Source organism: Columba livia, chromosome 1, assembly GCF_036013475.1.
Source record: "Columba livia isolate bColLiv1 breed racing homer chromosome 1, bColLiv1.pat.W.v2, whole genome shotgun sequence".
In the NCBI taxonomy this organism is placed as follows: Eukaryota; Metazoa; Chordata; class Aves; order Columbiformes; family Columbidae; genus Columba; species Columba livia.
This window is the reverse complement of record NC_088602.1, coordinates 92687647-92976004: the sequence shown is the minus strand read 5'-3', so window position 1 is coordinate 92976004 and position 288358 is coordinate 92687647. Positions and strand designations below refer to the sequence as shown.

At 43.5% G+C, this 288358-nt stretch overlaps 1 protein-coding gene and 1 long non-coding RNA gene across 6 annotated transcripts; one reads left to right on the top strand and one right to left on the bottom strand.

Annotated features, from left to right (window-relative positions):
- Nucleotides 1–100998: 100998 nt before the first annotated feature.
- On the top strand, nucleotides 100999–279780 carry RUNX1 (RUNX family transcription factor 1). Of its 5 annotated transcripts, none has more exons than XM_065067311.1 (8): nucleotides 101003–101165; nucleotides 101356–101469; nucleotides 202027–202280; nucleotides 207440–207596; nucleotides 225358–225462; nucleotides 243313–243504; nucleotides 270475–270654; nucleotides 274183–279780. In XM_065067311.1, the coding sequence occupies exons 2-8, from the start codon at nucleotides 101415–101417 to the stop codon at nucleotides 274674–274676; spliced, it is 1437 nt and encodes a 478-aa protein (XP_064923383.1). In that variant the 5' UTR covers nucleotides 101003–101165; nucleotides 101356–101414; the 3' UTR covers nucleotides 274677–279780. The 5 variants fall into 5 exon arrangements, with proteins under 5 accessions (XP_064923408.1, XP_021155434.2, XP_064923383.1 ...); XM_021299756.2 differs by having other exon boundaries at nucleotides 101010–101165; nucleotides 270493–270654; XM_065067336.1 differs by lacking the exon at nucleotides 270475–270654 and having other exon boundaries at nucleotides 100999–101165.
- LOC110365501 (uncharacterized) lies at nucleotides 175742–200027 on the bottom strand. Its single transcript, XR_010473498.1, has 3 exons — nucleotides 189955–200027; nucleotides 187625–187785; nucleotides 175742–182553 (listed from the first exon to the last, which is right to left on the bottom strand). It is a non-coding gene; the product is annotated as an uncharacterized LOC110365501 (long non-coding RNA).
- Nucleotides 279781–288358: the final 8578 nt, after the last annotated feature.

Here is a 288358-nt window from a genome sequence, read left to right as displayed (position 1 = left end):
AGTCAGAGAAGTGACACTCAGCTCTTTGAGTTGAGCAAGGTAAATAAATGTGAGGCATCTCTGGCTTTATGATGAGACCTGGTGATAAGAGCTTCAGCAAGAAATGGGGGGCTGAGAAACAACTTGGTGTAGCTGACTAGAACTTTTCCAGGTTTGTTAACTGACAATTTGGTTGGTAATTCCATGCTGAAATCCTATTACAGCAATGGGGTGCTGCTGTATTTACTTTCCCATTCAGGAACTATCTACACTCACTATGCTGTCTTAACACCAGGTTCTTCAGCTGGATTCCCCATTGACCTATGAAAAAATGTAGTTAAAAAACCTGAGACAGTATGACTCTCTGATATTCATTTTATTAAGAGGATGAACAGGTCTTTTCTAATGGTCTTTATCTTCCCTTCAGGCAACTCTATCTCTTCAATTAGGTGATTTAAGCTTTACTTACCTCAACATAGTTCCTTTATCTTATGAAAAGTCAGACATTATGCATTCAAAATCACCACTTGCTTTCTGTGCCATTCAGTGCCATTCTACACGTGCTTCTGTCTGTGCTCTTCAGCTTCTGTTGAAGTCATTCCACTGTGCTTGTTAATGGATTGGCAATGGAGTATTCTTGGGCTGATGCAGATGGAGATTGTGAAGGTAACACTTATTTCCCAAATGTCTTATCATTAGTTAGGAAGAAACCATCACCATACTTGTACCATCAGTCTGTCTGGTCTTAGGATGTCCTTCACTGAGAAGGAAAAGTTGATGAATTCTGTTGGTGGAATCATCCACTTACCTTTTGTGGTACACAGCCACAGGCTTGGTGCCAGAGCACAGGAAAAAAAAGATCACCTTCTCCATAGGCAAGTGCCCAACAGGAGAGGAATTTCAGCCTACTTTCTCCTGTTCAGTGCCTTTCAGAGCCAGGCTCCCATTTGACTCTCCTCCAAACACTCTTCCAAAGTGTTCCGAGCCACTAAAGTGGTCCGAAATGCACAACCAAATCCTCAGAGAAAGGCTTGGCTTCATTCCTGTGTATTAAAAAAGCAAGGTTTTGTTTCTGTATGTCAATGTTGAGGCCTGACCATGATGGAAGTCCGTACCCTCACTGTTTTCCTTATTATTCTCTCATTTTTTCTTTTCACTCCATCACAGGTCTGTTTGGATGTTGTGTCACTAGTAACATAGGCAATGATTGCAAAATAATGAAGAGGCAAGAGCAATGCTGCTGTGTTTAGCACTCAGTGCTAAGTTGTAGTATTTTAGTAAAAAGAGCGAAAACAGCAGGCTCAGGTTGACATATTTAGCTTCTCCTTCTTGAATTTGCATCTGTTCCCCCCAGCCCTCCTTTGTTAGCTTAAAAAACCTAACGTTTTTCCAATAACGTGTGGGCAACTTCAGTGCATCTGAGTTTCTGAGAGGCAGTGTGGGAAAAGGAGAAAGTGAATGACTAAGAATTGCAGCCAGGGTGGGTTTTCAGTGTGGTGTTTGCCACTCATTTTAGTAAGGCTCTGTACGGAACCTGTGGCTGGCCCCGGCGCTTTATTTTTTGTTTCTCTGCTCACTGACAGTGACAATGCAGCAGCAACATTGCCTCATCCCTGAAATTCAGTCTGCTCTGCAGTGACTCGCAGCTCCAACAGCTAATCTTCATGGAGCTGTCTCCCGTCCTGCCTTCCTCTCCCACTCCACCCAAGCCAAGGCAAGTTTAACCACCCCTCGCACAGGGGCTCTTAGCATGCTGGGGTGGCAATGGGCTACCTGGCAGCCATGCAGAGAAAACAGGGGCAGAGAGGCAAGGAAAACCCGTCTGCAGCCCGAACGTACACAGACATCAGCAGCAATGACAGTGGTGCTCCCTGTGCTGCAGCAGCTGGGAGGAAGGCTGGGGTGGTGTGGGTGCCAGCTGGGTTAGCAGGTGTCTGTGTAGAAAGGTGTATTGGGTTTACATGGCAAGGTTTTGGTAGCAGGTGGACTACAGGGGTGGCTTCTGTGGGAAGCTGCTGTTAAGCTCCCCCTATGTCAAAGAGACCAAATGCCAATCAGCTCCATGACAGACCTCCTGTTGGCCAATACCAAGTCCATCAGTGATGGTGGTAGCCCCCCTGTGATAACATATTTAAGAAGGGGGAAAAAAACCCCTGTGTGGCAGCAGCCAAAAAGAGGAGTGAGAATAAGTGAAACAACTCTGCAGATACTATGGTCAGTGAAGGAGGGGGAGGAGGTGCTCCAGGTGCTGGCGCAGAGGTTCCCTGCAGCCCATGTTGCAGACCATGGTGAGGCCAACAGTCCCCTGCAGCTCATGGAGGTTACTGGTGGAGCAGAGACCCACCTGCAGCCCAGGGAGGACCCCACACCAGTGCAGGTGGATGTACCTGAAGGAGGCTGTAACTCCATAGGAAGCCCATGTTGGAGCAGGCTCCTGGCAGTACCTGTGGTTCCATGGAGAGAGGAGCCCATGCTGGATTAGGTTTGCTAGCAGGACTTGTGGTCCTGGGGGGGCCCATGCTGGAGTAGTCTGTTCCTGGAGGACTGCACCCCAGGGAACAGAACCATGGTGGAGCAGTTCATGAAAAACTGCAGCCCATGGGAAGGATTCATTCTGGAGAAATTCATGGGAGACTGTCTCTCATGGGAGGGATCCCATGCGGGGACAGGGGAAGAGTGTGAAGAGTCCCCCATCCCAAGGAGGAAGAAGAGGCAGAGGCAACGTGTGATTAACTGATCAAAACCCCCATTCCCCATCCCCCTGCACCATTGCGGGGGAGGAGGTAGAGAAATCAGGAGTGAAGTTAAGCTGGGAAAGAAGGTAGGAGTTGGGGGGGAAGTGCTTTTAAGGTTTAGTTTTATTTCTTATTGTCCTACTCTGCTGATTTGATTGATAATAAATTAAACTAATTTTTCCTGAGTCTGTTTTGAGCACAATGGTAGTGATCTCTCCCTGTCCTTATCTTGACCCCTGAGCCTTTTGTTGTATTTTCTCTCCCATGTCCAGCTGAGGAGGTAAGTGACAGAGAAGCTTTGCCAGGGTCAGTCTACCACAAAAGGCGTGCTCGCTGGCACCCACGGCTGCATGGTCTCAGTTTGCAGTAGGATTTGTAAGAGGGGGGATTTTTATCTTTTTTTTTTTTTTTTCTATTGATGAGATGTGCAAGTGGGAACAGCTGCTGACTGCCTGAAATAATAGTGGAAGCACTGGGATCTTGAGATGTTCAAGTCAACACAAGTTGGCCTTGAAAGTTTTGCGCTCTGGCTTAAAGTGTAAAATTACCCTTCAGCCACAGGAAGCTGATCACTCATGCCAGTAAGTGAAGTTCAGTGGAGGTGAGGTGATTCATGTGATCTGTTCAGAGTCTACCGGGTTCCTGAAAATGTGGTTTCTTTTCCTTCTCCCCACCCAGGCTGGCCAGGGCAGCCACAGTTCTACACCTGCCACTTCCTCACAGCTGCTGCTCTGTGCTGCCCAAGGTGACATGGCAGCCCTGGCCCAAGGGGACAAAGAAAGTCTCTCCCCCGTGGAAGAGAAACACAAAACACATGAACCACCCTGCTCCCCGTGGCAGATTTTGGGACACCAGCTGCCTTTTCCTAACACCCGGAAGGTTTACAGAACCCAAGCATGAGTCTTCCCTGCTACAACCCTGCACGGCTCCACTGCCACGACATCAGCACCCTGTGAATGCCAGCGGGTGCTGTGCAGATGCTCCCACCACTTGGGCACATTTGGGCTCCAGCTGTATCAGGATGGCTCCACTGATTGACACTGGCTGGGGACCAGGTGCCAGACAAGAAAGATCTCTCCTTATGCGTCCCTTGTTATCTGGGATTTTTGAATTGGTTATTAGTGGTGATTCCCATTCATTAAAGAAAGGGCATGAGTAATTTTTATACATTGCTGGTTTTTCTAGTAGTGACATAAGATGATGAGATGAAAGAGATAGAGGAAAAATGTTATGGTTTCTGTAATCACTTTCACTGTTTCCCAGGAATAATTAGTCCTTCATACGCCAGAAAATAAAGAGTGAAATAGTTCCAAAATTAAGAAAATATGATGATATAATCCTAGACTGGCAAGAAAAGATGAAGATGACTTTAATGCCTGATAGAGCACTTAGGTGGAGATGTAAGAGGTGTCTAAAGCACATACTGTAACTGAGATAATCCTTTTTCCGTCTTAGATACCGGTGTCTGATGGAAGAAAAGACATGTGTGGATCTTAGGCAGTCTTCTCTAGTACTAATTGTGCTGAGCTGGAGAACACTTCATATGTCACGCGTCAGCTTATGTCTTTGAAGGAACCTGTTATTTCTACAAGTACAGTTTGATTTGAGTGTAACATACAAAAGATTCTGTGCTGGCAGTAAGTAAACAGACATTTACACTATAGATATAAAAACTTTACAAGTGTTGTGGTGAGGGGTCATCTGAAATGCCTCCCTCAGGTGCTGGGGCATGTCAGCCAGAAGTGAGGTGGGGACCTCTGATGTACAAATGAGTGCCTTGGGACTAGATTTTCCCTCATATGCTCCAGTTCTCTTCTCCAGCACACAGCAATATGACTTTTTTTCTCCACTGACAGCAATAAAAAGGACCCCAGCAAGAAGGTTACTAGTTGGGGAACAAATGGAGATAATCTGCTGGCTGGAAGTTCTTGGACTTTGAGGGATGGGGGTGCCTGTTTCTAGGATCATCACCTTGCGGCAGGAATGTGCTGGCTTTGATCAAGCTTTACCTCGGAGAAGACCTTCCAGAGCCAGAGGAGACACTCAGATGCAAGATGTTGCACAGGGCTGACTTACCGGGCAGGTGGTGGACCCACTCCTTTGGGTTGTAGAGGTGCAGGGCAACAGCCTAATTCATCCCGATCAGACCAGGAGCTAGAACATGGGTCCTCCATGACCAAGGGAGTATTGTTGGTCCCTGGTTTTTATTTACTATTTCTCTTATCTTTCTCCCTGACATTCTCCCACTGGTCTCTCCCTCCCACTTCCACCCCAAAATACACCCAAAGCACTTAATCTCTCATACAGAGGCTTTCTCTTCAAGCCTGGACAGCAGAAAGAAGGTTGTGTGATAACTGTCTCCAGTTTGCAGGGAAGAAGCCAGGAAGTTATTCAACAAACCTGTCATCCCTTTGTTGAGATAATCCACCCCTTGGGCTCAGCTGCCCAGGTCTAGCAATGCTGGCACGCAGGCAGCCATGGTGAAGAACTTTACCCACCACTGCCTGAGCGGCAAATAGCCAGCGCTGGTTTACCCCCTGCAAACAAGAAACTTGAAAACAAGGGCAGTGAAATGCCAGTGGTCATCCCTTTCCCAGGCTCCAGGATTGTGCAAGGAGGTTCTTCCCTGTTGCAGAGCAATTGCCTGGATCAGCCTCTCAGCTGTATGTCCCTGCCCGAAGCAAAGCCCCTTTGAGTCTACGGGAAATCTTCCTTACGCACTCAACATCGGAGTGTGCAGGCAGCCGACCTCACTCCCCACAGCTCCTGCATTTATATTAAACTCTTCCTTGGGATTGTAAGATTACCAAACACACTGTTTCAACACAGCAAGGATTTTCAACATATCCTGCCCAGAAGACTCAAGTTTACCTTCCCGTGGGGACTTCTTTCTTCATACTGGAAGAAGAAGAAATCTATCATGTTCAAGTTGGGAAACATCACTTAGCCGTCAATATAGCCCCTCAAATATTTAACGATGTGCAGTCACTCCAAGAGACATTCTTGCTTTTTTTCTTTAAAACTGATGTTCAAAGAATGAACATCAGTTTGCCCTTTGCCTAATTTGTCTGGCTTCAGCATTCTGTTTCTTCTCTTGTTTTCAAGATTTTCAGATCTCTGTTTATATTTGTGGAAAATAGGAAGTTAACATTAAACTAAGAGTGAAAATTAGAACAATCTGTGCTGTGAATGTTTTGATCATATTAAAATTTGTGCAGAGGCTTTCCAATTGGTTTCCTATAGACACAAACATTACCACAGTGAAAGCTGTTTGTTTTCTTAAATATGCACAACTTCCCATCAATTTATATAAAAATTTCTTTGTTCCTTCTAGACTGCGTTCCATGGAAACTATGCAAGATTTTAATGAAATGCCTTTAAATCCTGTACTTAACTGAACCTTATGGGTCTTTCCCCTCATTTCTCTTTTGTTATAAATTACTTAGTGTTAGTGCTGCTATGAAGGTTTTCCCAGCTTTCCAGCCACAGAAATCTTGTTACATCTTCAAACTGGACAGCTTTGCCTGCTTTGTCAAATGTCTGATTTGTTTAGGACTGCTTTAAACTCAGAAAGCCAACTATTCCACTAGTTTTTACCACTTTGAAGGAAAATGTTATTAATCCTTATATCAGTCTGTTTATGTGAAATCCTTGCTTTTTGGAAAATATTTGCCAACTTTTTTCTGACTTCTAGCCTATGTATCAAGAGATTAGAATAATTTTTTTGTGTTGATATACAGAATATTTGTTACAAGTAAGTGTAATTGTTTGACTTTTTAAAAAAATTAATAGTCGTCATAAGTATGATTTTTCTATGTAATGTCATGAAGACATAGCTACACCACAACTTGTGCGGTGGGAGGGATTATCAACCGATTGGTCTATTAATGATGCTAAATGAACACTCTCTTTTAAACATATATTTATCTTCTAATGGATATATTGATTTTAAGAAGCCAAACACCTTTCTTCTTCATTTTCCCCTTCCTTCATGTTCCCAAATAATCATTAAAACACATTGTGGTTTAACATGCCTATAAATCATGCCACTATATGCACAGTAACTAACTGATGTGCTTTTTGTTTGACTACATGTTGCTGGTCTCATGCTTTCAGAGAGGGCTGTTGCTACTCCTGCCTGGACTCTGGGCAAGATCTCTTCCATCACAGTGCTCAGCATGTGATTCTATGCCAGTGGGGCTTGGAAGACCTTGTATCCTCACCAGCCCTAATTTGAAAATACATTCGTATCTTACTCACCTCTTACAAACCTCCCTGAGGTAGGATATAATGCTCTTACCTTTTCCCTCATGCCAAATCTCAAACCACAAAAAGTACTGATTCAAGCTTTAGTGGCTCAGAGAGGGTGGCAGAGTGCTGCACATCAGGAATGGAGCAATGGTTTGTACTGGCTGCCTAGGGAATGGGATGCTGCTCCAGACTGAAACTTTATGCTGTATTAAATGAGATACGATATGCAGGCAGAAGCGGAACATCTCTGTTTTGGCAAAGGTAATGACCTTGGAAAGGGAAAGAAGGTAGACAAAATAAGAACATTTGGTTCCAAATATCTGCTGTGCTCTCCTATTTTTTTCTGTCCATGCATATGTTTTCGAAACTTTTCATCTGTTAATCGTAGGGTGAGGCTGTTCTTAATCTTTGTCCTTGAGTGTGCTTGCACTGTTTTTTTTTCCCTCTTTCTGAGTGTCCTAGGCACATTTTGCCTGTAAACACAGGGGTGTGTGTATGCTCGGCTGCCTGAATGAAGTGTGTGTGTCTAAGTGGCAAGGGATGGGAGAGTGGGTAGGATTGTACCTCTAAGGAGAGGATCCCTTGTGCCAGTCAGATCCCTAAGAGAGACAGACTCTGACTGCCAAGATACGGCAACTTTCTTCCGAATCAACTCGTGACATGCAACAGCAGCAGCAGCAGTTGCAGCAGCAGCAACAACCCTGCCATCAGTGTGGGGATCCTACACCATTAATGCTCTCATCTGGCTGAACCAACCCCTGTGATCATGTCCTGGGTGCATCCAGCACAGCATTGCCACCCATGCCAGGGAGGTGATTGTCCCGCTCTGCTCTGCACTGGTGCAGCCTCACCTGGAGCACTGTGTGCAGTTCCGGGATAAAAAGGATATAAAGCTACTGGAGAGTGTCCAGAAGAGGGCTACCAAGTTGGTGACGGGTTTGGAAAAAAAGTCATATGAGGAGCAGCTGAAGTCACTTGGTTTGTTCAGCCTGGAGAAGAGGAGACTGAGGGGAGACCTCATAGCAGCTACAGCTTCCTCACAAGGGGAGGATAAAGGGCAGGTGCTGAGCTCTTCTCTCTGGTGACCAGTGACAGAACCCAAGGCAATGTCAGGAAGATGTGCTGTGGAGGTTTAGGTTGGACATGAGGAAAAGGTTCTTCCTCCAGAGGGTGGTGGAGCACTGGAACAGGCTCCCCAGGGAGGTGTCACGGCCCCAAGCCTGACAGTGTTCAAGAAGAGACTGGACAACACCCTCAGACACATGGTGTGAACTGTGGAGTTGTCCTGTGCAGGGACAGGAGTTGGATTTGATGATCCTTGTGGGTTCCTTCCAACTCACGACATTCTGCGATTCTATGAACTGTGCATGGTCTGCTGCTGCACTGTGAGGTGGTGGAGCTGTCAGGACACTGTCTCCATCACTCCTTCAATTTGGCCTAGCAATTTCATGCTGCCACAAGCTGCTGAATGGTGAAGAAGACAGCTGTAACTCTCACCCCCCACCTAATCCCCCACATGAGCCACCATGCGCAGGAGCCACAAATTAGCATGTGGCAGAGGAGCCATGGCAGCTCGACTTTTTATGCAGAAGGCAAAATAATCCCCACTGGCAGCTGAACAGGCAGCCCCTCGGGGGACCAATTACTCCGACGTGTGCTGCACACACTTCGGCAGGCGGCCGCCGTCCCCCTGGGGAGATGCTCCGCCGGGCTTGGTGAGCAGGAGCCAGCCTGATCCTCCAGACACAAGTTGTTCCTCATGTCAAAACTGCTGCTAATGACACAATTAACTAACCAGGGACTACTGAGGAGCTCTTAATTAGGTAAACACTGCTCAGTGAAAAAAAAAATGAGTGCCCGATTCTGAGCGTACTGGTTCACATCAGGCTGCTGGGAGGTTAAGCCTCCGCCTGTGGATGAGGAATCTGCTTGAAGGTCTAATTTAGGTGGTAAAACTGTAACTCAGCTGGGAATTCCCTTTCATGCCAAATTTAAAATAAGTGCTAGAAACAGCTCATCGGCTTGCAGAGACATTCTAGAAGTATTTAAAATATTTCATTGCATATACAGAAAATGATTGCTTTCTTAACCAGAGTAGCGGCACAGAAACTGCTGTCTAATTTTAAGTGGATCAACTGGTAAAATCTCAGAGACAAAGCCCAGGAGGAAACTACTGAAACATTTTGTATTCTTCATATGATAATGAGCCTGATGCACTGTGTGGCACTCAAAGAACAAACCGAGGATCCTGCAGCCCAAACAACGGAAAATTTCCTGGATACCTCATCATAGGGTCTGGAAAAGTGAAGAAGTCCATGGCCATGTATTTTTTTTATCCCTACAGTCTGTTAGTACCTAGTCCTACATGTTGAAAGAAACCCCATGATGTTAGCTAGTATTGACTGACTGAAATTTAGAGTGAAATTGCAAAGGGATCCTCAAGGAGTTGAAGTTCAGCTCAGTGGAATCTGGGCCTCTGACTCCCAAAGGCTTCTCTTGGATGAAATTTTGAGTCCTGTCTTTATCTAGGTATTTTCAGGGCCCATTGCCACAGTTACTGCACGGGAATCACTCATTGTGAATTCTCTCGCTGGATGACTGCGTTCTCGGTGATGCAAAACAGTAAGCAAGGAGTGGGACGATATAGCACAACCACCGCAGAAGGTAAAGTAATGTCTGTGGCAGAGAGGAGAGCTTACTGACATACTACAAAGAGCTCTGCCATGTAGTGCTAATTAAACAAGAACGTCAGGAGAACTCTCATCACATGTTAGGGGTCAGCAAACAGCATGTCTGCAATGGGTAAATGTGCCTGCGGAGGAATTCAAAATCTTTCTTAGCACTTTTTACCTGCAAGTTTTACTATGTCTTGCCTAGTCAAGTTTTATTTTCACTAAAGCACACAAAGACATTATTGGAGAATTCAGCTAATCTATCCGTAGCATACAACAGAGCAATTTGCACCAGGCAGCTCTAAAACCTTGTCTGTGACCTCCAGCAGGAACAGATATAGTTTTTCAGAAAACACTGTAGATGTGACTTGGTCAGATGCCAGGATACTTTATTTGTTCGGCATACCTGTGCACAATTAGTGCTTGGTGGGGAGACAGAAGCAGCACTATTAGTATTTAAGCAAAGACCTCAATGCAGATGTCAAGTTTTCTCTCAGGAGAGCGGGACCACAGGCATTTTACAAATCTCCATCACCACAATACTGTTTCCTCGGAATGGTCCTGTATCTAACAACACTAAGAAATATGTAGGGAGTTCATCAAATCCTGTAGTGGTTATTTATAGCATTATCTACATCTATGGGAACTTCCTTTCCACCCATGACAATTAGTCACAGATGCATGCTCTGATGGATATAATGTTAATAATTTCCCCCCCCCTGCAATGTACATATTCTCTTTTAGATTATTTATCTTTGTATCAGTGTAAGACCTCAATGCTTTTCAAGATGAGACCTGTTAAGTTTCATGACACCTCATGACCATGATAACTTCAGTGGTACCTCTGACTAATGGAGGAATGGAAATGTTATACATCGGTTTTGATTTTCAGTGTTTGCTGATTAGCTCTTAGAGATGGGTATTAATTTCATATTGGGGGATAGAGAAGAACCTTGCCTACTTTGTCATTCAGTCTGAAATATATCTGTTCTCTTGGTTCCATTATTTTGTTTGTGGGCAAGCTCTGACAGACCATCATCTTTGGTATCTGGAAAGAGTAACCCTATGGCAGATATCTCACCACTGAATTCACTGATGAATACAGAGTCAAGAAAACATGGTACAAAAATCTTCCCTTTAGTGTCTTTATTAACCTGAGTTGCTAAGCTGACTTCCCAGGAAGCAGTCAGACCATTGTTTTTTTCTTGGGCTTCAGCTTTTTAACACATGGAAAGGCATTTTTGTGTTGTATGTATTTTTTAAGACTGTTTGCTTTCTATCTTCACCTTCTCATCTCACTCCTCTCATTTCTGTCTTTAGAACTTACCTGTGTTTGTTTATGATGTTTCTTTCAGCTGCACTAGATTCTGATTTCCATTTTCTGGTGCATACCAGCACGGTTTTAATAACCTTTTGAACTCTGCCATTTAATCCCGTGTGAGTTGTTTTATTTTTTGCCCATTATTTCCTTTCCAATTTAGCTACATACCTTCTATAGCTCTTATGGGTTGTGCAGGGCATGCACTCAGTCTCCCTGCTGAGTCTAAGGATTTTAATTTCCCTGTTTTTGACATTAGGATCTTTCTCAACTGCTTCCTCCGCTTTTAGAAATCCCCCTGTCTGAAGTTCGCTGCTACCAATATAGTTTTGGTGTATGACTCTTCCGTTGGTGAGGCAGAATTGAACTATATTGTGGTTCCTGTTGTTTTTGATTTAACTGGAACTAGTTGTGCCATGGAAACAGCTTTTCTATGCAGCAGTTCTTTCAGATGCAGAGTATTTCCCCTAATATTAACTCAGCATGTATAGGAACAGCTAAGGTCACCACATACCACTGTTTGGGTTGACTCAGCTGCCTAGTCTTCCTTAATACTGCAAGTTCCCTACTCCACACCATTACTGGGGTAAACACACGGATTTTTCAAGGCTACCTTGCTGTTTAATAACACATTTGATAAAAAACTAACCTTCAAAGTTGTTACTCCATCTAGACCTGGCCTGGTTGGAAATTTCCAGCTTTTCCACTTTCTTGGCAAAAAACAGAAAATAAATGAGTGTAATGACCACATTGAAAAGAATGAAATTACATTTCACAATTTAAGATATTAGGTTCAGAGGGAACAATAGGTTTATGTTCTTTCTTGCTGTTTTTTCACACTATCTTCTCTAGATGTAGAAGAGGAAGCAGGGTAAAAGTGTCCCCCTCATTTGAAAATGTGGAAATTCTCCAGTGAAACAGAACAGTTCAACTTAATTAAGAGTTGGTAGTTGTTAATTAGGCCTGTCTTCCTCCTCCCTCTCCTGTAACAGAGCAAAGATGAGATGAACACAAAACAGCATGCGTGGAATGCACCCTGCCACAGGCCGAGCTTCTATCTCGTACTCCAAAGACCTTGCAGTGTTGCGGATTCCAACATGGGGTCTGGACTCCAGTATCCACATCATTTCCCAGGATACCTCAGCAGAGAATGATATCAGTTCATTGTGCAGAAAATAAATAAATTATTAGCCTGTCATTGACACATGCAGACTGATCAACAACAGCTCAGTATAATGTGTGTAATCAGAAAGGTGAAGTATCCGTTTCTGCAGGCTGCACCAGAGTTTATTCCCGGTGGCTCCTCTGCTCTGGTCTTGCATGGGAGGAACCTCAGAGCCTCATTAGCGATGGGATGGCAAGTCCATGTCACACAGAATGAGTGTTGGCAAGCTGGTCACTCAGACCCTGACTGAGCAAAATCCTTCAGAGCGTGCCTCGTAGTGATTCCAGTTCAGTGCCCAGCTCAGAAGGGACCAGTAAAGGACTTTGATCCTCACAGCTTTTCTGGAGCAATTTTTCTCTGGTCTTCAACTGCAAGCTGCTCCTGGCAGCTAGGCCTTCAGTAACTTTTGACAAGTGCTTTAATGGCAACAGGTAGTTTTTCATACTGTGGCTTTATCTATCTAGGCTAGAATAGCTTAAACCATGACAGTTTGAGGTGTCTTTCTTATTTTTTTGGAAGAAGAGTTTTTTTTTTTTCTCCTTTACATGCACCAAAGCCATTGACTATGCTATGGCTCTGAAACCAAAACCGCAATTACAATGTTTATTTTTAGGACTCTGGCTTGTGTCACCAATTTAGAGACGATGTGGTTAAGCTAACTGTCACACTTCTACTGCTTACAATTTTGTGTTTCACATTTGTATAAAGCTTATTACCAGAACAACAGAATGTTCCCTTTCCAGGACTGTAGGTGATTGATAATTTGAGAGGACGTCAATGCAACTTCAACATTTCAGTTTGTCAGGTCTTTCCCAGTTTATGAACTGAACATTAGAAGGCTCTTCCTTAAAAAAGTCAAAGCAGGTAAAAGGGGCTTTTTAAGATACCACCACAAGCACTAGCTTCCTGTCTTGGGAGAAACAAACAAACAAAAAAAGGCCACAGAAAGGGTGACCATGGGAAATAAGGAGGATTGCCACTCCTTAGCCTGACAGTTAAGCTTGGCTCAGCTGCTCTACATGTTTCTGTGGCTCTGAGCAGAGAAGATTTTTACTACAAACCAGCAGCAGTACTAGGTCTTATGCATATTTTTTTAGAGAGTGCTGCTTCCTCACAAGTTGGGCTGTGGACTTTTACTTCTCTCTATAGCTTGGCCATTTTGAAAATTTTGCCTGTCGTGGCTCTGCTCAGTGCTCTGTCATTTACTCTTGTGAACAGTAAACACAACACTGAGCCACTCTGATCTGGCAGCACTCTACATTAATTTTGCTGAGGAGTAAAAGACTAACATGTCAGACTGAAAAATCCAGTCTGCTGTGAAAGGATGCAGTTAAAAAAACATTACCACTTGTAATTCAAAACATTGTGGTGCATGCACAGATTTTAATGTGGTGCTTCTGGACCATTGGAAAAGCCTTTATCACAACAGCTTTGCCATTAGCTTGACAAGTAAATGGAACCTGATGTCACTTACCAGTGACTGTAATTCATTCATTGTATCTCGCTGCCTCAGATTGTCCATCAGCAAAAAGAACTGGAAAAGCTGAACCTCCCAAGTTGAAGAGGGAAAGGGGTGAAGAGTGTCCAGATAGCTCTGGACTTTACTCTGGACTCTACTGCCTACAGAAAGAGGCTCTCGAGACCCAGCCTTAAACCACAGGACAAAGTCACTGGGAAGCTGAAGAAAAGATCGGACCCTTCAAATAAAAGATGGGACTAAGCCACGAGGTGTCTTGTGTGTGGCAGTGTGCACCATGTGTAAACGAACAGACAGGAGGATCTAGTGCCAGAGGACCTGCACCTTCTCTTGCACCCCTGGAGCTTGGGGAGCAGAGCACTTAATGGAATTTACTTTGCAGGATGCTCCTCACCTTCCCTTGGCCCATGCTACGCCAGCACAGGAGGTAGAGTGATGGCACAACCTACCCTGTGGTCCTGACACCTCTATTTCCCATCCCCATGTGGTCCTTTCTCTTCTGCCTTGTACAGCGACGTCACCAAGCTCGGGCATGGCAAAGGCATGTGCTTGACTTTGTGTTCATCCCTGTGGATGCTGTGAAGCCAGACGTAGCTCACCTGCGGACACCTAATGGCGAAGCTCTGATTCATGATCCAACATTTCATGAATGGCAGCAGCCACTGACAGAAGTTCAATAAAAGTAAATATGTCCCAATGGAAAATCGTTTACACACTGAGTGGGAAACTATAAAAGGGTGGGTTCGTGGCATTTGAAAAGGAGGAAAAAAGCTACAAGGTATAGATGGGTGTGCAAGTGCATAGTGACAAGTGGCTGACAGCATACTGCTCAATGGCATAGAGAGTTTCTGCTGAAACCCTGAGGACTGAGAATGCAAATTAAGAGGGTTGAGGTGAACCAGCAAGGAGTATGTAGTGTCTGGGACCCAGAAAATCATTTTAGCAAACAGAAGACCACAATTAACAAGGACTTCACTGAAAATAAATAAGTCAGGAAGGAAACAGTTCTCATTAGGATTAGATAACAGGCAAGAAAAATGTAATAGAAACCAAGTGAGGGATAAAAAGCTGGAAAAGAATTAAGTTTCTGGAACAAATACTGAAAACAATCCAGAAAAATTCATCAGCTCTGTTTGGAAAAAGAGATCAAGGATTAGGTAATTTATGAAGCTGGTGAATCATTTCCAGTGAATAATTTATTTTGTGAATGTGACTTCATTTTCTGCCCAGAGAAAGTCTGCAAGCAGGTTAGGAATTAATTGACATGCATTTGCCAGCTGTTTATGAATAATGTTTGGTACACTTTGTTCACATGTTTTCTTTGGAAGCAGTAATCTTTAATCTGCTCTGGCTTTGGTTAGCAAAGCAGGTGACTTATTTTGAGTTTTCTCCTTTCTTTCCTGATGAGCATCACTCTTAATTTAGTGTGAGCATTTGAGTTAATGACCGAGTCCAGCCACTAGTATGGCCCCTTTGGACACTCAGGGTTCTCCATGCTAGAGACACTATCCAGGCCACACTTGGGGCTGCTCCTGGCAGGCCTGCTCCCTGTACAGATGGTAAATCTCATCATCAGAAGGCATTTCATGACATTGCTTCATCAGAGGTTCAGAAACACACTCTGGTGTTAAATCCATTTCCTAGTGAGATGCTCTGAGATCTGCTCAGGGCTCCCCACTGAGATGAACCGGCTTGCACCAGGGCTGCACCTTCATTTGCCTGAGCAGTGTCTGGCACATCACACCATCTTCTGGGACTTGTAGGTGCCAACATATGCAGGCAAAGGGAAAAATAACACAGGTATAGATTTCCGATTGCACAGCTGTGTTCTTACACAGCTTGACGAGAAACTTAGTGGGATCTACCAAAGGCTTTGAGATCCAGTTTGTCACAGAGCCTAATTTTTTTTTTTTTTTTATAGGATTGCTTTATGAGAGGGCAGCACTACCTAAAGAAAGACCAGGGTGGAAATTCACAAGTTTATCTTGTTTATTACCCAGGAAAATGTTTCTCAGCTCTGTGTGTTGTATGGACCTTTTTGGTGGGAGGCATTTGTATCATGGGAGGTCTGCATGGAAAGAATGGCCCATCTGCGAGGGTCCAGCCTTGTGATGAGGATCCGTTCAGCTTTTCCGGGGCAGCAGTAACAGTGATCAGATACATTAGGGCACATTTTGACTGGGAAAAAATCTACTGTTCTCTTTTATTTAGAGCAATTGCAGAGGCTACTGTTAACCAAAGGAGGTCCAAAGAGCTAAGTAGGCTTATTTTTTAAGTTTGCTGTGCCTCTTTCGGATGTCTCCGAATTTAAATCTAAAATCTTGCCCTGTACTATTTCTGCTTCACTGCAGTACCCATCCAATTAAATCTAACTCGAAAGAAAGAAAGAAAAAAAGAAAGAAAGAGAAAGAAAAGCTCCACATACATTACATTAAATGACTTTTTTTATATATTTGGGAATTAAGAAAAAGCAAGAAGCTTATTTAATAACTTGCAACGTATATAATTTTAACAGCCAAGCTTACAATAGCTGTTCTTTCATCTATAAATTAAATGTGTAACAAAGCCATAATTAAAGACCTCACTAGCAAAACTTTTCAATGGTATGTTCTTCACAATGGACTTTGACGCACCTTCAATTGGAGCAATGGGAATTCTTCTGGACAATGCTACACGCTGCAGATACAGTTTAGCTAATTACAAGCAGAGCTTTCAGCATTTATTCTTCCTGCCAAAATCCTTAGCCACTACAACAGAGGACTGCTTTTCCCTTGTGCTTGCTTACTAATGCTACTAGAATGTGAATATAAAACAATACCTGTCTGTTTCTCTCTGATCCTAGACATGATTATTAGGCTTTCATGCTAATTTCCTTAGCTATTGAGTTAAGACTGGATTATGGAGGCAGAATTTCTATATGCAGTTAGGGTACCCTAACTATTTCAAGGTAATACTGTGTGATTGAAGGTACAAGGCAGCTATTGTTTAAATACCATGGGATTCTCCTCCACCACCTCTGCTCAGCTCCTCAGAGACAGTGCATAACTTACGGCAACAGTGGCAGGAATTGCTCTCAGTCTACCTGAGCACAGAACAGAGCTCAGAATTACTATCTCTCTGCTACGTAACACTAGAGAGTGTTCTGGGCACATCACTTGCCTGGATCCCTGGTCTAGTTATTCAAACCAGTGAGAAGCTGGTGCAGTACATCAATATTTGGGAATCTCACAGATTCCTTCCCCTAATATTCAAATAATCCTTTGCTCAGCTTTCTCCTGTTGTTTGGAAGCCTGCAGCTAAATCCAGAGGACTATTCAAAGATTAAAGTGCCACTCTGGAAAATAAGAGAGACATGGTGCTGGAGCAGTGCTCTTGAAGTGCAGAGTCCCCTTTCCAGTCCCTTCACATAAGATCTTTCAACACCTGATCACCCTTGGCGGGAAGCCTGCTCCTCCTGGAAGGCTGTGCCACAACCTCAGGCCTCGGAGGGCTGGAAATCTGTGGTTTCCAAGCTAAATCTACCTGTGGCAAATATATTTCCATTTCTCCTTATATTAATATTATTCTTAGCCAAATTTACATTCTTTTCATCTGTGGTGTTTACTTTTTCAGGTAGTCTTAGAGAGCAGTCACATGCCTTTTCTCTCGTTTATTTTGCTCACTTCTGACACATTTCTCCCTGAGGGACCCCATGGCCATTCCCCTTTCTGTCCTCCACAGCACACGTAGATGTGCATTCACAGCCACAGCAGAGCCACAGCTTGCAGTCGTCGGTATTTGGAAGAAATCGAACAAGGCCCCCTCTGAGTAATTGCTGAGCAGACAAACCTTTTCAGGGAACAGCTGCACTGCAGGTCCTCATGAGCTTGGGCTCACATTTTTGTCTGCGCTCAGCCCAGGGGTAGGTACCATAACCCCATGTGCTGCTACGCCCCGCTCCGCTCCACCTGGCTGCTCTCAGCAAGGCTGCAGCACAGCAATAACACACAGCCTTCATGTATGAGATTTCCTTCAGCAGCATTTCCACAAGTGTTTGCTCCAGTACCTTTCACCCTACCTCCCTCTCAGCTTCCCCTGAAGCCAGATTATTATTGTATCTCTATTATTTACTTGTTTGTTTGATCCGTTTTATAAATTAGCAGCTTCAACCAGCCTCAGCTGAGCGAAAACATGCTTCCAGTATGCAGTTATCCAGCTAGGGAATCATATGAGATTTCTGGGTGGCCATCAGGAGGAATAAGCTGAGCATCAGCATTTTGGCTATGGTGACAAACAAATTCAGTGTCACAGCTTAGCTTTGGGCTTGATCAGCTGCACACATGCAGAAGGAGTTTGCAGAACCAGGATGCAGTGCAGCATGTTGAACAGTTACACTGAAAAGCAAAGGATGCAAACAGATAATTTACTAGCGTCAAACCAGTTAACAATGAACATGTAGAGGTTTGGATTCTAAAATTTCTAGGTATAAAACCCTGTGTGCATTGGTACAGTCCCTCTCAGCTAACTATGATGGTACTTGCTGTACACTTCCCCTCAAAGTCTTGCTTCCTCTTAGAGAACAGCTGAACCGCCTTTTCCCCTACACAGATTTAATACATGTGAGACTCCATCAATTTGCCCTTGTTCTTCTGCTTCAGAAATGCTGGGCAGAAGAAGATAAAGTCACCAGCTTCACACCATTGCTGCTTCCAGTCATCCTTCAGCATCCAGCACTCTTGTCCCCATGGCTCCCACTGCAACTCCCTCCTGTGGGGTACCAGCCCCTACCTGACACGTGCCCAAATCATAGCACCACTGCTTGCCATGCCAGTGCCAAGATGTGGTCAGGCAGGGTGGGCTGTGACATATTTCAGTCAGTGTGTATGGCAAAAACTTGCATGGACTGCCTTGGTCCTCAGTCAGATCAGGCCGCCAAGATCCTGAAGGAGTTCACATAAACATCCCATCTTTAACCCAGTACTTAACAGCCTGGCTGCAGTCTGTCCATTTGTGTCCTATTCCTACATGACAGTTTTACACTCTTCTCCATTTCATCTATTTTAACTAAATAACCCTTAAAACACACTGCTGAGTGACTTCCTTAAGTCCAGATACGTGAGTCCTTTTAGTTTAGAAAATCAGTCATTGTCACGGGAGAAAGATATGAGCCTGAACTGATGGAACTTTGGTAAATTCTTATTGACTTTTTAATTTTGTTTTCCATTTAGTCCTACCTTTAACTCACCAATAACATATAAAGCTTTAGTTCAGATGCCGAGATCGGATTAACAGACCTGTGGTCACCTGGATTTCATTTTTGCCTTTCTCAAATCCAGAAACTACATTTGCTGTTCTGCAATCACATGGCCTCAGCCAAGTTCAAGAGAGTCATTAAAGGTCTGTGCTGCCAGCCTGCAATTTCACATGCAAATCCAACCAGAGGTGAAGGTGGAGAGTGTCCATTTTACCCAGTTTGAAGGCAGTGAGTTCTGTAAGCTCCACTTCCATCTTAAGTGTGGTAGTTTCCAGTTCACCTTCCTTCCACTCCCATTAGTCATCCTGCTTTTGCCACCACATTTTGTATCCTTACTGAAATATGAAGGAAAACATTCACTGAGTTTTGAGGCAGTCTGCTTACGGTAGTTATGATCTTTAAGTTGCCCTCACTGAATACTGCCCTCACTTCTTCTTTCTTTGTTCTCTTTTTATTTATATACTGAAGAACGTTAAGTTACTGTTTTTATTTTCTTTGCAAGATCTAAACCAGCTTGGTATTTGGTACTTTTTGTTCTATGCATATAGATCTGACCTCCAAGTTGTACCTTTCTTCTCTGAAGGGGCTCATTTTTCATTTATAATTGGGTCTTTAATTATTACTAATTTTCGTTATTTGAGCTGGTTATTTGCACTAGAAGGATTATTGCCCTTTCCTGCACCAACCCCCTGTCCCTTTCATTTGCATCTATGACTTAAACTAATTTCAGACTTTGCATGTTGGGCTACAAACTGTTCAATCCAGATGGCTTCAGTCACTAGTTGCCTAACTTTGTCAAACTTTTCTTTTTTAAATCAATGACCTTATTAAGAGAACTGAATTAATTCCTAATCATTTGACTGAAGGTAATTTTCTACAATCAAATCTTCCAAAATGTCATCAGTATTGACAAAATCAAGTCAACAATCACTTACAAAGAAATCTGTCAACAATCATACCCAAGAATATATGCATCCTGCTGTGATTAGTCTACTTCTAAGAAGTTGAACTTTCCCACCAGAACAATTTATGTCATTACTTGTTTCTGAGAGCTCTGCAGAGATCTCAGTCCATATGGAAAGTGAGGCTTACAACCCTCCTTGCTTTCCTTTTTTCCTTGGCTAGTCAATCAGGGCTGTAACTCCCTTCCTGCCTAGCCTTCATCCATCTTTTCTGTTTACATTTGGAACTCTCTGGGAGTGACTCTGCTGGCTTGTACAGAGGGCAGTCTTGATTTTGTTTGGTCCCCGGACACCGCCATAGTTATTAGTCATGTTTATATAGTGATCTTGTATCATCAGGTTGTTATGACACGTTTTATTAATGTGTTGGAATCTCTTTGATGCTCAGAAGGACTGTGAAGCAGAATTATACATCCCCAGCAATGTTTGCAGCAGTGGGGTAAGACACGTAGGGCTTGTATCCCAACGCCGCCTATGTTCTTTGTGGAATATGAGACAGTTGTTATTCTAACCATCGCATACCTCATCCTTTTCATTTAAACCAGTATCAGCACGATGGCTACTGCTAGTCCAAAGTGTTAACAGCTGTGTTAAATGGCAGCCAACCAATTTCCTGTAACTTGTGGTGAGGTAGCCAGATGCAGAGAATATCTATATAAAGGCTTTTTTTTTTCTCCTTTTTTTTTTTTTTTTTTTTTTTTTTGGTGTGTGCAGAGGAAATACAAAAAAGCCCCTTTTACATTTAAGTTCAGTTTCTATATCTAGACCAAAAACAGTGTGAAGGCTAAGAGCAAATGGCACTATCCTGACATGCCAGAATGGGGTCAAGAGATGCTACAAGTGTGGAAATGGGATGAGGTTTAACTTAGGTCAGCCTCTGTTATAATTTTGTGCCCCTCTTGACTGATCCCAGAAGACCTTCTCCAGCTTCTCTTCTCTTACCAAACGTAACAAGACGCTATTCTTTACTACCATATGTGTGTGCCTCCTGGATTAAGCAATGTAGGATCTTTCCATAGTGTACAGCTGAATCCTTCCCTCCCTTGTTGTGGGAAACCACACCAAGGGTGGGAGCTGAAGACATCCTTCAGAAAGCCATGTCTCTAAGGCAGGGGAAACTTGCACAGTGTGGCAGAGGAAACAAGTCTTGCTGCTGTACGGAAGGCAGATGGTGTTGTCACTGCCTCAGTATTTACCTGAACAGCACAGCAGAGCAGGGTGATGAGTTTGGTCTGTAGCTGGTTCCACTGCAACCCCATGGAGCTGTAACCTGAGGGTCCTGAGCCCACATCCATAGGTGGAAACTCATCTGCATGAACTCTGTCATTAAACAGCCTGGGCTGGAGCGGTTGTTTTGGGTCTGGCTAGTGGGGATGGCTGCAGGAAAGCCCAGCTCAGAAAAGCCAGGAGTCTCCTCTGTGAGGCCTGATGTACTTGGTGGTGGCAGCCAGGCCCTGGCATGTGTGGAGGTGATGGCTGGGTGTGCTCTCTTCCTTGGCACAGTCCAGTTCCCTCTGGAGAGACACAACTAGAAATGGACCCTGACACCTGGCAGCTTTCTGGGTCAGGCTGTTGGATCAAAGCTCAGCAAGACATTCAGTATGTTCTTGGCTGAACAGGCAGGGAACTGTCTGGCATGCTGGAGTCACAGAAAATTATGCCCAGTACTAAAGAGATTGCTTAGAGCTCAGACTTCCTGCACTTGACTTCTCTCCCCAGTGCCCATACAATTTAAGAGAGGACTTGCTTTATCTCTGTGTATGTTGAGTATGTGTATACATAGACACATGTGTGAAGGACTGTCTGAAACCTACCATGTCTGGAATAGGAAGGTAGTGAATGATGGACAATACCCTTAAAAGGTTTTATCCATTACAAGCAAATATGTCCCAAATCATTTGAGACAGCACACTATTGCATCAATGTCAGAGAGTGGAGAAGTGTAGAAATATAGGCAGAAGGCAATGGGAAGTTACTGTGGACTCACGCTCTTACCTCTGCAAAGAGCACTGTGGGATCTTTAATGACTAGATGTGGTCAGGACCTCTATTTTAGGTCTTGTCTGAGCAATCTGCAACAGAGCCCCTATTAAAACCATTCTGGGGGTATTAGTTTTCTCTTGACTCAGAGGGAAGACTGCTGCTTGAATCACTAACAAGAATTCAGCAGCACCTGGGTTTTCATTGGCAATGAACCACCCGTGTACTGACCATGTGGGAGGCTGTTGAAGAACAATTTCCCACCGTCTGGGGGAGGAAAAAAAGCACTCACTGTGCCACACAAATGTCCAAATTCTGTGACATAGGAATGATTTCTTAAAGAAAAATTCCCTTCTTCAGTAAAGGGAGGGGAAAGTAGGGCACACTCAGGCACCCTTCCCCAAGGGAAAGAGTGCCATTTTACAGAGTGAGCTGCTTGGACCTTTTTTGTGTGCACTTGTGTGTCTAAATTCAGTCAGACAACCTCCCTGAAAATTTCCCTCGAGCAGCTGAAAGCATGAGGCAGTCAGCATCATGCTGCAAACATATCATGCAGACATCTGAACTTTGCTGTATTGGGAAACAGCAGCAGATAATAACTGTATGAACAGGCTGGTACTAGGATACTGCCTTGGGGCTTCTGTGCTACCACAGTTCCTTCAAGGAACTCAGAGCCTTGTAATTACATGGCTTTATACACTGCTTGTTGCCTTCATCTTAAGGGCCTGTCATAGTACCTCTAAAATACTCATCTTAGAAGTGAAGGGTTGGAAGTGCAGCTAATGGTAGCAAAGTCACACTCCTCAAACCACAGACAGGGAGATTTCTGATGACTCTGATTGCTCTGTCCTAATTCCCAGTTCTTATTTTGTCCCTTTCTGGGCAAGATCCAAAAGCCTGAAATGCCTGGGGTGAACATAACCAGGTCCTCCCAAAGCTGGATATGGTTAAGCGCAGACTTATTTATGCAGACCTTAGCATGTGTCTATGCATGCATCTTTAATCCTGTTATGGCACAGTAATGGCAATTTCTCATTTGGTCAGGAAAGAAATACCCAACAATTGGTCTGTATCTGTTGCCACAGTAGCTGAATAACAAGAACACAGCTATAATGTCAGATGCAGATCTCTATATTGAAAGGTTTCAGTTCCCAGTCCTAAGTGATTATGGAAAAAGGACTCACTTGCCCAGTTCCAATAAATGAGAAACATGTTTCTTAGAGGCATTATGCTTCCTATGCTTGTAGTGCAGTGAAGCTGTTGGCTAGTCTACTATTTTTGACGTGCAGCTGTTACACAGAAACATCTGATAGTTTCTTTTCTGCAGGCTCAGTTGCTGCAGTGTCAGGAAACAGTCTTTGGTTTCAGTTCTTGTAAGACATGAGCAGGTATAGGAGGCCACTATGATACCTCAGTAACACAAAAAAACATCCTGCAGCCTACAGAAGAAACTAGAGTTACAGAGGAGGGTAGGCTGATCAGTTCCAAATTCTCATTACAGATATGTGCTTTGATCTAAAAAAAAAAAAAAGTGCTAAATGGCTAGTTAAAAAAGATCATAAATCAGAGTGACATGTGTGTTTCTTTTCCACAGTGAGACTGGGGAGTGAGTTCACTGACTTACGAGACAACATGTTGATGCTTTGAGTAAGAGCACCTTCTTACCAATAAATGGAAAACTAAAAGCTCATCCAATGACTTGTAACACAGAAGACTAAATTGCACATTGGCACAGGATAAAGCTGCTCCAAACATGCAATGATCTGAAAAATAAATGCAGAAGCGGAAAAGTTAAATGAACCTCTTCAAGTACCTAGGGTGGCTTAGGCCATTGACCCAAGACTGTGTATCAGTTTAATACAAAATACAGGAGAACAATATACAACATTTTGCAGGATCTACTACCATGCTTACTTGGGACCCCAGAAGAGGAGGCTTAGCTCTCTCTGTGATAAGCTCTACCTGGGCAGGTCATATGCTAAGAAATCCAGGTGCCAGCCGTAGAAATGATAGAGACAGCAACAGGTCTTCAAGCCTGCCCAGTATATCTTTCTTCTTTAAATCCTGTCAGTAACTGCAAAAGCTGCAGCGGTATAAGCAGTTCCTTCTCCTCCCCATTGTGAGAACAGTGCTGTTCAACCCTTCCTCTGCAGATTATGTAGGGGGTTTTTTGGAAGTTTTGGGTTTTGTGCATTTGTTTGTTGTTTTTTTTTTCTAAGCCTCAGCTGACAAGAAGATTGAAGTCTTTGGTTTCTACAAGCTGCGGCTTATGCTGTGGAGAAAGAAAAGGTGAACATCCTTTCATGTGAGATTTAAAGTCTGAAGCAAAGAAAGCTTTAGAGTGAAAAGGTGGTAAAGCTGCTTGCCTGACACAGTGAGAAGCCTAAGTCATTAGGCTTCTTGCAATACCTGGGCTTGGGAACACCCCAAGTCTTCGTGGACTGAACCAATTCAATACAGTCATTACATGTTTCTTGTGGCAACAAGACATTACAGGTATCATATCTGCCATAATGCCCTTGCTTAACATGGGGAAGTGGGCTGAGCATCTTGGGCAGAATAGCATTGGCAAAACTGATTTTCACTTTTAGAAGCCGTTTGTCACCTTTGCTCACGGCTGAAACTTGTAACTCTGGGGCAGCCAGCACAGCAGAGCTGGGAGATGAGTGAAACCTGCACAACGACAGCACGGGGATGAGTCAAGCTGACATGTCCCCTGGGCATACAGGTGGCAGCTGCAGCTCACTGTGAGTGAGATACGGGTTGAGCCTTGTGTACCTGGATCTTCAGGTCAGCTCCAAACAGCTTTAGTAAGAAGCTATTGCTGTTGTGTCTGCAGGTGCTTCAGATGATGGTTTGTCAGCTCTGGCACAGAACCAGCAATAACAAACCAGGTTTGCAACCGTTCCCACTTCTGATTCTGTCTAACAGCTTCAGGCGACAGCCACTGCATTTGGGAAGGTGCTTGGAAAGGCCCTGGCTTGTGTTCTACCATATTTTCCCAAACACCATTTGCTGGCCATGCTCTAGGGTGAACTTCCTTTGCATTCACCCAATGTAGTTTTTTCCGTGCTCTCTGACAGTAAAAAGTGCCTGCTGCTTCTGGGGAAGCCCGTGACACCTTGTTTTATGCTTCAAGAGTGAGGCTGGCCAGGAAATGTCACTTATGTATCCTCATGTCTGTGGATACAGATTTAAGGACCTTGCTTCCAATCTTCCATTCATTGGGGGGGCAGCTGTGTGAGGATGTTGCCATTCCTACCTAGAGCCTCAAACACTCTGATCTGGCTAATGAGTAGCTAAAGCAGAGCTGTAATTTATGGCTGCCCATGATGCGAAAGGGTAGCAGCTCAGTCCCTGGGCAGAGTAGACTTGTGCGTGCTGATCCACTTGTTAAGCTCCTAAAACAACTTTTGTTTTGTCTAGCTCTGCCCCTCACTCTGTCTTTAAGGAAAGGAAATCCAAACCTGGGATATAAACCAGAAAATTTGTCTGATTTAAAATTGCTTTTGTAATGTAATATAATAACTGAGGTAATGGTGACATCCATTTGAAAGACAGCTGTTTTCTTTTTCCTTTTTTTCTTCTCCTTTTTTTTTCTTTTCTTTTTTTTTTTTTTTTTCCAGCATGACAAGAAACTGGTGACAGAAGGAATAAAACGGATATAGTTTAGTCTCTTAGGGCAATCCTGCTTCTGACAGAGGCAAACACTCTTTTCCTGCAAACACAGCTAATCCTCTCTGTCTGGATACTTTATTAGCTGAAGTTTAAATCCTTGAACCCCCACTTTATCATGTGTTTCCCTTTACTGATGATGTCACCTGCCCACTTCCATCTAATGAGTCACATATAGCAGCCAAATGTAAGTGCTGGTAAGATATAGGGCTCTGCCAAGAACTTCAGCCTCCTAACACTTACCTTATTACTCGATGAAATAGGAATGTAACTTATATACTTGATGATATCCCCTGAAACATAAAAGAGGTCATTGAGAGTCTATAATTACCTCCTAATTACAGGAATTGAATGCAACGGGACTTGTAGTAAAGAAGGAAGGAAGATAGATGCTGTTTTTGTCTTGTAACTTACGACAAGTGGGCTGTTTGAAAATTTTCTTCCTAAATATTTCCATATGTCATTGGGCATACAAATATAACTGTAAAGCATCAGCCTCCCCAATTGCCCCTTTCAAAAATGAGAAGAAATGCAGCAGGCACAGTGTAACTGGTGATGTCATAATGGAAAGCCAACAATTTTATGTTTGAAACCCTGAAAAATAAGGTAGGGAAGGAAATGGAAAAAATGAAGGAGCAAATCAAACAGATGGGGAGACCAAAGGAGCTGGGCAAACCTCTGTAGGACAGATGATGAAGCTTTCCATTCCAAGTCAAACAGTTCCATTTTGGGACATTTAACTTCCCTGAATTTCTTGAACATGCTCTGGGCTCCCTACAAGAATGTGGCTACTGTCTGTGTTTGAGACTAGGCAGGCAGCCTGCTTTTTCCACTTGGCTACCTTTGCACTGTATGTCAAAAACGTTACGTGGCTTTGGTAAAAGAACTTGCTCTTGGTCCCACTGGATATGTGGAATAGGAACTTTAGTGTGAGCATAAGCATGCAGGGAGGTCTGAAACCTCCTAATTAAATTGCTGTGTTTGGGACCCACCCAACAAAACTGGACAAAATCTGCTTTTAGATTTGAAGAATGGAATTTTCCAAAGAGCTTCAGCCCTGATCCCAAAGAAACCAGTGAGACCAGCATTAGGCTGTGCTTCAAAGGCTGTGTTCAAGCTCCAGTGTCCACAGGGAAGTGTTTCAGGGAAGGCTCTCCCATGTAGGATGTGCTTGTTGGGGCTCTTTGGCTGGGCAGGGGCAAAGGGGTTTTCAGTTCCTCATGGCTGTAAATCTTCACTGCACCAGCAGTTGTGGAAAGTGACAATAAAAGAGAGGGAAAGGTGAGGGCAGTGAAATTCTCAGTACAGAAATGTTGAATAAAATATTGAAATTTAAAATTAAAGAGAACCTACAAGTTAATATTACAACTCCTCCCTCTTGAAATGAGTTTGTCAATGTGGCCTAATAATAGTAACAACAATGCATTAACAACAAGACTAGTAACACCAACCCAGTAGAAATGGAATTTTCCATGTCAGTGATACCAGTTAATCTGACTGGGAGAACCTTACAGAAAAAAACAATATTAGAGAGGAAAATGGCTTTCTAGGACAATGGCTTTCCAGTCTAAGACAGTGGCTTTTGCTCAGCTCTTGTAATTCCTGCTACATTGCTGTCCTGTGCTGAGCTGAGCTAAGTTATGCTGCACGGAGGAGAAAATCAGGTATTTAAGATGCCTGTGACCCTTCCTGAACCCTTTGAACTCCCATCTCCTTCCCCATAGGCTTTTCCTACACTTTCCTCCTTGACAGCCATCGTGTTCCTGTCCCAGGAGCGACTGAAGTGTGGCCTTATATTTGGTTCCAAATTTGAAAATTAAGGGGCTGGCTGAAATCCTCGTGATATCAGCAACCCAAATATATGAGTGTGACTGCATTCAAGAGCTCGATGAGATGATAGGGAAGAGTAGGGTGGAGTAAGGAGAAAGGCCGATGTAGACCATCAGTAGTCTCTGGGAAAGGTCCCACTGGAAGTAGGAGTTGGCCACTGAGTCAAAGGGAAGGATTTTCCCAGCTGTTTTAAACTGAATTTCTTTTGCCTTGTCACATTTTTTAAAATATAATGCTGGATTTCTTTCATTTCTTTGTGGTTTTGTTTGCTTGTTTGGGGTTTTTGTTGTTGTTTGTTTGTTTTTTACTTTGAGTCAGTGACTGGCTGCTCAGGGCTGCTGATTTTACTGTTGAGAAACAGAAGTCCAGAAGCCAGTTGGAGGGGTCACTGTAGAGGAGAGAAACTTGCAAGTGGTGCAAACTTCCAGTGACGGCATCACAGAGCCTTTGTGGTTAGCTTTATGGCTCTTGTCATCGGCTGAGCTGCGCTCTGCTGTAAACCATATGATCTGAAAGAAGTAACCCCGAAGCTGCTTTGTAAATCAGAACCACCAAGTGAAAACTGGGCAGGGAGCTGGGAGGGAGAGGGGGGTGGAACGCGGTAGAGGTGCAGCTGCGTGACAGCCCTGAGCAGCTGAAGCGATGCTCTTCTATTATAGTCTTTAGCCACACTTTCAAAGCAGAGAGGAAGGACAAGGGAAGGAATAAACAAAAAATTACCTTTTTACCTACCAAGTAAGTGAACCAGGAAATTCATTGCCACAGTTAATTCAGAACTGATTTCAAATAAGGCTTTCACAGACTCATAGGAGATAAATATGATTGGATTCATGGTAGCTAAAGTGATGGTCTACGATGGCTCAGAATTTCCCACATACAGGAACTAGGAGGAGGTATCACATCTGACATGTGTCTAAGTATTTGCTTCTGGTCATGCTGGAGATAGGTTACCAGGGAGACAGTCCTTAGGTCTGACCCAATACAGCCAGTCTTACATTACCAAGTGCATTCTGTATCAGGAATGGAAGAGGTTAATGCATCCAAGATGATGCTATTAAAGTCAACCTGTCTAACAGCAAGGAGGAACGAGCGACAGAGGATGAAGCAGGGAAAAATGACAAAAATTCATTCTATTTCTCAGCAAAGACGGGCTTCTGTACTCCGTAAGGGCTGATGTTTGCCAACCCTGACTTGGAGGTCACTACAATTTTTTCCATTGTCCCTGAGAGTTTGAGATGAAGCCCATAGCAGATGGGAGAAAATGACTGTGAGGTAACCTCAGCAGATGAGCAGTGGAAGGCATGGGTGTGTGCCATGCATCATGAGGACATCTGGCAGATGTTTCTGCAGGCCCCTCTGCAGTCATTCTTTCCCTCAGTGACTTGACTCCCACACCTCAGTTTCTTGTAGATGTGTTCTCTTTATGACACCAGTGACTGCATAAGATTTGCCTGCAAACTCTGTGAACCCAGAAGCCCTCTTCTATGGCCCCATCTCACAGTCTTCCTGCTTATAGTAGTCAATCTCCCTTGTGAGAAAAGAGAACACTCCTGTCCTGTAGGAGACATTCTACTCCTTGTCCTAAGGACCACACAGCAACTTCCATGCCAAAGTAGAGAACGAGACCCTCTACACCAGTTAGGGCTGAGAGTTGCCCTTGTCTCCATCCATCAGTGGTCAGGGAGGTTGTCAGTGCAGAGCAAAAGCAGTTTACCACTCAAAGCAAGCACAAACAAATAATAGTAGTGGGTAATGCTAATGCCGTCACCCAAGACCCTCTGCTGTCGCTCTCTTAGAGCATGGAGGGACATCATACATAAAAAGATTTACAACTAAATGGTGGTTGAGCAGCTCGGTTTCACTGAAGGGGATGCGGCAGGAATGCTCCCTTCCTTCTGTCAATTGGGAGACCTACTAGTGTTGGTCAAAGGATGATATCTCACAGAAGGGGAGAACAATGGTTAGATGGGCTCATGTGGAGTGCACAGCCCAAATGCCCTCTTCTCCAGCATCACAGAATCACAGGATGGTTAGGGTTAGAAGGGATCTCTGCAGATCAGCTAGTCCAACCCACCTGCTAAAGCAGGCTCACCTAGAGTAGATTGCACATGAATGCATCCAGGTGGGTCTTGAATGTCTCCAGAGAAGGAAACTCCACAACCTCTCTGGGCAGCCTGTTCCAGTGCTCTGGCAACCTCAAAGTAAAGAAGTTTCTCCTCATTCAGATAGAACCTCCTGTGCTTCAGTCTGTGCCTGTTGCCCCACATCCTATCATTGGGCACCACTGAAAGAAGTCTGATCCCATCCTCTTGACACCCATCCTTGAGATAATTATAAATATTGATAAGATCCCCTCTCAGCCTTCTCTTCTCCAGGCTGAAAAGACTCAGCTCTCTCAGTCTTTCCTCTTAGGAAAGGTGCTCTAGACCTCTAATCATCTTTGTAGCCCCTGCTGGACTCCCTCCAGTAATTCCTTATCCTTCTTAAACTGGGGAGCTCGCAACTGGACACAGTTCTCCAGATGTGGCCTCACCAGGGCAGACTAGAGGAGAACGAGAACATCCCTTGACCTTCTGGTCACACTCTTCTTAATGCATCCCAGGATACCACTGGCCTTCTTGGCCCTCCCAGCCACTGCCTCCTACACCCCATGGCGGGACAGGATCTGGCTGCAGGGATCCCCCATCTTCCCCACTGTGTCAGAGAAGACCCTCATCATCTCACCACTGCCAAGGCAGATGTGGTCCACACTGTGGGCAGCAGCAGCATCTCCCACCACTCTACCAATGGAGCAGCCAGCCTTGGGTAGTGGCACGACATTCGTGTCAGGCAGCGAAGTGGAGGAGCCAGCTGAATGCTGCAATAACACGGATGGCTCGCTCTCACCTCATTGGGAAAACGGCAAGAGCTCAAGAGCTGCCTTTGGGTGCCAGGAACAGGGGAGCTTGCATTGGGTGCTGCATCTCCTAGCACTGAAAGTGTCTCACAGTGGAGGGCTGTCCCATAGCGCCAGGTGAATGCTGGGAAACCTGCCCAGAGGGAGCCCAACTATTTCCTCTTGAAAAAGAATTCACGTCATTTTGAGCAGAAATAAATGGTCTGAAAAGGTGCTGTGGGGGGAAACTAAACAATAGGCCTTCTGGCTTCTACAGTTAGAATGATGTCCTAAAACAAACAAACAAACCAACCCAAAAAGACATTAAAGGGTTGCAGGCTCCCAAATGAGGGTGTATGAACATTGCCCAGACATCTGAATTCTATCTGCTGCCAGTGCACCCAGCACCCAGTGTTGCTGCTGTGGGGAAGAGCTGCACCCAGGCAACACCCAAGGGTCTAGGAACTGCCCATGTAAAGACATTATTGTTTACCCTTTGACATATAGGTCCATTACCTACCTAAGAAGCCTTGGCTTCGTACTGGGCATTATGTTTAATCCTATTTTTCTAAGAGAAATAGGATTATTCTCTGAGAGTTCATCATTAGTAACTTCATTGAACGAATCACCGAGACAGACGATACACAGTGATTTCTGGCTCTCCAGTGTTAGATGGGTGCAGCTGACTGGAATTTGCTGGGATTATTCATGAGTTTATTTGATGGTGTCAGTCCTTCTCTCGGCAAGTGAACATGTGTCACAAGGCTGTAGATCAGGACTTTTCTTCTCTTTTGGGACTATAAATTCCTATGGCTGTGTTTGCAGCTATTTATTCTTTCTTTTGGGATTCACCACTGCTGATAGAAAATGTCTGATGGAAGTTATGTGTAAAGGCACGATATAATTTTATGAAAAGCTCTTTATATGTATATTTCTCCCCACTTGGCCCCAACCACCCATGCTTGAAGGAACTTTGCTTCAAGCTTTTCCATTTTGATTTTCCTTCTTTGGGCTTGGCTTGATCTTCCAAGGATTTCATCATTATAACAATTAGATTCACCTTGCAGGAGAACTATTAAAGACTCAGATTTATTGAGGCTCCTAATAAAGTGACATGCTAATTCGGTGGAGGGAATGGGAGCCAATGAGAGTTCTCATAGAGCTTCTCCTGAAACACTGGCCACCACGTTCCTGAAATGCAGGTATCACAAAATGCAGGTGTCAAAGGTTCACACCTGATCCTTCGTATATGCCCCTGAGTGGGTGGTGGCATCCAATTCTGCTATGCATGCCACATAGGTGGGCTTAGACATCTGGCCATTTAAAAAAGTTTTTGTTTGTCTAGGAGTGCAGCAGAACACAGGTATCAGCTAAGAGCTTGCAAGGTGGAGGTGCCTTCCCCATGCAGTTCCTCCATCACCCATTAAGGTGAGTCATAAACTTGGATTTCAAGATCTCCAGGTCAAGGAACACCTCTTTGATCTGGGCTTGTACAACCTCCTGGACAGAGGTGATATTGTCCATTAACTGGAATTGCAAGCTGCTACAGCAACACAAATAACACATCAATACATCAACAGTGATAATTACAATGGGCAGATTGGTAAGTTTGGATTCCTTGGGTGGATCTCTCATCTCATGGAAGCTGGTGGCTGTGGTACATTTCCCATCAGCTTCAGCAGGGCTGGGATGCGACCTTTCCTTTCTGTCTGTGCCCTGCTTTGCAAATGGAAAAATATTTGAAGTTCTGTTTTGGTGCCTCAGACTGTGCTTCCTTTCTGCTTTAAGAATACTTCACTCCAGCCAAAAGTTTCCTTTGTCTCATAGCCTCAGAAAAAAAAAAAAAAAAAAAAAAGAAAAAAGGAAAAAAAGAAAAGCTTTCTCCAAATAAGAACATGAGCAACAGAAGTGTTAGGAGAAAGGATACACTTATGATCCAAAAGAAAAGAAAAAAAAACATTTTCCCACTGTCTAGATGTCCCAGACAAGGCCAAGAGAAAGCAGTTGGCTTTGCTAGCAAAATCCTAAGCAAAAGAAATAAATGGCATCCCTCTGGTGCTCCTGGACGTATGAAGTATCCGGCTTTGCTGCTGTTCTGCTCCCCTTCTGCTTCCAATGCAACAGCTGCCAAATTTGTCCTGCCTTGTAGGCATAACACATCAAGCTCAGGGAAAATCCAGGTGCTGGGATGAATTCTGGAAGTCCCACAAAGGGAGGAGAGCAGCATGAATGAAAACACAGCTATGTTAAGAAGCTTCCTGCTAGGATAAAAATAGATGGACACACACACAGGAACTGAAAATTCCTCACTTCTGTTTGCTTTTTCTGTTTGATTTCTTTTTATTCTCTCTCACCTGGCTGTTCCCCTCTCCTATACTAAACGAATATTTGTGTTTCCCATCATAGCTCAGCTCTCTTTCAAGGCAAGATATTTTGGACTTAAAAAGAAAAAAAAAAATAGGAGTTATTTCCCAGTGCATGAAACAGCAAACTCCCTTAAGGAAACACTGAATGTTTAATTTTGCAGTGGAAGCCTTGCAAAATCAGGTTTTCATTTCCGCTGACTGCTTTGAGTGGAAAACTGCTTAAACATGAATACATATGGTGCACGCGCACACACACGAATATATGTATACACGGGTTCCTCAGCTGCTGAATATATGCAGCTTCAAACTGCAGCTAAAGAAGTGAAGTTTTGCCAGCATAGATTCTAAATCATGAGATAACACAGGAAGATTCTCCCTTTGTGCTGTTTCTTTCAGTCCAACCAGTTACACGTTCTCTGCTTTTTAGCTAGTAGCCCTGAATACTATTTTGCTTTTCAAAGTATAGGTCTGAATGTCAGGAGGATGAACTGCTGGCTCCTATGTTAAGAGACAGTAAAGAGAAGAAGGTGCCATGCATTGCACTGGAGATACAGGGGTGGAGGGACAAGGTGGATGGGCCAGGCTGCCCTCCTGTATGCACAACAAACTTTCACATCTACATTTCCTAGAAGTCAAACAGCACCTATTTTTTAAAAATTAATAAATTAATAAATTAATTAGTTAATTAATTTAATTAATTAAATAGAAAGAAGAAAGCTCAAACTCAAAGGAGCTGGGAAGCTGTTTTTAGCTGCAGCAGGAGGCTGGGGAGCAGCCTGCCCCCAGCACCCACCCAGCCCAGCTCCCAGCTGCAGCCCATCTCACACAGACATCGCAGCCGTGGCCCTTTGCCCAGAAACAGCATCAGCCACTGGAGCCCTCCCACGGAAGGAAGCCAAAGTGAGCCCAGGCCCCCCACCACAGCCCCCCAGAAGTAAGCTCAGGGGGGTGGGAGGAGTGATTGACAGCTCCCAATGGGGAGACGAGCAGCGCCCATAAACGTCGCTGTTATTTTCTTAGGTGAAGAGGCTTTCCTCCACTTCTTGAGATCAAAAAGGGTCGTTAACAGTTCCTGTTAAAAGCCAGCGTGTGCAGTGTGTAGTGTGTAACTTTACACATGGGCTGCATTAGAAACAGGAAGGATGATTTTTTTCCTTAGCATTAAGAAATGCAGAAAGATTTACATTAACTTTCAGTGTTGGGATTTTAAGTTTTTCTCAGTAGGTTTCACGGGGCAGGCAGGTTTGGTGGGGAACTGAAAGGACAAGTGAATATTAAAGGGACTAAAAGTTATGGCTCCCACCCCTATACTGGAGAAATAAGCTTGATGGAGCTGTGGCCACCCCTACAGATTTTTTTTCTTATTTGCTATTTTTTGACACCCAATATTTTCGTCATAACCCACTTATAAAAGGTCTATATGAGGTCTCCCGGGTATGGAAATACCTGCAAGAAGTCATGCCAGCTGTTAGGTAGCACTGAGAAAACACAGTCATAAGGTGTTTATTGAGTCTTCAAAATGCTGAGATAATCAAAACTCAGGGATAAGACTTCAAACAAGAATTGAGCAACATATTTCAGAAAACACTACAGATGCTCAAATGCGTAGTGTCAGGCCTCCCACTTCTCTTTAACTAACAGGTCTGCACTAGATAAATCTTTTTACCTAGTCTTTGTTAACACTGGCCATGTCCCAAGATGTGTCTTTGTGTGACAAGATCATGCAGAGAGTGAGGGACAAATTATTTTTTAATGAAAATGAGTCTCAAACCTGCCAGATTTAAGGTGGCTTTGCCCAGGATATTCAAATGTAAGCTGGGACAGTGAAAACATGAAGTTTTCCTTTGATTTCCACAGCAGATACTGTTGGTGTCCGACCGTAGGGTGCCTCAGCAGCAGACATTGAGAGGGTACGGACCTCTGGAAGTGGGGCCAACGTCTTTTGAAAGGTTAAAAGGTCTCAGTGGAAATCCTTTCTGGTTTACAGATGCTTTGAGTCAAGGTGACATTCATTCACTGCCCAAGCCAGCTGAGACAGCAGTTCGTAGAGGACTTTTGCAGTTTTCTTGGTCAGGCTTGTGTGGTGCAAACAACCACAGAGAACCTCAATCCTCTATTTGTAACCAGGGATAGAGGGGTTTTAAAGACGCTTTTGTTCCTCTGCAAGCAGTTGTCAGGCATGGACGTGCTTTTTTTCTTCCCAGGGTTCATCTGGAGATGCATTCCCAGGAGATGTATCTGACCCCTCAGAGATGTGGCCTGCTGCCAGGGGCCAGGCACTTGGCTTCTGCCATCTGGGCAGCAGCAGCCACCCAGCGCCACACTGGTAACAGCTCTCTGGTGGAGACAGTGAGTCTGGGAGGATTTTTTCTTTACAATGGCATAGTTTGGCCATGATTCCTCATATAGACACAGCTCCTCACTGAGGCCCCATTCTCACAAATATTTATGCCCATGAGTAATTTCAAGAGCATTAGTAATGAGTTGAGTGGGATGACTCCTGGGTTCACAGCAGACGCTGAGGAAAGCAAAGAGGGTTATACATACATGCTCAAATGTCTTTTGCAGTAAAGATGGACTTAAGTAGGTGCTTAAGTGCTTTTTTGGAAGTGAAGGATGAGAATTTCCCTACTGTCTGGGTTCTTTTTTATTTGCTCCCTATTGATAGATATTTTGCAAGGGTTGCCCAGACTCTTTGTGTAAAATTAATGGTTAAATTATTTGATTTCTGATTATATTCGCAGTTCTTCCTCCCTCTAAACATACTAAAGGCCATCGCAACTATTATTCGCTTTTACATTTGTTGCATATAAAAATACATTCCAGCGCCAAACCTGAAAGATCAGCTTTTTCCTAAGGCACATTTGTCTGACTTATAAAAGTTTTATGAGTTATAAAATCCCTGAAACAATACTTTTCTGATGGAAATGATGACTAGAGCAAAACTAACAGGTGTTGATATAATACTCTTAAAAGCAGGGAACATGGAAATCTAGCTCAGCTAAAAATATGCATATTTTTATTTCTTCATATTACATGTTTAATACCTTGGTTCTTCAGGATGAACAGCAGCAAGAGATCATACAAATTCCAGGTGACTTTTTGCCTCAGCTTGTGAACTCTTAGCAGGCAATGTGTTTACACTTAAGAGCGAGCAGCTTTCTAGAGAGCTAGCACCACATACTTGGCTGGTGTAAACTGGCATAGCCCTAAAGAAGTTGAGGGAGCTGATTTAATAATAGTTAAACACAATAAGACACATCTCTGTTTTGAATTGTGTAATTCAGTGCAACCTAATGTGAGTTTATTGATGTGGCGGTCTTTACGAGTATTGTCAGACTACAAAAAAGGGGCAAATCCCCTTGATTAACCTTTTTAAGATGGGTTTGCCCATCCAGTTTTTGATCGCTGGGATCCATATGTTAGTGAAGCCTGCATTTAAGGTGTAGACACATGGTCAGCTAACAAGGGTAGCCCCAGGCCTAGGCAATACCTCTACCTGCTTATAGCCACCACTCTAAACCTCATCTCCATGAGCCCTGCACACATGACAGCTTTGAAGCCCATCCTGAGTGATCCCCACAAACTGAGGCACGTGAGGAACCTGAAGTTGGCCGGCACATGTACCCTGGCTGTGGTCCTCACTTAGGCTGTGTCTGCCATGGTGGGGGACACCATATGTCATAATCTCTTCTTTCACATGTTTTTCTCCTTGTCATAGAATCATAGAATCGTTTTGGTTTGGAGATATCCTCAGGATCACCAAGTCCAACTATTAACCTAACACCAGCACAAAACCTTGTCCCTAAGAGCCTCATTAAGTGTCTTTTAAACACCTCCAGGGATGGTGACTCAACCATTTCCCTGGGCAGCCTGTTCCCAAGCTTGACAACCCTTTCTGTGAAGAATTTTTTCCTAATATCCAATCTAAACCTTCCCTGACACAACCTGAGGTCATTTCGTCTTGTCCTCTCACTTGCTACTTGGGAGAAGAGACCAACACCCTCCATATTACAACCTCATTTCAAGTATTTGTAGTTGTCTTCACCCTCCTTGCTGGGAAACTGCAGGAAACTGTCTCAGGTAAGACACGTGTTTGTGATATATACATGTATATATATATATGTATATATATATGTGTGTATAAAAACATCCTTTATTTGGCCTGAGCAGAAACAGGAGTTCAGATTTTGCTGCTATCACACTACAGCTGCCTGGGGAAGCAATACTATATTAGCCATGCAGCTTCCCTTCTGTGGGGGCTTCTCACTGGCCCTCATTTCCCAGCCCACTAATGATGGCCCTGTATGTTTGTGTTCCATTAGAGACGCTGATAAACACTTACCCAAAAGGCCAGCTTGCTAATTGTTGTACACTCTTCACAAGAAAGAATATAAATACAGTAATGAACTACAAATAAATATAATGAGCTGGGAAACGATCATGTCTTTGATTTACTTCCAGGCTGAACATGTCTTCTGTGACATCCACTTTTTCCCTCCAAATCCAGAACGTGACTCAGCAATGGCCCTCGAGATTACTGCTGAACCCAAATCCTCCCTTTGTTGCTTCAACTATTTGTTCCCAACTGTTTGCTGTGGAAATTATCTTACAGAATTGGTGATTGATGATTCAGTGCTATGTAGGGAATCCCCTTGAACCCCCAATGGACTGACTCATCGCGCTGCTCATCAGGTCCATCTGCTCAGGGCATAACTGTGGTATAAATCCACACTCCCTTACATGGCTGGGGATCCCAGCTGGGGTGGCACATGCTGCCTGTTGTTCTTTGTAATTTTGTTGTAATGGATAAGTATAAAGCTCCATACTGGAAAGAGGGCACAGTTTCTCCTTGAGTTTCAGCATTTCTGAGTGCTTGACACGTCAGTATCGTTGCGTCCTTTAGCATCATGTGCATCTGTGACTAGTAAGCTTATGCGTATACACATGTGGATGCATGTAAGCAGAAAAGTACCTATTTGGGGATGTTGCATATTTTCAGGCTTTTCATGCAGTATGGAAGTGGGTTGTTTGTTGACCTTGGTTTTCTGTCTCATGGCATCGCCTGGTTCTGAGTAGTTCTAAATTAGTGTTAATCTAAGAAGTACCTGAAGAGCTCCAGCTTTCCATAAGGTGACACAGACAGATGATGACCCTGTTCAGTGGGTTTTACATGTGTGCAGGTAACTGAAGTATCCTCACCAGTGAAACAAAACACAATAACTGTTGTGATTCAGTTCTAAAATATATTTCTATTCCTACTGAGGAAGCAAGAGAAAATCAGTTGGTGAAGCTGAAGTCAGACTAGAAAGGATGTGGTAGAAGGCTGAGAAACTAGAAAGTCAGATATCACTGCTGCCAGCAGGCACATTTATAGACTCTAGTCCTCTCGAAGGCTGTGCTGTGAGAAACATTTTTTCCCCTTTAGCCTTCACAATGATACTGTTTTATTTGTATTCGTGTGGTCCTATGGTGACAATCCCTGGAGTTCCTGTACCAGTCAAGGATGTTCACAATGTAGCTAGAGGATAATTGAGCTTGTAACTTGAAATGAACACAATCACATTTCTGCAAGAAAATGAAGTGATTCAAAGCACATTACTAGACTCTTTACAGGGAAATCTCCTCTCTCTGCTCCCAGAGACTCAGGAAAGGGCCATGAGAGTATGGCTACCAAGCCAGAGTAATGCATGTGAATGGCAAAGTGACATGGCAAGCAAAGACCACAAAGAAGCAGACAGTGGAGTGGAAAGACAGTTATCGAGATAGGGAAATAAAAGAACTTTCTACGGGACTTTCTTGATAACCTGTTTACAGAGTTTGCCTTAAATTTCAAGCAGAGATCACCTCTCAGTTACAGCATTGGTAGGTGGTGTTTGGGGACAATTCAGTCAAGTTGGAAGGTGGTGATCCCAAAACAGCAAGGTTAGGAGTGCTGGAAGAATGAGGAAAAGGAGAAAGCAGCAAATCCAAATCTCTTGGGTGGAAGACAGTTTACAGATGAATCAGTATGATTCTGACAGGCATAATAAGATGTACATGATGGCACAACGATCCATCCAGCTTTGAAATGATCCTAGTCCTAGCGCAGCATGTAGATAATCACTATTACAGCAGATGTGGAGCCTGCCAGATGTTTCATCTGTAGTTTTCCTCAGAAGTACCCCTCAGAGACCTGGGAACATGAGGTGGAATCTGCTGTGTGGAAGTGAGTGTGAGTCTTCCCAGGGACCTGCCCGGGGTCAGATATACAGGAGACATCTAAGTGTCAGGGAAGCTTGGAGGCTTATAGGTACATGCTGAAGGTTTCTCCTTTCCTGCTTGTAGGGTTGTCACACCACTGGCAGAAGTGAAGGTGAAGATATGTACCTGGGGCTCATCAGCAGGAGGCCAGGTTCCTTATGTGGACCAATGAGGGGTGGCACATCAACATCTCACATCTTGGGTTTAACACCTCCAAACAGCCCGAGAAATACTGACTGCTGGTCCTCAGCTGTGCCTGATGTAGCCATAGTTTCTGTGTCTTTTTGGAACATTTATTTTATCAGTTGGTCCAACTCATGCCTGTGACTTCTCAGAAAAGGCATCTTACCTGGAGCTTTTTGAAGCTCTGAGGAAAATGAGAGGAAAATGGAAGATCCATTGAAATCGGTAAACTATTAATGCTAGGGCAAGATACCAGCAGTTGAAATCAAATTTTTCCTCACCACTATCATAAGTTGATTGAATAATTGAAAAGGTTAGTTTAGAATGTGAGTGAAATTTTTGGACATTTCGGCCTTGATCTAATACCAAAAGCAAATTAGGGAAAAAAACCCAATCAGCTTCAATTAGGCCAATGCTGGGGAGTTCTGAAAGTCTCACATGAAGGTCCCTGGGGCAAGGATTCTGTTATGCTCTGACTTGGTACCTTCCCAGCATTGCTGTGACATTGCTTGAATGCATTCAGTGTTGTGCAATGTATTTTTACATATCTTTGGCAGACTCTCTCTTTTCAGGCAGCCTGGATGTTACACGATAGCAGAGGGAGGCACTCAGATGTTCAAACCAGGGGTTATATCTTCTTTTGTCTTGGTCTTTAACCTCAGTTAAAGCCAGTTAAGTGCTGCTGTAACTCAGCTAATAAATATCTAAGAATGTAGCTTTTTTTTCATAGCACATTTAAATTAATAAATAAACTAAACCTCATAACCCAAGGCAATCTCCACATGAGATAGGATGAGCAACAGAGTGGTAAGTACCCCTTCAACTTAGACATCCCCTCCAGCCCATACAGCTCTAGTGAGCTCTGGGCTAATCACAAGGGCTGTGTAAGTTTTTAAAAATTATTTCAGGACGTTAAAGTAAAGTAAAGATTTCCCACTCCTACTAAGCTGCAGAAGCTAAATATATCCTTCCTGTTTACTCTCTGTGTGATTTTAGACTAAGCTCCAGTTTATGAAACAAAATGCATCTCTGGCGTCTCAGCTCAAGAAGGAGCAGCACAGCATGGTCCGTCTGCCTCTGCCTCTGCCAAAGCTGGCAAAGAAACACACTTCAGGCAAGTTCAGGGGACAGCTGGTGATATCTGGATCAAATCAGTTCTGTGGTTTAGTTCAAACTTAACGGATAAGGCATATGCCAACGTTCTTTCTCTCTCCTTTTTAGGTAAGCATTTCCATTTGTAATGAGCCATCGATTTTGGAGGCTGCAGACTGGATTTAAAGAAAGAACCTGTGGAGTGTCTAGGACACATTTGGCTTTGACGAAGACTCACTTTCCAGCTTCTCAATTCATGACAGACTGATACCTGGCTTCAGATACCTCATATTTAACTTTCTGTTTTTCTTGATCTATGGGTTTTTTCCTGGATCTTTTTGTTCATAGCAAAAATCTGTCCTAGTAAAGTGAGACCCTCTGCATCCCACTCACAATGCAGAATTGCACTCAGTAATCATGGATGCTTTGGTTTATTTCTCTACCCAAAACAGGCATCTTCTGGGAGGAAAGGGTCACAGGATGATGATTTCTTTTTGCAAGCAGATGTGAGGAACAGGAAAAAAGCCTCTTAACAGCCAGTCCAAAAATGACCAGAGGCACTGTTTTGCAATACAGAGTGTACAACCTAGTAAATCCAAACCTCTCTAAAGTAACATAGCTATTCTTTCCCTACCTTTCTTTTTGTCTCAAAGAAAAAGGTCAATTTTGTATTTAAAAAACACTATCAAAGATTTAATGATTGTGCTATTGGCCATAGTTCAAACAATACAGGCAGGAAAGAATGTACAGCTGTCAAGTGTAAACAGAAATGGGTACAGCTCAGAAGTGCTTCAGACAAATCATTGTATGTCATCGGCTGGTTTTAATTAAGAACAGACCAAATATTCTCTCCCTTCCCTCTTTATTCTCCCCCTTTTTCTTCCGCCCCTTCTGTAACTTATAACAAAATGATTTGTAGTGTATTGTCTTATTGGTGTCTGTCCTTGTGGAAGTAAGCAAATGAATATGGAAATAGCTTGACTCAAAGTTCAAAGCATATTATGACATCCCAAGGAGACCACAAGATTGTAATCTTAAAACTGAAACAGCAATAGGTTGACTTGCACCTTCCCACTTTCTGCATGGAAAGTCTTGTCTCAGGAACGGATCTCGATCATGCTGTTTTATGTTCTCTTTTGAAAAATTGCTTTAGAATCAGATTTCAGGTTGATCACTTCCATCAAGTGAGCTTTCTTTATGTGTCTTGCATTAGCAGCAGGTCTGACAGGACGGAAACCTATTTGCCATAGATCCTATATTCAGAAATGAGATATTAACCAATACTTAGACTTTTCTGGATGAACCTGAGCCAGAAGCATTGCAAAGGAACTGAGGAAAGATGTGGTATACACTTTATTTGTTTTTATTTATTTATTTATTTTATGTTAGCATCTCTAGATTGCCCTGCTTCTGTGTTTTGCTGTTGCTGCTGGTATGGATCTTGTCTGACTCTGAGACTTCAAAAAATAACGTTCACCAGTAAACATATTGTAGCTGAGGACCTTAGAATTACTTTTCTTCTAGTACTGCGGCACAGACCTGCTGCTCTCGAAGTACCAAACTGCAGTTTGTCATATTGTGTTGTATTTTGGGCAAGCTTCATCCAGTTTGTCTTCAGACAACGAGGTGGTTGTATTTCCAAAGCATCAACAATATAGTCTGCACACATACTGCAACCATTTTGAAGGGTAATCAGGAGAAGAAATCACACTGTTGCAGTCCAAAGTGGAGCAGCAGTGTGGACTTTCACTCAAGGGTGGAGAAGTGAAGTCTCTGCAAGGCAAGAAACCACAATAGATATTCAGGTGTACTTGCCAGCTCATTCTTTTTCTCCTTGCTGTGAAGAATATCAATAATTACAACAGTAATAATGTTACTGATAGAACATCGTGAAAGTATTGTAAGGGTGGGGATGAAAAAAAATCACATTAATCTACTGCAATATCAACAGTGTGGGCATCTTGCAAAAAGGCACTCCTGTATTTGCAAGATAAATTGGTGGTGAGTGTTTCTTTAGCTTCTCACTATTGCTGTAGTTGAAAGTCCGCTTCTTCTGGGCACCAGACATTTTCTTTGCTGCCACGCTCAACCAAGACAGAAAGGGTGCTTTTTCCTTGGAGAGCGGCTTATAGCTTCCCACATAAAAAGAATTCTTGGTAGGCATCATCCCGTGTGCTAATGACCACAGAAAAGAGTAGACGCCATTGGCAAACGGTGTATCAGTTATTTCCATATTTGCTCATAATAAAGAGGCAAAAGCAATGAAAAAAACTTTGTGCCCAATAGCTCCATACCACTGCCGATTAATGAAAACTGCAGATAAGCTTACCTTGTATAAGGTTTCTGAAACCTCTTTTGAATTGCTAGTTAAAGAAAGCTTTTTAATTTAAAATATAACGGAATTTTCTTAGTCTCTGAATAACCTGGAAGGCAAAATGCCTCTCACAGAATAGTTGCCATATTTTGCTTTTTTAAATGATGACTTTTAACTAAAACCCTGTGACCTAAAGCATAAAGAATTGAGCTTGGTCTCTTAAAGCACTGGGGTACAGACTCACCTCATGACCAAAGTTGAAGTAACATGTTTTCCAGATATGAGATGAAAGACAGGGTATAGGTACTTTCACTACACAGGACATGTGCTACAGCTCTGTAGTTACCATAATACCATATGCCTTCTGATCTAGGCCCTTCAGCAACTATGCAAGAGGACAGTTTGTTTGGGTTGTTTGTTTTTTTTTGCACTGGCCCCTTACTTAAATGCTGTCTATTAATGTTAAATATAGTGCCTAAATCTCTGCACACACCACTTTCATATTTCATTTTCTTTTTTGGTATGTCTTCCTCTCCAAGAGGGGATAGTAATCACAAACCAATAGCTGGGAAGCAAAAAACCTTGAAAAATTTATAAAGGCTATGTGGAGAGACAACGGATCAGTCTTGACTCTGGCTCTACAAAGAGCCGAACTTGTACCAGTTCTGAGACAAAAAAAGAAGAGAGAATAAATGCAAATGATCATAGAAACATGAGATGAATTAAGAAGACATGTGGAGATCTCCATGAAATACGACCTCTAAATTTAGTAGGAAACATGTTTCCTATTTGCTTCACATGTTAAATGTCTGTTTTGTATGCAGTAGAAACAGATTTTCTTTATATCCTGTGTGGAGTTAGTGTAATATATATATTAATTTATGAAACATAACTCTGAAGTGCATGCATGTATGTATTTTGTACATTAATTATTATGGCTATATTTAATATGGATGTATTATCACAGTATCACAGTATCACAGTATATTGTGTTTCTGCATAATGCTTGTATCAGGTTTGGTAAGCAAGTCAATATTTCTACCAAGTAACATAGACAGAGACCCCCCAGATGGATCAGAAGGATTGTTTGAAAAAAAGCTGTACTTTTTTACAAGGCTCTGAAGCCCAGTAAAACATCCTCGTGCAACCTCCCAACAGAAAATAAAAATCCTTTATTAAATAATGTGGCCCTTAAGGGGGACATATATGACATCATCTGAACAAATGTATTTGATGAATAACGCATCATGATGCATCACTCTGTGAGTGTGATTATGGAGCTCGGTGTGTGTGAGGCCTCCAAAATAAACATGTTTTCTATCTTAATCTTACTCTTCAACATAAAGAGAATCTCAGTCTTTCTGAAATCCATAAGACCCTCTATGTGAGATTTATTCTTAAAAAACTGCAGAGGTATTATGTTACTTTCAAAGCTCCTTTTCACTTATTTTTTTAAGAATCTATTCCAGCCGAAACCTATTGAGACAAAACAATGCCTATATCAGGGAAAATCGAGTAAAAGGACAAGTTAGTTTCATGATTCATCAAATTCCTTATTTTTTTTAATCTCTGCTGCTTGTTCTGTTAAAGTAGAACGCAGTATTTTAAATGTTCTCTAATTATACCAACTTCAGCACAGTTTAAGCAAAAATATACCTTGCATTACTGCACATGAATAGCAGTGGGCAAAAGTCTGTAGCTACATGAAGTCTCTTCTGGATACACAGGGAGGTCTCGGATGATCCAGACCTCGAGATTTCACAGAGTAGAAAATTTTTGAGAGGTGGCTCACAATGACATTAGTTGAACAACTTTTCTCTTCATGTTGTTGCTAGGACATCTTTGTGAAAATCATGGGATGACAAGTTGCAAAGAATAAAATCGGATTTTAACACAGGCTTAAAAAAAAGAGAAGTCCAACAAACTGAAAACCGCAGAAAATCTCTTCCTTTTTGTTTATCTAAAGAAGTGAAAGATTAGGGAAATTCCCGAAGGCATTTCACGTTTTGTTTGCTTTAGATCAGGTTTGTATTTGAAGCTCTATATTTAACAAGCCATCCTGAGAGGGCTAGATAGCCATGGCTAATGGCAATGGAAACATGGAAATAATTTCTCTTTAGAGTGTCTGCTGTCATGGTAAGCCTAGAGCCTTGATGTCTGCCTGACACTGTTCAGAAGCACTACATTAATTAGGAATATAAAGCTGAGAACTATTGCCATCTTAATTCAAAGTTCCTACTGATGCCTGCTGGAGGCTTCCCCCAGCTCTGCCAGGCATCACAGCCTGTTTCAGCAAGATGGGCTACAACATTTGCAGGATCTTCAGTTTTATTGCCATAGGATCACTGCATGGAACCAGATGTAAAGAGGAGGATCTTTGCTGCAAGCTATCCCTGTATCTTCCTAGCCCGCAGGTGCTGATTTCAGCCCTGTGGGTCTATCACTAGTGCTTCAATCAGGTTAACTCCCTCATTCGTCATTGATTCCTGTGCCCCCAAATCCATGTTGACCCATAGTCTTGTCCCAAGGATGATCATGCCCCAGCATCTGCCTGGGGGCAACATGCCCACTTGTGTTGGCTCTGCCTTGCGTGGCTGCCCTGGGGCTACAAGAGCAAGCAGAGGTTTCCCAGAAGTGTACAGAAGTGAGTTCTATCCACCCCCTGGGCCTCTCTAAGAGAGTTTTACAAGATTTTTGGAATCCCCCTCAGCTTTGCACCAAATGAAAAGGAAGAACTTCTCCAGGGAAGTTCCCAGTTCAGCTAAAGTTGCAAGCAACAGAGAAAGGCTGAATGTTTCAGAGGTTTAATTGCAATGCACTGAGTTAGTGTATCATACGGTTGTGTACTACTTGAAATCTGGCTATGATTGGCAGAAACCAGCTGACAGCTTTTTTGCAGCCTGTGCAAAATGAGTTGTAATCACCAATCTGATTTTAATAGGCAAACTGTCAGTGTTGAAAGGAAATAAAAAGGAAAAAGACACCCACTGTTTCTTCGGGTAAGATGTCAACAAATAAAATATGCAGAAACACTTCTTACTGAGGGGCTTTTTAATATCTTGTAGGCTCTACAAGTGTCCTTTAGGAGATCATAGCCTTTAGAAAAAGTACTACATAAGCTGATTAATGACTTCTAGAAATAGAGAAAGTGAGGGCAATGTGTGGAACATGTATTGTTACCCCTGTGGCTACTCCAGGTAAGACGTGTGATATTTTCCAAGTTCTTAGTTTTGGTGGCACACTTTGGTTTTCAAGGATGGGGAAAACATATGAAGTTAAAACTAAAGAAATAGATAATGCTAAAAAAATCCCAAAACAAAACAAACAAAAAACCCCCACTTTCTAGCCAGAAAAAAAATCTGCTTCAGATTAAATCTGGTTTGGTTGCCCTATGTCTTACTTCTCGGTGTGTGTGAGAGTTTCTTGAGGAGGCTATGTGAACTATGATGCATCACAGGGAAATTCCCACTGTACAACCTGCCCCCTCACCTTCTTTCCATTAATGGTGTGAGCTGGGAGATGCGGTTTGGAAACAGCATCTGGAAATTAAGGTACTTATGCTACAGCTCCTTATGAAACATTGCACCCGCATATCCACCCTAAAATATTTTGTGTTTTTTGCCAAAAAATATTGATATTTGAACCATTACTAAAAATTTTCATTTCTACTCTCTCTAAGTTAGAAGGATATGGCTGTTGTGAAAGCCTGTTAAGTTTCTGTGAGACTCAAGCATCATAATTACAGATATGATAAAAAATTCATAGGCACTCAAAAATAACAAACCTCTCTTAACAGTCATGAGTAAACAGCAGTCATCTGCATTCTCTGAAAGATGGAATAAGCTAATGAAAAGTGGTCAGAATTAGTTGTGTTGATATACTTTTGAGATCCTGGGTTTATTGGAAAGAATTTGGTTAGAAGCTATGGAGTCATATTCATGAAGAGCTTTGTCTTTTTCCAGTGGAATTTCTGACCAATTTGCTATTTCCATACCATTTGTCCAGTATATTGCCTCCTCTTGTAAGCAGTTATTTTTACTGGATGCATTTTTCCTGTTCTTGGTTTCTGTGACTTCAATTACATTTCTAAATACAGTCAACATCATTTGCCTTCTTACTCAGAAGCCAAGGAAGATCCATGAAAATGGTTGTTTCTTCTTGCAGGAAATAGAATGGGTCAGAGGTGAAACCTACTGCAATGTTAGTGAAACCAAAGCAGATACACACGGTCCAAGCCTTGCCCTCAAAAATGCCACTGTGTTGTGAGACTCGTGGCAATATTATGAAAGCAATTTACTTTCTTAGTTATCTGAAATCTGTATTTTCAGCAGGGAAGAACAGATTCAGCAAGCTGAAGAGGAAAGTGCATAAAAGCCAGCTGTGGATGATGGAGGATGTATGACGAGAATTCAAGTTGTGCTGCTGTTATCAGCAATGAAAAGATTTCAAGTTGGAGTTTGGAAGACATGTCAAATGCCAGCTCCACTGAAAAATCAGTCTCCACTGAAGAAAGGTACTATATGGCCAGAATGAGTATGTGGGGCTGAATCCAGGGAAGGGACGTGGCACAGCAATGGTGGTACATGCCAAGACCTGTCCTTAAGGCAGGATCCTCAAAGACCAGACCTGGTGAGCGTGACCTAAGATGGCCTGCATTATATGCTACAGTGCTGGCCACAGCAAAGGCCATGCTTCCTTCCCCTCAGGACATGAGTTTAGGCTGAAGATCCAGCTGAAAACTGGATAAGTCCTTTCTCTGAAAGATAAACAAGACGGAAATAGTGAGGTTTCTCTTACTTACTAGTATTCATGTCAGATGAGTAAATTACACATTCATATCCCATCTCTTTGTGACCTGGAGTAGAAATATAAGTGTAATTCTCCACTTTTCTGTGAAAGGATTCTAATTAGCAAATTACAGAGCATTCGGGGACAGGACAGTTGCTCCTTCATTCCTGTGGGAGATGTTGAACTCTGTGTACACCCTGTCTTCCTCAATGTTAAATGTTCTTCAGCCTGAAACATCCAGCGTAGCCTTAAATGTTGAGTCTTATACCTTGCTTCTCCTTAATGTCCTGACATATAAAATGCCGTACTGGAATTGGGAATTGATCCTGCCTGGATTTCAGCCCACATGATTCAGCTGTCAAGTTAACATTATTAAATGGTTCTTCTAGTCCATCAGGAAGTATTAGAGGATTGTAGGTTAAGGAGCTTTTACAGTTATCTAGTATTTAATTGAACAAACTAATACGTGTATCACTTACTTAGGCAGCTGTTGTCAGAAAAAGTATTAGTGTATGCTTTTACATCGAGGGTATGTAGAGCGCCATGTACATGTTATATTTAATGTGGTATTAAATGTATAACAGTATATTGAATTCTCATCTTCGTAAAGGCAGTTAGACGGAAGGTGTGTACTTTGTTTAATACCCTTTACCAAGTGCTTCTTAAACAATCAATATTTAATATGCTGTAATTGCATTGCATATGCAGATTGAACGGTCCTTTGGAGCAAATTGTAGTGGCAGTAAAACTCTGACTCTGGACTGAAGAGATCATTCGTCACGGTAAAGCTGAGGAAGACCTCAGATGAGAAAGGCTATAGGACTCACAGAACAGCCAGAAGATCCTCACAGCTCTCACCTGGGGCGTTCTCCAAAGCAGCAGACAGTCACCACCCAGAGGTGCTGGGTTAACCCCAACCCTGCTGAAGCCAGGGGTGTTATTTCTCCTTTGGATGGATCTGAGCACTAGGCTCAGCTCCAGGCAAATGTGAGTGACTTTAACTGTTATTTTTTCTTTCAATTTCACATTACTGACAGCCTAGTTCAGTCCCAGAAGAAATCCATGAGACCCTTCCCACTGACTTGCATTGCTTTAGGATGAGACCAGATTATTTGCAGCAGAGTGCCTATTCACTGTTCAAAACCATATTCAGATTTCTCAACAACCAACACTGATGGTCATTCAAAACAAGGAATTGCAGAGGAATATACAGGCCATAGCATCACATGTGAGATATTACTTAAACTACTCACACGACCACAGGAATAGCTTGAACCTCTTTGACAGCAACACTTGCTGTTTTGATTTGTTATGCAGTTAATCCAGCCAGGAAACAGAAATAACGACACATGATGTGAGTAACTAACTGACCCCTCCACAGCTGAAGAGATCAGCCCTGCAGCTGAATGCATTAACTGAAATTTCAAAGTGTTACCAAAAAAGTGGGGGGGGAAGGCAGAAACTCAGTCAAGCTGAAATTAGCTGTTGAATTTAGAAGAAAATCTGTGATTTTTTTTTCAGTTATTCATTCATTACTAGTCACAAGTTTTGTCACAGCTTCAGTGATAAAAGTAGCACCCTAATCATGATATTTAAACTAGTCACAGGACATGGATGACTCAGCTGCACTTCACAGAGCCTCTCATTTCTGTCAGACTGAGGCCAAGAGCATTCACGCAGTTTTTCTCGTGTGAGAAACGTTAAGATACACCAAATTGAGTCATTGTGGGCAGTTCTCTGAATGTCAACTCACTGCTCAGCAGCAATTGAACAAAAAATACTGCTGCTAAGACAGTACTTGGGAATAAAATATAAAATATTATTAGGACACATTTCAACCTGAATGCTCTCCTTGGCCCTGTCTCAGAGCTAAGTCAAAGCACGAGTGCAAGAAGGACGTGTGGTTAGCACTGTGGACAAGCATCCGTAGAGACTAAATAAACTGTAATTTGGGGAGGTGGCAGTAGGAAAGGTATAAGCAAAAGGGAGTGTGCAGTTACAGTTACAGCAGGAAGAAGCAGCTGGAGGAGGAACTTGCCATCACATGAGAGTAGGAGAGCAGCCTCCAAGTCAGTCAGGTGCAGATATGGGATATGCCAGGAGAAGGATTTTTTCCACACAGCAGTTTCCCCACAGTTGTTTGTTTGTTATTTTTTTTAACTATGAAAGTTTCTGCCATTGGATATTGTGAAAGCCAAAGTCTAAATGGAAAACAGGGCCATTAGGGACTATGAAACACAACAGACCACATACAGCCTCCAGCTGAGGACTGCCCTGGAGCACTGATGGCCCAAGCTGGGGAGAAGGAAGGAGGTACAAGAAGATGTATCCTTCCATGCCCACTATGTTTCTTTCTCATTTTCCGTGGATGTCCACTACATACCATTGCTAAAAGCAAAATAGTGAGCTAAAATTACCTCTGCTCTTACCCACTATTGGCTGTCCTTTAGTTTTCAGGTAAGGGTCAAGGAGAAAAAGCTTTTGCTCAGAGATGTCCTACTACACCTCAGGACAGAGCAGCTTAGTGCTAGGCCTTGGTCATCCAGACATTTGCATGCAAGTGACTTCACATGTATAAGTAGGCCCATTAAATTCCCTGGGACTAACCAAGTGCATAAAATTAGACATGTGCAAAAATGTTTCCAGCTGCAGGGACTTAAAACACACTCACTGTGGCCTCAGCTCAGCAAAGCACTTAAGCAAGTGCTTAAACCCCTGAACTCTGGTGTGTTGGGTTGAGCAGGCAGGGACTCGTGGCAGAGCTAAACCAGTGACTTACAAATATGTAGAGCAAAAGCAATAAAATCACAGGATACTTGTTTAAGCTCTGATTAAACAAATCAGCTACCCAGCTTACAATGCACAGCTTATATACTGCAGTTGCAGGTTTATGAACTCTGCAGACATGATGAGAGAAGAATCAAAATTCTTCTAGCACAGACATCTATTTCTAATCTTTCCTTTCACCAGTTTCAGTAATTGGACAGAAATTACGTTATTTGTGGGCATCAATTTATCATAGTCAAAATTGTATGCAGCTATGGTTTTACTTCTTAAAACCTCTTCCAGAGCAATAGGATTAGGTGAGACTGTCATTAAAGTATTCTGATAAATTACAAGAAAAACCTTAACAGCTCGCTGACTGCGGAATGGAGACACTTAAAACAGAATGTAGTGTTTAGCCCCAGGTCTTGGCAACAATTGAAACAAAATGTTTTGAAACAAAGCAAATTGGCATTTTGCTGACTTTTAATGTACTGTCTTTCCAAGCAAGACACCTGGTTCAACTACACAAAACATCTATTCAGAATTATAGTCTGAGCTTTTGTTATGCAAAAGGTAAATGAGGGCAACATGAACTCTGTGAGAGAGTCAGGTTTGGGGTTTTTTTCTTTTTCCCTAGGGTAATCTGTCAAGAAGATACTGGTTTACTGACAGGAAACCAGGAGTCTTTTGAGGATGTGTTGGTTTCTTTTTTGGGGGGAAGGAGGAGATAGTCCAGTGAAAAAAAGGTAACAAGTGCAGTAAAATACTAGCTGCATTAACCAAAAGAAATGCATTTTATAAGATGCCTGCCGAATGGTGAGCAAGTTCTTTGTGAGTTTCCTTGCATGTCTGCTGGCTTGGGATTTTAATGAATTCAAACTGTTTGAATCTAATGGATTACCAAGTTTATTAAACATGAAGATGGACCTAAGTCCAGACTAACAGAAACTGCAAACCCAATTTCGGTATTTAAACTTATGGGAGGATGTAGAGTCAATAAAATCCTTGCCTCCTTGTTCAGAACAATTCTTTCATCTTGAATTTCATTTGAAGGGCAAAGTGTGTCATGTTTCAGTATTAGATCTCAGTCTTGCTGATTGGAAACCTGAATACCTTGACCAGTTTGACCATTCACTCCTCAAGCTTCTCAAGCTTTCAGGCAACAGCAAAGTAGCTTGAAGCCCTCCATCAGATAAATCAGGACAATCTGTCAAACAAAGTACCAACATTACAACAAAAAAATCCCCTGTGTTTCCTCATCAAGCCTCACACCCCTGAACAAAGTGCACAAAAAACCCTCCATAGCTGGTGCAGCCCTTGTTCAGGCTTTTGGGAAGTCAAAGGACAGGCAACAGCTGGATGTATTCGCTGTGTTTAACTGCAGTGGGTTCATCACTGCTGCACATGGAGTTCCCTTTGCTGCTCACAGACAGAGCTTCTCATTGACCAACAGTTAGAAAAGAATTGCTTGGGAATGTTTCGACAAAAAGGGGTTTTTTTTTCAGATATGCTGAATAAAAACTTCTAGGAAAACCTTGCTTGTGACTATTTTTTCTCCTTGAAAAAGCTATTGAAAAAGACAGAAGTCATCTAAATGTCTCCTTTTGTATTTTCAAAGGAAAATTGAGGGGGAGGGAGGTTCTCTTTAAAAGCACTTTTTCTTTTGTAATACAAATAAGCACTATTTTAAAAAGCTGAAATTAAAATGAAAAAAATGTTTGAAAGTCACGATATGAAACCTGTTTTGGTTTGTTTTGTTGTTTTGGTTTGTGTTTGTGTGTGTCTTTTTGGTTTTGTTTAGTTTGTTTTGTTGATGTTGTTGTTTGTTTTGGTTAATTTTTTTGGTTGGTTTTTATGTTGTTAAATTAATTTCAAAAATATAATTGATATTTTAACTATTTGTCCTGATATCAATGGATTTTTTTTAACTGATTCAAGATAGCAAAATATTACAAATCTTTAAAATTTCCCATGGGGTATAAAAAAACATATTCTATCCAGCTCTACTAGAAAACACAACCTGAAAAGGCATGCCTGAACACACTTTTTTGGAGGATGGTGAGCATGAAGGAGGTAACCACTGCTGTTGGTGGATGCTCCAGGAAAATCAGGTCTGTGCTGGAGCATATGGGTGGCAGATAAATTGGGCTGCAGGAGGATGGGTCATGTGGGACAGTTCCCTGGGATAAAAAGGTCTTACTATAATATCATAGAGTGTACAATTTGCTGCACCCTTCATACACTTACTTCTTAAGGCAGAACGGCCAGCCCTCTTTGCTGATGGCTGCCTATTTAATTACAATTGTGACAATATTACAAAGTGTTCCCGTGGCAAGATGGGATTGCTGGATTTCCAATGAAGTGGGAGAGAAAAGGATGGGAGCAGGATGGGTAGCCCAGACTGGCAGTCCCCACCTGCCCTGGGCAATGATTCCCCCAGCCTTCTCTTCCCAAAGTTTCTCCAGCCCCATGCCTGCCTCAGGGGTCCTGAAGCTTCCCAAGCATCCTTCTACATCTATCATCGTTACCTCAAATCTCACACATGGGAAGACCCTGTCCCACCCAAGCAGAACCTTCAGCCCTTTGTAGTTTCAGGGCTCCCCAAGACTCACTTCCTGACAAGACTGCCATCCCAACTCAAATTTCTGCCCCATGGCCCCAACACCTTTTTCTGACTCCCTCCTCTCAAACTCTCATCTTCCAGATCCTCATGTCCACTTTCTGTACAGGAACCCCCTTCCCTCACTCACAACACTCTCCATGCCTGAAATCTCTCCCATCTGGCCTCAAATGCTGCAGATGATTAAAATCAACATAATTAATCCCATTCTCTCTGTGCTAACAGAGACAAGTGCAGGCACTAATTCATGCTCCTGCCCCTTGATGTAACACTCACTCTTGGCCCCTAGCCCAAACCCCCTTCCACAGGAGAGTTTTTTTCCTTTTGGCCTCTTTCTCTGTCCCAGGATTCTACCAGATACTGCTGGTGTGCGTAGGGTTCAGCCCCATTCCAGAGCCATGGGCTGCTGGCTGACCCAGGGCTGCCTCCGCTGGCCAAACCTGCCTCCACACTTCCTTGCAGAGCTGCCTGGGCTCCTGGCAGTGGTTTCCAAAACCCAGACAGGAGCTGCAGCTCAAACTCCACCTGGATCAAGCCTGGGGGGAAGAAAAAGCGGACATGTCTGGGAAAAAGGAGTTTTATGGTAATTCTGCAGCAGGTAGCCAGACTTTTAGGATGGGAGCCGATTTTCTAGAGGCTTGAAAGAGGATGGGGAGCCCAGTCTCCATGGGCAACTGCAAGTGTGAACACAGCAAGAGAAGCGTGAGACTAGTCCTAATCTGCCTGGTCAGATCCACATCTCACACCAGATGGATGCTGCCCAGGACAACAAACTCCAATATATTCTGCACTCTGACTCATGGCCTGGGGCTGGCAGTGGCCAGAACTGCAGGGGTGAGGGGTTCCTTTGGGTGTGTGAGGAAAAGTAATGCTTCTCCTAAGCACCCTGGTGAGAAGCAGGGGTGGCTGGCTGGGGTAAGTGGCCTGAGGAACCAAGGATGGCCTCCCCAGCCTTCCCAACAGAATGCTTCCCTCTTGGTTTTGGTAACGTACCAGCTCCAACACTGCATGGGCGTCAGATCCACAAGCTCAGACTTGGGCATCTTAGAGACCTGCCAAGAACACTATGAGGGCATGCATACAGAAGACAGGAGAAAACTAAACAAAATATAGACTGGGGAGATTCGAACGCTCCAAATGCTAACAAAGAGAAGCCAGAAACATTGCTGCCCTCACCTAAAGCAGAATAAATGGGTGCAGAGCAGTGAAATTGGGCTGTCACTGAGTGAGCAAGGATGGGGATGTCAGGCACAATAGTCATACAGGGGATCACCAGAAAGCCATGACCACAGTGTCCCTTTCTCAGGTGTCTGACAGGGCCATGTTGGGAGGGATGAGGACGGACTGCTTGTGTGCCTTGGGCAAACCATCTCAGACCTCTGGGCTCAGTTTATTGTTTGGTAAAACGAAGGTGATAATATCTGCCTCACAGGGGAGTTGTGAGGCTTATTAAGGTTTTTTTCTAGTGCTTTGAGATCCACTGAGTGAAAGTCCTTTATGACTATTTTATTGTTATTGTACAGAGATCAAAGGAAGAGCTCTAATCTAATGCCATCCCTTTTATGTTCATACCACCCACTTGTATCCAGAAGTCAGCCCGACTGCAGCGTCTCTCTTCAGCCGCTTGGTCTTTCAAGGCTTTGAGTGTTTGTTTGTTGGTGAGGTTTTCCAGGGTAACTGGCTGCTAGTCAGTTGTAGTCTGAACCTTGTAAAAGAATGAGGGCAGATGCAAAATTGCATCATTATTTAGCAGGCCTGGAAGTAGACTACTGAGCTCAATATTTTCTCTAGTTATGTGCTAGGTTAAATAGATCGGTGTGGCAGGCCAAAAATGTACAGTACCAAGGCAGTGCTCTATTTGAAATAATTTTTAATTTATTGGTGTTCAACCTTTGGTCCTTTTATTACATATAGGAAGTGTTCTTCTTGGTAAAGATATATATACAGAGATAAACGTGTGTTTTTAAGCCACAGAATCTGTAAGTCACACAACAGAAGACAACAAACATGTAAATCATGGATTTTCCTTACCCTGTTTGAAGGAGCTAGTGTCAGAGTGTGATCTAATCCTACAGAGATTTTTTTATTCCTGTAAGGGAAAACTGCTGCTGGGAACCTCAATTTATTAAACGTATGTACTTGTTTCCTCTTGGACATCAATTTTACAAAGTGCCTTAATGAGTGAACTGTATACAAAGGGTCCAAGATGTTGAAGGGTGACAGTAAGTGCTCTGTTGACAGGACAGTGTGTGGTCCAATTATTACTAGGGAAAAAATAGAGAAAAAAGAAAAAAAGAGTATGCAATTTCATGTCCAAACCTGAATGAAAAGGAGGAAAAACATGAGCTCTACAGAACAACTCATACTCCCATTCTTGGAAGAAGACCAAACCCCATGGCAGATATGTTTATTTTAATATTTTTATTGTGTTATATATTACTCTAAAACCTGTTCATTTCAAGTTCAGTACCACAGGGTATAGCTCTCACAAGCAACCTAATTCTCCACTTGTGCAGCAATTTACACCTGCCTGGGTAAGAAACATAGTTCTGTCTGGGTAATGGAGTCTTTAGTGACTGAACTGAAAAGTGGGAACAAGAGGGATTTAAGAAAATAAGTTGTCCCACAGTAGAAACCTCCCCATTCTCAGCAAATCAAAGAACAGCATGTTTTATTTTGGATCACTCTCAAAAGATTCTCTGGAGCCAAATCTAAATGTTTGGGGTGGAGGGAATGTTTTGTTTCAGGTTACTTACACTTTGTAGTAAGAAACAAAGAAAAACCAAATGGTTAAAACACAACAACAAAAAAATCTCTTTAAATGAACAAGTAATTGAGATGAAAACTTAGGAGTTTCACTTCAGAAGTGCTGAAGCTATGTGTTTTGGTGCTCTGAAAATGTCTTTTCTTGCTGTTTTTTACCTCACCTAAAACTGACCCCTGGATTCAGCTCAACCTTGCAAAGTTTGAGATTGCCCAAGCCTGTATTTTTGACTTGTTTTTATTTGACAGAGCAAGTAAGAGCATGTGTCTAAGTACTTTTTATAAACAGAGAACTCAAATCATTCACAACTGTGGGATTTATCATGGAGCAATTTCATGGCCTCATCTATCAGCATCCCAAGGACCTACTTCATGAAACAGCGAAAGTGTGCATATAGCCTGATGAAAATAAATGGGAGACTGGATCCACATATTCCATTAGAAGAGTAAGTGGAAGGATTTTTTTGAGAACTATTTGTGCAGTTCAAATGAAAAGGTGTGCAGTAGATGATCTGCGGCCACAGCAGCACTTCAAAGAGATGCCAATGCTAAAGCAAGTGTGAAATGGCTGTAATAGCAGAGAGAGATTGTATGATATGGGTTATTTCCAAACTATTACCTATCAACTCTCAATGCCTGTTAGCTGCTGCATATGTGTATATTTATCTATTTATATAGGTAAGTGTATTTACATGTGTAATCTATTCAATACCTGGTTTAAACCATTAAAAATGTCCTTCTACTGCAAGAAAATCTAAACTTACATGACTGTCAGCTCTAAGCCCTTGACCTTGCAGGATTCCTACAGGTACATTTTTGAACTATCAGTCAGCATCACTAAATCTTGCACTAATACCATTAGCGACTCATACCCTTTATCTGTCTTTTTAGAGTCAGATTTTCCAAAGTCCTCAGTGTTTGCCTATCTCTCCCCTCCCAACAAGGGCTTCCCCTAACTTCAAAGGCACAAGAGACACACCAACACATTGAACTCTCAAAAAACCCACCCTCATCTATTTGGCTGCTCTCCCCACCCCATCTGAGCATCTCCTGTTACCCTGGGCAGCAGCACACACCAGCTGCAGGTAGCACAGTCCTGACTTGTACAGTACATGAGGAAAACTACACACTGTTGTCCCGACGTGTGCACAGCATTTCAGTAAGTCTTGGTAAGAATGACAGTCATTTTTGAAGATGTTTGTTGGCTTGCATCACAGAAACTACTCCCTTCCAGGGTGGGTGGCAGTGCTACATGATAAGTGAGAAATTGGTTTTAGTTCTTTCTGAAGTAAGGAGTCAAATGGATTTGTCAGCAGGCAGTGTCCCGGGATTGCATTATCCATAATAGGAAAGCAAGCTCATTTTTACTGCAATTCAGCAATGGGGTTTGATTCTTCTTTTTCTTATTTTTTTTTTTCTTTTTTTTTTTCCCCCAGGGTAGACTTTTTGTGTGCTAAAAATGCCTCATCATGGTAAAACACAAAACAGGACCTTCCTTAAAATCCCACCCCCTCTCCTGGGGTGTTTGCCTCATCCAACCCTTTGGAGATCAGTGTGACTCATATAAACTGTATCAACATACTTACGGATTTTTTTGTTGTTGTTCTCTTTTTCCTTTCATTTTCAGTACTTGAAAAGAAAGGAAGGTGTTTGTGAAACAGGGCAGGGTGACAGCATGGTGAAAGAGAGCTCGTGGAAAGCTAACACTGCCCTGGTGTTCCTGATCCCAGGGACAGGGATGCACACACACCCAGTGTTAATGTACCCTGCAACACAGCACCAAAGTATTGCCCAAGCCCGCAGCCAATATGCACCAAAACCTTCCTGTGCAAGGGGCAGGTGCCAGCCTGCATGCACATTTGGCCTGAACTTTGCCCATGTCCCTGCTCTCTGACGTCCTTATTGTGGTGGGCTCCTGCAGCTTGTGCTCCCAGGCTGACACAGGAACAGGCTGCCCAGGGAGGCTGTGGAGTCTCCTTCTCTGGAGACATTCAAAACCCGCCTGGACACCTTCCTGTGTAATCTCAACTACGTGTTCCTGCTTCGACAGGGGGATTGGACTAGATGATCTTTCGAGGTCCCTTCCAATCCCTAACATTCTGTGATTCTGTGAGAGTCAGCCTTGCTACAGCAGACAGGAGAAGCCAACACCATCTTCCTTGCTGAGGTGTTTTGGTTTGTGTCTGCTTTGTGCCACATGCCCTGAGTAGTTTTTGTGAGAAGCAGCTTAGCTTTGACCATGCTGGAAAGCAGGACACTTCCACCACAGATGATGCCTCAGCAGTGCCTTGGAAGCTTAACGGGTGCTCTTGATGGCCAGCGGTCAGCTCGCTGCAGCACAGGTGGCAGCTGAACCACAGTTACTGGCTGTGTGCAGTTCTTGGCCCACTGCAAAGGCCCAGAGGGCACCAGGAAGGATGTGAAGGAAGTTCTGTCCTATCCAAACAAAGACTATGGGGACACTTCCTCCCTCACCTTCTTTGCAGACCTTCTCTTCCTAAGAAAATTTACCCCTGGTGCAAGACATTTCTGGTGGGTCAGCTTTGCTTGGCACAGACAATCCCACCTGCTCTCCTGCCCAGCAGCAATCCATCCCTGTCCACATGTGGCCCTGCAGGCACAGAGCAGCACCCACTAGCTGCACCCCAGTCCTCAGCCTTGTGTATACATGAGCAGGGTCTCAGGGGGCTTTGACCCAGGTTTAAGATTTACAGAATTTTTGCAGGTCTTCAATGTAATTTTACAGTAAAACTTAATTTATGTTCCAAGACCATAACCTCTTGATGGTATAATTTGCTATACCCAGAGCCCTTGAGAAAGGCTGGTTTTCATATTTGGTAGAAACCTGTCACATTAGTGACTACATTGCAGAGTGAGTGTTTGGGGTCCCTTCCATTTGCTTACCAGTTACTGATAGAAGTCCCCAGTGTACTTTGTGTTGTTTTATTATTCCCTCGTTGTGGCTTAACCTGTGCTAGTGATATAACCATGACAACTGCTTGCTCACTCCATCCTCACCCCACCCAAACAGGGGAGGGAAATGAAAGGCGAAGGGCAAACTTGTGGATTGAGATAAACACAGTTTAATAAAATGACAAAATAACATTAATATACTTCTACTAATAATAATATATGTAAAATAGAAATAGAATAGAGTAGGACAGAATACAAAATAAAAGATACTAAATGCAGCTCCTCACAAACTCTGTCTTCACTGAGCAGCCACCGCCAGGCAGCAGCACCTGGTCCCAAACAGCTGATACCAGCGAGAAAAGAGAGAAACAGGCAAAAAGGCCCAGAGGCCTCTGCAAAATGGCAGGATGGGAAAAGAAACTAAGAAACTCCTGAACATGAAACGGAGCAGAAGCACAACAGGTCTCTGTGCCTGTCTGTCCTGACTGCACCCCGACTCTGTCTCAGACCGAGCCCAGCCGGAAGATTCAGACTCTCCTTAAGTAAGAAGCATGACACTAATGGCAGGGAATATTCTTATTGATCAGTCTGGATGTCAGTCAAAGTCTGCCCCACCCATGGCTCCTTTACTAGCTGCCTTACACCTGTGGGCAGAGTGCTCAGAACATCCTTGGCTCCCAGAAAACAACTATTAAAAACTTTAAGTCTGTCTCAGAATGTTATTTTCTCATTCTAAAACTAAATCCAAACAATAACTGTGTTAGCTACAAAACAAAAACAAAAACAAAAACAAAAACAAAACAAAACAAAAAAAAAAACAAAAAAACAAAACCAAAACACACACACAAAACAACAACAACAACAACAACAAAAGTTTTCTAACTGCATGAAGAAAATCAACTCACTTTCAGCCAAACCAGCACATCCTCCCACTCTAAGCTGATAAATTCTGCTCACTTGGAGACCAAGTTGTCCAAGGGAAGCTCTGTGTGTTTGTACATGACTGTGTCTTTGTACCTCCCAAAACCTCTTCTATACAGCATTTTTTTTCTTCATGATGCACAAGTTCCTTTGCAAAAACAACAACAACAGGGTTTTTTTTAAAGGTTTTGTTTGTGTGTTTGTTTGTTTGTTTGTTTTTGTTTTTTTATCCCCAGTTAAACTAGTGTTATGAATTGATTGAAGTTTATACCATTTATTTCTTGAGATTGTCAGCTGCCCCCATCAAGAGCCAGTGAAGTCTCCTGCCTAGCACCTTCCACAGAGATGCTATGGATTTGGGTTATTGGTGGGATGCAAGGACCTCAAATCTGTCCTGACTGAACAAAAATGAACATTTGCAAAGTACATATGGGAAAAAGTGAGTGGGTTTTTGGCCTTGTACAGTTAGACACATTATCACTACATTTTCCATTTTACTCTAAAAATAGAATTGAGAATGAAAATTTCCTGACATTTATTAGCTTCACTAGTATAAGCTAGATTTACCTTAGTTGAAAACATGTAAGAACAAAGTGGAATTACAATTCTACATCAAGTTAAGCAAAAATGCTAATGGGTAGATTGTAACAATAAATATATAACAATAATAGAGAAAGAAATAGAATTGAAACTTGAGCTTTTGTCCCAGACCCACACTCCCACGACTTTTCTCACCTTAGTTTTATTCCACTCAGCTTTATGATAATGGAAGAGCTGAAATGCAAAGTGCAGAGTTAAATCCTGACTTTGCAGTAACTCACAGCATCTGGTCTCCTAATTCCTTCCTGGATTGCTCTCTCCGTCATTCTCCAAGCATCATGCTGATGACTTGCAGTGCCACTGCTATTTGACTACATGGCCCATTTATCTTCTCCACAATTCAGCATACTCATTTTTCTTAATTTAGCCAATGAATGAAGTAGCCCTAAATCACAGAAGTGAGGTAAAGTGCTTAAATGGATCTAAGAAAAATGCTGGCTAGACTCCTCCCTGGGAAAACAAAATAAATGTCTTTATTTTCAGTCTCAGGTTCATCACATACTTTCTCAGACTGAGAAAATCTCCCTTGCTAGGTTTACAGTTTCCACATTGTGCAACAGAATTTGCTCTGACTCATCTGTGCAAATCAGTCATTTTTGGATCAGGGTCCCATTTTTGCAGATTAAGTTGCAGGGAAGAAACATCTAAGTGCTGGAAACAGTCATCCCAGACTTCTAGTCAATTAACCCCTGCAGATGATCAGATAGAGTTGGTGCTCCTGCCCGCAGTAGATGCATTAGGCACATCCACACTTCTGTGAGTTTCTCCACATCAACTCTTCTCTCTGTTTCCACCAAGCACTGCAGTGGGGCCTTCCCCAGCATTGTGTAAGGACCCACCACTGCCTGCCTTGCACCCACCTCCTGTCAAACACACCTAGTGGCTCCTGTGTGGGAAACTAATCCCCATCCATCTGCCCTGCCATGCTCAGCATCATTGGTCTCTGCCACGCTAAAGGGTCCTAAACTCACCACTCATTCTTGGCACAAAAGCTGTTTGCACATGTTTGATGAGCCTTGTTACCCTCCTGTCTGTCCTTTCTTGTCCCAGTGTGCACTTTTTTGAGAGGGGTGGATGGACTGCACCCAGTGTTCAAGACAAGGACACACCAGAGTTTTATACTGAGTGGTAGTGACAGTGGTTTTGTTTGGTTCTTCCTTTCCCTGGGCACGTAGAACTATTGCCCTGGGACTCCATTCCTGAATGCTCGCAAGTGACTCAGATGTCAGTGTTGCACATTTAAAGTTAAGGTTATTTTTTCCCATGGTGACATCATGTTGAAATTAATGCGCTGTTCTTATCTTCAGCTTAATTTCCTTCTGCAAACTATGAATGAGTTCCTATGTATTAGGATTCAGCAGTGTTCACCATCATAATGCTCGTAAACATGTTTAGAAATGGGCTGGTAGTAATGCATTCATAGTATTCTAATTAATCCCTTCTATTCCCTAACATCAAATGCAAAGAAGTATACTACTTTCAAAGCCAGAATTTAAAAGAAACCTCACCAATGGCCATTTGAGAACTATGGAAGAAGAGCAAATAATTAAAAGCAATTGATGCCATCCCAGCTCTTTGCCTGTGAACAAAGCAAATTATCCACAGCACGCCATTTTCTTCTGCTTTGAAAATGTATGCACAGGGAAAAAAATCACTCTAGACTTCTCAGGCTCATTAGATCATGTTGAGAAAAGGATATAATTGTGTTAATATTTTTGAAATATTTTTCACACCTTTATCTTTCATATGAATGTTTAAAATTTGTATTTTAAATGCGATCATATTTAAAATTTTGGAATCTTTCTGTTTTTCTGTATCTAGCAAGAGGGAAAAAATAATATATTTTAACTAATATATTTTAAATAAAGTGACAGCTTTTTCCTACACAGAAAATCACTAGTAGATATGTCAAAACTACACATTCACAAAATTCTCAGCCTACTCAAAAGAGGCATAATGGAATGAAGGCATAGAAGACTTGAAAGCAATTTCGAGCACTCATAAGCAAAAATAAGCCAAAGCCATTGCTTACAAAATGTGTGTGTGGTGATGGATGAGGTAAAGATCAAGGCTAGGAGTTTTTCAAAGCAAAATGTCAGAGATTCCTCGGCAGAAGGACAAAGTTCAGTGTGTGAGGAAATTGGAGCTCCCTTTTGCTAAGCCAAATGGAGATGATGCATCAAAATAATCAACTGCAAAAGTATTTCATAGTCTATCATTGACTTTGGAGATAAATGTGGGATATTATCCTTTTCTCCCAACATCCCAATTATGTGTAACCAAAAAACTGATTCCAGTGCTATTATGACCAAATGAAAGGAAAAACAAAACCCCAAATAAAACAAACAAACAAACAAAAAACCCCCCAACAATTAACAGAGATTAACATGCTGTTTACAAATCAGGACTTTCAAAGTAGCACAAGTATTTTCATCGAAAAAGAAGAAAAATTGAGCCAAAAATTTCACTTCAAACCAGATATGTCAACCTGCTTTTGAAACCTTCCTGGGCTCAGACCTGCTCCTAAAGCACAGTAAGCAGGACAGGGAGCCACACCAGAACACTCTATGCTCAGGTTTTGCCCAGTTTGCCCCAAAATGCCCGGACAGTCATCCCATGGCAGTGTGGCTGCTGGCTGGAAGAGGGGACACACCATGCCCTGAGATGGGAATGTGTCTGGAAAATGCTGGAGCCAAAACTGCCCAAACCAGGGTTTGCAGCAGGAAACATCACAGAGGGAAAAGCAGAGCAGCACCGTGGATGTGACATGAGAGCTGGAGTAGGGAGGCAAAGCAACACAGCAAGGGAGGTGCTGTGTGGTGGGAAAGCCTGTCGTGATAAGGGAGGCACATCAAGAAAGCCCAAAACACAACTGTGAGATGAGTCAGGCTGTGGAGAGAAGGGCTTGAGACAGAAAGGGAAGAAACGTGTCTACAACTGCTCTTGCCTGGATCTACATGCACGGTGCAAATTTATTACAGCCTGGGCACCATTTCTGGATGAAAATATCACTTCTGCCCCTCTTTTCTCATCTCTAAAATCAGTTTTCTTAACCAGGTTTGGTTGATTGTTTTAATTCCCTTTAGAGCACTGAAGATCCAAAGCGTGTTAACTTACAGTCACAATGGAAAATCTTGAAGGAAGAACAAAAGCATCCCAACTTTTCCCAGGGCAGATGGGCAGAGGCCAGAGAAGCATCACTTGGTCACGAGGAGGGAGGGAAAGCCGATGGGCCGGCTGTGGGCAACCGCAGGAGAATGGAAGCAGCAGTTCGAGAGAGCAAGTAATGGCATGTGCAATGCACGATGATGAAAGGTGGCTGAACTAAATAGTTAGGGCCAGATTCTTGCCCTTCTTTCCTCAAGTCAGCAAAGTTTAGCTGGCTTTACAGCACAGCCAGGCGGGGCTGAGACATCAAGCTCAGTGTCATCTGGTTTTAACCACCCTGAGTGCCTGAAAAGTGTACACAAAGTTAAACTAAAATTTACTGTAACTCATATTTTAAGTATCTCTGGACTTGGCCGCCCACACAGGAAACAGCTTGGAGCAGGTGGTCAGTGAAGCTGCGGATCATGGCTGGCTCCGCTCGGGGTACTTGTGGGTTACTGACTCACTGCTGAATTATGAGCCCAAACAAAGGGCTTTAAGATAAACTCGAAGTCAAGAAACTGAAGAAGACAAGGTGAAGTAAAGGATGATCCCAGCCTGTGCCCTAAATGCAGGCGATGGACGAGGAGCTGGTAAAAATGCAAAATAAACCAAGGGGCTGTTGTGCTGGGGTTTGCTCCTCCTACTTGCCAGAGCACCTGAGAGAGACATCATGGGAGTGTGACAAGAGATGGCAGGTGAGGGAAAAGCTGTTCTCAATGTGTCATGCTTCTAGCCTGCTAGTAAAAAAAACCCTCTGTGTTTCAGAGGATATGCCAACCATTGGGCTGAAACTGCTTGCTTGAACATATTAAAAATGTTGAAATTCTTACCAAATAATTGCACCTAGATAAAGTCTTGTGAATGCTACCAGAAATTATCCCTAATGCCAATACTTAATTTTTATTTTTTTTCCCTGCCACTTTTCAGAGCTAAAAAGCTCACAGCTGTGGGAGAAAATCCTACCAAACTGGAGAAACTTTACTGCTCATTTATCAGTCATGTCACATGCTGAAGTTTTATGTGAGTATTACTTTTAAGGTACTCAATATTATTTAAATAGCTGCTTTTATTTCAGATACTGCTGAAAATTACAGATGTGAGGGTAAAGGAGAAGTCAGCTTTAGATGAGAATATGTCTATAACCCCTCCTGTGTTCTTGTTTTGCTGTGAATGTTGCAAGTTCTCTGTGCAGTGACAAGATCAGTTTCGCACGGTGACTCCTAGCCCTGAACTTCACACATTTTCCTCCATGTCTAGAAAACATACAGTATGACAGCAGAATTTAGTGGCTTATCTGGCAGCCAAAGCAATCCCACTCAGCCATGTCCACTTAGGCTGAGTCCCAACCCTCTCTGGAAGGGAGAAAGGGCAAGCAGGAGGTTTGGGGACAGCAGAGGCAGATGTGGAGTTGAACACAGCAACACTATGCATTTATTTATTTTACCATTTCTCCCAGACAGCCCTGCACGGTCAGGGCTGTTGTTTCATTTGGGGCCCTTCCATTTTCCTACCTGACTGCAAGGTCTGCCATCACTCTAGAAGTCCCCATCTGAAGGGGCCAAGGAGGCACAGTCAGCTCCAGCCTCCAACCAGCAGCAACATTTATCTAGTTTCTGTTTGCTCTATTGGAAGGTCCCCTTCCCCTCACCATCCCTCCTGCTGCTTTCTCATTTTATTACCTCCCACTTATTTGGTGCACAAACCCCTACACCAATAGTACTTTTAATTTCTATTGAAAAAAAAGAGGAGAAAACAGTTACATTTCCTAAAAGGGGAGTTTTCATCCAAAGAGCACAGATCGCATCATGAATCTGCATGCTGTAAACTAGGTCTGTCTAGGTGACTCACAGTGGTTGCCAGCAGACATACCTGTACAAACACACACCCTGAAGTATTATAAATTATTCTAGTTGGCTAAAGCACTCACTGAGTGCCTAATACTGCTGCTAAAATATGTGCTGGCTTTGCTACCACAGGAGGATGTTGTAAGGTCTCATCTGAAGACAGCTTAACTCAATGAGTTTTAGATCTGCGTTTAGATGGTGAGAAATGCTCAAAAATAGCTCTCAGTCAGCAAAGGACATCAAAACACTGTGGTATCTCTTTTCATGCTTCAACTGAGGTTTTAAATGCCCAACAATATCAGGGTCCATATGGTTAGCTAAGAATGCTAAGAGCCAGCACTCTCCTTCCCAGATTCCATGATTTTGTTCTACAGTTTACGGCCAGGGTATGTACCATAAATGTCTGCCAGTGTAGCAACACAGTTTAGAGGTGTGAGCTTTCATATGAGCTTTTATATCAGGATGATGTGTGGCTGGGCGATACCATAAAAACAGTTGCACCTGTAGTAGGAGTTTTTGTTGGTATTAAGGTATTATGAAGAACTACTCCCCTCTACAATAAAGGATGTGTAGCAGATTAGGACCACAGAGTCATTTATTAAAACTAAAAATGTTGATGCTATTCTGTACAGGGGAACCCTTTCTGCCCTATGTTATGTGGGTCTTTCCCTTCATAAAGAGCGGTATGTCTCCAAATATTCATATTCTGTGGTTCAGCTTCCTTTGGCTGAGCAATGTGGTTTAAGTCACAAAGATATAACAATGCAGCTCTGCAGAAATCTCTTATTTGATTTGTTTGTGCATGCTACAATACAATAAGAAATTTTCAAATGCTCCTTCTAAACTCCTCAATCACAAATTGTAAAATAATACCCATCCATGCAATGCTTTTCATGAACATTTCACATGGCATGGTTTCAGGAAAAAGACTACCTGCTTGGAAGCCTGTGTGCGTCAGGAATTCAGTGGTCTTTTACGTCCTATTGAAAATTAACTTGTCTGGTTTTTATTTTCACTACCTTAAAAACTGTTGCTGTGGCTGCGTTCTTTGTTGAAGTAGTTGGCAGTGCAAGGAAATGGGGAACTGAAAGAGTTTGGGAATACAGATTTCTGCCCACAGTTATGCCATTTTTCAAGGCATGTATCATGATTCTGTTTACCTGCCCGTGTTCCTTTAAGTCAATGGAAACAGCTCTGTCTCTCAGAGGGGCCTGGTTGTGGTTACATGCTGGTTGCAAGCAGCCAGAGTAGCTTACAGAGGTTTGGATGAGCTGTAAAGCAGTGAGGTTGCACGGCCGACCAATTTTGCCACAAGAGCGTGGGGCTCAAGAATGAGCTACTTGACACTTTCAAAGTGCATTTCTGAGACTCAGGGACTTGTGTGCTGCCTACTAGAGCCAGCCCCACACTGGTACCCAGCTGAACACTTTAATTGTACAGCAGCTTCTCCTCATCCCGCTGCAGCAGCTGTGATAAGGCTCCTTGTGCCTAATTTGGCCCCCTGACAGGGAGGTTATCTCTCTCAGCTTTGGCAGCTCTTGCACATCTTCCTTCCAGAGGTACATGCCTTCCTACCTTCACCATCCAGGGAGCCATGGTAATTAGCTGGACTAAGGGTCTTGCTTCATATGGCTGAAGTTGGGTGAAATTAAACCTTCCCTTAGTGAATTCTGAGACTGCAGTGCCCTAAGTGGTTCCAGCATTGGGACCCTTCAGCTTTTACTATATCTTTAGCACACCACAATAACCAGATTGGAAACACATTGCGGGGATTGTTTGGGGAATATGTTAGTGTCAGATCTGTTCTGTGAGTTTCTGAAATTTGGTATTCCCATGTTTGTAAGACAAGACAGCACTTTCTGCATTAAGTTTTGGCTTTTATAGTTTGATGCTGTCTCTGAAGCAGATGGGTATTCAGTTCCATATGCCATCCTTAGATTTGTTTTGGAAACACCAGGAAAAGATTAAAAAAAAATAAAGTAACTTTAGTCAGAATTTTGCCTGGATCATTGACTATCACTAAAAAGTGGAGAGACATTTAACGATTTTGTGGGTGGGTTTAAACACAGAAATAACAGCAGTGCAGCTTCCAGGTATATCTGCAACATAAATGAGTGAACAAATTAATCTGAATTTTTTTACTGAAAAAATTAATGTTTTACAACAATTAAGTTTTCTGGGGCATTTATGTCAGTTTTGTCACATTGCTTATATCAAAGAGGTATGTAAAAGCTGGATAACTTTTATGTGTTCTATTGAAGATTACCTCCTCATCACTTTCTTCCATTATAGATTATTAAAAAAAAAAAAAATTAAAAAAAAATGAGGTCCTTAACTATAAAAGAGTTTTCTGTTTCTAGTTCAGGTGAGAGAGTTCATTATCCAAAATACAGAGTTTTACTTGTTTACACCAAAATCTATTAAGCAAACCTCCTTGTCATAATATTGAAACTCTACCTATATATATAGGAGAACATATTTGTTCCATCTTTAGCCAAAAAGACACCTATGGAATTGTATATTGGGTCCCCACAACTCCTGCCATCTTTTTTTGGCACACTTTTCTCCCCAGCACATGGCTGCCACACGCAGCTATACCTCCTGCCCCCACCATGGGGACAGCTGCACAACAGAAACCCCACAAGTTGGTCATAGAATCATTTTGGTTGGAAGAGACCATCAAGATCATCAAGTTCAACCATAACCTAACTCTAGCACTAAGCCATGTCCCTAAGAACCTCATCTATGCATCTTTTAAACACCTCCAGGGGTGGTGACTCAACCACTTCCCTGGGCAGCCTGTTCCAGTGCCTTGCAACCCTTTCTGTGAAGAAATTTCTCCTAATATCTGAGGTTGGATTAGTCGAGATGGGTTCAGACAAATCCACATCGAATAATTGCTTTCATGATAGTGGGAGCTGGCTCCTGAACCTCCCCAGCATCTGTGCAGTGGGAGCAAGGGAGCTGGGCATGGCAGTGCCAGCAGCTGTCTCAGACTCAGCCCTCCCTCTTGCCCACCAGTCACCAGCATCAGTTCAAGGAGCTGGTCGTGGTAATGGTCTTGCTTCGAGGCTGTGTGAGGCCCAGCAGCAGCATCGGGATCTTAACAGGAGCTCAGCAACCTCGCTTGCAGAGCACCTGGGTATTAAAGGGAGAATGGCAGGCGGAGCACGCTTTTCCCATAGATGTCATCACAAGGGAGAGCTAGAGGCCTTTAAAAGTTAGATTTTAACCCCACAACTAAGAAAAAGTACATCCATATCTATTTTAAGCCAACCCCTTTGCTGAGAATGTTGGTGGTTTCATGGCCTTTCATTTTTAAAGACTAGTGAATAATTTTTCACACACGCACAGACACACACATGCGCACACAAGCATGCACATTTGTTTTAATCGTTAATGCAGACAAACTAAAGATTATGTTGTCACATTAAAGGCTAATGTGATGAAAAGATCAAGGCATTTAATGAAGTGCAAAATTCATCCTACTTATGAAAAGAAATGTTGCGCTCTCCAGGGAAAACTCCATACAGAAAATGTGGCTTTTTAATGAAAGTTATTTGTGTCTGTTTAATATTCTGGACCATGAGAAAAGATTTTTGTTGTTGTTGTTTTGGCATGTTAATAGTGCGGAGTGCAGCATCACTTCATTTTTACTAACAACTTGAACTTTTTGGCAGACAGCCCCACGCAAGAGTGGATTACCTCTCTGCTTTAAAGCGATAGTTCATTAGCAGATTCAGTCATGTAATTGGGGAGGATAGCTGAAAAATTTTAAGAACTTCCTAGCTGCTGTATGCTCAGTTCACCTCCTATCGAGTGATGGGAACTCAGACCCACCGCAGCCTCTGAGACACACAGTTAATTACTCTCTGTCTCAGAGCGATTATTTCTGCCCAGCTTCCTCCTCACAGAGGTTAAGCACTGTCTAATGAATGTGGAGGGAGAATTAAAAAATCACAACCCTGCGAAGATCAACTATGTGAGACTTTTCAAGCTGCGTTGTAAAGATGGAGTTCGCAAAGTGCTTGTAAAGGAGAAATCCCTCCAGGTGGCTGCTCATGACCATCACTGAGCAAGTAACATCATAAAAACCTCAGAGGGAGCTCTCAGAGTAGGCTGTTTTGCAGAGATGGCTCTGCCTTACACTCAGACACAGCTTGAAATACTTAAAGGCAGCAATTGAGTAAGCAGCTTCATACTACATGGTATTTCACTTGCAGTCAGTACACCTATATTCCTACCCTCCAATAAACTGCGGAGAGCTAAATTTGGAATTCCTTGTGAGGGGGATTTGGAGAAAAGAAATGCATTACAGATGAATGCTTTCAGTAGTTTCCACAGATTTAGTCTAAAGCTAAAAATCACCTGTTTGCTCTTCCTATGGTGGTTTTCTCTTGCATCTGAGATTTGCATCTGATTATACCCTTATAGTGAGTGACAGTATGAAACTACTTATTTTCAGGAGTAAGGAAATTGTATATTATATTACTCAAAAGAGGTATGGTATATTTTGCTCTTGGAAGTTCATATTCCTCTGTAAGTTTTACAGGAACAAGGTTGTCAGAAGCACTGAACACTCCTGGCCCACTAGTGAAGTCAGTGCAAACTGGGGATTTACTTGTAGTTATTGGAGTGTGATGACAGCTTTCTCTCAGGAAAACCTGAATTACAGGAGCCATGCAACAGATGTGGAAAGCTTGGACAACCTCATCACAATTTTCTATAGAGGAAGGAATGCTGCAATAGGCTGACAATTATTTTTAAGTTCTAAAACATTCCTAAACCTGGTATTTGTGTCAGTGAAGGAAGAATCTTCCTTGAGTCATCCTCACACCATGATGTCTCAGAATAACTGGGATTTCAGAAAACTGTTCTATAAAATTGCAGCGTTAGTTTTGCAAACACTGGCTCAGGATAGACACCCTTTGGGACTCCTCTGGCTCAGAAGTATTTTTACCAGGATATATGGCAGACGTTAAAGGAAAGGCGGAGACCCCTCTAAAATTTTGCATGTAGGGAGCTATAGTGAAGCATGGACCAGCTTTGGTGAGGAGGGCTCTGGCAGAGCTGAGAATTGGATCAGGTACCTGGGGGTCAACCAAGTCACTCAGTGCTGTGAATCCTACTGCCCTTCTGCAATTCAAGACCTTTTGGTTCAGTCTTGCTATCCCCAACACCAGCGAGGATAATCAGGGGAATGCTGTTGATTTGGATCCACTGAAAAACATGTCATGTGTGACACAAATCCTCTAAGGCTCTAGCAGGCAGCAAGGCATCAAAACCAACTTACTAAGAAGTTAGAGGTGGCTGTGGTGGCTCCAGGAGTACCCTTCACTAAGACATTGTGAAAAACACATGGCTTTCAGCAAGTATTGCCGGTTTCCTACCTAGTAGCAGTGAAAATCCACTGTTTTATTTCAGATTAGAAGATGCAGTTGTAGTAGCACTTGCTATGTACTTCCAAAAAGTCATAGTCTGTATGAGACGCAAGCAATATATCAATGGTAATACGTGTTTGGAGTTCAAGAGAGAGAGAGAGGATATCAATAGGATGTTTATGAACACCTCAACCTTGATTCATTATGGCTGAAATGACAGAAGAACAGGTCTTCGGTATTTATATGCTAACAGATAGTATAACAGTCACTCTTTAGGGCTAGTCTGCATGGGAAATTTTGCCCTAGCAGCTATGCCAGGGAAGCTTCCTTTGTGGACTTTATTCTGGAATGAAAAATCATTTTACTTCTTAACAACACTTGTACTCACAAAACTAAAATACAATTCAGGAATAAGACAATTTTTTTTTTCTGCAGTATCACCCATATGGGGAGGCACACAGAATAGTAACAGAATATCAGTTCTGTCCAGAGTATTTATTCCAGTTGATTATTTTTTTTTTTCCAAGCAGTGAGCCTTGTGACAAATACATAAGGGTTGAGCATGCCGGATGCAGAAGTCATGTCTAGGGTAGAAACAGATTTAGAGCACCTCAGAAAGAGCCATTTTAAAAAATTTTGGAAAAATGTTCTCTTCAACATGTTGAAATCTTAGAATTCTGGGAAAGTTCCAGTCTTCACAGCAAACACAAGACCCTGAAAATGAGTGGGAAACACACTCTACAAAGCAAAACTGTCTGTTTAGAGAGTTACTACTACCACTAGTGCATTGACTACTCATGTTGAGTGCTGGAGTAGATTGTTTTAACTCTCTTTGTACAAAATGAATATAAGAGATTACCGTATTTCTGGTGTTTTACAAAAGATGGACGCTACCCCATAGCTCAGCTGAGAGGATCCAAGGCATAAACATCAGCCCAACAAAACACTAGGTTTTCAGAGATGATCTACCAAAGGAGGGCAAGAACCCATGACCTGTTCTTGGTATGCAAAAATAGATCTTCAATCAAAATCAAGCTTACAGTTTGATGGACAACCCAGATATTAGGCTTGCCTATGAAACAAAACAAAACAAAATAAAACAAACCAAAATGCACAGATCCAGCAGCTGAAAAGGTTAAGATGGAGACTTCTCTTTATAGCTGCACTTTCTGTTTTAATGCATTCTGTACAAAACCTTTTCATATGTCTGAAAAAGAAAATGCCTACTTTAAACGATGAGGATGCTGTCCTTAGGGAAAGTTAAAGATGTCCATGCTAACAAAATAAATAATAGAGTAAAAAATGGGTCATGCTTTATTACAGCATTTCATGATAACACGGATCTTTTTTTGAAGTGTTAAACTGTGTCTTTTATTTAGTAAGGTATGCCAGCCAACACTGGCATTCAGCAACCTGCAATTTATTAGCCATGACCCTCTTTCATGAGAAGTCATTATAAATAAAATTGTGTCTGTTTTTTATTTACTGTAACTCATTGCGTTCACTAAGAATGATGATCTGGCAGGTGAAAGTGAACAGTAGAGGAAACTCTTGGAGGTTTTTCAGGTGCTCAGTTGCGCTAGTGGGAATGCCATGGGGCAATGGCAAACACATGAAGTGGCAGCAAAGATCCCATGTGTGCTGAGGGTCACACATGTTTCTGACATGGGCAGAAGTGACAGAGACCTCTTTCTGGCAGTGAGCCTTTTTCCACAGTGCAAAGCCTCCTCGAGGACCTGGGGAACCTCCCAGAGGACCACAAGCCTAGCATTGAGTCTCATAAGAGCAGTTCATGAGGCAGGTATGAGACAAGATTCAAGTTTAAGGCAAAAAAACAACGCCTTTAGGATTTTGCTGAACAGCTGAAGTTCTCCTCTTGAGATGGAAAAGTTGCTGCTGGGAGTGGGGTAGAGGCTTCGCTTTCCTGAATCTATTTTTAATTAGGACCTCACTTTCTCAGAAATGGACTCTCTGAAATATACCTTATGGAAAGATAGAGCACCCGCTGCACCATGCCTTGACAACCACTTGAGGGAATTACCTCAGTTTAAAATCTTCCCTTTGTTTTTCCAACTGGCAGGTTATCAGTTTTTCTGAGGCACATGGAGAAGAAAATCATCACCAGTTTTGAGCAGATTGCTTCCCAGAATGACCCCAGCCTGTGAGGGAGCCTCCTGACACTCAGTAGAGTCTGTTACACCTTGTTCCAAATTTTTTAATTCCCTGCTGAAAAGCTGAGCTTCACAAAGATACAGGTTCATCCTTCCTCCTGTATCTTTTCATCTATGATATCCCTCAGAGAACTTGTATCCAACTTTCCCAGTTTTCAAAATCTACCCAGTCAGGCATCTTCCTCCATTTTCCATGCTTTATGATGAGAATAAGGGATATTATCTTTTTTCTTCAAGTATGAGTGGGTGAGGGTGAGCAACATATAAGAGGTGCGTTAACATCCCTATCTAGCTGCCATGCAAATGGAGTACCTGCAGAGGTATGGACACAGCATGTGTTTCTTGTAACACCTGTGGTGGAGGTGCAGGAAGGGTTTTTATGAGTTCCTTGTCGTGGTCTTCCCTGGATGAGTATCATATCTGAACACCAACCCAACATACCATCATTCTGCCAGTCTCCAGCTTCCAGTCTTCCTCATTTATTATGTGAAGAAACATGCATTCAACATCACCTAAAAGTGGGAGATGTAGCCCCTGTTTCAGCAAGATTTCCATCTAAATGATACCCCAGTAGTATAATCTGAACATCCAGTAAAGGAGTAAGATGTGCAATGTAGATAAATGAAGTCTTTGACACAGTCTTGGCAGAGCTTTTTATGTATTTTTACTCTCTTCTTGGGAAACATCTTTTGCAGACAGACATAATTTGGTTTGTCCATGCCCTGAGCTATGTATGCACTAGCCAGCTGTGCACCAGAAACCACATGGCCATGAGTACCGTAGTGCTGTGCCCAAGCTAATGAACTGGGCTCAGAGGCAGGATATATTAAATTGTGCTCACTGCCTCCTTAAGATATCTACCTGGCCTCCAGCTGGTACAATGTGTAGGCAAAGCATAGCTTTTTCCTTCAAAAGATCACGTAGTTACACCCTCAGTTATCTCCCCAGTGCTTGGAGATTAGCGCTGGAGGAAGTACCATGTTGGAGGAAGGAAATGAAATGGAGATGTCACTCACCTGCCAGGCAAGGGTGAGAAGGAAACTCTATGGACTGCGGTCAGCTTGAAAGAAATTAGGGGGAACTGGGAGGAAGACACAGTAGGAGCAGTCAGGACATGCAAAGGTAGAGAGAAATAAAGACTTAATTAATTTACATGTGGTAGAGTTTAAGGTGGTACAGGCCCAAAGTCCTGCTGCTGAGTGAACCTGTCGGGACCACAAGAATTCATCACTCACTGCCTCAACCAGGTGTGTCCCGAGCAAAAGATATCTCTCACATTACCATCCACATTGCTTAGCTTAGCCAAACACCAAAAACCATTTGCAGGATTCTTTTTATCCTCTCCCTTCTTGGATCCCACATGGAATGGTACTCCTCAGTCATGTCCCAGTACTCTCTGCACTGGTTCCTGGGAGGCTCTGTGGTCAGAGGTGCCCCTGAAATCTTAGCATCAGAACCAGCTAAGTCCAGCTGAAGAAGAGGAATGGAAGATAGTATGAGGAATTCTCTCATGCATTTCCCCCAGTCATGGAGGTTTGTAAGATCTGGTGTAAATAAAATAGTCAAATGAAAAGTCAGATCTGTTGTGTTGGATAACTCTGGAGGTGTAGGAAGATAAAATTTGTCCAGAACACAAGCCTTATGGAAGCAGAAGCCATGAAGATTTTGCTCTTCCCTTTCATGCCCTCTGTCATCCTCACAGTTTCGGTCCATCTTTTACATCTGCTTCCCATTTCTTTCCCACCTGTTTCTCTTGAGAACCTGCCTCATGCCTACAGCGTGTTTGATGGAGAAGCTCTGGCTGCTTTCCAGACTGAGTCACCTGGAAGAGCAACTGCTGAAGCACCTCCAATCTCAGATGCCGAGCATCCAGTCTGTACGTCTCTGGTGAGCAGAGGAATAAGGCAGAGGTTGAATGTAATCCCCATGGGTTGCTGTAAACAGCTATTTTATTTTTCTGCTACCATTAGACCACCCTAGAGCCTCCTGTGGTTCTTTGAGGCAAGAAGTCCTCATTTTAGAAATAGATTCAGGAAATCACATTAAGTCTTGGATCAAGCTGAGGGTGGGGGGAGGTTTTCTGGCCTGTTGTAGACAGAAGGCTCACCCGAAAGTTTTGAGCTGGAACTGGACTCTGCCACGAGAGGGGAGGGGGCAAAGAGAGGAGGGGGCAGAGGTCCCTGCAGGTCCTCCTCTGGGGAGCTGTAATAGATTCCCACACTTTAAATTAGTGGGGTGGAGAGCTGATTAAAAACAGATTATTGTCACTGCAGTTCATGCTAAGCAGAATCTTTGCTCTGCTCAAGATGTTGCTCAGATGTGAGCCAGGGTGGCCCTTTACCTTCCCAGAAGTGGTTCAGGGGAGCATTACCTCTCCTGTCAGAATTTTTGTCCTACAAAAGGTCACAGCATTTTTGTAAAGATGGTTCTCTAGGTACATGTGAGACTGTAGTTAGTTAAAAACAATTGCATTTATCCTTTTTTTTTTTTCTCCCTGACTGCTGTGTTGCTTTTAATCCATACTAGAAATATGCAATTTCTTTAAGCAAAATGTTCGAGGTCATTTGCATCATGACCATGCAAATACATGCATAAACATCCTGCTTTCTAACAATACTTTCCTCTTTGGTGGAGTTTGGTGGTGAAATTCTGACCTTTATTGTATTTGTGTTTGCATCTTAACTCATTCAGCCTGGACATGGAAAGAAACAGACTGTACAAACCCTATTCATACACAAAGCACAGCAGCAGCAACAACAACAACAAAAGACAGCTAAGATAAGAAGAACAAATCTGATGGGAAGCTTTTCAGTCCAAACGTGGGGGTTGGATGAAGTGAGGTATGATGTGGTAACCTGGGAAGTCTGTCAAAGATTTAGGTAGAAACAGGAAGCCAAGCAAGATGGGTAGCAGGCTGCTTCACTTCTAGCTTGCAAATAGTCCTGTCAGACTGCTTCCCATTCAGCCTTGGAAAAGTAATTTCCTCTCTTTTTTGCCTTCATTCCCTCTGTAAAACGGGAGTGAGTGCTTCCTTCTTTCTAACCCTTTAATTTGTCTCATGTGGCAACAGTACAGGTTTGACTTCATTTCTCTTCCTGTAGACACCAGGCTACAGATTGCTCCTGAGAACGCTGGCTTCTGCTGTTGTACAAGCAATGGAGATGGAAGAAAAGCTGGAGGCAAAGAAGAGTGATGTGCACCCTGAAAAAGAACCTGGAAACAGAGAGGACACAAGTCAATTGGTGTTATAATTTGCCCCCTTTCTTTTGACTGAATTCATGTTGGATATACTCCTCTCAGCCTAAATGAAGAGAAATGTCAACAATAAAGTCAAAGTTTTGAGAAACAGGACCCTGTGAAGGGCAGCTAGCCATGAGCAGGACCCTAGCAATGCCAAATGAAGGATATGGCCCAGGCAACAGACAGAAAGATTTGCCAAACAGAATAAACAGACTTAGGTAATGCCATGGAAGTGAGGAAGGGTACAGACTGGAAAATGCAGATATTTGAAGAGAAAGAACATCAGATCACAAAGCTGGTACTGAGAACCAAGAAGTGACTCAGAGGACAGAGCACACTTCTCTGTACGAAAGATCTGATTTAGAGGTTTGTATCAATTAACGTGGATCAACTGGCACAAGGTGAAAATGCTTCCTCCTCATGCACCCTTAGTCATTTTTGGAAGAGGTGGGCAGGGAGCAGAAGATTACATATACATGCATATATATATATATATGAATGTATATTTATGCATACACATATATATTAATGGTAGGACCTTTATTTTGCACAGAACAGACCGTTTCTGGGCACTTCTCCATATTTAAAAATACGTTCTGGCAATTCAAGTGAAGAACACCCAGCCGCTTCCACTTTGGCCCGACAACTGCCTTTCTTTTCTTGATTTTGTATGTCTCCCCTTGACAATGTGCTAAGCAGAGCCCAGAGGCTTGCCAAAGCAAGCCTCCTCACCACAGTGCCCTCCAGACCCCCGAAGGCTCACTCTGGCGAACTCTTGGAGGAAGCAAATTCCAGAAGCAAGAGTTCACCCTTGGAGCAGGCACACAGGGGGGAATACTCCTCTACTGAAGAGATTTCAGATACGTGGTTTCTGGCCCATGTCTAGCACACACAGAGTGTGTGTTGGTATATGTGATAAAGTTGTGCTTTATGTAAGATAACCTTCCTTTTTTATGTAAATAGCTTTCTGGTTGCAGAGCAGATCCTTCAAAGACAAAGTTCAGTATAATGAGGTTGTCTGGAGTTCATGGATGACGTGAACCGAAGCCTCAGGAAAGCACAAAGTTGCCCATCCTGTAATCTCTCTCAAGTGCTCACTAAAATGGATATATTTGTGGGGATCACATGGGGAAGTAAACTAAAAGACAAAAAAACAGGGTGAAAGAAGAAATACAAAGAAAGTCAAATAAGCAAAGGACATAAAGATTATTTTACCAGAAGATAATACTGAATGCAAAAATGTGACATCAAATAAACAGTAGCGATGCTAACCAAATGCTGATATTTTTGACTTTTACACAGCCAGAGGAAGTCTTCCACGCTGGGAGACAGGCAGGAGAATCTGCAGTCCCGAAGACTGGCTAAAGGGTGTCCTGTTCTATTCCCATCACTTGAGAGACCCGAGGACATGTTCCGCCGCAGGGCCTGATCCTGCTGTCATTGATACTGCAGAACCCATGGGGGTTTCTCTGGAGAAGGGGCTGGAAGCCAGGCAGGTGTGTTAGAGAACCACAAATGACACAGTATGGCCACGTTAGACGTGAATGTATCACACTCTTCTTGAGTGGGTCATTTTTTGCTGCAAAGCAGAAAAATACATTTTTCTTCTTTGTCAAAGTATGTTGTGTGTTTTCATCCTTGCTGATAAACACTACAGAGAAAAACAAAATAAACAAACAACCAAGAAGAACACTCTGCTTTTCTAGGTTACTCTCCAAGGAAATAATACCTGTCCAGCCACATGATCTCTTGTTGCTTCCCTGTAATAACTTTTGGAGAGGTAGCCATTTTCAAGAAAAATTTTGATGGCAAGCAGAAGCACCAGCGATTACGAGGAAGGGCAGGTAGAGTTCAGCCATATCTGTCCCAGGAGACAGAAGCCAGCTGAGCAGCCTATCTACACAAAGAGCCCAAGAACATGGGTTTTGGTGTAGCCACAGCCACCAGCTGTCCCACACACAGCCCCTGGCTGGGGACAGGAGAGGAGGAGTAAGGCACATGGGAGGGAGTTGAGGGCATTGAGTCTGGGGACAGGAGATAAAGCAGTACAAAGGTGAGCATGCTTAGAGGATGTAGAGAAAAATGTTGATGACAGAGGAGGAGGGGAAGATGAAGAGCTGGGGAAGATCTGGGAGCTATACTGGAGAAATGATTGCAAACCAGACATGACAGCTGGAGGAAAGATGCCTTCAGCAAGACGCCTCACAGAATGGAAAACCATGGTAAATAGTTATGGAATAACTCCTTATTTTCAGGCCCCTCAGTTCAAGGAGGACAGGGAACTGCTGGAGAGAGTCCAGCACAGGGCAACAAAGATGATTAAGGGAGTGGAGCATCTCCCGTATGAGGAAAGGCTGAGGGAGCTGGGTCTCTTTAGCTTGGAGGAGACTGAAGGGTGACCTCATTAATGTTTACAAATATATAAAGGGTGAGTGTCAGGAGGATGGAGCCAGGCTCTTCTCAGTGACAACCAATGGTAAGACAAGGGGTAATGGATTCAAACTGGAACACAAGAGGTTCCACTTAAATTTGAGAACAAACTTCTTCTCAGTGAGGGTAACAGAACACTGGAACAGGCTGACCAGGGAGGCTGTGGAGTCTCCTGCTCTGGAGACATTCAAAACCTGCCTGGACACCTTCCTGTGTAACCTCATCTAGGTGTTCCTGCTCCAGCAGAGGGATTGGACTAGATGATCTTTTGAGGTCCCTTCCAATCCCTAACATTCTGTGACTCTGTGATTCTGTAAGGGAAAGGAAGCACACAGGTGGGCTTAATGGAAAGCACACTCCTGAACTTAATGGAAAGACTTTTCCTTGCTGGAGTCAAACAAGCAGTTTCTTCAGACCAAGGCTGAGGGTCTGGGCCCACACCTGCTCTCAGCAGTAGCTCTGTTGTAAGGGAGTAAGAAGCAACAGCTCCAAACTCTAGGTTTGCTGGAGAGGTGCTGGTTACTGGAGTGTAGCCGTATCCTCCTCCTGGGGATGCCTCAGTCCCTAAAACCTGTGACAGCTACAAGAGATCTTTGAGGTGATTTCCTTAGGTCAGCCATTTCCTTCTCTCCTTTGTTTTTTTACAAAACTCAGCAAAAGTATTTTAATTTTTCAAGCCCTGCAAGTTCTGGTGAGAAAACTGGGGCATTTGGCACTGCTCAGATTTTTAAGCCCAGTTGGAGGCTTAAAGGGAAAGACATGGGCTGAGAGCAGTGGAATGACTGGGCCTATCAATGGAAAAGTCTAGCAATAACTAAAGTCACAGTCGTTTAAAAACAAAGAACCCCAAGGGCTACAACAGCCAAGCACTTGCTTTAAGTTGTGGATTCAGTGCACAGCTCTTGTTAATAATAAGGAGGTTCCACAGATGCCTTCAGCAATGAGACAGACTGAGGTAGCCCAGGACAGGTGGGAAAGACCATTAACCAAGAGGGAAAGCCATGTGCTGCAGTCAGATAATGTGCTGCTTTTAATCAATTCTGTCCTGAAAGCCTAAAACCTACTGGCTTTCCACTGCTCTGCCAGTATGAAAAAGTAACCAACCAGGTATGTCTGTGTAAGGTCAGTCATGAAAGAGCACACTATGAGTACTTTGTCCTCTGCCCTGATGTTGAAATACCAACAGCTCTGCCAAAAAAATTCATAAGGCTGCATCGGTGATTCAGCTTGGACTTTTCTAGATTACAGAAGTGTAAAGGAGAGACGGTTTGTAGCTTAAAATTTCAGGGAAACAGGAGTGGTTTGCAGCAGCAGTACTTCCTGTCTGCAGCTTAAACCTAACTGATGACTGCTTTAGAAAAAAAAAGCAAAACAAGAACTGTTCAAAATAATTGTCTTTAACACCATTTCAGCAATGACTACTCCACACTAGTGACAGCTTTATGAAGTTTCACTATGAGAGAAGTGCATGCTTTTCCAGGAGCTCCAGGCATCTAAGAGGAAATTTTGGCACTTAGGAGTCCGTCTTAATTCCAGTAATTGCTGAGAAAGTTCAAATACAAGCCTCTGTCTGGCCTTTAGCTAATCACTTATTTTTCTCCAGGTGAGATAGTTTTTACATGCCTCAAAGAGGCTTACTTAGTCATTTTGTAACACATTCAGTCATGTGCAACCATTAGGATTGTTGTCTACTGTCTTGGGCCACCTTTGGACACTATATTTTCTGCATGCTGAGAGCTGGCAGTGTTGCGGGAGAAGCTCCCTCTGTAACACTCTCTTCCTAAGAGTCACCATGAGAAAGAAGTCTAGTCGCAGCAGCCATGTGCAAATAGAGTTAAATATCTGACTAGGCCCACAAGACAAAGCAGTTTAAAAGTTCTGACTCAGATTTGATCCTTATCCTACTACTCAGTGTCCTGGAAGTTAAGCTGGCCATATTTGCATTCCAACAGACATATACGCAGACCATCAGGTTGGGAACCATATGTCTTCTGATACACAAAGAATTATCAGTAGATGTTAAAATGTTCCAGCTCTTTCAACTGTAAACGTTCTTGGGTCTCCAATGGATATCTACATACCCCTACATGAGAGGCAGCATAATGAAGAGTAGGTTGCTTTTGGAGAAGCAACTAGAATCATAGTATCATGGAATCATTTTGGTTGGAAGAGACCTTCAAGATCATAGAGTCCAAGTGTTAACTGGTGCTGAACCATGTCCCTAAGAACCTCATCTATGTGTCTCTTAAACATCTCCATAATACTGATGAAGTATATTGAAGATGCAGTTTTAGTTAGGTGTAGGTTTCAATTGAATACTTATATTATCAAGGATAATCTGTGTGCTTTCAACTCGACTTTACAGATCTCCAGTGCACCGCAGAAGAAACATACCTGTGCAGCTCTGTAGCTGAAATAATTTGTTATACTGCCACTAGAGCTGTGATAAGTCATTTGCAGTTAACTACGCCCCCACAATATTTTCCTCTGCTGTAAACATTACATATATAACATTCAAAATTAATTACTCGACATGTAATACTTGACACATGTAGCACTTTCTAGGTGAATATGAATGTGTTTTCTGTACAAGCCAGGAGCATTTTGCTGTCCTTATCCAACTTGTGAAGGAACCAAGGCAGAGCAGTTAAAAGATTTGCAAGTCAGCATGGTGAGTGCTGTTTTCCATCTGTCTGGTATAAAAACACAGGTGAGATACAAACCACCACATTTTAACCATTGTCTTGTGCACAGGCATCCTTTTGAGTCTACCCCAAAGTTTGGTAAGAGCTCCAGGGGATGGCAGCTGGTGGAAAGCTGGCCTGTTGAGAGGACATGTAAGGAAATGCAGAGCAGACCAAAAAGCAAAAATAGAGAGCGCGGGTTTTTAGTGATATGCAAAACAAGTCGCATGCAGCATGTTTTGTGGCATGTTTTCTGCCTGCAGTCTAGCCCTTGAGCCTTTTGGAACTCTGCAGTAAAGTTGCATAGGCTTTTTTCAGCTTCCTCTTCCCTTAGTGCCTAGGAATAAGTGCCGCATACCTTGGTAGGTCTCAAACTCCTAGTGGATGAGCAGGCCTGGGCAGATTTCAAGGGACCAGAGAGGGCTTCCATGCAGGCATTAAGAGAGCAGAGCTCTGCCCTCAGCCATGCAGGGGACTTCTCCCAAGCTATTGCTCCAGCTACAACACTGGGAGAAGGAAACAGATGTTTCTGTGCATTAACATGTACTGATGAAGACTGGAATCTTGCTGTTTTGAATACCATACTCTCCAGAGGAGTCCTCTTTCACGTGTCTGAATTTTCACTATTGTAGTCTTTTTTATTCCATCTATGTTTAGTTGGAGAAGGGATTTAGAGGAATGTAAATAGTTTGAATGTATGTCTGTAAACATATGAACGCACTTGGCAGTCCAATGTCAAGTTGTCTGTTAAATATGTTGACATGATCTTAGTGTATTTTGACAGATTTAGGAGCCTGCCTGGTTTTCCACTCTTACTTTCTCTGTCACACACACACACACATATAAAAGACTCATTCACATTTTAAAATTGCTTTAATCAGGCAGGCACTATCTTTGGCTGTACAATAGACAAACTGAAACTTCTAGACCTTGAGCGTCTTAAGTTAACCAGTTACTGTTACACAGATAGACAGATAGATGGACAGATAATTTACTTGTAGATTACCAGATGGGTAACATTCATTTTATCTTGATGTCTGAAAATGGCTCAACCTTGCAGGCTGACAAGACAGTCACAAGTGGAGCCAATAAGGACACTGCTTGTGTGCCCTACAGCTTTGTCACCCTGTTTTTAAAAGCTGTTTTTGTCACCCGTGTTTTTAAAAGCTATGAGGACAGTGGCTGGAGTCCCCAGGAGTCAGTGTTCCAGCTTGTCTGCCAAAAGGAAGTCTATCAAAGAGAAAAACATCTTGGGCTGGAGCCTCTGGAGTGCATATGCTGTCTGATATATCCTTGAAGAGGAAGTATAGTCAATTCTCTGCAAATGGTCATCTGTCCTACTAGCCAACAATAATATTAGGTGTTGAAATAGTCCCTCCATATAAATTATCCCATATTATTTAGCCATGTCTTGGATTGGTCAGTAAAACAGCAGGATGTTTGTCAGCTGTTTTAACAAGTTTCTCTGAGCAGCAGCAGTATCCATGTAATTGGACTTAAACAGTGCAGCGGCCACAGTGAGATGACATGATATGTTGCATAGATGAGGTTTAGTGCCAGTGTTAGGTTAACAGTTGGACTCAATGATCTTGAGGGTCTCTTCCAACCAAAATGATTCTATGATTCTGTGTTCTGGGGAACCAAGTTTTACCCTCAAATTAAGGTTGTTTATTAAATTCTGGCCTCAAAAGATGTTTTTCCTCCTCTTCCCCCTCTCTCTTTTTAAAACCATGATTTCTTGGAGTGTTTTGCTAGCAGGCATGCTCACATACACCAGACTCCACAGCAGGTCGGCTTCCAATTTGCACAGCCACCCTGAGGCGAGCCCAGTCCCCAAACAGTTTGCTGAGCCGCCCTCCTGCAGCCGGTCCATCTCTCGGCCCTGGTGATGAGCTCAGAGAGCTTCCCACTGTGAAGGCAGCCAGTCTTATCCCAGGAGTGGCCTCAGGACAGACAGTTTGTCCAGAAGGAACCTTTCCATAGCATGGATGGTGATGGCCATGAACACCAAGCTCTTGCTGCTTTTCAGGGATGCAGGTTTGCTCCATCAAGAAAGAAATACAGAAATGCTCAATGATGTCTGCTAATGCAGAGTGAGGTGTGAGCACAGTAGAAAAGAGTTCAGGGAGTTTGTGGCCTTGATTTTCATATATATATGAGCAGAGGCAAGAGGAATGACTGTTTGGAGATGGTGAAGCTGGAGTTGTTTTCAAGCTGCTCCTCAGGACCTAGTTAAAAAAAAAAAATAAAAAAAAGCTGACTGGGAGTGAGATAATAGGTATTTTCCTCAAACTTTTCTGACCTCAGTGGTTGAATTGCTGGGCTATTTTTGTTTTATTTTCAGTGTAGGAAAACAACAAATTTCCAGCTCTTCTGTCCTGATTCCATGTGGAATCATGATGTTGTATATGAAGTCACTGTTTAGCTTTCACTTTTGACTGCTGAAGACCAGGCACGTTCCAGAGGTGATAAACTGCTCAGTCTCTGATGGGAGAAAAGGCAAGTGCTACCTGCAGCCCCCTTTAACCACCCATCTCATTGCAACCAAACACCGTGCAGCTTCACACACCTCGGACACCAGCCAGAGCATACAGAGCCTCTTCAGCATTAAATCAAACCTGTGGTTTGCAGGCATGCTATTTGCAAATGTGGCCAGTAATCAGCTCCTGCATAATGTCAGAGGTGGAGCACTTGGATGGCACCTTTTTCTGAAGGAAGTGGGGAACGTGAATGCCCCGGGAAGCTCCTGTGGAAGCAGCAGAATGGGCCACCTCTGGAGCCATCTGCAGACAGCCAGCCCCCGTCCTTGCTGACTGTCAAAATGTGGGGAAGGAAAAGGGGAGAAATGCAAACAGAAACATCATCGCTGAAATCTTTACCATCTGGCTTTGAGAAAAGGCATATACAATGTTGTTGGTTTTTTAACTGGCAAGCAGAGAAACTTGGGGTTTTTTTGGTTTCTGAGGTTTTTTTTCTTTTTACATCGGCATCTTTGACACAGTCTCCTAAACTCCCTCGTCCTACTTCATCCCCCTTGCTTGCCTATGCTGAGCCATTACAGGCTTATAATGGAAATATTTTTGTCTCTATGTAGTGGAAAACACCCGTTTAAACCGGATGTTTGAGATCAGAAGGACTGACCCAGAATCTGCACTGGGGCAGACATGAAAGAATGAAAATTTCATTCACAAACGTTTTCTGGGACCAGTTCTCTCCTGCCTAAGCGGAGTCACGCACATGCTGGCTCAGACACTCCCACAGCGTTTCCAGAGTGGAGTCAATTGCTTTTAAAGTTACGCAGGGCTACATCCTTAATGGACAGGGGCCATGAGCATGACTGGGAACAATTACCAGCTGAATAAGACGTTCATCTGCAAGGCGTGCACTTCTGCCAGCTACTACCCTCGGCTGGCCCAGGGAGCAAGAGTCAATCCCACGCCTACTTGTTTTCCTTCCCTTCATCGCCACAGTTTCAACTGATTTTGATTACTCTGGCGCCAAATAAATGAAAACATTTCATAGACGTATAATCATCCGTCACTGTGAAGAAAGGAAAAAATGTTTGTGTACTGTATGTTTATAAATACGCTTAATGAAAAAAGGGATAGCTCTACCCTTCCCAGCCTTGTGTGGCTGTAGCCAGCGTAGCTGCGTGTCATGTCAGAAAAGCTGTTTTCTGCCTATGTCGTGACACAGTCTGTGGCTCAGCTGCGGAGCTGGCGGTACCACGGAGGGATGCATAGCCTTGTCCTTTCCCTCCCACCAGATTACGGAGGTTAGTTACCCCAGAGAGGTAAGTGACAGGATGTGTCAGGAGGAGGGAGAGCAGCCTGTGCCCTTGGACCACAGTGGAAACACAGTGCCTGGGAGGGAGCAAAGGGAAGGGGGAAGGTGGAAAGGGAGTAAGCAGGAAAATAACTTGCAGGCGCAGTCTGCTGCAGCTTGCTGGGTCCCTGGAAAGAACCTGACTTGGCCCCCACCCGTCAGGGGACTTCGGCATTGGCAGGTGAAAGGGAAGAGCAGTCATTGCTAGCAGCGGCATGACAGCCTGCGTGCTGCTCTCGTCTCACGGGGGCATCCAGCTTGTCATACAAACTCTGCATGCAGATGCTTATCAGGAAGTTTTTCTGATAATTTGGCAATGGGCTTTCCTTACATACTTATTCATTTTTTACTACCAGGAGGGTTTGGTTTGCCTCTCTTTTGAGGAGTGCACTGCTTGTCGCATCAAGTTAAATACAGCTCAATACAGGAATACCATGCCCTAAACGCAACCTTTAAAAAGGCCAGATCGTCTTCTCTTCTGTAAGAAGAAAATAAATGTGCAAAAATGTCATGAAAAATTGCTGCTAGGATCTATCCATTAAGCTCTTTTGACCCTTATTCTTTACATGTCAAATCTGCTGATAGGTTACTGTTTACATCTGCCTTGGATCCATGAACGCAGGCATACAGTTGACCTTTTACCAAACCATTACCTGAGCTGCAGTTTATAGAAATCATTCACATCAAGCTTTTTTCCCTTTGAAGGTCTTGTAAGCATTGAGTGGAGATAAAAAAATTAAATGGATAAAGTGGACAAATTAAACAGATAAAATATTGTGACAAGATGTCATGCTTGGTGCTTGTGGAGGTGGATGCTGCTGCAGGAGCAGTTAAATTGCACCACACAGTGTGTACTTGCAAGACTGTGGTGTGCAAGGAAGGACAGAGATCAGATTATCAAAGTCTCCTTCTAAATTGCTGCACCTTGGCAGGAATACCATACAATAGCTGCAAAAAGCAAGCACAATCACTACTCTCAGCACAGTAAGTTGCTCTTTATAAGGCAGGGGCAGCTCGTAACTCAAATTTTTATTTCTTTATTGTTTTTCTCAATGCTATGTAGCTGACACAGCATCTAAGATTTTGTGATGCTGTTGTTAAAGTAACGGTGTTTCATGTTCCACTGGAAGCACCACATTATGAAGATGAGAAGATTATTATTTTTTCAAAGAGTGGTCAATGATTTTTTTTTTTTTTGTACCATGATGGAGGAAGGCTTTACAAGATTTTTGTCTCCAGGCGTGCTTTCTAGCCCGTTTTGTGGCTTTTGGTGGCTGTCTTGTGATATCTGAAGATTTCAGATGTGGTACTAACACCACAGCAAGAACTGCAGTCTGATGTGGGCTGTAGAGCAGCATCGTGCTTTCCAAAGTGGAGAATTAGTCTTTTTTTCTTGACACCTACTCATGGTAACTGTCCCCTGGGTGTAGGCTGGCCAACAACACAGACTAGCTATGTGAAAGGAAGGACTGGCTTGATTTTGTCTCCTGATAGAAACACAGAGCTAGAGAGTTGGAAGAGACACAGGAGGTCATCTCTTCCATCCCTAATATATAAGCAGGACCAGCTATATGAATGGACCAGACCAATATTTCAAACATTTCTGCTCTTCAAAACTTATAGTAATGGTGAGTTTGCAGCCTCCCTAGGCAGTGTATTCTAGTGCCTGACTATCCTAAACTTTAGAAGTTTTTCCCTCATGTTTAGCCTAAGTCTTCCAACCTGCAGTTGAAGACCATCACTCCTGTCTACCTGCAGTGAATATGGAGCACAGCTTACTCCCTTCCTACTTGTTAATCTGTGGTAGGTTTGAAGATAAGTATCCACTCTCCCTTGGGAGACTGGAAAGCAACCCCAGCTGAATCTGTCTTACAGACCACATTTTTCAAGGACTTCTCCACTGGTCTCTCCCGTTTGCTGACATTCTTGAGCTATGGTGAACTGTGGAGCGCACAGCACTATTGCTAGGGTTTTGTCAGGGCCCATGACACTAAACCTTTGTTTTCTCTACAGCCTCATGTTTGCACCATGTGGACTACAAGCCCTGTATCATCCTCTGCAGAACTTCTGCCAAGCAAGTGTTCCTCCAGACAGTATTTGTCTATCTGGTTATTGCTAAGTACACGACCTTGAACTTGCATTGATTGAATTTGACCTTCCTTATTCACACTGTTGTTCATTGGGTCAAGATGCTTGGTTTTTTTTGTCCTTGTTAGTTGGTCCTCCACACCATGTTACCTTAGAACCCTAGAATCAGAGAATTGTTTTGGTTGGAAAAGACTTTTAAGATCCTCAAGTTCAACTGTTATCCTAACACTGACATGTCCACCTTTAAACTATGTCCCTACAAACCTCATCTACACATCTTTTAAATAGCTCCAGGGATGGTGACTCCACCACTTTCCTGGGCAGCCTGTTCCAATGCCTGACAATGCTTTTAGTGAAAAAGTTTTTCCTAATATCCAATCTAAACCTCCCCTGATGCAATTTGACGTCTTCTACCTGCTCATAGGCAAATGGACCAGGAGAGCTTCAGAGACCGTGGAGCTTGTTTCCCTCTTTTCCAGGCCTCTGGGAACTTATCTAGTACTTTGGGTTCCCAAGGGTAGTTGCTCACAGCCCTGCAATAGCTTCAGGCAGTTGCCAAACTATGCCAGGGTTTGATTGCATCCAGTGCATCTGATGCCAAAATGCCAGAGGGCCCCTCCCCCCTGGTATTTTAGAGTGAATCAGGAGTGTACTTTTGAAGTAAACCTCCTGCCCATTCCCCTGGCAGAGCTTTGGTTCATGCTCTGAAGCACTCACAGGAAACATGAACGGTGTGACTTTCAGATGAAATTAAACTGCAAGGTGCGCTCTGGTCCCACTCAGTGTATGGGCCAGTCTAGCGCTAATTCGAGGTAAACCTCCCTGATATACGTATGATGTAGAAGTAAGTCCCCAGCACCAGCTGTTTCTTGGCATTATTCATGCAATTCTTTTCTGTCAGCTTGAACACTTGCTTCCCTGTCAACAACAGGGCTTTGTGAGCCAGGTGCTCGTAGCAGACCGTTTCCATACACACTTACATGAAAGGTGTAACACACCCTGGAGTTTCCTTGGGATCTGTGATCAGATTTCCCTCTTCAGTGAACAGCAGTCTGGCTCCTTCCTTGGTGGGTGAGCGTTGGATTATTGCTTGATTGATACACATGTGCACATGTGTACAATCTCCCCTCAACTGTGGAAATGCTCCTGGGGTACTGCTCTCCCAAAACACCCATGGCAGCCAGGCATCTGGCTGTGATTAAGGTACAGTTTAACCCTATGAAACATCCCTTCTTCCCTCTTTCCATCACCTAAATATATGGAGTCCGAATGTATCTGAAAGAGTCATCATTTGCACATGTTGCTTAGAATTTTCAGAAAGGACAAAAATATCTTTCCTGCACTGACGTAGAAGTGAGTACAGACTTACTAAAACCACACCTCCATTCCCAGGAAAGTTGTCCTCATCTGGTGACTAATGTTAAACAGCACCGATGTAAGTAGGCTGGGTAGGTAACTCAAAGCAGACCATAACTGATTGAAAATATATAAACGAATATTGACTTTTATTTAGGATACAGAGCAAAGTAGGTTTTCTCACATATTCCTCGGCTTAGACAATTTCAGGGCTGCTGTCCAGGCTCCGATATCAAGATATAACTGGCTAACTGCTACCCCCTGGAAATGCTATTTGTGGTTTTCCTTATGATATTATGTCATTGTCCATGGCATAATCTTTCAATACCACATAAAGTACGTGCATTATGCATTATTACCAAATGATATAGAAATGCATGAAGTTCCTAAGTAATACAGAAGGAAATCTGTTGTTGATCACTTCTACTTAGTTTTGATACAGATTGTTTTAATATTTTATTTAATTAGCTTTTACTGTGCCTCTCATAAAACAGCTGTCTTTCCACTGAATACCACAGAAATGTCTGAACAAAAGAAAAATGAAGCTAAAGTAATGGAATTTCTTCTATTTTGCGTGTGCGTATAAGGTACGGTTGTGTTTTGTTAGGTACGAGGGCTTTTTTCAAAGGCTTGTATGTTCGGCTTTGCAGTAAATTTATTCTCTAGCTTGAAAGGGAATAAAGAAACAATCTACCTCGTACAGCAAACAAAAGTAAATTAATAGATACAATTCCAGTCTTTGTAGCTTCCTACTTTGTAGCAACAAAGACCGATTTGCATTTGGGGGGAACTTCTGTTTGTAGTCATTCTTCACTCTGCTGGTTGCCTGGGAACTGAGGCAGGACTTTCATTGCCCTTCACATTTGACCTTCATCACAAGGATGTGCATCAGCTCATCCTGTACCACCTTTTGGAAGAAGACAGAACTGAAGTGCCCTTTAGCCTAAAAATCGTAAAGGTCTCAAAAAAATTAAATAGAAAAGAAAACAAACTCATACATTTATTAAGAGCAGGCAGAGAAACCTAACTTAGAGGAAAGGAGCTGTCATATATTTGGCCCATTCAGCCATAAAAAGCCAAGCTCTAGAAAGCTGGCCTATTCTCAGAGCAGCTGGAATAGAGTTTAGCTGCTTTGATGTTGAGTGCTCTGCCCTCTCGCAGACTTCCTCAGCAAACTATGGCCACTTTCTGTGTCATTGTCCAAGCCTGAAGAAAGGATCAGTAATGTCTTATATACCATTTAAATTATAAACCATTCAAATCAGTAGTGAAAACTTGCTAAACAGTCATAGGGTACATAACCCCCAGAGCCTGCCAATGCAGTTTCTAGGAACAACCAGCTACAGAAATGCATCACTGCCACTTCACTGATATTCCCCCTTCTTTATTCCTTTACGTAGTCTGGTTCTGAGGTGCTTTTCCTTGACCTCTGTGTCCTGTTGTCCCTCTCCTGTCACCTCTTGCAGGTGTGTGTGTATTTCTTGACACTTTTTCTGCACTCTATCACATGCAGATCAGAAGGCAACACTAACTACTCTGTCATGCTCTTCTCCTAAAAGCAGCACGGTTTTCGGATTGAATATATGTAGTCTTCATCTCATAAAGTCATACTTTCACATGCATGTGGAGCTCCTAAACTGTTTCAGGAGCTTGGGAGTGGTTGGGAACGTGAGACATTCCCCATTGGGAGAAGGCACTGCCTCTGAGCATCTTCTGTTGTCAGACTCCTGAACAGTGATGTGTTTGCACAGTAAGTTATTTACTTGCTGGACAAGGATATTTATATATATATATATATACACATATATAAAACTTATATGCCTCTGTAACTTTACAACTATGTAACTTTGGTGGCATGTATCAGATAGTAAAAGCTGACCTCTGCACCACAGGTAAGCCAGTTAGGATGGAATCTGTAGGCAAAGCTTTGTGATGGGTACAGGAAAGGGCTTTCAGAGAGCTCAGAAGGGCAGCTTAGCTACAATTCTACCAAGCCTGCCACATCCAGAGACTTCCCCCTCCTCCACCTATTAGCCCCAGTGAGAGAGAGGTTATTCAGACATAACTTCTCAGTGGTTTTTCATTAACTGCCCTAAAGAGGCATGAGAGGAAATCAATGTAAGAACTGGTGTGGTCCTGATTAGCTGGCATGTTACCCCTTCTCAGACTCCACAGAGGAAGAAATTAAACCAAACCAGGTGACAGCCGCTCTTCAGATTTTAAAGGGATCAAAATAAGCTGCAACCACTTTTGGTGGAAGTCCAAGGATTCACTGTGAGGCACAAAAGCTCCCTTCCCCGAATGTGCATGCTAACACTTTTTTTTTGTTCTCAGCAGTGTTCACAGTCATAAGACCTTGAAGTCAGATAAATGCAAAGATAAGGAGATAGTTCTGTTTTTTAAAGGGACAGAGCAAAATCAAGGATGTGAACGTACTCTCCTAGCAGGATAGCTCTGTGAGGGGATTAAGTTGCAGCCCCAGCTTGCCTAGAAACTGAGAACAATCTCACAAGCTCTACATAGCTAGCTTTAAGCAAATAAGCTGTTGCCAACTCTCAAAGGCAAAATAAATAAACCTAAACAAAATGTGCTTATTTTAAGACTACGGTTCAAAAACCCAGAGGCTCGCTTCCAGTGACATTCTTTCCATTGAGTTCAGTAGGCATTAGAGCAGGCCTTCAGATGTTTGAAATGGTGATTTCTGTCGATATCTCAGTAAGCAGTCTCCTTTCATGGATTTCCTTCTGCTGGCATTTTATCTATCTGTGTGGTCTGTTCTGAATGTTGATGTGCTGTGCTGCCGCAATCTCAGAGGAGATTCAAGGATTCCCCAAACGCTTTCCCTTGAGGGCACTTGGCAGGAGACTTTGCCAGGAAAGAAGCATCTTTGAACACTCTTCAGTTGTATGTTTTCAGAGGTGAACAGGCAGCAAGTAGCCTTCAGAAGTTCAGTCTGGCCAAGATATGCCTGCCCCATTCACTGCAGTTTCTCAAACAGACCCCCTCCCACCTCCAGCTGAGGGCTGTTTAGTTACAATGGGGGGCCAGAAACTCACATAATATGAGTTGACAGTAAAATGTATTTTACCATTGATACACTGGCAAATTGGCCCAGAAAGATGATTATGTCAGTTGTTTCAAGGGATTTGCTCCTGGAAAGATCAAGATCACTCTACTGTTGATGGTGACTGATGTGGAGCAAAGATAAACAGAGCTCCAGGGCTTCCAAAAGTTTCCACCAGTCAACCTGCTGATTGTAGCTGGATTTGGAAAGATTTCTTCCCCAGAGATCACACCTTTCATTCCAGGTCTTTGTTCCACTTCACATTTTTCAGTTAAGTCCTGGAAGACTGGGAGACATAATAATCCCTCTAGCAAAATGGAAACCTGCACCAACTTTCCCTGATCACTTTGCATGTTCACTGAATCTAAACAAGGAGGAACTACTTATTAAATAGAAATATCTGCAGTAGTTATTGGGAAAGCATAGACATTTGCCATGATTTATATTTCAAAGTTATTGAGCATTGAAACTTTGGGAAGAGGGACTTAAAAAAATGTTGGTAGGCGAGTATACACTATGACCAAGACATTCAGAAGCAGTTAATGGTATAGAGTGCCTCTGTTTTCTGATAGCTTCTATGAAACAAATTAAAGGGACTTAATTTTCAGAAAGGGCTAGACTTTCCATTGTCAAATCTTTCCACAGGCTCATCATTAGGTCCTACCAAGAATTTTCACCATTAAGTCTACAGGAGACTTTCTAGCTGAAGGATTATTTCAATAAGATCACCTTCCCTCCAGAGCTAAAGAAAGTAACTAATTTTTCCTACAGGTGTACTAAGTGTTAAGCCTCTGTCAACACAAGAAGGAGTTTTGCATATTGTTGCTTTCTGTGTTGTGTTATGATCTCTTTTATGTATTTGCTTGCAGCCTGGAGTAAGAGGGCTCTAGTATGGTATTTCACGGATGGTTTTCCTCATAATTTCTAGGACTACTGCATAAAAAGTCACAGACACAAAGGCAAAATTCTGTTCTCAGTGACTCTAAGCAATAGAATTCCTCTGAAAACTGTGGCATATTTCTGTATTTACATACTGAACAAAGAGTAAAATTTAACATAGAGGGTTGAACGTTATTCAGTGCTTGTAAAAACAACATGAAAACTTTTCATTTGCATGTTTCCTTCCCATTCTGGTGTCTGCCTCTTTATTGCTATGCACTACCTTGAGGCTACAGAGAATCTTGTGCAGCTGTCATTGCAGTTTTGTAGGCTGGCCAACACGTGACAAGCTTATAAAGCTATGTGATCAGTGCTCTTTTGCTAATGACTGGACCTCTCATCAAATCACACTCCCATTGTACGATTCACCAGCACTTCTTTCCTTTCAGAGCAAACCTTAAATGAAAGTCACGTTACAGTTAACTTTTATTAACTTTCTACAGGGTACCTCATCCCACTGTCAAACATGCATATGCTTCACACATTTTATTTAAAGACTAGGAAAAATAGTATGTTGATTATGGCACCACCAGCACATCTGTGTTATCAGCTGTACTGATATTGGGTGAAACAGTGGCCCAGTACAGGATGATGTACACAAAAAGCAAGACTGAAGCTGTTCTTTATGAAGCAACCTGACTACACCCCATTTTGCTTTCATCCCTTTTATCTGTTGTATGAGTAAAGGTGTGGATGCTTCGTGGGTGGGAAGACTGTAGTCTCTGGAAAAATAAATGCATTCTTTGCCTGCTCAAGAGATTTTTCTCATCACAAAAATGTGCCACACACAGTAGTCGCTGGCTTTTTAGGAAAGCCTTCAGTTGCTTTCAGTGGGGGCTGGATCAGACCCAGTTGTGCCTGTCACTGAACAGCCACATATGTGTAGGGACCAGGCTGTTTGCTGGCCTGTAGGCAAAGGTCATAAGATACAGATGTTCTCACAGCCACAACAAATTTTATTGTAATCAAAAGAGGGTATAGGTATGGGATTTTTTTTTCCCCAGCCATTGCCCTGATAGGGCCCACCAGCATGTTTGTAATGGAGGTAATGATGGAGATGTGCTGTGGCTGACAACAAGAGAAACTCAAGCACTGTTTTGTGAGATGTGCCCAGCTCGCAGCTGCCCTCAGCTTAGCACATCTCTAAAACAGCAATTAAGACATCCAAGCATTTCATGTTGAAGAAAGTGGAAAAAAAACAAAGAGTGCCATGAGGAGCACATATGGAAGAAAAGGCAAGTAAATCCAGCATTGAAAAATGAGGTAAACTACCCATTTGATCACTCTTTCTTTTTTAAGTTGTTTCTCAGGATGCAGTCATAGCATCCAACTTTTCCTTCAAAAGTCTATGATGATAACTTTTTTGAACTAGTTCAGGGCAAATTTTCACTTCCCTTCTCTTTCATTTAAGGCTGGATGAACAACAGCATTTTTCTGCTTTATTAGTGGTAGATGTTCATTCATATGTTTTTCATGAATGTCTGGCTCTATTTTCTCTAACAGAGTTCACCTGTCCTCATTGCAATTCCTGCAAGACTGGTCAGATTCTTACCTCTTTGAATTAATCTCTGACTTTCTATTTTCTTCTAGATTCTCCCTCTCTCTCTTTCCTTCTCCTCAACATGTTTCACATTGTGGAATTTCTATTGCAAACAGATGCTCCTCAATCTCTTGTTCATCTTTTTACATCACAGCTGTCTTTCCTCTTTGCTACTTCTTACATCCCAAAAAGTCCTCCCAGATCCTGCTTGTTAGGCATCTTCCCTACTCCTAGCCACAACTGCAGAAGATTAGTCAACTAATAATCATGATTAGATGGAGAGGGGAGGAACAATTAGGAGCGATTTTTATTAATGGGATCTAAAGAAACTGGGTGGGCATTTAGCAGCTGGGTACCCAAGTCCTTTGCATAGCTTTTAGAAAATCTTCCCCAGGAACCTGTTTACAGGGGTAGTGCTGAATGGGCATCTGTCGATCTTTCATACTGGATCAGACCAGAGCTTGGTGCAGAGGCAGTCACAGACTATTTTGGCAGAGGGTAGTAACCAGGTGCACATTCCAGGCCACTAGATAGTTCACCCAGAGCCAACCCATGTCATGGCACCATACTGGGAAGAGGTTGGCACAGTCATAAAACCAGCAAGTTTCCCCAAGAACCTGTTAGCAACTTCAGATTTAATGTATTGATCAGTTACAACATGCTGATATTCTTACAGTGAGAGCCCTGTCATAAATGACTTTATGACTTTTCTGAGCAATTATACAAAACAAGGTAGTTTTGCTACAATCCCCTGTGAAATACAGATGCCAGGCACTATTGTCTAAGCCCAGAAAGAAGTAGCACATAAGTAATGTGAAGTTTTATCTCTACCTGGATAACTTCTCTTTCTAAAGTAGCTACTTCTTATTAAGTAGATATTTAATTTTACATTTTCTACATTTATAGGAAAACAATTAGTTTCTTAGAAAAATATCGCCAAGTACATCCTAAAAAGTAAACAGTGGAACAATAGCGCATTACAATATCTAGACAGTCTTACTGGTGTGTCTAAAAATACAAAACAAAAGAGATGGCAAACACTGCAAAGTTTTCCCCAACTCATGAGTAATGCCATTAATTCTGGTGAAACAACTCACACGAAGTAATGTAAGCATGTATTACCTGTTTCACTGTGTTTCCTTTGTGGCTTTACCAGAAAAAATTCAAATTCAGTCCTTACAGGTTTAATCCAAGTTCAAATCTTGCCACTGGTTAGCATCAGGATATTATTTAGCTACCTTCAGCTGTTTCTGTATTTTATTTTCATCCAAATGAGATTTTGCTAATGCAGATATTGAGATAGCTTAAAGTGGTGGTACTTGTCTATGTAAAGAGTGGGCTTGAACTCTGGCTAGAAATTGCTCCCTAGTAGGTAAGAAAAAAGTAAATATGGTTTTTATGAATGTTAATCACCTCTCATTAGGCAGAGCTGTGTCTGTCCCCAGGGAGTAACACATCTCTGGCACTCACTGATTTTCCTAGAGTTTAAGGTTGTGCAGGACAGATCTGAATTGGGCCTGGCCTGCAATCTTGGAAAAATCTGTTGGAAAATTCAAAATGCTCAGAAGTTTTATGTGAGCTACTATGAGCAAACATCTTTAGGTGCCTATCTAGGGTTTTGAGATCCATTCTTTTCCCCTTTTTTTCTGCAAGTTCCTTATAATTCCTTTATTTCCTACTTTTCTGTCTTTTCCCTCACTGGCCACAAGCATCTGACTCGTTTCAACCCACCAGAAAAGGATCGATAAAAACCCCTTCAAACTGTTACTGAAAATAAGTTATCGGGAATAAATGTATCCAGGGAGAAAAAGGACCAAAAATGGTGGAGTGATACAGGTGAAGTTTCTGTACCAGAGTACTCTGCAGCAGCACTCGTGTAGCATTTTTGGTATGGCTGCAAAACAGGAAGGCTAGAAGGAAACAGTTCATTGAGGCTAGTCCTTTTTTTTAGCTTAGTTATTTAATCTGGGTCAATCTTGAAACGAAAACTTATTTTTAAACTGCCAGAGAGAAACCTTCAGGTGTTGCTTTAAAATGTTTCCATGCTCTCCTCTGCTGTGCTGACTGACAGCCTTAATTCACAAGCAGATCCAGTCCCTCTGAAATGGCATCTTTTGGTGAATTTTCTCCTCTGCATTTTTTTAAATTATAATTTTCAGAACTTTTACACCGCATTCACAAATTTATGAGAGGTCACCATAAGGCAGAGCTCCCTGCTGGTGGCAAATGTGAGCCAGCAGCTCCTGCTTACTACAGTACCAATTTGCTCTTCTGTAATTCATGCTCTGCTGTTCCACAAAGATTTTGCAGGACTGCGTGGCCCATGATGTTCCCAGCCTCTCAGCACTAAGTAAGTGGTTTAGTCACAAAATTTCTAATGCTGCCATTCAATAGGAGTCACTATGACACACAGCAAGGATTTAGATTGGCAGCTGGCAGATTTTTCATTTAGGAATGCTGAAAACTTGAGGCCTCTTTCTGATACTGCTGGATAGAGGGACACTTGTGCAGCTATTGGAAGCCTGATGCCTTCACTTTTGCTTCCAGAAAAGGAGGAAGCAAGTGAGAGTGTTGAGGAAAAATGTGAATTATGTATTGAGCAAAATACATAGTCAGCTTCTAACCTCTTTCGGTTTCCCCTCTGCAAGACTTCTGTCAAAAGTAGTGACAGGAAAACCCGAGTAATTTGTTTTGGGTATGTTGGGGGTTGGAGAGAGAGTGTTGTGAAGAGCAGCACAGTGTGCCTTGGCTGACTAGGTCCTTTACTCAAATTAAAGTGTGCAAGATTTGGAGTTTGCCCTTACTGACTAACCTCAAGGAGATTTTTGGTCCTCTCACTGTGAGCATTTGCTTTGCTTTAATTTTGCTTTGTCCCATGGATGGGATGAATGGATGTAAAGGAATGGCATTCTCCTGGTGTTCTCCTGCTCTGACTCACCTTGGTCTGTTTAGCACTTGTCCACCACTGCTCATGTTTGAACACAACCAGTTTTGTCCGAGGCTGGACAAGCACACCACACATTTCACTTGGTGAAGTCCAGGCTTTGCTTGTGATGGAGCAGAGCAGTCGAGTGCACCTTACATGCAGATTATGCCCCAGGGTCAAACACATCCTGCTGCACTGAGACGTATGGTGTCTGTCTGGAAGATCTCAAGGGATTAAAGCCCATCTAAATTGAACAGAGGATGAAAACTGAGAGGCTACTATCAGTGGAGGGAAGGAAACCATTGTTTACTTACAGCCGGTCACTTGTAGGGCAGATGGGGAGACTATGCACCTCCTTACATTGTTGTGTCAAACCTCAAACTGTAAACCTGACCTCCCAGCACCTCTTGAGAGCAGGCAAAATAATCCCTAAATCATTCTGGTTTGGGCCCCTCTGTAGCTTGTGGGATTTTGCAGCCTGCAAGGTGGCTGGCCTCTGGGGCATACCTTGGTGGGGTCAAACAATTACTGTGCAAGGGGAAAAAGTCAGATGTAGAGACTGATAAAGCTTAGCACTCAGAGCTTTCCTTGTTTTAATTTATCATTCCAGCCAGTGAGACCTGAAGTATTGCTTAAAAAAATGGACTTCTTTGAGAGATAGAGGGAGGGAGTGGTGGTGGTTTTTTTCCAAATTTTGGCAACCTTATGAGATTCCAAGATTTTGGAATACAGACATGCCTGGTGTCAGGGCTTATTTACTGGATGTCACATTTCAGCCAACAACCCCAGCCAACAGGGCCATGCTCTGCAGTGCTAATGCTGGAAATACATTTCTCAGTACACCTAAATCTTTTAGTCCTACCCCATACACCAAATTAAACAAATGACTACTAGCATGATAATTTGATCTTGCTGTTGTCATGTGGTCGCTTGTTAATTCGTTTCATGATGTGTCAGCCTCTAGATCTAAGACTGATATTACACCCTGAAGGTTAACCATTATCTTACATCTTATTCATTAGAAAGCAAAGGATGTCTAAGTACCAGTGACATGAGTTTTCTAAGGGCCACTACAGGACGGCTTAAAAAAAAAAAATAGACTGGTATTAATGGTGGTGCAACTCACATAGTAGCATTTAGATGCCCTCCTTGGGGTATGAGTTGTGAAATGATCCAGTTTATTCTGCTCCTCTGAGCAATACCAGCTATGCTAACAGTACATTTTTACAGAGATTTATTGTAGGGCTGTAGGAACAGCTGATGTGCACCCAGCATAAAATGGTATTGTGGGCACTGAGTGTTGCCAGCAACCCTTTCCCACTTTTTTAGGATTCATGGCTTCTCTGGTGGGTGTAGCAGTGGCCTGGGAGAAGAGTGACCTGTCCTTCCACTTGAGTGTAGCACAGACTCACATAGCACAGTCCATTCCTTGAAGATTCAGGATGTTTAGACCTTAATAAAGCATATTCCCATGTACTGTTTGCAGCCGACCATTGGCAGAGCAGGGACTAGTGTGGCAGGCTACATGTCGAAACACTCAGGCTTTTCCCTTGCATCATCTGCCCTAGCTACGAGATGACAAAACCAGCCCAACTGTTGCTTGTCACATCGCATAGCTATGCCACGCCTTCATGGCAGATGACTGAGGTGAAGGTATTAACATAGCTGGCGTTCGCTGCACGCTGGCATGCTGTGCTGCTGGGTGCTGCCCAGGGCGCTGCAGATGCTCATGGCACATGCTCTGGCTGTCTGGGTGTCTGTCCCAGCCCTGGCAGTTCTCCTGCCCCAGCCCGTTGAGTACTAGATAAAAACAAAAATGAAATGCAGCACAAATAGTGATTTAAGGCTGCGATCACTGCAGCCTTCTGATGCTGCCTTCTGATGCTGCCAGGAACTACAGCTCCTACAGAAGGGTCTTTTTCCCGGATGCCAATACAAAGGGTCAGAAACAGGGGGGACTGATTTTTCCCTGCCACAGCAGTGAGCTTGCCCAAGCACACCCCTGCAGCAGCCTGGTTCTTTGGGCTTGTTGAAATATATTCCTGTTGGCCTAATCTCAAACCTTTGATATCATTTAAAATCTTCATAATACATCCTGAGTTTTGGAACAGAGCAGATATATAGTCACAGGTAACACAGTATATTATATATATATGTGTGTGTGTGTGTGTGTGTACAGATATATATATATATATATGTATACTCTGTATCCCTGATTGCAAAACCTTTTTTTATATATGGTGACAGATGTGTCTGAAATTTGGGGGCTTGGCTTACCCTCGGGTGAATGTGCTATAAGGTCCTGGTTCTGCTCTCTGACTAGCAGAGTTAAACTTGTATAATTAGGTTTCAGGGGCAGTCACCCTGAGAAAGTGAAGCTGAAATTAGTTTATGTGCTGACCGAACGTATGGCCGGTTTTGCTTGACTTCCTGCCGCCTCATCCCACATGGCACAACCCAACCGCAGATGCGGTCGAGGGAAAAGTGGAGCCAACATCAGCTCCCGGCGGTGCCGTGTCACTGAGCCTCCAAACCCGGCCTGGCCTCGGGCTTTTTTCTCCTCTTCCTCCCGCGGGAGCGCTGCTCCCCGGGCTGCGGGCTCCTCCCGCCGGCCCGAGCTCCCTCTGCCGGCCCCGGCCCCGGCCCCGGCCCCGCAGCGCCCGCCCGCGGGCACCCATTTCGCCCGGGCAGGACCGGGCAGGGCGGCGGTGTGTGCTCCCCACAACCCGGGAGCATCCCGCCCCCCAGGCAAGCTCCCTAAGGGAGTCGTCGTGGCTGTCAGATTTCATCTTTGGGGGATGTTTCTTGAGTTATTTACACGGGGGTGGAAGGAGTCCAGCTTTGAGAGCAAGGTGAGGTTGATGCTGGACCAGCCAAAAAGTTGGACGGGTTGCGGTAAGCTCTGGAAGAGCTAGTAAGCAAAAGAAACGGAGCTTTGAGTTACTGGCCTGATTGAAGTGCAGCAGGGGTTTGAGCTGGGCTCAGTACATGGTAGCAAAGTGTCCTAAACTTCCTATTCTTGCTGCTCAGTATTGGTCTGGGTTTTTTTGGAAATTCATTTGGGAAAATTTCCCAGTATCCTAAGTAATATGTGTCACTAGAACTACCATATCCTTTTGCACCATAAGAAGCTTCTGTTTCAGCACATAGAATTTTTCTGAGGAAAGCCTACTTGCACACATCCAGGAAGCTCCTTGATAACCCTGAAAGGAAGCCAGGATGCCTGGGCAGATTGTATTTGCGCTAGAAATTCAGGCAGTGTCAGGAAAAGGCATTCTACTTCCATAGTCACAATAAGCAGAAAAAAATCCAAACACATTAAACATCTAATCTAGTCTTGGGGTTCCTGCTCCTCAGTGCAGGAGGTACTTCTGCAGAGCCCCACAGAAGTCTGGCATCAACGTGCCAGGGGGTTTGACTGTGAGCTGCTCATGGGACGAACCGTGCATTGTTACGTACTTGTGCTCCACCCACCAGTATTTTTTTATAATATTGCAAAGGCTTCTTGCTTTCCTTCCAAGGGAGCTCCTTCACTGTGGTAGTCATGGAGAGGGTGCGGGGAAAGTCTCGTTCTGCCTCAATGCTGCTGTCAGTGCAGTCCATTTATTGCCAGAGGTTTCTTGGCAAAGGTTTTGAGGGTTTCAGAGTGCTGAACCCCAGGCTGTACAGGTGTGAGGCACTCTGTGGTTTGCAGCGAGGTGGGAAGGGGCTGCTGACCACTGTGCAGAAGAGAGGAAAAGGAGACAAGAAGTGGCACAACAGCCACTTCTTTGTGCTGTAGTAAGTGACTTTTCTCCCCTCTTTTTGCATTGTCACAGCCAGAGCCAGAACTGTCAATTGATTATTAGGTTTAGGACCTATTTTTTCTTCTTTTTTTTTTTTTTTTAAGGATGGAAAAGTAAAGGGAAGAATTTAGACAAGGCAGACTTGTTAGCACCACAAGAGATGCTGAGCTAAATCTTGAGGATCTTACTCAGGTTTTCTCTTGGGTAGGGATCCTTCTGTTGGGAACAAGATTTGTGCTAAGGTAGAACTACTGTATTTGACCCTGTGGAAGTAACTTAAAAACTTTTCCTGTGGGCTCAGAGACTAGCAACCTTCAAGGACCCCTTAGAGGGTACCATCATACATGCTCAAAGTAATTTTGTGGCTTTTTGGTCTCCCCTGGTAGTTTTTTTGTTGTTTGTTTGTTTGTTTGTTTGTTTTAGGAAAAACCCTCTTTACAGTCCTTTCCCCAGCCGGTGGTCTTTCCTACAGCTGATTCCTAATGTTTTGCAGGATGACTTGGACATCCTGCCTTAGCAGCAGACTAATACCCGGGTTTGAATTACCATTGAATAAGCAGCAATGAAATCTCTATCAAAATAATCAGTAGTTCCAAAAACCACAAACAACAAAACAAGCAGAGTTGAACTAACTCAGCAAGACCATTTGTAGCATCAGGGACGGTGAGTCATTTCTCTTTTCCCTCCCTCAGCAGACTCCATCGCTGCCTCGCACAGCCCCGGGGAGGGCAGGTGGAGTGGGTAGGGCATGACTTCAGAAAGTTAAAAAAAAAAAAAGGCAAAAAAAAAAGAGTCGACATCACCCAGGTCACATGACACAAAGGGACCAATGGTGGCCGGTTCTAGAAAGGGGAACAGTTAAATTTGTAATTTTGGTTGTGTGAAACACTTCTTTGGGCCTCATAAACAACCACAGAACCACAAGTTGGGTACAGAGGCAGTCACACAAGAGCGGGTCCGGGATATTGGTCAGCAGGCAGGGCAAATCGTTTTGACTGCAAACCACAGAGTTTCGTAGAGTGGTAAGCATCATCAACCACAACCAATCCGCTATTTTTTTTTTTTCTTTTTAAGAAACAATTTCAGAGTTCTTTTAACAAAAGAACCTTACAATCCGCTTTGTGCTGCTCCTGAGGCACCAGGATAAAATAGAACGTGATGGCTGGGAGGAGGGTGGTAGCAATGACCGTTCTTCATTTTTCACTCCCCAAGGTAGAAGAAATCATATATTCCTTCACTGTAAAGAGAGAGTGAGTTTTAAGGAGGAAACAATGGCTTCAGACAGCATATTTGAGTCACTTCCTTCTTACCAGCACTTCTTGAGAGGTAAGTGCCATTTAGACTTTCTAAATATACTTTTTACTTTCCCATACTTAAGAAAATGCATGTTTGGAGAATATCTGGGGACATTCTTGTAGTACACTCCTTTTCCCACTTCAGGTTTTTCTGAGGTGCTCTCATCGAAGCTAATATCTGAGCTTCCAGGAACACCATCTCATTACTTATCAGTCCGTTAAAGAGATTATAACAAGGTCTCATTTAAGCTGTTCAAACAGCCATTGCATGCTTGTGAATTTTCTCTTTTTTGTGAATTTTTCTCTTCATAATTCGAATAACTCACATGAATTACTGCAGATACAATAGCAGTAGCACAAGCCCCTTTTGATTCTTTTTGGCAGAACTATCCCTTTTTGAGCCGCTGCCATGAAAAATGACAGCCAACAGCAAATGACACATATTACAGGCTGGAACATGGGGAGCAAGCAGCAAGCTGGTGTGTACAGCCAGCAGAGCGTGATGCTGTCTCACTTATGCTAGACCATCAGCCTAGGTAAAGACATGTTCGCTAGGGACAAGTCAGAGAAAGCTTAGAAACCTGCTTAAAGTTAGCTGCAACTCACGTGGATCAGGAAAAGAAGCAGTGTCGGTAAACTCAGAGTTTCTGTTGATGCCATGCGGGTCTCGGATGACTGTGAACTATCGGCTGCAGCCACCCTTAGATAAATGAAGCAGTCCTGTAAGGGCAGAGGGGGGGATTGAAAGGCTTCACTGAGCAATCTGCTTTTTTTCACCAGTGACCAAGCACACTCAGAGTCTCCTTCTAATGTTCTCACAATCCCCCGTAGAGCTGATGGCTTAGTCATGGGTTATTCATACAAGTAAGCCAGGGACGGGCAGGAGAAACTTGTCCGCTTGCTTGTAACTACCTTCCTAAATAGCTCATGCTACAGCTGAACTTTTCCCCTTTCCACGCAAGCCCTCTGACCGCTCAAGCCCTTTTTGCAGCAGGGCTGCGCCTGTTCAGATGACAAGGCGCACAAAGCCGGTCGCAGACGGCTCGTCCAGCTTGGCTGGGGTACTGCCAAGGAGCAGCAGTTCATAACTCTTTATAGTTACAGACTACAGTTTCCCGGCCTTGCTGGCGGTGTCGGCATGAGTCATGAGTTATTCGTATTAATAAGAGGGCTGGGGAATGCGGAAGGCTTGTCCTAGCTGCTGTGTCACAAGCAGCAGCGGCTCTGCCGGCACTCAGCCGCTCCTGCAGATCAACTCTCCCCCTCAAGCGAGACGCGGGTGGAGGGCAGCTTGCTGAAACACCAGCCCGCTCTCACGTCTTGCTTCAGTGCTTTTTTTTCCTCTGCCCCCTCCACCTCCCAGGCCCCATGTCAAAAGTTTTTCTACATCTGTCTTTCCTGGCGCCAGAGTCGCAGCGAAATGCGTGAGTCGCTGGGGCTGGCAGCAGCTTCCAGCCTGGGCAGGGGAGATGCTGAAGGGTGAGCGAGAAGCAGCTAACTGCTCTGCAGCACTCGCAGTGCTGACATTTCCTCAGCACCCCTACCAAGCAAAGGAAGCAATACTGCTAGAATAACAAGAAGGATCTTCCTGCATTTCGTCAGCTTTTTTTTTTTTTTTTTTAGCTCACTCAACTGTTTACTGTTTAATCTGTAGCACAGGAAGACTTATTGAGGAAATTTTGTGCTTCTGATAAAATAACAAACAGAGTGAACCTCATGGGGCAGTGCTTGCAGCTAGAGCCAGAGCACAGCCAGCCCATAGGACGGGCTGGGGACGGTAGAGGCTGTGTTGCAGGCAGGAGCCCAGAGAGCCTGAGAGCAGCTGGTTGGAGACCAAGAACCAATTTGTCCAGAAAAGGAGGAGTTTCATTAAAGCTGTTTAATCCAGCAAGTGATTTAGCTCAACACTCCAGAAGAGGTTTTATCCTCCTCCTTATAACAGTTGTCATAATTGTTGTTAACTTTATTATAGTACCAGCATTTTCTGTTTCTTCATGAATTATGCTAGAATCTTCCTAGGTTAGAAGACTTACGCTAGATACCTTAAGATATTCATCCAGTTTTGGCAATCCAGGTACAGATCCTGGTACGTATCCAGCACAAAACAGACCAAACTGCCCCTGTAGAGTGCTAGAAAACCTTGGGTAATGACACTTCAGTTGAGCTTTAAAGCAAACATTTCATCCTTGCGAAAGAATATTGCGTTTGAACGTGGAAGGCTGTGACAGTTTTCCAGCAGTTCCCTTTTTGTTCCTTTCTTCACTCAAATGAGCTTTGCACAATTTCAAAATCCTGGGTGCAGCAAAAGTAACGTTTGGGCCCTGGAGCAAGAAAAATAATTGTCCCTAGGGTCAGTTGTTCTCACCCCTATTTCTCAATAGTGTTTACATAAGAAGGTCATTTGAAATGTCCAAAACCATCTCTTTTCTTCTTTCCCGCCAAAATTTATTGCATTTTCTCTCTTAACTGAAATCATGAGGTAAAGGGAAAAATAACAAGTTGTTTTCTGTCATGGATTTCACTTTATCAGTCCATGCAGTTCTCTGAGAAGGAAATCCATAACTCTTTCTTAGCCTGTTACTATGTGAAAATTGGGAAAAAAGAGGGGAGTGGGAAAGCAGAACCATTGTTCCAGCCCCTGCGATCAGTGACAGACACAGAAAGCCTGACATATTAATTGAATGTGGTATACCACAAAGGATATGGCCCTTTTTCTATCACACCACACCAGGTCCTTGCTTCTGCCACTAGGTAAAGAGATGAGGGTTATAGTGAAACCTCCAGTGGCATGCTCTGCATGCTGAACACATTCAAATGTTTACCAGCCCTACTTTTAATGATGGGGTCCTTTTCCAAATGGCCTCTCTCAGTTTACAGTCAGGATTTGGTGTTCAGAGTAGAGGCCAGAGCATTTTTAAGTGTCTTGTTGCAGAGCAACCCGCAAAAAAAATCGCTCTTTCTCAAATCTAGGACTACATCAGCAAGGCTGTAGTTTAAACTTTTCTTCTAGCAAGATGCGTAGTGTGAAGATGGATTTACCAGTTATACTGAGGGTTCGACACAGGTTCATGTGTATTGGTTGGGTCAACACAATGATAGTTTTTGGGCAGGGGGACCAAAATAAGACCTGTTAGAGAGTCTTGTATTAAAGAGTTCACGTATGCTTTATAAAGGGTGCCTAGATAATTGTACAATATCACCCCACCTCATAACTTCTTTTAACTTCTTAAGGGCGTTAGACTGTCCTGTAAGGTTCTCTAATAATTTTGCCTACACAGGAAGACAGAATAACTAATCCTTTTGTAGGGTTTTTAGGGAGCTCTAAATAGCACAAAGCATAACATTTTCCAGGAAGGCACTTTTTCTTCTTTTTTCCTTTTGCTGTCTAATTATTTCAGTACGCAAAGAAAGTTACTCCTGGTTTTGCCTTTGTTGTTATTAATTGACCAAGGCAATGAAGACTCATGATGCAACGCTTTGTTGGTTTCTTATCAAATGGAAATAAACTTCAGCATTTTCACAACATGGAAAAATACATTGTGCGTATTTTCTTCTTAGTTCTCTTGTGCCCAGCCATTATGAGTTACTTCCTATGCAAATGCTAAATAAAACTATAACAAGAAGCTTTTCCTGCACTGAAGGCTTTCCTGCCTGGGCCCGTGGACACCTATAACTAAGCATATTGCGGCTCACTGAAAGTTAGTGTCTCTGACTTGCCTTGTGATGGGATTTATGTTGGTAGATTCCTAAAGTCCCTGGTGCTGCATGTGAGCAGGGGGTTGAGGTGACCAGACACCCTGTTATCCAAGTCGACAACTGCCATCTCATGCTCTCAGAGTATGAGACTTTCCTTGGAGTAAATGTTTGCAGACGGTGCTGTATGAGGGTAGCAAGTCAATTATGATTTTGGCCCTCTAGAATTGGTGACATTAGCAGAAGTGATCATATATTGGAAGAAACTCTGCCAAAGACACGTCTCTCTGGGAGATGCACAGTACCCAACACTGCCACATATTTCTATTCACTCTCCCAGTAGAATAAACCTATATTTTCACAACAGCATAAACTACGTTATCACTGCGTAGGGGAGAGAGAAGTTTTCCGGCACTTTTGCAGGCTGCCTGAACTGTAACAAAGAGTTAATTTGTGTCAGCATTATAAAATACTAATGGCATCTTGTGAATAGGAAATTGGACTAAAGCTCATAAAAACCTTGGCTCACTAGAAGAAAAAACTTGCACAATGTCTGATTTACACAACCTCCTCTCTGTTTGAGCCTTTTTTTCATTTAAAAGCCTTAAGAAACATTGCAAGACCTGAACACAGGAGTTCCTGTGAAGGAATGTGTAGAATATCTGACAGAGATGAATACACTGCTTTGGTGACATCAAGAGATTTTATCCTAGGCCAAAATATTAGACCGTGTTTAACTGGTCACACTGAGCAAAGTGATGTGTTGTGAAGAGAGTTTTAGCAAGGATTTAGGGTTATGGCTGGCTTGCAGGTCCCCCAGATTGGCTTGCCCTTTATTATGTGACTGTTAATAAGAGCTTGTTTGATGGTAGCTCTGCCTTGGATAGTATTTTACCACGAGAGCCAAACTCCAGCTCTGATGCAGCTTTCTGGTGGGAAATAAAACCACCTTCCTCACACTGCCAGTGTATGTAATACAAATAGAAAACCTGCATTTTTTCATGCCTAGAAGATAATCATGGTTTAGTTTGACTGCTAAGGTATGACCCCCAAAGAACAGCCTGCTTATCTTTACATGGATGTGAAGGCCGGTGATATTGGCAAGTTTATGAAAATAATTTATGAAGTACTGAAAAATTTTACTTCAGAACACAGCATGAGTTTCTATGTCATCCTGTTACTTGAGAGGGGAGAGTCTATACCTAAACCAAAAGTGTCAAAGAAATTACATTCTTAGATTTAGAAATAGACATACTTGATTTTAAAAGCTAAGAAGCAGCAATACTAAGGAAATGGCAAAGGCGTTATTTGTAAAGCTATGAGGTTGTTCCACCAACAGGAGAAGCTCATCTGACTTTGAGACCATGCCACATGCACAGGGGACACATTGGTTCCCAGCGGTCTCTGCTGCACCTCCAAAGTGGTGTCCAGAGGGCTGGGCAGGGGTGTTAGCCTCAGGTCCTCTTGTGCTGTTGTGGAGAGCAAGCACAAAGTGCAGGAAGCTAAGGAGAAATGCCACCTGTAAGAAAAAGTCAGGGTGAGCTGGTGCCCTGCAGAAACTGCTGACTGTGGTGCCTCAGTAAATGATAATGTGAGGCAGCTCGCCCCTGTGACAAGACAGGGAAACCTATTTCCTCCTGCACATGCAGGGCAAGGGGTTGCAGGTTGAAGGCTGCCGCGGAGTACCTGGCTGGCCCCAGTAGCTCTGTGGAGGAGGAGGACTGCACCACGCCTCCATCAGAGGTTTGGGCTGCTTGTGCCATAATGCTTGGGTGCCTGGTAGGCTGCTAGGCGACCACGGCAGTATGGGTCCAGCAGCCCTGGCAGGAGGGCAAGGAAGAGGTAGGTCTGGCTCTGGGTAAAAGGACATATTGAGGCTGATGGAGAGGGACCACCTCTTTGAATCCACATCCCACCTGGCATCTGTCTCCTCCGTGCCAGTGCAGGCTTCTCAGACACAGGATGTGAGTTTAAATTGAGGTGTGCAGTGTTTTGAGCGGGGTGACTGCCATGAGCATGAGGGTGTGCACAGAGACGAAGCATTCCAGCATGTAGTGGGGATGCTCAGCACAGGCCACCCAACCCCTCTACTGCAGGGGATCGAGCCTGATGGATTTTCAGTGTTTCTGCAGATTGCAGTGTGCAAGGATCTGTTTGCTCAGATCTTTTCAATTTTTTTTTCTTTTTTTTACTTCTGTCTTCTGTTTTTTGTTGGTGTTAATTGATTTTTTTTTTTTGTAAAACAGTTCATATTGTCAGGTCACCAACCCACTCCTATTCCACTCCTATTCCTTTTTCTGTGCTTAGTCGATGGATCAAGGTGTGGTGAAAAATTTTCAACCAGTTTGTGATTATAGCCTAGAACTTGTTGCTATAAATTACCATTGAAACCAAGAGTTTAACAGGATCTGTAAAACAGCTGGGTGTCTATATAGATAACAGTTTCTTAATATGTGCCAGACAGGTAAAAGAAAAAGAAGCTTTGGAAGGGTTAAGTTCTCCATCTCTCACTGCTATATTTCAGAGCACAAACCAATCTCTGTTAAAGCTTGGAAAGAAAGTTTCCCATGTAAGCAGGTCTGTCATCTGCAAAATGAATTGTGGCTTCCTCCAAGACATCCGGCCACGGAGAGAGACAGGCCACTGGTTAGGTGAATCACCAGTCTGAGAGAAGGACAAGAAAACATTACACTAACTTCATCTTCTCTTCTGTCATTTTAAGAGAATAGATAATATTTGTACAGGCTTGACTCAGCTTCCCAAATAGTAAATGAGTTGTAGGGAGATCTCATCTCTGAAGCATATTAATGAACTGTAATGGGTGACAACAGTGGTAGTGTTTGGAGCAGCAATGCAGAGGTCTACAGTAAGTTGGTGAAGTCCGTGCATGCATCGGCATATCTACAGTGATACTGAATGCAAGACGTCGTTATTGCTGCCAGTAGAAAGGATGCTAAAAATTAAATATGCAGACTCCCAATGTAATCAATTTTCAAAAGAAATACCTTTTCTTCCAATTACGTTCCAGAAAAGTAAGGCCTGGGCTTACAAACAAGATACTTTTAGTCCAAAACATCAAATTCTCTGTAAAGACATATTCAGAAAATTGAATAGGGGAAAAAAAAAAAACAAACACAGACCAAAACCACCACCACCACCAACAACAACCAAAAAGGCATAGAAGTACTGACTATGAAAGCAAGGAAGTAGAGAGTGATGGTAGCTGCTGCCTGGTAGAGTTTCCAATTCATCCTTAATACTATCCGCAGGGCTCACCACTTCTGCTTGCAAGTGAAACTACGTGAAATTGGGTGGTTTCACTTCATGAAGATTTGTGAGAACATTTTTTCCAGCTTTGATCTGTCTGGGGTTTTTTTCAGCCTATGCTTTTTGTTTTGAGTTTCTGATTCCAGTGAACCCAAAAGGAGTCCAAGTCAGGGGCTTGCAGCTTTTTCTTTTGCCTTCTGAGTATTTTGTCTTGCAGTGTGTTTTCTGTTGTCTGGTTTCACACTGAAGCTGTGATTTTGAGATGTGCTCGGAAGCTGCCCTTAGGTAAGGTTTTGACTGTAAGTTGAAAGGCTTACCTCTCTTACAAATTTTTCCTTGACTGTGCTGCAAGGAAACTTGAAACCTGTAAAGATTTATGTGATTTGCTATAAAAATTTCACTCGGATATACTTAGGGCAAGCCCTGAAATCCTTGTCAAATCAATGACAGCAGAAGGCATTGACCCAGCCCTTCAAGTGCCTCTGTGTTGTCTTTAAAATAGAAAAATAGAATCATAGAATCATTTTGGTTGGAAAAGACCTTTAAGATCACTGAGTCCAACCATTAACATTGTCAAGTCCACCACTAAACGGTGTCCCTAAGAACCTCATCTACATGTCTTTTAAACACCTCCAGTGATGATTGCAACCACTTCCCTGGGCAGCCTGTTCCAATGCCTGACAACCCTTTCCATGAAGAAATTTTTCCTAATATCCAATCTAAATCTCCACTGGCATAACTTAAGGCCATTTCCTCTTGTCCTATCACTTGTTACTTGGGAGAAGAGACCAACACCCTCCATGCTACAACCTCCTTTCAGGTAGTTGTAGAGAGTGATAAGGTCTCCCCTCAGCCTCCTTTTCTCCAGACTAAACAGCCCCAGTTCCCTCAGCTGCTCCCCATCAGACTTGTGCTCCAGGCCCCTCAGAGCTCTGCTTCCCTTCTCTGAACTCTCTCCAGCACCTCAATGTCTTTCCTGTAGCGAGGGGCCCAAAACAGGACACAGAATTCAAGGTGTGGCCTCACCAGTGCTGAGCACAGGGTGACGATCACTCCTCTAGTCCTGCTGTCCACACTAGTTCTGATACAAGCCAGGATGCTGTTGGCCTTCTTGGCCACCTGGGCACACTGCTGGCTCATGTTCAGACGCCTGTCAACCAATAACCCCAGATGACCATTTGTGAAATACCTTGCATGTTTGGGGCAAAGCAACACAGCATGGAGCTGAGCATCTGTTTCCTTTGTGACAAATGTCTTGCACCTTCTCAGTCCCAGGCCCACCTGTGTCTCTCATAAGCCCCTTTTCTAGCCAGTTTTGTGGCATACACCTGTGCCGTGTGAGCCAGACATGTCTTGGCAGTATTGGGGCACTCACAGAAGGCTTGAACAAGCACCAAAGGATGCTAAGCTCCGTCAGTGTTGCTAAAGAGCCTTGCAGTTGCCTGCTTTGGCAAAGGGAAAATGCTGTGAGATGCTGAGCAGCGGCTGAGAATGGGCTGTCACAGCCTCTGTGGTGGGCAGACCAGCCTCCTTGCCTAGCAGTGCTCAGATTTCTATTTATACTTGCTGCACTATCAAAGGGTAGTGGAACGCAAGCTAGCAGAGTGAAATAAAAGCTTTCATCTATGTAGGAAGGATAGCACAGACAGATGCAATCGTATGGGTGTAAGTCACCATCAGCCAAACCCTAGGAGACGTCAGTACACATCATGGTGGTGAGTGCGGGCGGGAGACATAACTCTGGGTTCTCACTACTGTCATTACCCAGGCTGGGTAGGTTTAAGCCAGCACTGCTTTACCCACACATGCTGGCAGGCACACTTCCCCGTTCCTCTGCAGACACGACCAGGAGCAGAAAACATGCCCCAGAGACAATTCTTAGGATAATATCCTGGCTCAGCCCAGACAGGGAAAAAATGGCCATCAACAATGGTGGGGCTGGGTCTGCCCTTTAGGAACAAAGAAACCTGTGAGAAAAACAAGAAGTTGTGAAAAAGACAGGAGATGAGCTCTGAACACAAATATTGACAGGGGGCTGAAAGAAATGTAGCATTAAGGTGGAAGCCTAATTCATGTGACTCTAAGAAGCAGAACTATCACTTGAGAATGAAAGTTTTTGTCTATTTTACCTAAAAATATTGATGCAGAACAATTATTTATGGCATATTATGCACAGTTGTAGAGGGAGTTTTGAGTTGGCTGGGATTTTTTTCTCTGGTTGGTGCTGTTGGTTTGTCCTTAGCTTGCACACCAAGGGTGTATACCTCACTCTGTAGACCAGTGAGGTGTATTTTCTCACTGAGCAGTGAAGAGACTCCAAAAGGAGCACTCTTTACCATCTACCATCTCCTGGTCTTACACAGGACAGAGAAGGACAGGACTTCCATGAGTGCAACCACAGCTTTGGAAAGCAACCTGGAAAGTGTTTTCCAAGTAAGAGGCAATGAGGAAGAGGCCTCACCTGTGCCATCAGTCTCCACATGGCAAGGCTGCCATGGCTGCTGACCTTCCTATGCTGCACATCATCCTGAGCAGGATACTGAGATGAGACTACATGCTACACTCAGCACATAGGAGGTGCAATTTATTTTACAGTACCATTGCTAGATAATATCAGACTTCTGTAAAATTCTTCTGTTTTTCAGGAATTATGTGTAAATGAGCTTTGGGGTTTGCATAGGTCAAATGTAACAGAGTTGATATCTGGAAGATACACTCAGGTTAAGACCTCGTTAACCCCATTTGCACAGGGGTCAGCAAATCAGTCACTGCAATATAGAGTGGTTAATTGATCCTGTATACACTGTCCAAAAGCTTTACAAAGAAATTCAGTACCACTTTGTCCATTGCAACCCTGTGGACAGCCGGGGCAAGAAGCTGCAAAGGTTACTTCATGGGGGGTCCTGGCAGATGTACATCCACCAGATCACTGAGCACACTTCTACACCAACCTGATTCCTGTTTTTTTGCCACAATTTTGTCGGAACCCAAGCTTGGAGGAACAGATCACATGTAGAAAGCGTTCTGCTTCTGACTCCAACTAGGGAAACGGGGTGATTCAACCTCTTGCTAGACAAAGGACAGCACAGGGACTTGCCATGTGGTTTGCCCCCATGTGCCTTCAAAGGACTTCCACTAACGCATCCTGGAGAGATGGCCACGTCTGAAAAGAAAAAAAACAACTTAGTCTCTGCACCCATTCTCCCTTTAGCTTCTGCACCAAGCCTGTAAAAAGTGATGATGTGTGGTGCTAAACACCCATGCTTTTTTTTACACTTAACATAAAATAACTTGCATATTGAGACCAAGATTCAGAAGTCATATAGGAACAAGAACTTATTCTAGCTGTACATGATTGCATTGGAGAAAATTATTTGCTTTTCTATATGAAACAGTGTTTCAAATACCTCATGTTGGATTATCGTGGAAATTAAAGAATGTGAATGCCTTACCTAGGTAATAAGAAAAAGTGATGGAATGAACTTCTTGAGTTCAAAAGGTGATGAACTACTTAAACTTTAGTGTAACATCAGAAGTTTTATTGTTGTGTATGGGTTTTTTTTCTCCTAATAGGGATTGCAATGCAAATAGTCATTTTTCTTACAGTTTCATACACAGTCCAAACAATTTTGAGTACTACTTTTGAGGAGTGATATTATTTTGCACTGATATTTTTAAGTAATCTATTTTACACTATGCAGCAGAAAGCTGGAGTAGCCCCAAACAGCTTCTTTCCTTTACTACATAGGAATAACCTTTACCCGTATGAACACTTTTATACCTATATAAATTCATTCCCATTTGGGAGAGTGCTCTGCTGTAACTAGACAAGTATCAACATGAAGAGGGATTTACGGCTTGTCTGTAGAGTGAAGTTATGTCATTAGACAGATGTCTACACGAGGAAGGGTGATTTAGGTTCACATTTTACTGGGGCAATTAAAGCAGCCCAGTATTTTGTGTACAGAGCATCTGATCCAAGAGCCAACAAAACCAGTAAAAAGGTTTGGCTGACACCCTCAGGCATTGGATGAGACCTGTGGTGACTGTTCTCCTGCAGATAAAGATGTTCTTTAAAAACCTGAAGTCACATCACTGATGGCACACGTCACTGGTCCCTTTTCTCAAAGCTGTCCCTACACCCTCATACACCTGAAATTCGAAGGGGTGAGGCTGGCTCCCCTTCTGTGACACAACCTGCCTTTTCTTTAGAGTGGAATCCTGGTGCTTTCTGCCCTTGTTGCCATGTTTGCAAGAGCCACTGCTTAAAAAATGGTGCTGTGCACGTTAGATATGGAATTTCCAGATGCCAGCTTCTTTTTATAGGCTCATTAAGGTAACCCCCCCCTGCTCCTTCCCTCCTGCTAACAGATCCATGCTTCAGGCATGTCCCCAGCCCACGTGGAGATAGGCAAAGCTATTCCTGAGGCCCACATCCTTCTGGTTTCAGTGTGTTGCTGCTTCGACTAAACCACACCAGTTAGAGAAGATCAAAAGCGCTATTTAAGCAGAAGTGCTTGGAGGTTTTTCAGGCTGTCTCATCTACCCTTTCGGACTTCAGAAACAGCCACACTAGCCAGAGGGATTAGGAAACACAACAGAACCCTGCTTTGTCCAAGGGAATGAGACAGTGTTGTACGAGCTGAGGGCAGTGGCTAGACAAAGAGATCACCCATGGCCTGCTTGCTGCTTTTGTGAAGTCCTGCAAAGGGCATCAGGGAGCCAGGGTTGTCCCTGCTCCCTGCCTGGGGTCTGGGTGTCCTGCTGAACAGCTGGGAGTCAGTTCTCTCATCCAGTATATCAGCCCGTCCTCTGCTCTGGTCAGAGGAGCAAACCCTCACATTTTGCTCCACAGAACCTACAGGTACATAGGAGCTCCTTCACAGCAGCAGGGTTTGGCTTTACAACCCTGGGCCAGCTAAAGTAAGTAGAGGGAGGAGAAAGGAGCTTTCTTAGTAAATAGTTTTTCAACAAGGTTTTTGTCTTCAACGTATTAATTTTTCTCTCCCTGTCAGACATGCTCGCATTCATTCTTTGCTAAGTTCAGCAAATACTCCTCAGTCTCCAGCTTGTTTGTGAATAAATCCTGCTATATCCCACAGTCCTCACAGGAGAGACTTCCCTGCTTGAGCAGCACACACAGCTAACCAAGGCAACGTGAGGTGCTGACTCTATAGGTTTTCTCCCACGCACATGACTTAAGCCGGTAATTGAACATTCCTGCCTAAAACGATAGCCTCCTCCAAAGGGTCAGGCTAATACAATTTATTCACACAGACATCTTGGTAAAAAAAAAATCCACAACGTGATTCAACAGAAGTTTCTTGTCAGATTCCAATTTGTTTTCAGGAAAAATCTTTTCACTGTTCCCCAAATTCCTTTCTGTCTGAAGTCCCTCACTTGTTAATATCTCAGCACCTTTCCTTGCAAGGTCTTGTTTTGTTGTTTTTTTTTTCCCTGCAGGAAATATAAGCAACTTCAAGGTATCCTTTATTTTAAACCGCAGTTCAAAGAGAGGTTGAAATCAGAATTAGAAAAATAACCTACATAAAAGCGCTAGGTGTCCAATTTTAGGAGATAATTAGCTGTATCAAAGTTTCTCTCACTTATTTTTCCTCGGTGAGAAAACAAACTACCTTGTCATTGAGGTTTTTAGAAAATGCTGCTGTTTGCAACATTTGCCATGAACAAATTAATCCAAACATTTTTAGTGTATGGCTTACATTGCTAATTTTGCTTCTAGTTTTCATTTCTGCATCTGGAGACCAAAATGTCTCCAGTTATCACACAGTGAAGTTTTAAAAAAAAAAAAAAATAGTGGATCATATATTTGATTGCTAAGGTATATGCATTTAAAAAAATTCCATACCAAGGATTTCTTTCCAGAGCCCAGCACAGAAGGGAGGGTGAGAAAATCAGGAAGATAGCAAGAAGTATTTTATTGTGTGGCAAAAGCATGTCTGATTTAGCCCTTGTATTAGCAAAGGTACTTTTCCTCAGCAAACCTTTGGGACATCGTGCTATTTCCACTGGGCAATGCATTTTCCAGCTTGAATAGGGCATACTCCCAACCAATTGTAGCTGATGTGATTTTGGAGGATTGGTGGATGACGGGAGACACCAGCCCCAGCTGCTGACATTTGAGACACAGGTGCCTGGAGCTGCCTTTGCCAGCCAGAGCCAGAGTAACACAATACAGGCAACTCCCACAGGTTGTGCTCCAAGAATAATCCACTGGCATTTGTTCGGGTTTTTTTCAAAGTTTGGTGTTTGAACTAAGTCCCACATTCTACATTATGTCATCCTACCAGTTTATTAAATTATCAACCTTTTCTTCACTGGTACCTTCCCACTTTGGTTAGTGTCATATGGATACAGGTGGCTAAAAGAAACCATGCTTCTGTGCCTAACACCTGCTACCAGCCCCTTTGATCATGTCTGCAGCCTCATCCCTTTCCAGCTGACACAAAAAATCAGAAAGGGATGGGAGGGACTGGCTTCTTGTGGTGCTGCTATGCAGTCCTACTCTTTAATTTCTGAGCTTTCAGATAGTCCTAAGACAACACATTGATATTTAGTCCTTACTGTGTAAGTGGTGAATATACCTATAAGGTTTCTGATTTATTTTTTTTCCAAAATCTGAAGTTTAATACACTGTGCATACGCTGCCATGGGATCAACAAGTGTGTGCTTCTGTGGGTTCTTGGTTTCCTTTTTCCAGCCTCTCTTAGAAGGCCTTTGCATGAGACTTGACCTGTTAGTTTAATTTTGGTAAAGCAATGAAATCAATGCAAAGCTCAAAGGCAGTGTGTGCTGTGTGGGGGAGGCAGAACAGAGGTAGGAAAAAGAGAAGTATTTCTAGACCAGTTTCTTAGCCTCTTACGTTTTCATGTTTAGCATACACTAATAGGTGTGAAACTTGGTAGGCAGTTTGTGTTAAAGTTCTGATGCAAGTTATGATGTGGTAGATAAAAAGTAACGAGCATATTAAGCTTAAGGGTTCATTCAAGTACTAAAGATTATACCTGCAGCATTTTTTTTTCTTTCTTAATCCTTCTGCATCATTACCTTTCAGTGTGCCTTACCATAAATATATAATACCAATCATGCTGGTTCATGTTCTGCAGGGAATATCAGCACAGCATAGGATATGTCCTTCACCGAACCAGAAGCCATTTACAGCATTAGTAGTTACTTTCCTTGTAAGATTTAGTGTTGTACCTCTGTGTTATAATGCCTGAGACCTATGTGACTTTAGGATGCTAACATGAGGTTTCTTTAGTGTTATTATTTGTGAAACAGTTGGAACTGGAGCATACCAAGACCTGTCTTGAGCCACGGCGGATGCTAATGGTGTCACCAGTGACATAATTGTTCTTGTCATGCTGTTAAGGAATTGTTGGGTGAGCACTTAGGATAGGGATGTATTGAGATCTGCCTCAAGCATTATGGATAATTATGCTATTGTATATTAACTCTATTAAATCCAAACACCCTCATAATGTTGTTAATATGGACCTTCCCCACAACCAGTGTAATGTGGTAAAAAACTCTCATGCTACTGGGGCTGTGGGAAACTTCTCATGAGAATTTGTCATGCTCTTTTCTGGGTAAGCCTTGCTTCACTGGGAAATTTCAAAAAGTGAATTTGGGTTGTTTGATTGAAAGCGTGCAAAACCACTAAAAATCTTCTCCATGGAAATGTTTGGCTTATGGCAAAATTTCAGATGGAAGCAGCTTGCTTCTGAATTCAAGGCAAGTCTAGTTTGGTGCGTTTAAAACACCAAGACATGCTGTCCTAGGCAGAGCTAGTGAAGGCTAAATTCCTACAGACATGGGTCTTGTGGCTGCACTCTCTAACATCCAGTAAGGCTTTAATCTGATTGAAGGTTTTTCTCTTTTTAAGGAATCTCTAAAATCTCTCTTGGGTGCTCTTCAGCTGGGAGCACTGACAGAGACTCTCTGATACTGCCACATTCCGTGATATCTGTAGGAACTTAAGACCACTTCTTCTCTATCAAATTTAGCTTAAGTTGGCCCACAAACCAGAAAAGCTAGGGGAAGTACAGAGAGACTGGGAGTGATCACATAAGCACTGCCTCCACAGAAAAGCAGACTGATAGAGGAGCTTTGCAGTTCAGTTTGGCATACACTGCGACAAAGTGATACACAAAGATAGTCAAATACAGTCAGAAGCTGCCTAAACTGCACTGGGAATAGCATGTTCCTCATCTCCATGGATGAAGAACCAGGGAAAGGTGGTCATATCAGAAGTCTGTGGGAGAGAAAAGTGTAAACAAAAGCTCAGGGTTTTTTGACTTACAGTTCTGAGCCTGTCTATCTATGAAACGATCTTGTTTACTTTGAATTTCAAATCTGATCAAGTAGATGTTTTCATCAGAAAGATACCTTAAAATTACACTCATTATTTCAGGGCCTGAACAGTGTACATCTCCAGCTGTACCTGACTAATCCAGTTCAAACAGCAAACCATAAAGAAAATCCAGGAAAAAAAATGCTTTCTGCTTACTTTTGAGCAAGAGATGAACTTGAAAATATTATGAGTTGTTGGTGGACAATAAGGGAATGAGAAAAGAAATAAGACTGGATGACAAACAATTTGTGATACCAGACTCATTCAGCTCGTTAGAATTTCAGATCCAGGGGACTGGTGTACTAGGGTTTCCTCCAGCCTGGCTTAGCACCATCTTGGCAGTAAGGTGAACCTTTGCACCATCTTGCGCCGGCAAAGCAGAGGGAATGGCCACAGGCAGGGAAAGCAGGAGAATGATACAGTTCAGCCCTACCAGCCCAGCTGGAGATGTCAGTGCTTGGAGAGTCACTAGAAATCTCCCCACCTCCAGCAAAGGTGGAGGTTGGTGTTGTGGGACAGGGAGATGTGAGAAGAAACCGTGCATCTCTTTAGAAGTTTTCTTCTTCTTCTTTTTTTTTCCAGAAAATATTTTAAAGGGAAAGCTTCATTTTTCTGAAAGTTACATTCTAGGGCTGCATTTTTTTCTACATTTTCTAGCATTGATCTGTCGTAGAACTGGGCAGTGTTAGAAAAGCTTGCAGGTCAGAGAGCCCTTTGGCAGCTCTGCTGCAAAGCCTGTGCTGCTGCCTGGCATGAGCTCCACCTCTGCTGACACAGGCTAACCTTTGGCAAGGTGATTGTCAGACCAGAGGCAGAGCATTTTTTGCTTTTCTCATATCTGTCTTTGGAGTAGAAACCCAAGCTGGTACCTCACCTGTTTGCAGAGACAGCAGGCTTCTCCATAGGATAGCCCAAGGAACCTTGAAAAACAGAACGTTCCTCTTGAGGACCCTGATTAGCAAAGATTCATGCAGGGGGGTTGCTAACATTGGGGTAAAAACAAGCCGTAGGAGCTGCCAAGCCACAGTGCCAGGAGCCCTGGCTCTGCCACAGGGTCTGGTGCTGCTGGCTGTGAGGGCATTCACTCCTTTGCCTCCTCTGGTAACATCGACATTCAGCCAGTCCTGCCCTAAGCCTTCGCTCCAGCCTGTGTAGGAGGACTGCATAGCAAAAAAAATCATGCTATCTACACCACTGCGGCCATCATGCCATGGTGATGTATGTCAGTGGCTGCTGCACAGGCTGGAGGGGAGGTGAGAAGTTTGGATGTGCTCTTCATGCCTCAACGTAGCACAACCACTTTCTTAATAACTGCTTTTAGGTGGAATAACAAAAAGTGAGCAAGATGGAAGCTCAGCCTTTTCTCTCTGACATGGCCAAGGCTGTACCACACACTTTTTGTTTTGCTCATCAAGAGGGCTGCAGGAAGGAGATAGGTCTGACCCCTCTGAGACACCCTGCCCAGGGTGCACCTGAAGCCGCCCTCCCCAGGGGAGAGACCCAGCAGCCCTGGGGTGGCGAGAGGGACCCATGCCGTGAAGTTACAGGGAAGCTGTCAGCCTAAGCGGAGGCATCCTGTTTGTTGAAAAACAAGTGGCAGTTGAAGAAGGGTTGCAAGAGCAAGCAAACCGCAGCCCCTGCGCAGGGCTGATAACAGCCCTGCGCCGCTTTTGCAGCAGTTCCGTCCCTGCTGAGCACCGGAGTGGGGGACGGCGCGAGCCTCGCCGGCGCTTTCCTGTTTTGCGCTTTTTCCCGCCGCCGTTTCTTGCTGTTGAGTTCTGACACATTTTTTCAGTTACTCTCTGGTTTCCCAAAAGGGTTCCCCCTGCTATAAACGGAGTGTGAGGGGCAGCCGAGTGCCTGCTCTCTCCAAGGGGGGAACGCAGGTGTCCAAGGGACTGAGCAAAGGAGTAGTGCCTCGTGTTCAAGAAGGTGGCTGCAAAAAAGTGCTCTTAAAAGTAGTATGTACCTGTTGTGGCTTGGGGTTTTGTAAGCTTACACCCATGCCTGCCTCCCTGCCACCACTCCTCAGCCTGAAATCTCAGAGCACTTATGAGGCTTTATTTAACCCCATATTCAGAGCACTTCTGGAGGAAAACAGAACTGGTAATGCAAAGGGAAAAGCATTTTCGGGCCCGATTCCTGCAGTTAGGCAAACAGATCTGTATTTAAACCTCAGTGCAATGCAGAGCTAGACCCCTGTTCTGCAGCTGTCTGTGACTTTATTGCCATGGCTATTGCTGTCTCCTTTGGGTCTGATGGGAACCCTTTTGCCATGGTGAAGTGTGTGCATGTGTGCTTTGTGTTTGCAGCATGAGGAGCCTCAACTTGGTGTACAGTAGCATGTAAATGACACTATTCACCTCTTCAAAGCTAAGCACATCTGTGAGGCTTAGAAAACTCAAGCTCGCAGATGCATGGGCTGCAAAAGTGTTGGCCACGTGCATCTCCATCTGCAGGAAGCCAGGATGTTCACTGGGCTTCCCATGACTTAGGCTTACTCAGTTTTGAATGTCTCACCTGAAGGTTCAGCCATGTGTTAACATAAATGGCTTTACATCCTTTTTTTTCTAATCAGAATGCTGGGGTTAGCAGAAAAGGGGTTTTCTTTTTTCAACTTATTTTTCTTGAGCTTTGTTATTTTTCTTGAGCTTTGCAAAAAATTCATCAATATTATCGGAGTACTCTTTCTCCAGAAAGGTATCTCAGGACGTGCTTGTTTAAAACAGCTTGACCAGCATTCTTATCAGTATCAGTTATATAATCCTGATAATTTTTTTTTCATTTGCTGAAAGATAGGCTTCTAGTAAGGAATTCAATTTTCAGGAAAAAAATATGTTTGAAAAATGTTTCAATAACAAGTCAATTCACATTCTTCTTCTAAAATAATAATAATAATTATAAAAATGTGGGCAGCATTTTAATTTCAAATGCTGCCAAAACCACTAGCTTTTGAGTTTCACAGTTTCCCCTGTGACTTTGCTCTCTTTCTTTTTACTAACACTCTCCACTGCTGTGCTAGGAGCCGTACAAATGTGCGAGAAAACACCCTGAAGAATTTACAACCAAGAAACCAAACCAAAAATAGGCGAAGGGTATGGGCTTACTGGACCTGTACTGTGGAAACTTGGTTCGTGAGAAGCATGAAATGAAACAAAAAGATAAAAATGGTTTTGGCAAGAGCTAACGTCAGTCGCAAAATGTGTGGAGGAAGTTAGAGAGCCCTCTGAAAGGCAAGTCTGCTTGAAGTCACCTCAGTCTTCACAAATTACTCTCTGCCCATGTTTTCACTTCTAGCTGCAAAAAAAAAAAAAAAGTGCTCAAATGGGCTTTTTGTCTGTTTCTGTACATGATGCAACCTGTCTGACTTCAGCCCATATACTGGGATCCGTCAGGCCTTCCCGGGACTCTGTCCTATGTGGGGTCCCTTCCCAGGCATGTCCATGCCCCTCTCCCCTCTGCTCTTTCCCAAACTTTTCCTGGCCCTGGCTCCTTGCAAGGGCTCTGCTCTCAGTGAGGGCATCACACCATGCCCCCCTATGTGGCCACATCCTGCCCCATCACCCTGTTACCTTGCCATAGAGGCCCCGCAGACAATGCTGCCCTTTGGTTGCTTCCCCTTTCCCTCCTATCTGGTAACACATTTTCTGGGACTGCGTAGTCCCCATCTTCCTCCTTGGCCGGACCTTGGGAATGTTTGCAATTTTTCTTTGCCTTGTAAGTGGGGAAACCCTCAAGAAATCTTTTTCCAGAGCTCAGACATTGAGAGCTCAGACAAGGGCATTGAGATTCACATCCTAGCAAGCATTTATACCGGGATCTTCAAAAAAATCTAGGCAAGCCACCACACATAAGCTTCAGAGTAACTTGCACATCCTAGTCCCTCAGTCGCTCTAAGTCTCAAGGTTTGCTGTGGCATTTCTCAGCATAGCAAGATGTGATGAGAAGTGGAATTAGGATTCATGAGACACTGCTGCTGGATCAAACTTGCCAATTTCAGCTTATCTGTTTAGAGCTTCAGGCTGGTTTTTGAGTAACAGAAAATGAAGAAAGTATACTTTCCTTTGTGATTTATTGGTAAGGGAAACATACATGAACTTTTGTATTTAGTAACCCATCTGCATCCGTTTCTCTTTTAAGAAGACTGGTTTAAGGTACAAAATCTCCTTTCCTTTTGAAGACTTTCTTTGCCACACTCCATACCTGGAGAGCAGAGCAAATAGTGAGCTGCCTCTTTAGCTGCTGGAGGCAATTAAAAAAAGTTGCTACAAACAGCCATTCTTCCCAGTGTGGTGTTTGTCCAGGGCTTGTCTTCCTTGTCTCTGGATATGGAGCCAGAAGGTGAAAAACAAGCTACTGCTCTCATTCCCCTTCCCACTCCATCCCCCGCCGAGGTGACAGCCAAGCTGGGAGCCTCAACACTGATATTTTACATCACTGCTTGGACCTTGAAAACTGGCCCAAATCAGCCTATAATAAAGCCTTTCAGTGCTCCTCCATATAAAGCCTTGAACTGGACCTGCTCTGGGGAGATTTCTCACTCCCTAGGGCTGGCTCAGAGCATCCTCTAAGGTGTTGTGACCCATATGTTGTGGGCACTTACACCTGTGTGTGGATCTACTAGGTGGACAGGGATGGAGTGAGATGTCTGGAACTGCTGCTTCAGTGCTGGAAGGGAGCGCGCTTGAGGGCACGAAGGAGAGATGGAAGGGGAGGTGGGAAGGAAAAGTCTGAGATGAGCTGAGATGGGGCACTGAGCACTCTCAAGGGGCTTCCCTGTGGGAAGCAAACAATGATAGGACAAGGGGTAATGGGATCAAGCTGGAACACAAGAGGTTCCGCTTAAATTTGAGAAAAAACTTCTTCTCAGTAAGGGTGACAGAGCACTGGAACAGGCTGTCCAGGGAGGTTGTGGAGTCTCCTTCTCTGGAGACATTCAAAACCCGCCTGGACATGTTCCTGTGCGACCTCACTTAGGTGTTTCTGCTCCAGCAGGGGGATTGGACTAGATGATCTTTTGAGGTCCCTTCCAATCCCAAACATACTGTGATACTGTGATACTGTGTAGAACCATTGTCACTCAGCTCAAACAAAGCGCAAAATACTCTGTTTTACATTCCTCTGTCCTTCACCCCCTTCTCTCAATTCACAGCTACTTTCCAAAATTGGAGTAGGTAATAATCACGCTATTTGGAACTGGGACTAGTTCTCCTTGCTGAACTGGGTGCTGCATAAAAGCACATGAAAGAAAGCATGCTTGCCTCAGACAGTTTCATGTCTTAGGAAAAAAAAAAAAGAAGCCAGAGACAACAAGTGGACATGTAGGCAGCCAAGACAGGCTGGCAGGTTAGCCAGTGAAGAAAGTATACTCTGACACAGCAGCAGCTCATGCCAAGATTTCTTAGGTACCACAGCAAAGGAGGACTTGGGAGGGGGATAGTGGGACAGTATCACAGGTGTGCCACAAAGTGAGGGCAACACAGGGGAAGGGTAGAGGCATTTGTTTGAAAAAAATCTCCTGAGTGGCTGGGTAACAGCAAGAGGCACCACAGGTTGAAAAGTGATGCCTTCAGCAGCCCTTTGATCCCCAAAGGCAGGTGATGAGCGGGGTAGGGCAGGCTGCCAGACTGCCTCCCTTCTGTCAAGAGAGCCTCATGGGCATGCATCTGCATGGCTTGCTGCCACATCTGTATGGGGACCAGAGGAAGAATGTGGCGCACCAGGCACTGCAGAGCTAACAGGAGATGCCAGGGTTTCTCTCCCTGTTCCCCCACCAGCGCTGGGGTAATCCCAGGCTGTATCTCTGGTGATGAAGGTGCCAGGCATACATGTGAATCATGGTTCTTTCAAGCGTTTACAAGTCGTCACTGGCTTTTCCCCAGAGGATGCCGCACAGTGCAGAGGTCATTCCTGGGTGCTATGGTTCAACACTTGCTACTTCTCAGCGCTGGTCTCCAAAGGAGCCTGCTGGTATATTTATCTGTTGCCAACATCTGTTTGGTTTGCTTTTATTTACCCTTTCTACCAATTGGGTAGTGAGGTGGACTGCGAGCTGGCTGAAGGAAAGAAGCTAGGGAGTCGTGGTCAATGGGCCAGAGTCCAGTTGGAGGCCTGTATCTAGTGGAGTGCCTCAAGAGTCGGTACTGGGGCCAGTACTGTTCAATATATTCATCAATGCCTTGGATGAGGGACTAGAGTGTACTATCAGCAAGTTGGCTGACACTAAGCTGGGAGGAGTGGCTGACACGCCAGAAGGCTGTGCTGCCATCCAGCGAGGCCTGGACGGGCTGGAGAGTTGGACAGGGAAAAATTTAATGAAATATAACAAGGGCAAGTGTAGAGTCCTGCATCTGGGCAGGAACAACCCCAGGTTCCAGTATAAGTTGGGGAATGACCTATTAGAGAGCAACGTAAGGGAAAGGGACCTGGAGGTCCTGGTGGACAGCAGGATGACCGTGAGCCAGCACTGTGCCCTTGTGGCCAGGAAGGCCAAAGGCATCCTGGGGTGGATTAGAATGGGGGTGGTTAGTAGGTCGAGAGAGGTTCTCCTTCCCCTCTACTCTGCCCTGGTGAGACCATATCTGGAATATTGTGTCCAGTTCTGGGCCCCTCAGTTCCAGAAGGACAGGGAGCTGCTGGAGAGAGTCCAGCGCAGGGCAACAAAGATGATTAAGGGAGTGGAGCATCTCCCGTATGAGGAAAGGCTGAGGGAGCTGGGTCCCTTTAGCTTGGAGAAGAGGAGACTGAGGGGTGACCTCATTAATGTTTACAAATATATAAAGAGTGAGTGTCACGAGGATGGAGCCAGGCTCTTCTCGGTTGCAGCCAACAGTAGGACAAGAGGTAATGGGTTCAAACTGGAACACAAGAGGTTCCACTTAAATTTGAGAAGAAACTTCTTCTCAGTAAGGGTATCAGAACACTGGAACAAACTGCCCAGGGGGCTTGTGTAGTTTCCTACTCTGGAGACATTCAAAATCTGCCTGGACACCTTCCTGTGTAGCCTCATCTAAGTGTTCCTGCTCCGGCAGGAGGATTGGACTAGATGATCTTTTGAGGTCCCTTCTAATCCCTAATATTCTGTGATTCTGTGATTCTGTGATTCTCTTCTACCGGTGGAAGAAACTGCTCCTTAGAAGACAACCGTCATCAGCGGCTTTGACTTTAGGGTGCCGTGATTAACTTTGGTTTCATCTTGTAGTTACCAGAAGTGTGAGTACGATGCCACTTGCCCAATGAGTTTCATAGAAAGTGAAGCTGCAAAAAGTATTAGGTTTTGTCTTGTGGGAAGGCAAAAGCCACGTACACCACTAATTCTACCACAACCATTCCTTGGTTGCTGACGATAGGCAGGCTGGAGGTAAATGGGGTACTCTGCTGGGCCACAGATAGGGCTAACTGACCTCATTCTTTTCCAGCAGCATTTCACATTTATTTGAACTTACTCCCAACACGTCTCTTTTGCATTTGAAAGAACAGCAGAAAAGTGAAGTGGGGCTGCCACTCATCTCCCAAAATTAGCAGCTGTACTGGGGGAGAGGAACATGGTGCAGGGTGCTTGACTAAAGAGCTGATGGTGCGTGGGAAAAAGCTTGTGTCTCCACTTCTGAATGGGCCTCCCCTGGATGGATTACTTTTGGGTTTTTGGTTTCGTTTTTTTTTATTCTTCTGCCTATAAAGCATTTTATTTTTTTTTACTAAAATGCAGCAACAGAGCTATGCTGAAGTTCAACCAAAGCCTGCTGTAGGCATGAGATGGCCATCCTTTGTTTTGGCTGAGGTGTGTAGTTCAGACTACAAATTTTTTCCATCTAAAAATATCACCCCCAAAAGATTAGCAGATTTAACCACATATATGCAGTCTCCTGCCAGGGCTCTGCCTCCAGCATCCTTGCTCAGAGGTCTCTGCAAAGCTCTGTCTCTTCTGATTCAGCACAAACTTTCATACTCTGAGGGGTGGGTTAAGCTTCAGGATTTCAAATTGGCAAGCTCGGATCAGAGCTCACAGTTTAAGCTGTAGGGAAAAACTTACAGCTTATGTTTTACGTTTCTGATCCTCAATAGCAGAGTTGCTCAAGCACGAACCACAAACTTCCATGATGTTAGTAGGTTTTAAAGCAGGCTGTATGTTGGTTCATTGTCTATTTCCTACCATCTACTTTGCAACACAAACAGCTGTCTCCTCATAAGGGTTTTCCACTCAGATGAACACAAAAGCTGCTTTTTGTTAACTCGAGCTACTGTCAAAAATAGGTCCATTTCCCTTACAGGACTAGCTAGAGGATAAGTGTCACTATTAAACACCTCTGTAATGTGTTGTTGTCTCAGAATATTTTGTTTTCTTAATGGAAAGCCATACAAAAGATGGCTTGTATTAATGACTGTCCTGCCAGAGCCGTTCCAGAGGGATTTCATTAAAACACAGGAGGCATCATCTTTTCCGGAGAATTTGTCACAAAGCCTTCATGGCGGTTTTGGAGCAACCCTTTAAATGAAGATATCACTGGTTATCTAGATGCAAATCCACCCCTAAAAAGAAGTGCTTTAGGATGAAGGATATTCGGCAGCTGCTACAGTCAGCTCTTCTAAATCAGCCCTTTTGCTAAAGGCTGGGGCTCAAACGAATGGAACCCCCTATTTCCTTAAGGTGATTGAAGTTCATTGCATTGTTTGGGAAGCCACAAAAGCTGTGCCAGTGTTGGCAAACCTATAAGTCCAAACCTTCTGTGCATCAACCAGGTGAAGCAGAAGCAGCAAGTGTACATCCCTACTTAGAGAGCCCAGCTAATCATAGAATCACAGAATGGCTTGGGTCAGAAGGAACCTTAAAGATCATCTAGTTCCAACCCCTCTGCCATGGGCAGGGACACCTTCCACTAGACGAGGTTGCTCAAAGCTCCATCCAGCCTGGCCTTGAACACTTCCAGGATAGGGCATTCACAGCTGCTCTGGGCAAGCTGGTGCCAGTGCCTCACCACCTTCATGGTGAAGAATTTCTTCCTTATATCTAAGGAACAATACCTAACATGTCCTTAAAGGAGAGAGGGCAATTCACATACTCATTCCTTGTCAGTTTAGGAGCAGGCTGTGAGTGAGAGAGGAGCCAGGAAGGATCTTGCTTGAGAGGAGGCAGTGGCTAAATGAGCCTTGAGTTGAGCTTCCTGGTAGGCACAGCAAACCCATGGTAGACTAAGGTGTCAACTAAGGGATCAAACCTGGCTCACATCCTCATAAATTCTCAGTACGATGGGAGGGGACAGAGAGAGCTGCTCACACAGCCCTGTTTTGCAAAGCCAGGTTGTTTATTTTAGATGCATCATGTGGTTGGTGCTGGTGATCTGGATGCATGGCTTCCTAGACACTGCAGGGAAAAGGCTGCTATGAAAGTTTCTCCTTTTTTTGTGAGAGAAAGCTGCCAGGGAGCAGCCCCCTTTGCCTTGAGGACAAGTGCATTCATTTTGTGCAAGAGAGGCTGTTGTGGGTTCCCCTTTTCATCTGCCTTCACTCCAAAGCAAAATGGTGCAGCTGATACAGAGGAGGGTTAAATGTTTGTAGACAGAAAAAGGGCATAAAAGAGGTGAAGATAGATAGCTGTAAAACTAAATGCTGTTATTCCTAGTGTAAAACAAACAAACAAACAAACAAACAAAATGTCCCTGGCCTCTGTGAAACAGTTTTCTCACAATGCTGAATTAGCTATCTTTTCTTATGGGGATGAAGTAATTCCTTCTCTAATGCAAACAATATGCTTGCCATAAGAACAACAAATAGCTGTGAAGCTCACACTGTAGAAATTTCTGGAACATCAGCAATACTGACATGACTCCTCTCCTTATGAATTTACCCCTGCCTCTTCAGGTCAAATCTTTGAATTCAGCCCTTCAGATTCTGCATTTAGACCAGGGGAAAAAAAAAAAAAAAAAAGCAAGCTATGAAAACAGAGCTATAAAAAAAAACCCATAAGTGGTAGTGTCTGGACAAGGAAGCTTGGGTAAAGCTTCTCTTCTGGATGAGTTCCCGCTTGGAGCAGATGTGACAGAGGTGATCATGGGGAAGGAAAAGTGCAAAGAGAATCAGAGGGGTTTGTAGGGGCAAGGAGGAATCATGGGTAGATGGTAGGAGGGAAAAGGAACCCAGTTTTAGGAGAAAAGGGATATCAGCAAAAAAGGAGAAATGGAAATGGAAAAGGTGGGGAGGAAAAGAGGGACGAAACTACTGAAGAAGGACCCCCCCGGGACAGGCAGAGGGTCAGATGCACCTTTCCCTGTGGCACCTCCAACAAAAAAATCCCCCTGCAGGTTTTTTTCTTCTTTGAAGTGTAAAGCAGGTTCATGTGCTCCCCGGAAGTGAGGAAAAGGGTCTCCCACAAGTTTTCTCCTCCTGCAGCTCGGAAAATTTGGTCTTTTCTGTGAATACATGACTCTCGGTGAGCTTTAAAGCCTGAGACCCCAGCTATGGCATTTGCATGTTTATATTGCCAGGAGACTAGTTCCTATTAGTTTACTGCTGTGAGTCTATGGCTTCCTAGTCAGTACAAAAAACTGTCATCCTATATTAGACAAGGAGATTAGCTACAGCTCTGTGTCCATTTCCCAAGGTACAGGGCAGCAGAAATAAGGCAGGGTGTCCTTGCCCTTGCTTAAGCACCCCTTTGAACATTGGGTTGGGATGACTCCTGTCAAAAGCAACAGTTGTGCTTGCTCAAAGTTGAGGATGTTTTTGCTCAGTCTTCAGGGGAAAATTTACAATATAGTGTCACAGAAGGTATTCCAAATGAGAGTATGCTATTTCTCAATCGCATCCAAGAAATTTTTTAATACAATATGTACACAAAAAAAACCCTCTTTGCTACAAAACCCCAAATCCCTGGTAGGAGATAAGGAGGATTACGTAGTTGATTATGTTTACTTAAGTAGTGTAAAAAAGCCCCAGTTCAAAATTTGTGCATGGCCCCCTTAATCCAGTAGCACCTGCCAAAGGACATCCAATAACCCACTCTTTATCTGGGAGGGCACACAAAAGAGAGTGTGGGGCACAGGTCTCGTGTTACAGGGCAGCTGCTCAGTGGGATCGTTAGGCTTCTGGAGGGAAAAGGGTCCGGATCATTTTTCTGTCTTTAAAGTGAGTTTATTTAAAAGCTGAGGCAGGGGGATGGGGGTGGTGGAAACTGTGTGTGCAAGTGCTGAAGAAGAAGAGATAGTTTATAAGCAAGCTGAGAAGAATGTCTAGACTTGGATTTTATACATCTTGATCATTGGTATCAGCATGAAGTTTTAAATATTAGGTAGTATTTATTCACTACGTACAATTTGTCCTTCCATAGGAAACAGGCTACAGTTGACTGTGATAGGAGGTCATGGTGCAATTCTGAAGTGATACACAATATTTAAGCTACTTAGGGGCACAACTTCACATTTCCAGAGATTCTCAAGGGAACCAGGAGTCCCTCTTCCACTTATTTTTAATGGGGCTTAGGTACCAAGTTTGTTCCACGTCATTTCTGAATCCCAGATGGGGAGGGGGTCTTGGCTCCAGAAGGATCCTGTACTTCCACCTGTCCATGAAGAAGCCAACCCACCTGATGTCAGTGGAAGTACTGTGGAAGGAAAGCAGAAAATTATTTTATAAGAAAAATCTCTTCCAGTCAAATTCCAGCTTTAAACAAGTGTGGCTTTGAATGCTTCAGATTTTAGCCACAGTTGTAGATATGATACAATGGGGCTGGAAGTTATTTTGTGAAGTCTCTGATGAAAAAAGCAGGAGCCTCCTAACGTGGAAGCATCAACAAATCCAACAAAAAATCTGACTGGTCCCATATCTTCTCCCAGAGAAAGGCAACCCACAAGTACTTAAGGAAAACATGTAAGAAACATAGCAACCATGATATTATTTCCCTGAGTTTGATAGGTGCTTTTTCTGCTATAAATTTGCCTAGTTTCTTTCAAAACTTTTTATATTCCCAGCTGACTGTAGCTTAAATTATACATCATTGTGTGAAAAATATAGACCCCCATGATAGGTGATGTGCAGGATTTACATGGGTAGATTAAATAATTGGTAGGATTCTTCAGCTCTGTATGTCTTCCACCGTTTTTCTTAAGGTACTTATGGTTTTATTTCTCAAATAAATTGAAGAGGGCTTGGATGGATGTGTCCGCTTTGGAACTATTAATATATAATGGATTTTTATGTAGGGCAGTGAAAAGAAGTAATATCTTTGTTTAGTAGAAAAGCCTCCTTTTTGGAGAGCAGCTGGTTAGAAATGATAGCTACATAAGAAACAGAGGTTTTAAGGATGGTAAAGACTTTCTAGTTTCAAATAAACATGCAAATCATTATTTTCTGTGAAAGCTTAATGCTAAAATACACTGATATATCTATATCAGTTCTATATCTATTCATTTTTTTACTTATATGTCTTTAATGAAGTGTTTTTATAAAAGAGTAATGATAGATCATAAGCTGAGTGGATGGGTGTTCTTTTAATTTTCCATGGAAATCTAAATAACTGTCTTCCTTACACTTAGTTCCTTCTTCATGCACACACTGAATTCAATTATTGCAGTTTGCTAGTTTTTCTTTTTCTTTTTGCTTCAGACTTTATACTGAAGATATTTAGAAAGTTGTAGTCCCAGAGACACTAATGTATGTTTGCTTTAATCAATCTGTAACTCTTCAAAATCAAGGAAGTTTAGCAAACTGATAGAATAGTAAAAGAAGGGGGGGAAAAGCAAATGGCAGAAAAGAATGAAAATTATTAAGAACTCATTCAATGTATTGCACTTAACAGAGAGAGAAAAAATTGAAGGGTAAAGTAAAAGTTTAAGATAGATTTTTTTAAGCTAGTGCTGAGAGTGCCCAGATGTTCTGTTTCAACATATTTCACATGTTTTGTGAAACTTTTCTCTATTTTTGACCACTTGTAATCCCCTCAAAATTAGTAAATTCTTCAGTTAAAGGATACACCCAATTTAAACCACTTGAAGTATGTTTAAAAGCAACAAATCTAATCTACTGGTTGCACTAAAGAGAAGGGGGAAAAGTTTCAAAAAACTATTACTAAAACATCCCTATGAAAATGGTTTGCCTGAGGGTAAAATGAATCCCAGTACATCTTCTTCTTTGAGTTTTTAGTAGAAGCACCATTTCAGACTCTCATTCCCATTGCTGAGCACCTGGTAACTTTAAGGAGAATGACAATTCTGGACAGCGGCAGGGTAAGCAGCAGAGATAGGGCACCATATCCTGTAGAAAAATGTAGAAAAATGCGGACTGATTTCTATTTGTGCTCATAGCTTGAAGATAATCTGAACTTCAAAAGTTAGTACAGTAAATACCAAAGGGAGCAACAAAATCACTTGGCTGAGGACTATGTTTCTTTAAATATTTTATTTGTTGTAACACTTCATGGTAAACACACTTTACATTTATTTCACAGGCCAGTGCTTAAACATGAATAATCGTGGCTTTCATACCTTGGTCTTCCTCTAGGGTAGAGAACGCAGCTGCCAGATACGGCAAATAACTTCACATCTCATGGCTTGAGGCCAAAGGATTTTTTTTTTGCACAGGCTGTCAGGTAACAAAACTGTGTTGGTGTGGGACCCATCAGAAGAGGTGAAAAGATCTGCCTGGAAAATGCTGCCGTGCTTTCTCCTGGCCAGATCAGGGTATGTTGCTCCCCAGCACAGGGGCAAGTCCTGCTGGGGACAGCAGTTCTGCAAGTAGAGATGTGCAGAAGCTTCCTCACTGGTATGTCAGCCCTGGTATTTCTCTCTTGAATTTCTGACTGATCAGAATGGGTCTGCACTAGGTAATTTGCAACTGCACAGAGGTGGACAAGCAAAACTTTCTTTGACTTAAGCTTTCTTTGATGTTTCCCAAGTTAACTGTAGAAACAAATTTGATGGTGGCCCAACCAAACTGGCAGAGGGTTAAAGGTGCCATACTGTTTTTCCTCCCATAGATCAAGTTTCCATTTGAAGCTCTTTTACATTCTTTAGGGCAAACAGTAGAACCAGCGATAATTGCCTGTTATTCAATGCACACATGACCAACTTTCCCTCCGAGAGCCATATGCATCTGCCTCTCCATTACCAACATGAGATGTATATTTTTTTTGACTAGTGGTTCTTTTTATACAAGTGTCTGTTTGATGTCCTAAGACAGTGAAATTTCATCTTTCCATCTAAGCTCATCCTGTTCAAAACTACTAATTATCACGCTATAATCACTAGAGCCTGTTCATTTGGTTTAACAGCATGTGTTCACTTGCTATTTATAATACAGTATATGCTAATTATATCATTATTTTGTCAAGAAGAGGTACTGGGATAGATGGAGTGAGTCTCTGCTGGGTCCCCAAGGGAGTGCTTGGGAAAAGGTTGAGTTTGGGAGGAGCAGGGATTGCAAAGTCTGTGGCAAGGCTTGTGGCTTGTGGCAGCTGGGTCTGTGGGCAAGGAGCTCTACCAAAGACATGGTGGAGTTGGATGCTTGAGTAGGGTGAGAAACAACCAACACTCTGCTCATTTCCATGCAAGGGGATTCACTATTTTTCCCCTGGCTGCTTTGGAGATGGGGACTGGCGAGCTTAAGAGACTGTCCCCTATGCAACCTGAAAGTGTTTAAAAAGGCTACAGGGTAGGCCTTATCTCACAGTGCTGGTAACCCCATGCAAGACGGACAGATGAAGAGTGGCAAGTGGGGACACACCACCTCCTATTTGGCTGAAGGGGAAGTAAGACAGAGGGAATAACAATCTTGTGCAGAGTCATATGCGAAGCTCACATGAAGCAGAAAGTTAAAGCCAAGGAGGAGGAGGAAGAGGAGACTCTGAAAAGAAAAACAGCGTAAGTGGTCAAGTCCAACTGTTCTTTTTAATTCCATTTCAGATTAATCCATACTGTAACAAAAATCTGTGTATTTTATATACAGTTCAATATCATATTTCGTTCTTTCCACTTAAGTAGAAAAAAAAAAAAAAAAAGGTTTGGCCTTGAATAAAACTTTTAACTGGATTTTAAACCTTCTCTCATCTTTTCAGTGACACAAAGCATTCCCAGGACCCAGGTGCTGTTGATGGAACAGCAGAACAGGGGGTGACACGGGTTCTGTCCTTCAGAGGCCAGGGCTACAGACCCATGCACAGTACCCCAAAAATACTTTTTGCAAACCCTGACTCAATGGCTGGATGATTCCTGCCCTGTCAGGAATTAAGTGTACAGCTCAATATTTCACTCTTGTGTTTTTGTTTGGTTTTCCATTGAGCAGCTGAGGTGTAGGCAGCAGTCTGCATATGCAAGGTTAGCCAGAAAAAAATTAATCACTGGGAATTACCAAGAGGCTTCAGTTGCTCTGTTTTTAATAGCCCAGCATGGATGTTTTCCTCTTGGCCTCGTCATGTTTTCATAGCCACTTGGAAAGTCAGCACTAGCATCATCTGCAGTGATCCAAGCTCTGCTGCTGCCAGTGCAGGATAGTTTCCTACTCTGCCTTCTTGATCATTTTGTCCTGTGTAGTTTTAAATGACTCAAGCTATGGTGATTCCTACCACTTCCCTTGGGAGACAAGTTTGCAGTCAAAATAGACTATATGGTAGCAAATTTTCCTCTTATTCAGCTTAATTTCTTTCCCCTTGGTTTCATCCCATAATGCCTATTCCAGACAGAGGCAATGTTGTTGGAGCAGGGAAAAGCAGCCAGAAGAGCTGGCAGGACTTACATCGGCACCCCTCGGTGATGGAAAGAGTGACTGCTTTTCGTAACACAGGTGCATTACTTGGGTGCGATGATAGGTCCTGGACTGCTCCTGGCTACTGAGGGCTGTGACCGAGTGTCAGAGAGCCAGCAAAAGCCAAACCCCTCTGTTACCTTCTCCAGCATCATGGTAAGAAAGTAATATGAAGCAAAGCCAGGGCTTTCCCTACCACAGTCATATTTCCTCTCCTTCCAACAGTTTCTTTGCCTTCAGTCAGGCAAAGGGAAGCAACTTCAGATCTGTGGTGTTCATTGACCTCCTGCTTTTAATTGCCTTCCTACCATGAAGAGAATCCTCATTCCTCACAGTTTCAATCACAGCAACCCCCTGTCCTCTGTCCTCCCAAGCACATCACCTAATCCCTACCCTAAACTGCACACTGTGCTTTAGTAACATAAAAAAGTTAGTCTAGGTCACTTGTACAGGTTTTCAAAATATTTTAGCCTGGGAGAGGGGAAAGGAAAGGGTTTCTCTTTTTTCATTTCTGTACTTGGCAGATTTCTGTTTTTTAAAAAAAAAAAAAAAAAGAGAGAGAGAAGCAGTCTGAATTGAAAGAGAGACAGGGAAATCTTACTTAGAGTGGTTCTAAAAATGGTAGTTTTAAAGGAGGTTTCCTGCAAATTGTGTGTTATGTGTGGAAAGCGTGATAGTGTGGCATAAAGGTGTTATTGGTATTGGATGGAGATTACCCGAGTCAATGGCTTTGCCACCCTTGAGCAGTGCAAGCTTTTCAACAATTGGTAGTTAGTTTAACTTCATATATAATATATTAGAGTTTGTGTGCATTTATTATCTTTACACATTTCTACTACCTAGCAAGGAAAACAGCTACACCCCCTACCCCTATTTTAAATTAGACTCTCAGGCCTGGTTTTCCAGTGCTAGTGACAGACAAAGCCCACTGGCCATGGGGTAGGAAGGGAGGGGACTCCATAGAAATACAGATGCAGCCAGATCATCCAGCCCAGAGCTTGCACGTCTCTGAGAGGCAGGTGCTGCCAGGGGAGTTACAGCTCTCTGGGTCACCTCTGAGGAACCGAGGGGATCAAGGGAAAGACTTCACATGGGCCTTTGCAAATCGCCATGAGTGCCAAGCGGAGCAAACTTTGCCTCGCCAGCTCTTCGCCAAGCTCCCCTGCTGTGATGGAAGAGCGAGGTCTGCTTTTCTCGGAGTGCATGCTCACATGCCTGTGGTTTGGGTAAATGTACTGATGACTGGCTACCGCTCCATGCTCCGGTGTGACTGCCCCCAGCTGCCTGTCCCATCTTTGTCACAGAAACCAGCCTGCTGCAGCTCCTGGTGCCTGCACATCTCCCCAGCCCTGGCACAGGGGCAGCAGCCCCTTGCAGAGGGATATTGGGGAGACCTGAGGACTTTAAATCCTAGAACTGATAGGGGTTTTCTGGAAGCCTCCTAAATCCTAGGTGAACAAATGGGCTTCTGTTTTTCTGCTTTTTATTTTTTTTTCACAAGAGCATGAAAGTGGGCCGAGGAGGGCACAGAGCATGAGAAACTGTTCTGCCCTTGTGCCCACAAGAGAAGAGGTCATCCTGGTAGCTGGTTAGATTCTCCGTGCAAAGCCCAAGATAGAACAGGCAGTAAAATCAGGATTTTAACTTCGGACATCTTCAGCTTGAGAGGAATATCTTGTTTCAAGAGCTTAAGGTTGTGCAAATTGTCTTAGGTAGAAATGGAAAGAGGAAAGCTATAAAGTTGTGTTCAACCGGTTCAGCTAGTTGAGCTGTGCTGAAGGGAGAATGTGAGTAGAGTGGAGGAAGAGTAACCTGCTAGAACAAAATCATGTGTTTCAAGCTGCTTTACGAACTAGAGACTGTGCAATTACAAGTTTCTTGTACTGAAGCAAGTTCACTGTGTTGTGTAGCCTGGTCTACAGAAGGATTTACACAGCTAGAAGTGCTGAGGTTGTGCAGTAGTTTCATTCCAGGAGGTGTTGCCAGTGTCAAGGCAGGACTTCTGAACATGATGTCAAAACACAGCTGCACAACATGTTTGTGGACACATACACCTCTAAAATTCACAGAAGTACCAGACAAGCAGTGTAAAGAGGAACTGCTTTTTAGAAGTGAGACATAGGATAAATAACCACGTTATCTCAAGGTCCAGTAAGTAACTCAGTGGGTATTTATTGTTAAATATTAGGATTTATTTTATTTCTCTCTTTTTTTTTTTTTTTTGTTTTTCAGATGAACAGACTAATTAAATTACTGAAAAAAAGGGAAACAATCATTTTGATCTGACTTCAGTTTGACTGAAGTCTGGAACTAAAAATGTGGTGCTTTGAAAGACAGAATAAGCAGTTTCCTGAGTCATAAATTGAGTCACACAGACCCCTAATGGTGTTTCCAGGACTGCAGACAAGCTGTTGCTCTTAAGACAAAAAGTAAAACCTTTTAAAATAAACTTGAGTTTGTGGCAGATTTCCAGGGAGATTTGTAATGTCCTGTGAGAGTCACATCAAAGGTACAGATCCTGCCCCTGCGAGCATGAAGCAGGCAAAGGGAAAGCTCTGGCGATGTGCAGAAATGGGAGATAAATTATAGTAGTAGCAGGTTTGCATCTAGGGAAGCCCAACAGCAGAATACTGTACCCTAAGCTTGCAGTGCACTTAAAAATAAAGATGTTATTCCCTGAGAGGCTGATGGAATTAGCTGCTGCTGAAAACGCTCAAACCCTTGCACATTTGTTTGTGCAGGTAGTGATATAAACAAACAAAACATCCCTGTACATTAACCTGTCTCACTTTCGTGGAGGTTTTTCAGCAACAGACAGAAGGTGACTGCTACCTGTCTGTCCCACAGCCATTCCCAAATAAATAGGGAGCCCACACTGGACAAGGAGGTGAAGCCATCACAGCTCCAGTGTGAAGGGTGATGTTTTAGGAGCGACCAAGTGCCATGAACTGTCTGCTAGATCAGGGAGCTCCTTTGTAGAATGAGTGGGCTGCTTCATATCCTAATAGTGAATTTTTTTGTGATTTATTTTACTGGCAGTCCCAGAGGAGACTGGCTTGCCTGCATGTTCTACAGTGTCTCCTCCTAACTCTGAAGCTGGTCCTTGCGAAAGGAGATGCATTGTGGGGAACAGCAAGTGGGAGAATTGTTTGCTTTCTCTCTTTTATGGATTAACTGAGGATCTTAGTCTCCACAGCTATCAGTGAATCACCCTTCACAAGCAATATATCCACACAGCCACAAAAATGCTGCTTTATATTAATGCTTTGGTGCCACTGTTGATGATTTCTTACTTCAGCCTGTGCCAACACCGCAAACATTCATACTGGCTTCCAAGCCAGCCAATGGAAAATATTTCAGATAAGAAGAAGAAAATTGCCAGAATGAACCCAGAGGCTCCATCTTTAATTAAAAAAAAACAACAACAACAACAAAACAAAAACAACCAAACACAAAAATATCCAACCCTAGAGCAACTACCTTGCACCTCTGGCTTATCTATATTTTCTGAAGCAGATTTGATCTTTGGTCTTGGCTGTAATTCTTTGCTGGTCATCATAGTTAACCTCCAAGTAAGGTGTGGGGGAGAGTGTGTCTCTATGATATAGAAGTAACCCACCACCTCTTTCTGATTTCAAGTGTGTCCAATACATTCTCCTTGAGTTTATGGTAAGAATTTAGTCTATAGAGGATGCTCAAAAATGACACCTGAAATATTGTCCTTTGTCCTGCCCCATGCTCTGAAGTGTGTCCCATGGCACAAGGGAATCTTTAAGTCTTGCAGTTTGCTCCCAAGCAAGGATGACTCTAGACCTCCCCAGCCATGGTGTACCTTGCTGGGTGACTGGCCCATGGTGCTTTCTGACCTCCCTCTTAACGTTCCACCATTACCCCATACCCTCCTCCCTTTTAGTCCACAGTGATTATCCCGCAGCTCTGATCTGATTATACACACATCTCTTACAGTACCTACAGTGTCAGAGTATCAAGTGTCAAGTGCGGCTTGCCTTGGTTTTGTGCCTGGAAATAGAAATCCCAACCATACTGTAAGGGGTTTCATCTTACTTTCTTGAATACAGTACACCACTCTTTGGCAAGGGAAAATACATTTAGAGAAGAATAGACTACACATACGGATGTGGACCTGTCATAAAATTCATTTTAGTTTCCAGTTGAAATTACCCCTGCTAAAAAGATCTCCTTACCATGCGGTCTAACAGCACAAAGCCCTGAGAAGAAAAGGCCACCACCATGAGGCTGGGGGATGGAAAACAAATGTAAATAAACCAGAACCTGTGTTTGCTCTGTTTTCACCAAACTCCTCCTAACTGATGCTGAAAATCCCATCTACCATATGAGCTAGTGTACAGAAAACAATCACAAGGTCACACTGCTGGGTATGGGCTTAGGGCATCTGGTATAAACATATGCCTGGCCTTGTGCAGTGAACTGTACCTAGTTCAGTGCAGGGACATGGGAGTAGCTCTCTGGCAGCTTTCACTCAAGATTAGAGTGTTTGGGGAAAAAAAAACAAAAACAAAACCAAAACCAAACCAAACCAAAACAAAACAAAACAAAACAAAACAAAACAAAACAAACAAACAAAAACCAACCAAACAAACAAACAAAATTAATTAGTTCCCAGGCCCTATGGCTATGGTCACCGCTGTAGAGGGGGATGAAGCTGGTGACCTGGGTCACCCTTGCAGCTTCAGTCAGCTATGATTCTGGATTTTACGAGCTGGATCAAAGAGGCAGGAGGTAAAACTGCAGGGAGATACACTCTGTCTCTCTTTCAAATCCGTGCCAAATAAACCCAGGTGGGGCCAGGGGCTGTGCGTGGTCACCTCCTGCCCTCTTGTGCACAGCACCAAGAAAGGTCATGGGCTGGGGAAGAGGTGGCTGCCATGCCAGGGATGGGATGCCCCAGGGGATGCTCCATCCTGGCAGTGGGCCACCAACTCCTGCCGAAAAAGCGGGCATTTCCCCAGCTTCCTGGTATGTAACCTGCCATAGCATGCGTGCCCACCTCCAGCCATAGGACGTGACAGAAAGCCCCAGCTTAGAAAGCACCAAAGCCAGGAGTGGCAGCCACATGCAATGGCCCAGCTGAACTACCTGGCACCTAAAGGCTGAGTGTGCAAAAGTGTTTACGAAACTGCCCTTTTTTTTTTATTTTAATTTTGGTTATATTTACAATTCTGTTCCCAAATGCTTGTTTAAGTAGGTGCAGTCACAGTATTTCAAGATGAACTTGTCAGTTCCCCTGCTTCAGTGCAGGATATCTCTTCTGGCTTTGCATTTACCCTCTGAAACACTGCTTTGCAATCACTTGTTCAAGGTTCTCAGACTATTAGGACAGAAATATCGCCCAAACCAAAGCAGGGAGGATTTCTAGAACACTTTAGGACATTCTTTCCACATATGTCAAAAAAGAAAGGTTTGATTTCTTCTCAGGTATGTTTACATATCAAATGAGGGCCTCTGCAATTCCCTTGCCCATCTATGTCCCATAAAAAGGATGTGCCTGGAGTTCAGCATCCACCAGTTCCCACCCCACAGTGGCCATGCTGCTTTGGGTGCAGCTGATGGCAGAGCCGTGATCCTGAAAGTTACAAGAAATGTTTTCACGTATATTCCTACCATCGGTGATGTCATGCAGCAGCACTCTTTCACAGGGGTGGATTATTTTCTTTCAATTTCTTTCTTTTTTTTTTCAAGAAAAAGAAATGAATGAGTCATGTCTTACAGGCAGCTCTTTCCCTTCTTGTTCACTCATCATCAAAGTGCAAATCATGACTTAACTATGTGTAATTGTAAATTGGTTTGGCATAGTTATGTCTAGATCCACTGAGCTTCCCACTTATGGGAGACTCCCATTACCCGTTCTCCTCTCTGACTCACTTGCATGTGTACCAGTGATTTCACTACCAGCTGTCTCACTGCTGAAGAAGGTCTAAAATGGGATATATGTATATTTTCCCTGAATTAGATATCTATTTCACTGCCATTTTGGCATTGTGTGCATAACCTAAGATGCACCTCAGCCCATTGACATTTCACTCTTTTTAATATTAAACTTGAGTGCAGTAACTGCTTTTGCAGACTGGAAAAATAGTTAGGACATACATTTCCAAAGAAGTGTGTGGAGTATTAGGCACTCAGTTCCTTTTGACTCTAGTGGAGAGTTCATATCTAAGACCTTGTACAATTGCTTTGGAAGTTTTAGGGGGATTTATTACATTGTCTACTGGTTGAGAGGTTATATTGTTTTACTGATATATGGTATAATCACCATAATGAAGTTAAGCCTTAGAAAAAGAAGGTCAGAAAATACGTCTTCTAGTCACTGCACTAAAGCCGTTAGAACGGTTTGTACAGCTGTTGAAAAAACCTTGCATGTACAACAGGATAACTATTTCAGATTTATGTCAGTCCTGCATGTCTGGAAGTTGTGCTCTGGATCTGCATGCCAGAAGACTGCAAGTTCCAAAAAATGCACAGCAAAAGGTGACTGCTGCTCGGAGAGAATCGTAAAGTAACAAGAAGTATGGGATGAGGCTCATCTCAACTAACTATTTAGCTCATGTTAGTCTGTTCTCTCTTCTTTAGTTCATGGGGGGAGAGAGGCACCTCCGTATAGGGTTTTTTCCCATCACAAGATAGGTCTGTCTCTAAGATAAGTAGGTTGAATCACTCTCTGGCAGTGCCTTTCTAACCTCCAGTGACTATAAAGGGAGCATAGTTTAGACTGGCTTAGACAAGACAAAGCTAAAATTAGATGAGACGTATCCCTGGTAAGCTTTGCACCCAGACAAATTGCTCTACAACAGCATGATTGGGGAATCTGAGACCAGTAGATTAGGGTTGCTGACCGTTTAGTTTCCATGTTCTGTCACCCCTGGGCTACCATCTTGCTCTCTTGCAGAGAGTTCTACCCCATGGGGGTCACAGGAGCCTTTACTAAATTTGAATTGAGCCTATGGTGCTCCTTGATATGTTACACGTGTAATTGTTCTTTCAAATGGGAAAACTATGAAATGTGGGAAAACAGGATCTGAATAGGATAATCACAAGGTTTTTTACCAGTGCTTTCCTCTGGCTTTTAAAAAAAGGAAACTTTGGCAAGGATGCAAAACCCTTGAAGATCAGTCCACCTTCTTTCTCTCTAATCTTATCTACCTTGTCTGCCCTGCAGGCAAAATGCACGGGATTCCACAGGCTGACAGTTCCTCCTTAGTTCTAGGAAAGTACTTCATTATCTCAATCACTTCATAATTGACTCAATTCCACTACCACAGAGATAAGCCATACCAAAGAGGCAGAGTTGGAGAGCTAAACCCCAAGGAGCATAGCTGGGCAGTGAAAACTTGACCATTCTGTAAGTGTGCTTCCAGGAAATCTATCTCTGTCCACTGCTTGGCTTTCTGACTTTTGTCCCCTCATTACTGGTTGCTATCTTTTGGATTAGTGCCCTTCTGAATTGCAGAACTACCATCAGAGTCCAGTTTTGGTAACATTTCAGAGAGTTTGTTTTACAAACAAAAAAAGTGACATTGGAATTGTGTTCCATTCAGTGCCAACCATCCTAGGGAGCATCTTTTTTTCACAGAATCATAGAGTAGCTGCCATCAACAGGAGCATCACTGGTAGGTGACGAATGAGCTGTCAGCATGCTGTCAGCCATGTTTTCCAAAATGCTTATCTGAAATGAACATAATTCTTGGGCTTCCAGAACTGTGCTGGAGTTGTCATGAGACTGGGATTGCTCTTGAGCTCACCAGCGCTTCCCACATTTTCAGGGCTGGACCTGCTGTGAGAATGGCCTGTGTCAAAGGATTTGTTATCTCCACCTTAAACCTTGGCCAGAGCTCCCCATCCAGAGTTGTGGAAACAGTAAAATCAACTTGTAAATCAGCTTGGAGACATGGGCTCATGCACACGGTTAGAAAACCACTTCTCTGCACTTTCTGGTTTTTAAATGTTACAGAGCAAAACAAAACTGTCATTGCATAGTGGGAATCACAGCATTTTTTAGATCAACAGAGGTTCAGAACTATTTCTAAGATACCAGCTGTTCTAGCAATAAAATATATGTACAACCAAACAAAAAGTGGTATTATCTGAATTCTCACAACAGGCATTCCAATTTTTAGGATGACAGCTTTAGGAAAACCTACACACACACACACAAAAGAATGAATTTACCATCAATTAATCAACACACTATAAAAAGGTCTAGTCAATTAGCCACTCTGGAAACTACGTAGTTTAACCCTACATTTTTAAAAACTATTTCCGTATTGGCTGGGGGCTGTTCTTTTACCTTTGTCATTGTACTAAGAAGACATATAACATAAATTTATATTAGTGTGTATGTTCAGATGATTGCGATAGCTATTTGAGGAGTCAGCCATTTGCTACAGAGTGCAGTCTGAAATGACCATATTTTCTCCTGTAATATAGGTGTGAGATAGCGGTGCTGGCCTGGCAACTGCCTAGATGTTTTATTTGTTCTCTTATTCTGTAATAGCTTTAAGTCCCTCAAGCCAAATCCTGTTGCAGAGGAAATGTCAAGAGGGGTAAATAAGGAATTCATTTACACTAGATTTGGAAAGTTAAGCAAACTACCTCGCCCTGGTGTCCACTGAGAGTATCCATGAGAAGTAATTAGGCTGAAATAACTTGTGCACTGTGAGTTCACATTCTTGATTGCATTCAAGTTCTTATGAGAAGTCTGAGACACGTTTAAAGCAAGCCAGTATCAGAGGTTTATAAAGATAATCACGTAGTTGCTACAATTTTTTGGTGCTTTCCAGTCTACCCTTGAATTTTGCGATATGATCTCATAAACAAGATGCAAATTGCTTTTCCATTAGTGCAAGATCATTAGCAGAGTGACTGCAGTGTATATATTAATAGCCTGCTGGCAGCCACAGAGACTGACCAAGCAATTGTGCCTGTCCATAGAAAACAGAAGATTTTCTGTGGCCAGATGTTTCTTTTGAAGGAAAGGAAGAAGTCGTCTGACTCATCTGGATTTCCTTGATCAGTCCATCTCAGTGAGTAGTACAGGGTGAATTTTGTAAAGCTTATGGATTTTATACCAAAAATAACCTGTGTTAAGGAATTTTTTTAGACTCACAGGTGTTTTGAATTTTCTTTATATTTTCAAAAAATAAAAAAAAATCCTTTAATGCTTAATGAGAGTAGATAAAGCTTTCTTAACACTTTTGAAAATTATTAAAAGGCTTTTGGATGCACCCTCCTTTGTTATAGGAAATTAATGGAATTTACTCAGCTTTTACTCAGATACATCAGAACAAGCTTTTGGCTCAAGTCCCACTTGCTTTCCAGGTCAAGATGAAGGGTTTTGCTGTGCCTTTACAAGCTAAATCCCTCTTCCTTAGCTGCTACCTCTGTCCTTACATGATACCCTAGCAGCTAGAGCGAGGTGAAATGCTCAGACTGGCTGCTTCCTGAATTAAATGCTGGCAGGAGAAGGCTTCTAGTGAAGAATTCCTGTTCTGACAGCTGCTGGACATCCTGATTTATTAGCAAGCCTGCCTACTTGGCCAGTCTTACCAGAAGCAGAGAAGTGTCTGAGGACAGTGGTGTGTGTGGGGTGGAGCTGCCGAGTTTCTTGCTCAGCAAACAGGCTCCCTTCGGGACATCCTGCTCAATGTTTAATGCAGCTTTACCAATTGAGGGAAGGCTCTGTGGGAGGTTTTGGTGTTCAGTAAGCAGGGTGATGCAAAGGCAGATCTGTGGCTTCTCTTTTGAGAAAAGCCTTGATCTTCGTGGTGCTTCACCTACTGAGGATTGCTCTTGCTGAGCACAAGTGTGTGGCACCTTTCCTTCTTTCTGGAAATGATGGCAGTCAGGGGCCTCGAGGGTGTTTCTGTGAGGAGTAGTTGCTGGTATTGGAGCCAGATATTTGTTTGCTATAATCCTGTTTGTTTATAAACACTGTGCAAAGCCTTGTTTCCCTGAATTCAGCAAGAATCAAACAGATGGTGGTTTCTTTGATGGTGGCTTCACGCCTCTCTCAGCCCAGCCAGTGTTTAAAACTCTCATGTTTGGTTTCGTTTTTTTTTCTGTGGTACCATGCTATCTCTTTCTCTCCCACAGTCCCTCCTCCGTTGGCATTGGGCTCCTCTTATTTCAACCCTAAAGGACTTAACTGCCTTATTCACATTTGTCCTGAACGAAAGGTTATTCTCAAGCTCTTTTGGGAACAAAGCTCTTGGCTGTTGGGTTGTGGTGCCTTGCTCAGATGTGCCACTGCACAGCCCCACATTGGCTTCTCCCTGTTCTCAGCTGGCTGACACTAGCTCTGGCCAGGGGAGCCATAGGTCCATGTTAACTGGGCTGGAACTATATGTCCCACCCAGAGGGCTGAGGATGCATCTCAAATCCTTCCAGGCTGGAGCAGGTTCATGCCCAGGCTGCCTCAAGCAAGGGCAGAGGAATGGGATCTGTCTGCTTATGGGTCATGTAGATGTTCTTCTCAGTTATGCAAAAAACCAAGTGATTTTGCAAAGAACTTGTTAAGGGAATTTCTTGAGCAGCAGCATCTTTTTTGTTTTCGCTAAATGGAGTTATTTGCTGGCAATTATTTCAGACCGGAATAGCTGGAGACTGTAGAGTTGTATTTGCATTTTTGTTCGAGTGCCTGCACATGTACTGCACACTGTGTTCCTTGTGAGGCAGTCATTTATTGTCCAAAAAGCTTTGCTTTCCTCATCCAAGCACTAGGGCAGGAACCTCACAGGCTGACCTAGGTTTGGAGAAGAAAAACTGAATGGCCGTGCTGATATAGAGCCACACTTTATTATTGTTAAATTATTATATTTCGCAAACAAGCCCTAAACCTTCTGTAAAGTGGTTGCTTTCCATAAGATTGAATAACAGTTGAACTGAAATCTGGCCTTAGTTCAGCACCAGAAAGCTACACCGGTGGTCCCTAAAGGATATTCCCCCCTCACATGTGTGAAGGTGGGTCTCCACCCAGCATATTGTGCTGCTCTCAGGAGCTGCTGGGCTGCAGCTCATGGAGTCTGCTCAGGTATCAAATATAATTCACATTTCGTTTATGCCCTGACATTGTCTTTAATAATTGGTCCTTTGCAAGCCTGACACTGAGCTCATGGTTTGAACAAGTACTGGACATGGATCTCACTGAAACCTCACAGAAAATACTGGTTTCTGAAACGAAATGCCTAACTAGAGTGCTACCTACTCATTCTCCTGGAAACCCGGAGTAGAAAAGTCTCCTAAAGACTGCAGTTATGTTTTTGTCTCTTCACTAGCATGGAAAATGCAGTATAATCTGTGTCAATTAACATTTACTGGTGGCAGACAGTGCCAGGTTTGGAGGCAGCAAGAAATGACACAGAAAAAATATCTTCAGTTGGGGCTCATGCAAGAGACACTTCCCCAGGCTCTGATTGAGATTTGAGACCAGCAAGACCCTAACAATCTGGAAAGCAAAAATCCAAAGCGTGGTGGGAAGATTAACTCAAGAACAAAGTTCTAGCAAAAAGTCAGTTTCATAAGCAAATGGGAGCAGTGGTTGCAGCATATGTTAGAGTGCAAGCACTCCTTGCTTTGGTTTGGTTTAGATTTGCTTCAAGGGGAGGGTTCAGCAGAAATTTTCAGCTTGCTGTTAAAGCAGTACATTCTTAGCTGAACTTGGTGCCCAAATCTTTATCAGATTCACCTGTTTCGAAGAAAGCGAGTGGGGATTCCTTCCTCTGGTGTGGGAGTTTCCAAAGGCAATCCCCCATCCCTTGGTCATTAGCCGGCCATGCACCCATAAGGCTGGAAGTCAGAACACTGTATTTTTTTGGAAGAAGTCAGCTCCTAACCTGAACTCTCACATCCAGAAATAAACATTTATATTGATCTGTATCCAAAGCACATTCCTGTGACATCAAGCTTAGTGCCTTCCAGCTCATTGGCCTGACAAAGCGTAACATTTACAACTCCCCAGTGAAACATAGAGATGGATCGTGGCACAGGGGGGTGCCACCTGAGCAGCATCACATTGCTCAGCCTGGCAGGGTGGCAATGGGACTGCTGAGAGCATAGGTGCTCAGTGTTGGCTGCTAGCACTGTTTTCTGGGAGGATAACCTCAAAACCCATCAACTAAATCACAGCAACCTCAACATCCAGCTTTTTTCCCCCATGCCCTCTCTCTGCAGCTCCCATATTCCTGAGGTTTAAAAGAAGTTTCAGATGAGAGCTGTTTTCAGCATTGATGTTTTGGGGTGGGTTCTTGTACTGTCCTTTGCTCTTTCCTTCGGGAGCCCACAGCAGGACAATCTTGGAAGGAGCTAAGCCAGCCAGTGGGTCACAGTAGCTGCTGTCCGGCACGCCAGCCCTCCCTGCCTTGTGCCAAGGCTGCTGTCTGAAATGGTAGGGACACAGGCTGCAGCGCTGGAGCAGACTAAATGGGATTTAATTCAATCTTTAAGCAGCAATTCACTGAACAAAGACCTGACTGTGCCTGGCCTGGCCCTCCCTCAGCAGAGATCCCGTGGGACAGCCAGCCCTGACTAAACAAACTTTGCCAGTCTGGCACTGACTGAAGTTCAGATCCCTACAAAGGAAAGGAGCAGTGGGCAGGGTCGCTTTGCTGTGGTGGGGCAGTAGGGCAAATGCTGAGGGACCTCTGCCATTGAGCCAGGTTTACCTGCTGTAGGCCCTGTTCATCAAAAAAACATCAATTCTGTAGGAATAATTGCATCCCTCCTGTACACACTTGACCACTCAAAAATGTGTCAAGTAGCTTACTGTTTACCACAGGTTATTTTCAGCATGAAGAAATCACCTATTGTCTGTCATCACCTCAACCCACTTGTTTTCACTGCCTTCAGTCTGCCTTACCTGTGACTATCCTAAAAGTAATCCAGGGATTTACAGGTTTCTAGTTTTATTTTATTTTTTGAAATGCCTGTGATTTCTGACAGGTTGCGGGGTTGGCTGAGCAGCTGCAGCCCCTTCTGGTGGAACAACTGGTGGCAGTTTATCTGCCTACACCCAGTGTGTCTCCCAGCACTGTCCCTGATGGGGGACAGAGCAGCACCAGCTACATCTGGAGGACACTTCAACACTTCTCTCACTTCTCCCACCAGGAAAATGGAATTTTTCCTACCCGGGAATGGGCACAAACAGCAAAAGGCAACGGGGAGCAAGATAGATGCCCTGAGGACTTCACACACATCATTTGCGTGCTGGGGACAGTGATGGGGGGCAGGAGAAGAAAGCAATCCATGCACCTGTGATATGGCCACTGAAGTGTTCGGGCCACTCCTGGTTTTTCAAATACCCTGTTGTCGGCTGTGATAAGCCTACGTGGCTTTCCAATCTCTCTCTCTGGATGTGGTGCCCTGAAGGAGTCTTTCCACAGGCTGAAGCAGATCTCTGCACAGAGCTTGCTTGTACTACAAGGTAGCAGAGCAAATAAACTCTGTTGGTACAAAGCTACGCCTGTAAATTTTTCCTCTCTTTAGGCTTTTTCTTCCCTTCCTGCATTTTTTTCCTCCTCATTTCTATGAATGCATTGTGGCTGCCTTGCAGCAAGGTAGCCAATAGGGTCCTCCACAGCCAGGCTTTTTCCACCCAAAATCTGAGGCTCAACACTCACTGACAGCTGGTAGCCAATATTGTTTCAACACGCACATGCTTGGTAGAAAAGATTCATCAGTGGTGTGGAAGCATATATTTCCTTCCCTGCTAACCAGGGTAGTTTTATTTTGTGCGTGTGTCTTAACCTCACACTATGGAATATATGAAATTTAAGGCACTAGCTACCCCCAGTTCAAATGTCGTGCCATTCCACAACATCAGGATGAGTAACCAGACTAAATCCTGAATCCTCCCCACCCAGGCTGCATCACATGTGAGCCTCGTTAAGAGCATTTAAGCAGTCAGTCACGAGAGAAAATAAAATTAAATGAATAGCAACAACCATGCTGGGGAGAATTACGCACGTTAATAATGGTGTCAGCACTTGCTGCTGGAGCGCTATTAATGTGCAGAAGCATTGTCTGTGCTTGATTAGAGCATAATCCCGGCCCAGCCAGGGGTCCTGGCTGGTGCTGTTGGCAGTGCCTTTGCCAGGACCCAGATGTGCTGGCCTGGGTTAGCGCTGCAGGACCGGCTCCCCCCACAGCCCTCCTCCAGGTTGGGGGAAGGAGGGACAGCAACCGGTGGAAGGGGGATATTTTATTTTGGGTGTTTGGCTCTATGGTTAGCATATCCTGTACAATTCTAGTTTGGTGTCCTCCGTGACTTGTGCTGTGCTTGGGAGTGGATTGTGTCAAGCTGGCCGGGGCTTTGCACAGAACATGGTCATAGTGATGAAGGGGACCTCAGCTCCTCCAAAAGTGTCACCTCCTCAGACTGGTGCCACACTGGTGGTCACCAACAGGGTCCTCCCTGCCACAGCTGAGCAGCATGGCCGACTGCAAGGGCTTGCTCCTGGAGGATCTGGGCTGTGCAGCCACATGTCAGTGGGTATCAATTCTGCTGGCGTTGCTTTTTGTCCTCACCTAGCTCTCCAAATCATGTCCAGAGGGTGGATGATGTCTGGTCTAAATAAATACACTGGAAAGGCTGAGTTTCCTGCTTCTTTCTCCCCCTCCTAGCACATCTGTGCCGGAAGAAACCTAATTTAAGCCCTGTGTCTCTGGCACAAACAAACGGGAGCTCCAAGCCCTTGGAAAGAGTAGACTATTCTTGCTTTCTTAATACCTGCTTAATTCTTGCTCTTCCTTGTGGTTTCAGATCTCTGTGCATTTGAGAAGTCAGGCAGCAATCGCACTTTGAAATTACTTTTATTTTGTACGCTGGAGTAGTCTCTGAGCTGAACTCTGCTGTGTGCAGCTTTACGCCCTGCCATTCTGGATTTGTTTATTCCTTCAGCAGTCACGAGAATCCCTCCAGCCCGTGCATCCATCAGTGAGCTCGCCGTGGTTTGAAGTGGGTTTATCTCAATCTGCAGAACATGTAGCAGTGCATTGGTGACTCATAAAGGGCTCAGTCCTGCAAAAGCACATGTTTAAGCACATGTTTAACTTTCAGCACATTATTATATCTCAAAGAAGTCAATGGGACAACTCACTTTTTTAAAGGCAGGCTTGTTCCTAAGCACTGTTGAGGGCTTGAGTCAGAGAGCTCAACACCTCACAGAAGCGAGCCCATAAAGATTTTCTTTTCTTGCCTGTGTAAGTCACATTCCTGAAAACACACTCTGAAGGATCAAGTTCTGCTACCGTTGAATAGCACATATTCAGAGATAGTCTGGTTTTAATCAGTTGGTGGATGACTTTGAGCAAATAAGATCCTCCTTCCTATAACTCAATTTCCCATATGTAAAGTAGAGATAATGATACTTGCCTTGTTTGCAGAACACTTAAAGATTTACTGAGAATTCACTCCATAAGAGAAAGGTTGTGTATGTGGCTCTGAATAAATCAATATCAACATATTCTCACACCAGTGAATGCAGAATCGGAGCTGGGAGGATATTTTTTGGTTTTATGCTGTTGCCGGCTTCCAGCTGTATGCAAACAATCTTTTCCTGAGAAGACCTCAGAGCAACAAACTGAAGTTTTGCAGCATAATTTTTAGTACAAAAGTCACAGCCTTAGAGGTTCTCATTCTCCCTGTGTACACACACATTAAGGTTATTACAAGGTGCCTAAGCAGCAAAATTTAGTCTTGGTGTAAAAGAGAAACCTTTATCCTTGCTGTTTCCCAGGAGAGTAAAATCTGCAAGGGATACCGTTTCTGCTGCTCCTGAAGGCAGATGTCTGCATGTAAAATCTGTATTTCCTGGTGGCTTGAAGACAGCGAAGGTATTTCCTACCTTCACCTCAATGAGGCAGGATGACATCGTGCAATGTGCCAGATGCTAGGATGGAAACATCTTGTCTTGTCCTAGCTAAGGATCTAGCTCTTTACATTTCATTGTGAAGATTTTAATTAAAAGGAAAAGCTATCTAAAAAGTATATTTTGAAAACTTTGTTGGAAGGGTGACATTGCCTCTGTGTGGCCTCATGAGTGGGCCATAGACATTTCCCAACAAAATTCACCTTCACATCTTTCTGATGACGTACACATTGTATTGTTTAATCTTTGGACTACATTTAATGCTAAGGTTTCTGAAGAATTAACACTTCACTCTCTATTTTTGAGTCTCCAATTATTAGCATATGGGTAATTCTGGGTTTCCAAGCCTGCAGATATAACATTGGTTGACACCTAAATCTGTAGGTCCATTTTCTGCATTTTCCACATCTTTGTGTTTTCTTTTCAGAGGAGATTTTGTCTGCCATGTAAAACAAAGTGATTATTCCATCCAAATCTTTGGAAAAGTCTGTTCTTTGGCACAGTGTTGTGTTGTCTGATACTTTTTTTTTTTTTTTGAGTTTTAAATTTCTGGAAGGGAAACCCTTCCTATGAGGAGACTTAAGTTTCCATCAGTCATGAGAAAAACTGTTCCCTCTGGAATATTAGAGGTAACCTTGGAAGACAACATTAAACAGAAATAAAATTCCAGATTGCTTCATTTTGAATTTCAGCCCTGTTTCTTTAGAGGGGTTATTTTTTTCCAGAAAACACCTTGGTTTTTAAGTTTTCTTGGCCTTTTCAAGTATAGTGCATTGACTGTAGTAGCCAAGACTTTTGAATATGCAGCAGATGAGATAAATGTACAGCATCTGTCAATAGATAAATATACATGTGTGTGTTATGCAGGACTTAAAACTTTGTGTTGTGCTGCTATAAACGCAAAGCAATCTTGAAGTGTTGCAACACTGGCTTTCCCTCTCAGTTGTTTTGCTTTGACCGAGAGAGGACTGGGGATTCTCTCAGAAAGTTGTTTAGGAAATAACATGTGTGACATACTTAGAAAAGTTTCATATAACTTCTCTCCACTTTCATGTTTTGATGAGCCTATCTTTTCCCTACAGCTTCTGAACCCTGTTCCTATGTCCATAATACATAGTTCAGGCATATTCTTTCACATTTCTTTTCGGTGATTCTGCAAATTATGTTACGGTCTTTCTAAGACTATCCTTAATTGCCTCGATCCTGAGCTGCACGCAAAAGTGTCTGTTTTGATAAACAGGCAGTGATATGTTGCTATCAGTGACTACATGCTGTCTAATAGAATAAATGCTGAAGCCTCCATTATTCTTACAGGGACTCACAGGGTTACGAATTACTTTTGGGGACAGGTGTCCCTAAATAAGTATTTCCTGATGCCACCAGAGTCTTGACTCTGTTGCCTGCACATGTGCCATTTGAAATACCCTGCAGTTTTCCAGATGGCCTCCAGCTGCTCTTAGGCATGGTTCTCCTGTGGTGTGGGGTCCCCCTTGGGTCACATAACATGTCTGCTGTCACAAGGTGGACATTCTGGACTCCTTAAGGTATCTCAAAAAGCACTAGATACCCAGTGGGTGTATCTGAATCCACTCTTAGTAGCCCAACACAATTACCTGCTCTCAGCAAAGGACCTCCTAGACAGACAGGGTTCTCCAGTAAAGGACATTTCTGTGGTAAATCACGTGAGAACAGAGTTTGAGGCACAGGAAAATGACAGCCACCCTTACTTCTCCAGATATCATGGGACATTTCATGATTATTTCAGAACAGCTTTGCTCTCTGCAGCTCTCAAGTCACTGCAAAATATCAAACAACGTAGAGGGGGCTCTGTATGGCTTCCTTCATGCAATTCATTCCTAAATATTTGCTTTGGAAGAAAACAGTTGTGTTGTTTAGTATAAATTAAAATGTAATTTACTTCTCCTTTGATCAAACTGAAGCTGGTCACATGACCGGAGTGCCGCTAATGCACGCTGTGTATCTGCTTTTGTCTATTTCCCACTAGGCAAGCAGAGATTGCTTTCAGTAGCAAGGCATCCTAGCGCTTGGGCGTGGTACAGAGGAGGGTTCAACTAATGAGCAAGCTCTTATTTCTCTCAGAAGACCTGGCAGAAGGCCCCGTCTGTTCTTTAATTACATTTCAACAGCTGGTTTTTATATTTGTGTTTCCTTATTCAAACGTGGCTCATGAAAAAAAAAAAAAAAAAAAAGGCAAATAATGAGCATGCTTTTAACCAAGAAACACAAAACTCTGCAACACAAGAAGCTGTCATAGACTAGCCAAAATCTTTCCAAGAAAAATTATTTCCTTCCCAGACCCACGTCAGTGTTGATGCCACTATGGATGAGGTGGAAAGAAAACAGAGCAGGTTGGGACTGGATTAAGAGCAAAGGCTATAATCCATACTGATTTGCAAAGAATCTAACATTGTTAGTTGTCAGTCAGTCATCCTGACAATGAAGTAGCAGCCTGGCATGAAAGTATCCACAGGGTGAATGGAAAGGCACAACTTTCCAGGGCATTCCAGGGAATCTTCACCCCTAAACAGCAGCTCTCAAATCCCAGCTGCAGAGCTGTGCTTAGTTTCAGAGGAGTCACTTAAAGTACTCTCACCCATGCATGCACACACCTTCCCCCAGATATCTGCCTCCATCTCAGGAAAACCATGGTGGGAAGGGCTGTGAACATCACCTCTGGTCACAGGGACTGTCACAGCCACCAAAGTCCATGTGCCATTTCCCCTCAAGGCTGATGCCAGCCCATCTGCCAAGAAGTGGAAAAACCCCTCCAGAAGAATCCTTTGAGGTCTTTCATTGGAAAACATAACTTCTCCCCTCTAGGTTAGCTGATGTGAGCTAAGGGGAAGGTTTCCCTACTGTGATGTGATGTGATATGATAACTGTCTTTGCTCCACTAAGGGAAAAACTGAAAGAGTTCAGGCAAACCCTAATGTACAGAGGCAGACTCTTTGATTATCAAAAGGAAAATAAAGATTTGCCTTCCTTGGGCAAGCTGAAACTCTAATCTAAAGACAGTAACTACTCTTTATAACTTCACTGATGCATGAGTGGTTGTCTCATTCTGTCTTGTCTTGTCCCTCCTTCACTTGCCTGAAGTTGTAAAAAGAAGCACATGGGTATAACACCAAAGGGCCACCTTGTCTCCAGCACTGGACAGTAGCATATGGTAAAGGAAAGTATGTAAGTCTTGGCATTCATGACCCTGCACAGGGATTTCTTGGGCTGGAAATTGCATATAGACTGTTGTGCTTAGTAAACAGTAACAGACCTTTACTTCCAGGGGTTCCTCAAACATATTCTTTGTGAAGGTGTTTAAACTCCTTTGAATTCATTCCTAATTTGGCCTCTACAGCATCTTGTGGCATAAGTTCCAGGATTTAATTAAAATCTGTGTGAAAAAGTCCTTCCTTAGCTTGTTACAAAAATGCTACCTGAAATTTTTTTGTACTTGTGCTGCAAGAAATAGTGAATAATTGTTGCCTTCACTTTCTTCATTCTATTTATGATTTTATAGGCTTCTTTCATACTTCTTCTACCATCACAAACACACTCAGAGTCCTTTCTGGCCATCAGGAAGAGGAGAAAATGGAATGTAAAAACATCCGGAATACAAGTGGCTACATGCCATCTAGTTAAAGCAAGATGGTTGCCCATAACTTCGTGTACATATCTCTGTAAAGTTAAATTGTAAAAACAAGAAAGCTCTGTTATCTTTGTTAGGTAATGAAGACAGAGCAAAGAAAAAATGTAATCCAACTCCAGTGAGACTAGGTAGGCAAAACAGGAGAACAAAAAGTCCTAGCTTCTGTTTCCAAAAAGACTAGCTGTGGGACAAGTTAAGGACCAAGACAGCCAAGCTCAGACTGGATGTTTCCTACTGAGGAATGTGGATAATAATAAAGTCCATTAGAAGTGGCTTCCAGCCCAAAGGGGATAATAAATGCAAGAGTACGCTGTCTCCTGAAAACAAAGCTGGTACTGCGCTCAGAAACACAGTTGTTAATGAAATATATCAAAACTAAAAATATCTTTGAAACAAATGTGCCAAAGTGTCAGAATCAGCTGGTGAAAAATAGGTACAGGCATTAAAATCAAGTGCATTTCTTGCAGGAGATAAGTGAGTAACCTCCTCTTCAGAAGAGCCTAATACAAAAGCTCTCAGAAACATTTGCCTCTGGTTTTGTTTAAAGGGATATACTTAAGCACTGTTAACTTACACTTCTTCGCTTTTGTTTGCACAAGTGAAAGCAACATATGTTATTTTATTAACTGCCAGGCATCACAGCAGAGAAATGATCTCTCCCCCAACACTGTGGAGTGGAAGGGGTTCCAGTGCTTACCGGTGTTACCAAAAGTTCTGCTGAAAAAAGATGAAGGGAAGGACAACCGCCTTTCAGGGCACCTCCTATCTTGTTCAGTGCCCAAGTCCTGTTCCAGCTTTAAAATACCCAGACCCTGAACGCTGCACCCTAGAGAAAGGGTCTGGAGCAGGTGAGGATGCAGGCCTCAGCATTTATAAGGTATCACAGCGCTATAGCTGCTATAGTTCATCTTGGGTGTTTTCAGATTAATTTCTATAACAGATTGTTCATCCCTGCAAAAATATCCAAATATCCAGGGCAGATTTGGATCTGAATATTGTAAACTGTTCATTCAAAATAACTCTAATGGATTGCTTTTGCTAACTTAGCATGACACCAACCTTTGGACTTGCTTTCAGTTCTCATTCCTTTTTAGCTTATTTGTGGAAACTTATAATTAGATTTCCCTTTTCCTCCTTATCCCCCCACCCCAGCTGATAAAGTGCCATAAATCCTGGACATCATCCATGAGTGCAGTCATTTATGAATTTTGCTATTTTTTGCACATTGCACCATATGTAAGACAAACTAACTTGGAGGCACAGTTTCTTATTCCTGGCATGCAGGAGAGTCACTGAGAGATATCATATGGTCTCCTGGCAAAAGTACAAAGTGTGTCTTGTTGTTTGATCTACTGTCTTAAACTTAAATGCAAAATCTGATAATTGGGTCAGGCAGGAGAAGAACCTTACTAATAAAGCTCTTTTCATTTCCTTTTCCTATATTTCCTCTTTTCATCTTTTCTTTCTCTCTTTCTTGGTTGGTCTGAGGAGGTAGAATCAGCTGTTAGCAAAAGAGTTAGCAGTGGAACTCGGCTTACGGAATTTCATCTTCTCCTCAAAATCCCCTTCTGTCTGTCATCTTTCGGCATACACTGTTCTCTTGGCTGCCCTGCCAGTGGGATTCACTTGCTCTTCTGGGCTTGCTATGAATGTTTTCTCAGAAATATCTCAGTCTTTACAAAACCTGAATTGTTGAATGTGTGGTAAACATCCTCCTCTCTAAAAACAAAAAATCATCTAGGAATCTTTTTTTCATCCAGGAATCTCTTTCATGCTATTTTTAACAGAGGTAGATGTTTGTACTCCCAAGCATACACAAGCTAAATGGACACTGAACTTTCTTTGCAAGCTGCATGTCTCCATAATATGAGAAGCTGAGACATGAACACTCAGCTGCGTGATTTTTAAAGCAGCAATAGAGCACTTTTGTTCTATGCTAGGAAAAGAGCAGAAGGAACATTTCATGGTCGGTTTAATGAATGGAATTAGATACTTGATGGTTGCCCATGTAATTCAATTGGCTGCATTTTCCCTCTGTAATGTTGCCTAAATTTAATTGAAAAATATGAAATCTGAAGTTTGAAAAATCAGCCTACACACTTTAAAAAAGCTCTGGAGCTCCTGAAGCAGCCAAATGCTGGCACCCCCCCTCTCTGCAGCGAGCCTGCATCCAGCCCACGAGGGCTGTGACTGCAATTGCATCTGCTGGGTGGTCACTACTGTGGATCCATCAGCTGTAAAGGGCTTTTAGATCATGTGGGAGAGGGTTGCAGGAGCGGGAGGCTGGTGGCAAGGAGTGACTGAGCAAGAGCATTTTAATTGATCGCTAAACCCCAGCTGTAGCATGCTTAGACCTATGAAAATGATCGGGTTTACTGCAATACAAGCTCTCATTTTACTTACTACACTCTTGCACCTGTGACTTTCCTCCACATCTCCCATCTGGGACACTTGGGAGTTCTTCTGAAGAGTGTGTTTTCTAACAGATTTGATGTTTGTTGAAGGACCAAATGAAGTATTTTTCCGATCAAGTGTTGACCACAAACATGGAAGCTCCCCAGCTATGATCAGGAAAAATACTCCAAAAGCTGTTTTTTTCTGAGCAGTTAGATACTGAGCAGCAGTGGTTTTGTGGGTGTAGCTCGTGCCTGCTCTCCAAACTGGTGTATTTGTGGGAGCAATGGCCCAACTGGAGTTCTTACAAACCAAGTTACCTTGCTCGTTAAGAATTCCTATATAACTTATTGCTCAGGAGAGAAACTTAGCTGATAAAATAAAAAAATAAAAATAATAATAATTTTAAAACTCTTTATAAATCACTTATAATGTGTATTAGAAGAGGATATTTTTAGCAAATATCAGCCGTGCTACATTTTCAGTGTGCATTCCAAATTCAGCCTTGAATACTACATCTTGGTCTGTAGACAGCAGCTGGGCAATTTCATAGAAGAAAATATCAGAGCCAGCAAGTACAAAATATGTGAGCAGAAAAATAAAATTTAAAAGCTGTAAGGAACCCTCAAGATATGTACTGAAAATAGAACTCAGAAAGAAGATCAGGTTTTGCAATTGTTTAATAAGAGGGAAGAAAAAAAATGCAACAGAGTTGCAGAGGGGCATGGAGTAATTTTCACTTGTTCCCAAAATTATTTTTCCTGCATTTCTTGTTTGGAGAAGATCAAAAAAACTCGTACAGAGAGGTGATAAGAACACCAACAAGGACTGTCAACAGGGCTTCTGGATTATTTTTACTTTTGGCAGATATAAGAGGGCTTAGCTCCTCATCCATTTTGTGTGATGACTTAGACCTTTTGCAGATCTGAATGCTTGAGCTGGGGGCTAGTATACAGTGTCAATTTTCCTCAAGTATCAGCATGACAGAAAGCTGTGTTGATCCACTGTCAAATCTCAGCCTCGTACACTACTGGACAGGGCAGTCAGGTATCATGTACATTATCTGTCTTCCCCGGCTCAAATTTTACACCCTAAGTTGTTTCTATTCCTACTTTTATTGTCATTCATTATTTCATATCCCATCTGAAGTAATGTACAATCCAGATGATGAGCCATGTGTATACCAATAACAAGTGGCTACCTTGTGGTGTGTTTTTTTAGTCATTTTACAAACTGAACATTTCCAAATAGGCTACCATGAGAAATGAATGAATTTGTGAGGTTAGCAAAAGATTCTGGTGCTGCTGTGTAAACTCACACATCCTTATCTTTGACAATTCTCTTCTGTTATTTGGGGCTATTGCACTATCATTAACTTCCCCTCAGTTTGGAGAGAACTGCTTCAGGTTAAAATAGCTGTACCATTTTGGCAAGAGCAACATTACCAAAGCAAACATCTGTACTAACAGCAGTGCTCACTTATAGGCAAGGGAGAGAGCTGGTAAGCTCAGACCAGACCCAGCAGACGACTCTGGTGATCCTCAAGCATTAAGACCAACACCGTAGACCAGAAAAACCCTTTTGGGGGCTGCTTTTCCTAGGACATGCCCTTCTCTCTTTGTAGCACAACTCTTCAGGAGGTGTGTGGGATGCCCAGAGCCACCTGTGTTTGAGCACCAGCTGCTTTTTTGCTCTGTGGCCACACCATGGGGCTTTGTGGCTAAAGGGAACCTTCAAGGAGACCACGGGCTGAAGCAAGACAGTGGGTACTCCCCCTGCCACACGGACAACAATCACCAGAGCCCACAGTCTCTCCTGGGGTCCACTGAAATGAAAAGTCCCTTGGTGGGGAGCCAGAGAGCAATGCCACTGGGCTGCAACTGCTGCACCAGCGGCTACAGGGAGAGAAAGAGAGAGAAACAATAAAAATTCTTAGCCATATAAAATCTGCCAAGAATTGCATGGCTTCAGTTATAACCACTTTGTGTTGTTGGGTTTGTTTTCGTGTATTTTTTTATTATTATTATCATCATTAATATCATTATTATTACAGATTCACTGGTTCAGTATTTAACTGTACCCAGAAGTTCCTTTGTTTGGTTGCTTCTTGCAAACTGGCTGAAGATCACCCAGACTCTTCACTTGTGTGTGTTTACTAGTTGACTTTACAGAAAAAAAGAAAAAAAAAAAAAAAGGTTTACTTAAAAGAGGAAAGCAGTAACGTTGTTGTTTTAGTTGAAAAATAAATGTGAACAAAACTACTCCTGACAGTTAACAAATATGAAATACACTTGGCTTCTAGGCTATTAAACAAGAGTAGCAAAATGTTCCCAGCAGTTGCTTAATGCAATTACTTGATTAGGGAAAGGCATTTCATTTTCTAACCGCTACAAGAATAAGCAATATAGCTGTCAATAATTTTGCAGTGAGGGCTGAGGGCTGGTGGTCAGCCTTAGACCACATCTTTGCATGGTCATTAACACATATCCATCAATGCAACCAGCAAAGCCTTAAGATTCTTAAGGGATTTCAGCAGTATGCGAATGACCTTTTCCTTCATCAGTTTCCAGGATGTTTTTCATTACTGAATATGCAGCACATCATAATGCTTTACATCAATTCTCCATTTAAGTCATATCATGTTATTTTGAGACAGCCTAAGATCTTGGCTGCTTTTTGTGTTAAAGAGTTGATGTGCAAGGGGGGGGGGGGTGTTGCCCACCACAAAACAGCATCAATGGGCTTCAAGACCTTGCAGGTAGTAGCGCTTTGTCTTTTCTGTGACTAGTGTTGCAGCAAACAATGAAGGGAGAGGTGGTGGTGAATTAAATAGCATTGTGCTCAGCTCCTGGGGCAATGCCAATCCATTTCTGAGTGGCTTATATAGTTCCGAAGGCAAAACTGATTCCGTCCCCAAAAGACAGCTTTTCATCATCCGTAATGTCTGCTGGTGGGCAAGGGTTGGCCTTCATTTGCCTTTTAATGTGATCAGGATTGTAGCTCTGAAGGGCATCTCCCAGCAATCCCCCAGCGCATTGTGGTGGGCATCGTGGAGGAGTCTCAGCAGGCGTAGGCTGGGTCCCTTTCTGCTGAATAAAACTGAAAGGTAGGGTGCAGGGGGTTCAGGTACATGCCCTGGCCACTGAAGGCCCCAGGTTAGTCTCAAGCTAGTATCTCTCTAACACAAATAGCATGGCTCCCAGGTGTACAGCACCAAGGGTTTCTCTCTGCAGACCTTCTCCTGTTGCTCAGCACTACTTGTACTGCAGGCACAGCCAGAGCAAATGCCTTCCAAGTCAAAGAGCTGCTGGAACAGTGTACAGTGACAGGCCACAGCAAAAATGTTCCTCATTTTTCTTTTGGCCACAGCGTGTGCAGCCCAATCCAGCACAAGAGCTAGGTGCTGGTAGCCACGTGGTGAGGGTCATCTCTGCCATGAGGAGCTAAAGCCCATGTCCTTGTGAAACCATGCACACATGAAGTCAGTGACATTCCTTTGCTTAAAACAAGGCTTCCTGGGCAACTATGAGGTGGCAGGGCCAAGTAGTCCTTAGCCGGAAGGGGCTGTTCATATTTCTGTGCTCCCTATTGCATGAAAGGCAGAAGCATTTTTGTTTCCAAAAAAGATGGAATAATTTCCCTTATTCATCAGTCTTACTTGAGTCATATTTATAAATACATTCTGTCTGTGTTACTAAAGGAGACATCTTGAGCATGTGTTCAAAATTATAAGTGTGAACTCATAGTGTTCTGTTGTACATAAATATTGTATGCCACGCTGTCATTCCTCAGCTTTATATTGATGCCTTTAAACTCATTTATGGTATAAATAATAAGGCTTCCTTATAGGAGGGGTGAGTGATACACCATGCACGGATTTATTGAGAGGATGGGACAGAATTAAAGGATTAAAGACAGGTTTTTCCTCATCCCCTTTCATACTCTGGGTCACACGATGCAGGAGGAAATCGTTAGACCTGCTGTAAACTTCCCACCTTTCTGAATTCTATCACAACCAAAGTCATTAATCCAAAGCAGCTGAATGACTTATGAATTTGGAGGTTAATTCCTATATGTTAAAAAAAAAATAAAAAAAAATAAAAAAAAAAAGAGTAGAAAAATTTAAAACCTAAAAACTTATTAATTTAAGTTAGTGCAAAATATTTTTGTTCAGCCCGAGTTTAAGTGTTTCATTTTGGGTTTGGTTTAGCATTGGTTTAAGATTTTTATGTTTTTTATGATTTTTATACCTTTTTGGGTTTTTTAATGTAGAGCAGTCATCAAACAAAAATATTCAAAGTATTAATTTTCAAAATACTTTACTAAAATTAAAACATTTCAGTTAGAAAATGTCAAAATGAAATTAACTGCTTCAAAACAATGTCCCCATTTTTCTGAACTGAATCCATGTGCAAATTTTATTCAAATTCATGAACTATGCTTCATCCCCCCTGAAATATCAACTTTCATTGGAAAAAACATTCTCCAGGTCTGCTCAGAATTTTTCCATTAGGATTTCAGAGTTAGGAGTGTTTCCTACATTTCTGCATCGTGCTGTATATCAAGACTGGGAAGAACCATTTTTTTCCCTCTGAGCAACTTTGTTGTCTCTCTCAGGTATTCAGTTTTCGAGTGAATTCCCCTTTAGAAGTAAAGGTGGCTACTTTTAAAGTGGACCTCTTGGCCAAGCCAAAGTACATGATACAGTTTAGCTTTGGCTAGGAATCAGGAGGTTTTCAATGTTAGAACTACTTCATGCATTTTAGAGGGACATGAAATCCAGAAGGCATCTGTTCACAGATTATTAGTATAATAGTACACTTACTAGCATAGCTTGTAAGATTGTTTGTGTGCAGAAAGCAAGCATCCATCAGCAGAGAGTTAGTGGCACTACAGCTGACTTCTCTGCCCATGCTTTTCATTCTCTTGCCTCTCTGAAATATCATAAATTGGGTTCAGATCCAGCGTGACACAAGGAAATCAGGAGCAGCTCTGTTGCGTTCAGCATGCTGACAGAGCAGGTGCTAATGAGCAGGGGGTGGTTTGCACAACCATCAGACATGGAAAGGCAAAATCCCCTTTGCTGGAGCAGAAGGAAAATCCTCACCATTGCAACTGCTCAGCCCCCCATCAGCCTCTGGTGTGGCCCAGCGCTCACACACCTTACGTTACCACACACAGAAGCTGCTTTCTAATTTTACTTCAAAAGGAATTTCAGTGTATGTATTACCATAGTTGGGGAAAAACAGAATCCAGAAGTGCTTTTTCCTTGAGGTGTTATTCATTCTCCTACCTGGTGCATCGAGGGCAAAATTCTCCTTTCTGATCTTGAGCATAGATCAAAAGGAAAAAAAGATCTTGTATTTGCTGTTTTCGTTTTTGGTATCCAACCTTTACACACACGTATACAACAGTAATGCTTGCAACCTGTACTTGAGAAAACTTTTGCGTTTTTGCAGTAGTTTGCAAACAAATTAACACAGCACTTATTTCTCTGGAGAATGTTGTTTGTAATTGGAGTTCTGGCTACAAAATGCTACTGTGCTGAGCTGAACAGGCTGCTGAGACTGGATAGTCATCTTTGCATTTGATACTCCAGAATCAGATGTTGCTTTGGTAGCAAAGTGTTGGGGTTTTTATCTGTCCAGTTCTTGGGCCTGCAAATAATTTACTTGCATGAGCAATTTCTCTGAGTTTTCTCTCACACATAGATTTTTATGATACCAAACCCCTATCTTGTATTCATCACTGAGTGCCACACTTCGTATGAAAAAAAGTGGGGAGTTCAGGCTTGTGAAGTATTTTTTCTTCTTAATCTTTTTAGAAGTTCTACAGTGTTATCAGAGGCTTCAGATTCTCTCTTTCTGTCTTTCTGGGTGTGTGCATATCCATATATATGTGTGTATGCATACATATGTAATGTGTGCTTGTATAAGTCTGCATACACAAAAACACCTGTGTTCAATGCAATACATTTTTCATCTGGAATTATGAAACACAGCTGCCACAAAGATTCTTATATCTTGTAAGAGGAAACCATACCCTAGGAGCCTGAATTCCACGTCTCTATATCTTACCTATTTTCTTAGTGATTTCCATTGCAAATAGGAATTGTGTCAGCAAATGGGAGGAGGGGTGCTTACTTTACAAATCCCATATCTAGATATTACATACTGCAACGGCACAATGATGGTGCATTATAAACACTGGCATATAAAGCTAGTTGTAAGGTCGAAAACTATTCCTTTTGTGAACAAAAAAAATGCATTTTGATTTTTATTTTTTTTTTATAAGGTATTCTTCTGGAGGAACAGCCCCTCATTTTCTGAAGCTGGGGGTCTTCTGCTCAGTGCTCTTAGGCTCATTACACCCTCCTGGTCCCCCTCCCCAGGCAGTGGCTGTGTGGGGAGACCCCTTTCTACCCTAAGCACCCCACAGTGCAAAGCTTTTGAAGTGCTGCACCCGATGCGCCCGCCCGCTCACCCCTTTCAAGCCCAGCCCATTCCAATTTTGGCAGCTTTAATCTCTGCCTTTCAACCCTTGGGTGTGTGAGGGTACCTCCAAACACAGACTACAGGGCGCTCCTCCTGCAGCTGCCCACGCTGCCTGCCCTGACACCTCCAAGTAACCTGGGCAAGGGACGCTGGCACACTGCTGACCCTAAGTGCCAGCTTCCCCCTGCTCCATCCTTGGCTGCTCCATCCCCCCACATCCCCTGCAGACCCCCTGCACCTCCTTACCCCAACCTGGCCACTGGGCTGGGGGAGGATGGGTGTTCGCCCCAGCTCTGGCTGTTCTGCTATATCTATATATCTATAGCTATAGCTATCTGCACACATAAATTTGGTAGGGGGACTGACACTTTGGGAAGAGGAAGGAGAAAATAAGCCATCCCTTTGGGTAGCATTATTAAGTGGAATGAGTGAGGAGGGAGAGAGCAGGGGGGAAAGGGTAGGGAAGACAAACTGGAAAGCTCACATGAGGCAACGCAATTGGATGTCAGAGCAATGGCTTTGATGTCTGTGGAGGAGATTAAATGTCCACATAAAGGATTTGACTCGGGTGGTCTGCGCTGTTTCCTCTCACGTGCGTAGTGGTGTGACAATTGCTTTTCAAACATTAGAAACTTACCACCTTCTAAACCAGAACTTAAAAAAAGGAGGGAAAAAAATAATGAAGAAAAAAAACTACATCAAAGAGGGAGGGCTTCTGGGCAGGGTCTGAACATGGCACAGGTTTGTGTCTCACACAACCCCACAGCTTCCCAGCAATGGAGCAGTACAGCGCTTTTGAAGATGGAGAGGAAGTATAGCTGTGTCGTTAGGCAGCAAAAAATGCCACTGTCGAGGCCCCACACAGTGACATGTCCTGAAAGGAAAGGTCACCAGCAGTGAGTTAGTTATTCTTCCCAAATCCCCTGTGTGGGGCTCCCAGGCTTTCACCAGCACGTGCTCCTGAAATGAAGGAGGAGCTGCTGGAAACCGGAGGGACCCAGGGGCAGAATCACATGTGTATTCTCACCCAGGCTCTTCTTCACAGAACAGTACCTTCCAGCACAGCACTGAGGAGCTTTCCAGATTTTAAGCACATTCTTAAACCATCCCCTCTCTGCAAAACCTCAGCACATTATTAATTTTCACATTTAAGTGTTTTGCTACACTTCAGCCAGAGCTCCTTCCAGTTTCTCTGCAAGTCTTGAGATGTGAATCACAACCTTATGAACCACTATCTATAAGAGAGGACTTATTAGATGATGATGATTATTATTATTATTATTATTATTATTACTATTATTCCTGGGCACAGATAGTTAGAAAAGTTAACTTCATAGACAGAGGCAACCAAAAGTTCTTACTGCTTAAGATTTAACAAAATATACAGAAATATAGGGAGCGTATAGTGCTAATGTTTTGCCCCTTTGGTGACATTCCTGTAAGCAACAGCTTAAAACAAAATCTCATGCCTCAGTATGCTAAATATGGTCTAAAGAAACCCCTGGATGTAAACAGGAAAATTTTGATTGATGTTAATGGGCTTTGGATCAAACCTAAAAATAAGAAGGAATGTACCACAAGTGACACACTGAAAACTCTCTTAACCAGGGTAGTGGAGGCTGAGGCTTTTGCCAGTGAAGTTGAAGTTTGAACTTGCAGTAATTTGGCTAATGTGGTTTCATGCATTTTCTGCTGCAGTCAGCATTTTTTCTGCTCCAATTATAGGTGCATTTGCAATTTTTAAAGACTTAGGAAGGGTACTTTTGCACTGAATGATTACAGAATAGTATTTACTGTTATTCCCTCATTTTTTTACTTCAGTTATTTATTTAATTCTTTTTCCTCTGCATGAATTTTCTGCAATCTGTAACTTTTTGTAAAGATCAATAATCTTAACATTGACATGTATTTTGATAGAAACAAAGAGAGGAAGTACTTCTGTTCAGAAAGGTAATGTAATAAAAGTCTGGTTGATTTTTGAAGCCAGAAAAAACACATCCTACAGATTAAACTGGACTGTGGAATCCAGCCAGACACTCCAGGCTTTATCAGGAAAATGTATATACACTAAGCATATCACATGCACGTCATTTTGAATGAATATGCTAAAATTGTGCCTGAAAAAGTTTGCATCGATACATATAGACTTTGTTTATTTCAGCTTAATAAACTCATTTGAAATATGTAATACAATCCTACTGTATTTTCTGGGTAATAACAGTCTTGGTTACTAAGTTTTCACTCCCTACGTAGCCCTCGGCTCCTACATTCAGTCTGTACTTGGCTCTGCTTAGACCATAATTCCTCAATACTAAGGAGTTTTTCCTCACTGAAACAGAAAGCAAACAAATGAGATGGTGAAGGTGAAATTGCTTCGTTTATGGTAAAAGCACTATGGACAAGTGAATGGAGCGTGGTTACTGCAGTAATTAGTTCACATTTTTATCACCCTTAGAAGGAAAATTTGCAAATCTCCCTAACAATAGTGCAAGAAGTGAAGGCTTGGTCATGTATGAACTCCAAAGCTTTTCTCTCTCTTGCTGGTATCTCTAGAATGGATAAGATAATTGTACTGCGTGGTTCAAAATACTGAACATAAATCAAAGGATTTAGCATAGTTTTGTAGGACACTGAGACAGTCTTAGCTTACTAAGTTTAAGTTACAGCATATGTTTTTCATTAAGGGATCCAATCCCTCATCTTCATAAAAAAACACCAAAAATCATTGTCTATAACAAACATCAAACAATAAAATTATCCTTAGCTTTCTAGACCATTACGAAATTAGAAGCCCTACATTAATCTTACCATTATTTGGGTTTAGTAAAGAGACCTTCAAAAAGATTCGGGGTGAATAAAGCAGTGAGGTATTTGCAGTGGAGCAGACAGTCTGACATTTAAGAGAATTCTCTAGTTTTACTGTAATCAACAAAACATCACACATGCAGAAGTAATGATTTTAAAAGTAAGTAAGTCTGGGAGATAAAAAAGTCTGTTGCTTAGGGTAAAGACTTTGGAAACATTTAAGAAAATGTCCAGACTGTAGAGGAAAATGTACAGGATCATCTTAAGACAAAGAAGTCATCAAATAAAAGCATATTTGCAAAAATTATTTGTGAAGACCATACAGGTAGAGACACGTCAACTTTGAGGCAGCTCTGCGAATAAAAATATTTCATTTACAAGTCACCAGCAACACATAGGCTCTGAGGATTTTCCCAAATGAAATGTATAAAATACAAAAAAAAAAGAGAGACTTCTGGCTGGAGGTGCTGCAGGGTGGGGAAGGGGAGATCATTTATCCAGCAGCAAAGGAGCGAAGGACCGTGTGGCAGTAGGACTGAGCCCATGCATCAGCCCTTGTCACCTTCACTGAGAAACCAGCAGCAACCCTTAAGGGGCTCAGGCGCCAAACCTGGATGGCAGCTCGTGCTGCCAGGAAAATTGAAAGTTTTAAAAAGCCACCTGGCTGCTGTCATAGGGGCTCTTCCCTCTTGTAATCACCTTGGTTTGTCTCCAGGAAGACCAAGGGGCCTGTGTGGGTGGTGGGCAGGATGCCAAGGAGGGGGCAGGTGTGCCCTCCCTGTGCCCAAGGGAGAAACACAAGCCCACAGATCATGACTAAGGGGGTGGCCAGACCCAGTTCCCCTGAAAGGCCCCAGGCAGGGCACACGGGTGCCTGTGAATCTAGTGCAAACAACTTCCACTGGGCTGCCCTTGGTTTTATTTCTAACTTTATTATTTGCTACTTATGATTATTTCTAGTTACTAATGCATATATACAGTAAAATAGTTATTTGTGGAGTTTTGATGTCTCTAATTCAGAACATATTTAACAAGGACATTCAAGGACAGGCAAATTCTTAGCACGTGGCAGACCACATGTCATTTTTTTCCTTTCATCTGAAGGATTTGGAGCCTAAGCTAGACTGGATCCTACTATTATTAATTATCTCCCAGATCATTAAAGTCCATTCAGCACTCCTGATTCATCGGCTTTCTCAGACATCCTTTTCAGGCACCCACACTACCCTGGGGGCACCCAGCTATTTGGTGTAGGGAGGACAGCAGTGAAAGCCAAGAGGAGGCTGCTGTGGCGCACTCCTGGGATGGGAATGCCCTGCTGTCCATCATCTCAAGCTGGGGGGACACTGCAGAAATACAACTGAGAAGGTTTAGCATATACATGCCATGGCGCATAGATAGTTTTGTTACCCGCAGCTGAGATTTCATCCATTTGCACAAGCCAGGCAAAGGCTGTGTTCAGGGAAGAGTCCTCCGGGTTAAGTGTTTGGGGTGAGGTTTTGCAAGTTCTTCAACATGGATCTTGAAGTAACCGTAAATTTGTGATGGGACATTGAGCTGGGCTCATAGGGACCATGCCCCTGACTTCTGCCTGCAGGCTGACGGGTAATTTATTCCTCTTTGGGTTAAAAAGCTCCTGCATTCCACCTCAGATGTGGTTTCACTTATTTGGTGCTCCCAAATCCTCTGTGATCAGAAACACTCAACAAAATTCTTTGGGATGAGAAGAGCTATGTAAAGGAAAATTAGTTTTATGTATACTGCTAAAATAGGGGGCAAAGGATCCTTACATTGGCAAGGGCAACTAACGAGGTATTGAAAAGCCCACTTATTTTGGCTTAAGTTTCTTCTTTCAATTGCATGTTCGTAGGACTAAAGCAATAACAAACTTGCATACCAATAGAAAATTTGCATATGGGAAGAAGCAAAGTTGAACAATATATGCAAGAATTTACAACAGTGTTCTGGAGACAATATTATTGTAAGATGCAGTTCCAGAAAAGTAAAGTCCAACACTGTCAGCTTTTTTTAATTTATTCGTTAATGTGGGAAAGAAGATGGACATGCACAGCTTTGTTCCAGGCTGAGGAAATGAGAGCCCAGACTATGAAGGAAGCACTTTTTTTTGATTCATTCAACAAAAATCTGCTGGATCCAAAGCTGGATATGAGTGCAAAATAGATTATTTTCTCCTGCTTTATTTTGGTTTGGTTTGGTTTTTTTCACTTGTACAGTTAAATAAGAATAATTTTCTAAACAGAAATTTAATCCTAAATGATTTAGTAATAAAATCTAATTGCTTAGATATTAGACAGAACATGTACCAAATTCAGCTTTGGTGTGTACAAACTTGCCATGATTATTTCTTCCTATTTGCTGAAAGGGCTGAGTTTGGCTACGCTTTTTTAACCCCCATTGTAATATTAAAAGCTGGTGTCGACTGAACCTGAAAAACTGCACTAAGCTAGTGAGAAGCAAATTCTCAATTTTTTGCCTTGTTCTTCTCCAGGCTTAAAAAAGGCTGAGAATCATGCTACACATAAGCTTCTCAAAAAACACCTCCTAGATTGAAAACAGCACTAAAAGAGTCTCAGCTTTGCAATATGAACAAATCCTACTTCCCTTCATACACTTCAGAAGTATTTACTTTCAGAAGCACCTCAGCTTTTTGTTTAGTTCCTACACTCTTATCCTATAAATCATGATAAAATGCTGAATGTCTCTTGGAAAGCCTGCAATGTCTGCCCTCTATGGAGGTCTCAGGGGTTTCTGGGGTAACTGGCATCATGTCCGTGGCTCACTTTGCTGTTCCAGGTGTCCAGGTAAACAAAAAAAATTTTTAAAAAAGAGGTGTCGGTGTGTGTGGTAGCTCCCATGAAAGCCGCCTCATCATGTGAATAATTAAAACAGTGCCTTAAATTAATCTTCCACTTAAGTTCTATTCAATAAAGTTGTCTTTGACTTTCAGGGGTAGAGGAGGTGCTGGTTTGTTTTTTTTTTTTTAAGCCATTTAGCCAAATAGCATTAAAAGAACATCCCAAATGAAAGAATAGGAAGGAGGAGAGGAAACCTCACTTTAGTTCCAGTGTGGCACTCTAGGCAAGCCTGGCAAAGAGGAGCGAAGAGACAGCCCCTGCAGGGAGGGGCGGACAGGAGCTGCCCAGGAGAGAGGTGACCTCCCCCAGGTGCAGACCACAGTTCCCAGGCTGGCTCACACCCCTAGGAGACTCCCGCTCACCTCAATGGTGGGAACCAGTTTTTGCTCTGCCCTTTGACACTTCAGCTCTGCTTTTGGGTTTCCAGCCTTCCCTTGTTGTCCACTGCAGATATAGTGTTTAAATTCAATTTATTATATCTGCTCAAGTTTGAAATATGAAGGGGAGGGGAGGCGGGAGGAGAGAGGAAACCATATGTCAAGAAGACTGAATCAAAGTGAAAGTGGTGTGTGCATGCATCGGTGGAGGCTAAGTTTGGCCTCATGTTTTCTATTTTGACTATTGGAAAATTTTGGTGAGATGTGGGCTTGGTGTGACATCTGTTTAGCTTTGGGGAGCATGTACGTGTCTGTGTGTGTGTGCGTGTGGCAGGGACTGATGTCTTTCTTTGTATGAAGCTGCAGAGTATCATATGGTGATATAAAACATGAACACCCACTTAGAAAATTCATGCAGAGGCAGCTGGGGTATTTCATATCTCTGTATTCTGGTGGGTTTAACTCATGGGGCACACACACACAAGTAGTCTTTTTTCATGGTCCGTATAGTGTTTAGGAAAGGTCTACTGTTTGTGAAACAGTTGTCTAAAACTGTGATTTTTAAAGCTTCTGTACGGTGAATCCATCCTAACACATTCATCCAGGCTCTGAAAAAATATGATGGCAGGCATGGAAGGATGGTGCTCCAGCTAATGTAGCTTCCTATCCCAGTCTGCTACTTGCCCTAAAAGCCACGCGATATGCATGATTGGCAGAGGCACGGCAGCCTTAGAGCTCCCGATATAAGTCACCCCTGGAAATAAGGCCACTGATTTTCTCTTCTCCTGATGAGAAATGAAACAGCCACCCGAGGGGTTTATTGTTGTTTTTTCTACTTTTTCCATGTTAATAGTCCCAATATTTGTTTATAAAATAAGAGGGTGGGGGGGCTAACAAACCTATTCAAAGAGAATTTGTAAGATGTTGTGCACAGCTCCGCTGAAAACAGAGTCCGATACTTCAAGGGTAATCAAGTGCCTGCAAACCAGCTTATCCACCACTGCTGGCAATAATTAACCATTCAGACTGCACTAAAAGTTGCCTGAAGGCGGAGAGACATCACTAGTTTGGGGAGTTGCTTTAAAAAAAAAAAAAAGTCAATATTTCTTTGCTGCTGTTTTGCTTTAGTTTCATTCCATTTTCTGTGGCATCTCTGGACAACCTGGAAAATCATGGTGGCCAAAGAGCAACACTCAGTGTTTGTCAGTTTTTCAGGCACTAAAGCATTTGACATTAGTGTAGTTTCTATTTTTGTGTAAAATCCCAAACATCTGTTCCACAGGAGATGGGTTTGCTACCAAGCACTACTGTTAGATTTCTCGCCAACAAGTTTCATTGCTGCATGTGGTTTGTGTTTTGTTCTTTAAACAGTTAATTATGTTTTATTCTTTCTTCCATAAAAGCTAAATTTAGCCAAGATCTTCTCTAATCTGAAACATTTTATGGAAATGACAGTGTTGTTAAAAAAAGCATTCTGGATAGAGATTACAAATGTATAAAATAAGTGAGCAGAGTGTCCTTTACATTGGATCTCTGTTCACCACTTCATCTTTGACAAGTACAGGCAAAGGCTGTTATAAATGGAGATCAAGTAGCCTACTGCACATAGATGTATGTACAAGTACATGCACACACACGAGTGGATGCACACATACATATACACAGTGGTTTATATGGTGCTGTCAGCAACCAGTCCCTGATTCACTGAGCTCAAAGAGCGGGAACATAGCCCGGCTGGTGGGGTTTAGAAGAGGAGGGCTGGAAGAGACCTGAAGAGGTCACTCCATCCATCACCTGTCCCTAGAAAATCAGCCTCATCTATATTATTGCTAAGGAGTATTTTTATAACTAGTCTATGGAATCACTTCATACTGGAGATTGCACAACTGATTGCTACTGTAGAGAGGGTTTGTTGCTGCCTTGCATCCACCTGCATGTTTTCTGCGCACCCTGGGGCAGATCCAAGGAGCTGCTGGGCATGGAGCAGTGCCTGCGGGGTGGGAGACACTGGTCTGAGTATGCAGAGTGATCCTGTGTGCGTACAGCACATCTCTGATGCCAGAGAATCACCTAAGGGAGGGAGGAGTTTTGCTGTTCATTCAAGTGAAGTCAGGATTTCAGTCAAAACATATATGTGTTCCATGGGGACATGAAATACAGAGACAAACTCATAAAATATTGCCAAGAACACTGGCAGTCTTACTTATCTGCCCCTTAAACTTAAGAAACCAGAAGATAAAGTCTGTTTACAAGAAACTGCTGAGAAATCAGTCTGTAAGTGAGTGTGCTCAAGACAGGTCACTAGCTTTTCCAATGTTCAGTATCTGTATCTTAAGCTGACCCTTATGTGTTTTACATGTTTTCATTTTTTCTTCCGTGTATGGACACAATTTAATGCCCCCGTCATCTTTAGGATGATGAAACAGACAGCAACCACTTTTGGCAAATGAAATGTGGGTCCCTGTACTTCAGCTCCATCAAGGTGCCTGTTCTTCCTCCTTACACCCCCTTCAACTGAACCGCTGACTTGTTGATCAGACCACACAGTGCTGTGTGCAAGAAGCAGAAACTCAAATGTTCTCATCACAAATCTTCAAATACTTTTCATACTGACCTCCAGCAAAACATAAATGGGGAATATTCATATGGAAAACTGTGGGAAGCTCATGGCTATGTATAACCTGAAAACCCTGTGTGGAGGAGGAGCTGTGCTCAGCCAGCATGGATCCTCCTGCTGCTGTCCCACTGTCCCACGTGGAAAAGCCCAGGGGTTATTTGTGGCTACCTGGCTTGGTAGCCATAGATTTCTGGACTGCTCTACTGAGCACAGGGTGCTTCCTCAGGAGGGAAAACAAACAACGCCCCTGCCAGATTTGCATGGCAGTGCAGTGGCTGTTACCTGCTGCTCTGCAGGATGCCCCACTGCCTCCTAGCAAGGAAGAAGATCAGAAAATTTGTGTGGCATTTGCATGGACTAGCAGAGAAAGGCACACCTCTTGGGCACTGAGCCCACTACTGAACACAGCCTGCCTTTGTTTGCTGGATATTGGCATGGTGTTCTCTCATCCATGCTGGATTTTGCACAAATGTTCACAGCAAGCTCGTGAGGAGAGGTAGCAAGAAAGGGAAGGGGAAAAAAAAAAAATAAAATAGGGGGCACTAAATTTGCTTGGAGAAAAAGAGCCAGGGGAAAGTACGTCAAAATGGCAGCTAATGTGCTTTGTCTCCCTCCCATTATTCATGTTTGGACCTGGCCGTGCTAGAGTCCTCCCTGACAGGTAGCTCAGAGGTGAGCCCAGCTCAGGCACAGGGCTCCTGCTGATGCCCAGGCACACAGGCCCCAGCAGGCAGCCCCTGCAGACAGGGGAAACATGCCCAAACATGGAGCCTCTTAGATGTTCAGGGTTGTTTCAGAAGGCTACAGCCCAGGAGGTGCATTTCTGGGGCCTGTTAATTACTGAAAGATCAGTGCTGCCACCGGTTCACTCTCTTGGTGGTCATTATTTTTAATAACATTATTATTATTGTTATAACAACAGTGTCCCTGGCAGCCAAGAGGGCCAACCATGTCCTGGGTGCATCCAGCACAGAGGTGCCAGCTTGGCCAGGGACGTGACTGTCCCCACTCTGCTCTGCACTGGTGCGGCCTCACCTGGAGCCCTGTGTGCAGTTCTGGGCAACACAGGATAAAAAGGATATAAAGCTACTGCAGAGTGTCCAGGAGAGGGCTACAAAGTTGGTGAAGGGTTTGGATAGGAAGCCGAGTGAGGAGCGGCTAAAGTCTCTTGGTTTGTTCAGCCTGGAGGAGACTGAGGGGAAATCTTATGGTGGCTACAGCCTCCTCACAAGGGGAGGGGGGGGGGCAGATGCTGATCTCTTCTCTCTCAAGACCAGTGACAAAACCCAAGGGAATGTCAGGAAGATGTGCCAGGGGAGGTTTAGTTTGGACATGAGGAAAAGGTTCTTTCCCCAGAGGGTGGTGGAGCACTGGAACAGGCTCCCCAGGGAGGTGTCACAGCCCCAAGCCTGACAGTGTTCAAGAAGAGACTGGACAACACCCTCAGACACATGGTGTGAACTGTGGGGCTGTCACATGCAGGGACAGGAGTTGGACTCGATGATCCTTGTGGGTCACTTCCAACTCAGGACGTTCTATGGTTCTACCGTTTTGACGAGAAAGGATCATGTGTTGCATGCACTTGTAGGCTGCACGCCTTTTTTTTTTATGTTTCACTGATTCTCCATGGATTCAGCAGCACTAGCAAACTGTCTTCAGCTCTGTGTCCTTCGGTCATCACTTAAATTTTGCTGAAAGACCACTAGTTCTCAGGAGCAAAGACATTTACTGCAGGGAAGTTCTTTTTAGTCTCCCTTAGTGGGCACTCTTTAAACATCTGGTAATAATAAATGTTCTTCTGTTTGGAACATCACCTGCATATCTATAAAAGCTCTAACTATTGCAGAGTGCCAGCTGCCTAGCAAAGAATTACCATCAAAATGTGCACTAGCTTCTGAACAGAGGCTGCACTGCCTGCACATAATGCCGCAGGAAAAGGAGGGGGACTAGAGGCAGGGAAATGTTTTTTTTCTGATCTGTGTATAACATTTGTAACACTTTGTTGCTCTGAGTGGTTATACCTGTGTAGCAGTTACCAAACTGTGACAATGTCTGGAGGCAGAATCCGGTCCATGGTGTACTGTACGTAGAGTGCATCCTCTCGTGAGCTTGTGTGCAACTGTCCTCCTGTCAGGCAGGGGCACAGCCTTTATGCCACCTAGTTTCCTTACTTGAAAAGAGGTATCAGTGTAATTCCAGGCAACTGTGAATATCGTGATGTGTTTCATGATTATGAAGGCAGTTAAGCAACTTGAAATATGCATTCTTCATATCCAGGGATTAGGTTTTCCCTGCATCCTTTCTGCATGTGTGCAATACATATTTACACCTTTTATTTGGGAAACGAAAATGGGCAGAAATACTGTGAAAATACACATCGGCACTCTGTGTTTTCTCCAGAGCTACAATATCCCTCTGTACTCCTTCTTTTGTTACTTTGCATGTGTTTGGAAACTTCCATCCTGCATTTTCCTGGGAATTGCATGGCACATCCTTCTGAATTTTCTGTTCAGCATTATCAAGCTTTAGTCTCAGAAATACCTGGCACTTCCTGGGTCTAATTTCTTTTTGGCTATAAAATAGACCACCCAATTGGAGAAGGAAATATTGTTATCTCCATGCTAATTGTTAAATGGTTTTTGTCAGTACTCGGGCTCCACTGGAAGGGAGCCAGATGTGTGGTAGGATGAAAACCACTAAGAACTGAACAAAGACCACCAAATACACTCTTCTGCAGGCAACCCATCAGCAACACACAAACATGAAGCAGGCTGCGTCTCCCGCAATGTGAAACTGTTGCTGTAAATCAGCAAAACAATGTGAACAATTCTGCCCTGGGTTCTTCATCTTTCACTCAGTGTCAAAGTGCCTGCTATTGCCTTGCTCTTATACAAAAGATTTCCTAGTAAAACTGACATTAATTCATTCTTCCAATGTACTCTAACATTTCTTGACCATAGCCTTTTACTGCCAGGCTCTGCCTTGCTTTTATCTACCATCAGAATCGTGCTGAAGTTGTTGGCTTTCTGTGTTGCAGATAAGCTCACCATTGTTTTAAACCCCTGTCCTGGAGCCTAGGCTCTGCAAATCCCTTTTTACACAAAGAGGTCAGCACCATCCCCGCTTGAGGCTTTGCAGAAGGGAGCTCTGGTGCTTGGCTGGGCTGAGAAAGGGCTTCCCAGGGGGTCTCCCCAGCATGGTTGGGGTCTTGGCTGCAGGAGCCAGTGCCTCGCCTCTGCATCACCAGCCATTGCATGCAGCCACATTGCATCCCAGTTTTCTTCTCACCATTGCCTTTGTGGAAGCATTCTTCACCAAGCCTGCAGCGCTGAAATGCCACTAGTAGAGCATATATATGTCCTTGTGTAATTTTCTTCTTCACAGTCTTTGGATGGAAGGAAAGTAGTAATCAGTCCTCAAGGGGAATGGCAGCATAGGGAAAAGGATACTTTCCTTGCTATGCTCACCTGATCTAACGCAGGGCAAATTATGACAGTGGTTTGCAACACCTAATGCCAGAAACCATTTCAAGACAATTATGAAGGCAGTCAAAATGTCTAGGGCACAGCTAGTTGAAAAGATCTTCCTCCCCACACACATGTATAAGGTACAGTTTCCACTGAAATAAAATTCCCAGTGAAATATTTCATAAATAGAAATAATTATAAAATGCCACTCCTACTTATGAACTGTGTTTAATCTTAAATCACAGAAAATACCATCAGAAACGTAGAAGCAAAATATTTTAAACCAGAAGGTGCTTTTTTACCCTTGAGAAATAAGAAGACACAATGTCAATGATTAAACCAAAATTTTGTACTGTTTTCAAAGTATTTTCAAGGAAAATTGTCTGAAATGGGTCTTTTTGGCTATTAAAAGATCAAATTTGATAAATCAGCGTGTGAAAAAAAAGATATTGCATTGTGAATTTGACAATCGACTCCAGTGCAGATCATCTTTCTCACTGTACTCACTAAAAGTAACTTCAAACTGTTACTGGATCATAAAATGGAAGATCACCAGGAAGATGACAAAAAATACATTTTTTTTAAAAAAGGAGACATGTATGAAACTGTAGTCATTCAAATACAAATTTGTTGACTCCAGAATTTTCTGTCTCCTTAAATCTGACATTGTTCAGCAAATTGCCAGTGTTTCTGTAATTTCTTCACCGTCCCCTTTGCAGCATAATATGTTCAAAAATCTGCGAATATAGACTCCCACTTTTCCTTCTTTTTGAAAAAAAAAAAAAAATCCTGCTGGTCCAGGCTCCAAAAGCTGACATGGGGGCTTATCACCCCAGCTCTCGGCAGAAAATGGATTTCGTTTTCCTGCTTTGGGCAAGTCATCTGTGACTAGGGAGAGGGCAGCAGTCACATAAAGGCTAAAGGTGGCTTGCTCTTCTCACAAGCCTACGATCACTCCCAGAAAGGAATATGCCTTTTTTTCTCCACTAAAAAGTGAGATAACAGAAAAGCACCCAGGCCTTTGCTACCTACACTGGTCTGGAGTAATAACATTTCTGTGTGTCCTTCTGCGAGTTTGGGGTTTGAAATATTAAACTGAAGTAAAGGCTTGAAAGATGCTCAGTTTTCATTCTGATTTTGGTCAAGCTTGTGAGGAAGCCCTGCAGTTTATGCTGTTTCTTCCACTTGACATTTATAAATTAATGGGAGAGAAGAAACTGGCATTTGGAAAGGATGAGACCAGTGGTGTCCAATATCCCTGTTGGCTAACAGGAATGGTCAGCAAAATATACAAAATCCAGTATTTCAGAAAGGTGATTTGTTTCTAGATAGAATGACTGCAGTTGTTCTGTCAGTACCAGCTGTGTTTAAATATATATATATATATATAAATAAGATAAAATAAAATTAAAAATAGTAGAAAACCTCAGAAAAACAAAAAACAGAGAAACAATAACTCTATTTTGAGTTGACTGAAAACAAATAATTAAGAATTTTGGCAAACTACTTTAAAAATTAATCTAGAACCAATAAATACCCTAAGAGTAATGGTTTCAGCTGCCAAGGCTTTTAAAACCATTTCAAAATAAAATTAAATGTAAAGTAATATTTCCAGTAAAAATATATTATTAAAAATTTAATTCCAAAAACAGTTGTAAGGTATTTCATTTATATCTCTTTAACTCCTCCCTGGGGGAAAAAAAAAAAAAAAAAAAAAAAAAAAAACACAGTTAAAAAATAGGTATAAATTTATGAAATGAAATTTTAGTCTAAATCTACATTGCTTCAGAGGGCAAAAAGTAACTTTTAATAACATTTTATCCAGTTCTATAAAGCCGGATTTCTTTAGTCTGTTTTGTTTTATTCATCCACCCACCCTACAATTTTTTGCCTACTTTTCCCACTCTTTCTTCCCCATATGTATTACTGTGAGCTATATAATATGGCATAATCAATGGCGCATGAGCAGTGCTGTTAAGTGAGAGGAGGAATCCCATTTACCGATGGATCGTGTATCTGACACTACTGTCCAAGTGGCTGCTTTCACATCTTTTCAATTGTTGTGTCAGAAAATCAATCCATGACTTCAGCAAAATCTTGACACTTTCTCCCATCTACAGAGGGGACTGTTAATAATTCATGGCCTCTCTTCTTTTTCGAAACTCATTTATTCTGAAGCTAAACACCCCACAAAACGCTCATTGCTGAATCTGCTGCAGTTCTTCTATCGCTCTTCTTTTGAGGTTAAAATAAGCCATAACAGGGTTGCCAGGTATTTTTAATGGCCAAATCACAGGAGAGGATTGACGATAAATAATTCTGAGGGTGGAGATTGTTTCTCTGTGTGGGACTCTGTTCTGTGCCACGTACGCAGAGTCAAGTCAGCTAATACTGTAATTGCATAAACAGGATGGTCTTGGTGAAGTTAATTTCCTGTAGCGGCTTCTAGATTTTGTGACAAGGCTGAGTGTGTATAAGAAATGTTCTTATATTCTTGAAACACAAAAGATAAAAATGACAGGCTTTCTTGAGGTAAATATGGATATAAATAGCTGAAGAAGAGTTTGTGCACCAGAAAGCTTCTTGGTTTTTCTCCATTTTTACAGCTGATACAATAAAAGTACTTAGTTCTCCACACAAATACTTTAACATAAAATATCCATATTTATTAAAAGAACACTTTTAGAGGAGAATTGGTCTGATCCTCAGCTGATGTTTTTGTGGTGTTTTGTAGCAAGAGAAGGAAGGAGAAAAAAGATTATTTGAGAACAGAAGCAAAACAGTGTTCAACATGTGAAGTATTCTGCAACACATAAAATTTAAGCATTTGACCTTCTAAGTTATCCATGATGGGATTAGCTATATCAAAGCAGAGATCACAAGCAAGTAATTTCATATCCTTTATAATGAATGAAAATATTTCCAGTAGTGTCCCCCACGCACTATCTACTCAGGTCAGAGTTTTCAAGCCTAAGTAATTAAACAGAAGATTTCTGAATTTGTGATTGTGGAGTGTAATAAATGCTCGTAAGTTCCTCACGTAATTTCATTTAAGACAGAAAGGGCTGGTCTTCTTTTATTTAGTTATCTAACAGAATAGGGCTGGTTTGAACATTTTGACTGCAGTAATTTATTTAACCTGCAGTTGCCACCCAGCCCTGGAGTTTAATAGAACTGGTGACTTACTGTAAAGATAAAAAGCTGTATAAACCACCATTAATCTCCAGAAACGGGTTCTGTCCTTTTGTCTTCCTGCTTCAGACTCATCTGTATATGCATCTGCAGTGCTCCTGGGTTTTGAACAGGGTAGGCAACTTAGTATGGAGAAAGGAGATGCTCCAGCCACGTCTCCCAGTTCAGTTACATATACACACATAGAGCCCTTCTGCAGCCTCCCTTCTTTCTGCAGTTCAACATGTGCTATTGTCTCCAGCTGACAGAAATTGTGTTTTCATACCTACCGGATGTTCTAAATTTAAATACTATCGGTCTACTGTAAATAACAATGAAATACTTCACTCTGACAGCATTGGAGGCACCATATGGATTCAAGTTTTAGACAACACTACATGTAAAATGCCTTTCCTTTTATAGCAGAATATATTTAGAGTCTTTTAAGCTCAGCTCCTGAACTGAGTATGATGCATTTAGTCATCCAGCCCAATCAACAGCAGCATCACAACTTCATGTCAGTGCAATACATTGTTAACTGATATGTCAGAAAATCAATTAATTACTTTTAAGTAGCAGTTAAGAGTATCCACACAATACTGCCATGTAAATTATTAAAGAAAGCAAGGTTGAGTTTTCTCCGCAATTGAAACCCTGTCTGAGAAGAAAGTGCAAAACGGTGCTTCTGCCCTGAAGCCTAATCAACATTATTGGGCAGGCAACAGGAACCAAATGAGTGGTGGAGGGTACAAAATTGGAAGGATGCTGCCTCCCAAAGCAAAGGCACCAACAATCTGTAATGGCAACAGCTGCTAAGAAGACTGAACAATAAACCTTCCCTTCTTCTGAGGTGCAGCAACCTCCAAATGGGAATAATGGTAGACACGGCTCTGAGAGACTAGCGAGCAGAGGAGCAGAAAGGACCTTCTGTATTCTTCTATAGTTTCACCAAGGGACCTGCTCAGACTTTGTGCACCCCCTGTCACTGTTATAGATTTTTGCCTGGGATGGCCCCCTGGCACACTGAAGCGAAACATAACCTTAGTGAGACAACATCATCATGAAGCTTTTTGCTTTCTTCATGCCTTGGTCTGTTCGAGATGCTACATGGGTGAATAAATCAGTGAAGGTGGAGAGATGACTGTGAGGTGGGATTTGGCTTGGGCTTCTGATTTTCTTTCTTCTTCTGGTGGGAAAGCTTCACAGAGTAGGGTCTGGAGGACTGAAGTAGGTCTTGTTAGAGTGAGTACATCTTGAAGGTTATCCCATCAGTGCCACCACCAGTGAGGCTGAGCAGGCTGTGTCGTGAACCCTGCTCTGCAGGGTGGGAGCATGCCCTGGGGTAACACAAAGCCAATAGCATTTTTTGTGGCATTCCTTTCACATCTGGAAAAAGTGTGATGCTCTTCGTTCAGCTTGGCCACAAGAAAAAGCACTCCATCCCAGTCTGTGAAAGACGGCCCTTGTTCTTCTACATTCCACCCTTCTCTTTTCCCTCTTCCTTCTGCCAGGAGCTGTGGAAAGGATTGGAATGGGGGCAAAGAACAACCCCATGCTCAGCCTGGGTATTCTGGGGTTTGTCCTATCACCACATCCAGGAATCTCCCGTTGGGTGGCATGCTGGACAAGAAGATACAGCAATGTGTCTGCAGCACTGGGGTGCTACCACTACCCAAATATCTCAGTACATGGTGGATTCGGTCTCCATATCACTGTGGCAGGAGCTACAGCACAGACACAGTGCTTTGCTTCCTAGAGTTGTCAGTCCTACTTTTAAACTACTCAGCCTGACAGATTGCTAAATGGAGATCTGGGAAAGATTTTGCTCCAAAAGATAGTGAGTCGTGTTGTATCTGTGCTGCCTGGTTTTCCTTATTTGCACGTTCTGTAAGACTTCTGGCTTTGCATGGTTCAGATGTAGACGTCACAGTTTTGGTTCTTTCCAGACAGTTGCCTGGCACTGGAGAAGTCTAATAAATTATTCAAATTCATGTCCCATACTTGTCAGAACCCTCTCTGATGGTGCCTCTTTGGCTCCCCAGATCACATCTGTCCTTCTGGCTAAGATGAGAAATGGTAGGTGGGTTAATTTTTTTTTTTTTTCCAGAAAATATCAGTTTATCAAAACTAAAGCTGTTCACAAAACCAAAACCCAATATGTACTGGTTTTGACTGGAAAACATCCTTCAGTTTCTGGGGTGTGATGTCAGGTTAAACTAGAGACTGCCTCTGCAGCCATGCCTGAATGTGGGAGGCCCCAGTCCTGTCCCTGCTCCATCTGTGCATAGCTATCCTTGCAGATAGGACCCACTCCAACAAGAGAGGCTGGGAGAGCCAGTTGATGGGTTTCTAGTGCTGGGCAGCCTTCACCTCCTGGGCATGGCTCATCCTGGCCACCCAAGCAGGCCTCCTACCCAGTGGAAAGATTTGAAGCATCCTAGATTTACCCCTACACAGGAGGAAAACTTTCTGTATTATCACACTCAGAGGGAACATGAGCTCCCAGCTAGCCCTGTGTTGGGTCTCTTGGCAAACAACTGGCAACCAAGATATATGTGCAATGTCTTCAAGATGGTGACAGAGATGTTGGTGGCTTGCTGAAATCTGCTTGGAAACAGCTCTGACAGGCTTCTAGGTGTGGTTTCATTTGGCATTTTAGCATTTTAATTGTCCTGTGGTACATGTGCCTCTTGTTTTCAGTCCTGGATTTCAAACCAGGTTAGACTACACCAGTCTGAGTCCATGGGCTAGGTTCTGTGCTGGTACAAGGCCAGAGAGTGGGGGAAAGTTGAAAAATATGTCAGTTCTGCAGTGATTCTGGCCAAGTCTGGCTGAGAAAGTCTCGCTTAATGAACGTGAATTTTGTCAAAAACACATAGGTGGGTGGCTCCAGGTAGGGGAGTTAATGGACACCTTCACCTCTTCCCTTTGGCAATGTAATTACAGCCTGGTGTAGCTCTCAGAAGAGGAGAGAGGTGAAAACTGCTTCTTGGTCCAGATACAACTGCTGCAGAGGTAGCAGGGCAGAAGCCCAGGCTTTTGGGGTGGACAGTAAGTTGACATTTGGCTGTGGCCGGGGCTGGCTGGGTTGGCATTGTGGCTTGGCCAGGTCATTGCAAAGCTCCCCCTCCCAGCCAGTGCAGACCTGAGAGCTTGTTGCTTCCCTGAGCCTGCAGTCCTGCAGCAGAGCTCAGCTCGGGGGTGGCCACACGACGCAGAAAAGCCCCGAGTGCTGTGTACAGTGTGCGCTTCCGTTGCCAAGTGATGTAGCAGCCCGTGCTGGTGGGGGGAGGCAGCTGCCTGATGGCTGTGCCCCTGGAGAGGCAAATCAGCAAATGGATTCCTAGGTTGCAAAGCTCTGTCTTTTTATAAACATAACCATTTCACAACTCTTTGACTTTATTATAAGGAGATAGTGATGGAAGGACAACTCATGTAAGAAAAAAAAAATATATCTATATATATATATAGATATAAACTTGCTTTTGATTACTTTCAAATGTCCAGTAGGCAGTTCCAAAACAAATGAAATTTTAGCTGTTGTTCCAAATGTCTCGCAGAATTTGATTTCTCTGGAGCACACATCCAGCTTCAGCATGGTGAAAGTGCATATAAATATTACCCGTATCCAAAAAAGCCCTGGCATTTGAATTTTCCCAGTAGCTATGTGTACTTTTCAGTGAAATCCACCCTCATCCACAATCTTGGCAATCTCCTTAGAAACACAGGCAAATGCTCATGACATCCCACTTCCAGAAAAACAACCTGCTTCAGAAGGTGGTTGCTAAAGGCTCTGCAAAGAGGATGTAGTGCTTCAAAACTAGTTAAAGATGGTGTTGCATGTCAAAAACAGGACGTGTACTCCATCCTGTTTCATTCTTACTTGCCTCTTTGGCTTTTTTTGATCTGCGTTATGCTTTTTTAAAATATGTCAGTTGTTTAGCTCAGTTCAAAGAACCCTAAAATTACTTCTGTTCATAAAGTGAAAACTATGCTTTATTGGGAAATCTCTCTGCAGTCTTAAAAAAAAGATTGACAGAGGCTGGATGTTAAGATGGGAAAGGAACATCAGATTACGTTCCTTTACTTGAGTGTTTCTTTGTATAGCAAAGTGTGCTTTGTATAGCACATGCCACATGCCACAGAAGCCAAGTGAGCCGAGACCCTAGAGTTTCAGAAATGTAAGTTTATCAAAGCACTACAAGGTACATAAAGGGATGCATGTGGGAATCCAGTCATTTCACAGACAGGAACGTCTTGCATAGTCAGTGAAGTAAAAGTTTTATAGTCAACATGAAGCTGTTTTGGACAGGTGTCCTGTAGTATGTGTGGGGGTATTAAGAGCAATATATAAGACAAAACGCTGCATAACCTAGTATACCTATTTTTCTTAGCAGGGCTGTGTTTACAGTTTTGGAAAGCTCTGTGGCTAACATACCTTCAATCTGAAAACAGGAGACAGTAATCCACTTTCACTTTTTCTATTACCTGCTAGAGGGACATCATCAAACGGCACAGTGCTCCCAGCTACTTCCATTTAATTTCAGACTGATGTTTGTTTTTGCTTTACAAAACATATTATAAAGCTCCTCAAGGACTAATCTTGAAATTTATGCAATGCCTCAAATTACTGAGTTTAAAAAGTTATCTCAGTCCTGACTTCCAGATGATCTGAACACCAGTTTCACTGGAAGTCCATGAGATGTGCAGGTCTTTAACACCTTCAGAAAAACAGATTTCCATTTTAAAATCTAAAGTCTTGCCAAAATGTATGTCTTCCTTATATAAGTATCGGGTCAGAACTTTGCTGCTGGAGCAACCCTTGCCATATATATGTAAAAATTAAGACTACCTCTTTATTTGGCTCTTATGACGTCTTCTTTGCCCCCTGCCACCTCCAAGTTAACACTGTGCTATATGGCTGAAAAGTGGCCAATGGGGCAGTTAGTGTAGCTGATGTAGTAAAAATTTAGCTGAGGTTTCACTTTCATGTTCATTTGACCATCTTTGCACTGCTGAACACACACACTGTGAGTAAAAAACATTCATCCAAAAGAACTGGTAGCTTTTTTCTAGAATCCCCAAATAACCAAATTAAAATAAGTGTTAAAGAAGGTCTTTTACAGTCTCTACCATTTTCTGACAGCTAAGGTATTATGTTAGGGAAGAAAAGTATGAAACCCAAATCCATGCTGGGTCTGTAGTTCAGTTTTCCCTGGAGATGCATCCTCTCTGATATCAACATGCATGTGTCTTGCATAGCCCCATCATTCCTTATCTTTATGTAAATGTCCACAAGGTGCTCACACTCTGATAGACGAGCAACAAGCAATAGGAAAAGGAGGGTGAAAACTGATAATAAAAAAGCCACGAGAGAGCTGAGGACTAAAGGCCTGTACATTTCAAAAGCTCAAACCCAAAGCTATACAGAGGGATGGAAAGAAGGAACCATTTCTGTAGAGTTAGCATCTGAAGATAGCAGCTAGCAGGAGGTGCTTTATCTGCCCCGTAACAGAGGGGCTATTGCATCTCTGCTGAACCACTGTCGGCAAAGCCCAGGAAACATCTTGTTGTGCAACTGATGAAACATTTGCCTGAGGTCTCTCGCAGTCCTCCTGTGGCAGTTGAACAATGTCATAACCCAGGGTTGTGTAAGAGTTGCTAGAGTGGTAGAGATTGTGCTGTTTCATTTCATATCACTGGGCTTTCTGTGGGCTTTTCTTCTTTTTTCTCTTTCCGCTTTCTATTATTTTCCTTGGGAAAAGGAGTGTGTTTCCTGTGCAGGTCTCTTCTTCTTCATTCAAGCAGTGTTAAGACAAAGTTCAAAAGAAAGGTAAACAACATACCACTTCTTGTTTTTCTGTTCAGTACAAGAACAACAGCCAAATAGTCCCAAATAGTTTCTGGATTAGCCTTTCACAGAAGTACACCTTATTTCATTGTCCCTTTTATACTGGCTCTGGTGCAAGAGTTCCTGTGATTTAACGGGAATTGGAACCTGCTCTCACAAACTGATGGCTTCAACCATTTGTGGAATAACTTAAGCACACGCACAGTTTTCCTCATAGGTAATGTTGCATGTGTTGAAGTGTTTGTAGTGTCTGTAGGTTTCTGGCCCTGTGCTGACAAGTGAGGTTGTAATATTTTTATAGAATATAACACTTAAAAAGCTAGCAGTGCTCTCGAAATATGAAATTTGGCCAGCGGAAAATCCCTAGTAAATCTCACAGCCTTTTGTTTCCACATGTATTCCCTGATTTCATTAGAAACATCCCAACCTGAAATCTGAAAAACACAAACCAAAAAGCAAATTTATAACCAATTCAAAAAAGCAAACAAACAAACAAAAACAAAACAGAAAACAACAACAAACAGCAGCTGTGCATTTGGCAGCATTTCATTTTGTCTACCCAGATACAATTGCTACTACTCAGTTTTATTTCTCCTTATCACTGTCTATGAGCATCTCTCCATTTTCTGGGAGGAAAAATGGATTACAAAAGAAGAGGTGTGAAAAAGTACAGGGAATACATTTATAATTGTAGCCAACACTCCCCTCCTTAAACTACAAAAAAAAAAAGGGAGACAGGGGATTGCCATGAGGGCCACTAGGTGCAGAGGGGTTTTACACTACTCTGGTACAAGAGGTGCTCTGCAACTGCACTGCAGGCTGGATTCTGGTCGTTCCTCCAACTGCCACTTGCACTCTTTCAGTAACTGCAGCATTTTGGTATATTGGACACTTTGGAGTCCAGTTTAACGTTTTTGAAAAAATCTTTCTACCCATCTATCCATCCATTCATTTATTCATCAATATATCTGCTCATCTATGAATTCCTATGAAATTGCTGAATTTCACATTTGGTGACAAATGTGACATGGTCTTACAAAGTATATAACACTTGTACATTTGTACACATCTAGGAAGAATACAATGGTCTAGACAAATTAGAGAACTGGACAATCACCAACTATATAAAGTTTAACAAGCAAAGTGCTGGATTTTGCACCTGGGACACAGCAACTCTGGCTGTACATACAGACTGAGGGACGAGATTCTGGAAAGCAGCTCTGTGGAGAGCGATCTGGGGGTTCTGGTCAATGGCAGGTTGAACATGAGCCAACAGTGTCCCTGGCAGCCAAGAGGGCCACCATGTCCTGGGTGCATCCAGCACAGCATTGCCAGCCGGGCCAGGGAGGTGACTGTCCCGCTCTGCTCTGCACTGGTGCGGCCTCACCTGGAGCACTGTGTGCAGTTCTGGGCAACACAGGATAAAAAGGATATAAAGCTGCTGGAGAGTGTCTGGAAGGGGGCTACCAAGTTGGTGAAGGGTGTGAAAGGGAAGCTAAGTGAGGAGCAGCTGAAGTCACTGGTTTTGTTCAGCCTGGAGGAGACTGAGGGGAGACCTCATGGCGGCTACAGCTTCCTCACAAGGGGAGGAGGGGGGACAGGCTCTGATCTCTTCTCTCCGGCAACCTGTGACAGAACCTGTGGCAATGTCAGGAAGATGTGCCAGGGGAGGTTTAAGTTGGACATGAGGAAAAGGTTCTTCTCCCAGAGGGTGGTGGAGCACTGGAACAGGCTCCCCAGGGAGGTGTCACGGCCCCAAGCCTGACAGTGTTCAAGAAGAGACTGGACAACATCCTCAGACACATGGTGTGAACTGTGGGGTTGTCCTGTGCAGGGACAGGAGTTGGACTCGATGATCCCTTCCAACTCACAGCATTCTATGATTCTATGAAGAATTATTTGTCTTAAACAAGAGAGAACTGAGGTATACACCACTTCTCCTATAGAAGAATTTTCAAGCTTTAGCAGATACTGATTCATATTCACTGATTTATCAGAACATAGAGGTTGACTTCTATTACTGTTTCTCATACAAATTGCCATCCCAGAGATGTCAATGAAATTATTCCTACATATGGGGTGAAAGAGGTTGGGCTTAAACTGTCCTGTGTATCTCCTGAGGAAAAAAAAAAAATCTTCATAATCAAGGGCATTCTCATGCTACTGCTGTCTGGCATTAGTGACTATAAAATACTACAAGCAGGGAAAGTCTGCAGAAAGAATCGCTATCAGTATCATTAGCCTATTTACTGGTAGTAGACCCTCACACCTTTGAAATGGCACATAAGCCAAAACAACAGGAACAGTACCAAACTGTTTTCTAACAGCAAAACTCTGAACTTAAATCTTCATCCACTTCCACTCTAATTGGGCAGAGAAAAATCGGTGGAGAAGCTAAATGAAAATTACTAGCCTATAAATGCCTGAGGCAAAAAAAAAAGGGGGGGGGGGAGAAGAGAGAGAGAAAGATGGGAAGTCTCATGTGAGTTTGGTTAGTGGAAGAAAAAAAACACATACTAAGTATGGCTGCATGTCATTTTTCAATTTGCTCATGTTAAATAATGATCTCTAGGGCAGAGAAAGAGTGGAGTGAAAAGGAAGAGCTCTCCCCTCATCTTGCTTAGTTTCTGCTGGTCTTCTGCAGTATCTGGTCACTGCCTGGCTATCATATAAACTTAAACATGAACCACGGGCAGTTTGGTGTGTCTTCTCCTCTATCCTGGACCATGTACCTGATGAGGAAAAACAGAGCAGCCACTGGCTTTTTCGGTAAAGACTCCTTTATCTTCATTTTAAAAAGCTTTACTTTGCATTGTAATGAAATAGTTCTCTTGATTATAAAGTAATAGAAAGTATTGTGTGAAAAAAATACTTTAAAGCAGTATAATTTCTTTTGGAGCAAAATAAGGAAATCCCTCACTGTGTGCATGCGTGTGCCTTAAATTCCACAAAACAGTTAAATACGTATGGGGGCTTTTGCTAGTCTGTTAAGCATGTTGCAAGCCTTTTTAACTGAATCAGTTTCTTCAGAGGAAATACTTCAAAATAGTTTTTATCTCAAATGCCTGGGATGGGGGTGTCACAAAATCTGGAAGGAATAATGTTGCTGAGCATGGCAGTGGAAGATGATGTCCATCCAGTGGCACTTAATGTTTGGTGGTTTGCAATTTTGCAAAGTGATCACGGAGGACCAGGTAACACAAGTGGATGTTGTCGATTGATTTGAGTCCCAGAGTTATGATCACCAGCAATGCTCTTTTATACAAACTAAAGGCTCAGCCAATATGCTTGATAGGTTTTTAATCTCTCAAAAATGATAATGGAGTAAAAATTTTCCCATCAGAAGGTAAAGATAAGTTCTTATCATAAGGATATTTTAGATAAAGTAATAGGAATTTGAACAAAACATTGACAAATTGCATAGACCCTGCCATGGTCCATTTTGCTCTGTATCTGTAGAGAATAAGACTGCCTTTTCCAGCATCACGGGTACCTCTTGCACAAGCAGTGTGCCAGAGAGAAAGACATCACACATCTTTTTTAATATTTGACATACTACAAAATTTGTTTCATTTCTATAATGCTGGGGCTAGCTTTGTTCTTAGTGATTCTCTTACTGCTAGATATTTACTGAACTAAACAAATTAGATATCTATGTGCAATAGGGGTTCATAGCAAGGTTTTAAATATTTTTGTAGTTTTGGTTTTAAAAGATCAAATGAAGACAAAAGAATGAAAGCTAGGAATGAAGAAAGCAAGATGTACTATTTTTCATTCCTGCCTGAAGATTCCTTCACTTTTCCTCTCCCGTCCCGTGTTTTAGCAAGGCTATATGACACCTTTCCCAGGGGGCTGCTGTCAACTGCAGCAAAGTTTCTTTTTGCAGTCGGACAAGGGGACAAATTTTCTTCTGATTTATAGTCTGTGAACCACTTGAACTCTGAATTCCACTCATCCTAAATCAGTGCCGAAATGAGAGGATCACCATGTGTTCCTGTTGCAGAGCATTTGGGAAGATGGCATTGAACCATTTTGCAATATACCTAAGTACTAGATAAAGCCTGACACCGAGGGCTTATCATCCCAGTGCTAAGAGGTGGTGGTGCAGTCTGTGACTGCCAGAGGAGCAGCCATGTGCCCCTGGGACAAGTCTGGCCTTTCCCTGGTTTGCTTCTGCAGAGCTTCACATACAGGGCAAGCACTGAAAAAGCCTACCACATAGCTGGGTGATTTTTAAAGCCTGACACGTAGCTGGGTGATTTATTAGGCTTTCTAAAAGCAAGCAAAACACTGAGACATTATTTTTCTGACCTGTCTGGTGTACTATGACGAATACCTAGAATAAATCTTGGTGGGTTTGAGATGCTTTCTGCTTTGTAAGGTACAGGGGGTTTTGGTGGTTAACTTTTTCATATAGCTTCTTAATTTCATACTTGCTTAAGAATACAGAATAACAAGTAATTTACAGAAGGATGACAGAATCTCAGAAAGGTTGAGGTTGGAAAAGACCTCTGGAAGGCACCTGGTCCAGGCCCTCTGCTCAAGAAGGGCCATCTAGAGCTGATTGCTCAGGACAAATGTGAGTGTCAAGTTAGAAACATTTATTGTATTTTAGATTCTGTTTTTAACAGATGGATGTAATTCTTGCTCTGCAACACACCAAAGATACAGTAAATAAATTGAATGTCAAGTGGCTGTCACGAGAGATGGCTTGTGTAGTGCATAAACCAAATAAGCAACTATCTTTGTTTGATATTGTCCCATGTAGGTTTGATATAGTGGTCATAATTCACACCTAAAAGTCATGCAATTATGGTTTTGTGTTGGCTGAGAAATGCGAAAACATAGTTTTACATATGTCTGTTGCCTAACAAAGCTAAAACTAAGGCATTTACAGTCTCTAACTTCATAATTGTGCAAATTAGCTAGAGGAAAAACAGATTAAAATAACCTGCTGTCTCTTAAAATGAACTTGCCAATTTATAGACAGCACATTGTGCCACTGAGTATCATGTGCAACATCTGTAATTGGAAAGCAGTAGGCAAATACAATCTTGAGCTAATCTTGCAAAGCTTTGCTCACTCTACAGCAAATTTCCTTTTAAAAGAGTTGTGTGTTGTAGTTGGTCTTCAGGGAGCCATTTATTATTACTTTCTGCCAAGAATATTTCATGCTCTTGAATAGTCTATAAGGTTAGGGTATATTTCAGGGAAGATTTGTAGAAAGGCTGAAGGTCTGGAATTATAGCTTTTCTTTTCACCTACCCTGACACAAATCAGGGCCTCACAGCTAGAACTGATTACACAGAGAACCAGGCTCCTGGAGTACATTGTGCCTTAGGGGAGATGGAAGGCATCAGGTTTTGTTAAGCCCTGCTAGATCATCATCCTTCTTCATGGCACTTCCATGGGAGGACAGCTCTAAAGTTCTCCCAGCCCAGCATGACTGTCTGGGGACAAGGAGGCATCGAAGAGGAAGAGGCGAGGGACAGCAAGCTGACTCACCTTGGCTGCTTCCTCCCTTCCCCTGGACCACACTCTGCTCTCTCGCTGGTGTGCAGATTTCATCTTGGACAAATGGGAGCGGAGGCTTTGATACAAAGCTGAACCTCATTATGACCTCAAGGGAGATCTGTGGTTGAGATCAAAGCCAGTGGATGACATACCTGGTAGATTAAAAATGCTTAAGAAAAAAACCACCCAAGAGGAGTAGTGATAATTTCCATTAAAACAAAGTAACACTTTTGTAGCAATTATTTAGACATGTTTTAGGCCCAGTTACTGGTGGTGAGGGATGCCAGACTGACAGTGGAGCACTGGAACAGGCTCCCCAGGGAGGTGTCACGGCCCTAAGCCTGACAGTGTTCAAGAAGAGACTGGACAACACCCTCAGACACATGGTGTGAACTGTGGGGTTGTCATATGCAGGGACAGGAGTCTGACTTGATGATTCCTGTGGGTCCCTTCCCACTCAGAACATTCTATGATCCTGTGGTTCTATGTATTCTATGACAGCCCTGGAGACGCTACCTTCTGCCTCGGTGGAAGCCGCAGCTTGCAGCAGGGCAGCCCCAGGGAAGCCAGCGTTGCCCAGTCTGGTGCTCATGGCAGACCCGCTGGGCCTGTAGAAGCATCCCGCAGACCTCTCACTGTCCACTTGCACCCTGGTTTTCTTCCAAGGGAAGGGAAAGCGTGGAGAGGGAGGTGGTTCATGCCCCTGTCACACCCCTGTCACCCCTGCAGTGCTCACGGGTCACCCTGTTCAGGGGTGGCCTCTGACATCCCCTCTGTTCTAGTGGCTGACGAAGGAAAGATCTCTACAACTGAGAGGCCATTCCTCCACGCCCAGCAGAGTCCAGGTGCCATGCAACAGCCATACAAGAGGTCAGTCCCACCACATCCTAGGACTTGCAGGGAGGGAGCCCCATGACTTCTCCTGGAAGCTTCTCCCCACCTCCCCTGTCCTCACTAGTGGAGAGGTGACCGTTTTTTCCTCTACAAGTTAGGCAGTCGATTTGCCCTGTCCTCCAAACACCATGAACTTCCTGTGCCCCACAGAAGGTGCCCACAAAGAGTAAAGTCTTGGCATGGTATTGATCAACATTGGATGTGGGCTGGGGTTTGGCCAGTGTGAAATGGTGTGGGCTCACCCATCTGAGCTGAGGTACACTGCCATACCTTGTCCAAAGGTTATTTTTAAAGTAGAAATTTACACTGGAGTTAAGTAAGGACTTAGGCTACAGAGAGCTGAAGGAACTGCCACAGCTTAAACAGAGACATTGCTGCAAACAGGTTATTCTTCAGTGTCAGTGAGAGTGACGCTCAGACTGAGAGTGACACTGAGACTAAAAATGAGCTGTCTTTTCTAGAAACTAAAAATTAACCAGTCGCTAGCACTGCTGTGCTTGGATATCTAGACCTGTTTTGAATTACCCTTAGGGCTTTGAGAATGGGTCCAGTGCCACCAGAAGATCCCTACATTGGCCTGTAAAAGGGCATAACTTAAGAGCTCAGAGTAGCCTGTTGTGGACATTAATGTCTTGGAAAGTCCTTGTTTAACCAATGGACACAGTTTCTGCAAACATTTGCATCAGCCTAGGAGTCCCCTGAAAATTATAAATATGTAAAACAGTTTTATGGGCTAAACTGTAATTGTAGTACCAAAGAAAAGTAACACTGAAAAAAGAAAATATATAAGAAGGAACTAAACAATGTGGAAAACAGACTTGTCCTTCGACAAGAAAAGAGGGAGAGGAGAGGAGAGGAGAGGAGAGGAGAGGAGAGGAGAGGAGAGGAGAGGAGAGGAGAGGAGAGGAGAGGAGAGGAGAGGAGAGGAGAGGAGAGGAGAGGAGAGGAGAGGAGAGGAGAGGAGAGGAGAGGAGAGGAGAGGAGAGGAGAGGAGAGGAGAGGAGAGGAGAGGAGAGGAGAGGAGAGGAGAGGAGAGGAGAGGAGAGGAGAGGAAGTAAAGGGAAAGGGGAAAGAAGAAAAGAAAGAAAAAGAAAAAAAAAAAAAGGGAAAAGGGAAAAGGGAAAAGGGAAAAGGGAAAAGCAAAAAGGAAAGAGGAAAGAGGAAAGAGGAAAGAGGAAAAAGGAAAGAGGAAAGAGGAAAGAGGAAAGAGGAAAGAGGAAAGAGGAAAGAGGAAAGAGGAAAGAGGAAAGAGGAAAGAGGAAAGAGGAAAGAGGAAAGGAAAGGAAAGGAAAGGAAAGGAAAGGAAAGGAAAGGAAAGGAAAGGAAAGGAAAGGAAAGGAAAGGAAAGGAAAGGAAAGGAAAGGAAAGGAAAGTGACATGCCACAGAGAGTATCACAAAGAAGAAACCTGCCGAGTAATTGTGGTACCTTTTGGCTCTGGGGAGGGCACATTTCGACAGGAGTGCAGAATCTAGCCTGCAGACCTCCTCCTTTCCCTGCTTGTTCCACTGTGGGAATAATCATGTAAGATTTTAAGGAAGGGTAATATATCTAGCTGGGCTTGTCATTCACAAACCCCAGGGCAACCCGGGGAAGACATGCATGGAAAGATCCCAAGACAGAATTTCACCTATTTTGCAGAGCCATCACCATCAGTTGGTTGGCACAGGCATTGTTTTGCCAATGAGACCAGCTGAGCATCAAGGCCTTTTGCTATAGGATCACTAAAAGCAAGTAACATTTAGCATCCACATACAGTCCTGAGCAGCTGATACTGATGAAACATCATTAACACAGAGACATCTGACAACACTCTGTGTGCGTATCCTACATAAAGCATGTGAACACACACACTTCAAGATTTTTCTTGTAAACTTTCATTATCAAAACAAAATAAGAGTTGTAACCTTACACACATATAAGACCTAGTACATCCTTTTCTTTCCTAGGCCTTGTCCCACAAGCACATGCTCATCCTAAAACTGCAAATGCATTTTACTGGGTGAAGTTCAGCAGAAGCTTAATGTGTCTATGTGACAAATGCTGGTGCCACCTTAGCACTAGATGGCTTTTTAGCTGGAGATTTTATTGTTAATCACCTTCAAAATTATCTAGATATTTTCTCTTCTTATTACTGACACTAAGGTCTATAACTAAAGAGTCTGTATTCCCGAAACTTTTCCAAATGCTAGACCACATGTCCCACAGCTGATGAACTGGCCCGTACAGGGTGGCTGCACCCTGCTGGGTACGGTGCAGGTGGTACAGGGTGACACCAGCATACCCAAGCTCAGACTTGCTAAGCACATGCAGAGTCAGGCACAGGTGGGATGTTAAGTGGAGAAGAAACAATTTAGGAGATTAACTTGTGGCTTCATCTGTGGCTGTGAGAATGCATTAGCAGTGAGGAGTGTGGTTAATAGCACCTTCGCATCTCAGTCAGGCTTTCCTTCCTCTATCTCCAGTTCAATCAAGGGATGCTGTGGTGAAAGTCTCAAGCACAATCCCTCTAACAGCTTGGAAGCAAAAGCCTTTTCTGCATGAAGTCATTGTTATGCTGAGGAGGGTTAAATATAAAGTATGCCAGGCAGTGAAGAGCAGACTGATATGAAACAGGCTGAGGGCACTTGCAGGGCTTTGTGCAGGTGTTACCAGCCCCATCACCTGAGACAGACAGTGGGAGAAGCCTAGTTTATGGTGGGGAACAGCTTGTGGCCAGATCTCTCTCTGTGCCTCCTACAGAAATTAGGTACCTGGGATTTACTACCCTTAATCACACTGAGATTTACTCTAGTAGACATTTTGTGTTAGCTGTGGGTAAGGGGACTCTCTGTGTCAGGACAGCAGTACCTGTCCCGCAGACAATACCACTCTGACCATGGCAGCTCTTGCTGAGGCTCACACAGCAAGGGTACTGCCTGCCTTTCCTGGAGGGCTGCAAAAATACTGAAGAAAAGTGATTCTGTTTCACACCACATGCTGTATTTAAAGTAGCAAACTGGATTTGAGACTGAAAGCTGGTTTCTGTCTCGTTCAGTCAAATTAAACCTAAAGCTCAATCTGCAATGGCCTCTTGCTGCATCCCCTCTGCGATCTCCCTGGGAAAGAGATCCCAGTCATTTGCTTGCTGCCAGTTTGTTGAGCAGCTACTGGAAATGCTCTGCAAAGTCACTGCATGGAGCATTGCAATGTGGGCAGTGAATCAGCTACCAGCACTTACCCCATTACCCTTGAATGGGTCATGGAACAAGGGGAAATGGAGAGAGAGAAATAAAACCCATCCCTTTAAAACAGAAGATGAAGGACAGAAGGGCCAGTAGGAGCAGAGAAGCCATTCCTTCACTGAGTGGCTTTGCTAATAATATCACCTGCTGATATGAGCATCAAAATGTCGTAGTGGGACTAATGTCACTCTTTTCTTCTGAACACTTCCTGTTTCATCATTCTAGTCTGTCACAGTTTCCAAATGGTAAAAGTAGTGTAGGAAGAAGAAGGATGCAGTTAGCATCCTAATGTTCCTAGATGTTAACTCCAGTCCACAGTGTTGCAAGACCACGACTTTCCTTCTGGCAAGCCTGGGAGGGAGGGGGCCTCCCCTGGAAACTGTCTTTCTTCCTTTCTGTTATGCTGTCAGAAGCTCCCTTTCCTTAGGATTGAAGCATCTCTGCATCTTGTTGACATGAACAACAAATCCCTTATTTGGAGGGATAATGGAAGGACATTTTGGATTCAAAAGTATTTCTGTCTTAATCACATTGTCTCAAATTTGGGCCAAAGTTAGTAGTGATTTAGGCTTCTGTACAAAGTTTTAATATTGCTTATTTATTCACTTAAGCTATGGACAATGTCCCAGAGATTCCCATGTCAGCAGTAAAGCACAGTGGTGATGACTGGAGAAGGAGCTTTGTCCCGTGAATACACTAAGGCTTTCAATCTCCTGCTTATGACCTTACAGGAACTTTTGCAATCATTTATAAATCCTACTTAATTTTAACTGAAAATCAAGCAAACTGACCTGAGAAAGGCAAAGCCATACCAAGTAATTTGTATCAGATGCAGTGTGAATGCTACCGTTACATTTTGCTTATTATAATATCACCATGGATATAGTGAACTATTTTTCCTAGACCAAGTACATTCAGTGGACTGATTCTCTGCCTGGTCAGTCACTGCTAATTGTAGAAGCAAAATATGGGGCACAGGAGGGAAATCCACCTGCATGGCTCCTAGCATCAATCAAAATATCGTCAGGGCTTCTCCAATATGATTCAAGCTGGCCAGAGCACTCAAGGTCAGCTGATAGCCGAGCTGCAGTTCCTGCTCCACCAAAATGCCCTCACCCTCATGAGGGGCTGGAGCAGAGAATAAAGTAGTTATATTAATTCTATGCCATCTGCAGAATCCTTCTTATGCCAGAGTTGTTCCTTGCTCTCCAGGTGAGTCAGATTTACTGCTCCTTTTAAATGTCCTGTAACAAAAGGAGCCTGACTTTCCTTTTTTTTTTTCTTCTTTTTTGGTCCCATTTGCTGGTACAAGGCATCTGTAGTGTTCCTACCAGAGCAGAAGATCAAAAGCCCAAATGTTACAATTAGTGCTGGAGGTGGTTATGGTGTGAACCTGAGTACATAAAATGCCACAGAAAACACTAGGTGTGGGTGATGTTATCTGCATTAATCTAGGTATGTAATGAGCATAGTATAATGGCAAACAATGCGTATTTTTTAAGTCTCCAAACCAGCAAGTACTTATACCAGATGGCAGCTTTTCAACAATTTCCATTCCCTTCTCCACCCCATACTCTGAAGTATTTCTAGTAATTGGCTTCTCCTCTGGGGATTAACCACAGCAGAATCATATTAAATGACTTATTTTCCTTGCTTAGCCTTTCCCCCCTCCCTCCTTTTAATTTTGAACCATGCAGAGCAAGAAATCATCCAGAAGCCCTGCGTGGTTTTGTGTGTTTCTTTCCTGCAACCCTTTCAAATGGCTTCAAAATCATCTGGGCTTCTAGGTCATACCATATATCCTGGTGCTTTTTGGCTTCACTTCTACTATTTCTTAAACTTTCCCCTCCAAGGTGCTTGTCAAGCTCTGACTTGAAAAGTTCAAGTGATGTTGAATCTGCAGCTTCCCTGGGAGCGTATTCTCCTACCTATTTGATCTTAGGATCAACGTTGCCCTTGCTCTTAAAACTGAACTTGTTTTACTTCAGTTGGCATCTGTTATTTCTTGTCTTATCATTTTTCCACTAAGGAAAACAGTTCCTCCCCTTCCTCTTTATAGTTGTCTTTCATGTACTTGTAAACCACAGTCACACTGTCCCCTGGGATTCCCTTTTACCCCAAATTATATGTATGTATTTAATTCCTTTAATCTCTCCATATAGGTTCCTTCCAGTCCTTTAATCACCGTAGTTGCCTTTCTCTGTAATCTCTCTCATTCACTGATATACAGCCCATAACACAGTGTCCAGGACTAAACCCGTTGCTCTCCCTGGGATTTGAGTGCTGGGAAAATAAGACTGGATGTTCCCTCAGCTCTAGATGTGATCACTCTGCTTCTGCACCTCTGTGTAGCCTCTCCCTGCTTAATGTTAGGGACACAAATTTCACTTTGAGGAAGGAAAAACGTGCTGTATCCTAACTGCGCAGGAATGCATTTCACACATCTGGTCCACAGGTATGAGGAGTGGACACAAGACCAAATGCCGAAAGGTATTTTTGCAGTGGTAACTTTAACCCAGTCTCCACTCTTACATGTTTATTAACAGCCATGTAAGACCAAGGAGAAAACTGTCCCATTGGTGACATTCCAGAGAGCATTTTAAAAGCCAGATTTGGATGCTTCTTGTGCAGCAGAGGAGGAGAAAGTCCCCCCCTACCCTCTGCCTGGTTCTGCGGCCCTGGGTGAGGGAGCACACACTGAACACCTGCATGCCGACGCACACCCACAGCAGGCGAGCGTAAGAATGAGCCCAGCCTTAGCTTTAGATCTTAACAAACCTCCCAGCAAAGCTGAACCAGGCTGACTAAGCAGGATAAAGGAAGGGGGGGGCATCAACACAGGCTGCTGCTGCAGTAACTTCATGATAATTAAATCTCCCCCTTGAAGAAATGAGCAGGAAGGTTGCTGTGGAGGAATGTCCCCAGGGACGTGCTGCTTCAGTCATGCAGTTGGGTGCACTGTGTTGCTGTGCATTGAAACCGCATCTGCATCGGTAGGAAGAATTAGCCAAATCACATCTCATCACTCCTCCTTCTGGGGCTCTGCCTGGCCTGAGCTCCTCCTCTGGCTGTTGGTTTAACTCATTCCTTCACTCAGCAATACCCTCAGTGGACCTGCAGCCACCCATAGGCCTGTAAAACCACAGCTAATGTTGAATGCAAATTCATAGTTTAGCCTCTTCTGAAAATTGTCCTTCCCCAGGTGTACCCTGCTTGCTGCCCATTGCTGCCACCACTTGATAGTTTGAGTCAAGAGAGGCACAGCCCTCTGGCTTGCAGTTTCTGAAGAATGAGGGTGGTAAAATGGTAAAAAATAGCTCCCTTTGTATATAGGTCCATGACCTTGCCATCCATGTCCCAAATAATATGCCAGCTATTCAGGCATATGATTCTTCACGCCTTCAAAACAGGAGTCATACCTGCCTTCTAAAATATTTTGATTGGCAAGAGCATGGATTGGTCTGTCCTTTTTGAAAAGAAAAAGGTTTACAGCTTCTGACCAGAAAGAATGAGACAGGCTTTTGACCGCTGTTATCACCTGGAGGTCCAAAAAAGGGTGGAGAGTCCTTGGGAACTTTCTCAGTGGTAAACTTGGGTCACAAGTAATAAGATGTCCAAGCTAGAGAAACTGAATGAATATGTGTTATTTCATCTTTCCTCACAACCCTTCTGCTTTGCATAAACTGACCTGTTGCCAGCTTCCAGAGTGAGTAACCTTGTATCAGTTAGCAGAGATCAAAGACAAAATCCCTGGAGGGGTTTAGGCACTTTCCCCTCCCTCAAAGGGATAGGGGCTAGACACCATACACCTGTGTAGTCCTGGCCAACTGAGCCACATTTCCCCTGCATCATGCTGAGCATTTCACACCTTACTCTCAGTGGCATCGTATATGTATACTTTACATGCCAGGATTAAATAAGCATATTTCATTGTGAGAGATCACTGCAGAAAATAAGGAGAATCTTGCGTTTTTCTTTACTGGCTGCTGCTTTTCTCTGTGCAATGTTTCATTATTCCAGTAGCCCAAAAATAATTTAATACAGGTTTTTTTCAGGTTCGTCAGTGAAATCACCCATGATGGTAACTGCTATGCAATAAATATTAATATTTGCAGGAGCAATTCAGAAGCCTGATCCTACAAATATAATTCACAGGCAGTAACCTACTGATTTGTCACTACTAGAAGCAAGGCACACTGGCATGACTATAAACATATTTAAGAGGGCCTTAATAAATATATTAAATTAATTCAAGTACAAGAGGTTGGACCTGACCCATTGAATAACACCACATTAAGCCCAGATTCTCCTAACAATTGTGTACGTAATTGCATTGCTCAAAGAGATTTCTATTGCATTCAGCAGAAATGCTGCTAAGAATAAGATTAGGCATGTTTCTAAGTGTTGGCAAGATCAGGGTCTGTAGCAAGTTCTCTCAGTTTGTGTTCATATGATACGTATGCCAGCTCTGTTAAGGTGTGCATTTCTCCTTTAACAAGATGGTTTTTTGCCTGTCTTGCGCCAAGTTTTCTCCCATCCTGCACAAATCCAAACCATGCAAACAAGTGTCCATCGCTGCTTGCTTGGCTAGAGAGTATTTACCTGTGCAGTAGGAACTTGCATTGTGTTCAGGTTCTAATTCGCCCTTTGCAATTTAGGCTGTTTAAAATTCATCTCTAAATAGTTGCTCCTTCTCTCATATTTCCGAAGCTTTTGCTTAACAGTATTATGTAAAAAGCTTGGTGCTTTGTGGTCGAGTAATCCTGTATGACAGAGGCAAGGCATGGTAGATAGAGATTCATTTGTGGTTTGTTTACGGCTGTAATAAATTGATGTCAAAATACAAATGTAAGCTATGCTGAATGTGAATTGGTAAAGTTATAATGCCAGTTGTCATCCCTGCTTCAAAAGGATTCCTGCACAAAAGACAGACTGTCCAAGCGCAAGTCTAAGCGTTAGAGATGCTAAAAAGTCTTACCATGTGAGAAGAATCATCAGCGTTAAATACCCCGCATCGTTTCCTTACTTTGCGTTATCACTGATATTCCCGCAAGCTGCTTAACCCATTAACTGCTGTTCTTCCAGAGCACCTGCACATGATATACTAAGGGGACAGTAAATTCCTACGAGTTCTTCTCTTTGTCATGCAGAAACAAAATCACAAGGAGGTCGATAAATTGAATTAGCTAAACAAACTTAAAAACAAAACAAAACAAAATAAAACACGCGTGTAGTGAGTGTTAGTGGGCATGTAAAATATATAACTTAATCTGTATAAAAATATCGTCACCATGGTATTTTCCCTATCTACCCTCCCTTATTTAACTACTAACCTTGCAAAAGCTTGGCTTCTGTGCAGTTTAAAAAGAATACCGTCACCTTTAGTCTACATTAACGCCTTTCATTTCAGCTTTGAAAATGCTGCTAAGTTGTACAAAACTGTAAGCATGTAGTATTTTCTGCGTCTCCTGTTAAATCGTGGCATTTTGTATCTTTCTAACTGTTACACATGTGTAATAAGATCGGTTTGTTTTATATTTATAAGGAGTTCAGATTAAGGTGGGATGCAAAGCAGAGCGTGAAATTCAGCTCGATATATTCATTAATTTAAATGTAAAATACTCCTACCTCTTGGGTAAAAATAAATAAATAAATAAATAGAACACTACGCACAACTAAGTGCGTATTTTTATATTTTAAGCGATGTATCTAAATGTACATACATCAGTAAAATAACCCTTCTTATCTCTACAATGGCCGTAAAAAGTTATCAACCATTAGTATACCCCAGATGGCTTTTAAGCTGTAGTTTGTAACAACCATTTGCCCGTATAATTTTTTTCCTTAAAACAGAAGGAATCGTCTCCCTAATAATTTTAATTTAAAATAGTGTCATACAAGAAAGAAGTAAACGTGTTAAGAGACGGAATTAAAAAAAAAAAAAAACAACAAACAAACAAACAAACAAAAAAAAAAAAAAACAACAAAACACGCACACGAACCATAGAATCTACGTGAAATAGAGATCTTTCTGCACCAAATTCGCTTGCTGAAAACAGGGACCTGTTGCGAGTGCGGCGGAGGGCAGGCTGAGCCGCCCCCCTACCTGGGTCGGCGCTCTCACCAGCGCTTGGAGGAGCTGGGGGTGCACAGCGGGGAAGGAGGCAAGGGGGCAGGTTATGCGAAAATGAAGCTGTAACTCTTCGGCGCGGAGATTCCGCGGAGCAGCCCCGGGCGCGGAAGGGCAGCCCTGCGATGGGCAGCCCAAGGCGCGGTGCCACCGAACCGAACCCCCCGCAAAGGGACAGCGAGGCAGAAAGGGGCAGTCGCAGCCTTGCAACTCCCCGCAGAGGGGAAGGCGCTCCTGACCCGCACTTTAGAGATACGAGGGAACCCACACCTGACGCTTGTGCCCTCTATTTGATGGAAGGCTGCTGCGCCTCTTCCTGGACTCAGTTGTGCTGCGGAGGTCTCCACGCAGGAAGTCCTGTTTCGCAGGGGACCCTGAGCACCCCTCTCCCCAGCAGCAGGCTCCGGAGAGGCAAAAGCCGATTTCTTTCACCGAGGGTGCTCAGCCCGCTCTCAGTTTAATTGCGTGTAAACTAGGTGGTGTAAATGACAAGAGCTCGCTCCGCTCCCGTCCCCACAGGTCGCGGGTGCCAAAACGCGAACGGACATTTATTTTCCCAACTCCAGAGCATTTCCAAAGCGGGTGTCGGCAAAACTGAGGTTGCCCTCTGTCCTGTCTTCACCCAGCCGGGGTCTCACGGCCAGACGCCGCGCAAGGGGGCTCCTCATGGAACCACGTCCCAGGGGATGCGGCGGATCGCGTGTCCCTCGGGACAGAAGCCACGCGTGGGCACTGGTAGGAACATACCGTGCTGGCAGCAGCAGGCCCAGTAGAGAGTGGCCGCCCTCCCCGGGTACCGCGCGGTGGCCCACCCCGCCGGCTTTTCTCCGCCGGACGGGCGGCGGGCCCCCTCTGCCGGCCCCGCCGCGGAGCTGCACCGAGGACCGCCCCCGGGACAGCCGCCGCCTTGCGCAAGACCCGGCGGCAGGCAGCAGCCCCGGCTCCCTCCCTGTGGCCCTTTCCGAGTCCTGGTAATGTCCCCTCCGCGGACGCGCCCACCCCATGCACACCGTCCTACCCACCCCGCCGCAGCTGCTGTCGCTCCCCTTCAAAGTGCACTCGGCCCCGGGGGAGCGCGGCCGGCCGCCGCCGCGGCTGCTGAGCTGCCGGGGGTGGCGGAGGAGGAGTTGTCCCGCGGGTGGCCGTGCCGGCCGGAACGCGGCGGAGAGAGGAAACACGGGAGAACGAGTGGTGTGAAATTACACGGAGGGAACCCCACATCTGTGTCGAGAGCGCTGCGGGAACAGACCGGGGCTTCACCTCGGCGGCGGCAGCGGGTCGGGTTCGCCCCATTCCCAGCCCGGGTAACTCCAGCTGCGGCGAGCCCACGGCATTCATGACCAGAACCCCCCCCCCCAAAAAAAAAAAAAAAAAAAAAAAAAAACACCAAAACAAACAAAGAAACAAACGGAAAACATACAACCCATCCCGAAAGGACAGCCACGCCTCTACACAGCATCGTTGTTACCGGCTCCGCGGGCCCAGGCGGGCTGGCGGGGCAGGCGCCGGCGGCCCGCTGCTGCCCGTACGGCGCGGCCCGCCCGCCGGCCCGGCCTTGCCCCCGGCGGTGCTGCCGACAGGCGCGGCCGGTGGCTGGGTTGTGCCGAGGGGGGAATGACTCCCGGCTGGGGGCCCGGCGGCCGCCTCGACATGTCGAGCGGCGATGGGCGCCCCTCGGGGCCGCGTCCTTGTCCACGGGGGCGGGAAGCAGAAGGGCTGACAGAAGACGCCAGCCCGGCAGCGGCTGCCTCGGAGGCTGCCAGTCCAGGTGTCCCTCTGTACGGTTGCGACCCCTTCCGCGGGCGGGGGAAAACGCCCAGGAACAAACGCCATCGAGAGCTCGCACGGGGGACGCGGGACTCCCGGGCGATGTCCGCGGTGCTGTGGGAACCATGCGGGTCACCCGCCGCTCCTCGGGGACGGCTGTCCCGTAAATGAAGGGCAAGCGGGCCCGGCAGCGGAGCCAGGCAGAGCCGGGGGTCGCGCCGCTCCGGCTGCCCTAACCACCCCGTGTCAAACCGCAGGCGCGGAGAACCCTGCACACAGCTGCGGCGGGCCGCCCCCAGCACCTTTGCGGTGGGTTGGGGGAGCGGCAGCCCGCGGTCCTCCCGTGGGTGTGTGGGTGCGCGGCGTGTGCGCGGTTGCGGTGTCCGCGGCGTCCCGCCGACCCGTCGCTCACCCCCCGCGCCCCACAGTAGCGGCGGCGGGCGCGCCAATTCCAGGAGCCCCTGGCCCGCGGCCGCGCCCTGGCTGCTCCCGGAAAGGGCTGTGATTGGCCGGCGCCCTCCCCGTATGCAAAGCAGCCGGGGGAATGACATTCCTCCGCACTCCGCCCGCCGCAGCCAACTCGCTCCCGGCCACCTCCATTCATCCCGGCGGCGGCAGCGGCGGCGGGCGCGGGGCGCCGGGCGGGCGCCGCGGACTCCAACCCAGCGCGGCGGAGCGCGGAACACCAGGACACGGCCCGGCTCTGCTCGGCTTGGCCCGGCCCGGCCTTGCCCGGCGGAGCCCCGGTGCTGTGGGCGGCCGGCCGCCAGGAAGCTTGAGTTTCTCCCAGCTCACGTGAAGATCCGAGAGGTCTCCGCCGTGGAAATGGGCTTTCTCTGAGCGGCCGTCTGGGCCCGAGGCTGTCACTTCTAACCCTGGCTGGCAACTTCAGGGGTTTGGTCTTCCCCGGTTCTTTCCGTCTCTCTGTGTGGGGGTCAGCGGTTCCACTCCCCCGCCCGCCGCCACCTCTTCTTTTGCGGAAGGAAAGCTTTCACTCGTTCAAAAAGTAGTGGCTTTTTTTTTTTTTTCACGTATTTTTTAAATTGTTGCTGGTTGGTTGCTTTTGGCTTTTAGTGTGTGCGTGTGCGTGGGGACTCTCCGCGCAGGCTGGCTCTATCCATCCCGCTGGCTGGAGGCGGCCGAGAGAAAAGCCATGTTTCCGAAAGCAGGCTTCCACCTGCTGCGGTTAAAATATTGCTAAGCAGCCGGTTCCTGTGGCCGAATTAGAGGAAGACTGCCTCAGATACCGAAAAAAAAAAAAAAAATTGGCAATGACTGCCGAAGTTGTTGCAGACTGTTGGTTTGACTGCTGAAGAGGACGTGAGTGAGAGAGAGAGAGAGCGCTGTTGCACACACAAAACCACAGAGACAACCCACAATTTAACCAACATCCCCAAACCCAAGTTTTCAGCTGTGGACCTTTTAGCCTCAGAGCCTGCGATCGGCTGCGACCTTTCTTTAAAATTATGAAAGACGTTATGCCAAAGACAAGTAAAAAGACAGAGATTTAAAGCTTGAATGCCATGCACTGAGCTTCCTTTCTTTTTTATTTTTGCGCAAGAGTGATTGAAAGGTCATGACATGATTACTCTTTGAGCAATGCGAACCAAACTACTGAAACCGATTTTCAAGGCTGCTTAAAAATAATCTTGCCTAGAACATTAATGGATTCCTGTTGTGTTTAAATTCTCTACAGATTATATTGTAAATATTTTATGAAGTACAGTATATGTGTGTGTGTGTGCGTGTACGTGAATACATATACAGTTGTAGCCAGATGACCTTTGATCAGTCTAGCTCGCGTACTGCCTTCTCTGAAGACTGGCCCCGAATTTCCCTCTCTTAAAGAGCGATTTTTACCTACGGAAGACGCTGATGTATTTGTTTTCTCTTGGGACTGTAGAGCAATCACCTGGAAGAAACTGATAGACAACTAACTCTCTGGGAAGCCCAGGCTTTGCATGTGTTTCTGACCGCGTCTTGTGTTAGACTTGCGTAATTTTTTCCACGTTGCTTGGGAGTTTGGAAGTTTTCCCTCCGGTAACTTTTTGTGTCACGGCTGCGGACTAGATGCACAGGCGTCGCGGTAAAGCCCCGCACGGACGACCTTTTCGCTTATCGGATTAAAGTGATCTGTTCCGCAGCGCCAGGACGCCAAGAGTTAAGTCTCGGCGTGCTCGCTATATCAGCCGCCTTCAGCAAAAAATTAACTTTGGGGACTGGCGTAGAAACAAGTTTCTCCCTGGTCCTCAGCCTGTATCCGTTTATGTTGGTCCCCAGAGAGCAGATCGCTGAAGAGTTACGCTCGTTTCGCTGTTTTGTAAAAACTCTGTGGAGGTCTTTCACTCAAAAGGCTTGTTGTGATGCGTATCCCCGTAGATACCAGCACCAGCCGCCGCTTCACGCCGCCCTCCACCACGCTGAGCCCGGGGAAGATGACCGAGCCGCTGCCGCTGCCCGGCGCCGAGCACAGCGGCGCCTTGCCGGGGAAGCTGCGCAGCGCCGACCGCAGCATGGTGGAGGTCCTGGCGGATCACCCCGGGGAGCTGGTGCGCACCGACAGCCCCAACTTCCTCTGCTCCGTGCTGCCCACCCACTGGCGCTGCAACAAGACGCTGCCCATCGCCTTCAAGGTACGTCTGCCCGCTCCCGAAAATCGCGCTTCTTGGGGACGTGGGCGGCGGGAAGGGCAAGGCGGGGGAGGACGGGGCAGGATGCGCGCCCGGCAGCTGGGGGAACACAGGGCGTCGACCCCTGGGCTCGGACCCGCACCTGGACCGACACCTGGCAGGCCGGGACGCCTTGCCCCGGCGGGGAGGCCACGTCGGGGCCGGCAGTAGGTCACAGCCGACTGTCGCGCCTCCTTTCATCCTTCCTTCCGCGGTCGCTGACATTCGCGACAGCGTGGGAAGGCGTGGGGAGAGCGGTCGCGGGGCGGCTTTCGGCCGGGCACCGGGCAGCAGCGAGCGGTGGCAGCTGGGGCATGCGATGGGCTGGGCGGGCTCCTTCCTGCCGCTGTCTCCCTCTTCGGCCCGTTCATAACTCTGCTGGCGAGGGGCGCCTCTGCTCAAGGTAAAAAGACAAAAAAAAAAAAAATCTAAAAAAGGAGTTTGTCTGCCATGGGGACCAGATGCTGGCGCAGCCCGTTGCAGACGGATGATGCAGGCGTCCCGTAACTGAGGGAGCTCCGGGCTCCCCCAGAAGCCGCCCACAACGGCGGCGGGTCCCTCTGCAGGCAGCCCCGCGGCGAAGCGCCCTGCTAGGGCTGCCACCCACCGGAGTCAACGACCCGTTGCCAGGGACGTGCCCGGAGCGAGCGCCCGGTGGCATTAGCCGACCCCGCTCCGGAGGTGACTGGCTTCACCCCGCCAGGCTGCCCCGGGGCTCTTCGGGAAAAAAATACCGCTTTCTTTTCTTTTTCTTTTTTTTTTTTTTTTTAATTAATAGTAAATGTTGTGGCCTACCCTGAGTAGACGCTGCAGCCGCTTGAGCATCTGTTTCCAGAGCCCCTTACTAAATCTTTACTTGATAGTTCAAGTAAAACCGCGGCAGAAGACATTGGGGGAGGCATAATCCAGTTCCCCCCGGCCCCGGGCCGCCGCCGGTCCTGCGGGGCGGTTCTGCGGTGCGGGATCGGGGCTGGGGCCCTGACAAGAGGTGATCCCCGTCCCGGGGGAAAAATTGCTGCCCTTTCCTCCACCCGGCCTGCTTTCCCGTTACTCGGGTTCTAGTAAAATTAATCCCGCTCTTGGTCAAGCCCTTTTTCGACTCGGGTCTATCGCTAACTTCTTGAATGCACTTGTTTTCTTGCTACTGATGTAGACACTTTTTCGAGCAAGGAGAGGAAAAGGTAATTATTGTCATTATCCTTTCCTCTGAGGCAGGAACCGCAGAGACAGTCAGGTCCCTAGGAGCCCCGGGGTTAGATTTAGGATCGGGATTTGTAAAGTTCGTGCTTTCTTTTGTGGTCACTACTAAACACCGACCGCCTCAGTACAACTTTTTTGAAGGCGACCGAACCAGAGTCTTTCCGATGTTTTTTTGGGGAAGGAGAAACGAGGGAGAAGGGCATCAGTTCAGCTCCCAAAGCTTTGGGAAATCCTGCTGAGGACGCGGCTTTAGTGAAAAGTTTTATTACGTCAGGAGAGTCTTCTTGTTTTACCAATGTATGAGTCTGGGGAAAGGAGGGGGCTAAACGGCAGCGTCTGTTCCTAAATTCATACATTTAGATTAATTATTATACTGTCACCCACGCACCAGGCAACTGCTGCTAATTACTCGGGAAGTTCTCCTCCTGGAAAGCTGAGTTACCGCGTGGAACAGGCGTGAAAACCCGCTCCGCCCCGCCGGGAAGGGAGATAAGCGAAGTCCCCAGACGTGGCCGGTGTTCCTCCCGGGGGTCCCCTGCAGCCGGAGGCCACCGCGGCGGTTTCCCGCCGTGCCACGCGTGGCCGTGCCCGGGCCGCGCTCCCAGCCCCGGGCATCTCCCGGCGGGGAAGGGGGGACAAGAGGAGGTTCTTCCCGCTCCTGCCCGGCCGTCCAAGCCGCTGGCTGAAAGCGGTGCCGCCACTCGCCTCGGCTCGCCCCCGTGTCCAGACAGCGGTAGCCGCGGGGTCCGGCAACGACCGTTGCCCCGCTCCCCCTCGCTTTCTCGGGCAGGGGGGCTTCTGGCAGCAGGCGTCTGCCCTGGTTATGTGAAAATTGCCCGCGGAAAACAATCTCCGGGGGCTGGTTTCGGGAGATATCCAACGCCGCTCTCATTTCTCATTCAGTCCGCCCCCTCAGTTAATGAAACCCTCCGTTATACCTAGGAAGCCCGCTCCCAACTTCTGCAAACAGAGTAAAGGGTCAGGTTCTCCAAACAGACCAAAGCAAGGGTTTGTAAGACTGGGATCGTTTAACCTAGAAATAGGCAACCAAAAAAAAAAAAAAAAACCACCCAAGACACCCCCCCCACCCCCCCAAAAAAAAACCAAACACCACAACAACCAGAAAAAAAACCCAAACAAGAAACACCGGAGGGGGTTTCCTTATAAGCTCCCGCAATGTTGTGCTGGGAGGCACCTGCTTTGCAGAGGCGCTCGGCGCTTGTCGTCTCCCTCTCAGAGCTCCCGCTGTGGACCGCCGAGAAATAAGTCCTGAAATAGTTTGCCACGTATAAAACAATCCCATTAGTTTCATCCTAAATATTGAATATTCTCAAAGGCGTTTTTAAAAGTCGTAATTTTAAAGATCATTTGGAACAAGAACTAGAAAATTCAGATCATTCCTATGCTGACAATATCTTATTTGCATCTGACAAAAAAAAAAGCGCCGAGTTTTATCAAGTATTTGCTAACAACCATTGCATCAATAGAGAGACAGAGAATCTTTTTCACACTTCCTTAGAAAAATTCACTCATGTTTAATATTGAAGGTCAGGATATTATTTGAAACCAAAATAATAATTTCATTTTTTTCTAAAATAATGATTCTGAGAAACTTAGAAAATGATACATGATAACTCTAAAAAGATGTTATGTAGATTCATTGTCAAAATGCTGTTCAATAAGAATGTAAGTCTTAATTTAAAAGCCCAATTTTGTTTGATTGATGTGACAGAAGTAGGTAATTTAGATATCCGACAGCACTGCAACCCCGATATGCTTTTTGCTTCTCTACATTTTTTTAAGAGCTAAAGAGTACAACAAAGTACTAGATAACTCCAGTCAGCAAGTCCCAACTTATCTGTTTAGTCTTTTTTCTAATGTAAATGTTTGTGTTTCTGTTTCTATTGTCTGTGACTTTTAACTCTAGTTTATTTTCTGGCCTGTGTAATTTTTATACTCGTTTCTAATATTTGCTTCGTATGTCTTATAGCTGAAGTTGTCTTCAGTGTAATTTGAAAACAGGGATTTAAAATATTTGTTTCATAAGAGACAACCAACCCTGAAGGTTTTTCATTCGTCAAAATGCTAACATATATTTCCTTAAACAGGCATGCAAACATTTGCATCACAGGGAGCTGAGGGTAATGCCCTGATTTTCCCCTTTCCCTTTCTTGTGTCTTTAATATATATGCATGCATTAAGGTTTTACGGTAACTTTTTAAGAACTGGGTGATTGCGTTGGGTTTGCAGTTGCTGATCTTGTGAGCCAGCGTGCCTTGTGACACAGTGCTGTGCGAGGAGAAAACTCACTAGCTTCAATGTTTTGAGCAGGTCTATTTTATGCCAAGACCAGAGAAATATGAAAAGCGCAATGCTGGGCATAGCACAGGCCACAGAAATGCATTATGGCACACAGAGGAGAACAAAAAACCAAAAGCCTGGGCCGCAGAGGAATAGGAAAGAGGAAGTTGAAATAGATACGTAATGAGGGAATTTTGATACAGTGATTTTAATTTTGCATGTGGAAGTGAAAAACAAGGGTTATTGTTAACAAATGGGAAAGCACTGAAGTGAGAAATGCAGCCTCCTGTAGAAGGAAAGGCTAGTGAGATACCTGCGACTGGAGACCTCTCTCTTATTATGGGAGGTAGCTATGGCCAGGGAATAAGCATGAGAGACCAATCAAGTAAAAGAGCTGGGGATCCTGTTTGGAAAGACCAGTGTGATTAGAAATTAATAGAAATAAGACTGGGCCGTGACAAGTTTGAGCCAATTATAACTGCATGGACATAAGCTAGAAAACATTAAGAGGAAGGAAAAATATCGAGCTGCAGCTCAGAGGACATGATGCAGGACTACTTCCTTTTAGAATGTGTAAAAGAGGAAACAAAAACTAGCTTCTTTTTTTTTTTTTTCTGTCTCTGTTGGTTTTTTTGTTTCTATGTTGGTTTGGTTTTCTTAGTTGTAGTCCTGAAGTTGCTACTGTGGACTTAATTGGGGGGAAACCAACGTGATCTAAAACAGGTATGATAGAGGACCTAATTCAAGCTCGTACTTTTACCAGAGTAAATCTAGAGACGCATCAGACATCCATTCAATTAAACAGGGTAAAATTGTTTTGAGAATTTGGTCTTGCTCAAGAAGATAAAATTAATTTTTTCATAATTTAACCACTATGAACATTGCAGATGCAATCGCATCAGAAATGCAGTGAACCCTGTGTTCCTAAATATTTCTTTGATAGATGCTGGCACCAAGGAGCTACAGCGCAAACATTTCAGACGAGGTGGAAGCCTTTGGCTGAGCGATTGTAGATTTCATTAGTTCAGATCATGTTTTTCATCCATCAGGTTGCGGGTGAGGTCTTAAGTCAATGATTTTCTTTCATGCTTCTAAATTGAAAAAAAGGAAATTGTTCAGGAAGTTGTGATTAAACATTTGATTGAGGCTTGTTTTTGATGGATTCATTATGAATTTATGCTGGGGCAGCTCTATTTGGAGCAGTGGGAGGAAAAGATAGGGAACTGGTGCAGCTGTGTAGACTCTGACCCTCTGCATCCATGAGACAATTGGCTTGGTTTTGTTTTTTCTTGACTTTACATTTCCATTATTACGCTTACTTTATTGTAGCATAAAAGGAATGCTACTGGTGTAAATCAGACCCGAACTGATTCCTGTTACTTGAATTTATTGGCAATACATGATATGCTGTGTATTTTAGCGGTGCATTAATGTAGAAACTTTTCTGTATCTCTGCAAACTAGGAATGGAAGCAACTCCTGTTTTTCCCCAGCAGCTTCTAGTCTACATAGATTTTTGCTGTTGCTGCTTTTCCCTATTTTATCATGTTACTTTTTGATCTTCTGCACCCCAAATTAAGTGTCACATAATGAAGCTGAAGCTTCTGCTCCTTGGTTTCCTAGGTGGTGGCCTTGGGAGACGTGCCCGATGGGACACTGGTAACAGTGATGGCTGGAAACGACGAAAACTACTCCGCAGAACTCAGGAATGCCACAGCTGCCATGAAAAACCAAGTAGCAAGGTTCAACGACCTCCGATTTGTGGGTAGAAGTGGAAGAGGTATGTGTTTGCGCTCAGCTACACTTTGGTCACATTCACCAGTTATGTAAAGTTCTGGTTACATAGAGGGAATTTAAAGACGACGTCTATTGAGTTTTCTGTGGCAGGGAATGTTGCAAGATCTGGCACAGGCCAATTCCAAAGGCACAGAATTAGCTATATGGGTTTTTTTGCTTTATTGTAGCCTGTCATCTATGTCACTTCAATTTTTAAACAGTGAAATCTAATTTGAAAAAAAAAAATCACATAGACAGCAAGTTGCATTTTGACTCTAGAAGCCATTCTGTTAAATTTAGAACAGCACATTATTAGCCACATTTAAATCTCATATTTTCAAGTTAAAATGAGAATTTTCAGCTTGTGTAAAAGCTCACAACCATCTTGTGGCTCCCAGGCATTCTCTGCAAAATCTGGTCACTGTAACAGAGTGAGTCAACCGAAAATTACAGGTAATTCCAACAAAGATCTAAATATTTCCTGGCTTCGTCATGACCTGGTGAAGGCATAGGGCACTTTTTCTGACCTTTCTTTCTCTGAAATAGATACAGAACAATACATAGTAGTCCTGTTAGTTAATATACTCCTGCAAGGTGTGTGTGATAGAACAGAAGAGATGGGCTTAATATCCAACTTGCTGTACCTCTGTAATTACTAGCACATAGCAGATAAAAGGGCCTCATGAGTGTGAGTAACAAATAAGAATCAAAGCTGACTTAGACTAGAACTATATAAAAATGTTGTTAGGAAGCTGCAAATAGTATCTGACACATGTGGCTCATGTCGCATGTGAGTGGGCAGGTGCACAAAGCTTGATCCAAAAGCCCGTAAAATCAACAAGAAGGGACCCTTCACACCTTCGCTCTTTGGCCCCATTCTATGATCTTAAACCGCATAAAATTCCAGGCAATCATGTTTACCTTTCTATTACAACATTATTTTAAGCGTTCCTCTTGCATTACTGCCCTTATTGCTGTGAGAGGAGTCCTCTGCATGTGTCAGGGGGGTGTCAGTCAAACCCACAGAAGAAGCTGCAGATCTGTTGCTCAGGAAAAAGCTCAGTGAAAAGATCAGCCTGTCTCTCTTTTAAGGTCAAGAATGAGAAACTGTCGCATCTTCCATGTGACTTCAGATCTTATTTATGTACATATTTTTCTTTGGTTTCATTCATATCTTTAAGTAAAATCAAAAAGTAACATTATAGTGTTCCAAACACAGCAGTGTTATTTAGGGACAATTCAGTGATGTAGCTCTCACAGATCAAAATTATAGTGTCTACTGCACTTCAGTAGCTTTCCATATACTACCTTTTTCAGCAACACGTGCGTTGATGGTCTCTCTAAGCCAGGTTAAGCATTTGGGACTTGCTGATTCCTGCTCACCATTTTCACCTCCCTCTTTCCCCATGTGAGCACCTGAGACATCTCCTGATGTGTAGTTGCATTCGTGGCCCTTACGAACATGAACAGAGTTCTGAGCATGCTTCAGGAGAGTTACGAGGGTGACACACTTCTGCTTGCTTACTCTCAAAATGTTTTACTCCAAAAGGGAGACGGGTCAGGCTTCAGACTGAGGAAGTTATCCTGATTATACACAACAGCCTTTATTTGCCTTTGAAGTGAAATGCATCTGTAGATATTCTTCCAATATAAATAAAGTCAGCAATTGTGGAAGAACACAGCCCTGTTGAAACACAGATGTAAGCAGTAAATACATTTGAAGAATAAAATACCAACCCAATTCCTCTGTATCCTGCAGCATTTTTAGCTGGGGACACAGAGAGAGATGTCTTTTAGATCATGTTGTTTGGGCTGTCTTTAAAATGCACTTGGTGGAAAACACCCGCAGCTGAGAATGTAGCTTCGTAATGCTAGCAAAGAATAATAATAGGGTAATGCAGAGAAAATTATATCCATTTACTGAAAACATAAGAGATGCTGTAATGTCTAAAAGTATCAGTCATTAAACATGTTCATTTGTTATATTAAAGGTTCCACCTTTTCAGTAAATGGAATTTGCATTATGATTCAGAGATGACTGTTTAGAAGATTCAAATGAATAGCTGGCAAAGTGGCGGAGAAGCTAATAAAAACAAACCTGTAGTTCAGTTCCTGGCCATGGTAGTGAAGCTGGAAATCATAACAGTGAACTGTGTGAGCTTCAAGGTCAAAATCCCACAGCTGAGAGAGAACAGTCCCTATTCATACAGAAAATCTTGGCGGGGAGCGTCGCTGAGCTGCTTTGCCATAAGAAAGTGCTAGTGGCTGATCACTCGTGCACAGACAGAAAGCTTGTATGTTGTGTGACATTCGGGTGCTCGGGATTCCTTAAGCAATGGAGTGATGTGGGAATGCTGCATGTAATTAGTCAGTCTTTGAGGTTAAATCTCATCACCTCCGTCGGCTGCCCATCTCTGGAGCGAGTGACTAATGTATGCTTTTGTTTACTCCTTGAACAGGGGATTGTTTTCCAAAGGTGGGGATTGTTTGCATTTGGTATGGGATTTCTGAGGTGCTGTTCTGTTGAATTTGTATAAAGCCTAAAGCATAAGGTAGCTGCTTCAAAGGGCATTGCTTCCTTTGATACTTCGCTGGAGGAAAATTAACTGAAACTTTGTTTGCTATTTAATATTTGAGTTTGAATAAGCTCAGTTGCCACCAGTGATAATGTGATGCCAGGAGTATTATGTGAATAGGGATTGAAAGTTCACGTCGGTTATGGTCAGGGTGGACGCTCTTTGTGTACCTCAGGTGATTTAAAATCCCTGCTGGCGTATAAAGAATGGCTTTGACCGGTGACAGTTTCCAGTGCATTGGTTGTCACCCAGGGGTAACCGTCCCCATAAAATGCCTTGCTGAACCGATAGTAAGCTGCTGCTCTCTCCCTTCTAAGAGAGTATGAAATTGTCATACTTGGCATTCTTAATAAATAGTTTAAATTTTCTGCTGTGGGCTTTAAATGAAATCTGGCAAGACAGTCTGATGGCTGTTTCAAACATAAGGCTATTGTCCACATTTTCATCTCAGTGAATAAGCAGCTCGGCGCTGACTGTCAGAGAGTTATGGCAGTTCCCTCTGTTTGGGGGTCTGATCCCACCTGTCTGTCAGAGCAGACACACCAACCAAATATTGGCCAAAGCTTGAAGAACTGAACTGCATTACAGTGTTCGTTTCATATCTAACAGCAAGTGCTTGCCCCCTTTGCTCTGTCTGTATCTGTTGTTCAGTATAAAAAAAAACAAACCAAAACAAAACAAAAAAACACCCACTTAATTTTCTTGACACCCAGAATGGGAACTGAGAATATTGCAGGTCACCTGAAACATCGAGATGTTGTATAAAAGCAATTTGGCTCACTTTTGTGAACAAAACAGATTTACATTGGAATTGGCTGGTCTCCAGAGTTACTATTCCTCACCCTAGTTTGAGAATGCTACTGGGAAAACCTGCCTATCTGGCTTGTAAGCCCGAGTAAGTAATTTCTGAAAGAAAAATGTACTTTAAATCTTCAGCCAATCTCAGCCCCCTTTGCCTGATTACTTGGTTAAAAAAAATTAATCTTTATTTTCCTCCTTCCGTTCAAAAACACTTCAAACTTCAAAATGTTACTACTGCAAAGTACTCTGTTTTCTTAATGTGTAATGAACCAGTTTAGGTTACTATGATGAAATAAATCTGATGCAAAAAGCCTGACACCATAGAAGCTCATTGGATAAAATTAAAAATAAATAGTTATTTTGGAGAGGGAAACTTTTGCGGCTCGGTAAGCATTACATATTTTCCTCATGGAATCATTAATCCCAGTAACTATCTTCTTTGTAGAATGTAACATTAAAAAAATAAATAAATAAAATAAAATAAAATAAAAAACAACAAACAAACATGTTTTCAAGGTGAAAAAAGTATTAATAGGTTGTCATAATAGTAGCTCATAGGGAAGTGTCTTGGCTTGCTGCAGAAGATCTCAATCTAAAGCCGAGATCTGGAGCTGGAGCTTCGTGATAGCTTTCCAGCAAGGTCTGTTTGGAAACTGCATCTTAGAAAGGACTAAAAATCAAGCCTATGTATATGTTTCCTACCAACTATTGGGATTAGATGCGTGAATAAACTTTGCAATAGTTTTCGATTTTCACAGAGCCAAAGAAGTACTCCTTTTCACAGGAGTAGCTGGCAGGAGAACAGGAGAGGGAGGTATTACGAAGCATAATCAGAAGTTTCTGCAATCAGGACTCTTCCTTCGGGATATAATTTTGGAGAAGAAAACTCAGTTTGAGCTGGAATCTCAAAAATACTCAAAGCCCAGAAATTATTAGCCTGGATTCTGAGTCCAATTATTTTTATTTGTCTTCTGAATTCGGAATTTTGCTCCTTCTGTGCAGCTTCAGCATGTGGTTGCTTTATTTAAGCACTTTGTTAAAAATCGTTTTATTTTTACTTGAACACATTCAAAATTATAAAAGTATGTGCAAAACAGAGGAGGATGCTATTCAACAGGATCGTAAAATCAGTAGTAAGCAGCCGGCTGGGTCTTGGTCCAAACCATTGGAATGCTTCAGGGTGACACAGTATCAGATACTGGAGTAACAATGAACCACGCTTGCCAGACAGGACGAAAATAGAAGAAATCCAACAGCAATCAAAACTCAAAAAAAGGGCCAATTGACAGAGTATAAAAACAACTGCATATTTATACTTGGGATTGATAAGGATGGGGCGCTAGCAGGATGCTATGGCCAGCGGGAGAGCGTCTGGCTGTAGAGAAACAGGCAGCTCCTTTGAGTCATCCTGCAGCCATGCCACCGTGCTCGGTACATGCAAGGCTGCCATGGCCCTTGGGGTGGAAAAACTGGAAATCTGTCACGCTGCTCACCTGGGGCTGCCACTGCCCATTCTGCTGATATCTGTCCTGCCACTGCCTGTCCTGCTGCCTGTGGGCGGCGGCTGAAGGAAGGGGCCACGCTGCTGGTCATCACTCCGAGTGTGTGATGGAGGGTCCGTATTTTGCAGAGGACTCTTCTTCCTCCAGTCTGGTCTGAATGGTGAATTTTGCTCTCAAAGACAGAAGCCAGAAGCAGTAATTTTATTTTTAAGGGACTTAGGGTCATTAATTTTAATCAGAATTTATGTAGAAACTGAGTAGCCATGGAAGAATTCAGTGTGCAGAGGTGCAGAGGAGGCGATGTGTATTTCAAGTCAAATCATAGAATCGTAGAATAGTTTGGGTTGGAAGGGACCTTCAAAGCTCATCTAGTCCAACCCCATGCACTGAGCAGGGACATCTGCAAATAGATCAGGTTGCTCAGAGCCCCGTCCAGCCTGGCCTGGAATGTCTCCAGGGATGGGGCATCTACCACCTCTCTGGCCAACCTGTGCCAGTGTTTCACCTCCCTCATTGGAAAAAATCTCTTCCTCATATCTAGCCTGAACCTTCCCTCCTTTAGTTTAAAACCAAATAGCTGGGGTTGGTGCTAGATTGATGAGCAAACCTGTCTCTTTCAAGACGATGGCTGCCTCAGTGCCGGCCTTTGACAGGGACATAGTGGCAGGAGGAGGGAAGGGGAAAAGACTTTCTCATTACACCAGTGCCACCCGAGTCGTCTTCAGCACACACTCGCTACGTGCAGCCAGCTTTGCATGAATTGCTGATTGTGTAAAAAAAATATGTATGATGCAGCTCCACATGGGGGTTTGACTCGAAAAACATCATGTGGTCTGTGAGGCCGAGCATGACTGTGGATGGTTTTGCCAGCTCCCAAACACTCTCTGCTGGGTTACTTAAAATTTCGTCTGGGTGAAAAAAATCTCGATCAGAAAGTGTCAACAGGAGAAAAATAATGGCAGAGCGATTTGGAGAACTTCCTGTCTCCGGGAGCATTACTGCTGTAAACAGTGGCCATGCCAAGTGCTGAACCACTGCCCTCAGTCCAATAACAATAAATCTATTTTTTGGTTCTGCAGAGCTCTGCTTGTACATTTTTGAAACTCAGGCTAACGACAAGGATGAGGCAGACACTGTCCTCTGAGCTTTTTTTTCTTGCCATGATAAAAGGAATTTGCCTTACCAGGATGCTGCTTAGGGAAAACAAAGTGCCTCTCTAGATGAAGAGGTTACATAGTTTCAGGAGACCTGTTGGCTCTTCAGCCCTTTTTTGTCTTTGTTTTTATTTTGCTTTTTATTTTAGTGTGCTTTCCTTCAGAAGCTGCTTGAGTTCTGGTGAAAAAATATTTAATTTTGTGTGTACCTGTATATGTATGTACCTGCATTACAACTCAGATAACAGCTGCTATTTTGTAATAAAAATAAAATAATTCTGGGATGATCTAGGACACCGGCTTCAGGACTGGCTAGTGAACTTCAGATGACTACCCTATGGCATGCAGTTCTTGTCAGCTCACTCAGGATTAGCAGAAATGAGGATGCTGCAAGTCAGTGGTTTACAATTGCTGTGAAGAGAGGCTTTTCCAGCATAGTCATGTGCATAAGCCCTCATCAGTGAATCAGTCTGTGTTCCCTTCTAAATACCCTTTAGCAACAGTAAAAGAAGACTTTTTTTTTAGTGCTGTGTGACTCTCCACATCTTTTGCTCCCATCCTACTTCTCTCCTGGTTTTCCCATCATATTATTTTAACACAATTTTCTCAACCTCTCCAAAATGACCTTATTCCCTTCATTTCTGTTCTGCATCAATCTCTGTCTCCTCCTTCCTCTACTGATGCTCTTCCTGCCTGACACCTTTGAGAGCTGCTGCCTCTCAGCAGAGGTTGGGATTCCTGTGTGAGCTTTTATCACAGGAGCAGGTTTTGGCCTCAAAGTGTGCTGCTGGGGACTATCCTTAATTTCTTTCACCCTTTCCCACCATTCTCTCCAAGGACGGGGAGCTACCTGTGATGTGGTGAGGCGATGGAGTGAGCAGTACATGGGGGAAAGGGAGGAGGTTCAGGAGACCAAGGTGAGGAGGAGGGAAGCAGCTGCTTTGAAGTCTTGATGCCATAAGGGCTCTTCAGCAGGGCGGTGCTTGTAGCAGTGTGTATGCACATCAGTTCCCTGAAGTTTAGGGAGGAACTGAAGGAAACACTTTGGCAAGGGCACAAAGTTTCCACAGGCTAGACTTTATGCACCACAACTCTAACAAAGCCACATCCATATCTGTGGCCACAGAGGTTGCTCTACATTTGAAGGTTGTCTCTGGTGGAACTTGGCAGGTTCCAAGTTCATAATGGCAGTGTTATCTCCCCCATCGCTGACTGCACGGATATCCATTGAGTGACCCCAGGCCTCTTTGGAGCTCTGAAATCAATGCGCATTGCATTAGTGTAATGACAGCATGGAGGAGTCCTGCCTCTAAGAAAACAAACTCACAGTAAACAGTCCCAGTGCACACTCCTATGCTCAGCTAGCCACTGAAGAAGTGACTTGCCAGGTTGTCTTCTGGCATTCACCTGCTTCAGGACATGGCAGGAGGAAGTCATAAAAGTGTTCCATGCCTTTCATATTCAGAGCAGTTCATTGCTCTTCCAGTGAACCCACATCTTCCTTGTTTTCTATACCTCTCTTCCTTCAGCTGTGCTGGGAGGTCATCATCTTCATCTCTCCACAGGGCAAGGAGCATTTTTGTTCTCAGCTCCAGCTTCATACCAGAGCACTAAAGTATGCCAGCATCTGTCTGGTCAGGTAGCCAGGTTGGGGCTGATTCCAAATGAAACAAGTACTGGAAAAAGGGAGAGGGACTGAGACAAAATCCAGGGCTCACGGGGCTTTGTCTAGGTTTACAGGCAAATACACCATGAAATGGAGATGACTCAGAATACGACCAGCTAAAACCCACACCACCCATTACACCAAGGTTTTCCCACTCTCACAATTAGGCAAAGGATGAGAACAGAGTTTTGAGGGGTGAAGAAATCATGGGTTCAAACACAAAAGCAGTCCTTGGAGAAGGCTCTGGAATGAGGCACTTCCCCTCACCTCAAACACTGCAGCCACCAGCCCCAGGAGCCAGGTGTGTGCCTCCCCTATGCCTGAAAGACCTCTCCGCCCAAAGGGCCTCCAGCCAGGGAACCACCAGGTTTGAGGACTCTGCCACCACACCACAGCCATCTGGCCAGGAGGCACTTCTGTGGAGTGTGCAGTGAATGTCTGAGACACGCCCTACAGAGCAGGGAACTCCCCTGGTGATGTGCCCTCATGCTTAAAGCAGGAGAAGGGGCCACCATGAGAGGCTGACTCAGCAGCTGAGCCCCAAGCAGCAGGTCCCAGACCAAGCTGCCCCAGGAGAGGGGCAGAGGAGGGCTCAGGCTGTGTGTCAGGACCAGGCTGACCATGCTGAGGTTTTCCTTCACAGAGGCTAAGCTTGTGGCCTCGAGGGCACAGAGCCGTTCAGCAGGGGAAGCCCCCTCAGATATCCACTGCATCTGCTGCTAGGCATCACCTGGGTGGTGGGGGTGGGAGGAGTGCGGGGTGTAATTTTGGACTTAAACGTTTAAATCAAACCTCAATCCCACTTCAGGCAACTAAATCCTTTCGTGAATCTGGGCCTCAACCTTTTCATCTCTCTTTCATCACTTATCAAGTGGGGGTGATAATTTCTACCTCAAAAAGCTTATTAATGGTTTGAAATTATACCTGGGTTAAGGACTACTATTAGGCTTAAAGATCTCAAGGCATTTTCTGTGAGAAGGTAGTAGCTTTGCATTTAATTAATTTTGTTTTGAACTGTCCTTTCCAACTGGTGCTCCTGTTGCTCTTTTTCGCTTTCCCTGAACCATTCAGCAGTGACACAGCAGTCTGCTGAATGATCATTTCTTCATTCCACCCTAGAGCTGGATGTACTTTGTGGAGGCTAAGTCATTTCTGAATGCTTATTCACAAACAGCCCAGGCTCTGGTAGGGAGAAGCACTTCATTTAAAACTAAAACGATATTGCGATAAGGAAAAAAAAAAAAATCTAAATTCCCTGAAATGTAGTAGGTCATGGCTTGAAAGCAGAGGTTCAGTTTTTGGAGTGGCCCACTCATTGGAGCACCAGAGATATCCATTAGAGTGACCTTTGGGAAAAAATCGTTTCACCCTGTCAAAGTCTTTGTTCAAAATGTACATTTGTATAAATTGCGTATGTACATTGCAAGTCTTAAAAATATTTTAACAATAAATATTGCATTTTAAGACTCAAACTGTAATCTTGTGCTGCCACTCTGCTGTAGAGGCTAGGCACCCCAGAGCATCTCATTCTTCTTATGCTGTAATTATCGTCTCCACCCAAGTTCATAAGAATTTTATAGTGGTTACTGCAGCAACTCCACTTGTTAGAAGCTGCTTGGCTTTTCCACTAAAAGGTCTTCCCCCCATCCCAGTCTTTTAATGCTATAATCCATTTTCCAAACTTTCTGCAGGCTTTTTGTCTAAGAAAGCATCCCAACCCAAAAATTCAGTTAAAACAGGTCACATGGGTTGTCTTTCAGAACAGGATGGAAAACCACTTTTTTCTATGTTGTCAAACATTTTTGTTACTCTAGTGCACACACTCACACACACACATGCACATATCACCTCCATTATAAAGCCTAAAAGCTGGTATTTATGTAGGACGTAAACCTAAGGATGCTGAAGTACAAATAATGTTCCTGCCAGCCAAATTCCCACCACAGCTTGAAATAGTCTTTCTTCTGAAATTAGGCAACATGTAGGGGGATTCCTGGTGGTTTTGTGTGTTTGTGGATTGTTGAGAAAGTGACTAATGTCTCAGCTAACTACTGGGTGTCACCCTAGGCTGACTATTGTAGGACACCCTGTCTTCAGAGACTTCTGTCTTGTCACTCCACTCCTAAATCTCTTGACCCTATGCCTCTTCTCCTTAGTTAGCACATTTATATCCTTTCCCATAAGCTCAGAGTTATTTCCCTATCTGCTTTCTGCTGCAGCTCCCTTCCTGACAAATGGCCGTGACCATTTAGTATCCACACCTGGTATGTGCTACTACTGAACTGCCAGTTTTTCTCTGAACAGAAGTGCATTTTAGATCCAAGTTTCTTAAATAGAGAAGGACCATCAGGTGCCTCACAGGCAAACTTTTACACACACCATTGGGTTGTCAGGGAAGGAATTAGCACAGAGGCCCCTGCAAGGTTGGAGGAGGCAATGGATGGTATCATCATGACAACACATGGAACTGGGAAGTGAAACCACTCATCAGTGCAGAAGTGAAACTGGCTGCACACAAACTCTTGTCAAACTGAAATGTAAACAACTGCCCCCCTCAACAAAAAAAGAAAAAAGAAAATTTGTGGTTGTTTTCGTGAGCTGAGTCCCACTCTTGCAATCCTTGAAAATGTGAGTGATCCCTGTTTATGCGATGGAGAATCACTCTTCTGAGGGCTTCCGATCAAATACTGCAGGTGTTAGTTGCTACAGTAATGGAAAAAAAGCAGTGTTCAGGCAAAGATGTGATTTTTGAATTGACGGTGGCATGCTTCTGGGGTGCAGGGTGTTAGCATTTTTAGTTTATGCCAGCAGGAAGATAGTAGAATCAAGGAATGTCCTGAGTTGGAAGGGACCCACAAGGATCATCGAGTCCAACTCCTGTCCCTGCACAGGACAACCCCACAGTTCACACCGTGTGTCTGAAGGTGTTGTCCAGTCTCTTCTTGAACACTGTCAGGCTTGGGGCCGTGACACCTCCCTGGGGAGCCTGTTCCAGTGCTCCACCACCCTCTGGGGGAAGAACCTTTTCCTCATGTCCAACCTAAACCTGCCCTGGCACATCTTCCTGCCATTCCCTTGGGTCCTGTCATTGGTCACTAGAGAGAAGATATGTCCTTTTTCCTAAGGAAAGGGATTTGAATGTTGGTGCCATTGTAACACAGCAAAGCAAGGGAAAAGAGACTTTAGAACATGCTACCTGTGTGGGCATTTTGCAGTCCAAGGGACAGGTCCTGTAGCATGCCTGTCATACTTGATGACAAGGGGCATGCATAAAACATTGCTGTGTGTCACTAACATGTGTCTGCTGGAATAGCTGCTGAGGGCCTGAGTCACTTTTATTTTAACAGCTGTAGGTTACACCACATATAGAACCAGCTACTGCATCTATTTTGTTAAATATTTCATGTCCACAGCTCGCAGGCTTAGGCTTATGTCTTTGACTTATGAAATAAGAATATTGTCAGGGATAATTTCTAGAAGAGTGTCAGGGACTGTCCTTGTCACCCACATAATGGTTTTAAGGTAAAATTCAATTTTAGTGCCAGTTAAGGTTGGTTTTAAGGTAAAATTCAATTTTAGTGCCAGTTAAGGTTGAAAGCCTCTCTATTAAAGTCACTTGATTTCAGTTATGTAATTTTGGTTGCTTAATATAGTTCTTGTGTTGCCTTAGGTTGAATGTATGTACACTTCACCAAAATAATTCCTTGAAATTCTACCCCAGGCACAGCCTTCTTCTAGCATTCTAGATCCAGGAGTCCCCAGAGCTGTGGCAGGAGAGGCAGGTGACTCTGCTGTTCTTCACCACAGCATTTGACACGTTAGCTGGAAGAAAAAAACCTTGGAGAATGGGTAGGGAGGAACAAAGAGTGAAGTGCAGGTCTTAGTTAAGCACTTGGTTGTGCTGCAGGGAGCTGGGAAGGAAAGGGAAAGGGAGAAGCCAGAGCCAGCCATGCTCCTGCAGTAACAAGTTTCTTTTCCACAACTTCTTGCAAAACAAATTCAGTAGTACATAGCTGGGTCCAAGTTTGCAGCTGAGCCGCTTTTGGCCATTTGCATGACAGCTTGGCCCTGTATAAATTCAGAACAAAACACCTATTGATTTAATGCGATGGAGATTTCATTCTGGGTAAGTAGATGCTATGTAAACACACATATAAGAACTTCCTGGAGTGAGACACTCGAGAGAAATGTTCAAAAGTATAGCTTTATGTTGACCCAGGCTGGCTTGGAAGGAGGCAAGTGGGTGTATTTCCCAAATCTCCAACTTCACACACTCTTACACCCGCAGAACATTCATATAAACACAAAAACATATCCATTGCCTGTGACACTGATTTGCGTGGGCAGTTCTTGCATTTCTATGGGTAATCACCCTGATTTGCTGACATTTCCCCATGTTCACATTTTTCTGTTTGGACCGCTGGTCTGTGGCAGTCAGAATTTGTAAACCATCTACAGCGTGGTAGCAGATGAGGTAAATAACAGTTTTTTTCTCATATTTAAATTCAGTGGTATCTGTGGTGCTGATGGTAAACAAATTATGTTTTTTTTTTTGATGCTGCTTATTTCAGCTACAGCTTTTTTTCTGATGAACCAGCCACTGGGCCAAACATAACAGGCGAAATTATATTCTGACTGTAAAACTGTTTCTAGGGGCAGGAGAAAATAGTCACCACCTGAGCACAGAATTTGGACTTGTGCAGGTTTTTTTGCAATTGGACATGCAACTTGAACACCTACAAAAATATTTCACTTGTATGATAAGCATCAGCTAACTAATGAAGGGTCATCCTATTGATTACATTTGGAGTATTCAGCAGCTTAAGTGGTAAGAATGGCAAAATATGGTCCTGCTGTTTAATAGTTCACACTTGAGAATGAATACATGAGCATATGTGTATTACATCCTGCCCAGGGATGCAGTCAGATATGTTCTTAAAATACAGTAGACATCTTCACTTTGGCAGATACCCAGGAAAATGTTGAGAGAAATTGTAAAGATGTATAAAATGGATCATTTAGCATGGCTTAATAAAAGTAAGCACATAAGCACTAAAAAGTAGAAGCTGGATTAAAAAAAAAAAAATAAGAAGTATCATAATCTTTCTTACTAGATCCTGGAAGTCTCTCACTAATACAATAGAAATGCCTGTAATATAATTTGTATTGCATTTGTGTATTATATTTCATATTTTTCCATCTATACCTTTTGTTCTTGTCAGCACAAGCATTCTTGGCTCCTTTCCCATTTTTCTTCTTCTTTTTATCTAATAATTTACTGTAACAATTTAAAGCAAATAAACAAACAAAACAAAAAAAACCCTACTCTAATGACACATCTGTGATCATCAGAATAAATTCCAAAAGCAAAAGATTGCAACTGTAATGCCATAATCTGTTGGCCTCACTTTCCTCCCCACCCACCATGGACAAACTTCTGAAACTTCATTTTTTTCTGTCCTCCTTTGGATGAACCTTCATCAATGGAATCAACGTCTCTTTTTGCCTGAGAAAGAGGTGGATTAAAATTAAAAGATAGGTTCAAGATGTGGCCTCTCATCCCTAAAGAGTGTCTGTTCTCATTCCCCTTTGCATCTGCCCATGAAGCCACTTATATTTTAAGTGTGCTTTCTCACCACTGGACCCGTCTGGTTGTGACACTGCTTGGGGATGACTAAAGCAGCACGCAGGAGATTCATGTGACTGTGTTGTCACTTGGGATTCATTTTTTCCCCCTTGGTTCCTCCCAAACATTCCCAGGGGCCGCAGCTTACAAGTCTATTGCTCCCTCTACAGCCCTGCAGTGCTGTTTTGGGGGACCACTGTAATAATCCCTTATCATGCTAGAGGTGAGCTCACTGCTCGTTCTTCCAGCCTCTCTCAGATGAGATGCAGACAGAATGTAGACTTCAAGTTCCTGTATTGCAGTGTAGAGCACAGGCACACCTTCAGATGATTGGTTCTTGAGGGCTGATCTTCACCTCTTGCTGGTCCAGGAACATTATTGCTGTGTGGACAATATTATGCTTTGAGCTTCCCCTTAAGTTCCTGCAACTTTGCAGAACATCAGGGGATCTCATGAGGAATCCTGTAAAGTCACGAGCTGGGAACAACTGGTTTAATCCATCTGACTTTATCTGTCAAAACAGCAGTGACTCTTGAGGGCACTTTTGATAGTACAGTCTCCAGCAAACCCATCAACAGAGTCTCTAGGTATAATTTCAAAAGTCAGTATTGTATTTTGGCCAGAAATTCTACTGTTTCCATTATTTTTTCTAGAAATGTTCTGACCTTAATGCTTTTGTAAAAATAAACATTACCAAGCAATTTTTCCTACCCTAGTTGTGAGGAAAGACTTGATGGAAGCAGTGAGTCCTATGCTCTGCCCTTACACATATGAGGGTGTGCTTGATGTCTGTGGGAAGGGTTTCCAAAGGCAGAGCCCTGTCCCGCATCTGGAGAATTTAATCGTTGTGCTCATGAGATGCTATGTGCCTCATATTAGGAACTGCCAGGAGTAGTTACAGTGAGAGTCTCTGAAGTGCCTCTTGCACCCCAGTGAGGCACAGCTTGACATTGACATCACCCCTCAGCCCTTCCACCATCAGCAAAGACTCACATGAAGATGCAGTAGCAATTGGCTCAGTGTACTGAGGCATACCCCATACACCCAGGGTAATTTGTATATTGTTTTCTGTAGATTTATGGGACTGTTTAACCCAGCAGGTCTCAGATTTTGATGTTAGCTAATGGAGGGCTACGTGCCAGCTCACTGTGATGACTAGAATGTCATCAAATTGTCATCATGACTACTGGAGGCATCCAAACCAGGCCAGTGTTTCAGAATGCCTTCTTGGAGTGTTTGAACCCCATTTACGGTCGCTGGAGAGGTCAGTCCACCACTTATGCTCTCTGATTCAGTTTTGGTGGCACCCACCCCTTCCTGAGTTGGGTGGAGACACTAAGTGCTCAGTGTAGGTCTTCCACCAACAGTTAGGAGGTCCACTTACTCAGGTATTAGAAATCATGGCATCTAATATAAACTCCAGTGCTAGGGAGCCTCAATACAGCCTCCACTGCCTAATCTGATATTATTTCCACTGGTTTAGTCTGCTGCATGTTACGTATGTTTGTGCGTGTATGTATGTGCATGTGCTTGTAAGTGTATTATACAAGTGTATGTTGAAAATAAAAATCTGTATCATGGCTGGATCATAATACATAAAAGCAAGGAGGAGACGTTTGTAGTCCTGCCATCATCCCAGAACAGGTATGTCCATAAACCCAGATTTCACTAACAATAACTCCAATCTAAATATACCTTTCTCAACCAGACACATAAATGATGAATAATGCAGAAGCTATGAATAAAAGTGATAAAACCACTTAATAAAGATAAATGCAGATGAAACAGCATAACTAGAGAAAAAACACAGACGGAATTATTAGTAAGCAGCAATGAGTGACACATAGGTTTATGGTTATATAGTCCTGTGGTTAACCAGTATGTGGTTAATGAATAGTCTTCTGTCAACAAGAAGTAAGCTAAGTATCTTCCTGCTTTTGCTAACTTGTGTCAAAACCTTATACAGGTTCTGAGATATACTCAATTCTGTAGGAAATCTTGAAAGTAACTTCAGGTCCCTCTTCTTTATTCTGGTCTTGTATACAGGCGATGTGGCCACATTTTATTACATTTAACTGTTGTTATAAATTTTTTCTGCATTTCTTTTCTATCTGAAAAATCCACAAGAGCCTTCTAAAGAAATAAATTGACTTTGTATTATAGAAGAACAGGAGGAGCACCTTACCTAATGCATCAGCAGTTGTCAAACAAAACAAAAGAAATAAACAGGAAGTAAAGAGAATAAAGTATATTTTCAAAGTCTCTTTCAGTCTTAGTGATCTAGGTGGTGTACATAATGATACAGGGAAGCCATTTTTGGAAAGAAGGAAGATCCCCAGATGCCTCTGATATTTGTTAAGTCTAATGTTATGAGTGATAAAGTTTTTTGGAAGGAGGTTTGTTGAACTTTATTACTGATGCCTCGTAGAAAGATCTGTTGTGCTGTCAGAGAAAGAGTAACAAAACTGTAAAGCTTTATAATCTAATTTGTTATTTAAGAATGTTAAGAACACAGCCATCCTTGGTCTGAGTAGATGTAGGACCCAAGAGTGGAGCACCGAAGGCCCTGAGACAGGGATCTGAAGTGATTCTTGCTTCTGTTGTAATTCCTTCAATCTCAGGGACTGGTTTCCAGTGAGGATGTGGAGATGGGAAGACACTGGCCTGGGATTTGTGAGTCTTGTGTTTCAGCTTCTGTTTTGTCAAGGCTGTGATTCAGGATTATAGTTGGATTTAGTTGCAGCAGCTGAAGAAGTTAGCATCACTGGCTGCAGGCTTCCTGTGAGATTGTGGCCAAGACACTTTGTCTCCTCAAGGTTCCTCATCTGTAGAGTGAGGAGAATACCTCCCTAATTCACAGGGATGTGATGAGGACAGTTTCCAGTAACAGCTATGTGTGCGCTCACCGTGATGTTGATGCAGGCCATTAGCACCAAAGTAAGAACTGCATTAAGAGAAGTATTGAATTGCAAGTGAATGTGCTGCGGGGTTTGGAATATTACTGCTAGAGGCAGGCATTTATATTTACATTAACATTTATGTTCATATTTATATTTATTTATACAGATAAATTAAGCAAACAATAAAAATGTGAAGTCTTAGAAGGGAAAAAGCTCAGCACTCAGGAGGGCTGCAGCCAAGTGGTAAAATAAAGCAGTCAGAGAAAACTCACAGAGTATGTGCCCGAAGGAGAAGTACCTTCATTATTTATAACAGTTTCTAGTTATCTAACTTGGGGTGATGTCCCTTGATGTCTCTTACTGATAATGAAGATTCCTGTCAGTATCTGAGTCCTCCATGATGCTGAGATAACTATGCTAAACCTGCTGACGATGTTTTTATTGTTATCCAGGCCAAAGCCATAATGATTGCGTATGTGAGTTCTTATCAAAGATGCACGATATTACTTTTGTTATTTAAAAAATGCCTGAAGTAAATGTTGCCATTGGCCAAAAGCAAATCCAGGGGTAGCAGCATCTGAAGGCATTGCAGCCACAAGGGGATACACAACGCTCCACAGCAGCCACAAAAACAGGATCTTTTCCCAACTTAGAGCCATGGCATGAACATATACATTTTGAAAAGGTCTTCACAGTTTTCTCACTGAATAACGCAGAAACTAAGCATAATGCTCTGCTATGTCTTCATAAAATGTTTTAATTACCTGTGGGTAAGCTGTAGGGATTTTTTTATTTTTTCCATTCAGGCTGCCCAGTTGGGTTGTGGAGTCTCCTGCTCTGGAGACATTCAAAACCCGCCTGGACGCCTTCCTGTGTAACCTCATCTAGGTGTTCCTGCTCCAGCAGGGGGCTTGGACTAGATGATCTTTTGAGGTCCCTTCCAACCCCTAATGTTCTGTGATTCTGTGTGATTCTGTGATTCCCATGTTTCTTGGTGTTGCAGTAGTACATAATTTTTAAAGGGTTCTGGTGCACAATATGGAATTGATATAATGCTAGCTTCAACCACAAAGCGTGGGATTTTACAATCTGCCTAGGGGATCTGAGCACCCAGTTCTCTTTAATTTTAACAAGCGCTGTTAATCAGATTCCCGTGGCAGTTTTGGAAGAGACAGCCACAATTTCTAAGGTTCTCTGAATTAACTCCCTTTAGAAAGTACAGATAACGTACCAGCAGTCATGTATATCAGATAAACTCTACCTGTTAGGGGCAACCTTCTTTTTTTACAAACAAAGTGTAGATCATTTAAATATAAATTAATTTTTTTTTTCCAAAAGCTTTGAGCAGTTGCCACAGAGGGAATGCATCCAGCACCTGGTAGTTGTGAGGTTATATACCCAGCTGCCTGGGCAAATATCTGTCTTCAGATACAGACAGCTAAAGTGTTTTAGTGCCATTTGGTGTGTTCAAGTGCTATTTGAAATGAGGAGTCTGCCTTTTCTCAACACATATGCTCAGTAACTCTTTTTCCTCTTGCAGGGAAAAGCTTCACGCTGACTATCACGGTCTTCACAAATCCACCACAAGTAGCCACATACCACAGAGCCATCAAGATAACAGTGGATGGACCTCGTGAGCCCAGAAGTAAGTGAACTAACATTGGCATTTGCAGAAGGCCAGGTTGACAATTTAGTGTAGGCATTCATCACCAGCCCCATGAAATGCAGCATTATCCAATGCATGTGGAGCAATGGGTGTGTTTTAAGCCAAAGCTTAAAGCTGAGTGGTTTTACTTATGCCTTCCCAAAGCCTTATTTTTCACGGGTGTCCAGCTGATCTAGTATATGACTTGCATCGCATTTCTAAAGTATCTGCCCAGGGATGACTTGGATCATACCCAAAAGCTGACAGAAGGGATGCTGATAAAAGGTGGGCAGCTTATACCTTGCGCATCATTTCTTGCTACTCTTGCCTTTCAGATGTTAAGAGGGTTTTAAAGCATTGGAAACCAATACGTCATTGATCTAACTTGTCAGGCTCAGTCACCCTGCAAAAATAAATAAATGCTGGAAAGAGGACACCTGGTTGCTGCTTTGTGGAGTTCACTGTACCTCATGCTGTCGTATAGCTTAAGAGCACCCATTCTCATAGACAGCAACCTTTTCCTCTTTTTTTTTTTTAAGAATTAAATACAAGGAGGAGATTAATGGTTTGATATTTCCAGGGGAATATCCTTTCACACAGGAGGTTGTTTTGTTTGGTCAGCAAGGGCAGGCTGTTTTGTCTAGGGGATGAAGCAAAGTGAGGGTGGAGCAGATCCACAAGTATAGATGCTTCCGCAGCACATGTGCTGCCTGTTACCAGAGGCAATTGTTAACCTCAGTCACTATCCTGAATGGGGCATTTTCATATTTTTATCAAAATGCCCTGATGGAAATTGAGGTTTGTGGTTAGTTTCTTGCACTCCTCCTGCACGCTTGGCAGAAGTTCTGGCTGTTGCTTAAGTGGAATCGTCCCAGGAGAAGACAGCAGCAGGATTCAAACACCCACTAGAGGATGAGACTTGCAGCTTGGGATTGCTTAACTGACGTGGGGAAAAAAAAGAAAAGTTTGAAACTTCAACTAAAATTGCTTAGAAAACTCGTGTCTTACCTGTGCATTTTCTCCTTAAGCCTTCATTTGTATGAGTTGCATCATGATGCTGCATGCATTTAATGGAAAAATCTAACCTACATTTTTTGGATTTGAGGACAGACTTTAAAACAAATACTGTTCTTGGGGTAAGACTTCTTATTTAGTTTGTATTATTTTTGAAAATTGTGGTTGAATTGTTCCTCAAAAATATCCATGCTGAACCCAGCAGCTGTGCACATAAAAAATATTTGTGTATGCAAGTTCCAGATTTGCATATGCAATTACCTAGGCATGTTCATAGTTTGCAGACAACAAATAAGCTTTAGATTTTTGAATACGAGTCTGCTAGAAGGCTAAGAAACAAAATCATCCTGCGGGCATACTACTGTTTTAAATCAATTCTTCAGTTGGTAGAATAGTTAATATTTAATAAGATTCTACATTTTAAAAAGGAAATGGAGATACAATACATACTGAAGCAACATGCATATCTTCCCGACTCAAATGTGTGTAAAAGCTTCCTTGTAAATAATTTCACTTTGTCATAGGCAAATCAGCCTCATAGTGGAGGAGGTTTTATGCATGTCAGGAGAAGAGATCAGACTCTCCCCTCAGTAGGAATGCACGGCTCCTTTTATCGCTAAGTCATTCGTGATGCAGCGTAGAAGGAATTATGCTCCTTTCATTTGTAAGTGAGCTGGAAGGTCCCTGGGTCTGACTTCTCACCAAGGGTTTCTGAATCGCAGCAGCTGTTGTGATCAATCTGGTACATCTTCTCTTTCTACATTCTACTGAGATAAGGATTGGCCTGATGAGATCCATAGGCTATGAAGGAAAAAAAAAGTGTATTCTCCATTCTGAGACAATTCTGATGGGTTTGGGCTGTACATTTGTTTTTCTGTACTCTGGCTCAGTGAGTGTATTCTATTTTGCCTTGGTTCAATTAGATCAGTTGTGTGTGTAGCCTGTCCAAAAGTAGATTGCAGGGCTGTTACCTATGCAAACTCACATATAAGACTTGCAGTTAGACATATCAAAACATGTATTCCGTGTACTGAAAAGAATTGAAATTGTATCAGCCTTCTTGTATTAAGACCAGAATAAAAAGAAAAATTGCTAGATTGTAGTGTTTCTGGTTTCAGTAATCAATATTTGAGAATGTTCATGCTTACAGATCCATGACTCACTCGAGCTAAAGGAATTACAGAAATACTGAGCTGTATTTTCTAAGATGTCCTGATTCAAAAGAAATATATGGAAGACAGTAATGGGAACAAAATTAGATAGTGCTGTCTTACAGAGATCTAGAAAAAACATGCTGAAGTCCAAAACCAACTCCAGCAACAGCTTTTGATTCATTTACCTTATGGTTATAATGGTTCTCAGACTGTCTGAATTCTAGTGAGTGCCTGCATTCCCTGTGAAAAATGCCAGAAGGTAAGGGCCATTTCTGAGGTAGAAGACCACCTGAGACAAAAGTCAGAACTTAAAAGAAGGACAATTTTTAGTGAACTTTACAGGACATAGAAATATCTTTTAAAAAACCTTTGGGATTGATTAACTTAAGAACTAACAGAAGCATTTTCTTTTGTCTTCAGAGAATGCTGGGTCAAGAGCAGTTTCTGAGCCAGAATTAGATAGGTTCTCAAAGTGGGTGTTTTTAATGAAAAAAGACAGTTTCTTCAACTAGGCATGCTTGGGGAAAAAACTTCAAAAAGTAGTACAAAGCAGGATTTGAAACCATCTTTGGAAAGCAGAAAAATACTCAGACAAACGGCTCCAAAAGCAAATATGCAAAGCACCAACTTTTTGGCTCACTGGGATGCATGGAAATGTCACAATAGGTGACGATAACAAGGCATATGTATTATCAGACATGCCATCTTCACTCTGCACAGAGGTCTGCAGACTTTGGGTTCTTTCATGTCCCATTGTACATTTGGTGACAGTTATCGTGGTGGCCAGGTTTGTGCCTAGCAGCTTCTTTGCCTGTGCAACTACCAGATTTGCATTTACGACCATGATATTTACTGCTGCACAGAACTTGCATTGTCCTTTTTTTTTTTTTGTCATTGAATTTCTGGTTGTGCTTATCCAGATGATACTTCTCATCAAATTGTCACAGCTTGTAGAGAGAGCCAAAGTACTTAAGAATCTGGCTTTTCCTCCACTGCTTTCATTATGTGTTTTTAAACTCTCTTCTGAAACTTAGCATTTTTATTCTCCAGCTCTGAATAAATGCTTATTTTCAATATTTTTTATAAAAAGAAAAAATACTGCACCGTCAGGAGGAAGGACAAGATGACCTAACCCATCATTTTCTTCTCCAACTTCTATGATTCTATGATTCATAAAGCAATTTATGTTTTTATGAGCTAAGTCCATGGGGAAAATCATTAGCAGTAACCAGATCAAGAGTAGTGCTCCTGATGAAAATACTTTTGGTTAGGAAACTTGGTAGAAATAGTATGACTCTTAAATTAAATATTTCCCTTAGGCCATTTGACCTACTGTGTATGTCTGCTGAAAAATTAGGTTTTTCTTCTTTTGACTGCTTCTTTCTCTTTTTCTCATTGAATTGTTTTAACCTACATAGCTCTGAAAAAATCACTAATGGATCAGGTGCCTGAAAATGGCACAAAATGAAAAAGCTACATGGATTTAGCCCCAGTGCACCTGAGATGTCCAAGGTTAAGCTGGGCATTAAACGTGATTATCCCATATTGGATATGTGGTTTTCCCAAATACATTTTGGGCATTTTTTATATCAAAGGGCAGGATGCTGAGGAGTGGAGAAAGAAAGAATAATATTGCTGAGCAGGATTTGAGAAAGAGCTTAAAAAGCTATGGCCCAAGAAGCACCTTTTTAGGAGTGGAAATTTCCTTTTGCCTCCTGGCAAAGCCAGCCGGGGGGATGGGAGTGGGGAGGTGGGGGGCATAAGGTGCACATCCTCGGTCAACAACAGTTAACCCTCAGACCTTGACCTGAAGTGATCCAATGGTCCTGTCTCACTTGTGAGGTTCAGGGAAAGTCCATGGCCTCTAGCCGTTCTGAAGGAAAACTTGAAAGGCCCCCTTGCCCAGCCTGAGGTCTTTTTTAGGAAATCATCAAGGGCTGGTAGTTTTAGGTGATTCCTGATCTGCTTACCTTTTCACCTGCCCCGTCCAACCTTTGCCCACAGACCTTAGACTCTCAGAGCAGCTTCTGGGAGGGGCTGTCGTCACCCATCCCATGGCAGAAGTGAGGAAGACCCTGCACAAGTGGGGCTGGGGAGGGATGATTCCCCTGAGGGTTTCACATCACTTTCACCTTTAGCCTTCCATGCAAGAAAAAGCCAAACTGTTTCCCAAAAATCCCTTTCAACTCAGTGAGTTGAAATAATACTAAACGCCTTCATTTCTTGCTCACTTGCTTCTGCAAGTGCCTCCATCAGTTGGAAACTGAGACCAGCATGTACCAACAAACAGTTTAGAAGCCATGAAAAAATGGATCATTGTGTTATTGTAATCAACCCATCATATAAAATTCAGCGATGGCTTCTCAGATCCTTCCATTCACCTGTAGACTTAGAGTGCCTAAAAGTTACTTGGCAGAAAATGTGGAGAGGAAAAGGTGGTATTTGCAAGCTGACTGTCCATATAACAGAAATGTAACTGGGACTCATTCTTCCTTTGCTAGCACCGAGTGCTCTGCAGCACGCCACCCACCCTCTCAGTATCACAGCCCGGCTTTGCTAATCACTTTTTAAAAAATCTTGGCTAAGGTACTTGCCTCCGAGAGCTTCCAATCTAAATAGATGGTGTACAGACAAAAGAAAGGGATGGGCTGCAAGAGTAGCTGACGGTTGAGCACTGCCCGGTCTGTGCCTGTGTGTTTGTGTCCCTGCGTCCTATTGTCTGGGTGACACTCATGTGGGCGGACTAGCGCTTAAATTACGGGTGCATTCTGGGGACATTTGTAGTTGGCTTGTGCAATGATTATGTGCAAGCGTGCGGCAGCTGGGGAAAGTTACAAAACATCATCAGCTCAAATTCACACGATTTGACTTGATGTGTTGCTGTCTGTAAATGGGTGTGGGCAGGTAGAGGATCCCTGCTGGTTTCCTTTCTGTGTGTGTCTCTCATCGAAGGACAGACAAAGAGAGCAATTTAATCAATTTAAATAAAATAAAGTGATGTATCATTGCAAGGGCATGCTTGCAGACCAGAGGAGCTGTTTCTGAACAAGCAGGACAGTCCTAACAGCCCCCGCAGCAGCCAGGCCAGCTCCACAGTCCCCCAGAGAGGCAGGGGAACAACAGCCTAAAATGTACATCCTGTGGTTGGGCACGTCTCCCGCTGCTCTGAAAGCTGTGCATGCCACCAGCCCATTTTTCATAATGAAAGTACACAAAGAGAGAAAGAGCAGAGAGCAGTTTGTCCCTTTGTGACTCAGAAAAGTGAGGAGTGAGGGGGAAATCAGCCTTTTTCCATTATGCACGTGTTTTCACACAAACAGCCTGAATTACTGCAGTGATACAGCTTTGGGCCTTCTGGCTTAGCACAGGACTGTATAGCACAGGAGCATCACATAGCACAGAACCACCTGACACTGGAGGTTAAAAGTCTGGCTGCAGAACAGGACCAGAGGTCTGGTTTCTGGATGCAGTCAGATCCGCAGAGCATCCACAGGCAACTCTGCAGCTCTTTCTGTGTCTCAGAAAGACCTCTCTGTGCCCCACATCCCAGCAGCTCAGCAAGCCCCTTCTCCTCCGTGAGGGGATGGTGGAGCAGCTTCCTTGGGGCAAGGGCAGCTCTGGGCCAGGGTTGTCCCCCTCACAGCAGCTGGTGAAGCTGGAACAGCTCCGGCTTGTTGTCTGAAGTCTCAGAGTCTCCTCACCCGGCCACCCCGGGAGGCTTTCAATGGTAACAGGAACCTGAAGCAAACCCCATGCTCTCAAGCAGTTGGTTTCAGATTGGGAATCATACAGACATGCCAGCAGGCACGCTGCTCACAAGCTCAAAAGACCAGTAAAAGCAGCTGCTATAAATGCCCCGGTGCAAAGATCCCTGAAGGCGGACAAGGCCCAGGCAAGACCTGCCTCATATGGACTTAACTGGCTAGCAGCTACCTGCAGCTCCTAAAAACGGTATTGTTTTTTCTCCATCAGGTGTGCAAAGGATTATGGAATTTATATGGATGCTCATCATTGTCTGGCATAACAGTGATATAGGGGATCCCCTTTGTCCTACTCAATGGGTAGGACCTCAATAGGTTTTTAATACCAGCATCCTTGATGTTTCATAGTGTAGATGTTTCTTTTTTATATGGAAAAGGGGAAACAGGTTTATTTTCCCTGGCGTTTATCAGTCTCACTGCTGAGTCAGTCAGAAGAGTTGATGTTGGGTGACATGAGGCAGGGAATTTGTTATATTATTTCAATAAAATTGTCAAATATGTGCCATATGTGATCTTGAGTTAAGACTGCTTTTTTGGGAAAACAGTAGCTTGTATATATTTGCTTGCCTAGTTATTTGGCTGGTTATTTAAACAGAAGTCTTGACAGGACAATTTTCTTCCTCACATAAAGCAGGTAAACAAGAAACAAGAGGTGCTGTGGTGTGGGCTAGGAACAGCAGTAAGACTGGCCCAGTCCTATAGAAATTGTTTCAATTCCTTTTTTGAACCACTTAATCCCACACGGCTCTTCCCCCACCTCTTGAATTAGTGTGATTTTTTTAACAGGTAGGTATTAAGCTTTAAGCACTTTTTTCATCTTTGTCAACTGGGTTTTTTTGCACTTAATATTCATTATTTTATTGCCTAGTGGTTGAATGTCTACAAAGACTGTGATGAATATTTTTAAGTGTTTACCTGTATTTGCATGGTGAGATTTTCAAGGGATATACAGCCTTGGCTGAGCTCTGCTGAAATCAGAGGGCAAGTACTCTGTAACTGTGACAAAACCAGAATTAGGTGAATGTATATTACTTCTGAAAATGCTTCCTAAGCAGTAGTAGGTCTGACTTTCTCCTGTCCACTGCATTTACCTTCAAAAAATTTGAAGCTGTTAAGATCATTGAAGAAGTCTTTTGGAGGGAGAAGAATTTTCCGTAGAAATATGAAAAAACACTGCATAGATACCACTTGTATTTTGTGTATGTATGTAAAGAAAAGCATTAATATGCAGCACCCTGGCAAGTAGGTTGGCCATAGGGTTATGACTATACACTGGTCTCCACTGAAGACCCTAGTTCACTGACATGCCAAGTATCTTTCCAGTGAAGTTAGTTGGTGGTGCTCTGAATGAAAGTTTTCTACATCTCGTCCTTCATCCATCATGTTTCTTCAGCAAGGACGGACTTTTGGATGGCAGTCATTAAACGTGAGTGAATGAAAGGTTTGAAGCGGCTGCTGTGTCTTTACACAAGCTAGGGAAGGATGGACTTGTAGTTCAAACCCCATGGTGCTCCTACCTACTGTGGTTTTAAGGGTGTCAAAGAGCCCTTACCTTTCCTAGAAGGAGGTTAGCTAGCAAAAGACAGCAAAGCTGGGGTGCTGGAGCACCTGCTGGCCCTGCAGGACTGGCCACCAAATGCCTACCCCACTGCTGGCAGGTGAGAAAGTTTCCTTCAGGGCTGTGCTGGAGGGCAGCAGGACCCAATTGCACACAACCACTGTAACCTGCTTCCTTCACCCTGATGTCTTCAGGAGGTTGGAGAGAGGACCTTCTCTTCCTCAGGCTCCTAAGGGAACTGGGAGAAAGGGGAGGGAAACTTTCGCCATGCATGGAGTGATCAGACACTCCTACTTGCCAAACAAGCTTTTGGTAGTGCAGGACCTTTTCTGAAGCCTCTGATTTTGAGGAGTTGTCTTACTTCTGGGTTTACCAAAACAACCTGTGTCTAAGAGACAAGCTGGATGAAGCGGTGTGACGCTCTTGGTGAACAGCCCTATTTCCTTCTTGGAATATAACTGGAAGGGGTGGAAATCCATCTGCACTGCAGTCCCTCCCAGCCTTGTCTGCCCTGGATTATTAGATGGTGCAGCAGTTTCCTCCTTGCAGGCCCATACAAAAACACTGTAGGCTTTTGCTTCATCCTCTGTCCCCTGTTGTGAAGAATGCAAAAAGGACATTTGCTCTGCATCTCCATTTGTGCCCTTGCTTATCTGCTGCAGTTGGGAATTGTAATGAGTAAATGCATTTTCTATTAGTGTTAATGATAAATCTTGGTCAGACTCACCCTATGTCAGTGCTGCATAGATCTGTGCAAAGTGTGAGGGAGAGCAATGTTTGGGAGAGGCCATCTCAACCCTGCTTCTGAATCATTAGAGTTGTCTTGTATGAGGACACTATATGCTTGTTGATAACTGAAATATCCTAAAGAGAGGGAAAGATGGAAACAACTTCCTTGCCTTCTTTAACTGTGGAACAGATAAGGAACAGGCTCTAAAAATGAGAGGAGACACAAGAAATAATTTAGCAAGCCACAAATGAAAAGTTGCTGGGCTTTTTGTTTTGTTGGATGGTTGGTTGGTTGGCTGCTTGGTTTTGTTGGTGGCTTTTTGTGTGCATTTGTTTGTTTGTTTTTTTTTCATAACACCCAACCTTTGTTCTTCCCTTGCTCAGTGTTGTAGTTGGAGTCCATTAAGCACAACATGCACCAGGCCATCTCCTTAAGGCTGGACCACTCCAGAAAGGCCAGGCTGTGTCATAACCTTAGCATATAAAGCTGCAGAAAAATTTAGGCGACAGCATTGATTTAATTATTAAGGACTCTGTTTGTCTGAGTCTGTCTGCCTCTCCTACCTACACCCTGCATTATGGGCTGTTCTTCATTACCTGCTCTACCTATCTTCGCAATCTAGCCGCAAACAGTTTTGGTTGACCACACCACTTCCCTCTTGAAAGTTAATGCTGTTTGACTCATTCTCTACTGCTAACACCAAGCCAAAGAAAACAAGCCAAAGAATAACCTGCTTGTATGCAGTTTGGAAACTTCTCAGAGGCCCTGCTTTCAAAATGCTGTACAGTAGCTTACTATATCTCTCTGCAGCTGCAAAGAAAATAAGGAAAGCAAAAAATGGTTCAAGAGCCTTAAATAAAGACTAGGGAGAACCACAATAAATTTATGAGCTTTCAGTGAACTGCAGTCCTGTGTAGGCACAATGGAGCATTAGTACAGAGGAGAGACTGCTTAATAACCTACAGATAAAAATATCCAAGTTCATTTCTTTAGAAAAACTGGTATTTTCAACTATTGTGCAGAAACACCAGTGACCAGACTTGGTAAAAGCAAAAGTCTTTAGTTCAGAGGGAGTGTGTAGCCAGCTAGATACTTTTTTTGTTTGTTTGTTTGGACAAGAGTGAAGTTTTTTATATGTCATCAAAGTCTAGATGGTCAATATCCATGGGGGCTAAATTTACATTTATGTTGCCAAATTTGCCTGGTTTAAATAAACAGTGAGCCACAGGGCTTGACCTTTAAGTTGCAGGTTGCTTGTTCAACTCTGAATGAGTCTGAATGATGAAGACCTGCCCTTGTCTAGACATATTTCAGTGGGCTGATGAAATGGGTTTCTGTCTGAGCTGTTTCTCTGACCTCCAATACCATGATGTTTGTGCACCCCACTTCCCATTTTTTGTCCTCTTGGAGGAACTGCAAAGGTGGTAAATGCCATCATCCCTCACTTTTCCCACTCAGGCTGCAGGAGGGAGTGCAGATTCATCCCACCTAAGCTTAAACATTTGATTAAGATGCCTGAATTAGGAGCCTGGTACCCTGTATTCAGCAGAGACACAACCTTCTCCCAAGGGCTACTCAAATGGTGGCTCAGTCCTTGCTGCCCAAGCCTTGTGTTTCTGCAGCTTTTCTTTGGACAGAGGTGTCTTTTTGTGCCTGTATTTTTCTTGGTTGCTTGCTGAGCTGTTGGTTGGCTGGATGTGTCTCGTTCTGCACCTACTCTCTCATACATATCTTCAACTATGATGTCTCAGCCCACGGCTGGAGGGTATTCTAATGGCGGTTTGTACGTGTGGGAAGATGCAAACTATAAAGAAACAAAAGAGGCTTTTGGCAATGTGATGCTTAAGTTGGGAGTCATTCAAACTTTGTCAAGGAGTCAGGTTTTTAAAGTATATACATTGACATGGGGGAAAGGGAAAAGAAAGCAAAGGGTATAATTTTGGAGACTAATTTAACTTTCATGAACAAGTTCTTCCCTCCAAACTCCTAACGCTCGGTTCCCTTACTTTTACTTCATTGTGATGACCTAATTTTAGGGGTGAAACCACAGAATAATTGCACTTCCACGACAGAAATAGAGGACACGTATATGTCAGTTTCATTAGAAGTTTTGGTGGATCCATGGCAAACAAAATAATTGTGTTTTAAGTGGAAATACATTTTTGCCTTCCTATTTGTTAATACAGCACAGGCCTCACCAGCAGAGCTGAGGCGAGAGGAAGCGTTATTTCCTGCCTCGCAAAAATTGTCAAGATTGCTTTTTCTGGCTGTGGTACCTCAGGGTAGACGTGAGGTTTTTCATACATTTGTCAGGAGGCAGGGAGAGAGCTGGAGAGACCCAGCCCAGAGGAGCTCGTAGTCTCACAGTTAGTGTGCTGGCTGGGGAGAGGGAGACCGGCAGCCTCTGCTTGTCCCTTTTCCTGGGGACATTCCCCGCTGGAGCTCTCCCAATGCAGCTGGATAATGAATCAGTGACAAAATGGGCTCTCAGACTGCTATTAGGGCACTCACTTGGACAACAGGAAACAGAAGTTTGTTTTCTAGTGGATACCATGCAAGAGGGGCTTGATCTGGACTCTCCCACCTGCTCTTGTTTGTTCTGGGGCAGGACTCCCTCTCACAACAATTTTGTGCTACCTGTAGTGTCTGTTTGTGTGTTTTGTTTTTTTTTTTTAAAGCACTGATTTAAAAAAGAAGAGGTTAAAAAAAAAAAAATACTGCCAAAATATTGTTTAACTACTGTTAAAACATGTAGGAAAAGAAATCTTGAGCTGCTCAGGGTGCATGTTGTTACAGTAGGGTGACTAAGAACTCAACAGAGGTGCAAGAAGCTACCTGGGGTTTCCCCCAGACAAAGTGGGCAGTTACTGGAGAGCAGGGAACCTGCCACGTAAATCTTTGTTCACCCTGTCAGCATCACTGGACACTTGTTCAACACACAGCCGAATTGGATCACCTGGTGGACAAATTAAATGCTCAGCAAAGGATGGTACCTGAAATGTCTAGCCTGTCTGCAGTTATTTGGAGTGACAAGCAGATTTTTTCATAGAAACACAGAAAGGGTGAGGTTTTTTAGGGAGCTGATAGGAGACGTAAATCTGGAAGGGCTTCCCGGTGTCAGTCTGTCTGTGCTTGGTGTTGCTCAGCATTCTGCTTCTGAGGGCCGCCTGGATGCCAGCCCGGTCTTCCAGTCGCATAATATCCAGCCACATTTATACATTTCCCAGTACCGCATGCCCACAGTCAGGTCAGGTGTCACAACCAACAGCAATTCTGCAGTCTTACAGACAGAACACAAAAATGTTTAGCATAATAGTCTGTCTACCATGATGGTTCTTCCGCCTGGAAAGAAGGCTTGTGTTGTATAGTGCTTAAGAAAAACAGCAAAAAAATATAACTGCTGAGAACTCTACTCAAAGCTCTGATTACCTTCATCATTATCTTTCCTCACCACAGCAACAATATTTTGAACTGAGGAAAGAGAAAATACCCTACAATGTGTCCAATTCCTTTTTCAGGAACTTTTTACATCACACTTTTAACAATTCACAAGAGGTTGGTGAGCTCTGATGCTGTCCCGTACCAGCCCTTTTAATGCCTGAGTGTGGTATAAGTCTCTTCCAACTGAGGGAAGCTAGAGAGGAAAACACTCTAAAGATTAGCTTTATTTTCAAGTGTGATTTCAAAGAGCCCCATGACCTGCTCTGTAACAAAGGTTAATGCCTTATGCTAAACATCTGCATACACTTCTGTAAGATCAGGTCAGGTCTGTTTGAAAACACAGCAAACAGTGTCCTAGAAAAGTTATGCTACTTGTTCTTTGTGTGCAGACTGGAAATCAGGCAAAAAGGGTAAGCAAAGTATTTTTTATCTGGGATATCTGGCACAGAAAAATACTGCTGGTTTATGCACTCAAGGCACTATTTCTATTGTTAGGAATAAATGCTTTTTTTCAAGTAGCATAGCTGATTTTCAAGCATTTGCCTTTTCCATCTTGGCAGTAATATAGAAGCACGATACTTTAATTCACTTCTGTTTACAAGAACATATAATTTTTTGCACTAAAGATAGTGTGTTCACTTCCTAGAATTATGTGAAAGAGAATATTTTCTTCTCATTTGTCACTATGTACAAAATAATTGGATTTATTTTAGTTCCATGGCACAAAACAATGTTTACCACTTTATTAACTGGACACAATGAAACATGGCTCGTTTTCTACCCCACTAGAGCTGGAGCCAAACCAAGGCCCTGAGCACAAACAGCCCTGGAAATAGGAGATACTTGGATTGAGATCCAACGTAGTTCCAAAGCAGCCAGTTTTCATTAAACCAAAGCATTAAGTCTCATCAGTCACTCCCTACATCAGCAAGTCTGGCAGATGCTGTATTTTCTTGTCTATAATCCACATTTTGGGTATGAAAGGTCTCCATTTCCAGCCTGGGATAAAAGGAGGCAGAGGCGAGAGGAAGTGGTATTCTGGCCCCCATCAAGTGAAAGGGGTCTGCTTAATTAAATTCCCCTTATACTATTTCCATGCAAGTACAACCTGCTGATTTTGGACAGAAAACTTGTGGATAATACACCTGGTTCCCCAAGCCCAAACCTTTGGAGGACATTAGTACCTCTTGGTGCACCAGCTCCAAGTAGTCAGATTTGTGAGTGAATAAGTGCAATTGACAGAACAGTGTACTCCTCCTGTGACTTGAATAAAAGAGAAAAAAAAGAGTCCATTAATCCATTCCAGCAGTGTTCACTTGTAAAACAGTCCTGGGTACCCGCAGGAATTTCAGTAGCTTCAGCTGGCAGAATGAGAGTACCGATGGCCTCATGCCTCTCCTCAGCCTCTATTTTACCTGCCTCTCCCCTTCTGAAACTGAAAGGCATCTAGTGACAATTTCAAAAACTAGGTTAAAAGGAAGGTAATGAGAAACCTTTTTCTGCACCTGGAGGCAGCCCAGGGTGCTGTTGTTGTCTCCAGGAGGCCAGCTGCAGCGTGAAACCCAGACCAAGCAACCATCCCCAATGAGTGCCCGATGTGCACAAAAACAGGGGTAGCGAAGGCACTTTGTTCTTGTCATTTCCATGTGCAGAGCCCCAACCAGATGGCCAGGGGCCAAGCTGAGTGCTCCACGGTCTCTTAAAGTCTATAAAACTGCATTTCCCTCCCATTAAGAGGGAAAGCACTTTCATGTTGCATTGCTGTAAAAGTATCGGAAAAGCTAATATTTTCTCTGCTCTCCTCATTTAATATTCTATGTAAAAAAAATCTGCCTGACCTCACTGAGACCGTACTTGAAAGGCATAAGGAAAAAAAAATCTAAAAGCCCCCAAACCCTGTGGTTTAGCCAAGCAGTCTTGATGTCCTGTTTATTCCAGCATCTCAAACACTGACCCTGCAACCCAAGGTGAAAAAAAGAAATCCTGTCATTTTCTTTCCTCTGCTAGTAACTGCAAATTGAGAAAAATTACGGGTACAGGGGGAGGGAAAGAGGACAGTGGTGCCGTCTCATGGCAAGCTGTCTCCCTCTGTGAGCTCAGGGACAAGGTCTTCCTACAACATCTCAATGTTTGATTGACTTCCATAAAGTCTTGTCTGCTTTGAAAAAGTGTCAGATCCTCCTGGCCAGACTGCCAACTCAGCAGAGCCCCACTAGTTTCCAAGCACCTTCCTCCTTCTCTTTTTTATGCTGCATCATGATGCGAAGGAGAAGCCTGGGCTTGTGGTCATCACGCTAAGCTGGGAGGCAAGCATCTGCCACAGGGTCACTGTCTGACCACAGGCAAGTCACCTCATTTCTCTGTCATTCAGTTTTCCACCTGTAAAAGAGGGATAATAATAGGCTTGGCCTTTACGGGGGTGAACTGAGGATAACTTGCCTGCTCTTTAAGCAAGGTGTCTAGAGGGTAACTTCAAAGTAAAGCTAATAAACACAAGTCACCCTAGCAAAGCTCTCCCTGTGCATTTATGGTGGCTTGGGAAAAACATTTGTATTTGTTACATTTTTCTGACACAGTTCTTCACTTCCCTGCTGCCGACCTTCATGCGAAACAGGTTCTGTATTGCTACCTCCAGCAGTCCGCTTAAGGGACAAAAGGTTAAACAGCTCTTCTGACTCAGGGTGGGAAGGGAATAGCCACTTTTGGAGCTACATCTTGAGATGAAAATTGCCTGACATTGATTCTAGGTAGTTCCCATCAAAAATTACAACTTGTGGATGAAAACAACAGCAGAGTTGCTCTGGGAAGGAACCTGTTGGTGCTAGTCTTTCCTTCTCGTGAGTGGGATTTCCAGAAGCCCAAGGGATGAACCAGATCTTGGGTGTATCACTGCACCACTGCTACCTCCAGGCTATGGAGGAGGCCTCATGCAGGAGGCTGCTAGCTCAGACACCCCCTTTCAACGCCCAAAATTTGGCAGGATGACCTAGGGCAGGGCAGGGCTGGGTGGGGAGGTCCCAGAGTTTCACTTGTTGGATGTGCAGTGTAGATGGAGGCAGAGATTCTCCCATCGTCTCAGAGGGAGCTGGCCTGGGAATGGGGTGCCTCACAGTGATCTCGGGAGGATGCTGTGCCGGGGTTAATTTGCCCTGCTCACTGCTGCTTTGTTCAAAGAGAGGTCAGGTTTGTCTGCTCTGCCTGGCATCGTATGCCAGCTCAACACAAGTGTAGTGCTGGAGCTAGATGTAAAGCAAGAAATTTAATTCCTACCCCAGCGGCCTCAACACAGCCCTTCTCCCCTTGGCTTCAGAGGAACTGCTCACCTCCTTGCAGGGCTGCAGCACACCAGTTTGCTCTGCTGGGACGCTTGAGTTTGCACCAGGTAGCCAAAATTCTGGGTGCCGGGAGGGCAGCACCAGGGAGGTAGGAGGAGAAGGCAGTGTAGCAGGGGGTCAAACTCAGCACTCATTTAAAAGCAGAAGATGTCCAAGCAGAATTTGAAATTAGGAATAAATTACATCATGAGGGGATGGATTTGGAAGGATCTGGATCTTGGCTTTGCAAGCCTGCTGAAGTTTAAAATAATCCAAATGCATGAAGTATTTCACACATCATGTATGACTCCGCATGTTTGCATTCAAGTGCCGAGTCAGAAGCCCAAGACTTGAGGCAGCATCCAGCTTTGCACTGCTGACAAACAAAGCATTTGCTCTTGACCAACCAGAATGTGAGATAAAAGTATTTTTCATCTTTCTTTGCTTCTCTTCTCCTTTTTAAAAAAAAAGTTTGAAAGCCTCTTTTGAGTCTCTTTAATGATGAAACCACTACTATATAATATGTCTTTTTATATTTTATTTTTTCCCCCCTCTTGGGATAATTTACAGCACAGTGTGGAATCTGAGACAGTTCAAGCTGTGCCAAAGGGCCTGGCAACAGGAAGAAATGCCAAGCCGCTGTGATTTGGAACCATAATACAAGTTATAAAATTTAATTTTAGAAATGTAGCTACTGGGAACTGCTTTTAAATGCACATTTTCCTTTTAGTGCATAAAATTATCCGGTTTCTTGATTGAGCTGTTAGGGTGGCTTGAAAGAGCGCTCTGTAGAATAAGGGGCATACAGAGCTCTTTAGAGATCTTTTGCTGCTTATTCACTGATATTCAAAATTGGATAGTGGATGTTTATGAAAGTTTATGTATGAAATACTATGGGCATGTGTGGAATGGAGCACGGTGGATTATTTTCAGGAGTTTTGTGCCAATCTGTTCCACTGCTGTAGCTGTGAGTTGAGAGGGGGCTCACCACAGGAATAGCACTGGCCACCTCCTTGCAGGGAGGATGGAGATGCAAAGAAAGCTGCAGAAGGCAACTCTTCATGACAAGAAAATGAAAATCAGGAGCAGACAGACAGCAAACTGTGATGTTCAGCAGAAACCAAAGATAATGCCACCACCTTCAAAGGAACAAGTAGAAAAAAAAGATGGTGACCTCTGGGCTAGGGATTTGCCATGCATTCCTGTCAGGTTGACAGTGTCCTATGGGAAGAAGGGGAAGGGATAAGCCACAAAGACTTATGAGGGAGCCGATTTCCTGAGATAAACACAAAGTGCATAAATGGGATTGGGTTGCAGGGAAAAGGAGGGATGAAGACATCCACTGCTCTACAAGAAGGTCCACAAGTAGAGAGCATGAAAATTACATTTTTGGAGCTGGGGATCCTACTCCATTGACTAAATAGAGGAGGTCAGGGTATGTCCTAATAGACCCATTGCAGTCAGTATCTTGCCCTCCATTTGCAGACAGCCTCTTTGAAAGGACAATTTGTTTGCCAGAGACAGTCTGCTTTTGGGCTTTCTGCTGAAGGTCTTTTTACTGTGATTTTAAAGAAGGAAAGCCCTATTGGGGGATGGGGGAAAATAACAATGTCAAGTTTTGATTCCACCTGCCTGGGAACATGGCTAGACCATCCCATTTCAGACATTTCACCAAACACAAGTCTACTAGGGACGTTTCCATTTCAGCCCCAAAGTGTGGTGCCAGCAGCCTTCCAGGGTAAGATACCCCACTCTCAAAGGATATCTCATAACACAGGAAGCCAATGGACAAAAAAGTTGTTTGCAGAGTTGCTCTTAAAAATGTGGGGAAAAGGCTTCAAAATTTGTGCTTTTGTCATACGTACTGGAGAGAAAGTGCTCCAGCAGATAAGGTGTCCCTCTTGTATACTCTGTGTGCAGTATTTGATGTTACAGCACAGGATCCCAGCACAGGCAACAGTTAGAAATGCATTACCTTAGTCCTTGCGTACTGCTTACTGCTGCTAGCTAAGGCTTATCTTGAAACCAGTCCTACCCATGATGAGCTATGTCTCTACCCTTCCAGCTGAATCTGGATGTTCCCCAATGCTGTGCTGAAGCTGGGCCTTTCCGACACCTTCTTGTCCCCTCCCAGTCCCATGGGGCCACAGCACCAGAGCTTCATGGGGACCATGCTCCAAGGCCTGCACTGTGAAGTGCTGGACCCATTAACTCCCATGTGGCCACGGCCAAGTCACCTGTGCACTGGCCAATGCTGTAATGTCAGCATCTAGTCTCTTACAGTCGGATGTCTGGTGAGACCTCATTTTTCTGAAGCTCCTGATATCGTTAAGATAAACTTCATCAGTCCAGTTTCAACTCTGCCAGCTTCTGGTGTTTATTTCCTCTTTTTGTCTGCAAATCCATTGCAAAAGGATCAAAAATGGGATTTTTGGGGGTTTGTTATTTTATAGCCCCACAGTACTTGCCTAATTATGGTGCCTTATGACAACCTGAATTTTTGAAGAGTTATTGCAGTGCAGGTTTAGCACAGGGGCCACTTGATGTTTCCTCTTTTTATGCATCTCTGCAGACAATCCCCCTTTTAGAAACACCTCCTGTCCTAGTGCGAGGTGTAAGAAGACACTGCAGTTTTGAGTGGATCTTCTTCTGCAGAATAGGCCATGTTTTGGGCTGCTCCACAATACAGTTACAATGCATGACTTGCTTGTGTCTCCTCTTCTTGCAGAGAGGTGGTTTCAGTTTAATTTCAGATGGCTGCTAGCTGGTTAGGTACTTTGCCAGAGGATGAGGGGGCTAAAAAATAAAAAAAAAAAAGTCAAAAGACCTCATGTATCAGTGAGATTTTCTGATCTTTTTCCCCCCCCTCCCACAATAGGACATCGTCAGAAAATAGATGAGCAGACAAAGCCCGGGAGCTTGTCCTTTTCAGAGCGCCTGAGTGAACTGGAGCAGTTGCGTCGTACAGCCATGAGGGTCAGCCCACACCACCCAGCCCCCACACCCAACCCACGAGCCTCCTTGAACCACACCACTGCTTTTAACCCTCAGCCTCAGAGTCAGATTCAGGGTAAGTACCTGAAATCCTCCCCCGGCTTGCCCACCTCCACCCCTCCAGCCTGCGGAGCACGGGGGCTTGCAGGTGCTGCCCCCTCATCCCTCCATCTCTTCTGGACTCTCTTTGGCCTCCTTTAATGGGTGAGAGCCTTTAATGAGTGAAAGGGGGGGATTCCTAACATACGTCTGTATTTCTAAAGACCTGACAGATTATAAGGGGTCTGTACTGTCTCATCTTCCCAGTGTCAGTACAGCCTCACTTATGCTAGAACCGTAACATCCTGAAGGTCATTGTTTTCTTGCAAAGATGCATTAAGCCAGGTCTTTTGTTGTGTGTAGGTGTATTTCCTGATGGATATTTATCGACTACATTGTGTGCTTGAATGAGAAAGAAATACCATCATTGCCTTACTTTGACATTTCCCAGGAAGGCAGTAGCAAAGAAAGCTTTGCAAAGTGCTTTGTCCCCTGAAGACAACCTCTTAGTGCTAAGACATTAATATGGGCAGGCTGGTTTGAGCATATTTCTGTGGCCGTTGGTTATCCAGTGGGTTTTATTTGAATGAAAACCTGCAAAATGGTGACTCAGGATTCTGATTTCCTCTGAGGCTCAGGCTCAGATGATGCCAGTGAAACCAAGTCATGTAGCTTGACATCTTATCTGCTACTGCTAGAGCTGAGTCTGTCGCTGCTAAAACCAACTCTGTCCCTGGGATCAGCTTGAACTCAGTAAGCAGGAAATCAGGTCACTAAACCGTCAGCTGATGCATGTTCTGCAAACTTAGTATCAAAATGTAGGTTCATAGTGAGATGCACCTAATGGAGTTTTTCTCTAATCTTCCAGACAAAATGAAACGGCCTTAACTGAGGTTCACTGCTGGAGTTTTTGTGAGAAAGTTACCACAGATTGGAATAAGTTATTTTTTCAGCATTTGTTTTTTAAAACCAGGGTACATTTTGTTGCATGCAGGAAAGGTTATCGTTTACCTAAGGCAAACCCTTGTTACATACTTTTGTTCCCAGGGCCAGGAAGGTCTTTGAGTTGGTGAAAGCTGCTGCAAATCTGCTCTTGACTTTGCTGTGAGCAGAAGTGGGCATTTTTAATTTTTTTTTTTTAAATAAATCAACACATTACCATGTGTATTGTAGAAAAGAGGTGGGCAAAAACACATTTGGAAGGACCACCCAGCTCCTTCCCTCCCTAAAGCCATGCCAGGTCAGCTGAGGTGAAGGATCCAGTCCCGCACCTCTCCCAGCCCCTGGCAGTCCCCTCATGTAGCGTTCTGATTTGCAGAGCAAACCACGTTGGCTTTCTCCTGTGCACAGCTCTGTTCCGATAAAAGAAAACGCACATGTTATTATGGCTACTCAGCAGCCAGAGGCTACGTGGGTGGAGGTATTGGTCACAGACTTGCATTCTTCAGCTTCTTGGGAACACTATATGCTTAGCAGAGTATCAGGTTTAACATCGAGTATTCCTCTGCCCTGATTCCCTGTGAAAGTCCCTCGTGTGTCCAACTTCAGAGCAACTGCCTTTTCACGCCCAGCTGGGGATTCAGCTGCTCTCTCCAGAAATAGTTTTAGTATGTCGCTTTGCTTTGCTCTTCGCAAACAAGATTTTAATGTGCTTCACCTGAAGACGTAACTCAGAAAATGACGGCAATCAAAGGGCTACCGTTCCCGCACTGATATCCTCCTCTTTACCTATCAGGCTGCTTTCTCTTGGTTTCCCTCTGCCTCCGAAATGTGTGTGTTGTCCTTTTAGCAACTTGTTGAGGCTTCCAGTCGCTATCACTAAAATAAGATCCAAACTGAAGCCTCCCTCATTCAGGACTGTCTCTGCTACAGACATCTTTTAATTCCTAGGGCTCTGCTTTTCAGGGTCACGCTATCATAGCAGGGGAAACGGCTAGGGTGGGAAGAAGCTCTGGCACCATCATTTTTTCATGTGTTCAAATGCTAATTGGTTTTCAGGCTGCTCTTCTGTGTGATCTCTAGGAAGTTAGGATATTTTCCTTTTATTTTTTAGTTATTTTTAATAAACAGAGCTACATTTCAGAATGCAGGCCCCAAAAAACTAAATGCTCCTGACTTTCTCCATATCATCGCTATACCTATCTGCATATCTTTGCATCCTGAAACACTTCTCTTGAAACTCTCTTAATGGAGAGAATACAGAGGGCTTTTTACATAGGTATAAAATAAGGCATAAAAATCCCATACATATTGCTAACTTTCAAGTAGTAGAATTAAACTTTTCTTTAACTCACATCAGTATGAATCACAGGCTACTGCTCTATTTATCCAAGCCCAAATATCTTTTTTTAAAAAACCCAAAAATAACTCAAAATAGACATCTCAGACTTGTTCTTGGATTTAAAGAGGCAGGTTGCCATGCCACTAAACCACGGTTTATTTGTTGAGGTTTTCACCTATAAAAGGATTGAGGTTAATTTTAACTTCCTATTTTACCAAGTCTTGAATTTGAGCATAAAGCTTCTTGTGTCATGGATACAAGTCCAAGCAAGTTAAGAGACCATAAATTGCTATAATCGAGTTTTATGCTTCTTTCATATCACAAGGAGGGAGAAAGTACACCTGTTCATTTCAAAGATCTAACCATAGCCAATCCACAGACCAAAGGGAAACAGAAGGGGAGAAAAAGCTACCACCACATCACACATGGTTTGAGTTGAAAGATTACTTTGTGCCAGTACCAAGTGTATAATGGCAAAGCATTTGACCTACACGCACAGAGTAAGGATATTCAGTTAAAGCTCTAACCTGGCCAAAGCTTCAACCTTAACTCACCCCTTGCTTTGTACAGAGGGGAAAAGAAAACAGAGCCATGAGAGCTGTGCTAGGGTGTTGTTTAGGAAAGTTTAGGTAAGACCCTTGATGAACATTTAAGTTCATATATATAATAACTATAAATCTATCTATCTAAGCATTATGGTTGAGTTTCTTCTAATACCAGACTGAAACGGATACATGTTTACTAATTTTGCAGTGGTTAATGGTAACCAGAGTAGGTAGATCTATAATTCAAGAGGTTTACATAAATACAAATTTATATGGTTCCTTTACAGTATAATTTTTTTCAGAGCCAATAGAAATATTTTTAATGTGTAACTCATCAGACCAAGAAGGTGTTCTTTTGGAGACATTAATGCTGAGTTAATAAGTTGCATAAAAGCTTTCTAACTAGTGCGGTTAAGAATATAATCCAAAACCATGTGCAATTAAATAACCTTTTTTTTCCAAGTTAACCCAAATAATGTTTCCAGATGGTGATTTATTAATTATCCATAGGCTAAAAAGTAAAAATAGAAAAAAATAAAAAAGCTATTAGCCCCGTCTAGGGGAAACAAATAATCTTTGTAATCACTTGAAGCTACACGTTTCTGGTTCATTTTACGCTTTTATAGCCTTAAAAATATCTGAGTATACTCACTCACTTTTTTTTTTTTTTTTAAATATTGTAACCTTATATGTTAAGTTTCAGCTGGGACTATGCTTTTATGACCAAGTCTAAAATCCCTGGAAACAAGAGGCTGTAAAAAAATTGCTGACAGATCTTTAAGTGAAGCAGCAGAATTAGCACTGATAGCAAAGCAAAAGAGATCATTTAAAGATCAGCTCTTTGAATTAGCACAAAACATAACGACTAAGAGATTATTTTGTTACAAGCCAGCCTTTTGTCTTTCTCCAGGTGCAATACGCTTTGTTGAAGAGACATATCAAGGTCCTTGCTATCGTAATCTCGTTCCACCAAAAACAGCCGAAGTTTATCTGGGTTCCCATGAACTGGTGAAACACAGGAGTGGAGTCAAGGGCAGTGTTTAAACCCAGGGAATTAAAATGGCTTTGTTCTTACTACGGCTGTATCCTGCCCTGATTTTTAATATTTCCACTTTTAAATCAGTTTAATAGGCCGTGGGTTAATAGAGCTAGAAGTGTTCACAGGGCAGTGTTTCAGAGCAGACTTCAATGGGGCTGTCACTCTGCCTCTGTGTTTTGCTGCTGCAAAATACAGTTTTCAGGTGCTTTTGAGAATCCAGATCGACGTGCTTATAGGTCCCTGCAAAAACAGATAAAGAGGCTCCCAAGATCAGGGGCTCGCCAGCTCTTTCCATTGTGCAATACGCTAAATGTATTTTTATGTTCTCTTTGAACACATCTGAGTCTCCCCGTCTTTCCTCAACCCAGCGTACTTGCAGAGCGAGTACGTGGCGGCTTTAACAGTGCATCATCCCGCTTCCACTCCATTAACCACCTGACCTCTCCATCCCAAAATACACTCCCTGGCATGTCAAGCGAGTGCTGCCTGATCTTGGCACATTTCCTATCGGCGCTGCTCCTTCCTCCCCCGGGCTGGCAGAGTAGTGAGGGGTGAGTCGCGCCGGCACATCGGCAGGCAGCGCAGGCAGCACCGGCAGCGTGGGCAGTGTGGGCAGCACAGGATCTGGCAGTGGGTACGTCATTTCCAATCAGCACAGCTGGGGCTGCCAAGCTCTCTGGCTCCAGCGCTTCTCCCCAGAGTACAGTTTCCCCACCACAAGCCAGCTGGCGAATGTTTTGCCAGCAGCCAGGGGACACCCCTTTGATGGAGCTCCTCTCCAGTCCCTGTCTCCTGGGGCGGGTGGTCAACATGCTGAGTATGTGCCGGGACCTCACTTCGGTCAAGAGAGGAGATGCTTTTTCTCCTTTCCCCTTCTATCAGTAGCCACCAAATAGCTCCTGTGTGTGGAAAAGGAAGGAGATGAAGCCACCTCGGTGGCGTGGACCGAGAGCTCGAGTACCACAGCCACCTGGAGGTCAGAGGAAGTTTGTTGAAATAGTGGTGTTTTCCCAAGATATTTTGCAAACTGAATCTGTTTAGATGGAAAGGTTCCAACTGGCTCTATCAGAAAGGAAATTTTACAGAGAGCAAATGTCTTTTTACTGAAATTACAATATGTTTCTTTGATTAACAGTTATCGCTCAGCACATAATCCATTTATATAATGCCATGAGTAACCTCAGCAGTCATTCTTTTTAAGAGGCACAGTGTCATTAGCAGAAGACTCACCCTGCTGTCTGTTTATCATGTCATAAACCAGGTTGCATTCGAAGAGATGAGCACACAAGCATGTGAACTGGATTAGCACAAGCAAAACAATTCATCTTTCACTCGTTCTAATACAAGTACACCCTGTGGAGAAATCCCTTCTCTTTCATGCCCCCTACTAATGCATATATATAAAAAACACCTGTTTAAGGGTGTTTGAATTCATTCTGTAGCTCTGCAGGCACAGGTGCTCCTGTTTTTGTCCAGAGTTACTATACTTGTGTTGATCAAACTGGGGCATGTCTTGGGAATTTTTCTGTAAAGCATAAACCAAAAGAGAGCAGCAGAAATGTGACTCTTGACACTTGCAAAAGCACAAAATTATTTTGTGTAGCATTTCTGGCCAAGCAATATGTCTCATTTTGTGGTGAAACTAACACCCTTTGTATCTGTATTTTGGAGAATGTCTGTGAGGCTATGGTATATACAAAATATATTGTATAGACTAGAAAATATCACTATAGTAAAGATACACGCAAGATGTGCATAATATAACTAAACAACCAGCAGCTTCATACTGTCCATGTTTCCTTGGCTCCAGCTCTCAACATCATTTTTTTACTCATTCGTTAAAATAGGCTCCTTACAGCAAGAGGCATGTCTTCCATTTGATTTGTAAAGTTTGCAACACCATTTCAGTCCCCTCTGAAAAAATAAAATTTTGTTACCGTGACAAGATATCTCTGCCAAGACTTGCTTATCTGCAAGGCTGGTTGTGCTGTGATACATGAGAGGGGCGGTGATACCCAGTGGTAGCCCAAGAACGAGAGCAGTCCCGAGGAATTCCCTCCATCTGGCCTTAGATACCTCCTCTCTTCCCTCCTTCCCTGCCAGGAGCAGGCCACCAGTTTTGCCATTTTGAGATACCATAGGTGGGATCCTATATTAATAGCGTTATAGGAAGTTATAGAAAATTCTCCTCTGAGGTCTAGATGAAATAATGATTATCCAGTGTTCAAGTAAAATTAATTCAAGTGGCAGCAGGTGCAAAGGGGGGTTGTTAGTATGACAAGAGGAATAAAGACCTTACTTTAAAGAAGAGGTTAGCGGAGCCAGATTTATTCAGCGTACCAAATCAGAGCTGAGGGGGAAGATAATTACAGTCAATAAACACATCAGGGAGGGAGGAGAACCATTTGTACCAAAGGACAGTGTTGGCTGAAGAACAAGTGGTTATTCTGTAAACTGACCGTCAATGAATTTAGGCTGGAAATTAGAAGATGGTTCCTAGGTATCAGAGCAGCCCTGGCAGCTTTCCAGGGGGCTATTAGAGACAGAAGGATGTAACTTAAGATGGCTATTGCTATGTTATGTAAGTGCAGAACACAAGATGTGACTGGGCTGCAGGGCTCAGGAGATCCTCTCTGGGCCTATACATTCTTCCACTCAATCAATCCTCTGCACCTGTGGTACCACAGATGCAAAACGAGGGACATTTTATTCTCTGGGACAGGCAGGAAGGTAGCTCAGGGATCTTCTCAGCATTTTCTCTGTTGGATTTCAGTGATGAGATAAAACCTCTGCCTGCAAACTCCCAGTGCACTCCTCACTCCTACTTGGGCTACCAGGTCTTCAGCAGTTCTCTGAGCAAATCTTATCTGCCATGAAGGCTCAGTCAGCTTTCCAGCACTGGAGACCTCGTGCTTCAGCTGCTAGGGGGAAGGCTTTTCCCATTTGGGGGTGGCAGGAATTCACCCTGCTGCCCCTTCCATGCACCTTGAGGATTAATCCCCTTCGGCCGCGGATTTGTGCCTCCTCTGTCTGTTCCCACTCAGGGCAGAACGAGGTGAGGAACCAAGTTCCACAACACCTGCCCGCCTTGCAGGCAGTACACCCAGCTCCAGGGCATGAGCCATGCTCGAGAGCCTCCCCTGCCTCCTCACATTCAGCTCTAAAAAAAAAAAGAAATAATAAATGCTTGAAATTGTTTAGCTTTTTCATCAACTTAAGGCACTAATGGAAAGAGTTATGTAATGGTATTTAATCCAGAAGATTTCTAAGTGTCGATATATTTAAAAGATACCAATCTTCATATTCCAATTGCCTGGCACTTCCTGAGATTAAAAAAGCAGTAGATAAGGCAACAAATATGTTCTCAGTCCCCAAACAACATCTCCACTTACACAAATTTTCCTTCTGTGTTTGTTTGTTTGTTTGTTTTCTTTGTTTTGTTTTTTCCCTTTTGTCCTCCACATGGAGCATCCTAAAGGATGACTTTAACCAGAGAAAAAGAAATCTTGGTTTTCAAGCAGAAACTGAGGAGTTCAGAGATCAGTGTTTTGTTCTACGTTTTGTCAAAGCCATTCTGCTTATCTTTTGGCAAGCTATTTCCAGCTTGATTTTTTACAAAGTAATTAGGAAAACTCAGCACACCAGAAAGATGTTTTAGCAAGATTTTTGACAGCGGCCAAACACCTAAGCCCCATGGAAATCAGTGGCAGCTACAGAGATGCCTTTGGAAATCTCTCTAGCTGTCAGATGAATCTTTAGGCACCTATAAAATTTGGCAGCTTGTGCCCAGCCACAGCTTTATTTTTCATTAGTCTGTCCATGTCTTTTACCACATGAGAACAACACTGAGCTGATAGATACTGCTAAGAGAAACAAAGCTTGCAGGTAGGGACAAGTATCCCGGTTTCAGTTTTTAACATGCACAGTGATCCTCTCTGGTTTGTTTTGTTTTCTCATCTTTGACTCAGTATGCCAAAGTCCCTTCTCCATTATGTCATTGCAAAAATGAAGCTGCTTTCTGACCCAATGCAAGAATCATGCACCTGCATTGACGCCACCAGCCTAGTGCTCGTGCTGTCGGCAGTCACCATGGTCACCACAGAAAAGACTGAATTACTCGGGCTCAGTTCTTGCTCCTTTAGCTCTCTCCTCGTACGGAAGTACTGGAGTCACCTCTCCAAGACGGGGCCTCCACCTGCTCTTCTCTTCATTTCTGGGGCAACTGAGAAGGCTCAGCATCTTTCAGGATGACAACTTTAATGCACTGTACCTTAGGGGACATTTCTGTCTGCTGTTGAGATTACTTGGGTCACTGGGCTCTGCTACTTTTCCATGGAAACACCTTATTCTGGCTCACTGCTTCTCTTGCCTGGTGCTAAATTTCACCGGTGGCACCAGCATGCTGGAGATGTCTAAAGTAAATATTCCTGCCTGCCCCAGATGCAGGTGCTCCCATCATCCTGAACTTCGGATGGCAACATGTTGCTATGTGTTTGATTAGCATTTCAGCATCTGAGACAGCTACTCCTTGGTTTTGGGGTTATTCCTCACTGGCCCTTGAAGCATATTCTTGGCCTTTGAATGGCCCAATTGTGAGGAAGATTAAAAGCCCTGATTGCAAAACTCTGGTAAATAAAATCTCTCTCAGTTCTTTACTGACAAACCCAGTTTCTTTCCATAGCATTCTCCTGTTTAATCCCCTCTTGGCAGTACATTACATATTTTGATATCAGAGCTCAAATTACCTTCCATGGTAAATAAAACAAACAAAAAATAAATAGGAGCTCCTTACCCTAAAAACAAACACCCACTGAAACCAGCTTATTATTCGGCTGATGCTGCCCATGTGCCACTTTGATTTTGTAACTGAATGTATTATTTTCCCTCAAGAAAAGAATATTCTTTTCCCTCAAGAAAAGACTGAGCCTCTCCAAACTTGAAATTCTGGGGGTTTAGAGCAGAGTGACCACAGACACCCTTACTATTTGCCATGTAGAAAACAAGAAAGAGAAAATGAGGACACTAGCTCAAAAGTTAGTGTTCAAATGCTTGTTTCTGAAGTGTAAACCCCACCTCAGTATACAGAGCCTGCACGATCTGGGTTAGTGCAGACAGATAGATTTGGATGGAATGAAATCAACCCCTGTAGCTCTGCGGGAGGCTGCAGCAGACACTCATGCTCACAGCAGCCAAGGGGCTTTGTATTCAGAAGGACAGGCATAGACTCCGCTTTCTTCACCAGGGGGGATTTATCCATGGGGGGAGGTCTCCTTTAGAAGCATCAAGTGCAGGCATGCCCTCGCCTCTTCTGCTGCCATGCTTTTAACAAGATGTTTCGTCAAGCAGATCTTCTCTGACGATCCCATGTGATTAGAGAGTTCACAGGACTCTTTTTACCTGACTGAGTACACAGTACACCCTTAGTAAACCTGTTTATAAGTTTTCCCTGTGTATCCAGGATATTATGACCCCTATAAAGGGGGATTGTTCACATGCAAAGAACAATAGGCTTGGATGTGCTCAATAAAACAATGAATTATGTGGGGAAGCGCACATTAGATAGTCAAATAGACTTTTGTCTTCATCTGACTATTTTCATGCTATTTATACATCTCTTCACTTAGAAGCATTGAAAAACAAAAGCATAGGAAATAGATCCATTAAAAGTTTGTGGGTTTGCTGTCAGGATCAGCTTTGTTTCCAGCAGCAAATGCTTAGATCTGTTTCTGAAGTTTACTTGGTTTGTCTGTGTTATGCAAGATACTCAGTTCAAGATCAGTGAACACCAAATCCTTCCAGGAATTGGTGTTCACATCCAAGCACTTTCAAGGAGCCTGGATTTCTGCAAAAAGAGATGCTCTGAATGTCTTTGATTAGATACTCAAAAAAGGAACTAGATCACTAGCATGCTTTAGAATATAAGCCATTGTAGCTTGCATCCTCTGCATTCTTAAATAATTATGATTATCAGAGCTTTTAGATATGATTGGGCTATACAGGTTCCTTTAGCTTCTTGCAGATGAAATTCAGGTGATGATTGCCAACAAAAAACAGTGAAACAAAAAATCCTTTGCATAACAAAAAGTTATAAATTCACTGCTTTATTAATCAATAGGTTTCCAGTATTCAGAAAATTTGTTGTAAACTGCTACATTCTTTGCACTGTAGGAAAGACAATGTTTTGTGAGAAGTGATTATTTGTTTATTAGTCTAACAATGATTTACAGTTAGCTGAGCAAGTGTGCCTTGTGATTATTTCAGTTCTCATTACACAAGGTTACTAAAGTATATTTAATTTTAAAAATCCCAAGGTCTCAATGATGATCCTCATTCTACAATAAAGCACATGAATAATTGCTCTAAAGAATAATCTCTCCAATATCCTGGAGACTTATGTATACATGGGCAATTTTACATACAAAACCATGTGCAAATTCAAACTCAGTATGGGGAAAAGTATCCACCAGAAAACAGTACTGCTCTACGTTATAAAAGTGGACACTTGTGTTAACTTGAAAAGGAGCCACACAAAAGGGAGGGAGACTTCTCAAGTGAGTGTAAACCAAGATTTGCCAACGAATGCTCACCTCGATACAAACAGATCTCTGCTGTATGGTCATTTATACCCCACCTCTGCAAATAGTTTTTTTTTTTAAAGCTCTCTGTCAGCTGCCTTCAGCTTTTAAGCACATACCTGGGTGTTTGTGCCAGGCTCTTGTGCTCATGGCACTCCCCAGCCTCCACCCTCACAAGCGGCCAGCAGATACACCCTGCCTGTGGATGCAGCAGGGTACCAGCTTGGGACCTGCAGGAGTCAACCCTGGCCTGGGGAAGCCTCCTTCCAGTCCCCCTTTTTGCTTGGCAAGAGACTGTGAGCACTGCCCGTCTGTGTTATAAAATGCAAGAGTCCCTTGCACTCTCCGAGGACAGAGGAGCTGCAGAAAGGAGAAGGGCTTGCAGCTGGGGTCAAAGGCAGCTAAAACCAAGCTGCTGGAACACAGAGAAACCAGGTGGAGATGGGTCTGACAAATGCCTTGGGCATGGTGTAGCAGCATGTCTGTGGGTCACCCATGGGTGACCAAGCCTGGGGTGGTGGGGTGCCACACAGGATCTCTCCTTGCGTGAACTGGAGCTGAGGGAAGGAGCAGGAGGCCACCACCACTGACTGTTTTTGCCCTCTCTGGGGTGACTAATGCAGCCAGACAAAGTGCAGGGACTAGGTTGAAGCAGGTGAGAGACATAAAGGCAGAGAGCAGTGTGAAAACAGGTTTTCCTGGAAAAGTGAAGGAAATACATCCATGGAAAAAAAAAAAAAAAAAAAAAGAAAGAAAGAAAAACAGCTGTGTTAGTTCTTGTGCTTGTTTGATCACGTTCAGAGGCTCCTAAACTCCCATGGAAGGGAATGGTTTTGTTTCATGAGGGTGGTGCATACTGAGTGTGTGTCCATGTGATTTTTGTATTTGTACATTAAACATTTCCCCAAGATGTAATTCCTTCCCTCCTGCACTTGGAATAAAGTGACTTTACAAGAAGGACTGCCTCCAAACAGCAAGCAAAGGAGGGCTGTTGGGGCAAGATAGGGCAAATGTAAATGTGTCTGAGCTAGCTGCTCCACCCAGCCTCTCATCTTTATATGAAAAAAAAAAAAACAACAAACTTTCCAATAACTGAAACAGGCAAGGTCTGATTTGCACAGACGGTCTGCAGGCATCTGCCCAAGAAGCTGACGGTTGGCTGGTACATCCTCATCTGATTTATGTTGTGTGTGTGTTAAGCCTTAAATTGTTGAGTCTCTGGCTGGCTGCAGTGGTATTACTGGATGGTTGGTGTATGTTTTCAGCTCACAGAGCTGGCTCTGATACTGGGGTTGTTGGCGCTGAATCAATTCCAATCTCACACCTGTCTGAGACAATGAAGGCCTTGTTGCACACATCTCCACCAAAGTCTGTCATACAACTTATTTTTCACATTTGAAAAAGAAGGAAAAAAAAAAATAAAAGGGAGGACTGAGGAAGTGCTGTCTCTTCACAAGACACGTTCCCCATGCTTGGAGGCAGCATGCCCCTCTTTTCTTTAGGGGAAAATATATTTACAAAACAAAGCCAGCAGAGTACTTAGGGAAAGTATAGCTTAATCCTGGCAGCTAAATATGACTAAGGCTTGGTCTCCAGACTTAGTCTGTACAACCATGCCTGATGGATTAAGTGTGGGAGATAGGCACCTTTTTAGTCTCACTCTTACTGGAAAGTTTACCTCCAGCTGAGTTAGAACTCTTAATAGCTTCTTATCATCGTGCCTAGCACCTATGCCTTTTACCTAGCATTTTGGGGCCATTTCTTGAGATCTCAGAGGTTGTGAAAGGTGCTTGTCTCAGATGCCAGCGTGGCTGACATCTTCTGCTTCCTGGCACCAGAGCAGCTCCGCCTGGGTGGAGAATCAGCCTGACTCCAGACACCGTTCACTCCAAGTTAAGGGCAGGAGGCTGATCTTGGTCTTGTCTTGGTCGTCCACCTTTGCCTTTGTGATCTCCCTTCCTCCACTCAACCTCCTGCAGTTCAGTTACAGGGATGTCTTAAATGTTCATCCTCTGGAAACTATGATGTTTTAGAGCCTTTTCCTGCCCTTTCTGTTGTGCCCCTCTTCCTGCTGAGAGTGGGTGGCAGAAGGAGGTGGAGGCTGCAGACCTGTCCCATGCAGGGTTTTTTTCCATTTACTATGTTAATGGCAATTTTTCACCAACTCAGACAGGAAGGATGTGACTGAGCATTTCCTTGGAGTGGGAGTTCACTCCCTACTGCTGAAAAAGCCTTAAAATGCAGACTGGACTTCCAGATTCACCCCACGTACCTGTTGGCCACATATCGGCAAAAACTACCTGAGCCTCTTGCGTTGGCAGTTGCAGTACTGTTGGTCACTGGATCCACCCATTCAGGTGAAAGATCAGTTGTACAGTTAAATGGTTTTCCCACATCCTTTTTGTATGCTTTCTAGCCTGATGTCCTCCATTTTTGCCAGCACCATCACTGGTTCATCACCAGGGCTCTGCAGATGGGAGCGGGTAGATGGAGGTCCAGGTGGGAGGAGCGGCATGAAATGCAACACAGCATTGTGTTCTTGTTCCTCCTCATCTTGACTCTCACTGCATTCTCCATTCTTTGCCCCAAAACATCTTTCAAGGAGGAAAGCAGGAAGGAAAAAAGGAGAGTACAAGGCACTACAACCCTGCTCATATCCAGTGAGTTTTGAAAGGTGCAGAATTAGACTAAAAGACGGCTCTTCAGCCAGTGTAAGTTGGCCTTGCTCTACTAACTAGGCCAACTGAGGATCTGCCCTTATGCCTTGTTGGGGTGATCTTCAGCGTAAAAATAAATGATTAACTATGTAATGAGTGAATATAAAGACAGATGGTAAAGTATACTTTTGTTGGTACTTGCATGCCTTTGTTTAAGAATACAGAAAAAGGCCCTGGGGTGATGAAATGCAGACAGGAGCGTGATGTTATCTTGCACCTATAAACTTTACTCTGAGTCCACTGGTGGCCACTATCCAGAACTGCTGAGTTCAGACACCCTGGCTTGTACTAAGTAGAAATGGCGCTTTCAGTCTTCAGTAAACAGCATTTTTGCTGCAGGGCTCAAATCCTTCAAACATTTGCCTAGGTAATTGTCTGGTTTTGCCTTCTAGTGTCTCATCATCAGCTTATCTGTAAGTTCAGACTGGCTAAATGAGCATGTGAAGATGGGGGAAGAGCTGCTGGAGGACAGGGGAATAAACCATTTCATATTTAATTCACTGGCAGGAGAGGCTGATGTGAGTGCAGCTCAGCAATCATCTTAGGATCACATTGGGGAAAAAATGAGTAATACAGCGTATTAATTTAAACAGATTAAAGAGCTGAACAAATAAATAAAGGGTTTTTTTTGTTTTGTTTCTGTGGCAGACCCGAAATATCAACAACTGCAAAACAACAACAGCATAGATATAATTTCTTTTTGAATTTAAATGAATTGTTTCAAAATGCTGCTAATTTTAAAAACTGTAAAACGTGTAGACATTAGAAGTATTTCAATTAGGGCAATTTCTGAAGTCCTTTTTTCCCTGACCAAGCCAACAATCTGCAACATGCAATAACCTTGTTTTGTGCCATCACATTGTATTCTTACATTAAATGTAAATACCTTTGTTTAGTCTTACTCTCACTGAAGTAATTATTTGACATTTGCTTACACATTGCAATTATGCTTAGCTTTTTTAGTTTATTAAATGAGATAAAGTTCTTTTTACTTGTAATGATGACTTGTGATCTTACTCTCCATGCCACAGTTGTCTAAAACTGCTCAGTTCAGCACATTCAGTGGAGCTTAGCTGTGTTTAGCTAAACTTCTAAAAAGTTTTTGGTGTGTCAGTGTTTCGTAGGTTTGTAACTGCTAACAGAGAACAATAATTTTACGTAATATTTCTGAGCAGACAGGCAAGTCACAGGGTATAATTCGAAAAGAGGTTCTGGCAAGCTAGACTTTTCAAGCCATTGAGAAGTGTTTAGTGTACTAAAGGTTAATTTTTAAGATGCTTAATACAGAAAGTGAAACAAAACTGTTATTTGTATAAAACATTACACATTTCCTATTCTGAAAAAGAAATCTTCCTCAGCCTGGTAATACAACAGCTGTTTGTTGGTTAATACTGGGAATTACTTTATTTCTTCCACACTGGGACATTTTGCAACATTTGACATGTGTTGACACTTCTTTTCTTTGCTGGATTACAATTTCCCTTCAGCGCTGTTATTCCTGACTCCACCCATTCTGGTAGCACCTACCTGCACACAAAAACAGAAGTTATGATCAGGACATAGATACACAAAATCTGGGGCCACAGTGCACGTTTCTCAGCAATCTGGTTGTCCTGGGTTCCCTGCAGGAATTGCTCCAGGAGAAGGGGCACGGAGGCACACAGGAGCTGGGGCATCAGGATGAGAGGAAATGGCCTCAAGTTGTACCAGGGAATGTTCAGATTGGATATTGGGAAAAATTTCTTCACAGAAAGGGTTGTCAGGCACTGGAACAGGCTGCCCAGGGAAGTGGTTGAGCCACCATCCCTGGAGGTGTTTAAGAGACACGTAGATGATGCTCTTAGGGACATGGTTCAGTACCAGATTTAGGTCATGTTTGAATTCTATGATCTTAAGGGTCTCTTCCAACCAAAATGATTCTATGGTTCTATGATTCTATCAGGTGGCTCCCCCCTGGTCTCCTCCAGGCATCACTGTCCTGATGGGTGGCACAAGCACATCCTCCCTGTTCAGGGTAGATCCCTTCCCAGACATCCTGATGGGGACTGTGTGCCCAAGGCCTTGCTGTCTGAGCCCTGCACATTCAAAGCCTCATGCCTACAGGGGTCTCATTTTTGGCACCTTGCTTTGGAAGGACTGCCAAGGGTCTTCAACCCTGCAACAGCTTCTGTGCATGTTGATTTGCTGAGCTTCTGCTTGGCATCTTCAATAGCACTAAAGAGAGAAGCACTTTAACTTCGAAGCTTGTGCTGCCTGTATCTTTTGCCCTTCAGATTTAGATCTAGCCTGCTCTGAATCAATCAGCCTAGCATTTAAATATGGCCAGCAGAGCAAAGGCTGAACAAGGAGATCAGTCTTTGCCTTCCTTTTTAATCCTTCTTCCTCTGACTGTACTCCTCTAGACTATCTGATCTGGGGGGAGCCAGGGGAGATGTCCTGCTGCCACCCATCAGTGCCATAGGTTTGGTGGAATGGGTGATGCCTGCAGCATGGCAGGATGCAGCATTCCTCAGCTACACAGCAAGTGCCAAGGGATTTTGTAAAGGAAGCAAGGCATTTCTTAAACGGTATTTTTAATGTATTTCTGGACTGCATGCTCCTGACAAGCCAGTGAGTTGGGGCTTTCAGCACATACTTCTGGGCTTGACTCATTTTCCATTTCGGTTTCTCAGATCTCCTCAAAACCAACTTGACAGTTTAGAGGAGCAGATCATTTAGCAGAGTTTTCAACAAGTCCATTTTGGTTTAGTACTATAATGAGCAACAGTTTCTTAGTGACCTACTTAAAAAAAAAATCTGTGCATCGTTCTAAGTCAAACTGACTTTACTAATATATGTTCACATGAAGAAGACCTTACTTCACCTTGTAAATCAAAGCTGCACTCTGGAGAGATATTTCATACCACTGGGCTCAGTATCATTTTTCTCAAGGTGACCTCAGTTGTTAAAGTATGAAGGTTGCATTTGATATGTCACTTACTCTAAGTCAATAAAATGAACCAATGTGTCTTTAGATCATCAGAGATCTGCTTATTACCAAAAGTTGTTTTAATCCTGATGCGTGTTGGAATTTAAAAGAATCTGAGCAGATTTCCTTTGCCATCGTGAATAAGGGTTTGGAGGGTGATACTCCACGGTGTGTGCATAGTGCCCCTAGATGAATACTACTTTATTAGCTTATAAGCTTTCTTCTGAGCACTTGTGATGAGATCATGAAAGTGTAAATGGCTGTTATCTTCAAAGACCTCTTTTATACTAACAAAACTCTACCTCACCAACTCGTATTAATAATCTATTGCAATCCTAATTAGTTCACATCAAGGTCAGTGTTTTGTGGTGGATAAAATGACTGTAAGCTCCAGAGAGGAAGTTCTTTTCTTCCAGTACTTTCACGTTGAAAAAGAGGAGGGAACACTGAAAGTGTAGAAGAAGAGATTGATTAGGACTTTTTGTTTATCTGTAGGCTAAAGAACTTTAATATGGAGTAATTAGTTCACATCATCAGGAGCAACCTTTAAGATACCTGAGGCCACACTGTAGTCATTCCTTTATCACTGTGTCTCCCAGCAGACTGTGGAGACTTTCTCATTCAACTCTGCTCTTTTTTTTTCTTTTTTCTCTCTTTTTTTTTTTTAATGGCATAGGCTTTCCAGTGGGAATAACCCATCCAAGGAACTTTCAACCTCATATTTAACTGTCTCGAAATGCAGGCACAAAGCTAGGAAATGTTTCACTGTGACATGAGCTCATGACTGCCTTTTTGAAAACCCTAAGGCAGAGTCCAGCTGAGGAAATGGCTTTGAGGCCAGGCACCAGGGTACCAGCAATCCCCCCACAGGACCAGGGTCAGGTTCAGCCCACAGGCATGGAGGCTATTGCCCTGGAGAGAAAAGTGCAGGTAATCCTATGTCTGCAAATAGTGACTCAATGTTACTCCCAGGTCCTGGCCCAGGAGACATATTGCCACTTCCTTTCATCTTGCTCCACCCCATGAAAGAGAAATTTTGGAGGTGTAACCAGACTGGGATTCATTTCACCTAACTTTAGACATCCATGTTTTGTGTGTCTCCATCTGACACAGTCATCTGGTATCTTTGTGATCAGAGAGAGAAACAGCTGTTCATCGGTGTGATTCACCCTCCTGGCTTGACTTAGATGTCTGCCTTAGGATGAAATGACTTGCACCCCACAAGTGTCTGTTTTACCCTGTTGGCAATAGTCTAGAATCTAGACAAGTAGCTCAGAGGTAGACACCTACATTGTAGATCTCTCAGGTGGGATGAATCCTCCCTCAAGAGCCGGGACACCAGGAGACAACATTACACTTTGTACACAATTAGAACCCAACTTCTGTGTCTGCGTTTCCACGGCATGATATACCTGCCCAAGGCAGGGTGAAAGCAGCTGCTCTCAAGGGCAGCAAGGTTATGAGATGGGATAGTTGACCTGCTTCTCAGTGAGCATTGTAGTCCACCTGAGCCCTACGCTTCAGGTAGACTGCTTTCAAGATATGAACTAAGACAAAGTGGATACATCTCCCCCAAGCTGTTTTTACAGGTGAACTTTCACTGCCAGGGTGACATCAGGTAATTCGCACGTGCTCTGACTCAGCCAAGCATTGAGCTTTGTGCCCTGGGAGCTCTGCTGAACCAGAGCCTCACTTTCTGCATGTACCAGTTCTCTGTCTGCCAACATGATAATTGCAATAATACATTTCTTCAAGGGGCAGTGTGAGGGTCAAGGAATTAAATATCTGGGAGGCGTTCACATACCTAGAGTGGTTCAGGGAGAGGTGAAGAGGAGAGCAGTAGCTGGGACCTGGAGCTGCAGAAGGGAGAAGCTGGGGAGGGGCAGGTGGGACATGAACAGATATGTTCTGTTGTCAGGCAAGGTTTGTCATACAAACTGTGGCACCAGTTCAGGGGAAGCCACCACAGTCCCCATGTGATTTCCCTCCAGACTCAGAGAGATGTGATTTCTAGGTGTAGATTTACCAAGGTGGATAAGGGAGCAGTAACTCCCCCAACAGGTCCCACCCCTGAGTCCCTGTGCAGGTCACCACAGATCATATGTTCTCCAAGGAGCAGTGCGACTACCTGCTCTCTCCCTAGTGCCTCTGAAGCTAAAGGAAACTGCAGGGCCATGCAGCAAAAGAGACAAGTGTATATGCATGTACACATGTGTGTGTGCATGTACACACATGTACATGCCTATACTGGCATTCTTCTGCCTGAGCCACAGGGCTCACTGCATCATGTCACCTCCCAGGCTGGGCACAATGGGATGAAGGGTAAAGCCTGCCCATCGCCGACATCTGTGTGGCATCTGTCCCTGATTTCCTCCCTGTTTCAGTTTGTACTTTAGCACTACTCTTAGAGATAGGGGAGAACACTGCAGCGGCATCAAGTCTGGCAGCATGTCTCCTCCAGTGGAGCCAAAAGAGTGGAAGGTCAAGGTTGAATTCTTTTACTTCATTCCCTGTTGATGCAGGGAGGAAGGGAAGAGGAGGACGGGAGGTGGAATGGAGTCTCCCTCCTGAACAATAACTGCAGCTCTCGAGGGTGAGTCATACCTCCGAAGACAAAGAACAATGCATCCTTAATTTGCAAAACTCAGCTTTCCAACTTCTGCATGTCACTGGCACCCAGAGACTTTTCAGTTTGCCCATAATGCCATCATGTTCTTCAAAGCAGCAGTGACGCCAGTGCAGGAGGAGTGTGCTTACTCAGGAGGAGAGATGGTTTATATTTCATTTGAGCAGCTTATGTACTAACCTGCTGGGGCAGCACATATGTTGATTGTGAAATCAGAGTTTTCACAGTTTGGTATTTGGAGTTGTCTGCACTTCCTGATTCTGGCACCAAGTTAGCAATGAGACCTGAGAGGTTTTTTAGGAGACCCCCACCCCACAGCCAGCTGCCATTGCTAAAATACTACTTGTTTCTTTACAGTACATTGTTCAAATATAGTTCTGCTAGACTAGGCAGCTCATTCAGCCTGCTTTAAACTTGAAGGAATACACACTTCTCCTCCTACTATCCCCAGAATATGTATGGCTAGAACAAGTGCTTTCACCTGCTGCCTTTGGTACCATCTCCAGGTATCTTACTGTCATTGGAGCACTGACTTGCTTGATATGGGTATGAAGAGAGTGAAGGAAATCCAAACAACCCATTAGGATGTATTCATTTATTTTTCTCCCTTCTCTACCATCTGTTTCTAATGAAAAATATAGCAAAAAATCTTCATACAAGACTTTCAGTCTTTCAGTACATTCAGCACTGGGGGATTGATATCCTCAAAGGCACCGACAGATTTGCACAATTTTTCTCCTCAAGACCTTTTCTAGTGCAGCACTGAAAAGAAATGAGCTGACACAGAAGATGAGTTTGGCATAGATGATGCACAGAAACTGAATGCCAAGTACTGAATGAACAGTAGAGATGGTGCCCTGCACCCCAGCACCTAATCACACCACTCTGTCTGTGGTTTTCCATGGTCTTCTTTACCATATGTAGCATATAGTACGGAGGACTGGTGTCCTCCTGTATGACCATGCAGCACCTAGAGTGGTTTGGGAAATTCTACATCAACACTAAGCACCATAGCCAGAACAAACAGCCTCAGCAACTGTGGGTTTTTATAAACATTTCTGCTTGAGGCTGATATTTTTCTCCTTTATTCTTCAGAGTGTGGTGCCTCAGTGTGGAGAAACTCCCTCATTTCCCTATCCCACAGGAGGTTTCTTAGGAAGGCTCAAATACCTCCTCTAGCCCTTGCAATATTCCACAAAACCACAGTAATAATGAAATAAAATGAAAGCAAACATTGAGGCAGGAGGTCGCTGCCGAAGATCTCTTCCAGAGAATAGCTGGGGATTTGGGTAGCTCTTCCACCCCACCCCCAACTTAAAAATTTCCAGACGTGACATACCTGTCACTGTCATTCTCAACCAAAGTCCTGTCACCTGTTACCAATCTACAAGGGGCTTTTCAAGGCCACAGAGAGGAGTGAATGTTCATCCTCTATACATTTCCAGTAGAAATTAGAAGGCTTTGAAAAACTTTCCCTGGGGGCAAATCAGAGCTGGAACCCACCTTTGTGAAACCTGCAGGTCTCCCAGCTGTTGTGCTGGGAGGTGCCCCTGTGGTGCGACAGTGGTTTCCACAGCCTGGCACATGGAAGGAAACCACCCTGTGAGGTGAAGTAGCTTCTGGTGGAATTTTACAGTTTACTCTGTAATTTTCCAGCTCCTCATGTTCCAATGCTGAGAGGTATGAGAATACCAGCCTTATGCGGCTGCTGCTACTGCTGCTGCCCCTGACACTGATGAACTTGTTCTTTGGAAAGTCCCCCTTATTTAAGCTACTGACTAATTCTTTCAGCTGCTGGGAGATGACACACCTTTTCAGGGTGCTGCGTTAGGCTGAGGATTTGCTGCGTCCTGAGTGAGGGAGTCATTTCAGATGCCTTGCTTTAGAGAGAGACCAGGTAAGACTCACGCAGGACCATATCACTGTCCCTTGATCTTCTCACAGCCTCACCCGAAGCTGCTGGGGCTAGGGAGGAATGAGAAAAAGCAAGTGGGAAAAACAGGCAGAGACAGGCACATAACAGATTTTAGCAAAGCAAGGGGAAGGAGGAAAGACTGAATTGAAGTTTCTAGGCAGGCAGCATCTTTCTCCTGAGCACCAAACTACACAGCGTATTTCTGAGCTCATAGTCCATTTCCTCTATTAAGCAAGACACCTCTCTGAATGAACAAGTCTAATCAAGACCATTCCTGCCTGACACTCAAAGGAAGGGAAAGTCACACTATAAAAACTGTTTCCTTTTGGAAAGATTAGCAAGTCAGGCTGGAGGGGGGGGGGCAGGGAGAGGAGACGAGGAGTGGACAGACAGATCCCAGACTCAGAAAAGCCTTTCAAAGCAGTTAAGGATCCGACTCCCTCCTTGTCTGCCTCTGAGTTTGACACCAGTAAACTAATCCCAGCTTTCATTCACTCCGTGCCTTCTGCCAGTTGCTGCATTTAAAGTGCTTGCCAGTACAGTGGAGGAATTGCAAAGCTCGACGCTATGTGACTTTCAGGGTTTGTTGCGTATGACTGACAGAAATTTTTGCAACTTGAGAAAAAAGTCTGGCAACAGCAGCAGCTATTTCGCAATTCATCTTCATCTCGCTATGCCAAGGATAGGGGGGGATTTTCACTGACAATAGATAGTGGCTAACTAGCTGCTCAATACTCAGGGTTGACTCCTTTGTGTCCCCTGACCCTGGCTTGGGAAAAATCACTTGCAGAAGACAGTCTGTCCAGGTAAGTACACTTTCAAGCAGGCAGGTGTCATTTCTGAGGTGGAAGGGGGAGGGAGGCGAGCGGACTGGCAGGCAGTCCATGTGCAAGTGCAGCCGAGCAGGAAGGGGAAGGTGTAAAGTCGGGCAGCCTGCCTGAGTCAAAGGCATACCTGCTCCCTCCAGGGCCTCTGCCGGCCCCGCCACCATCCCGCCTCACACCACGGCGTCCTGACTCACATCCTGCTGCTCCTTTCTGAAGCTTCCAGGAACATGCTGTATCATACCGACATTTGGCCATGCAGTGCCTCTTGGCTGGGAGCAGGCAGCAATGTCTGACCCACGGTGACACATGGAGAACCGTCTCTCTCTGTGCTCCAAGGGCATAAAACAGATTCAGAGGTGTATGGGATCCAGCGCAAGCCACGAGCATCCACATAAGCATCTTTCCTTTCAGCTCATAGGAGCAGTGGGACCTATTATCTGATTTAGTGTGAAGCTTAAAGCTTTTAATATGGCTAAAAAGAATTATTTCCTGATCAGAATATAAAATCTTGTGAGGGCTTCCTTTTACATAGCCTGGTATGGATTATTGTACTCATTATAGAGAAATGATGAGGTGATAGACATTTTTGCTGTTACCTCAAGCGACATCCTGAGCTGGTACTGTGAATCACTGCAGCCTCACTGAAACTTGCTTATTTATGCCTTTTGAATGCCTGACAGCATCACAACAATTTCTTTTGGAGGAAGAGGTGGTTGTTGGTCTACATTTTAAAGCGCATGCCCCCTCTGAAAAAGAATCACATAGAAATAGCAACCTGGGACTTCATTTTTATTATGTCCCAGTGATCTCTGTGTCTTGTATGCTGAGGATCAGTTTTGCGGACAAAAAGATGTTCTGTGCAAGTTCAGAGGATATGTTGTGGTTTTGACTGAGGTCCTGACCCATTTACCCTGTACTCTGAGCACAAACAGAGTTCTTCTCCTTTTGTACTTGACTATCAGTAACAACTTTGGAAGCCAAAATATGCCCAGTGTGACACTGGGACAACTCCATTGCCTGGCAGGTGTTTGTTTGCCCTGACTTAAAGATAACACTTGCTGAGCAGAACCGGCATTGGGTCAGGGTGCATACATCTCTCCTTTGCATCCAGGCTCTTGGGTACTCACTGGACCCAGAGCCGCTCCTAAGAGAGATGCTACCTCTGTGCAGTCACCCTGCAGAGCAGAGCTGCGCTCAGACAGCACCGTCAGCGTCCCGGGTGGGAACGACTCAAAGGTGTTAACAAAGGTCGTACGAAGGGCTGTGGCGGCGCCGCGAAAATTCCTGCTCAAGCTGGTTATTTCATTCGGTGTCTGGAAAACAGGCTGCCCGCTGCGCTCCCGGCCCGGCGGTGGGGGCCCGGCAAACGCCCGCCGACTTCGGGGCGCTCCGGGGCGCGGAGCCGCCGCCTCTGCTGCTGCTGCCTTCTGCAAGGGCTCGGCTTCTGCAAGCGCTAGGCTTCTGCAAAGGCTCGGCTTCTGCAAAGGCTCGGCTTCTGCAAAGGCTCGGCTTCTGCAAAGGCTTGCCTTGTGCAAGCGCTCGCCTTTTGCAAGGGCTCCGCTGCCACCTACTGACACCCGGCTGCCCTCGGCATCTCTCGGCGACCGACCGCCATCCGCCTCCTTCGAGTTAGGCTTTTTCATCTTCCACGGCGAAAATGGCTGGGAAAATGCTAAGTATTGGGACCGGAGGGAGCATCATGAAAGGGGGAGAACGGCTTTCCCCGCCGCCCCGGCCCCGAGTCTCTACCAAAGCTTGTTTCATTAAACTATTAAGGATTATGCAACATTTGTACAGCTTAATTACAACTTTTTAAAACAAGCCGAACACAACCTTTTCGTGGTAATAAAACATGATGAGGCATGAAAGATGGTTCAATACTTTCTGCTTAATAGCTTGTTAGGCATGAGGCTAGAGGCCGAGAGCTCGTGACTACACAGTAAGGTGTGAATTATTGCACCATAATTCTCGCCCTGGAGTGTTTTATTGCAATTAATAACTGTTTTCATGTTTTAAATGCATTTTCTCACACCATAAAGAGCAGAAATGGAAAGTACTTGCTAATGGGAGAAATACCAAGAGGACTGGGCACAGATCAACAACTTGGGCAACTTCCTTGGTTTCTTGCTATTTTGATCTGCTTTAAAATTATTTTGGAATCCTGTTTGGCTTTAAAACCGTGTGGGCCCAAAGCGCTGTTATTTCCCTTTGTTGAAGTAGCTCTCCCTGCAAATCTCGTCACAGATATTGTGAGTTGGAAAGCAACTTCCATTTATATGCAGCGTATTTTCACTAAATTAACTTCAGCCACACAAAAGCCACACATTCAGTTCCCCATGCAAAGCTATTGAGTTTTGAGATGTGCACCTCTTTGTTCTGAAAGCAGAAAAGAGATGGACTCAGAAAAGTTCATTGCCTTTTAGTGTAGCCTAGTCCTGCAGCAAATTTGAATCAATTCCAGTTTCATTTCAGGTAACCTGTGATCTGAAGAAAAGCAGATATCAAAAATAAAATGCTATTTGAGGCCCCTGATCCAGATCCTACTAAGCTGCTGGAAATGCAAACCTTGCCTTTACTGGGAGCTGAGTGTGCCTCTTAATACTGAAAAGGTGCCATAAAAATGCTATTACAGTGGTACTCTTCCTGTTACAGAACAACTGTGAAGGTGGTGCCTGGGGTTAGTCAGCAGAACCTGCTTTAATATGTGTATGTAATATAATATGCCATATTAACATCACTGAATAGATTGCGTCTTGTTAACCAGTCTGATGTCAAAAAGCCAACCTTTAAGAGCAAATACAGGGATTGGGAATACAGGTACCAAGATGGGAAATTGATTGGTAGATTGAACTTTCACTTAAGAAAGACTTAATGGGATGAGGACTTTAATAAATGGGGGTCTCTCGGGCTGTCTATCACTATTTCAAGTACCCCAGAGGTCAGTAATAACAGCAAATGGATGAGGCAGGTCAGATACCTTGATAATCTCTTTCAGGATGTTGCTAGACACATACTTAGTCCATTATCCGATTTCTAGTCGGGACAGCACACAGCTAATTCTAGTAGCACTAAAGAAAGAGACCAGATTTCAATTTAGTCTTGTCAGTGTTCAGTAAATCCGTGACAAGGTCTTTCTTCTGCTGCTGCTGAGGTGGCTGCTGCAGCTCTTCCTGCAGCTTCTTACCCTTGTCTGCATGTTTATTGCACTTGAGGCTGTTTTACAGAGCAGATTCCTATGTGTGCTGGGCAAGGTACCAGACAAAACCATGTCACTTGTCCTGAAGAGCCAGCAATGTACGAAACAGGAGAAATCTGGCTGAGAGAGCTGCCCCACCAGACAAGACAGCTTAAGAAGAGAAGGCAGACAGTACGTTCTCTCCTTTCAGCCTGAAAAACAAGGACGAGTGGCACCACCCCCTTCACACATACCCCGACCGCTCTGGAGGAAGATTTTTCCCTTCTTCACTGCAGTGCTAATTGCTAAGGCCAGAGCACCTGAAAGCAGGTGATAAAATATTTCCAACCAAAAGGGTTCAGTGGCTTCTGCGGTGACAGGGTTGAACAGAGCCCTGCAGAGAGAGGTGACAGAGGGCAAGGGTTGTCACCTGTGGTTCCAGCCTTGGTAGAGTGCGAGGGCTCCCTGGGGAGGAGGATGAACTGAGGGAGCTTCCTTCCCTGGGCTAGGATCCCTCCAGCACATGTATCATGATTCTAATGCTCAGCCACATTGCTGAACTGAAGTCAATGGAATTACGTGCTGGAATAAAGGAGTAACGTTTTAATTAACCCTGTTTCAGAATTGAAACACACAGTGTGGTATGATTACAACGCTTACTCCGTAGATTCTTTGTGCTATTTATCTTAATGCTACCCCTGGAGACTGAATTCCCTCATCTGTCTCCCTGTCATCTTTAATAAACACTGACCATACATTAACAATGAGATGATGTTGTAATTCAGAATAAGGCAGGGTCTGTGTCTATGTCTTTTTGTTTGTTTCTACTAAAGTCCATTTAACCCAATTGGATGTTGCTTTTAAAACAGCATGAGCCAACTGAATTTATTTTTAAGGAAGTCTGCCTGAAAAAAAATAAATATTAATAATATCTGAATCTGAATATGTTACTCAGCAGAAAAATCTTTACAAGACTCCAGTTTCTCCTGCAAATGACTTCACTAGTTGTTTTTTTTTAAAGGCTTAGAGTTTTGTATAAATCCTTCCTTCTAAACAGATGAAACAAACAAAATGTAAAACTCGTCTCCATAAAGCACAACAAAATAATAATTTCCAGATGGGTTTTCTGATGGAAGATCAAAGTCCTTCATCTCAGACTTGGGAAATTTCCCTTCCATGCGGATATCAGTTTTATCTGAATGTTGTTCATCCAACGTTTGCTTCTTTCAAAAGGATAATTAGCTAGACGAAGCTTCGGGAGAATGCTCTTAGTGCTGGAGAAAATATGAAAGATTTTACTAAAAAAAATTAAAAAAAAAAAATGGGTAGGCAAGGGGCAGGAATATTTCTCACTTTGAAATATACGAAAACTAGACATTTCTATACACTGAAAAATATACATATACAAAGATGAAATAAACAGAAAAGAGTTGTTCCTGCATTGGTGCAACCAATTTGGACAAACTCCCTGCCATGCACCTCTCATTTCAAAAGCCAGCCAAAGTAGTTGCGTGGCTAGAAAACAACAGGTTTTTCTGTAAATGTTTTATGTATCTGTGCATTTTGAGATTTTGCTCCCAAGAAGCTGCAGTTTCTACTGAAAGCCTGTACTCGTAGGGTGTCTGCATTTTCAGCTTGGCAGTTCCACAGATTTTGTGTAAGGCTTTCTGTTTCTGAAGTTCAACCACTGCTGGTACATGTAGCATCACTCTGAATTGTATCTCCGCATTTTATACACAGTGTATACAAAATAGATATACAGAATACCTGCTCATTTCATTAAGCCTAGGATTTTCAAGAGATGGAAGAAGTCAAATTCCCTTATCCCATTCATCCAGTGGAGAGTCTGACTTCTTAAGGACACTAATTTCACTCTCCATCTCTGCTTCTCTCTCACACACACATTTTCATCTTGCTTTTTCTCTCTCTACTTGCACAGTTGCACAGAAACACTCATGGTTTGGTATCTTTGTCTCCTTGGTGTCAGGCATGACATGTCTTTTTGGCTAAAAGGACTACAAACCCACACCCAGAAATACCAATGCATCGCAACAATGAATAGACTTTCACCTTGGAAAGCTTAATCTGCTTTTCCTTGACCATTTTTCCCTGCTCACCATCGATGCAAAATATCAAAAAGCTTCCCAAGAAATAATCAACTGATCAAAACTCACAGAGACACAAATAATGTTTCAGAAAGCAACTCACCTGAAGGTCTCTTGACAAAGGGGATTATGGAACTGAAATGTAATTATCTGGGCATTTAAGTTTCTATTTCCACCATGTGGTTTCGTTCACATATTTGATTGCAAAGTTTTATCATTCAAAACAGCCTATAGGTCTCTTTTTCATTGCAGACACAAGGCAAGTCCAGCCTTCTCCACCATGGTCCTATGACCAGTCCTACCAGTACCTGGGCTCCATCGCCACCCCCTCCGTGCACCCTGCCACCCCAATATCACCTGGCAGGGCTAGCGGCATGACATCCCTCACCGCAGAGCTTTCAAGCCGGCTGTCAAGTAAGTACCTAAAAGTTAGTGTCCCCCTCACCAAAGCCTCGAGGCCAATACCTGAGGCAAACGGGTTGTAATGTCCTGCGGTGCTGCTGCAGCTTCCATCCAGTTGCAGTGAGGCCTGTTGCGGGCCCTCAACAACAAAGCCTTCTCCAACACTTTGCTGGGATTTGTGCAAAGAGTAAAGAAATACGGTTTGGGGCCCAACATATCATTGTCAAAAAAAAAAAAAAGAGGAGAAAGCAGCACTTTGAAGATGTATGGAACTATAAAAATAGTTTGGAGTGCTGAAGAGCTATTGTATCTGCCAAAAAATGAATGCCACAGATTATTTCAGTTCTGGTTCCTTCCCCTGCTCTAAATTCAGACCAGAGCACAGCAGGTTATGGGTGGACACACTGACTGCAGGATGGTGGGGTTTGACATTTTAAATGTTGCACTGGGTTGTCTTGTTACATCTTCATCAAATTGTACTGCAGAGCTTTACAACCCAACATAAAAATATAGTACGGATGTGAAAGCTACCCCCCTGGCTTCCACCATATTCCACTGACCATCTGCTGACTCTAACATGATGAAACAATATGTGTGTGTTCAATTGCAGGAATTTTCTTAAAATGAATGAGAGCCATATAATTCAAATTTGCATATGGCTTTTTCAAAAATATCTTCTTTGTCCACACATATTGCTCTCATTTGAATACTCAGGGCTTCTTCTAAGCTCAAAAAGAATCACGTGAATGTGCTCCAGCCTGTCCTGTTGCTGTCATATAGAGCCTGCTTTGAAAGAGTCGCAGGGATGATGCCCACCGAAAGTAAACTATTGTTTAGGTCTGGCTGCTAATTACATCTTAGAGATAGCTGAAAATACAGGAAAACTTATAGAAGAAAAAAAAAGTTTTTGTTTTACAATATCTATCTATCTATCTATCTATCTGATTTTTCATTGGCACAATCTTTTTTAATAAATGAAAATACCTCTTTTTACTTTCTCCTCTGTGTTTCCATCCCTTTGCACTCTTTTCCACTGGCAAAACGCAGAAATTGAGGAAATGGAGAGGATGAAAAAAGATCTTCATATCAACAAGGAAATTTCAAGTAAAACAAATGATCTCATCAAGTTTTTAACTTAGAAAAGTCAGGGTTTTTTTGACAGAATTGTTTGAAATCAATATTTACCAGCTATTTTGATTTTCAAACTGTATACATGGGTGCCTTGTGCATGTGTACTTGTAGGTGTGGGTACATGAGTCAGATTGAATGGAGATGTTAACCACATTTTATCTTATCCATGTGGAGACTGCGGTTGCCCTCAAATGAGTGGATGCAGTCAGTATTGAAATGCAATATTTTTTGCATTGCCATAGTGCCCACATGTCCTCATTGTGTACCAGGGCTCTTATCGTGCTGTGCGTGGTGTGAGCACCCAAGGCTTCCACGGTGGCTGTCCCCAGGAGCCCACAGTCCAACAGAAGACAGCCATATTTGAGTGGAGTAACCTCAGGTTGTGTTTCTTTTGTGGCACATGGTGAGCATGGATGTAGAGCACCAGCACTAGGGCTTGTCAAAGTGATTTACCTTGGGGCAGGCGTAGTTCCGCCACGACCTGTGAAGGAACCCAGAAAAGCTTCACTCACATGCCATCATTCTTTCTTTTCTGTCTTAATTCTGTTCATGGAGGCTCATCTCTATACATCTTAAGTGTTTTTCATAATGCTTCCAAAATGATACTCCTATGTTAAAGATGATTCAGTATTCCCAGAAAAATCTTTAACGATATTTTCTTCCCAATCCCATTACTGTCACATGCGCTGTCTGTCTAAGAAATTTCTCCTTGTCAGAACAAAGAGCAAATTTGACAGGTTTTTTTAGGCCCTAGCACCTACAGACACAGTGAGTCAAAAGAAAAAGTGACGATATGGGACATACTTGAAACATCTTGACATTAAGGTTCATTATTCTGCTTTTTGCCAAACTGAGCAGAAGAAACCCTCATCTGATAAGTGATGTGTCCAGGCAGTTTCAAGAAGTCTGATTTCTTTTTCAGCAATGAGGTGTGGAAGAACCATTTAAAATCTGGCAAGTTGACAGATGCTACCTTTAACCTTAGCTATTCTGCAACTCCTGCCATTCCATACCATCGTGTATATTAATCCACGTTAAATCTAAAGGTGCTGGGGTCTAGGGGAAGGAAATGTGTTCAAGGGTCCCATTAATCTTCCAGAAAAAAAATGGGAGGCAAACTCAAAAAGGAAGCATACAGCATGCGTCAGAGCTTTTCTAAGAAATGTGTAGAAATTCATCAAAGTGTGCTGGCTGTGTCATTGACGAGCTTTCAGAACTTGGCGCTGGAGTGTGTCTGCTCCAGCTTTAAACCCAGTCAGAGCCAAGAGCTTTGTTTTCTCTCTGCTTCTTCTCATGAGTATTTCCTTCAGCACATGGCTCCTCTTCTGCAGACTCCACGCCTTGTCTGACAGAAGAAGCTGTCTTCTGGAAAGATTTTTTCTTAATTATTATTGTTATTTTAATCATGCGTAGCTGCCAACTCCAGGGACACCTTCCATTAATCTGAGTCATGATGAAGATCCTTCCTAAAGAGGCCATTATCTGCTCTGCTTGTTTCATCCTTGCACACCAGGGAAGGAGACGGTGGGACCAAGCACACTATCACTGGTGACAGACAAAGCAGAGCAGAATTTGACTGTCCTATAAAACATTTCACTTAGCAGGATGAAAAAGGCTTCTAGCATATATGAAGGGAAGAAAAAAAGGCTAACCCCCAAATACATCATTCTGCTTTAAAAAGGTAGTACTATTGTTGTCCTTTTTTACATACTCACTAGAGCCAAGATTTTCAAAAGCTAGTAACAATTATGTAGATGTTATATGAGGACCCAGATACAAAGACCTTAAGTGAACCTGATTTATCTTGACTTTGGCAGTGCTCAGAGTCAATGAGGAGCTGTGCTCCCCAGTGCTGACAGCTGGGTTGAGCCTGTGTGCGTAAATCTTGCCTGTGCATGTTCCTGCACCTGAAGGACAATCTCTTCTCCACGGAGCTTCGCATTTGAGTTGGCAAATAAAACTGGGTGCAAGGAGAGACTATGCAGAACATGGACAATTTATATTTAGGCCCCGTCAGTGTCCCTGGTGAGTTGTGAGGCTGGGCAAGGAGCTTGAGATTTGTGTCCCTCTTCTCCACCCACCCACGCACCTGGATGTGGGCACTCTGGAAGTGCAAATGATCGTGTGTGCTTTAAGGTCTCATAAGAACAAATACATACACATGCAGAACAGGGCGAGAGCTTGGCACTCTTCTTTAATTGCTGCTTTACTGAAATTAGTCCAAAACACCCAGATCCACAAGCACAACAATGACTGCATTGAAGAGCAGGTGATGAACAGCTCTGTTCTGGCAGTATCAGCACCACTTCAGTTAACCAAGCAGAGTTTGGATGTTGGTTATCACCTCGAACAGGGGAACCTCCATTCTCCCAGCTCAACAGTTCTCTGTCTGCCTTCCCCACCACCCAGGTGCTTCTGACTTGACTGCGTTCAGTGACCCCCGAGTGGGAATCGACCGCTCCTTCTCTGCACTCCCTTCCATCTCCGACCCTCGGATGCACTACCCAGGAGCGTTCACCTACACGCCGACGCCTGTCAGTTCAGGGATAGGAATCGGTATGTCTGCCATGTCCACAGCCACAAGATACCACACATACCTCCCACCTCCCTACCCCGGCTCATCGCAGGCCCAGGGCAGCCCGTTCCAGACCAGTTCGCCCTCCTACCACCTCTACTACGGAACCTCCGCCGGCTCCTATCAGTTCTCCATGATCTCGGGGGGAGACCGGTCCCCCCCACGCATCCACCCCCCCTGCACCAACGCCTCCACAGGATCAACACTCCTCAACCCCAACCTCCCCAACCAAAGCGATGTGGTTGAGGCAGAAGGGAGCCACAGCAACTCCCCCACCAACATGGCAACCACAGCAAGGCTAGAGGAAGCGGTGTGGCGACCATACTGAGCGAATTTTAAGTAGTCATGGGTCAGGACTAGCGTGCTTTCCATTTCCCGGTGCCCATAGGTACCCCATAGATACCTGTCTTTCTTATGGGCCCTTCCATGTTCATACATCACTTTCAGAAGCCAACCCTCCAGAAGTCAGCGTGGTGGCATGTATTAGCCAGCCCCTGGCCAAGCGACATGGCTCCAGCAAAGCATCCCTCACCGGGGGCTGAGCTTCTGGAAAGGAGGACACCTGAGATGGTGGTCCAGAGGTAGGGAGGGTGGGTAGGAAGGTACCCAGTCTGCTTCCAGGCCTGTGGCTTTCTAACGTGCCTGGGCCTGAAGGTCTCCACAGCCCTAAAGAGAATTTCGGTTCATTTCTATTTTTAAGACTTAAAACCTAAAATAAAAAAATCTTAGTGAGTTTACTGCATCTTCTGGACATATTAACTGTAAGGAAGTATAGGAAGATTCCCAGAGGGAAACTGTGAACGCTCCTGTTTTAGCAATGCTGTGAATGAGAGGTTTTATATGTTGGAGTTAATTCTTTCTTTATTTTTTTTTTTTTAACCATGTTGTGTATTCCAAAGAATATGGAATTTTTTATTGGTGGGGTTTTTTCGTTTTGTTTTGGGTTTATTTTGGGGTTTTTTTTAGGATGCAGCTCATCCTGCTTTGCATCTGATTTGTTTTGTTTCTCTTGGCACCTTATAAATTGCAAAAAAAACCCACATTTTGCTTTTTTCTTTTTGTTTTAAACATGCTTGCTTCTTTCTTGCTTTGTCAACTGAAAGAATCAGCCCCTTTTTCATTTAATTAATTTAACTTTTTCCCCTTGGACTTCTTTTTTTTTTTAATACAACGGCTACAGCCTTGGGTCATTTTCAACTACTGTATTACTTTGATGAGTTCATTGATATTTATGCTTGATATTTAGACTTTTCTTATTTGTTGATACTAATATTATTTAAATATGCCTATATTAAAAAAGATCAGCAATTGCCTTTTTTGGTAGCAGCCAACATCAAATTTATCACATTTAAAAAGGCTGAAATAACGATGGGTAAAGTGACCTCCTAAATACTTAGAATTATTGTTTACAATTATCTCACTCTCATTTTACTCAGCTAACTGAGCTCAGATCCTCAAAGGCGTTTAGGTGTCCAACTCCCACTGAAATTATTTAGGCACCAAAATCCCTATGAATTTCTGTGCCTCCCCAGCCAGTGGAATCATGTCTCCCTACTCCTTCCTTGCTTTTCCTTCATCACCAGGGGTGAGCCTCAGGATCGGTAATCAGGATGTACATTTTTCATAAGGCAGACTTAATATTCCCTAACTAGACACATCTCCATATGGCCCCATTCTGCTCCTGGGCTTCTGACAGGCAGAGGCCTCCTAGTCTTTCAAAAGTGAAAGCCGAGACACAGTTAGCATGGCAAGGGTGAAGTCCTGGCTTCAATGGAGCTGGTGTGCAATTTGCTCCCAGCTCAGCAGAGCCAGGAGCTCTAAACAGTACAGAAGCCACATTCCAGTGCACTGCAAAATAGGTCAGTTCCTGCATCACAAAATAACTTGAAATGAACAGGGTCGTCAAGCTCATCTGGAAAGCAGGCCAGCAAAGAAGGGGCCTTAATGGTTCTTCCATCACTATCTCCAGAGGGAAGAGGAAGGGTACTTAAAACTGGTACATACAATATTCTGTTCTGTAGCAAATACTTAACTAAGTATTAACTTAAACTAAGGCTTAAACTAAGAGCATGTTTACTACAGAGTTGTCATCGTTGCCCATCGTTACAGCACAAACATATCAAATGTCACTGTAAAGTTTATGGCACTATTTTGTTTGAGGGTTTGATCTGAATGCAGTTCTTGTACTACTCACTAATTACAAACTGCTGATGTTGACACGTGTGCGTTCCAAATTAGCTGATTATTATTTAATGTACCTCTTAAATGAGTGAAACAATTGCAGGTCAACTCAAAGAGTATTTGAAAGCAGGACTTCAGATCAGTGTTTGATGTTAAAAAAAAAATGTTTCAAATTAAAAAGATCCTTGGCTGCAGGCAGCAAAACAGCTGGACTTATTTAAAACCATTTGTTTTTCAAGTTTTCTTTTTTTTTTTTTTAAATATGATTTTGCTTCTTTGTTTAAGTCAGATGCAGTAGCACTTTGGTATTGAAAAGTTACAAATTGAAGAATTTACATTGTCAATAAGGTCATTTTTGTGCAGAAAACAGGGAGTGTTTCAAGAGATCTCAGCAAAAGTTAAAAATGTTTCTATTAAAATCATGCATGGCCTTGTGCTTTTCATTTAGTATAATATTCTTTATGATTTTCTAGAGTTTGGTCTGAACAAAAAAGACAGAAAACATCAAAATTATATCAGAACAGTTTAAAATATGTTTTGGAAGTATGGAGACCTTCCTGAATACGGAAATACAGACACTCTTCCTGTTGTAACATTTTCATAGTTGGAATCTCACCTCTTCCAGTAGCCTAAAAAAAAATCCTTCATCACCAAACAGTAGCTCTGTTGCAGAATCCAGCTTACACATTCTCTGTCACTGTGCAATTAAAATCATTGTTCACTATAGCTCTCACATCTGCCTTGTGATGGGACCACCCAAGTGCATAGTACTGTGAGTATGGACCCAGCAGTGAGGGAGAGGAGAGGACCTCAGAGGAGCCAGATGCCTTCACCGCTGGAGGGCAGGGCTGCCCTGGCCGGGTGACTTCAGCCCGGTGGCAAAAGTGACGTCGATGTGGTCAAAAAGCTCCCAGGCCTGTCTGTCCCCACAGCCTGCTTTCTGCTAAAGTCATTCACCCCTTTCAGCCCGTAGTAGTGTACTAGTCAGTTTTGAAAGTAAAAGATCAGGGATTGACAAGAATGAAGAGTTGGCATGTCTTAGCCTGGAGAGTAGACCCTACATTGAACATTTCTTATGTTGACACATCTACTTTCTTTACACTTGTCCTAAAGGTGAAGTTTAATTTTACTCTCCCTAGTGTGACCAGGATGAGAAACTGCAGAACTGGTCACCACGCTCATCCCGTGTCTTTACCGACACGTAACAAACCCCCTGGAATCTCCCAGTGTCTCACTTGTGATAATTGCCAGCACCTGAAGTTCTGAGTCTGACCACTCTGTGTATATTGAGCACAGCACAAAGCAGCACCTTCATTACAGAGGATAAATTAAGTTCATTATCCCTCACAATTAGTCCGTTTAATCACTGTGGGTTTCAGCGTATTCAAACAAGTGCTTATGAGAAACCACAGTTTACTCAAATCTGTATTTTTGTAGCTATCCCCTGTCCCACTAAGGACAGCGAAGGTCTTCAAGGCTGCAAAAATGCTCTCATGTCATACCTGTTGTATCTTAAGAGCAGTAAGCAGTCACAAAGAGGACATTCGGATAAAACATTTCCCCCATTTACTCGTCTCCAAATTATAGCATATAAGTATGTATTTTTATATACATATAATATATATATTTATGTAGTTTTATCATCCCAGTAGCTGAATGGAACCCAGAAAGAGCTATTGTGCTTCTCTTTGCAAGGTGCACTCAGCAGAGTGCCTTAGGTACCTTCCCCTACTGAAGTACAGCTAATGGCGGTCCTTACTATCAGCTTGTGTGTTCCTTTCACAAGACACAACCCCTTGTCCAGATGCAGCTGTGTCAAACAATTTTGAAGTAAATATAGGGCCTGGCTGTCATTTGCTCTAAGGCCTTCAACTTTGCTCTCACACAACGTTCACGCTCACTTCAAGCATCTCTGCTACCGTTCCAGGGCGATGTACAGGAGCTTTAGCACAAGGGGGAGGCAGATGCAGAGCGCATCCCTGCTATGAAGGATTTGATTTGTAGAGTTACGGCAAATTATCTGCTGGAAAAGAATAAAAAAAACCTTTTCTCCAAATGGCCCACAGCCTTTGCCAGAGTGTTCCGAATTGCCTGCACTCTTGAAACATTCATTACTGCTCTCTGGGTGACCTTTTCCATTGGTGTATTTGAAGATTCAGGAGAAGTGGATCATTTTTCTATCTGAGCAAAACACTTGCTTGTTTTCCTGCATCGTAACATTTTTGTATTTTATTTTTGTTAACCTTGCTTGGTCAATACCAATCACTTGGCATTTTTCTTCTTGTCTTAAAAGGGTTGCATCAACAGAGTTACTTGTATTTATGTATGTAAATAGATTTCTAAAGCTTCATAGCAAAATATTTAGTGCTTGTAATTATTCAGCATTTTTTTCATTTTTCTGTGTTTTTAATGAACGTAACTTTGTGTTTGCTTAAATACTGTAGTGAGACTTATTTCTTTCTGAATTAGTTATTTTAAGCTTCAAGATTAACTACATTTTATTCACTTTTGTAAACAGTTATAGCATGGTCTCTATTCAACACTTCACTTTTTTGTGGTAGGGGAGAAATGAATGTGCAAAAATCTGTGGGTTATTTGTGGTATTCTGGGTCTGACAGTTACACCTTTCTTTTAAACAAAAACTAAACTTTCAGTCTGAGGTGGCCGTATGGTAAGTCTGAGGGGAGGACACAGCAGGAGACACACTCCTATCAAAATGGCATCAAAGCAAATTCGTTCAGCATTTACTGGCTATGTTTACAAAACAGATGCTGCAGCATCCTGCAACAGTCACATTTTCCTTTGACACTGTTATGCTGAACATTTCCAGAAGGGGAAAATATCAGGTTCTGGAAGTTTGCTTTTTTGCTTTTGATTGCAGGGGATTTTTATTTTATTTTATTTTATTTTATTTTATTTTATTTTATTTTTTCCCTTTTGGGAGGGTTGGGGCAGGAGAGGAGAGGGGCTGCTGTTTCTTGGAACCAGATAGGAAAAGAGATAAGAGTAGATTTTTCCCCCACTACAGGAAGTCTCTAAATACCACATCAGAGTAGACTCTTGCTGTACATAGGGATGGCTGTGTCCAGCGCCATGGGAGAATTCATTACAACTAGCATGCAGAGCAGCTGGACTGCTGCGTTAGTTCTAATGAAGACTTTCTTTCTTCCTTTCTTTCTTTGTACCACAGTTTGCTCTGTAAATTCAATATCATAATTAGTGTGAATGACAAATAAAATGTTTGACAAGTATGCACATGGGCTTAGTGTGTTCTTTCATCGGGGGGAAAACAACTCTGTCAGAGAAAAACAACCATCAGAAAAAGGGTATTGACTCTGTATCACTCACAACATCAAAAATATGTTTCTGTACTTTTTTTTTTTTTTCTGAATTGTTTCTTTTTTAACAAGAAAACCAGCATTTTCCTGCTGTGGAGTGACCTGGCAAAAGGCCTGCAATCCAACAGGACCATCAAAATAGGACTGAGACTTTGTACATACAGAAGCCTAGTAATTGCATTATATCTCTGGCTTCTTGATTTAGTTTCAATATTTCAAGGTCATCTACAGCTCTTATTTTTCTCCCTTAATCTCTTGTTTCTTGGATTGTATCCTTTTTGATATTGACAAGTTGAACCTTCAGGAGCACCAAAACAGGTAGCTTGAGGTCATATTACTTATGAGATACATGGGTTGTTTTTCTCTTTAAATAAATAATGAAATGGTAGTGTTAATGAAACATTAATACAGGTGAACTAAGCTTCCAAAACGAGGGAAAAAAAATAGAGTCAATATTGAAAGTTCAGTCTGAACACTGTATCCATGCGTATGAAGATATATATATAATCTACTATTGGCCCAACACAAGATATTGCATTATATTAGAGAAACTTTCAGTAGTATCCTTCTACACAATAATATATATATACACAAATATTAACTTTCATCCACTACTCTCAGTGAAAAAGAAAACAAGCTACAAAGCAAACTATTAAAGGTGCACTTTTTTTTTCTGACAACTTGTCAGGTAGGGCTCCTTCTCTCAAGTGATAACTCATATTATCTTTTCAAAATTAGGCCCAAGACACTAAAACAGTTACTGAATTCCAGGTGCCTCTTCAGAGGTTTGAAATGCTAACACACACCTCTGACAAGGTTACTGGTTACCCTGCTCTGTACGACTGTCTGACGCTTCTTTCTGGCACAATCTCATGTTATCCTAACAATATTGCACTTATATTTTTGCAAGGCTTTACCCTATAGATTCTTCTCCTTATCCTATGAAACCCAAGAACACTTCTTCAGAGGCGGGTGATGAAGCAGACCACATATTTGTTTCTTACTTTAACACAACAGGAAAAGAAGCTACAAATAGCCCCAGTCAAAACAAAAACAAAAATATTACACCCAAGGGCATCTCAGCAGAAATATTTGTTGCTAGGTTTTGAAGACTATGCAGAAGACATACCAGCAGAGCTCTCATTTTGTACAGGAGGGTACGGCACCAGACTGCCATGGCCACTTTAGCCAGATGCACACACCCCACTGCCACCAAGGCTGCCTGTCCTTGTGAGAACGGCCATGTCTTTCCCACTTGACAGCTCACCTGCGCAGGCCAGCCGCTCCAATGTGAGTCCCTCCCAGCCCTAATTCTGCCCTCTTTCCCAGTGCTCGTGCCATTCCGGATGGGTGGCACCCGCTCTCTGCAAGGTGAAAGATGGCAGCGTGGGCAGCTGCCCCTCTTCTGCCCCTCTGCCTTCCTTCCAGCCCAGGGCAGCTGGCAAAGGGGGCAGCTGAGAGCTCCAGAGCAGGCAGCACACAGGCAGGGCAGCCCTCCAGGATCCCTGGGCACTCAAGGTGGTCCCACCATGCCTGTTTTGGCAGCTGAGAAAGGCCAGATCAATCCCCCCACTCTAGCTGCTTGAGGGGGAGGAAGAGGAAAGGGCAGAGAAGGTGATGATGTCTAAGGCTGGAGGCTGCTGTTTGTGAGAGGAGGGGCTGACAAGGGTGAAGGAAAAAGGCTGTTGATTCCTTGTTGTGCCTCACACCCTGGCTGATAGCTTTTAATGACCTTTAATTATAAAGGGCATTGTCGTGGGTGCTCTCCCACACTGCTTTGTTTGACTTGCGCAATGAGGACACAGCCGTGAGCCAGGCTCCAGAGCAAAAGCAGGTTATTAATACTATCAGCCTGCCAGGCACCATACAACCCAACACAGATGTCCTGGAAAGACAACACAGGTGTGTTACCTTTGGTGTACATGGCTTTTTCCCTCTTTTCAGTGGTTTGTCTCACAAGACAACTGGCTTGGATTATTGGTGCAGTTTACTGTGCCCAGGAGTGATCTCCCATTTTCTGAGCTGGCATGGAAATGCTGGTTACTGGTGCAGTGTGTGGTCACAGAACAGACAATAAACTCTGTATTATCTGCTGTGAGACAGACTTTGTTCACAGCAATGAAAGCCTAAAAGCCTATCACCACTGCAACTGCTGCGATACTGGAAGACCTTGTAATGGCACTGTGGTTTCCAGACATGACTAAAATATGACACAGTCCAGCACTGTAAATGGGCCAAAAATACAATTAGTCTGTGACTCCATATCTTTTTACAACTCTGGGTTTTTTACAGCCCTATAGGATGATTTGGGAACACATCTCAACATTACTTTAGGCACCCCCTTCTTCTCCCTGGAAGATGACACCTTTTTTCATTGTTTAACTATGTTGAGGGCTCACATTAACTTGGCCACTGGGATGCCCCATGGAGCAGAACTTCTAACATAGGCAGGATCTCAGGGAAGGAATGTCCAAATTACAGCTCATCTCAACTCTTGCCTGCTGGGGGAGGGAGGCACAGTGTAGATAAAAGCATGTTTAACCCTGAGGAGAAGGAAAATAAAAGCTCAGAACCTACAGGTCTGCATTGGAATGTCTAGCTACTGAATTAGGAAGCTTGTTTTCTGGTTTTAAGTTACAGGGACACCTAGAAGTCTCCCAGACTGGATTAGTCAGCACGAGTCACTGTCTGGGAATTGTTTGGGTTTGCGAGAGGAGGATAAAACAATTTAGAAAGAAAATCTAATACACAGATTTAAAACATAGCCTGCTTTCAGAGCAGGGCGGGGGTTAGGTCTGATTTGTGGGCTTTATAAAATGCTGGTTCCTAAAGGTAGGAAGGCTGTCAAAAGAGAGAGAACCTGTTCCCTGCTGATGCAGAATTGTTTCCTGTAGCATGTAAAAAATGCCTCTGGCTGTTTTACTCTCAAATGCCCTAAACACAGGAACATCTGTAGCTTTTCTGGGGAAGTTTAGACGGCATCTTACTATTATCTGCTGCTGCAGTTGACACGTCCTGTAAGCAGAGGAAACTATTCAGGGCAGCCCACAGCTACAGTTCTTCAGGAGGATTCTGACATCCGGGTGCACTTCATACGACCACCAGGTTTGTGCCTGCTGGCTGCATAGTCCCATTTCCCCTGTTTTTTCACACCAGAATCTCTCAGGACCAAGACCTCCCAGTTCAGAAGGCCATTTGCAGGGATACCATAGGTATGAGGATGCAGATTTCCTGGCCATAGGAGCTCAGTAGTTGAGTGGCTGAGGGGCACTGAAGCCACACAACAGAGCCCAGCCCAAGTATTTCAGCATCTTCTAATACCAACAACCACTCAGTTTTTTCATATGGCCATCTTCAAAGGAGCCCAGTGGTCAAACTGCACTGTCTCTGCATCAGGTGAGTAACACAGGCATGGAAGTCCTTCGAAATTGGCTGAAAATCAGCTAGTTTTCATTTAAATATTAAAACTCCTGAATGAAGCACCTGTGGCAAACTTCACCCTTCCTCTCTTAAATGTCTGTGATGAAGAGTCACTCTGAAACATGGCAATATGGGTTAACTTATGTGGGGAATGTTTCCTGTTTCACTGTGTAAAACAGTAGCTAAATTTGCAAAGAAGGAAAGCAACTGTCCTCCTCCCTTTATTTTCTGTTTGGCTCCCTCCTCTAACACACACATCTCTGACATTTCTCCAGTCTCCTGCAGAATTTGGAGCCCAGTGATGTCAGTCCAACACACGTAACTTTGGGGGATGTATGACCACAGTCGATCAAATGCCAGCATGTCATCCCATGGGCATTGTGATTCTGGGGCTGGATGAGAAGAAGAACAGTTGTCCTATTTTGAAAGAGAAAGTCATATTTGCAAAACTTTCTGCACATGGCAAGCATCTGTCCATGTGGTTCTGGAATAATGCTTAGTAGTATCCTTTCAAAAATGCTGAAACCAAAATGATCTTGGCTGCCAAAGGTTGGATCCTGCCAGCTTAGCTGTGAATCCTGGGCCTTCCAGGCTGGTCACTCTGCGGGAAGCAGGCAATGCTGCTGGTCGGCAGCAAAGTGGACATGGTTGGGGTGAGTCAGCATGTTGCACCACGGTTTATCAGAAATATTTCCAACCAGCCCAAGGTATCAGTGGCCAAAAGCAGGCTCTTCCTAAGGAGGCATTTTGGCTCCTTTTCAGTGCTGTCAGGGCTGTGGCTGTGATCCCATGGTCTCACTTGGGTGACCTTGCAGACCTAAGGTGTTGAAGGGGCAGACATTTTGCCTTGTAGTTCTACCTTTCCAAATGTGATCCCTTTAGTTTTACTTAATTAGTAAGATCACTTTGTAGTGCCCTGTATGCTTCCTAACCTCCCTAAGTCTTTAAGCATATCACCTACTGGAAAATATTTGTGTCCTTTCTCAGTGTCCTGTAGCCAAGCTTAACATTTTCCAGTTTCTGAAGTCTTTCATACATCTTAATTCTCCTTAAGACAGAAATTTTTTGGGCTACACTAGTTCTCCTGAGGCTAATATTAAATGAGGAGTGAATCCAGCAAAGCAGAGGTGCCTTTTACCCACAAACAGAAGGTAAGAGACTTTAAAGGCTGGCAGGGCTACTCTGTTTCAATGAGTAGCCTATAGCTGAATTGGTATTTGGCTTCAGCTGCTGTCTCCAGAATAAATACCTGCCAGTGTTCTTCCTCACCCTTAAAGAGGTGGCTTCTTCTCACTTATGTTTGCTTGCACTCTTTCCTCAGATAAAGTTACCTCAGTCCATAGCCGGCAACCAGAGAGGACAGGTGATGGGAAAGGAATGAAAGGACAAAAAATTATGAAAATCATGAAGCATGATTTGGAAGATAAAACTACAAGTATGTAGTCACTTTGCAAGACAGATTTGCTCTCTATATATGCCTCAAGCAATGTCTTTGGGGCAATCTTTGTTGCCATGTCTCCATTGCTGCCTTTCTCACAGGAGGTGACTATTCTTTGACTCTCCAATGTCTGCTTATCAGATTTTAAAGTATTAAGACATATCATTCATCCACACTTTGTTGTAGCATATATACAATTACATGGTATGGTCAAGAAGTTTTCAAGTGTCCATTAAAGATGGACCAGATGGTTCCATTAAAGATGAAAAAGGAGTCACTCATTGCTGAGTCTCTTTCTTGGGATTGGTGGATTTTGTCACTTCTCAACGCTTTTAATACAACACTGTACTGAGACAAGAGTGGGTGGAGAGAGAGTCCTTCAGTCATTTCTGGTTTAGCCTTGACAAAACAAACATATATTAGAGCTAAACTGTCCTAGGGACTAGATTCTCCTCTGTGATGCTAATGCTAATGCTAATAACCTCATCTTCTCACAGTGATTGCTCAGCATCTCTCAGAATTAAATTCCTCAAGTGTCTCTTTTCTCATTTGTACCACCTCTCACACACACTGTGGAGCTTTATGATGCAGAGCTCTCTGCTGTTTTAATAATCCACCATTAGAAACTTCCATGGCTCCCACAAATTGCTTATCTCCTCATCAGCTGTTATGAAGCTACACTAAATCCAGCTACTCCTGCATCTTTCACCCTTCCCTGTCCCTCAGAAGGGCTCTCTCTTCATTTGTCCAGCTCAACTGTGCTCTTCCATTGCCTCTGGCTCGTACTCACCCCGTGCGGTCTCATCAGACATGTCTCACTTTCTAATCAGTCCATGTGCCATACAGACACCTGAGACCATGATGAGGGGGTAAGCCTCTGCTGCTGCAGTGAGATGTGCCCTGTCTCTAGTGCCGTTTGTAAATTTGACTTATGTTTGCTGAGTGACGTATCTTAGCACAGAATGTACTTGACTAAGGATCTGCCCCTGGCTGCTTCACTTGCTGATGACTGTAGCAAAATTCCTTCCTTCCTGTGCCTCGGTTTCCTCATCTGCAAATGGGTAGTGACACTGACCTTCTTTGAGAAGCACTTTGAGCTCCATTGATGAAAAGGTCTACAGAGTTGAGGTTGTTGTTATTGTTGTCTGCAGTTTAAAAACATGCTCATAAATCATCTTTCAGGGATGGTGAAGCAGGTTTCATTGGCTCTGGAGCTGGGTGACTGAACAGAGAAGAATTTCCTTCTTTGGCATTTTCCCCTAGTTTTAATAACTTTGAACTCTTGCTTTAGATCTTGTTTACATTAGGCTGGTTTAGTAACAGTGTGTCTCCCTCCAGCAATTGTCTACTTCTTCCCCACCTTACTCAGGTATTTGGTTTAGGTACCAAACATCTGACTCAGGTCTTCCTGGAGAATGGCTGAGCTGGGGTGTTATGGAAGAAAGAATTATATTTCCCTGCTGGTGAGTAGAGGGACTTAACGGGGGAAGGAGGCGGAGGCCACGACTGTCATGGACATGAGCCCTGGGAACATAGAAATCTAGCCTGCTACCCCACCCATTTGGCCTCTTGATGAAACGTTCAACACATACTGTATGGATGGCCTGTGCTAAAAATGATTGTGTTAGAGAATCGTGATGGATCCTTTCTAAGCTTTACAAACTACGAAGTTGTGATTCTTGACCTTTGAGGCAGGGAGGCTGCTTTGAAAGCGTCAGGTCACTCACAGCTAACAGTGCCTCCAGATACACACCCGCATTCATCACGCTGCGCCCCCAGAACTTGATCCCTAGCAGGAACAGTATAGCTGCTGCTTCTTCAGTTTGGTTTTGAGGCTCTGTCAAGCAAAAGGGTCAGTCAGAGCCCGGCCCAAATTGTCCTGCCAGAGCAAGCCCCTCTGTTCCCGAGGAGCTCATCAAAACACAGGTCTGAGCTGGGACCCTGGGGGTTCGGGGCAGGCAGAGCCCCAAGTGCCAGTGGAAGCTTCCCCCCACAAGCCCAGCTACGCTGCGCCCGGCAGGCGCGGCGAGCCCGGACCCAGCCGCGCAGGAGGCGCCGGGGTGGATCCCCGCCGTCCTCACGGTCCTCAACAGCCCCTGGCCGCCCCGCCAGGCCGCGGCCGCGGCCCGAGGGAGCCCTCCCCTCGCAGCCGTGGCGGAGGCCACTAGAGGGCCACCGCCGGTAGCTGCCGGCGGCCCACGCCGCCTCCCCAGCCCGCCGCGGGGAGCTGGGGGCAGGAGGGTCCCGTAACGCCGCTGAGGAGCCGAAGGAGCTGCGGTTCGCGGCGGGCAGAGGGCAGGCCCGGGGAGGCACCGAGCGGCGGGGCGCAGGCAGCCGAGAGCGGAGCCTCCCAGCCCGGCAGGAGCGGGGCGTGCCCCGGGGAGAAACCCGCGCTGCGGTGCCCTGACGGGGAGGGTGAGATGAGGACAAGGCGGTAGATAAGGAGCGCCTCGGGGGCAGCCTGTCTGCTGTGGCCGGGTAAGGTACCGGGCAGACAGGGCTCGGCTTTCGGCGCTGCTGCCTCAGCCCTTCGTCGCTGAGCCTGAGAAGGCGCTGAGTGAGGAGACGAAGCTTTATAAAACCGGAGTCTTGTCCAGGCTGGATGTTAGCAGAGCCCCGCATCCATGGGTGGGATTTTCCCCAAAGCTCGTAGTCTCTGACCTCCCCTGGCATCTGTCTGCAACCGCCTGAAAGGAGGTTGTAGCATGGAGGGTGTTGGTCTCTTCTCCCAAGTAGCAAGTGACAGGACAAGAGGAAATGGCCTTAGGTTGCACCAGGGAAAGTTCAGATTGGATATTAGGAAAAAATTCTTCACGTAAAGGGTTGCCAGGTGTCAGAACAGGCTTCCCAGAGAAGTGGTGGAGTCACCATCCCTGGAGGTGTTTAAAAGGCATTTAGACAACGTTCTTAGGGACATGGTTTAGTACCAGAGTTAGGTTATAGTTGGACTCAATGATCCGTTATGGTTGGACTCAATGATCCTGAGGGTCTCTTCCAACCAAAATGATTCTATGATTCTATTTCACTCCTCTCTGCACAGCCAGGAAGCACTTTGTGGTCAGCAGGGCTGGAAGATGCCGGGGGTCAGGGTTTACCATTTATTCTTAGGCTGCCCTTTCAAAGGGTTATCATGCTGCAGCGTGACAGACCCTCAGAGCAACAAGAAGCTGTAATTAAACAAATATAATTAACTGTCAGGCATTAAATCTAACTGCCTGAAGGCTGAGCCCCCCACAGTAGGGCTCTGCTATTTGCTGGGAATCTGAAAGCCATTTGATATGCTGTTAAATCAATAAAGGGAGAGGGGATCATTCGCAACATTTGTTTAGCGTCTGTGAGCTTGGCGGATGGTTTCTCGGCTCACATGGTGCTGGCTTGCTGGGTTTAAACTGGAAAGGTCATTATATGAAGCAGTAACTAGGTGCTGGGCTTGAGGGGAGCACCGCAGGAAGGCGAAAGGCCCCAGCCATTTACTGAGTCTCATAGTAGAGCCTGTGTAGCCTTTCAGCTCAACAAGGCTGCAGCCAGGCACTACCAGGAGAAAGGGATACACGTTAGTGGTAGCTGTAGGAAGAATAACAACATGTTTTTCCTTCTGACAGAAGGAAAATTTTAAAAAGCCATTGACCTTGT

What these genes read in the sequence shown, in the direction of transcription:
- RUNX1 (XM_065067311.1), top strand. Translation starts at nt 101,415, where the DNA reads ATGGCTTCAGACAGCATATTTGAGTCACTTCCTTCTTACCAGCACTTC. An exon ending in GCCTCAGAGTCAGATTCAGG is followed by an intron (nt 243,505 to 270,474) that starts GTAAGTACCTGA and finishes AACAGCCTATAG; the next exon opens with GTCTCTTTTTCATTGCAGAC. An exon ending in GCTTTCAAGCCGGCTGTCAA is followed by an intron (nt 270,655 to 274,182) that starts GTAAGTACCTAA and finishes CCCACCACCCAG; the next exon opens with GTGCTTCTGACTTGACTGCG.